At 36.5% G+C, this 288,358-nt stretch overlaps 14 protein-coding genes and 1 long non-coding RNA gene across 22 annotated transcripts in view; 11 read left to right on the top strand and 4 right to left on the bottom strand.

Moving 5' to 3' along the window:
- fxyd5 (FXYD domain containing ion transport regulator 5) overlaps nt 1-2,763 on the top strand; it is a 9,829-nt gene extending 7,066 nt beyond the window's left edge. The window contains exons 7-10 of the mRNA XM_059338748.1: nt 55-84; nt 169-243; nt 1,248-1,293; nt 1,768-2,763. Of these exons, the coding sequence (XP_059194731.1) occupies nt 55-84; nt 169-243; nt 1,248-1,293; nt 1,768-1,801 (185 nt within the window). The 3' untranslated portion in view covers nt 1,802-2,763. The remainder of the gene's footprint in view (nt 1-54; nt 85-168; nt 244-1,247; nt 1,294-1,767) is intronic.
- A 2,826-nt stretch (nt 2,764-5,589) lies between these two features.
- si:dkey-262k9.2 (uncharacterized) lies at nt 5,590-17,350 on the bottom strand. Of its 2 annotated transcripts, none has more exons than XM_059338750.1 (8): nt 17,257-17,350; nt 11,232-11,292; nt 10,761-10,796; nt 9,383-9,421; nt 7,421-7,477; nt 7,192-7,260; nt 6,934-6,976; nt 5,590-5,812 (listed from the first exon to the last, which is right to left on the bottom strand). In XM_059338750.1, the coding sequence occupies exons 2-8, from the start codon at nt 11,281-11,283 to the stop codon at nt 5,767-5,769; spliced, it is 342 nt and encodes a 113-aa protein (XP_059194733.1). In that variant the 5' UTR covers nt 11,284-11,292; nt 17,257-17,350; the 3' UTR covers nt 5,590-5,766. The 2 variants fall into 2 exon arrangements, with proteins under 2 accessions (XP_059194733.1, XP_059194732.1); XM_059338749.1 differs by lacking the exon at nt 17,257-17,350 and adding an exon at nt 15,780-15,806.
- On the top strand, nt 16,320-51,345 carry LOC131975911 (IgGFc-binding protein-like). 2 transcript variants are annotated; one of them, XM_059338733.1, is made up of 28 exons: nt 16,320-16,515; nt 17,705-18,844; nt 18,932-19,266; nt 19,349-19,940; nt 21,636-22,231; nt 22,734-23,286; nt 23,797-24,347; nt 25,584-26,133; nt 27,452-27,648; nt 28,067-28,205; nt 29,906-30,204; nt 30,761-31,337; nt 32,376-32,959; nt 33,134-33,701; nt 34,151-34,719; nt 34,852-35,413; nt 37,268-37,467; nt 37,649-37,784; nt 38,625-38,959; nt 39,553-40,123; nt 40,711-41,303; nt 42,154-42,721; nt 46,080-46,633; nt 47,220-47,775; nt 48,605-48,804; nt 49,625-50,002; nt 50,915-51,186; nt 51,271-51,345. In XM_059338733.1, the coding sequence occupies exons 1-28, from the start codon at nt 16,473-16,475 to the stop codon at nt 51,284-51,286; spliced, it is 12,234 nt and encodes a 4,077-aa protein (XP_059194716.1). In that variant the 5' UTR covers nt 16,320-16,472; the 3' UTR covers nt 51,287-51,345. The 2 variants fall into 2 exon arrangements, with proteins under 2 accessions (XP_059194716.1, XP_059194717.1); XM_059338734.1 differs by having other exon boundaries at nt 38,628-38,959.
- A 2,465-nt stretch (nt 51,346-53,810) lies between these two features.
- LOC131976768 (IgGFc-binding protein) lies at nt 53,811-90,260 on the top strand. The gene is made up of 22 exons (XM_059339922.1): nt 53,811-53,856; nt 55,396-56,637; nt 57,584-57,966; nt 59,877-60,456; nt 61,399-61,997; nt 62,549-63,116; nt 66,713-66,978; nt 68,632-68,973; nt 70,406-70,979; nt 72,176-72,375; nt 72,711-72,852; nt 73,480-73,808; nt 74,891-75,482; nt 76,889-77,490; nt 78,527-79,094; nt 80,381-80,979; nt 81,063-81,630; nt 82,512-82,711; nt 84,652-85,032; nt 85,973-86,259; nt 89,709-89,759; nt 89,868-90,260. The coding sequence occupies exons 1-21, from the start codon at nt 53,811-53,813 to the stop codon at nt 89,716-89,718; spliced, it is 9,078 nt and encodes a 3,025-aa protein (XP_059195905.1). The 3' UTR covers nt 89,719-89,759; nt 89,868-90,260.
- Nucleotides 90,261-93,850: 3,590 nt separating this feature from the next.
- Nucleotides 93,851-113,585, top strand: LOC131975925 (FXYD domain-containing ion transport regulator 6-like). Of its 4 annotated transcripts, none has more exons than XM_059338752.1 (9): nt 93,851-94,225; nt 98,075-98,134; nt 103,119-103,142; nt 103,354-103,380; nt 107,903-107,977; nt 112,929-112,965; nt 113,085-113,116; nt 113,215-113,245; nt 113,326-113,585. In XM_059338752.1, the coding sequence occupies exons 2-8, from the start codon at nt 98,083-98,085 to the stop codon at nt 113,217-113,219; spliced, it is 252 nt and encodes an 83-aa protein (XP_059194735.1). In that variant the 5' UTR covers nt 93,851-94,225; nt 98,075-98,082; the 3' UTR covers nt 113,220-113,245; nt 113,326-113,585. The 4 variants fall into 4 exon arrangements, with proteins under 4 accessions (XP_059194735.1, XP_059194737.1, XP_059194736.1 ...); XM_059338754.1 differs by having other exon boundaries at nt 103,357-103,380; XM_059338753.1 differs by having other exon boundaries at nt 98,078-98,134.
- An 860-nt stretch (nt 113,586-114,445) lies between these two features.
- Nucleotides 114,446-117,681, top strand: LOC131975928 (uncharacterized). The gene is made up of 4 exons (XR_009394769.1): nt 114,446-114,493; nt 115,449-115,484; nt 116,443-116,480; nt 117,007-117,681. It is a non-coding gene; the product is annotated as an uncharacterized LOC131975928 (long non-coding RNA).
- A 1,501-nt stretch (nt 117,682-119,182) lies between these two features.
- On the bottom strand, nt 119,183-130,208 carry LOC131975915 (NF-kappa-B inhibitor delta). The gene is made up of 12 exons (XM_059338738.1): nt 130,193-130,208; nt 126,860-126,984; nt 126,358-126,391; nt 125,587-125,777; nt 125,315-125,496; nt 123,447-123,552; nt 123,185-123,331; nt 123,037-123,088; nt 121,445-121,602; nt 120,923-121,039; nt 120,149-120,313; nt 119,183-119,470 (listed from the first exon to the last, which is right to left on the bottom strand). Exons 1-12 carry the CDS (start codon nt 130,206-130,208, stop codon nt 119,399-119,401), a joined length of 1,365 nt encoding a protein of 454 aa, XP_059194721.1. The 3' UTR covers nt 119,183-119,398.
- Nucleotides 130,209-140,084: 9,876 nt separating this feature from the next.
- On the top strand, nt 140,085-143,596 carry hcst (hematopoietic cell signal transducer). Its single transcript, XM_059338756.1, has 5 exons — nt 140,085-140,093; nt 140,629-140,705; nt 140,901-140,921; nt 141,125-141,259; nt 142,990-143,596. Exons 2-5 carry the CDS (start codon nt 140,660-140,662, stop codon nt 143,031-143,033), a joined length of 246 nt encoding a protein of 81 aa, XP_059194739.1. The 5' UTR covers nt 140,085-140,093; nt 140,629-140,659; the 3' UTR covers nt 143,034-143,596.
- A 7,510-nt stretch (nt 143,597-151,106) lies between these two features.
- tyrobp (transmembrane immune signaling adaptor TYROBP) lies at nt 151,107-152,824 on the top strand. The gene is made up of 5 exons (XM_059338757.1): nt 151,107-151,166; nt 152,084-152,104; nt 152,207-152,350; nt 152,460-152,527; nt 152,645-152,824. Exons 1-5 carry the CDS (start codon nt 151,130-151,132, stop codon nt 152,699-152,701), a joined length of 327 nt encoding a protein of 108 aa, XP_059194740.1. The 5' UTR covers nt 151,107-151,129; the 3' UTR covers nt 152,702-152,824.
- An 8,545-nt stretch (nt 152,825-161,369) lies between these two features.
- LOC131975916 (casein kinase II subunit alpha-like) lies at nt 161,370-172,521 on the top strand. Of its 3 annotated transcripts, none has more exons than XM_059338740.1 (15): nt 161,370-161,461; nt 162,279-162,370; nt 163,449-163,525; nt 163,707-163,835; nt 163,923-164,034; nt 164,146-164,247; nt 164,354-164,404; nt 164,507-164,566; nt 164,714-164,797; nt 164,892-165,002; nt 165,449-165,550; nt 167,338-167,438; nt 168,003-168,151; nt 169,228-169,317; nt 171,671-172,521. In XM_059338740.1, exons 4-15 carry the CDS (start codon nt 163,735-163,737, stop codon nt 171,784-171,786), a joined length of 1,179 nt encoding a protein of 392 aa, XP_059194723.1. In that variant the 5' UTR covers nt 161,370-161,461; nt 162,279-162,370; nt 163,449-163,525; nt 163,707-163,734; the 3' UTR covers nt 171,787-172,521. The 3 variants fall into 3 exon arrangements, with proteins under 3 accessions (XP_059194723.1, XP_059194724.1, XP_059194725.1); XM_059338741.1 differs by having other exon boundaries at nt 161,443-161,494; XM_059338742.1 differs by lacking the exon at nt 161,370-161,461 and adding an exon at nt 161,568-161,588.
- Nucleotides 172,522-175,108: 2,587 nt separating this feature from the next.
- Nucleotides 175,109-183,216, top strand: LOC131975918 (serum paraoxonase/arylesterase 2-like). Its single transcript, XM_059338744.1, has 9 exons — nt 175,109-175,277; nt 175,401-175,471; nt 175,553-175,608; nt 176,761-176,923; nt 178,893-179,019; nt 180,847-181,050; nt 181,137-181,218; nt 181,927-182,055; nt 182,627-183,216. The coding sequence occupies exons 1-9, from the start codon at nt 175,201-175,203 to the stop codon at nt 182,786-182,788; spliced, it is 1,071 nt and encodes a 356-aa protein (XP_059194727.1). The 5' UTR covers nt 175,109-175,200; the 3' UTR covers nt 182,789-183,216.
- A 4,055-nt stretch (nt 183,217-187,271) lies between these two features.
- On the top strand, nt 187,272-195,856 carry LOC131975917 (serum paraoxonase/arylesterase 2-like). Its single transcript, XM_059338743.1, has 9 exons — nt 187,272-187,677; nt 189,003-189,070; nt 189,280-189,335; nt 189,831-189,996; nt 191,959-192,082; nt 193,152-193,352; nt 193,462-193,543; nt 194,358-194,486; nt 195,434-195,856. The coding sequence occupies exons 1-9, from the start codon at nt 187,595-187,597 to the stop codon at nt 195,593-195,595; spliced, it is 1,071 nt and encodes a 356-aa protein (XP_059194726.1). The 5' UTR covers nt 187,272-187,594; the 3' UTR covers nt 195,596-195,856.
- A 3,253-nt stretch (nt 195,857-199,109) lies between these two features.
- On the bottom strand, nt 199,110-205,353 carry LOC131975914 (potassium channel subfamily K member 5-like). Its single transcript, XM_059338737.1, has 5 exons — nt 205,132-205,353; nt 204,322-204,433; nt 201,608-201,774; nt 200,504-200,672; nt 199,110-199,951 (listed from the first exon to the last, which is right to left on the bottom strand). The coding sequence occupies exons 1-5, from the start codon at nt 205,315-205,317 to the stop codon at nt 199,230-199,232; spliced, it is 1,356 nt and encodes a 451-aa protein (XP_059194720.1). The 5' UTR covers nt 205,318-205,353; the 3' UTR covers nt 199,110-199,229.
- Nucleotides 205,354-211,032: 5,679 nt separating this feature from the next.
- Nucleotides 211,033-214,219, bottom strand: LOC131975920 (sialic acid-binding Ig-like lectin 14). The gene is made up of 6 exons (XM_059338746.1): nt 214,174-214,219; nt 213,164-213,556; nt 212,775-213,071; nt 211,653-211,752; nt 211,501-211,527; nt 211,033-211,125 (listed from the first exon to the last, which is right to left on the bottom strand). The coding sequence occupies exons 1-6, from the start codon at nt 214,217-214,219 to the stop codon at nt 211,122-211,124; spliced, it is 867 nt and encodes a 288-aa protein (XP_059194729.1). The 3' UTR covers nt 211,033-211,121.
- A 14,091-nt stretch (nt 214,220-228,310) lies between these two features.
- LOC131976769 (protein 4.1-like) overlaps nt 228,311-288,358 on the top strand; it is a 61,892-nt gene continuing 1,844 nt past the window's right edge. Inside the window, exons 1-20 of the mRNA XM_059339923.1 lie at nt 228,311-228,630; nt 245,700-247,015; nt 249,636-249,983; nt 250,130-250,234; nt 251,036-251,154; nt 253,652-253,870; nt 255,166-255,253; nt 255,966-256,118; nt 256,717-256,814; nt 258,829-259,001; nt 271,584-271,789; nt 273,406-273,474; nt 273,590-273,634; nt 274,326-274,388; nt 276,862-277,041; nt 283,354-283,716; nt 284,860-284,982; nt 285,176-285,295; nt 286,394-286,474; nt 287,655-288,358. The exon at nt 287,655-288,358 is cut by the window's right edge and continues 1,844 nt beyond it. Of these exons, the coding sequence (XP_059195906.1) occupies nt 245,708-247,015; nt 249,636-249,983; nt 250,130-250,234; nt 251,036-251,154; nt 253,652-253,870; nt 255,166-255,253; nt 255,966-256,118; nt 256,717-256,814; nt 258,829-259,001; nt 271,584-271,789; nt 273,406-273,474; nt 273,590-273,634; nt 274,326-274,388; nt 276,862-277,041; nt 283,354-283,716; nt 284,860-284,982; nt 285,176-285,295; nt 286,394-286,474; nt 287,655-287,684 (3,891 nt within the window). The 5' untranslated portion in view covers nt 228,311-228,630; nt 245,700-245,707 and the 3' untranslated portion in view covers nt 287,685-288,358. The remainder of the gene's footprint in view (nt 228,631-245,699; nt 247,016-249,635; nt 249,984-250,129; nt 250,235-251,035; nt 251,155-253,651; nt 253,871-255,165; nt 255,254-255,965; nt 256,119-256,716; nt 256,815-258,828; nt 259,002-271,583; nt 271,790-273,405; nt 273,475-273,589; nt 273,635-274,325; nt 274,389-276,861; nt 277,042-283,353; nt 283,717-284,859; nt 284,983-285,175; nt 285,296-286,393; nt 286,475-287,654) is intronic.

Below are 288,358 nucleotides of genomic sequence, written 5' to 3' on the forward strand. Positions count from 1 at the left end.
TGTTCAACAGTCAAACTTAATTCACTGTTCTTCTTCTGCTTTTACTTCTTATAGATCCGAAGTGGGACGAGGGCTTCACCTATGGTGAGAAGCTACATTTGACTGTGTTTTTGTCACATTACCTGTTGTGTCCATGGTTCGTGCTTGATTTTTGTTTTATGTGTCTAGATTATGAGTCGCTGCGCTATGCTGGACTGAGTATTGCAGCAGTACTGTTCATCATGGGCATCATGGTCATTGGCTGTAAGTATAATGTGTCTGAAAGTACTCCTAAAATGTTATTTTATTCAACTGCCCTTATATGGAGTTAGTGGAGTGTCATCAATGAAACAATAAAACTTTAATATAATAGGGAGAAGAATGAGGAAAAAAGGATCAAAATAAATAAACAACATTATACAAAAAGAAACAAATAAATAAAGCAAATAAAGTTTTTATATATATATATATATATATATATATATATATATATTAATGTTTACATTAATCAGACTTTCATCAAATCAAATCAAACTTTTTCAAGCTTTTCATACATAGAAATGTAACACAAAGTGCTTTACAAAAAATAAGAGTAAAAACAGACAATACATATATTACATTACAATACATATATTACATTACATTATATGCCATTATATATATATATATATATATATATATATTAATTAAATTATATTTTTAAGGTCAAAATAAATGTAAGAAAAGATGAAAATGCTTAGAATTATTGCTTTATGTTTTGTTAATTGTATTTTTATTTCCAAATTCATTTATTTTTTTATTTTTTTCTCTTTATATTTCCAAATTCATTTATTCTTTTATGTATTTCTCTTTATATTTCCAAATTTATTTTGTTCCTCTTTATATTTCCAAATGTTTATTTACCTATTGTTTTTGATTTTGTTTCTTTTTATGTTTAACTGAATTTAACTGTTTTAATTGTAAAGCATCTTTGTGTACCCTGAAAAGTGCTCTATAAATAAAATATATTAATTAATTTATTTATTATTATTATTATTATTATTATTATTATTATTATTATTATCATTAGTATTATATTTATTTGTTTATTCATTTGATTTTATATATTTATTTAATTAATTATTATTTTATTTATATCTCTTTATTGTCCAATATTTATATTTACCTGTTCTCTTTTTTATTCCTCTTTTATATTTCCAAAATGTTTATTCTTCTGTTTAGTCTCCTTTATATTTCCACATTTATTATCATATTTTGTCTGACTGTAGGTGGAAGGGTCTGTCGCTCGCCAGGCTGTCGCAGGAAGTCATCGAAGTGAGTCCCTGCAGCTTTTTATTCCTGGTGCCTGTTCAAATTTAGTATTTTTTCCGTGTTTGAGAGGCACATGATTAGCACAAGTGTTGAATAATTTAAGACAATGAAAGATGACAGAAAAAAAGTGATGTTTGACTAAATTACAGTCGGTGTGCGTGAAGGGTAGCCGTGCTTGGGAAACTGCAGTTGAATGAGTTAAGTAATTTATATCACAGGCTAGTGGATGAAAAATGGCAAACAATCAGTCACTTCAGACACAATAGCTCAACAGAATGCTGACTAAAATCTGTGTGATGATTAATGGATCAAAAAGATTATGATTGAGCCATTTGTTGGGCGAAACCGTACCAGCTGCAACAAATGCAAACCAGATTGTTTATTTTCCTTACTGTGGTATATTTGTGTTTGATAAATATAATTGATTGATCAAATAGGGCTTTATTCTTTAAATGCTCTTTGTGTTTACTTTTCCAGATCATATCGAGTGGTCCAAGGGAAAGGAGAGTGAGAGCAGGTGTACGCTGATTAAACTACAGAGCTGCAAGAAACCAACCGGGAAAAAAAAAAAAAACCTCAAGCAAAGCCTGGCAGCATGTGTGTGAATGTAGATTGAGTGACTGTATGCTGCTTGGCAACAGTGTCATAGAAAACACTGAATAAACATAGAAAACATGATTCAAAGTGATGAGTGAAAAAGTGGAACGGTCACTCGCTTCATCTCTGTCAAATGTTGTTTCTATAAAAATAACTGCACTAAAAAAGTAAAGTGATTATTTATCTTGGAAAATAATAAAGAGATTTCTCATATTTTAATCACACCTTCAGCCATGAAGCAGGCTTGTAGCTAATGACCTTTGTATCTTATAACTGATAACACAGCCATAGGCGCTGTCTCGCAGCCAGGATTATTATTAAAGGTTATGAAGAATTACCCTTATAACATCCCATATTTGACAATCTCGCACAACACTTCAGGATGTAAAACTGCAGCTAGGTCACTTCCTCTTACTGCACGCTCTTTACACTTTCAATCTCAACAGAAACGTGATGTTTTGTAAAGGGTGTCTAAGCCTCTTAGTGGCTCTGTGCTTGTAAGTGAGTAAAGCCCGAGATTAAACAAGATCCACTGGCGCATTATCTTTGCATCCATATGGCATCAAAATCATGCAGACAACAAACTGGGAGAAGCATTTTTTATAACAGATTTAATGTCAAAATCAACAGTTCAGCATACCTACATAATATACAGGAGTTCTAATTCTGATCAGAACAGAAGAGTACACAATCAATTTATGATATGACTGCAATAGTTTCTGGTGAGTAATGTTTTATATACTTTGCAAATGATTGTACGATAAAAAAACAATTAATTTGCCCTATACACAATTAATACATACAGTATGGATTCATCTGGATACACAAGTGTATCTTACATTAAAGGGACAGTTCACAATAAAATCTAAATAAATATTTTTCTTCTCACCTGTAATGCTTCTTATCACTCATTCTTGTTTTGATGTGAGTTGCTGAGTGTTATCAGATATCAGCCATAAAGATATCAGCCTTTTGTTGAATATAATCGTACAATATGGCTTGCGGTGCTCTGAAAAACTCAAAAGCAATGTCTCTTTCCAGAAATCATGACCCGGTTGGTGAAGATATACCACAGACCTTTTTGTGAGCAGTTTTCTGTAGGAACTATTTTCTTTCTTGTACAGTTTCTATACACTCACAAGGTCTGTGGAATATATTGAGTCACAGGGTCATGACTTCTCAAAAGATGTTTTGGCTCTTTGAACATCATAAACAAAGTAGCATCTAATTCCATTATATTTGACAGAAGGCAGACATATCTATATATCTATGGTCGATATTCCCAACACTGCAACTGACATCAAAACGATCTAGATGAATAAATAACACTACAGGTAAGAGAGAAAACTGTATTTTTATCTTGGTGTGAACTGTCCATTTAAGTCATTTTTTTTGCTACAATATGACACTAAAATATAAAATATTTTACATAACAATTTTTTGCAAATAATTGACTCCCACTTGCCACAACATTCTTTTTACAGTTTTTAAATGAATAAACAGTGGACAAAACATAGAACCCCCTTAACACTTATCTAGAAAGACCATATAGCCAAATACAATATTTATTTTCCAACAAGAGACATGAAATCTGTAAATACATACAATATATTATATTAAAAGCTAATAAAGTTATCTAAGGTCAGACTAAGCCTTTAGCAAAGTGGCCCTGAAAGCTTTGCACGCTGCAATTTGCAATTTTAGAAAATACATTTGGCACATGTGCTTTTAGACAAAAAGAAAAGAAAGAAAAAAACACAAATGCAAACCAAGAAAACAACCAAATACAGAAACACATAAAATACAGAAATGCTGCAAGTAATACAGAATTTTCATGTATTTGCAGGACATTTCTGTATTTGTGTGTTTTCTCTATTTGCAGATGTTTTTCCTAATTGCCACTCATCATGTGTTGTCATATTACTGAACTTTTTTTTCTTTATTTGCTTGCATTTATGTGTTTTCTTAAGCTGCAGGACATTAAACTCTCAGGGACACCATACACTAGCCTGCACAGGAGAAAAAAAAATCAACCAGTTTAAAAAAAGAAAAAAAAGCGACGCTTTTTTTCTCCACATGCATCCCGCTTAGGAAAAAAAAAGCTCAGTGTCTGCATTTGTTACATTTACATGAATAGTGTCACAGCATAGGAGGGAATAATTGAGTTTGGTCACTTGTGAGGAGCAAGATGAACCAAATACTGCTTTTCTCTTTAGTTTTTCGCTCTCTGCATGTTGGAAAAACCCCTTGACAGAGAATAAAAATGCTCGAATGTGGTTTGTTTGTTCAACAGAAATAGTGAACATGAGTAAATATGACTACAAAGACATAAAAACTGAAATGTTTTGTACTGCAAATTTTGTCCAATTGTCCTCCCTTTGAAATGCTGACAGATGTAGAAGGCTTATTGGGCAATGCTGCGCTTTTGAGAAATAACACACACACTATATGCACAGTGCTCGAATACAAACAGTAAAACAAATGCACAAACAATAATCACATCTGCCAATTTGTTTGTGTTAAATAAACGGGGATGCATCATTTTTAAGACGGACTTCTAGCCACCGTAGATACTCCCTGACGACGATTGTTTTTGCTCTCTAGTCTGGCTGGATGTGAGCCAAGCGCCGTCCCCGGCGGCGAGATTAGCTGCAAGATTTAGTGGAGGAGCAAAGTGAGATTCTGCTTTGACAAATCCAGTGTTTAACCCCGTGTAGCCATTCCCAGTGTTGCTTACTCCATTAGAACTGTCCTCATGAAGCCACGAATGAAATAGTGTCATGTGGAACAGGAGCGTGTCCCATTGCCCTTTGACCTTTGCTTCTCTCTACTGGAGCAACGAAGGCAACCAGTGCCTTGGGAAAGCTTTCTTTCACAGGGCATGATTGATTTCCATTTAAATGAAAACAGAGAAGCCATCATGGTGCCTATGAATGAAACAAAGGCATTGTTGGTATTTTCCCAATCATCCCCAACACTTTATTTGATTCGTGAGATTTTATCCCTCCCTCCCTGCCGCCTAGCTTCTTTCCGCCAGTCTGAGACATTAATCTAACTCTCTACAGCATTCACAGAGCTACTATATTTACAATCTGCGGGACTAAAGTGAAAGCCTTTCAAAACGAAACAGAGAGGGTGAAAAGAAAACATCATCATTCATGGCGGTCGATTAATTTGCTGGCTTGCGAGGAGATGTTCACACCGGCTACTCGCACTTGTTTCTTTTCTACTGGAGGTTGAGAAGAGGGGGAACAGGTTTTTATCTTCCTATTGCACTGCCTCCTGTCATTCCTAATGGGCCAGGAACAGAAGGTGTCAGACAAGTGAATAGGAGAATGAAGTGAGCACTGGGCTGGCGTAGTGTGGATTAGCATGGTTTGTCTCACTCATCGACCATTTCACAGACAGGTCCGTTCCACACGCACCAAATCAAACGCAAATACAGTTTCACTGCATAGCTGGTGGGAATAATTTCTTGTTTCAGGTAGTAAAAGAAGGGTGGGAGCTCTGGCTGTGCTAAATTATCCCTTTTAACAAAAGAGGCTTTAAGCCATTTTCACTGGCTTTGATTTGGATTCCTCAAATAGAATCCAATTAGAAGGTTTGAACGTGTTCCAAATGTCCCTGGCTAAATTGCGTGTGTGTAGAGTATAAACGGCTGGGACAAAGACAAAAGTACAGTTTAAAAAAAAAAAAAAAAAAAAAAAAAGACACACACACATTGCATATGCATTGGTAGGATTTTGTGAAAGAGTGAGCAGTTGTGGTGATAAGCAGGCTGCTGTGCAAAGAAGTCGAACTGTCCTGAGTCAAAGAGGAGCAGATGACACACTGCTCCTCTCTGGTCTGTTTGTTAGAGGACTGCTACTCCACCAGGAACTAGACGGCCCCTTTCTGGTCCTGCTCCGTCGGCACAGAGTAGATCCTGAAGAGAGAGAGAGGGAGGGAGGGAGGACAGGCCACAGGAAGGGAATAAAGGGAAAGAGAGGGGGAGACAGGGCAAAAGCAAAAGTATGTCATCTTCAAGATATTTTTAGCTTCTTTCTCAGTTTGTTAGCAGAAAGACATAAGAAACATCCCCGTGTGTCGGAATTCAGGAAATGACACGTCTGCCTCATGCTGCAGGGCTCTGACAGGTGCACGGTGACTGCACCACCTCAAAAACGCAGCTCATCCCCAGGTGGGACTTATATACCTGGCAAGGCACTGTTGATCCAACAAGCCAGAGGTTGCTGTGTGATTAAGCCTCTTTTCAGCAGAGCGATCAGTCAGCACCAAACACTGCCAGAGCTGACTGCAGCCCCGGGAGGCAGCCAGTAATCCTGCAGAGGAATTTAACCCTTGCAGATTGTCTTGGGTGTCTGCTCCATAAATGGAAGTCCTCCTGCTGCTGCAGATCTCTGGGGACTAACTTGAACTTCAACAACCTCATTGACCCGACCTGCAGGTCATGTATCATGCACCCCAGAACAAAAGAAACTGATTACTCTGCAGAAAGCTAACTGTTAAATTAGGAAGGTGTGGAAGGGAGGCAAAAAGCAGAGAGTTGCTTTGTGTAACCTGTTTAGGCTGTTCTGCTGTCTTGAGGACTGTTGGCAGATTGTTGTCATGCAGCCAGGATCATGTTTACAGGATTGTTTGATTTCTTAGAAGAGAACTTAGGTCATGAGGTAAGCTTCTGGACAAGTTGTGTCCTGTCCTATGTGGTCATACAGACCCAGCGGCCCTGTCTTACAGCTATTGTTTGCTGGCTAACACGGGGCGGGTGGAGGTGGGGAGTGTTCAGGGGAGGGCCGCAGGCTGTCACACTAATTACTGTACAAGTCCAGACGGGCTCAGATGGGTGGATGCTGGTTTTATTTTGCCACCCAAATGTTTTTCCAGGTTTTGATGCTGACGAGTTGCATGAAATAGGGTTCATTGGCAAGGCAGCAGAAATGACTGTTACCCACCAGACTGGTTCTGTCACCTGCAGGCTGACTTAGCGTAAAGTGGAACATGCATCTCTCAAATATCAACTCTGAAAGTGAAGAAATTTGACCTTACCCTTGCTGCCGCTTGTGCATGTGGCGTCTTACTAACATTATGACTGCAAGAAAGAAAAATTGAAAAAGGTCACGGATATACAAGAGAAAAGTTCATATTTGCTGAAGTATTAACAGCTTTACAAGGCACACAGGGACTGCAGAGATTCCGGCCAAGTACCCGAGGGCTTTATAGCCGTGCATATGTCAAATGTGAGAATGAAACGGCACTGTTTCATATATCACTAGATTATCTCTCAGCAAAACACACAATACTTACCGACTACTGCAGCAACTGAGAGAGTGAGTGCAGCCACAGCTACGACGATGACAATCAGAGTGAACTGATCTGAAAGAGGAAAAACAGAAAGTTTAAGTGTATTAAATTAACAGGAAACAAAGGTAGGTTGATATCAGCAGGTGTTTTTGAATCATTCTTAGTTATGTATTATTATGTAACATTTTAATACAGTTACATATTGATCATTTTAATTAAATGTATCACTTACCTGGTGTTTCTTTTACACCTGTAGTTTTATCTGCTGCTGAGCCGACCTCTGAAGCCACTAGAGAGGAAAAGAACAGGAAACATGAGTTCTGCTGTTTGTTCCCTACAAAACACGTTCTAGCTTTAGGGCTGTTTGAATATGGCAAAATTGTAATCACAATTATTTGGGCAATTTTTTTAAGATCATTGTTTAACATGATTATTCATCGACTTTGGAAACATCGAGCATTTATTCAAATTAAAAGAAAACCAGTCTTTCCAACTGTGTTTTTAACCCTTTATCAGGCGAAGAACTATATTTGGTAACTTCAGGTAATATTTTGGGAAAAAAGTTGCAGATTTACTTGATTAAAGTGGCAAATCTACAAGGAAAAAAGTTGCAGATTTAAGAGATTTAAAGTGGGAAAAAAGCAACTTTTTTCTCCCAGGTTCACCACTTTAAATCTCATAAATCTACAAATGTTTTCCTCTAGGGTTGACATTTGCAGGTATTTCAATAAGTGCCCTATTAAGGATTAAAGTGGCAAATCTGGGAGAAAAAAGTTGCTTTTTTCCCACTTTTTTCTCGTAAATCTGTGACTTTTTTCACATAGATTTGCCACTTTAAATCTCTTAAATGTGCAACTTTTTTTCTAGTAAATTTGCAACTTTTTTCTCAAAATATTACCTGAAGTTACCAAATATAGTTCTTTGCCTGATAAAGGGTTAATAAATTAGAATAAATAAGATGTTCTGCAATGCCAAGTAACCAAGTAAAAAAAAACAAACATAAACATAAATTCAAGATTTTGGTAAACTAAATTCAGCATATTTCAGTCAGAAACTCACACACAAAAAATTAGAGCATTATTGTCATGTATTGTTCAAGTAATCATCCACCCTCATTTTAATCATTTTATCCACCAAAAGCTATGTGGATGTAAGAATCTGTGCATGAGCTCAAGGCTTCAGAGGAATCGCAGCTCTTTGCAGAAAGCTGCTTCCCTGAGAGCAGAGCCGGTTCTAAACAGATCTGTAATTCTATCAAATGTCCATCAAGGCGAAGATGAGGAGTGACAGAGAGAGGCGTGGGGAGAGAATGAGAATGCCAATGTTGATTAGCTGACCAGCAGGATGGCGAAGATGTCGACGTGTTCATTGGCCTTTGGGCCGAAACCACAGGACCCCTCCAGGGAGCTAATGATTCCACTCAGGGCTTAATGGTTGGGAGGAGGGAGAGCCAATGGGGGCACCAGATCCACACATTTCACCGTACTACAGCACCCTATACACAATCTGACTTACTGACAATAATTACTGAGGCCATAACCTTCACATACTCTCCTCAGGACCTGTTTCCCATTACAGTGTTTGAGGGAACCTGGTCTCACAGGAATCCGTGAAATAGCCACGGATTTCGCTTAACTCAAAATCCGTGGAATAGCCACGGAATCACTAAAATTTCCGTGAAACTGACACGGATTTCGCTACAATGCAAGTTAATGACATCATATCCCGTGGCTATTTCATGGATATTTGTTCCTATTGGTTTGTTCCAAGTCACGTGACTTTCAAGGTCCCGGCGGTCAGAACAAAAAACATGGCGGACAGTTTTCTCATTTTTAGTGAAAAATCAATATTTTGACTTAGTTTCTGCATAAAAATGGATTTTGATCACATTTCTAGCGAGAAATATATGTTTTATTTTCTAAATATTCACTCAGTGAATGTACATAATCACTTTGTATGTTGGAATAGCCACGGGATATGACTGTCATTAACTTGCATTATAGCGAAATCCGTGTCAGTTTCACGGAAATTTGAGCGATTCCGTGGCTATTCCACGGATTTTGAGTTAAGCGAAATCCGTGGCTATTTCACGGATTTCTGTGAGACCATGTTGGTTTGAGGGCGTGGTGTAGCAGAAACTAGAAAAATCCTACTGGCCTCCATCTACTCTCGGGAACTGAGGTAATAAACTCACCTTTTCGCTGATATAAATCCTCATCGTCATCCTCCTGATCTGTGAATTAAGGAGAAATCAGATGTACAGACAGCACAGGATGCATGTTTCTCAGTGGGAATGCTTTCAAATAGTTATTTTACTGCACAATAGTCAGGATACAGACAACACCTTTAATCTTTTAGCAAAACTATTGATTGGGAGTTTTATGAAGTCAGTTTAGGACCAAAAGGTCTGAGCAAAAAAAAAAAAAAACAAGAAAAAAACTATAAACAAGAATCAATACTCTACACAGAAAGCCAAACCCTATTTCAACTGTAGGAAATAACAGCAGAAAACAAGAAACCACACCCATAAACAAGTGACCCAAACACAAAGTAAATAACAAAGCTGTAAACAAGGAAGGAAAATCATTGAGGCCCCAATCAGACAGAGCGTGTCTTATACACCTAACAAATGGAGAATCAAACACTGAGGAAAGGTGTTTTAGCTTTGAGCAGGAGCTCTACAGCCTGCTCAATTCAATTCAATTCAATTCAATTCAATTCAATTCAATTCAATTCAATTGGCTTTATTGGCATGATGTAACAATGTATATATTGCCAAAGCAAGCATCAGAAAAAAAGATAACAAGATAAGGAAAGCAATATTTACAATAAATTATTATAATTCTGTTATTCATTTTAAATGAAATGAAAAGAAAAACTAATAACAATAAAAGAAAGCAATATTTACAATCATTGAATTACAATCAACATAGAATTTATACAATCTAACTCTGTCAGTCAGTCCAGAAAATAAATTCAGTTTTGCCACGGGAAGCTGAAAGTTGCCATAGAGGTCAAGTGTTTGTGAGGCTGTGTGTCAAAATGCATGAACGCATGGATGCATGTGCTTATCTGGTCAGCTTTTGCAAATTTGCACCTGTTTTTTGTGGTGCAGCATGCTGCCATCATGCTGATCTGTTTGACATGAAATTCAAATAGTTCATGTCAACAAACACTTGACATCTGTTAATTACTTCATGGCCTAAAGGACTCACTAAGCCCAAGTCAAAACAAGCACAAAACACTGAAAGTGATGGCAGGAGAAAAAACATGTAGAAAGCAGCAGCATAAGGCCCTGAGAATGAAATATCAGTGTGATAATTCCTTTCAAAACAAATGAACCAAACATGTTGCTTGTTGTTGTGTATAGGTGTGATCTGCCAGTTGATTTAAATGCTTAATTTGAAGCCAATTATTCCATTCATGTCCCTAAATTGACTTCAAGCAAGAACCTGTTCCATTCACTGGGTAACTTGTTGGATAGCAGGATTAAATGTTTGCCCTGCTGATTGAAAAGCTTCATAAAATGCTCCTGTTTTGCTTTATTTTACAGATAAAAATGAATGACATACCTCCACCAGCTGACCCTTCAATCTCTTCTGAAACTGCTGCAAAAGAAGGTACAATAAGAATACATTCTTAATAGTTTTAAAAAAATAATAATATTCATCACAATCCAAGATAGTGGTACATTCAGACAACTGTGCAACACAAAAACTATTTTGGGCTACAGTAAGTTTTATTGTAGTGCAGTGAAGTCTAATTGTTATTTTCTAGTGTCTTCTATATCACAAAAGTACAGAATTGTAGAGGTTGTTGCTAATTTCACTGTGCATGTTTCTCTTTAATGTTATTCTTGTACCTTGCAACCCTTTGTTTCACTATGGCACCTTCTCTCTTAGGTGGTTGTATAATTCAAAAGTGGGTGCATACATTATCTCCACAGACAGAACGCATAGGTGAGGAAAACATGCCGGCGCGGGGATTCATAGCCCCTGATTAGATGTTTATCACCTGCAAGCGTCACAGAGATGAGAACATACCGGTAGCAGCTGGCAGCAGCAGCAGCAGACACAGGAACAGCAATCGCATCATCTTCAAATGCTGCGGGGGGGAAAAGAAACCAAGTTAAAAATATCTGCTATTAATATTCAGCCATTGATGTGCGTGGAAATCTTGGTGTTTTGGTTTAGAGATAGGGCGAGATGGAAAGCAGCGATGCTGTCTATTATTGGGCTCGTCTGGCACTTTGAGTTTCAGGATCACAAACTGCTAGTCAGTGGAAAACTACAGATTCCAAGCCAGCGAGTCCTTGTACAGTTTTAACTGGTTTAAAGTATGCAGATAGATAGTAATCTGAGGCTGGTGGTGGTGAGAGGGTCAGTGAGTGACAAGCTTATTTCCCATAGTGCTCAGCAGAAAACATGCTCCGAGGATTCTGTCACAGTCAGCTGTCAACAAGTGTCTATTCAACATTTTCCCTCCTGATGAAAAGCCCGGCTGCTACGCCAGGTGTTGAGCAACAAAAAGTCCAGTGACGTCCACTTGGAAAAACAGAAATGAATAAAGCTTTTTGTTTATTGCATCCTTCTGAGTAAAATATATTGATAATATATGGGAAACGTCGTCATCATCTCTGATTTTGGATATAATATTGTTAATGTTGTCTCCCCCTGGATTTTAAGGGCTAAAATGATTTTCTGAACTTACCAGACTGTTCTAGCTGCTGTCATTATCATTATATCTACATTTTTTTTTTTGGTCGTCTGTCTGTTTTCACCGTGTGGCTTTGTACTGGTGTATCGTTGTTGTGGTTATCCTTTATATTATTCTTTGTATGTTATTTGTGTGTACATTGTCTAAATTGTAAATATGTTCCTGAGTCTTTGTTGTCTAGAATTGTGTTTTAGTGTTTTGTTTTCATATTGTGGCTCCTAATAAGTAATCCACTGTTCTTTTCTTTGTTTCTTCGTTAAAAAAAAAAAAATAATAATAATAATAATAATAATATATACATTAGTGATGATTATTTATCAAAAATCATATTGTGTAGCATGTTGTGAAAGCACCAATCATCAACCTAAAAATTGAAAAAAAATTATATTCAGGTACTTGGTCAAAAATATTGTCATATTTGATTTCCTCCATATGATCCAGCTCTACTGCTAAGCAATATTCTTGGACAAAATCTAACTTATACTTTTTCTTTCCCAGTTAGCATTACAACACATATTTATCAGCTTAATCTCATCACAAAAAAACAAGTGACAGACTAACGTTGGCTGTGAGTTCTTTATTGTTTCATGGGGAGAAAATATCACAACTTCCTCATGGCACGGCGCCCAAAACAAATCCAACCTGCGCTCTGCATCACCACCACATCAATGTGAAGCACAGATGTTTTTGGACAGTTAAACAAAGCCCCAGCTGTACCCAACACAATATGAATGGTGATATTTTTAAAATAGGAAAACATGGGAATGACCTTTCTTCCAGTTCGGGTCCCGGATGGAGCCTCATTGCTCAGATTTAGACACTGAGGTTGGCATGGGATCAGGAACCAATAGTCATACAATGTTTGATATTAACAAACGTTATACTGTAGGTCCATTGTGTCCTCGTTTCCTTCATAGTTAATGACTATGTGGAAAGAACTGAAGTGACCTGCATTGTTAAGGTGGCGGCTCTGAGAGACAGCAGCTAACACCCACCCTACACCCCCACACAGCAGCTACCAGCTACAGCATCCTACTCATTACTACAATTTCAGGAAGTGGATTATGCTCACCGTATGGCGAGCGTGTTCTAATTACCATATTTGGTGAATGGAAGTGAAAAACAAAGAGGCATGTGCATTAAAACTGGAGACTAGTCAACATCAGTTCATTCTTTCCATACGCTTTTTGACAGTTTTATGACAGACCTGGGCATCAGGAGCCCGGCCATAAACTGTAATCGCATCTATAAACGCCGCCGTGGCGGTGGATGTCTAGAAACTTTCATGCGAGACAAATGTCCACCCTGTAGGGCAGCACAAGAGCGACTACAGCCCCAGCCACAACAAGATTATCTTCATGCTAAATTAGCAGAACAGCATTAAGAACTATTTTGGTTGACTATGTAGGAAAAAGATGTTAATCACACAGCTGAGGCTGATTGGAGAGGGAGTGTAGTGTGGGCTGTTCTGGCCTCTTCAATAGCTGCAGTAAATCTCCAAACGCAAACAACCTAAGAAGCTGCAAATAAAATCCCCTTCTGTATCCAATTTGCTTTTCAGAGTCGCTTTGGGTGAAATAATAAGCTGATCCAATTTGGAAATATTTATCAACCCAGTCCACTGCCTCTGTATCAAAATGGCTCCTGACGCCTGTATTATTTTTCAAATTGGGTAATATATTCTTGTACATTTGAATGCCGATTGAATTTGCTCTTTAATACCAGACCCAATTTGCAACATATAATAACCACTGGCTTGCTTATAAAGCAGACACGGCAGCAGACTGCTGGCTGGAGATGCAAAGATCATAGAAGGTAAATGTAGAAATCATAAAACTGGAGTGCAGTGCTGCAAAGAAAAGACATAGACTGATACACTGGACTGATGCTGGAGGGGAATTCATCTTGTTTCTGTTCCCGTCTCCAGCCAGATTAACCCTGAACCTGAACCTCATACCTGTCTGGCCAGACCGGCCCATACAACACCTAGATCTTGTTCACCAGGTTTAATTTTGAATGATGATCATTTTCCACTCCTACCAACCCACCCGTTGCAATCTACACCAACAAAATACACACCCAAACACAGGTTTACTACATGTACATAAACAGAGCGCCATGCAGAGAGACATACTATCTGTTTCTTATCTGCCTGCAGTGATAACAGCGCGCTGCTCAACACTGAGCATCGCTGACAAGACTCCGACATCAGCGATAACCATCACTAAAGATGGTAGAATTACTGCGGCCTCCAGAGTTCATAGGAAAGCAAGTGAAAGACTATGAGAGAAAGAAGACAGCAAAGAAAAACTTTGATTATAGTGAAGATGCGTCAACATTAAAACAGACTTGCTCTACAAAACAATAAGCCCTGCAACAACAACAACAACAACAACAAGAAGGGAAAAGAGTGAGTGAGAAAGGAGGGAAAAAGCAACCAGATCATTTGTTATTCATTGCCATTCAATTTTATAAAAGTGGTAGCTTACTCTGCTTCAGTGAAGAGAGAAAATATTCTTATTGAAATGTTTACTCAACTCTGCCATCTCTGCTGCAGCTGTTTATCTAAGTGAGGTTGATGCAAATTCATTTTTTTCTATAACATAACATACTCTGCTATGCCACTGGACCGCAAACAAAGTAACAAGGAAACTAATGGTAAAATAAAAATAAAGCAAAATGCACAATACCTCAGATGGTGCCATTGCAAAACAGAGAACAATCCACCACCGGCAAACAGTGAGTCTGACAACTAAGCAGTTGTTTCCAATACTGATGATTTGTGAGGGACTTTTTGAGCATCAGACCAATGAGACCAAGAGTACAATAACTTAGAGGATATGAGGCTGCTTCTGACAATGACGGCCGTCTTGACAACGACACACATCCTGTATTTGCCTCTCTCTCTCTCTCTCTCTCTCTCTCTCCCTCTAAACTTGGGAACAGGCACAAGAATAAACAGATATGATACTATGCTAACATCAAAAGAGTTGGTATTTTCTACCTCTACCGTGACGGAAACAGCAACAACCCCATTCAGAGCGTACGGTACTGTACTCTGGGCACGTACACCTCAGGTTTACTTTTATCAGATGGAGACAAAGCGGTTTTGTCTTTGTTTTGTGAACAACACTATCACTAGAACTATCCCAGTCACATTGGGGGGGGTGCAGTCTGAAATGCAGCCTCATCACTCCTCCAAGAAACAAGCAGCACAAAATGTGCACACAGAAAAAAAAAAAAACACTATGCAAAGAGGTTCAACAAATATTTGGTACCCCGCTTCACCTCTGACACTCCCTGGGCAAGCAGCTTGATTTACAACGTGCAGAGAGAACTTGCTATTTGTTTACAGACTAATAAATAAGGTCAAAAGGTTCACATGAACACATTGTGAATGGAGAACAATCTTATACACACACAGGAAGTGAGAGGAAGGGTGCTGCAGTGTGCCAGCTCAGTTTTCTTGAATTTACAACACCCTCACCTTCCTGGCTTCCTTAAGGAAGAAGTCTGCACATTTGAATGGTTGAAATCAAGTTTTTCGTCACACTGAGTCACTGTATCACCAGAGCTGCTGCTGTTGTTTAGCTGAAATGTCTCTCCATGAGTTGCACTTTGAGAATGACTCAAAAATGACTCACAATTACTTAATATGGAGGCAAAAGAAGAAGTTGAACAGCAGACTACATCCTGATGCTAATTAGCTTACAGAATTATGTACTGACAACATATAAAAAGACCAATAACCTACCATAACAAGAGAAAGACAGCTCTATTGCAAAATATAAGCTCCTGTTGTGGAGTTGCAGGTTTTAAAATTGTATCCTAATGTGACCTTTTCTCCTCTCTGCCCCAAAATGTGATGCACTCACCACAGCAGTCAGTCAGTCAGTGAGTCAGTCAGTCAGAGAGAAGAGATGAAGCAGCAGCAGAGCGACTCGTTAACAGGAAAAGCTGTCTGCTGCAGTCTGGGCCGAGTTCAGGGCAACTTCACTTTCACCTACAAGGGAATTCACAGCCACCTCATTTTAACGCTGAACTGCCCCTTCATGCTCACATCTCAGTCATATTTTCACTTCTGTGGAAAATACCTCGGTATGAGAAGCGCAGACACGTCAGACGCCTGAAAACTATGAGGTTAAAAAACTGCTGATGAATGATATAAATGTAAAGCAGAGACAAACAAGGTCACAATTTCCAGTAAATTTGATGTATGATTGGGGATTATTTGTATTTTAACATGGAGCAGAACATGCAAATTACATACCTAAGCATTGTGGTAATACACATTATGTATGCCGCCAAGTTATGGTAGTTAATGCAGATCACCTGGCAGTTGCAGCCTAATTAGATGACGTCAAAACGTCTTGATTGATAGGCGCAACAAGCCCAGGTGCGCTAATAGCCCAGCTCTGCCTTCCTGCCCTCGTTGGTGGTGGTGTGTTGCTTACTCATCACTAAGTTTGGAAGTTTGCTGTGTTCCCTGGCATGCAAATATCCTAAACTGTAACTGTATTACCTGTAGGGAAAACTGACTCAGATATAGTTTTTCCATTCCTGCAGTCATGCAGTTTTTGCTGCTGCTCCAGGTGTGCCTCTTGGGACTCGGTAAGTGCTAAAGGCTATTGTTTGTTGGTGTGACTAAACTAGAGTGTACGGCCATTTGCACACAGTACAACCTAACCAGTTCATCCAGCATGTTCTTCTCTTCAACTATATGGTGGTGTCTTTATGCAATAGCAGTTTTTAGAATTAAGGAATACATATTTCCTTGCTTACAGTATTGCCACATATAGCAAAATATTGAACCATAACAAATAAGTGTCATGATACACTATCACACTTACACATGTTTACCTTCAGCCCTTCTCTCAGTATTTACAGCAGGATTATACCTCTTTTACCTGCAACACATGTCCCAACAGTTCGGCTGTCTCCTCTGTGTTTGTGTAGTTTTGAGTGATGAGTGGGGTATGGCTGTCTCTTAGCCTTCGAAACAACAAAAGATACTAATCCGTTCACTGCTAAAGGGAATTATGGTTAGTAATTGGTGTCTTGAGAAATTCTCAGTTGTCTTTTCTCTGCAGTGGCATGTGATTAAAAACCATTGTATGTAAAAATAGATCACACAACACCAGTTCCCCCTTTTTGTTGCAATGTTTCTGCTAAAAGTTAAAAATATACAGTGTGATTATTTGCTTTAGTTTCATAGTTAATTTAGCTGCTACTTTCAATGACAACTCATACAGTGTAATCTTCTGCTAAAAGATAATCACTGGTAGAGAATACAGCAGTTTTATTCAAGTAACTTCATACTAATTTATAATAATTATTGAAAGGTGAACTTACATTTAAATGAGCTGTTGTTCAGAGTTGTTTCTTATACACTGCTGGTATGTTGTTGCTCCCACGCCAAGATCCTTGTTATCATGGAAACTGCCAGAGTGAGTGTGCACGTTAATACAGGTGTAACCAGTCGGGAAGTAGGAACTAAGTTCTTCATTGGCTGCTGAGTTTGTTGAAACCTGACACCACCAGTCTTATCTCATACAAAAGTAGACTTGCTGTGCATACGGGCCATACAGGCAAACTCACTCCGTGCTCTCAGTGAATAAATTCAAGTGTGTTTTCTGTACTAAAACCATCAACTGCAGTCAGTGTAGTCAATCTCTTGTCTGTAAATTGTGTTATTTCTCACTTTATATGCACATTTCCTGCAGTTGTGTTGTGGTTGCATATTGAAATGTTTTATATTAAATAAAAACATGAAACTCAATTTAATATTCTCCCTCTGCAGGCCTGTCCGTGGCCAGTCCTGGTAGGAGGTTTCTCATTATGTTTCCCCCTCATAATGACCCAGCAGCAAATGTTACACATCAAGTAACCGTCACAGCAACTAGTGTGTGGACCTCAGTCACTGTGACGGTTCTGGGAAGCAGCTTTGAGCAACACATCTTCCTCTCTGCTAGCCAGTCAAAGACAATTCACCTGCCAATATCTGTGGGGATTACAAGTGATCGCTCCTCTAATCTTCTCAGTGTGGTTTCTGTTTGGCCTGTTACAGTTCTGGCCTCATTCTGCACTCAGACTGGTTGTGACCACAGCCTCCTCCATGATGTGTCCTCTTGGGGGACCCACTACTATCCTATTAGCCCTCATTTCACTAACCAGACTGCTGTCAGCCAGATGGTGATCACCAGCTCAGACCAGGAGACTTCAGTGGACATCTTCCTCTCAGGGGAAGTGCTCTTTGAAGGCAACATGTATCCCAGAGGTAGCGTCTTAAAGTTGCATATGGGGGTGCTGCAGAGTGTTTACCTGCAGAGCAACTCCAGCCTCTCTGGCTCAGAGCTAAACTCTCAACAGGCTGTGAGCCTAGTGGTTGGTTTTACCTGTTCCAAACAAACACCTGAGGATTGCTTGTATGGATTTGCTGAGCTAAAGCCAGTCACACACTGGAGTTTTGATTACGTTATCCCTCCCTTGGTAAACACAGGAATGAGTTTACTGTTGGCCGTGTCTGCTGTCGACTCTGACCTGGACGTCACTGCGAGCACCTGGAGGAAGAACGAGTCTCTTGTTGGCGGCATAATGAAGGTCATCCCAATTGTGACCTCAGATAAAATCCACGTTTCTAGTGACAGCCCGTTTCAGCTTGTTTTCTTTGGACATGACGATACGCAGTGTCCTTCAACTCTAATAGTGCTGCCATCTGTTGATGATATCTGCCACACTGTCCCTATGTTTGATTCAGCTGATATGAGTGCACAAGATAACAGCACTTCCACAGGAGATTTAAACTCTGGTGTTAAATTCTCCCTGAAGCCCAACTTTACTCAGCTGCCTGATAATGCAGAGCCCAGTTCTCTTCATACAGATGTAGGATATTATCTGAGCACCTTCAACAGACTGCTGTATCCAGCAGTGTGTGAAAAACGTATGTATTGAGGCTGTTATTACTTTGCATTACTTGTTGACTGTTAATCTGCAACAATAACAAGTAGATGTGCCTTTTCTGTTTCAGCTGCAGCTTCTTGTGAAGATGTACACTGTGGTCACAAGCGGAAATGCTCTATGAAAGATGGAAAACCACGCTGTTCTTTGAAAACTAAAATATGCTCTGCATGGGGTGACTCTTATTACCGCACATTTGATGGAAGAGATTTTGTCCTACAGGGAAACTGTAACTACACTTTAGTTCAAACGACCTGTCTGGGTTTAAATGCTTCTGTTCCACTACAGATTAATATAGAGCGAGCATATTTGAACAGTGCCACTGTCTCCACCATCCACACAGTGCAGATAAGCATCCAGGGCTTTAATATCTCCATTGTTAAAGGAGACAAAAATCATGTTCGGGTGAGTGTACTGAACTTAAATTAAACATACTCTTTTTGTAGCTGTTCATTTACATTGTCTATCCTTACATTTAAACTCCTAGATTAACGGACAGAGAAGGAACCTGCCGCTCACCTTAGGAAATGGCTCCCTGAACTTTGATCCAACTGGCTCCAGTGTTGTCTTGCACACTGCTTTCGGATTGGCTGTGCAGTACGACTGGAAGCACCATCTCCAGGTTGAAGTTGGCCCAGAGTTATACGGAGTCCTATGTGGTTTGTGTGGAGCTGCTAATCACAGCTCCTTGGATGGCGTCATTGCCTCTAATGGAACCAATGAGACCCAGATTGTAGATGATACCCTCCAATGGGTGGTGGACGGGGACTCAGGATCCTGTATTGAAGACTGCGGTGCTGGAGTCTCATGTCCAGTTTGCATTAAAAGCCAAACCAAATCATCTCCTGGCATTAAAGGCGTCTCCCTCAGTACTGGGTGCACTCTGCTGCAGAGGAGCAATGGACCATTTGCAGATTGTCACTCGTATATTGATCCTGAGCCTTTTGTTCGTAGTTGTGTGAACAACCTGTGTGTCAATGAAGCTTCCTCTTCCATGTGCAACATCTTGACGGCCTATGCCAACATCTGCCAGAAGCTCTCAGCCAGAGTCCAGAACTGGAGAACCATCTCCAACTGCTGTGAGTTTATAGGATTTCTTTTTTAACCCTCTATGGCAGTAGTTCTCAACCTTTTTGAGTCGCGACCCCCAATTTAACATGCATGTTGTCTGTGACCCCCGCTCACTGAACAGAATCTCACATGGACAGTTCAGATCACCCAAAAAAGAAACAAAATGACCAAAAAAAGACACAAATTGACCACAAAATGACCAAAAAAGACACAAAATGACCAAAAAAGACACAAAATGACCAAAAAAGACACAAAATGACCCAAAAAAGACACAAAATGACCCAAAAGACACAAAATGACCCAAAAAAGACACAAAATGACTAAAAAAAGACACAAAATTACCAAAAAAAGACACAAAATGACCAAAAAAAGAAATAAAATGACAAAAGTCACAAATTGACCACAAAATGATCAAAAAGACACAAAATGACCCCAAAAAAAAGACATTAAGTGACCAAAAAGACTAAAACAGCTGCTCTATGGTACGGTGTTGCCCTCAGTCAACATTCCCATTTTTGGCCTTCCAAATTAGTACAATGCATGTTTTTGAGTGTTGTGATACTTTAATAAAGAGGGAAGACTATAGGGAACCACTAGCAATGCTTTAATTTGTCACATGACCTCCAGGAGGCCATATTGAAACCCTATTTTGCAGACTCTTTTTCAAAGGAAACAGCTTTGCCATTTTGTGTCACAAAAAAGTCACTCAAAACGTCATTTCCTGGCCCTTTTTTCCATCTGGAAAAATATATATTCCTACTGATAGGTGAGTAAACCTTCATTTTTGATAGTTGCATATACTTAGCATGTTCAATGGGTCATTGGTTCAATGGTACAATGTTGCCTACAGGCAACATCCAGACAAGAAACTGGTTAAAAAAGATCCTTTTATAATGTTTTTAAATTTGAAATGGTATGTATTGTACCCTGTTGAAGCTATTGAATCTTAAAATAAATTATGTTAAAATTAATTTAAAAACTTTCTTTTTCAGTTGTGCACTGTGATGATACAATGTTGCCTACGGACAACAAACCCCAAAAACTTCTGATTTTTTTTTTCTTCAGATAATGTTTATTTAGTCTAATTTAAGACAAAAAACACTCCAAACTTTTTTTTCCCTAACTGGCATAATAATGTGTACCATAGAGCAGTAGTTCTCAACCTTTTTGAGTCGCGACCCCCAATTTAACATGCATGTTGTCCGCGACCCCGCTCACTGAACACAATCTCACACGCACAGTTCAGATCACCCAAAAAAGAATCAAAATGACCAAAAAAAGTAAACAAATTACCAAAAAAGACACAAAATGACCAGAAAAGACACAAAATGACCAAAAAAGACACACAATGACCAAAAAAGACACAAAATGACCAAAAGAAGACACAAATTGACCACAAAATGATAAAAAAAAAGACACAAAATGACTATAAAAAGACACAATGACCAAGAAAGGAAACAAAATTACCAAAAAAAGACACAAAATTACCAAAAAAAGACATAAAATTACCAAAAAGACTAAAACACATGAACACTTAAACACAGTGGAGACAGAGCTGACTTCCAAAATGATTTGGAGACCCCCAGAAATCATCTTGCGACCCCAATTGGGGTCCCGACCCCAAGGTTGAGAATAGCTGCCATAGAGGGTTAATTGTAACATGGCTAGCATAAAATGCTAAAAATGTTTTGTTACTTTCACAGCAATGTCCTGTCCTGTGAACAGCCACTATGAGAGCTGTGGTTCTGCCTGCCCTGCTACCTGTGGTCACCCAGACGCCCATCGTAATTGCACCCTTCCCTGTGTGGAGTCATGCCAGTGCAACAAGGGGTATTTGCTGAGTGGTGGGAAGTGCGTACCACATAGCAAGTGTGGTTGTCTTCACCAAGGTTCCTACTACTTCCCCAAGGAGAACTTCTGGATGGACGAACTCTGCCAGGAGGAATGTGTCTGCCAGCCGAGCTCCAAAAAGGTGATGTGTGCTCGCTCTCCTTGTCAGGATGGGAAAGTGTGCAAGGTTCTGAATGGAGTCCTGGGCTGCCATGCTGATGGTCCTGGGCTGTGCATCGCCAAAGGAGATCCTCATTATACCACCTTTGATGGGAGCAACTTTGATGTTTATGGCAACTGTACTTACCTTCTCACCTCTCACTGTCCCACCTGGGGGTCCCTGCAAGACTTTACTGTAGAGGTCCAGAATCAGATGGTGGATGCTACAAATGTTTCCTTTCGGCATGTTAAAATCGTGGCTTCTGGTTATACCATTGAAATATCAAATGATTGGAGCAACAGAGTTAAGGTAGGTTTATTTATTTTCCACAGTACATCTAGACAACATGGGTGGGTTAAAGGAGCACAGAAGAGCCACAGACTTTAGTGGTTTTACCTGTTTATTTTTATTGGTTTTGTGTCTCTCCTTCATTATGCATCTTGGTTTTTTTTTTTTTGTATTTTGCCCCTTTAGTAATTTTGTGTCCATGCAGTAGTAATTTTTATAGTAATTTTGTGGCTCTTGTGGTCTTTTTGTGTCTCTTTTCTAGTAGTTTTGTGTCTTTGTGGTCATTTGTAGTTGCTGTCTCTTTGAAGATTTGTGTATTTTCTCTTGTGATATTTGTGTGCCCCTTTTTTTAGTAGCTTTGTGTCTCTATAGCCATATGTCTTATTTTTCTCTTTGTGGTCAGTACATGTGTCTTCAAGTGACATTTGCAAGTGTAGGCCAGGGGGTCCTGAGCCTAGTAGGCCTGCGTTGTAATCCACCCAATGCTTGACAAATTCATGTTTTTTTTTCCTTGTTGTTTCAGGTAAATGGTCTGCTACTGCGTCTTCCATCTGTATTGATCACAGGCGTAGGAAGAGTAAAAATCTACATGAACGGCCTCTCAAAGCGTATGGAGACAGATTTTGGCCTTGTTGTAGCGTGCAGCTCTGATGTCCTGACTGTTCAAATGCCAAGGGTCTTCTCTGGTAATCTCTGTGGACTGTGTGGGAACTTTAATGGAGATCCAGAAGATGATGTGAAGCCTGACGACCAAACTGATGTTTCTCAAAGCGTTAAATACTGGCAGACCAGCAGCGAGCAGGAATGCTTGGATGTGCCTATGAACACCTCAGGTTGCGATTCACAAGAAAAGGCTCTTTATGAGGGGAAAGATTTCTGTGGAAGGCTACTAGATACAGATGGAGTGTTCCAGAGCTGCCACAAAACCATCAGTCCAGAAGATTTCTACAATAACTGTGTTCATGATCTCTGTTATAGTAACCAGACTACACTGTGTCATATTCTGTCCAGCTATGTTGCTGTGTGTCAAGAAATGGGAGCTTTAATGGATGAATGGAGGACGTCCAGCTCTTGTCGTGAGTAACCATGGTGAAATCAAACTTTGGTAACACTTTACAATGACCATCATTTATAAATGGTAAACAGATAGTTTATTAATGTTTAATCATGATTTATAAACCGTATATAGACCAATTAGAATGGTAAATACATAATTTATTAATGTTTAACTGACTACATCATCCATAAATGACAAATAGATGGTATATTAATGTAAGTTTATAGTTACTTTACCATTAACAAACAATTAAATTATAATTAATAGTTTATTAGTAGTTTTAGTTGCACATTTTAACATTTTTACACCATATTAAGTATGTTAATGATTTTGAAATGATTCATAGAACTTTAAGAAATTGTTTTAAAACATTTAAAGATTAAATATGTTTAGCACTTGATGTAAATGGTTAATAATTGGTCTATAAACATTACTTAGTTGGTTATTGTAAAGTGTTACCCAAACTTTTAGTGTTAATAGAAGAATGTTAATATTTTGAATTAAATTGCTCTTATTCCTTTTTTCCTAGCTCTCTCCTGCCCACCTCATAGTGAATACAACCTGTGCTCCAGTCACTCATCCGACTGTGTAGAATACATAAGTCTTCAAGCAGTGAAATGCAAAGAGGGCTGTTTCTGCACTCCTGGCTTTTTCCACAGCGGTGGCAAATGTGTACCAAACTCTGAGTGTGGCTGCATTTATAATGATGTTTACTATGAAATCCAGGAGACCTTCTACCCTGATGAGCGCTGTCAGCTGCACTGTGTCTGCGTGGGCCACGGCCGAGTGCAATGCACCAACCACACGTGTCCAAATGGAACAAAATGTGGCTTCCATGATGGCCACAGGGCATGTCATGCATCACAACCTGTTAAATGTGCAGTCATGGGTGGCAGACACTTCAGCAGCTATGATGGACACCGCTTTGACTTTAATATGGGAAGCTGCCGTTATCTTCTGTCCCAGGTTTGTGACCAGGAAGAGTCTGACCTCACGGTTATTGTCCAGCAAGGACAGCTGCACATCAGGGTCCATGGAGTCAACATGTCTCTGCAGATGGAGCATTTGGGGAAAGTAAAGGTAAGCAGTTGTGCATTTACAAATTGAACTTTTTTTTATTGTGCCTTACACCAGTAGTTCTCAACCTTTTTTGAGTCGCGACCCCCAATTTAACATGCATGTTGTCACACAACAGACACAACATAACCAAAAAAGACACAAAATGACTAAAAAGGCACAAAAAGACACAAATTGACCAAAAAAGACACAAATTGACCAAAAAAGACACAAATTGACCAAAAAAGAGACACAAAATAACCAAAAAAAGACACAAAATTACAAAAAAAGACACATATTGACCAAAAAAAGAAACAAAATAACCCAAAAAAGAGAAAAAATTACAAAAAAAGGAAACAAAATGACCAAAAAAGACACAAATTGACCACAAAATGACCAAAAAAAAGACACAAAATGACCAAAAAAAGACATTAAGTGACCAAAAAGATTAAAACACATGAACACTTTAACACAGTGGAGACAGAGCTGACTTCCTAAATGATTTGGCGACCCCCAGAAATCATCTCGCGACCCCAATTGGGGTCCCGACCCCAAGGTTGAGAACAGCTGCCTTACACTCAAAAAAATGATTCAAGCCCTTCTTAGATGTGACACATTAATGTATTGTTTGTCTAATGAAAATATATCAATTAAAATCAAATCAAAAGTAGTTTAAGAACCTAAAATGTATTAATTTACTCCCCTGTCCTTCCCTTCAACCCAAAAAGAACGACTTTCAGTTTTCCAATTCTATGTTTTCAGGTTGAACGAACACAATTTCTTTATTTTAGCTCTCCTTGACATAAATGAGTTGAGGTAACTCAATTTAACCCATTGAAGCCTGGAAAGCAGATATGTCGTTTTGTAGTATTTGTATAAGCTCTCAAATACTTTTTGAATTTCATTTCTATCTGCTACAGAGGCTGAAAAATCTATTATTTAGTCGAAGCGTTGACACTTCTGTTGAATTTCCAGAAAAACTTCAGGTTTTAGGGGCTGATTTTAAAATCGGCCAGAGGTTTTACAGGCGTTTCAGGCGTCAATGGGTTAAATACAATACATGCATGTTTTTAATTTGAGTTCGACCAAATGTAAAAAGTGAGCTACATTAACTCAAATACATTATATTGCATCGATGCACTTGTTTTGAGTTTGGGCTACATATATTTGTTGGTTGAATTCTGCCCACAATTGAATTGAGTTCATCCAATGAGTTATTTTTTTGAGTGTATGTGTAACTTTAACATGTCATTTTTCCAGGTTGATGGTGTTTTAAGGCGTCTTCCTGTCCAGCTGGACCACATGGCGATCCTCCACTTTGGCCTGCTGACTCGTCTTGTTGTAGACTCGGGGATTGTTGTCACTTATGGAGGGCCGAACCTGATACAAATGGAGATTCCTGCCTCCCATAGAAAAATGTGTGGCTTGTGTGGAGCCAATGCTGTTGCAACAGATGACCAGATCACAAATGGCAGCCTTGCAAGTGATGTTTCCATCTTTGCATCTTCCTGGTCGCTTTCACCACCTGGAACAAACTGCTCCGAAGAGTCTGATTCCTGCTCGGCGTGCAACTCTACCATGGCAGCTGAATTTGCATCTGATAACTTGTGTGGCGTGCTGCTTGCTCCTGCAGGATCCTTTGGTGGATGTCACGCCACTGTGGACCCACAGCCCTTCTATCAGAACTGTGTGAACGACCTGTGTGTGTCTCATGGGGACCAAGAATTGTTTTGCAGCAGTTTGAGAGAATACACTTTTGCATGCCAGGAGGCAAGAGCTGAGGTCAAACCGTGGAGGGGTGAGAAGTGCTGTGAGTATTAATCTACACTCTCTAACATGTAGATCATGGGTCTCAAACTTGCGGGCCAATTGCGGCCCTCGTGACGATATTTTGTGGCCCCAACCTTGATATGAAAGTTTAATGTGAGTTTTATATGAATGGCACTTTACCGTGTTGTGTGTGTATAAGGTCCCTTTTAATTACTTTTTTTTGGTGGTAATTTTGTGTCTTTTTTAAATACTTTTGTGTCTTTTTTTTGTAATTTTGTGTCTTTTTTTTTTTAGGTAATTTTGTGTCTTTTTTGGGTAATTTTGTGTCTTTAAAAAAATAATTGTCTTAAAGTAATTTAGTGTTTTTTTTTTTCTGTCATTTTGTCTTTTTTGGTAATTCGGTGTATTTTTGGCCATTTTGTGTCTTTTTAAAGTAATTTAGCTTTTTTTCCGTCTTTTTTTCTTTTTTTGGTAATTTTGTGTCTTTTTTTATGGTCATTTTGTGTCTTTTTTACGTAATTTAGCTTTTTTTCCGTCTTTTTTTCTTTTTTTGGTCACTTTGATACTGACTCCAGCGGCCCCCAGGTAATTTGAGTTTGAGACCCCTGATGTAGATGCTGTTTTATCAGTCTGTCATGGTGTGCACATGCATATAAATCATGTAGGTTTGCACCAAGGTTATTATAGTTAACGAAAACTAGAATTGAGAAAACATTTTCATTAACTGAAATAAAAATAAAAACTAGAGTTTTAAAAAAAAAACGATAACTAATTGAAACTGTATTGTGTGGTTACAAAACTAACTAAAACTAACTAAAATTATAGTGGAAATGTCCTTAGTTTTCGTTTTTGTCAACTTTTTTCATTCATAATTCAGTGTTTCTGTTTGAACATGCAACACATGGTGAATATGTTTACTGAGACTGGGATGTTTACACTCCAACCAAAATACAAAACAGTTAATAACCTTATTGGGGCTGAGATGATAAACCAAAGGAAATAAAGGCAAAATTTATTATGACCACTTTGAATCTCACACCCAACAAAAACAAAACACTAAAACTAATAAAAACTAAACTAAAACTAAGCGTTTTCAAAAACTAAAAACTAAACTAAAACTAAAAAACTCACTCTTAAAACTAACTAAAACTAACTGAATTTGAAAACAAAAATTCACAACAAAATTAAAACTAAAACTATTGAAAAATCCAAAACTATTATAACCTTGATTTGCACACATGCTTGTACTTTTAGAACTCTGCTAGCACCATACTGTGAAGTTGCCTGATTGACGTAAAGCTAGCTGGACTCTGTTCAGTATGTGTCCTCTTTTTTCTTTTTTTTTTCCCCTCCCACAGCGATCTCATGCCCTGAAAACTCTCACTATAATGTATGTGTCAATGCGTGCCCTGAGTCCTGTGGTATTTTATCCGATATCCCCTGCCCATGGGCCTGTTATGAGGGATGTCAATGTGAGTCTGGATACATGCAGAGTGGAAATGGCTGTGTCAAAACTGAGAAATGTGGTTGCTTTTACCTTGGGCACTACTATGAGGTGAGAGGCTACACATTATTTAGCTTATACTAGCCTGCATATACATTTTACAGCATTTAATTTATGATTTTTCTTCAGTGAAATCACCTCGACTGTCACGGAAAATTGCAGCTACGTTTGACTTTTGATAACCTATTTGTTCATGGAGGTGTTGTGACTAATTGACATGTGACCCCACTGCAGGTGCAGACATGTTGCAACAGTTAACAGCTAAACAAGTGACATGCCCTACTACTGTTAATAACATGACTCATTAATATCTTGGCTGAACGTACTGTACGTGTGCCTCACCTGTATGTATGCCATGACTTATCACATAATCCGAGGCCTTTGTGTTTCCCCTGGCTTGTTTGTCTGCTCTGTGTTTTGGAGAACGATTGGGTAACAGCCATCAACAGTGACTCACTGTTCTCTGTAGATCGGGGAGATATCGTGGGCTGAGGGATGCTCGGAGCGCTGTAACTGCTCCTCCACTGCCACCATGTGCTGTGAGCCAGCCTCCTGCCCCGAGGGAGAGAACTGCACCCTTAACAACACCTGGGGGTGTGCAAGGAGAGGTAGGCCCAGCTGGATCTGTTGGGTTGGTGACGCAGGCTTCCTCACAGGCTAACTGCTGTTCACTCAGCTGCACCGTGCACAGTGGTGGAAGAAGTAATCACATCCCTTACTCAAGTAAAAAAGTACTAATACCACACTGTGAAATTACTCCCCTACAAGTAAAAGCCCTGCATTCAAAACTTAACCCATAAGAACCTATGGTGACACCCTTGTAACAAACACTTTAAATCGTCTAGAATCTAAGATTAAACCCATTTAACAAGTCTAACCCATTAATAGTGTGTCCTGTATTGCATTTAACTTGTTCTGACCATATTTCCTATCACAATTGTGATATATGTTATGGAGATGCAAACAAAGGCAAATGGTTATTTGTTTTTTATTTATTATTTTTTTTTTACGAAAAAACAAATCTGAAAATTTGTGCTAATTTGTTGTTAAACAGCATTATCAATGTCTCAATTTTGATATGTTGTGGAGATGCAAAGAAAAAGTCAAATTTGTGTTTCTGTAAGCAGAAAATGTCTAGTTTATTTATTTTAAAACAAGAAATATTATGAACACAAATACCATAAACGCCCAATGTAACGTTTATGTCACATCACAGATCTTTGACATTTAGGGGTAGTATTTTTTTTTTCTTTTTTTTTTAAAACATCATAAATGTGTTCTATGTGGTCCACTTGGTCTGTGGTATATCCCCCATAATTTTCCTTTAAGGATAACTGGGTCTGGGTTCTTATGGGTTAAGTAAAAGTACAAAAGTATCAGCATCAAAATGTACTTAAAGTATCAAAAGTAAAAGTATTTGCAATGCATAATGGACTCAGTCAGATTGTCCAAATATATTATTGTATTTTTGATGCATTTATGTTGGCTTTGAATTTACTGTTGTCAACATAGGGCTCATTTTAACTACTTAATATACTTTTGTGTGGTTTAATTAGTACAAATTTTAAATCTATTATGTTTCATGTTAAATCTCGACCTGAAAAGTAACTAAAGCTGGCAGCTAAATGTAGTGGAGTAAAAAGAACAATAGTTGCCTAAAAATGAAATACAAGTAAAAAGTGACATAAAATGGAAATACTCAAGTAAAGTACAAGTTCCTCAAAACTGTACTTAAGTACAGTACTTGAGTAAATGTACTTAGTTACTTTCCACCACTGACTGTGCAACACTTCAGTCTTGCTTTATCAAATTTTATTTTCACTTTGCTTTTCTGCTGAGGCTGTTTGCAACTTCATGCATAGCACACAGGTGTTCTTCCTTCCTGCCATTTGATCTAAAATGAGGTTAAACCATCACCCCTTTGAATAGTTCATTATCTATTTAAAAATCTCCTCTCTTCCTGGGGGTGCTTCAGCATAATTGCAGTGCTTGTCAATCAAAAGTAATAATGCACCTCTTATTATTTAACTTGTCCTCCACAGAAGTTAAATTTAAATTTTGTATTTATAATACACCGCAGATTAATGTGTATTTATAATTGATGCACTTGAGATAAAGTTTTAATTATTTTTTTTTTACTTGTTACTGCAGAAACAGACTTAACTAAAAATGAGCAGATTTGGTAATGAATTATATTCATTAATTTCCTGTTTTTCAGCAGATGTTCTGGTCTTCAGATATCTATAGCTGCATGTGTTTTCAACCTAAACTGCCATTAATCAGATACTTTCCCACCCATTTTTTTCAGATGATAAAATCTGTGTAAATGGAGAGAGTTGTGGTGTCCAGAGCCGACCTCAGCAGAGACAGTGTTGGGTACTTGGAGGCGCCCACTTCTACACTTTTGATGGAAAAGTGTTTGAATTCCTAGGAAACTGTAGCTACACTCTAATGCATTTACTGAATGACTCCAGTGAGAATATGACATTTTGGGTTGGGGTAGAGAAAGACAGGACCCCCAATGAGGCTTCCTCTCTTAAAGCTATTCATATCAAAGTGGCTAAAGACAATATTACTATCCACAGAGGGGAAAAAGGCTATGCTTGGGTAAGTTTAAATTAGCAAATGCAAACTGTTGCATCATTACCGGTAACACTTTACAATAACCATCATTTATAAATGGTAAACAGATAGTTTAATCATCATTTATAAACCGTATATTGACCTTTTTAGAATAGTAAATACATAATTCATTAATGTTTTACTGACTACATCATTTATAAATGGCAAATAGATGGTGTATTAATGTAAGTTTATAGTTAATTTACCATCAACAGACAATTACATTATAATAGTTTTAGTTGCAATCATTATAACATTTTTAACACCATATTAAGTATGTTAATGATTTTGAAATGATCCATATATCTTTAAGAAATCGGTTGAAAACATATACCGATTAAATATGTATAGCACTTTGTAAATGGTTAACACTTTGTGTTGCATTTTTATGTATGAAAAGTGCTATATAAAATTTTGATTTGAATAATTGGTTTATAAATCGATAAACATCACTTAGTTGGTTATTGTAAAGTGTTACCTTTTAACCTTCAGTCAACCATAAGTGGCATTTTCCTTCAATGTGTGTGTGCTTTCTCCACAGATAAATGGAGAGAAGAGGCTACTACCTGTAAATCTGCCATTTGGACGTGTGAAGATTTATCAGAGTGGCATGTTCGTTGTTGTGGATACTAGCCTTGGCATTCAAATTAAGTATGATTGCTCTCATACTGCCACAGTCCTCCTCTCTGATTCAACAGAAGTCAATGGCATGTGTGGGAATAATAATGGCATCAAAGAAGACGACCTTAGGACCCCTCAGGGTGAGGCTGTGGATGCTACCACCTTCGGCTGGAGCTGGAGAGTTCCTGATCAGGAAGCTCGCTGCACAGCAGATTGTGGAGATTCATGCCCACGCTGCTCTACACAACAGCTGTTAGACAAAAATGTGGCCAGTCAGTGGATCGCAATGCACGAGTACATTTGGTCACCACAAAATCCATTCCAACTGTGCCAGGAAGTTGTTAACTACACCAAGATCTCTGAAGCCGTTAGCATGTTTGACCTGTGCGCTAGTAATGACACTCAGAAAGCCTTCTGCCCAGTTCTGGAGGCATATGCTGCCGCCTGTCAAAATGCCCAGATACAAATCGGAGAGTGGAGGAATAGCACCTTCTGCCGTAAGCAAATTGTCTTATGAAGCAATTCTTTGTTTTCTTTTTGTAGTTTAACCCATTGACGCCTAAAACTGCCTGTAAAACCTCTGGCCGATTTTAAAATCAGCCCCTAAAACCTGAAGTTTTTCCTGGAAATTCAACAGAAGTGTCAACGCTTCTACTAAATAATAGATTTTTCAGCCTCTGTAGCAGATAGAAATGAAATTCAAAAAGTATTTGAGAGCTTATACAAATACTAAAAAACGACGTATCTGCTTTCCAGGCTTCAATGGGTTAAAGGGGACCTGTTTTGTACTGTACTTTTTTTGTTTATTTAAATAAAAAAAAAAACTACACAATTGTAAATGTTCTTGTGCAAATTTGATTTGAAATTAACATTGGCTGAGTTTGTCTGATAGCATGAAGCTACATTTAGCACTGTGTAGCATGACATGTATAGAAATTTGGGACAAACAAACATTGCTCACATTACATTTATATACAGTACAGGCCAAAAGTTTGGACACACACCTTCTCATTCAATGCATTTTCTTTATTTTCATGACTATTTACATTGCAGATTCATCAAAACTATGAATGAACACATATGGAATTATGTACTTAACAAAAAAGTGTGAAATAACTGAAAACATGTCTTGTATTTTAGATTCCTCAAAGTAACCACCCTTTGCTTACTAGAATATAAGACATGTTTTCAGTTATTTCACACTTTTTTGTTAAGTACATAATTCCACATGTGTTCATTAATAGTTTTGATGAATCTACAATGTAAATAGTCATGAAAATAAAGGAAAAACATTGAATGAGAAGGTGTGTCCAAACCTTTGGCCTGTACTGTACATCTACCACATTCGGAACTTTGGCCGTGTTTATTATGAACATCCAACACTAAGTTTATGTATATGATATGACAGAAAATAAGGAAAAGCATCATAAGTCCCCTTTAAAATCTCAGTTACAAACCAACATATTAACTGGTTACATGTCTTGTTTCTTTGTGCAGTTTTTCCTCTATTGTTAAATCTCCTTTTCTCCTATCAGCCGTTTCCTGTCCAGCGAATAGCCATTACACGTCCTGTGGCTCGGCCTGCCCTGCCGACTGTGCAGACCCATTAAGTTCAAGACCCTGCACCCTGGCCTGTGTGGAAACCTGCCAGTGTGATCCAGGATTCGTTCTTTATGGCGACACCTGCGTCCTCTTGTCCCAGTGTGGCTGCACTCACAACGGCTCCCATTACCGTAGCAACCACACCTTCTGGGCTGATGACGGATGCACTGAACGCTGCTTCTGTGACCCCCACACCCACCAGACACGGTGCCATTTTGATTCTTGCGGCCCAGATGAATACTGTGATCTCCAGAATGGAGTCAGAAGCTGCGTGCTGCACCCCCCGCAGACCTGCAGGTACACCGGTCATCACATAGTCACCTTTGACCAACAAGACTATGATTTGCATGGCACCTGTCAGTACCAGTTACTGGGCATGTGTGGACAGAAACAAGGCCTCGATGCTGTTCAGGTTCATGTACAGACAGATGGACACCTGGAGTCAGCACTTCATGTCCTGGTCAATGTGAGTGGTGTGCTTGTGGAGCTAAACAGCAAAAACACTGGAAACATCGAGGTGAGTGCTGTTTTTTTTTTATTTTTTAGAAATGTCATGCAAAGCATAATTTTTTTTGGCACTGTAATAGGTCATAAATAAATCATCTAATAATTTAACCAGGCTTCAAAGATTACTTTTGAAATAGTGTTGCCCTTTGCTGACTTTAAAATGCAATTGTGGCCCCCCCTACAGGTCGATGGAGTCAGGAGGAACATGCCCTATCACTTCAGCCCTTCTGCTCTGGCTTTCTCTTTGGGGCTGCACACTTACATCTCCACAGATATGGGCTTTGAATTTAGTCTCAGCATAGAGGGCATAGTGAGCATTCGTCTCTCCAGTAAATATGCTAATGCTACTTGTGGCCTGTGTGGAAACTTCAACTCTGATCCTGCTGATGACCTCACAGCAAATGGCCCCAAGGAGCATCTCAGTCCCGAGCACTTTGCAAAAGCTTGGAGAAGTGGGCAGAGTCCTTGGTGTGTGGAGGGCTGTCTTGGAGGAAGTTGTCCAAAATGTTCATCTGAGCGTCTGGCCCGCTTCTCTGACCCGGAGGCTTGCGGGAAGATTCTGGAAGTTAATGGACCATTCAGCCACTGTCATGGCAAAGTGGACCCCTCCAGCTTTTACAAGCGCTGCGTCAGTGACCTGTGTCTTCATGGAGGTCTGCAGCCTGCACTGTGTCACTCTCTGGCAGAGTATACTGCTGTCTGCCTCTCCCACAAGGCTACAGTTTCTGCCTGGAGGAGTCCCGGATTCTGCTGTGAGTGTTAATGTGCTCCCAGCTCTGTCGTGCAAGTGAATTAAATTAATATCCTCTACAATTGTAACTGTGCTGTTTGGGGTTCAGCATCATTGCACAGCAAATGAAATATGGCGTTTGCAGATGCCTGTGCAAGCACACAACATTTCATCATGTTTAGAGAGTTGATATTGATCGCGCAACATGAGGAAAAGAGTATGGAGATTATTTGCATACAAATCAGATAAATGCCTGGAGGTACTTAATTTAAAGTTTCTCCTCTTTTGTATTTATTGGAAATGTTAGTATAATGTGTTAGTGTGCTAAGACTCAATGGTATTGAGGCCACAACCTTCCAGGTGCTGTTGGACCACTAGATGGTACTAATGCATCACTGGTCAACCCTAACCTTTACAACATTTTTCTGTCTTCCTGTCCTAAGTGACTGATGTCTCTCTGTCTCTCTACAGACCCGTCCTGTCCCTCCAGCACCAGTTACAACATGAGTTCTGCCTCTGTTCACCTCTGCCTCGGCTGGAAGAATAACACAGTGGAAATGCCTTCGTACATCGGGGAGAACTGTCTCTGTGAGGCAGGTTTAGTTCATAGCAGCAGCCTCTGCATCCAGCCAGAAAACTGTGGCTGCTTTCACCACGGAGAATACCTCCGGGCAGGACAGGAGGTGTCTACATGCCAGCGAAGCTGTTTATGTCATGCTGGGGGACACATGACTTGTAGTAATGTCTCCTGTGGAGAGGATGAGGAGTGTAAGCTTATTAGGGGCGTTCAAGGTTGCCACCCCAAACTGAAAGTGGCACACTGCTCTGTTGATGGATCCCAATACACCACGTTTGATGGACAGGCATTTGAATTTCATGGTTCATGTAACTACACTCTGGTGCAGACGTGCCTCAATAAACTGGATGTGGAGCCTGTTTTGATAGCTGCACAGGGCAGCCACAGCAAGGGCAGGCAGATCTACCTCACAGTCAATAAAATGTATTTTAAGACGTCAACAGCTTTTCCTGGAAAAATTCAGGTAATTCATGTAATGATTTCACAGCCTTCAACATGATTTATCGTTCATCTCCTAGCATGCACTGCAAGCCATTTTTCACAGCATACACAAACTGTACTGTATAATGTTTTTTAAATGAATTATTTCACCCAGGTAAATGGAGTTTACGAGAACCTGCCATTCTCCCTAAACAATGTCTCTGTACATCAGAAGAATGGATGGATTACCATCAAGACCTCGCAGTCAGTGGAGCTTAAATCAGATCTACAAAATCACATTCTGGTCAAGATCCCCAACATTTACCGCCAGACAACCTGTGGGCTTTGTGGGAACTACAATGACAGTCCCTCAGATGACCTGCAGCTGCCCAATGGCACCATGTTCTCTGATCCAGAAGTTGTCGGGCCATCATGGAAGTCGTTTGATGCAGAATCATCTTGCAGCGACACATGTGACAGCACGTGTCAACGCTGCCGCTCCCCTATGCCCAAATACACCTCTGACCTGTATTGTGGCATTCTCACCCATCCCAGAGGGCCGTTCTCCTCTTGTCACCATTTAGTGTGCCCACAGAAATACTACTCACTCTGCATGGAGAACCTGTGTGTTGCAGGAGGCCAGCCCTGGGCCCTGTGTGATGCTCTGAGGGGCTATGAGGCGGCATGTAGCGAGGCCGGAGGGGTCGTTGACCTCTGGAGGAACACCACCGGCTGTGGTGAGTCTTGGTACATTTCATTAGCCTCATAGCATATTTGCCTATAAGTCATATTTATGGAAGTAAATCTGTGTCATCGGAGTTTGAAATAAAAAAGACGTTGAATTCTAGCACTGAATATTTATGCATTGAAATTATGTATCTGAATGTTTTTCAACGTAAAAAATTCAACCTCAAAAAATTAAACCGCAAAAAATTTAATTCAACCGCAAAAAATTAAACCGCAAAAAAATAAATTCAACCGCAAAAAATTCAACCTCAAAAAAATTAATTCAACCTCAAAAAATTAAATGGCAAAAAAAAATTCAACCTCAAAAAATTCAACCTAAAAATTTGCGTTTTAATTTTTTGCGGTTGAGTTTTTTGAGGTTGAATTTTTAACGTTGAAAAACATTCAGATACATAATTTCAATGCATAAATATTCAGTGCTAGAAATTCAACGTCTTTTTTATTTCAAACTCCGATGACACAGATTTACTTCCATACATATTTGAACGTTTTTCGGGAAACAAGAAAAAACACAATTTTTAGTAAGCCCATTGGTATTTTTAATTGATATTGTAACAGTAAGTTCAAATAGAAGTGTGAACAAGTTTGCATAAAAAATTAAACATTGATTTCATAACAGATAAAAGTCACTTAGGCAGAATATGCCCTGACTAAGGCAATTTTTCTCTTGCATATAAATGATGTAGTTTGGTTTGTATGTAGCTGCAAAAATGCCTAAGTCAAAGAGATGACTAAGGCAGAAAGTGATTTTGGACTCTAACAAGTGTTCTGATAGGCTGAGAACATTATGCAATAAGGCAGAAAGATGCAGCAGTGGTAGGAGAGTAAAGTTAGGCAGATATCACAATTTGGCCAAAATATGACATAGGCAATTATGCTATGAGGCTAACGATTTGTGACTTTTAAATGAAATGTCATTACATTTTCAAATGTTTAAATGCAGCAAGATATAATACTGATGTAAGGTTCAGAAGTTAATATAATTTATATTTGAGTTAATTTACTAAAAGATGCTTTTACAATGTTATCATTTTCATCAATTGGCTGTTTGTGTATTTATGTTGCACATTTATTATTTACATACACTACCGGTCAAAAGTTTTAGAACACCCCAATATTTCCAGTTTTTTTTTATTGAAAATCAAGCAGTTCAAGTCAAATCAACAGCTTGAAAGGGTACAAAGGTAAGTGGTGAACGGCCAGAGGTAAATAAAAAAAGGTAAAATATAACGTACATTACAGAATTATACAAGTAGGCCTTTTTTCAGGGAACAAGAAATGGGTTAACAACTTAACTCTATGGAGTCTTGGGCTATTTTGTCCATTTTTGAATTCTTTTCATGTCTTTGTAAGTCATTTTGTGTCTTTTGGTGTCTTTTTTGTCATTTTGTGTCTTTTTTTGGTCATTTTGTGTCTTTTTTTAGTCCTTTAGTCCAACATAAAATGTGATTTTGAATCTTTTTTTTACTTTCAAAACACTATCATGCTCAATAAAGAATTTTAAATGTTGCAAATGTGCATTAATTTCAGAGTACACTGAGACATTAAACTGCATCATTTTCAATTAAATTCTGGAAAAGTTGGTGTGTTCTAAAACTTTTTGACCAGTAGTGTATATACATGTTGAATGTTTGCAGCTGCGTCTTTAAGACAGTTTAGGACTGGCTTCTGATTGGTTGATTCAGTCTGGTGGGATGTGAGAAACCAGGAAGTGAAGTTTGGTGACTGTTTAAGAAAGTCATGTGTCTCCATCTTGCTGTCTCTCCTTATAAAGTGATCCAACCACCACACATCGAACCCTCACGTTACACTGATTCAGACTGACTGATGTGTTTTATTTACAGCTTATCAATGTCCTGAATTCAGCCACTACAGCCAGTGTGCCAACTCTTGCTCCTCACTGTGTCCGGAGGTGATGCAGGAGGTGCAGTGCTCCTCAGACTGTGAGGAAGGCTGCCAGTGTGATGGTGGACTCCTCTATGACGGCCATGCTTGTGTTCCAGTAGAGCAGTGTGGCTGTGTTCAGGACGACAGGAGGTTTAAGGTCAGAATTAAACATTGTTTTGTGTGCCGTATAATTGGAAAAATGTTAATTTAGCTCATGCTACACATTTACTTGAATTTGCTGCAATATTTAATTAAGAATCTTTTTCAAATTAGTCTTTTACCTCTTTAGTAATGACGTCCCAATATTGTTTTTTCCATGTTATTGCTTCTATTTTCAGGCCTCAGAAAGCAAACTGCTACAAAACTGTACTGTGAACTGCACCTGTGGGCCTCCTCTTGTGTGTGAGCAATACTCGTGTCCTGCACTGCACAGATGCACCGTTTCAAATGGAACCATGGGTTGTCACACGGATGGTGAGCATTTAGATAACAAAAACATATTTTAGGTGCTGATTTGCTTATTGGCCTTCTAAAGCATACATAGACAAATGCCTGGACAGTTTTTTTTCTTTCTTTCTTTCGCTCTTTCTTTCGCTCCTTCACTCCTTTCTTTCGCTCTTTCGCTCCTTTCTTTCGCTCTTTCTTTTGCTCTTTCGCTCTTTCTTTCGCTCTTTCTTTCGCTCATTCTTTCGCTCATTCGCTCCATTCTTTCGCTCATTCGCTCCATTCTTTCGCTCATTCGCTCCATTCTTTCGCTCCTTCGCTCCTTTCTTTCGCTCCTTTCTTTTGCTCTTTCGCTCTTTCTTTTGCTCTTTCGCTCCTTTCTTTGGCTCTTTCGCTCTTTCTTTCGCTTATTCCTTCAACGAGTACCAAGTGTTTTCAAATCATGATTTAGGGGAACCTACTTTTTTTTTTTTTTCTGGTGCAGTGTAAAGTCATCATGCATTACCTTTTGTGAAAACATACCATATTTTACCTTTTTAAACAAACGTGAAACATCATATTTAGGTTTTGCAGCTTTGGAGTTTGCTGAAAATGCACCTTTTACTTAGAAAAATGGGAAAATCCAATAAATGATGTGACAATAATACATTTTTATGCTGTCTTTATATATTGATGAATACCAAATTTGACATTATATAACTATTGTAAATTTTGCAAAGCTATAAACTAATGATTTAGACACAATTTAAAGCTTGTTTCTAGCAACAGTTCTAAAGTTGTTTTTGTAAAACATGTCTTGTGTAGCATCATCTCTTGTGCATTTATTACTTTTCATGTTGTTAAAATTAAATTTCTGTATTTTTCTTTTAGCAGAGCCAAACTCAAATTTGTGTGAGGGAAAATGTGATGAAACGGAGGAATGTCACCTGAGCGATGGTGCACCTGTGTGTGAGAGCCGTCAGGGCGTCTGCTGGGTGTGGAAAGCCAAGCACTACCACACCTTCGATGGTCTCAACTACGACTTTGAGGGAACCTGTACTTACCTGCTGGCAGCCAGCAGAGGGGCAGAAAATGGTTTGACGCCCTTTAGTGTGTCCAACAAGAATGACTGTAATGGCAACAGAGGTGTATACTCCATACAGGTGGTGACTGTAAAAGCTTATGGCTTCATCATCGAGCTTGGAACCCAGAAAGGCAGCATACATGTAGGTAGCAACCTGGTCTCACAGAAATCCGTGAAATAACCACGGATTTCGCTTAACTCAAAATCCGTGGAATAGCCACAGAATCGCTCAAATTTCCGTGAAACTGACACGGATTTCGCTACAATGCAAGTTAATGCCAGTCATATCCCGTGGCTATTCCATGGATATTTGTTCCTATTGGTTTGTTCCAAGTCACGTGACTTTCAAGGTCCCGGCGGTCAGAACAAAAAACATGGCGGACAGTTCTCTCATTTTTAGTGAAAAATCAATATTTTGACTTAGTTTCTGCATAAAAATGGATTTTGATCACATTTCTAGCGAGAAATATGTTTTATTTTCTAAATCTTCACTCAGTGAATGTACATAATCACTTTGTATGTTGGAATAGCCACGGGATATGACTGGCATTAACTTGCATTGTAGCGAAATCCGAGTCAGTTTCACGGAAATTTGATCGATTCCGTGGCTATTCCACAGATTTTGAGTTAAGCGAAATCTGTGGCTATTTCACGGATTTCTGTGAGACCATGTCAGTTTTTCAATGACAGCTGCTCACGTTTTATTTTGATCACTAATGAGTCTTTTATTTTCAGGTGAATGGTCAGGTGACTTATCTCCCTGTTAACCTGCTGCGGGGTAAGATCCAAATCTCTTCCAAGGACGGCAAAACTCTTCTGAAAACAGACTTTATGCACATAGTCTTCAATGGGTACTCCACAGCTCTGGTTACACTGGACCCACACTACAAGGACAGAGTGTATGGGCTGTGTGGTAATTTTAACAGCGATTCTCAAGATGAGTATCCTGCTGCTACACCTGGTTCCCCTCCCATCAATACCAGTGTGGAGCTGGCTCAGGCCTACCGGCTCTTTGATGGGGACCAGGACTGTTGCACTGGTTGTGAACAGAAACCAGATGATGTGAACTTGGCTGCAGACCTTTCTGAGGATCTGTCTAGTGAGCGTAGACGGTGCTCAGTGCTCACGGATTCCAATGGTCCGTTTGCTCACTGTCATAGTCAGGTCAATCCTGATTCCTTCTATGAAAGTTGTTTAGTTGGCCATCACAATAGAGGGTCAGAAGTTGCTCTTAACAAAGCCATTATTTCATATTCCATAGTTTGTGACAAAACCAATGATGGTTGGCAAGATGGAGTGACAGTTGGTAAGTAGTTGTGTTGAGAATTTCCAACATGGTCTCACAGAAATCCGTGAAATAGCCACGGATTTCGCTTAACTCAAAATCCGTGGAATAGCCACGGAATCGCTCAAATTTCCGTGAAACTGACACGGATTTCGCTACAATGTAAGTTAATGCCAGTCATATCCCGTGGCTATTCCAACATACAAAGTGATTATGTACATTCACTGAGTGAATATTTAGAAAATAAAACATATATTTCTGGCTAGAAATGTGATCAAAATCCATTTTTATGCAGAAACTAAGTCAAAATATAGATTTTTCACTAAAAATGAGAGAACTGTCCGTCATGTTTTTTGTTCTGACTGCCGGGACCTTGAAAGTCACGTGACTTGGAACAAACCAATAGCCACGGGATATGACTGTCATTAACTTGCATTGTAGCGAAATCCGTGTCAGTTTCACGGAAATTTGAGTTAAGCGAAATCCGTGGCTATTTCACGGATTTCTGTGAGACCAGGTTGGAATTTCAGTAAAAAATGTTAGAATTCAAATGTTCTTTTTTTTGCATATTGGGACAGAATCTTTAAATGACCAATAAATCATTTCAGATGTGCACTGTCCACCAAACAGCCATTACAAGACCTGTGGCACCGCCTGCCCCCCGTCCTGTCAGTTTACTACCACCGTGTGCAACAAGAAGTGTGTGCCGGGCTGCTTCTGTGATCCAGGATTCATCAGGAGTCCACTTGGCTGTGTGCATCCACATCAGTGCGGTTGCAGAGACTCCAGAGGAAAATACCACAACCTGAACTCAACTTTCTGGACGCCGTCCGACTGTGGTCAGCTCTGTATCTGTGGACCTTCTACTGGAGAGATGGGCTGCAGCCCGGCCCACTGCCCCAGAGGAATGGTCTGCAAGCAGCTACAGCACCAGAGGCTGTGTCAACCGGAGAAACCCCAGAACTGTTCCATTGTTACTGGGCTGCACTTTACCACCTTTGATGGGCATCATTTTGACTTCAGAGACAGTTGTTCATATTCTTTGATTGAAACTAAGGCCAACCTTACTGGACTAACACCTTTCAAGATCACTATCTCTGATGCAAGTTGCCACAAAAGGCTTTTTCATAGTCTTGATTTAACACTCTCCATCTATGGTGTGAAGGTGGAGGTGAGGAAAGGTCACCCTGGGAAGGTGTTGGTGAGTACTTATCAACACATTCAATGACACGCATTGTTCGGTCTTTTTTTTTTTTTTTAACCCTTTGATGCACGACATATTGACCCCCCTTCTAATGCACAACATGGGTCCAAAATGATCATTTCCCATGTTATTTAATGCTGCTGTGTGTTTCTGTGCTCTATCTTTTGATATCAACTTATTTTATGATTGAATATTCCAACTATTCTTTAAATATCTTGTTTTTGATAACAACTGATCATTATTTCCATTTTGCTTCTTATACTTTATGAAGAAAAAAAGTTTTTGTATTATTACATAGCTAACTACTCGGCTAAGTAGCTTGCTAAGCAAACTTTTTGGCTAAGTATTCAGCTTAGCAAGCTACTTAGCTAACTTCTTGGCTAAGTATTTAGCTAAGTATTTAGCTTAGCAAGCTACTTAGCTAAATATTTAGCCAAGAAGTTAGGTATTTAGCTTGGCAAGCTACTTAGCTAAATATTTAACCAAGAAGTTAGCTAAGTATTTAGCTTAGCACGCTACTTAGCTAAATACTTAGCCAAGAAGTTAGCTAAGTAGTTAGCTTAGCAAGCTACTTAGCTAAAAAATGGATATGGGTAATTTTTGACCCATGTTATACATTAGAAGAGTAGTGACACAAAAATGGATTTTATTCAAAAATGTATAAAGGAAAACATAAAAATTAGAATGTATGATGATCAAAAACAAACTAATTAAGGAAAACCTGGAATACTGAATGATGAAAATAATTTATTGCAAAGATATAGAACATAAAACTCTGTCGGGTCACTTTAGACCATGTTGTGCATCAAAGGGTTAAGGAGTGTGTTCTGTTTTTTTTAATTCTCAGATTGATGGACTGTATAAGACCTTACCATTCTCTCACCTGGCGGGCCATGTAACTGCCTACCAAACACCTTCATCCATCATCATTCACACTGATGTGGGATTACAGCTGATGATCTACAACACTGGCACTCTGATGGTGGTCCTCCCCACCAGTTACAGCTCTTCTGTCTCTGGTCTCTGTGGAAATGCCAACTCTGATCCTCATGACGATCAAATGATGCCCAATGAGGAACTTGCCCAGAATACACTAGAGTTTGCCCACAGCTGGAGGTCTCTGGGAGCCGAGGCCTGCAGGTCCAACTGCTCCTCCAGACTGAAGCATTGTCCTGCTGGGGCACAGGAGCTGTTTGCAGGCAGTGATTTTTGTGGGGTGTTGTTGAATGAGCTGGGGCCGTTTGCAGACTGTGCCTCTGTGTTAAGTCCCAAGCATTACTTCCACAGCTGTGTAGCAGATTCTTGCTCTTCTGGCGGACATTACTCAGCACTCTGCAGTTCCGTTGCATCGTATGCGGCGGCCTGCCAAGCAGCTCAGCTGCCCATCAGGCAGTGGAGGAGTGACACTTTCTGTGGCAAGTATATTGTTCAGTCTGTTTGTTTATACTCTAACACCTTACAGCTGATTATGGTGTCCCTGTAGCTTCAGACTCAGACATTTATTTTTTGGTACTTATAAGTCCGTCTGGGTTCAGAGCATAGACTGTATATAAATAATGGACGTAGTCACCGTGACGTCACCCGTTGGTTTGTGGCCCGTTGGAAGCCTCGAGTTCATACTCGTCGCCATCTATCGTCGCCATCTTGTTTCCGATACGCGGAGCAGACCATATCTGGACTGTGGAGGAGGAGAGGGATCTGATCACTGACTACAGCCTCTCTACACCTCAACCTGACTGAGAGAAGCTGCTGCTAATTCATGTTAGCATTAACTGGAGCATTAACTGGGATGTTAGTTTTGGCTAGCGCAAAAAACAAAACAAAATGTATCTTTCTTACCTCAGAAAACTGAGCAGCGACTCCTTGGAGTGTCTGTTAGTCCAACCAAACACTGAACAAGACATTTAATGAACAAAACGTTCAAATAAACTGTCATTAACTGAAATACAGTGAAAGGGTCAAAGTTATGAGACCAAATCGGTAAACGTCCTCTTTTCTATCTATATAACGTTATATATAACTTTATTGACACGTTGCCGTGGATACGCTCTGCTTCTCTCCTGGTGACGGCTCGCCTTGTCACTGACCTGTCAATCAAAGCTAGAAACGCCTTCTATTTTCTTCTAAATGGGGCCATTATTAGAACTATTGACATCAAAATGTCTTGAAGATTTTTTACTAGCGATTGAGACCATAATGTTGTCCCTGAAAAATTTTTCTGAGGTAATAAATCAAGTGAGAAGTTTTCAAATTTAGCACTGAAATGAATGGGCAGATTTCTTTTGCAGCCAAACTTAGCGCCCCCTGCTGGAATTTTCGGTGAATTGCAGGCTTTATGCACTTCCTGGTGGCCTCCATGCTCAGACACGGAGATTGCCGCCTGGTTCAGAGGCTGTCCGACTGTTAAATTTGCAAGTACTTGAGGGCTCACTTCACCTTTTTAAAACATTTTATATCAGGCAGCAAAACAAACTCTGTGAGGGGAAATGCCCACAGTTGCCCATCCATAACAAAAAAAGAATGGAATGACATTCCTGGAACAGCACCACACACACCAGGTGAATAAAGAACAGCATTTCATTTCTACAGCTCATTTAAAGCACTGTGGAGTTGTTTAAATATGAAAGTTTATTACAAATCCGTATCTGATTTGACCTTCAGGAACACAATTTTGTCTATAACCCTCTAGGGAACAACAAATATTTCAACCTCTGTTAGTGTGGCTCCGTCTAGTTTTACTTGAAACGCAAACTTCAATTATGGAGCATGAGGATGTAGTTGACGCGTATCTTAAGCTGAAAAAATCCCACAGTTTCTTTCTTATGGTTTATTGAAAACCTTTCGTTTGAGCATGACAAACAATAAACTACAGCAATCCAAAAAATGATAATTATGAGCACGGTCAAAAACTAGTGTGCTCTCCTCGTCTCCATAATCCTAATTAAAACAAAGTAAGCAATTATGACGTTACACACATCTCAGCCAATAAGAGTGCAATTCCTGCGAACCAATAGGCATTCTTACAACTTCAATAAAGAACTATGAACTATGATATACAAATCTGAATTACTTATCAGCTTGTGCAAAATGGCTCTAACAACCTCTTTCAAGAAACGAATAGGAACTTTAATTTCTTATTAGATTTTCTAAAGGGTCTGTGCTCACAGAAACCTAATTTCACTGCAGCAGTCTGACAGTCTGTCTGCTCAGTCTAGCTTCTGGTTGCTCCTTTCCCTCCAACATCCATCCTTGTATTGCCGAGCAGTACGGCGTGGGCCTCCAGCAGTGTGGTGCCGGTGACTCCCAAGAAGCGGGTGGGGCAATGAGGCGAAGTTGTGCTCCTGGCCGGGGGGGAGGAGCCGCTGCTGACGGGAGCAGAGCTCTTCACCTCCTGCTGGAGACTGACTGCAGGTCGAAGGCAGCAGCGGAGCCGGATCTGGGTCTCTCCACAGCGGGCTGGTTTCTGCCTGAGGCCCTGCTGGAGTCTGAGTTTCTGGTTAACCCTTTTTGACTCTGCTCGAATTTGATCCAGTTGCATCGTGACGGGCATTAAGAACTGCAGAGTGTTTGCTTAAGTAGATCATATAGAGGCAGAAGAAGTATTAAATTACGACTGCTCCATACAAAGTTAAATGTTCCTTGTAGTTGCTTTTAATTGACAAAGATTTTTTTCAGCTCTCCCAAGATTCTGCATTTAAAATTCTGGGCCTTTACACTGTCTTTCATTTGGACATATGCAGTTTAAAAGTCATATGCTAAGTGCACAGGGGTGACATGTTGGAGTTTAAAAATACATCTAAACATAATAGGCAAGGCAAGTTTATTTATATAGCACAATTCAGACACAAGGCCATTCAAAGTGCTTTACAGGGGCAAGATTAAAATACATAAAACACATTAGAAGACATTTAAAAGTGAATTTTAAAAAAAAGTGAATGAATAAAACATTTAAAGGCAAATTAATAAAAATTACAGGTTAAAATGGAAACAGAAAAGTCTTCAGACTTGATTTAAAAGAGCTGAGAGTTGCAGCAGACCTCAAGTTCTCTGGGAGTTTGTTCCAGAGATTTGGTGCATAAAAACTAAACACTGCTATCTTTATACACTACTGGTCAAAAGTTTTAGAACACACCATCTTCTCTTTTCACATTTGCAACATTTAAAATTCTTTATTGAGCATGATAGTGTTTTGAAAGTAAAAAGATTCAAAATCACATTTTATGTTGGACTAAAGGACTAAAAAAGACACAAAATGACAAAAAAAACACCAAAAGACACAAAATGACCAAAAAAAGACACAAAATGACTAAAACAAGACACAAAATGACCAAAAAAAGACACAAAATGACTTACAAAGACATGAAAAGAATTCAAAAATGGACAAAATAGCCCAAGACTCCATAGAGTTAAGTTGTTAACCCATTTCTTGTTCCCTGAAAAAAGGCCTACTTGTATAATTCTGAAATGTACATTATTTTTCAGTTTTGGTTAAGCTTACCTTTTTTTATTTACCTCTGGCAGTTCACCACTTACCTTTGGACCCTTTCAAGCTGTTCATTTGACTTGAACTGCTTGAATTTCAATAAAAAACTGGAAAAATTGGGGTGTTCTAAAACTTTTGACCGGTAGTGTATAATAAGCATACTTTCATCCTACATTTATTTTATTCATACATGCAGTGCAGCAAATTGGCTTATCTCTTGTTCTTCTGTGAAGTTGGACTTATTTCCCCCCTCTCTCTCTCTCTCTCTCTCTCTCTCTCTCTCTCTCCAGGTATGTCCTGCCCTAAGAATAGCCACTATGAGCTGTGTGGACCTCGGTGTCCTGTGGTGTGCCGTGGACTCTCCTCCCCAGCTAACTGCAGTGGAGGATGTGAGGAGGGCTGCCAGTGTGACCCGGGCTACATCCTGAGCGATGGCCAGTGTGTGCTGCTTTCTGACTGTGGCTGTGAGCATGAGGGCCAGTATCGCCCTGCTGGCCACTTCTACTCTGAGAAAAGCTGCCAAAAGTGTAACTGCAGAAGGGGCCACGTGACCTGCAGCCCCGTGGAAAGCTGCTCAGTAAAAGATGAGTTTGCCTTGCAGCATGGGGTGTGCCAAGTGTTTGCTGGCTTTGGCTACATCACTTTTGATGGTGTTATTGTGCCTCAACACAGAGCAGAGTGCACCTATGTACTGTCAGACTTCTCCTCTGAAGCCTTGCATGACTTTACTCTGCTCATTAGCTTTGAAAAGGACATGAATGGCATTCTCACAATCAGCAGACTGATATTTCGAATGCATTCAATGGAAGTGTCACTTGACCCTGAAACTCTGTGGAAAATACAGGTAAGATCTACAATCTGTGCTCGTGTATTAATCAACATGGTCTCACAGAAATCCGTGAAATAGCCACGGATTTCGCTTAACTCAAAATCCGTGGAATAGCCACGGAATCGCTCAAATTTCCGTGAAACTGACACAGATTTGGCTACAATGCAAGTTAATGACAGTCATATCCCGTGGCTATTCCAACATACAAAGTGATTATGTACATTCACTGAGTGAAGATTTAGAAAATAAAACATACATTTCTCGCTAGAAATGTGATCAAAATCCATTTTTATGCAGAAACTAAGTCAAAATATTGATTTTTCACTAAAAATGAGAGAACTGTCCGCCATGTTTTTTGTTCTGACTGCTGGGACCTTGAAAGTCACGTGACTTGGAACAAACCAATAGGAACAAATATCCATGGAATAGCCACGGGATATGACTGTCATTAACTTGCATTGTAGCCAAATCCGTGTCAGTTTCACGGAAATTTGAGCGAAATCCGTGGCTATTTCACGGATTTCTGTGAGACCAGGTTGGTATTAGTTATTAAGGTACGTTTTATAAAGTATTTGCTGCCTTAACTATTCTCTGGTTTCAGCTAAATGGAGAAGAACATGGAGTGCCTTTTGATAATGGACAACTTGAAGCACACCAAGACGGCAACAGACTGCTGATCACCACAGCATCCGGGGTGGGAGTGGACTTCTCCTCCTCCCAGTACCTCAGGTTAACCGTGCCGCAGGTATATGACGCCACAGCTTCAGGCGTCTGTGGGAACTTCAACGGGGACAGGTATGATGACATGGAACTGAGGAACGGCCACCTTGCCAAAAGCTTCGCTGAGCTCCTGCAGAGCTGGACGTCAGACGCTGCTGGACAGCGATGCCCTGATGACTCCTGCAGCAGCGAGTGTGATGAGTGCAGCTCGTCTCCACATGACAGCGCCGTCTGCAACATCCTGTTTGTTGATAGTATGGAGTTCCACCGCTGCTGGAGCAGTGGAGTGGAGCGAGATGTTTATGCACGTATGTGCAACACAGCTCTTTGTGGAGGGGCGGGGCTTAGGGCCGGATGTCTGGCGCTGGAAGCGTACGCTGCGTCCTGCCGGGCTGAAGGAATACTGGTAGGGTCCTGGAGAGAGAACACGCCTTGTGGTAAGTGAATAATTATGTTCACCGTCTAAATAAAGCGCAGCTGATCCACTCTTAATTGTATTTTCTACCAGTAGGGTAAGATAGCTACAGATAAAAAATAACTACAGATTCTGCGCCTAAACCAGCTACCTTTTTTAAATTGTATCATCACATTATTATTATTATTATTATTATTATTATTATTATTATTATTAAACTCGACACTTGACAAGATACATTTTACCCAGAAATCATTGCACATCTGATATATTTATTACATGCAAAGAAAATAAGATAAAATTAGTCATGTTATTGCATAGTTTTTATAGTTTATATAGAATAAGCATATCATTGGTATACATTGTTGTTATTTTACACAAAAGGAAACCATGATGGAGATGGCTTTGCCAGTTTAAAGGTGTATATATAACAAATTGCACCATTTTTAGTTGATTGATTGATTGTCTTTATTTCGAACATGCAGGCAATAAAAAAACATACAATATTGATAGATGAATAAATAAAAAACAAAACAAAAAAGCAAAAACAATTGAAAAAAGACACTTTCTGCAAGTTCGAAAGGGGGTAGGAAGAAGTAAAAAAACGTTCTACCCCTTAACGGGTCAGTATATACATATATGAATAATCAATATAGTCACATACAAATATTATAAATAATTATATTGTTGTTAAAAGTTCTTTAAACACAGAAATATTTCTGATATAACAATCTGACTCTTGCAAACATCAGTTCTCTGCCCAATGAGGGCCAGCTCTCTGAGTACAACTACAGTCTATATATATCAGTTATATATCAGTTTATATTTACATCCCAGTTATCTGCCCCCAGCTCTCCAGTGCCCTGACCGCAGCAGCCCCAGGTCCTGTGTTGACTCCAGCTCCAGCTCTTGTCCTGCTCTGCTCAGCGCTGCTTCTGCACCAAGTGTCTGCTCAGAAGGTTGTGAGTGCCACAATGGAAACCTGTTTGATGGGGGAGAGTGTGTTCCCTACAGTCAGTGTGGGTGTGTCCATCACAATGTATATATTAAGGTAGATATACATTCTTTTTTTTTCTTTATATATATATTTTTTTAATTTAAATTAGCATTCATTCAAGCATCAGTACAAGACATAACTTATTCCACAGCTGTTTGTTTTTTGTTTTGTTTTGTATTTATTTTTCTTTCGTGGTTCTTTGTTCTAATGTACCCTTTAAAAAACAAAAATGTGGAATAGTATTATAATAATATATAATAATATATAGGGAGGCAAAAAAGCAGAGAAACAGAAACATTAACAATTATGCTAATAATACCAATACATAAATAAACACAGGATGCCAAGTATGCTCATTAAAAAAATAAAAAATAAAAAAATATTTTAAAAAATACCTTAATAAAATAAATGAAAATTGGATGCATCAGATCAACTCAGTTGGGGTCCAGAGAGGTGAGGGTTCTCACATATATGATGACAGGCTGCCATCTTTTATAAAAAATTGGCTGCTGAGCCTCTCAAGGAATATTTAATTTTTTCTAAAGACAGAAAAGACATTAAATCACTCATCCATGAAGAGGCAGGGGGAGCGTTTGGGCTTTTCCAATGCAATAGAATGCGTCTGCGGGCTATGAGCAAAGAAAAAAAAGCAATAATATCAGAATTTTCTTTAGTGAGACTAGTTGGAACGGGAGATACCCCAAAGATTGATATCAGTGGGCAGAGTTCTAATCTTGTATTAAGGACTTTGCTAAACAATTTATAAAAACAAGACCAGAAATTGGCTAGTTTGGGTAGATATACATTCTTAATACAAATGCATTGCTATGTGTCATTACCTGGAATTAAAACTCACATGACTTTCTCTTCCTAGATGGATGAGCAGTTATACACCAAGGACTGCAGCCAGGTGTGCTGGTGTCACCCTCTGGGTGGAGCGATCTGCGAGGCGGCCGGCTGTGGTCCGGGCCAGCAGTGTGGGCTCAGTAATGGATCCTGGAGCTGTCGGGACAGACCTGAAGTCTGTGAGCTCAGGGCCAGCCTCCAGGTCTCCACGCTCAGTGGGCAGCAGCTGAGCCTGGAGCCCCGGTCCTCCTACAGCCTGATGTCCCTCTGTGACCAGTCCAGCATCCACTGGTTCAGCCTCATCTCTTACTATGGACCTTGTGATGGCGGCTCCTCCAGGCTCATCAATGTGTTTCAAATCCTCCTGCGTGGATCATCACTGACCATACAGCAAGGCACAGTGAAGGTATGACTCCACTGAGAAACTGGAACATTTCGTTAGCCTCATAGCATATTTGCCTAAGTCATATTTGAACGTTTTCGGGAAACAAGAAAAAACAACATTTTTAGTAAGCCCATTGGTATTTTTAATTGATATTGTAACAGTAAGTTCAAATAGAACAAGTTTGCATAAAAAATTAAACACATCGATTTCATAACAGATAAAAGTGACTTAGGCAGAATATGCCCTGACTAAGGCAATTTTTCTCTTGCATATAAATAATGTAGTTTGGTTTGTATGTAGCTGCAAAAATGCCAAAGTCACAGAGATGACTAAGGCAGAAAGTGATTTTGGACTCTAACAAGTGTTCTGATGAGAACATTATGCAATAAGGCAGAAAGATGCAGCAGTGGTAGAGAGTAAAGTTAGGCAGATATCACAATTTGGCCAAAAAATGACTTCGGCAATTATGCTATGAAGCTAACGATATGTGGAAATGTCTGTTTCACCTCACTGCAGCTCCGCTGTCATAGGGACAGATACAAAAAATCTTTCCTGCCACATGCCATCACACTGTACAATAACAAATAGTCTGGTTTATTACATACCGTTCGTTATGCACTTTGTGTTTTTTATGCACACTGTTCATTGCACCTTATTGTTTCAAGGCACCAACATTTTTATTCTGCATATTCATATTTATTCTGCACTGGAATTCTACTCCTTTATACATACTCCTTCTTTAGACACTTTATTTTTACATTACATTTTATTGTATTTTTATATTTTGTTACTTGAAGTATGCCTAGGTTGTTCTTTTTATTTAATTGTGTTGTCATTGTCTCTGTGTGTAATGCTGCTGCTACACTGTCATTTCCCAGCTTGGGATAAATAAATATCTATATATTTATCTATCTACTCTGTTGCTCCCAACAGGTGAATGGAGGCGTGGTGTCCCTCCCTCTCAGCCTCCCCTCTGGGGTCTCCCTGTCATATGGAGTGAACCAGGAGAGGTCAGAGGTCACAGTGAACCTGAGGAGAGATGCTGGGATGGAGTCGGAGCTTGAGATTGAGATCGGTGTTACCATGATGACGGTTAAGGTCCCTCTGTGGTACTCAGACAGACTGTGTGGTGTCTGTGGAAACCTTAATGAGCTCCACTCCCACTCCTCAGTTATTCCATGGCTGCTCCCAGACTTCCCTGGCTGGTGAGTCTTCTTCGCCACAACAATTGTACATTTGTTGATATATTTATTTGTTTAATCAATTAATATGTTCTCTTCTTTTCACAGTGGCTTCACTGGATAACTGATATTTTTTTATGTGTATTTTATGAATGTTTAAATACATAAAACAATTTAAACAACTTTGTAAAGTCTGTCATTTAAACTCACGGATGCCCTTCTCATACTTTTTTTTTTTTTTTAATACTGGCAGCACTCTTATCAGTTAAGCCCATACACCTTTTTTACATAAAGTCATCTCTGCCCAGTGTTGATTAGGTGCCAATACCAAATAAGCAATGAGGGCACACCTTTTATCTTAATCCAGTGTGTACAGTAAACTAAGTCAGGCTTACTGTTGCCCTGCCCAAGGCCTGCTGACCATATGAACACTAATTAAATATTTGAGGGTTTTTTTTTTATTATTTAATCTAAAGCAAACCTTTTGAGGGCCAAGTTATATTTACTTTCTCCCTATCATTGGTGATTGTAGCACCCTCCTCTATGAGCTTTTCATTTTGGGTGACACACAAAACCAACAGAAACCGCCCGTTAAGCCCAGAGACTGCCACTCTGCAGAAACGTTAGTTTAATTAAGATTTGATCGATCGCTTCTCTGGGATTATCCATCCCATTTTGCAAGCGTTACAAGGGACACGTCTGTGTTTACAAGCAAACTGGCTTAAAGGACACAATATAAACACTGGCAGAAATTGTGATTTGTCCATTGAGTAGAGCTTACATCCTCAGTAATCACACCACCTATTGTGCATCACATTCTGAGGTTTTTCTCCAGCTGATAAATGCTGTGAAACACTAAGTGACAGTATTTGGAATGGAAAGCAACAGAAAAAAGGCTTTGGAGAGGAAATTAACATGTCAGTTGTATGTAGCATTTATATTTAGCAATTGATAAAATGTAATTGCATTAAAACAGATTTTCTTTTCTTTCTATTTAATTTATTTTATTTGATGGGGACAATGCAGTTAGTTACATACAAAATCACAATACTATAAAAATCCAATATACAATTACACCATCTACAAAATAGAATAAAATTACAAAAAATTACAATATACATTTACCCTGAGAAAAAAATAAAATATCATAAATCATCATAAATCTATACAACAAGGAGAAAAGAAAGAAATAAGAGAAAAAGAAAAGAAAAAAAAACATCTTACATACCAATCCAGGGTAACTACTCAAACAAATATATACAATAATAATACAAAGGATAAAAAAAACAAAAAACATTACAACCCAATCCAAAATAACTACTTAGACTATAAGACTTTAAGAATGAAGAAAAAGTGTGTGTTCTTTCTAGATGAGGCCAGCATTTGGAAACTTGTTTATTCTGTGATGTGAGACATCAAAAAAACAAATATTCTCTATTTTTTTTTTTTTTTTTTTACTTTTCTGCAAAAACCCAGCCCTGTTATCAAACTAGACTGCTGGATGCCTGCTCAGAGACTCTTGGGTAACTTTGGAGATAAGTCATGATTTTGGTCTTATCACATTCTTGCCTTGCCCACTTTAAAATGGATAATATTATTTGGTTACACCAGAATATACAATATAGCTGTGGGTGAATAATGAAAGTGACATATGTGCCTGCTGTTGCATCCAGTGGCAGTGACATTTCTGTGAATTTAAAAAAAAAAATAGGGAATGTTGACAACTTGAGAAAAAGTAATATATAATTATACATGGACATGTATATTATACAAATATTTTTTCAGGATTTTGCACATTTTTCAGAAAACAATTTAAATGTTGTCCAGGTTATTTTTCCCTCAAATATACAGTTTTGGAAAAAATGATTAGGCCACCTTTGTTTTCTTCATTTTCTTGTGAATTTTAATGCCTGGTACAACTAAAGGTACATTTATTTAGACAAATATAATAAAAATAGGTCATAAGAGTTTAATTTAAGAACTAATCTAATGATATATAGCCATTTTCCATGTTTTTCTTGATAACCAAAATTTTTCTCAAGAAAAACATGGAAAATGGCTAGATATCAGCTCTTAAATTAAACTCTTACGAGCTTTTTTGTTATATTTGTACCTTTAGTTGTACCAGGCATTAAAATGAACAAGAAATTAAAGAAAACAAGGGTGGTCTAATAATTTTTTCCCTGACTATAGTTTTTAGTAATATCCATACATACAAATGTTACCTTCTATAGTTGTAATAATTATTTAGGAGGTCATTTAGGGATGCTTGTCAGATTCCAAAGAAAGAAATGACAGAAGGTTCCCGAGATAGATGAATGATTCACCTGGTAGTTGTTATTGGACCTCACACCTATGTCAATATGCTGCGGGGCAGTGCCAGGTTCTGCCTTAATTTGCTTTAGAGGAAGGTTATTGTTTTTTCAAGTTCATTGCTGAGTTTTATGATTTTTCATTGGATGTTTTTGTCCATCAGAGTATATAAAAGAAGGGAACCTTAGAAAACCCTACCAGTCATACCAGCCACTCAGCAGGTAAGCACCGTTTTGTTCTGAGATTTGTTTGCTGAAATAAATGCAATAATATTATTCAGATGATTTTAATTTTAAATTCTTCTGCAACTAATGCAAAACATTTGTTTTTCAGCCATGGGCGCCCTGTTGCTGCTTTGTGCTGTGGGGGCTTTACTCAGCTGTAAGTCCTGCTGATTTTTCTTTTTTAAACTGTGGCAGGTCCAACTTGAATGCTGCTCATTTTAATTTCAATCCAATATATCTGTGCTTGTCTTCTTTCCAATTTGTCAAGAATTTAACCCTATAAAGCCAAGTGTATCATATTAGATACAGTAATTTTTGAGACCTCTACATCATCAAAAACCTGATGTATACATGTGTTGAAGATAAACAAACTGAGCAACAAATTGCACAAAAATACCAGATGTAGCAAAAATGATATGCAGGTTATTGCTGCATTAAAAAACTTCATATCAGCAGATGTATGATGTTGTGTTATATGGAAAAAATATGTATTTTGCATGTTTGAGGAAAAAGGAAAAGTCAAAGTCTTAATAGGTTAAAAATGTTAGGTTTTATATGTTTTTGTCAGTTCAAGAAAAACAAACTGTGAGCAACAAATTGCACAAAAGACCTGATGTATCAAATATGATAAAGATTAGAATTCATATATGCAATTTATTTGTTTTTTAAAATTTGTCAGCAGGTTAATAAGCACTTAATTGAATTTTCTGGCAAATATTTCATGGTTCAGGCTTTATAGGGTTAAGCTGTGTTAAACTGAACAAACACAGTAGTAGAAATCTACTTTTAAAACCATCTTCAACATTCATCAAAAATCCTGTTCAACATTTACAAACTATTAAATCTGACTGAACGTGGCTTTGCTCAATTAATCAACCACAGTAGTATTCTTCAAACCTCGGTGCAGAATTCCCCAGCAGGACATTGTAGCCAAGTGATTGCTCAATTTGAAGCAATTTATCCAGGTTGTCAACCCCATCAGTTGAGAGCATTGTTGTGCGGCCAAACCAGGTGCCTGTGTGAATGAAGCAGAATGTTAAACAGGTGAAGAATTTGAGCGAGCAGCATATAAAGGATAGCCATCTAAATTGAAATTTGCTTTTGTTGGGAATAGCATTTACCTTCAGCTACTATTGAGTTGGAACTATTATACTGAATGGGTGAAACAGGAGTGTAATCTAAATCCCCCAGGCCCTGGCTGAGCCCAGAATATGTTCTTTTCACAGCAAAGGCACAGATATTGATAATATTTCCATTATGCAATTATATTGTCTGCGCAAGTGACTTATTGAGTGCTGCTGAGAAGCAGTCAAGTGACTATTCCTCAGTCTAAATCTCTCACAATGGTTATCAAAGAATAAAGCAAGCCATCCATTATAGAATAGCATTCATCCCTGCTTTAACTTTGAAATGAAGGTATTTTTCAGTCACTTTCCTCTTTGGTGTCATATTGTTTCTTTGTACTGTGTGCGATCCAAGAATTCTCAAGCCAAGTTTTGTATTGCCAGTCTGAGAATCCTTTGATTGCCTTGGCACAAATCGTCTCATTCATTTCCTAATGCCTTTTTGACATGTTTTTCTTCATACAGGAGATTTGTGAAGCACAGTTTTGTACCTGACGACTTCATTTTGGGGCAACTTGAAAAGAACTTCTTCTGACATGTGTTTTTCTGTCTCTGCCCTCTCCGTCTGTCAGGTCCCTGTAATGCTGGATGGGCAGGGAGGGAGTTCGCTCTGTCATTCATGCAGAATTACGCTGCACACTATGACACTCCTCGCTTTCAGCTATACATCACCGCTGCTCAGGCCAACGCTAAAGTGACAGTGCAAGTGGCTCCTTTAAACTTCAGGCAAGAAAAAAATCTAAATGCCGGAGAAGGTTTCACCATCAGCCTCCCTGCTGGCGTGGAGATGTACGGCAGCAGGAAGTCCTCCAACACGGTGACCGTGGAAGCCTCCGCAGATGTGACCGTAACCTCCTTCAACTACAAGCTGTACACGGCAGACACCTCGGTGGTGTATCCCATCTCTGAGTGGGGGACCGAATACTTCATCCTCACACCTTCTGGTACCCCCTACGGTACCTATAAAGAGTTCTCCCTGACAAACGGTAGAGAGAGGAACAGGGTGGAGATCTTCCCCCGCGGCTCCATCAGGTTCCAGGGTCGTTTCTACCGGAGGGACAGCCGGATGGTGGTCGACCTCCAGCCGTTTGAGAGCGTCCAGCTCCAGAGCGTGGATGAACTTTCCGGCACCAGAGTGTCCTCGCAGCACCCTGTTGCCGTGGTCACAGGTCACACTTGCACTTGGCGTTTCTCCAAATGTAACCACGTATACGAGCAGCTGATGCCAGTTAACAAGTGGGGGAGCAGCTTCATCGTGCCTCCTCTGACCTTCCAGACCAGATTTGACAGCGTCTTCATCCAGGCCTCCCAGCCCACCAGAGCCACCGTCCAACAGGGCGACCGTGAAGAAGTGTTGACGTTGACCAGAGGTCAGATCACAGAAATCCACTACCGCAATCCTGAAACGCTGTCCATCCGGGCCGATCACGGCGTCCAGGTCCTCCTGCTCTTCAACGGCGTCACGCTGAGCTGGTCCCAGTATAAAGACCCGTTCTTGATGACCATCCTGCCCACCGATCGCTTCTGCTCCTCTTACTCATTCGAGGCTCTGGAAGGCTTTGAAAACAAAGTCATGATCGTGGCGAAGAACAGCGCGGCGCCAGAGCTGCGTCTGGACGGTACCAATATGCCCCGTGGTGTTGAGTGGAAGAAGGTAGCGGGGACGGATTTCTCCTGGGCCGAGATGTCCTACCAGCAGAACCCCGGCAAGAACAGACACACCTTGTCCAGCTCGGGCTCCCAGTTTGCTGTCTATAGTATCGGAGTCACCCAGATGAATGGTTATGGTTCCCCAGCACAATGTATACAGCCAGGTAAGGTGCACATTCTATATATAAAATATTATATATCTATAAAATATAATAATAATAATAATAATACATATTTTTTTGACATTAAGTGGCTATATATAGAGAGATAATTTCTTATTTTTGAAGTGTTGAGTACCAGGGGAGAGGCCTAGAGAAGTATTTTATACTTCAGCCTACAAGTTAACTGGTTCTTATTTCTATCTTATTACTTAAAACAGGGCAGATGCATGTATATGTATAGGGCTTTATATACTGTATGTCTGTAAATGTTTATGTACATCTGTTTAATGGCGTCTATGTTAGTATGTGTATGAATATGTATATGCATCTAGCCTACGCTGTTTTAGTTTATGTTGTTTATTTTTTTCGGTTCGAAAAGAAGAATTAATAAAATCAGTTCATAAGCATATGGGTTATTATAATAAAAAACACAAAAACACAAATTAATTTGAATGAATTTATAAAGAAAAAGGACTCTGGGAGGTGTGAGCACCAGGGCCTGTGTTAGAGGAGACGGTGAGATTCCCCTCATACACCACGTATGGGAGGACACCTGGAACAGTCTTCCCTCCACAATAAGGGGATGTCCTACTTACTATTCCTTTAAAGGAAATCTGAAACAATGGCTCAAATCACATCAAAAGTGTGACCACTAACTGGACTTGAGACGACTTGAACATTACTTTTTATTGCATAGTTATATTATATATCCTGTCTGGGTCTGTGTGTGTTGTGTTGTGTGTGTGTTGTCTTACCTATGTACTTGCTGTCTTTTATATTTGTATTTATTTTTAATTTTTTAGGGACTACAGATGCAAACTAGCAGCCTTGCTATAATACAAAGATGTTTATCGATGTTCATTAATGTGCACTGTTTATCCAAAAATAAAGTATTCGTATTCGTATTCGTAATTGAAATGATGTGGGCTTTACTTGTGTATTATTTCAGGTAATTCAGGTGGTGGTGGTGGTGGATCAGGAGGTGGATCTCTGTCGTGCAGTAGTATCACCTGCAGTGCCAATGAGGTGTGTGAAGTTAAGGGGGGGTTTCCCTCCTGTGTCCCCAAACCGGTGGAGAAGAAGCCTGGGACCTGCTGGGCCCAGGGAGACCCCCACTACCACTCCTTTGACGGCCGTCACTTTAACTTCATGGGTACCTGCACGTACGTCATCGCTAAGAACTGTGGGAAGGACGATCACCTGCCGCCCTTTGAGGTCCTCGCCCAGAATGAGAACAGGGGAAGCCTCAGGGTGTCCTATGTTGCCGTGGTAACAGTGAAGGTGTATGGCGTCACCATCACAGTGGTCCGGTCTGAGACGGGCCGTGTGAGGGTAAGGCTTGTTTTATTTCTAGTTGGTAAAAGATTATTCCTTTAAACATTTTGACATTTTATTCCAAACACTACATATATATATATATATATATATATTTATTTTTATATATATATATATTTATTTTTATATATATATATATTTATATATATATATATTTATTTATTTATATATATATATATTTATTTTTATATATATATATTTATATATATATATATATATATATATATATATATATATATATTTATTTATTTATATATATATATATACATATATTTAATTTTATTTTTATATATATATACATATATTTAATTTTATATATACATATATATTTGATTTTATATATATATACATATATTTAATTTTTTATATATATATATATTTAATTTTATATATATTTATACATATATATATTTAATTATTTATATATATATATATATATATATATATATATATATATATATTTAATTTTATATATACATATATTTAATTTTATATATATACAATGTAATGTAATGAATCTATAGTCTATAGTAATCAGAACAATTTGGGTCCACCAATAATAAAAAAATAGTCCAAAGAGACCATTTGTCTAACAAAAACACAAGTGTATTATTTGTTCATTATTGAACTCAATGTAAAGTCATGCTTTAAAACACAATGCATGTATTTTGTTAGTTTAGCAAAATTCTAAATTTTGAAACTAAATTATCTCCAGAAAACAGGATGTTCAAAGTCTCATAAGTCAGGAGCAGGATGCATTATGAGATAACTGTATCATTAGAAAATCAAATCACAATAGTTCATAAATCAGTATTTCCCCATTTCCCTTCCATTGACATTCAGATTCAGGATAAATCTTTATAATATTTTGACATGTCTAACTAATATGATATCTCATGCTCACTTTCAACACATTTAACACACAAATTATGTACTTTAGCAACATGAATAATAGATTAAAATGTGCCACATGCATCCACCTTGTATTGTGGTCTTCTATGCTCACTCTGGCTCTCCTGTAGTCTACTGTAGATGATTTAAAACACTGCGGTTGGCTTATAGACATTTAATTAAGTAAATTTGTGGATTTGGGTGGAGTCAGATGACAGCTATCATAAATCTAGACATCGTAGAAAAGTAATGTCTATTGGAATGGACAGGGGATGTTAACGGTTTAATTATTTCATGGTGTGATGCATTAACCCATTGAAGCCTGGAAAGTGGATACGTCGTTTTTGTAGTATTTGTATAAGCTCCCAAATACTTTTTGAATTTCATTTCTATCTGCTACACTGTAAAAAAAATCTGTTTAATTTACGGTAAAATACCGGCAGCTGTGGTTGCCAGAACTTCACCGTAAAAATGACAGTGAGTGGATTTTCTATTCTTAATTTAAATGTAAATATCAGCAAAAACTGTAATTTAGACTGAGTATTCCTGTTATTTTTAGGGTAATTGTGTCATTCATTCACACATCATGGTATTTCTCCATAAATTTTGCATGAAAATGTTATATTTTTACAGTGAAACTGTGTTTCTTCCACTTTATGGCAGAAAAAAAGTAAAAGTTTTGTGCTATTCTTTGATTTGATTTTGATTAATTAAAAGTGTCTAATATGGTGATATACAATTTTTTATTTTACGCCCTATTTCTGATGTATTTGACAGTGTTTTACTGTTATTTCTACAAAGATTTTTTACAGTGTACAGAGGCTGAAAAATCTATTATTTAGTAGAAGCGTTGACACTTCTGTTGAATTTCCAGAAAAACTTCAGGTTTTAGGGGCTTATTTTAAAATCACCCAGAGGTTTTACAGGCAGTTTCAGGCCTCAGTGGGTTAAAACACATACATATCAATCAATAAATGACTGTAATACACTCCTATTTTCCATTTCCTCATGTACAGATTGACAACAGTCTGTGGAGTTTGCCTGTATCCTTGAACAACGGTAAACTGACCCTGTTCCAGAGCGGTCGCTCTGTGGTGATTGAGACAGATTTTGGCCTGACGGTCCGTTACGACTGGGAACATTATCTGGTTGTCACTCTGTCGGGCAGTTATGCCGGTAAGACCTGTGGTCTCTGTGGCAACTTCAACGGCAACCCCAACGATGATTTCACCACACCCTCGGGCACCCAGGCGGGCGGGGCCGTGGCCTTCGGGAGCAGCTGGAAGGTCCCGGGGCTGGTGGAGGACCCGCTGTGCAAAGACGAGTGTGTGGGCGGGTGTGAGCGCTGTGAGGACAGCCTGATGAAGAGGTGGGAGGGGGACTTGTTTTGTGGGCTCATCACAATGATAATTAACGGGCCGTTCAGCAAATGTCATGCCGTCATCGACCCACAAGCGTACCTGGAGAACTGTAAATATGACGTCTGCATGGGAGGAGGCCTCCGACACTTCCTCTGCAGGGCGCTGGAGGCTTACACTGAAGCCTGCCAGGCTGCAGGCATCCAGGTTCATGACTGGAGGAAAATGGCAAAATGCCGTAAGTGATGTTAACTAAATGAACTCAAAAGTTAACCCATTGAAGCAACATGGTCTCACAGAAATCCGTGAAATAGCCACGGATTTCGCTTAACTCAAAATCCGTGGAATAGCCACGGAATCACTCAAATTTCCGTGAAACTGACACGGATTTGGCTACAATGCAAGTTAATGACAGTCATATTTTTCTGGCGAGATCTTCACCACAAAGTGATTATGTACATTCACTGAGTGAAGATTTAGAAAATAAAACATATATTTCTCGCTAGAAATGTGATCAACATCCATTTTTTATGCAGAAACTAAGTCAAAATATAGATTTTTCACTAAAAATGAGAGAACTGTCCGCCATGTTTTTTCTTGAAAGTCACATGACTTGGAACAAACCAATAGGAACAAATATCCATGGAATAGCCACGGGATATGACTGTCATTAACTTGCATTGTAGCGAAATCCGTGGCTATTTCACGGATTTCTGTGAGACCAGGTTGCATTGAAGCCTGGAAAGCGGATATGTCGTGTATAAGCTCCCAAATACTTTTTGAATTTCATTTCTATCTGCTACAGAAGCTGAAAAATCTATTATTTAGTAGAAGTGTTGACACTTCTGTTGAATTTCCAGAAAAACTTCAGGTTTTAGGGGCTTATTTTAAAATCAATTAAATTCAATTCAATTGGCTTTATTGGCATGACGTAACAATGTATATATTGCCAAAGCAACCATCAGAAAAAAAGATAACAAGATAAGGAAAGCAATATTTACAATAAATTATTATAATTCTGTTATTCATTTTAAAAGAAAAGAAAAACTAATAACAATAAAAGAAAGCAATATGTACAATCGCCCAGAGGTTTTACAGGCAGTTTCCGGCCTCAATGGGTTAATCCACTGTTTTTGCTTGCTTTTTTTCCTTTTATTCATCACTCTTTCTTTCCCTAAAGCTGCTAAATGTCCAGCAAACAGCCACTATGAGCTGTGTGGTAATGCCTGTCCTGCCACCTGCTCTGACCCCGATGCTCCCTCCAAATGCAAACGCACCTGTGTGGAGACCTGCACCTGTAACGCCGGCTTCGTTCTGAGCGGAGGTCGCTGCGAGCCCGTCGCTAAGTGTGGCTGCGTCTACGAGGGTCGCAGCGTCCCTGCCGGGGAATCCTTCTGGGCCGACCAGGGCTGCAGGCGGAGGTGTAAATGTGTCTCTGGGAGCCGGCGGGTGGAGTGCCAGGATAAAGGCTGCGGTGCAGGGCAGCAGTGTAAGGTGGTGGAGGGCATCAGGAAGTGCCAGGCGGTGTCCCACAGCACCTGCCAGGCCACAGGTGACCCCCACTACATGACCTTTGACAAGAAGAAGTTTAACTTCCAGGGCACATGTGTGTACCAGCTGGCTGCTCTGTGCTCCAAGGACCCGGAGCTGGTGCCCTTTGAAGTGCTGGTGCAGAACGACTACCGGGGCAGCAAGGTGGTGTCTTACACCAAGCTGGTGGAGGTCAAAGTTCACGGCCTCAGCATCGTCATTACCAAGACACACAAGGGCCTGATTATGGTAAGAACTATATCATGTTTAGTATATGAACAGTTTAATCTTTCCCGTGCATCCCTTTAAGACAGGGGTGTCAAACTCAAATACACAATGGGCCAAAATTTAAAACTAAATAGTGCAGACATGCAAAATCAAATTTCAAATAAAAAACACATCAATATCATTAATTTATTAAATAAAAATTATTTATTATTATAATTTGGCTATTCCAACATACAAAGTGATTATGTACATTCACTGAGTGAATATTTAGAAAATAAAACATATATTTCTCGCTAGAAATGTGATCAAAATCCATTTTTATGCAGCAACTAAGTCAAAATATTGATTTTTTTCAACTGTCCGCCATGTTTTTTGTTCTTACCGCCGGGACCTTGAAAGTCACGTGACTTGGAACAAACCAATAGGAACAAATATCCATGGAATAGCCACGGGATATGACTGTCATTAACTTGCATTGTAGCGAAATCCGTGTCAGTTTCACGGATTCCTGTGAGACCAGGTTCACTTAACATTCAGTCTCTGTGCATATACAACTGTGTGTTCTTGTCCAGGTGAATAATGAGCTGCTCAACCTGCCCGTCACCCTGGATGAAGGTCAGGTGTCTGTGCGTAAGAGTGGCTGGTCAGCCGTCGTCACGACAACCTTTGGCCTCAAAGTGTCTTTCAACTGGAACAGCGCTGTGTATGTGACGCTACCAAGCAACTACATGGGAGCCGTCTGTGGCCTCTGTGGCAATTACAACGGCAAAGCGCAGGACGACCTGATTCCAAAGAACGGTGATAAACCCGTCTCGCCAGAAAAGTTTGGCGTCAGCTGGCGAGTGGCAGAGATCCCAGGGTGTGTCGAAGGCTGTAAAGGGGTGTGTCCTGATTGTGATATTACCCAGAAGGTTCAATATGAAAAGAATGATTTCTGTGGAATAATTAGAGACCCCAAAGGGCCGTTCCGTGACTGCCACGCCAAGGTGGACCCAGCTGGCTTCTTTGAAGACTGTGTTTATGACGTTTGCTTGTATAAAGGCAGGAAGGACGTGCTGTGTGAGGCTATTACATCATACACATCTGCCTGCCAGGCCGAGGGCGCCAAGGTGCACAGCTGGAGGAGCAGCCACTTCTGTGGTGAGAATATTGTTTATTGTTTATTGTTAACCCTCTATGGTACGCATTATGATGCCAGATAGTTGTCTTAAAATAGACTAAATAAACATAACCTGAAAAAACTATTCAGAAGTTTTTGGGGTTTGTTGTACCATAACGGTGCACAAGTGAAAAAGAGAGTTTTTAAAATTAATTTTAACATAATTTATTTAATAAACATGTGTACGAGATTCAGTAGCTTCAACATGGTACAATACATAACATTTTAAATTTAAAAACATTATAAAAGGAACTTTTTTAACCGGTTTCTTGTCTGAATGTTGCCTGTAGGAAACATTGTACCATTGAACCAACGACCCATTGAAATGAATGTCTTGAACAGTCTAAGTGTATGAAACGATAAAAAATGAAAGTTTACTCACCTATATATTTTTTTCCAGATGGAAAAGGGCCAGGAAATGACGTTTTGAGTGATTTTTTGCGGCACAAAATGGCAAAGTTGTTTCCTTTGGAAAAGTCTGCAAAATAGTGTTTCAATATGGCCTCCTGGAGGTCATGTGACAAATCAAAGCATTGCTGCTGGTTACCTATACTCTTCCCTCTTTTTTAAAGTATCGCAGCACTCAAAAAGATGCATTGTAGAATTTGACAGGCCAAAAAGGGGGATGTTGCCTGAGGTCAACACCGTACCATAGAGGGTTAAAAAAGATCCCCATTAGCTGTCACCAAAAGTGGGAGGAGCTAGTCTTCCTGGGGTCTACAAGACAAAACAAAAATCACTTAACAATTAAACATTGTAATTACATTATGACATTATTATACACGTCATCACACTGTAAAAAAAAATCTGTTTAATTTACGGTAAAATACCGGCAGCTGTGGTTGCCAGAACTTCACTGTAAAAAATACAGTGAGCGTATGTAAATGTAAATATCAGTAAAAACTGTAATTTATACTGAATAATCCCATTACTTTTAGGATAATTGTGTCATCATGGTATTTCTCCATTAATTTTACATCAAAATTTTATATTTTTACACTAAAACTGTGTTTTCTGCAGTTTATGGCAGTTGAATTTAAAGTTTTATGATATTCTTTGATTTACAGTAATTTACATTTACATTTAGTCATTTAGCAGACGCTTTTATCCAAAGCGACTTACAGGAATTAAAAGTATTCACTACGGTGATGTACAATGTTTAATTTGACAACCTATTTCTGATGCAATTTGACAGTGTTTTACTGTCATTTCTACAAAGGTTTTTTACAGTGTAGAAATCATTCCGAATAAGTTATTAAATTCATATCTATTACATTAATTCTCACTTTCATACAGTAAATATGTTAATTCACTACTCACAAATTTAAATAGTGCATTCTCAATTAATAATTAAAAGATACTTTACTATTCAGTTCACGTATATTCAGAATAGATGCATTCATTTCAATAATCAAGGCAAAGTGAATAATAAATAATAATAATACATTTTATTTGTAATGCACTTTACATTACAGGAAATCTCAAAGTGCTACAGGTTAAAAGCATAACATTCTAATTATAAAAAGGATAAAAAAGGGGAAAAAAACAGCTAAAAACAGAAAACATGCATAATCTAAAAACCATCTAGATGGGAGGAAGTGAGCATCTTTTACTGAAGCAGTGTAGAAAGTATAACCATGATAATCATCACTTTATAATAAGCATCATTATTTATTGTTCATTTAACTTTAGAGAAGTCATTTTACTGTTAACAATAAAATTATAATAAGGTTTACTGCTATGTGAAATACCAATTACAGCATTGGGAAAAAAAGGCTTAATTTTGTTGTTTAAGAGTCAATAGCATTTACTTAACAATTTAACATTTATTATTTTATTATTTTATTATTGTGAAGTGTTGCCCAAAAAATATTTAGAGGAATAAAACGGCACAATAAACATAATTAGTTTCTTTACTGCTCTTATGAATATTACACTTAATGTGTGTTATTCTAGTATACTTTGCTGCCTCCAAAAGGAATCTGCACTCTACATTAACCCATAGGAACCTATGGTGACACCCTGGTAACAAACACTTTAAATCTTCTAGAATCTAAGTTTAAACCCATTTAACAGTTCTAACCCATTAATAAGGTGTCCTGTATTGCATTTAACTTTTTCCGACCATATTTCCTGTCCTGTCACAATTTTGATATATGTTATGGAGATGCAAACAAAAAGGCAATTTATTTATTATTATTTTGTTACTTAAAAACAAATCTGAAAAACAATTGGTTGTTAAACAGCACTATTAATGTCACAATTTTGATATATGTTGTGGAGATGCAAAGAAAAAAAGGCAAATTTGTGTTTGTGAGTAATTTTGAAAGGAAAGTCAAAGTTTAATTGGTTAAAAATATTTTAAGGTTGCACGAAAAGACCCGGTGTATCAAATATGATGCAAATTAGAATTCATACATGCAAATTGATAGATTTTTTTTTGTTTGTTTTTTTGGTTAGCAGGTTCAATAAACATAAATAGAATTTTCTGGCAATTGTTTCATGGTTCAGGCTTTATAGGGTTAAAAACATCATAAATGTGTTCTATGTGGTCCACTTGGTCTGTGGTATATCCCCCATCATTTTCCTTGAAGGATATTTGGGTCTGGGTTCTTATTAGTCAGGCGGCTTACCCATATAAAGTCTATGAGAAACTCAATATCTTCCAAGCCAATTAGAAGGTTAATCCTGGTGTCAAAATCTACATTTTCTGTGTCAAGGAATCATTTAAAGCTATTGAAAATATCACTAGATAATTATTTGATCAAATAGATATGTTCTTTTTCACCCAGACTGGTTGCAGCAGGGAATCCTGAGCTGAAAATGAATCTATGTTCACGGGAGAGTGCGGATTAGCTGCAATGTACACTGCTCAAAAAAAAATCAAGGGAACGCTTTAATCTCATGTCAGATCTCTAGTGATATTCTCAATAGCTTTAAATCAAAGGTCTCAAACTCGCGGCCCGCGGGCCAATTGCGGCCCTCCTGACGATATTTTGTGGCCCCCACCTTGATATGAAAGTTTAATGTGAGTTTTATTTGAATGACACTTTACCGTGTTGTGTGACGAAGGTCCCTTTAATTACTTTTTTTGGTAATTTTGTGTCTTTTTAAAAATAATAATTTTGTGTCTTTTTGGTAATTCTGTGTCTTTTTTTGGTAATTTTGTGTATTTTTTGGGTAATTTTGTGTCTTTTTTAAAATAATTTTATGTATTTTTTGGTCATTTTGATACTGCCTCCAGCGGCCCCCAGGTAATTTGAGTTTGAGACCCCTGCTTTAAATGATTCCTTGAGCCAGAAAATGCATATTTTGACACCAAGATTGACCTTTTAAGTGGATTGGAAGATATATTGGTTCTCATAGACTTTATATGGGTGCCATCTCCGATCCACAATCTTGAAGAAAATTTAAACCTATGGTGATAGAGAGCATGTGGAAAAAATTTGGTGCTTTTGTCCGTCGTGTCCCCTTTATTCTTATATCTGGTCCTAAGCCGCCTGACTTTATGGGTTAAAATGTCTCCAGTACATAAGAAATCACTAACGTTGTCTTCTTTTCTGTCCCTTGTGTGCAGCTGTGAAGTGTTCGGTCCACAGCCACTATGACATTTGTGCCACCAGCTGTCCGGCCACTTGCCAGACTCTGAGCCCTCCTGCAGGCTGCCGGGCTCAGTGTGACGAGGGCTGCGCCTGTGACGAAGGCTTCATCCTCAGCGGAGATCACTGCGTTCCCTTCTCGCAGTGCGGCTGCGTCCACAACGACCGCTACTACCGCGTCGGCCAAGTGTTTTACCCCAACGGGCAATGCCAGGAGGAGTGCAAGTGTGCACAAGATGGAGAGGTAACGGATATTAACCCTTTATCAGGCAAAGAACTATATTTGGTAACTTCAGGTGATATTTAGAGGAAAAAGTTGCAAATTTACTAGATTAAAGTGGCAAATCTGCGCAAAAAAGTCGCAGATTTACGAGAATTTTTTTTTTTACTGAAATAAGGTCCGTTGTTAACACAAGTTTAAGAGATTTTTGTGTTTGTTGTACAACATAAAACACGTTAGTACCCCCACTTGTGAAGTTTTTACGCGTCCCTAAGAAGACGGTTGCTAACAAGTGGCTAAATGAGTCTACAGTGGTTGTCAAACATTAAACATCATCACGTCGGACACGGGCGGAAATTCTCTCACTAGTCCGCCTTACAGCCTCTAGTTGTGTTTTTCAGTGCTGTTGCAAAACTCGTAATTGTAGATTATTTTAATAAACAATGTATAAGCCTACGGTTTGGCTAGCTTGTCAAATCCGCTGGTTAGCTTGTCGGAGACTGTCTTAACCCTTTATCAGGCAAAGAACTATATTTGGTAACTTCAGGTAATATTTAGAGGAAAAAGTTGCAAATATACTAGATTAAAGTGGCAAATCTGCGTGAAAAAAGTCACAGATTTACGAGAAAAAAGTGGAAAATCTCCCAGATTCACCACTTTAACCCTTAATAGGACACTCATTGAAATACTTGCAAATTCCAAATTGCAACCCTAGAGAATATTGGAGGATATTACATACTGACAGAATGTGTAAAAAAAAAAAAAAACATACGAAAATAATATTTTGAGAAAAAAGTTTACAAGATTAAAGTTGCAAATCTACGAGAAAATCCTTGGCTTTCTTTTCTACTTTTTTTTTTTTTCAATTTTATTTTTTTTACCCTTTTATTTGTTTTTTTTTATCTCTAACTCTGTTTTGGATTGAGCTTTTATTACTATTTTATTCTATTTTATTTTATTGTTTTACTGTTTTTATTATTTTATTGTTTTTCATTGTTTTTATTTATACCTATTTGTGTATGATGTATTCTATTTTAATAACTGTTCAGCACTTTGGTCAACTGAGGTTGTTTTTCAAATGTGCTTTATAAATAAACTTTGACTTGACTTGACTTGAAAAAAGTTGCAGATTTAAGAGATTTAAAGTGGCAAATCTGCGTGAAAAAAGTCACAGATGTACGAGAAAAAAGTGGAAAAAAACAACTTTTTCTCCCAGATTCACCACTTTAACCCTTAATAGGGCACTCATTGAAATACTTGCAAATTCCAAATTTCAACCCTAGAGAATATTGGAGGATATTACATACTGACAGAATGTGTAAAAAGAAAAAAACATACGGAAATAATATTTTGAGAAAAAAGTTTACAAGATTAAAGCGGCAAATCTACGAGAAAAAAATGTGCAGATTTATGAGATTTAAAGTGGTGAATCTGGGAGAAAAAACTTGCTTTTTTCCCCACTTTTTTCTCGTAAATCTGCAACTTTTTTCTTGTAGATTTGCCACTTTAATCTAGTAAAATTGCAACTTTTTTCTCGAAATATTACCTCAAGTTACCAAATATAGTTCGTTGCCTAAAAGGATTAAAGTGGATCATTTGAAAGATCTGATACTGACCAGTGGGAACTTGAAGGATGAAAATTAATTTGTTATATGTTTTAATGCTTTTTTTCCTCAGGTTGTGTGCAAGAAGTTCACCTGCGGCCCTAATGAGAAGTGTAAAGTGGAGGACGGCGTCCAGAAATGCCATCCTGTTGGTAAAGGGGTGTGCCACGCCGCTGGTGACCCCCATTACCGCTCTTTTGATGGCCGCAGATTTGATTTCCAGGGCACTTGCACTTACACGCTCTCCAAAAGCTGTGGGCTGGAGGGCAGCCACCTGGTGGCCTTCTCAGTCCAGGTGGAGAATGTGAAGTGGGACCGCATGATGAACAACAAAGTGGTTTCTGTCACCAAGCTGGTGGCTGTGGAGGTCTACGGCTACACCCTCATCCTGAGGAACAACATGTTTGGAGTCCTGGTGAGTGAAGACACTTTTTTGGAATCCAGTTAAATGCATTATTTGTATTATTTATTGAGAGATGTAGACCATCATAGTCTAGACCAGGGGTCTCAAAATCAAATTAGCTGGGGGCTGCTGGAGTCAGTATCAAAGTGACCAAAAAAGACACAAAATGACAGAAAAAAAACTAAATTACTTAAAAAAGACACAAAATGACCAAAAAAAGAGACAAAATTACAGAAAAAAACATTAAATGACTTTAAAAAGACACAAAATGGCCAAAAATACACAGGACTACCAAAAAAGACACAAAATTATTTTTAAAAAGACACAAAACTACCCAAAAAGACACAAAATTATTTTTTTTAAAAGACACAAAATGACCCCAAAAAAGACACAAAATTACCAAAAAAAGACACACAATTACAAAAAAAACCACAGAATTACCAAAAACGACACAATATTAATTTAAAAAGACACACAATTATTAAAAAAACACACAAAAGTATTTAAAAAAGACAAAAAAATATTTTTAAAAATACACAAAACTACCCAAAAAGACACAAAATTATATTTTTTTAAAAGACACAAAATGACCCAAAAAAAGACACAAAATTACCAAAAACGACACAAAATTATTTTAAAAAGACACAATTATTACCAAAATTACCAAAAAAAAAAGTAATTAAAGGGACCTTCCACACATAACACGGTAAAGTGCCATGGTTCTCAAACTCGCGGCCCGCGGGCCAATTGTGGCCCTCGTGACTATATTTTGTGGCCCCCACCTTGATATGAAAGTTTAATGTGAGTTTTATATGAATGGCACTTTACCGTGTTGTGTGTGGAAGGTTCCTTTAATTCCTTTTTTTTTGGTCATTTTGTGTCTTATTTTAAATAATTTTGTGTCTTTTTTTGGTCATTTTGTTTCTTCTTTAAGTATTTTAGTGTTTTTCTGTCATTTTGTGTCTTTTTTGTAATTTTGTATCTTTTTTTGGTCATTTAGTGTCTTTTTTTGGTAATTTTGTTTCTTCTTTAAGTAATTTAGTTTTTTTTCTATCCTTTGGGTCTTTTTTGTGTCTTTTTAAAAATAATTTTGTGTATTTTTTTGGTCATTCTGTGCATTTTTTGGTCATATTGTGTCTTTTTTAAAGTAATTTAGTGTTTTTCTGTCATTTTGTGTCTTTTTTTGTAATTGTGTGTCTTTTTTTGGTCATTTTGTGTCTTTTTTAGTAATTTTGTGTCTTTTTTGGTCATTTTATGTCTTTTTTGTCATTTTGTGTCTTTTTTTGGTCATTTTGTGTCTTTTTTAAGTAATTTAGTTTTTTTTCTGTCATTTTGTGTCTTTTTTTGGTCGCCTCCAGCGGCCCCCAGGTAATTAGAGTTTGAGACCCCTGGTCTAGACTATCAGTAGGTATGTTTAAATGGGACTTGTGCTTTTTCTCTTTAGGTAAACGGAGTATTTAACTACCTTCCTGTGAATCTCAACGATGGAGAAGTGGAGGTCTTTCAAGAAGGCCTTCATTATGTTATTAGAACAAATTTCGGGCTGAGAGTCACTTATGACCTCGTCTACCATGTGACAGTCACAGTACCCGGTAATTACCGCGGTAAGGTCTGTGGCCTGTGTGGCAATTTCAACGGCGACCAAAAAGATGACTTCCAAATGCCGAACCGTCAGCTCTCCAACAACGTGAATGTGTTTGGGAAATCGTGGAAGGTCACCATCCCTAACGTGGTGTGTGAGAACGGCTGCGAGGGGAATAACTGTCCCATATGTGACCCGGCTCACAAGGCCGTGTTCTCAAAGTCCACTTACTGCGGCGTCGCTACAGACCCCAGCGGTCCCTTTGCAGCCTGTCACAGTATTCTGAACCCACAGCCGTACTTTGCTGACTGTGTGTTTGATGTGTGCGCCTCCAACGGAGACGGGAAGGTTCTCTGTAGCAGCTTAGCAGCCTACGCCTTCAACTGCCACATGGCTGGAGTGGACGTCAAGAACTGGAGGACGGCTTCATTCTGTCGTAAGTGACAAAGAGGAATTTACTTTCTGAGTTTCCTACAAATCAACCTCTTGATCTGGTCTGCCATAAGTCTCTGAGCTGTTTCTGGTTGTTTTTTGTCACATTTTTTGTTTTTTAGTTCATGCAAATAATTTATCTATGGCCAAATTGTGAAGTGATTTTAATAGTCGAGACGGAATTGTCCAAAAAGTGAAAGTGAGGAGCATTTATGGGTACAAGTCGGGGACTGGCCTACTTTACTTATTTCAAGGGTGCTGAATCCAAAAAAATGGTTCCCAAGCGAAATTTTGAGTTTTTGACCTTCTCATTTGCATATCAAAATGGCGGCCGTTGGTCGTTGGACCATTTTCCCCTTATTTATTTATTGTAAGTAGGCAATCAAAGATGAGGAAATTAAGTTTCTGGATCTATAGTCTAGGGTCAGAGCAAGGAGGAGTGGAGGGTCAGTGTCTTTTTTATGTATATTTATATATATGCAAAATACCAACTTTTAAGGTGAAATTAAGCATTATTTGTGTCATTTTTTAAGGCCGACATAAATATTCAATCAATATCACTTTTAAATGTTCCAGTTGGTATTTTAGTATATACATATATATACATAAAAAAGACACTGAGCCTCCACTATATCCTTGCTCTGATCCTAGACTATAGATCCAGAAACTTAATTTCCTCATCTTTGATTGCCTACTTACAAAAAAACTAAGCAGAAATGGTCCAATGACTGTGCAAGATGGGCAATTGGCCATTTGATACAAATTAGAAGGTCAAAAACTCAAAATTTCGCTCGGGAAACATTTTTTTTGGACTCAGCACCCTTGAGATATGTAAGGTAGGCCGGTTCCTGACTTGTACCCATAAATGCTCCTCACTTCTTATAGGAGGCCTTTATTCTGAAATCCGTCTAGACTATAAAGTGATTTTGATAAAATATCACTCTTTCTAGTTTGGAGTTGGTTATTTGAAAGCATCCATCACACATGATCCATTAACAGAACCTTTAAGATATTTGAAAATGTAACATTAATTTCTATTTTCACAGTTTCTAACCATGATAAAATGATACATTTTGTTATTGAAACATGCCTTTCAAACCTGCTGGCGGGTTGTGCGATTCAGAGGGTTAGTTACTTATTCAACATGTGCAACATGTTCTTCTCTAATCTGTGTTTCCTGTCTTTTGATAATCCCTTCAGCCATGAAATGTCCAGCCCACAGCCACTATGAGGTGTGTGCAGACGCCTGCTCTGCATCGTGTGCAGGCCTCACAGAGATCGTCCAGTGCTCCACCAGCTGCACTGAAGGCTGTGAATGTGATGCCGGTTTCCTATTCAACGGACATTCATGTGTTCAAGAGACTGAGTGTGGCTGCTATGACAATGGAAGAACATACAAGGTACAATTCAACAATTCAACTGCACAAAAAAACTATTCAATAATGCACAAATGCTAGCTTCTTACTGTGAGAGAGGGTTAGGCAGATACTCATTGTAACATTCATGCTGAGATGGCAATTAAGTTCCCTTTGCTTTTTCCTCCACAGTGCTGGACATGAGCCAAACTGATTTTAGATATGTGCACTGAGGATTTCTCCTGAGACTTAATTAGCAGATTGTCTAAATGTGTGTGTGTGTGTGTGTGTGTGTGGTGGGGGGTTATAAGATGGAATAAGAATGAGATATTGTGGACTCCTCTATAACCTGTGCTATCTTCTGTGTATCATGTCTCCAGCCTGGTGAGGTGGTGTATGAGGATGACTGCAACACAAAGTGCACCTGCAGCCCAGAGAGAGGCCTCACCTGTGAAAAGCATTCCTGCCCTAAAAGCACAAAATGCATGGTGAAGAAAGGAATCAGGGCATGCTACAACACAGGCAAGACACAAATACTGTACATCTGTAATAACCAGGCTTAACTAATTAACCCTTTGATGCACAACATGGGTCTAAAGTGACCCGGCTGAGTTTTTAATTTTCTATAACTTTACAATAAATTAATTTCATCAATCAGTATTCCAGGTTTTCCTAAATCAACTTGTTTTTGATCATCATACATCCTAATATTTTGTTTTCATTTCTTACTTTTTGAATAAAAACCCTTTTTGTATCACTACTCTTCCAATGCACAGCATGGGTCAAAAATTGCATTATGGGGTATTGTGTGTATAATTTTAAGGAAAAATGAATTTAATCAATTTTGGAATAAGGCTGAAACATAAAAAAAATTGGGAAAATGTGAAGTGCTGTGAAAACCTTCCAGATACACTGTATGTGTGATAAAATGATACATGAACATGTTAAATATATGAAATATATGAATGTGGAAAGTAACTATTTGAAACAAATTACTATTATTATAGTATGAGGTCATTTCATTTTAAATCAAATTTGGATGAATGAGTCATTTTTGACCCATGTTGTGCATTAGAAGGGTTAATGGAATAAATAAATGAACATTATATTTTAACCAAGTTTTAAATTGATTTCCCTTCGTTTGTGTAGATCCCTGTAAAGACGCCAAGTGTCGGGTCAAAGAGAAGTGCCGTGTGGAGAAGGGCGAAGCTGTGTGCGTCCCCGACTACACGGGCAAATGTTGGGCCTGGGGCGACCCCCACTACCACACCTTTGATGGTTACAACTTTAACTTCCAGGGAACCTGCAAGTACGTCATCTCCAAGACCTGTGGGGACCTGGATGGTCTTGTGCCGTTCTCAGTCTCTGAGAGAAACGATAACCGTGGAAACACCGCCGTCTCTTACGTCAGGGAGGTGGACGTGTCCGTGTTCGGGTACACCATCACCATCCGCAAGAACCAAGTCGGTCGAATCACGGTAAGATTTTAGTTTCTTGTCTGATTTATCTGACCTGTAGTGTTTCAGTGTGTTCAGGTACAGCTCAATAAATTAGAATATCATGGAAAAGTCCGTTTCCAGTAGTTTAAGTCAAATTGAGTGCTATTGAGTGCATATAGATCAGAGGTGTCAAACTCTGGCCAAATTTGTCCCGCAGTATAATTATATTTGGCCCGTGAGGAAATACCAAATGACAACCAGAGCTGGCCCGCCGGTATTATACAGCGCAAATAATACTACATATCCCAGAATGCTCTGCTGGTGTTTTGGCTTGAACACAGTAGATCAGTGTGGAGCAAACTGAGCAACAATTAAAGTTGTCTTTATGCACTTTTTCTTGCTAGTCCAAGGCTTGAATGGCTGCACATTCATTGAAGGATATTATTATTAGTCATTTGGTTTATTATTGTTATTTTATTCTGACATTTATTTTTAGCCTGTGGAAAAAGATTACTGTTAAATTTAAATTTAAAGAAGGCCGCATATAAAATAAAGGGACATACGATTTTTATTTAAATTTAATTTAAGAAATGAATGCCATTGATGTCTTTGTTTGTTTTATTTGATATTCGATTTTGCATGTTTGCAATATTAAGTTATATCAAGCTTTGCTTGTTCCATTTCGTTTGAACTTGTTTAGGTCCATTTTTTCAATAAATATCAATGTTGGCCCGCGACTTTGTCCAAGTTTTAAATTTTGGCCCACTGTGTATTTGAGTTTGACACCCCTGATATAGATGGAAATACTTTTTATAGGCCAACTTTTCCATATTAAACATTCTTTTTATTATTATTTATTATTATTATTATTATTTATTCTGATCTTTTGTAATATTATATTATAACATAGAATTTTAAAATTTCCTCATTAAATGTAAGCCATAATCATTAGAATGAGAAGAAATTAATTAAATTAAGACATGAAATGTTTCATTCTCTGTGTAATGGATCTGTATAATGTTGTTATTTCCACTTTTTTAATTTGATTACCGACATAAATAAACTTGTCTATGATATTCCAATTTATCGAGATGCACCTGTACATTATCTATTCCTTTCAGGTTGACGGACAGCTGTTGAACCTGCCTGTACACCTGGTGGAGGATGGAGGTGAAGGTGTGGTGTCCCTGTTCCAGCGAGGTCACACTGCAGTGGTGGAGACCAGCTTCGGTCTGGTGGTCTCCTACGACTGGAACTGGGAGTTCATCATCTGGCTGCCCAGCAGCTACTACGGGAAAGTCTGCGGTTTGTGCGGCAACTTCAACGGTAACAACCGCGATGAGCTCCAGAATCCGGCCGGCCAAGCCGTCTCGTCAGTCATCGATTGGGGCAAAAGCTGGCAAACACCGGACCAAGATAAAGACCATCCTTGTTGGGACTCATGCAAGAAAAACTGTCCCACCTGTGACGGGAACCAGCGCAAACTCTATGAGACGGAGGCTTTCTGCGGAGGCCTCACAGCCAAAGCTAATAATGTCTTCAAGAAGTGCCATGAAAAGCTGGACCCCCAGGCCTTCATGGACAACTGTGTGTATGATATGTGTTTGAATAAGGGGGACAAGAAGATGCTGTGCCAGGCGTTGGCCTCTTACAGCCAGCAGTGTCGTGAGGAAGGAATCATAATCAAAGGCTGGAGGAAAAAGTTTGGCTGCCGTGAGTATTTATGAGAATCTCCTTAGCTCATTTTAGCAACAGATTTCAATGAGTTACTCATAAATAAATACAGTACAGGCCAAAAGTTTGGACACACACCTTCTCATTCAATGCGTTTTTCTTTATTTTCATGACTATTTACATTGTAGATTCTCACTGAGGGCATCAAAACTATGAATGAACACATATGGAATTATGTACTTAACAAAAAAAGTGTGAAATAACTGAAAACATGTCTTATGTTTTAGATTCCTCAAAGTAACCACCCTTTGCTGACTAGAATATAAGACATGTTTTCAGTTATTTCACACTTTTTTTGTTAAGTACATAATTCCATTTGTGTTCATTCATAGTTTTGATGAATTTACAATGTAAATAGTCATGAAAATAAAGGAAACGTATTGAATGAGAAGGTGTGTCCAAACTTTTGGCCTGTACTGTATATTGTTTATCATTTTTGAGTAATTTTAACCTACAGTGGATGGTGAGCGACAAACCCTTTTTGACATTTTGGACGCAAAACGTATTTCAACCGCCTGTTGTCTGTTTAATAATTCTGTTTAAGTGTTTGGTATATTTTGAATTTTTTTCACTGCTTTACCTTGCCACCAGAAATCCATGTTAAGGTTTCTGTGCGGGGAGCTGAAGCTGTTCTATGCCACCAGATTCAATTGACAAAAACCTCACAGAACACAGGAGTTGCTGGTCTACAGCTGCCTTGATTGTTTAGTTTGTGTGTGTTATTGTGTGACTTTAGTGAATCTAACTTCACCCTTTACAACTCCAAAGTCACACAATAACACACACACAAACAATCAATCAATCAGTCAATCAAACTTTATTTATATAGCGCTTTTCATACATATAAATGCAACTCAAAGTGCTTTACAAAAGCCATCAGCCCGTCAAAACATATAAAACACCAACAAACAGTATAGACCAACAACTAAACCATAGAACAACAACTGCCATGTTCTTCTGGTAAAATTCCTTTTTTTTGTCAGTGGAGCCTGGTAGCTTTGACAAGACAGCTTCAGTCCCCACAGGAACTTATAGTTAAGCAAAATTAAGTATCAGGTCCAGCAAACCTAAAATGAAATGTCCACATATGAGGACGCAGGGTCACAGGAGGTTAAAAAATCCAAACTATCCCTTTAACCCATTGAAGCCTGGAAAGCGGATACGTCGTTTTGTAGTATTTGTATAAGCTCTCAAATACTTTTTGAATTTCATTTCTATCTGCTACAGAGGCTGAAAAATCTATTATTTAGTAGAAGCGTTGACACTTCTGTTGAATTTCCGGAAAAACTTCAGGTTTTAGGGGCTGATTTTAAAATCGCCCAGAGGTTTTACAGGCAGTTTTAGGCGTCAATGGGTTAATACTCTTTAATCTAATTTCTATCCAGCAATGAGCTGTCAGCGCCACAGCCACTATGATGAGTGTGCCCCGGCGTGCCAGCCGTCCTGCCCGTTCCCGGAGCAGAAGAAGAGCTGCAGCAGCAGGACCTGTGTGGAGACCTGTGTGTGTGATCGAGGTTACGTCCTCAGCGCCGGCGTCTGCGTCCCTGCAAAAACATGTGGCTGCTCCTATCAGGGCCGCTACTACAAGCCAGGCGAGCACTTCTGGGCTGATGAGAGCTGCGGTCGCCTATGCGAGTGTGATACGACCCTGGGCATGGTGACCTGCCGCCAGGCTTCCTGCTCCGCCAAGGAGGCGTGCAGCGTGGTGGACGGGGAGCGCGCCTGCCGACCCATCAGTCACGCCACGTGCACGGCCTCAGGTGACCCGCACTACCGCAGTTTTGATGGCCGCAGGTTTGACTTCCAGGGCACATGTGTGTATCAGCTGGTGGGACTGTGCTCGCGGCAGCCCGGGCTCGTGCCGTTCAAGGTGACCGTGCAGAACGACCACCGGGGAAGCAAAGCCGTGTCCTACACAAGGACCGTCACCTTCTCCATATACGACATCACCCTCACCATCAGCAGAGAATACCCCTACAAGGTCCTGGTAAGTATAGATGTGGAGGTAGGGGTGTGCCATATCGTATCGTTCACGATAATATCGGTATATTTTTTTTATGGTTAAAAAAAATGCATATCATGATATTGGCAACATTCCTACTTCTTGATGTAGTGGCGTAAGGTTGACACTTACACAACTGAATATACCGAGCTGCCCTCCAAACACACTGCTGCATTATGCCGTTCGTTAGCCACAAGCTAACATTAGCTAACAATTAAAGTTGTTTTATCCACAAAAAGCTACATACTCTCTGTTGCCAAACACATGCAGCTTTCAAAATAAGAGCACAGTGTGTTAACAGAATCCACCACAGAACTTACAAGAAGACTGTCAAAATAAGATGCCTTAAATAAAACATATTTATTCTCCTTTATAAAATGTCATTAAAATATGCCCCCGAAACCCCTAAATGGTTATTTTTATTATTTGCTCATACTCAAGAGTCAAGAGTAATTTTTTGGGGATTTTGCAACTGTTGAGATTTGCACTTCACACTGCCTTTTAGATTTTAATTTATTTATACAGACTAAAAAAAAATCATATTTTCTATATCTTTTTAAGTATTTTGTAATATCATCAAGAATATCGTTATCGCAAAATAGCCTGAAATATCGTGATATTCTTTTAGGGCCATATCGCCCAGCCCTATGTGGAGGTATGGATCATGTGAAGCATATTTTGGGGATTTTTATAGAAGATTTAATCTCGACACAGAAGAGAAATGGAACACAGCATAGTTACAGTATTAAAAATAAAAACATGACAGATACGCTGAGCCTCATTCAAACGAGTGGATGATAATGCCTTCTGTCATTGTGCTAATTCTCACATCCCTCATGCTCTTCTGCATATATATATTTAATTGCATATTAAAATTTTGATCCAGGCAGACTTAATTAAACTGAGATTTAACTGCACATTAGAATGGATTAGCAAGGACCGCAGAATTATTAAATCTATAATCTCCTAAAAATATTTCCCCCTCCCTTCCTCCCTTCCTCCTCTGCTTTCTGCTCTTCAGCTCAATGGGCAGCTCGCTTCGTTACCGCTGGATTACAATAATGAGCTGAGCGTGTTTCTCAGCGGCTGGACGGCCGTGGTGGAGACAGTCGCTGGTATCACCGTGACCTTTGACTGGCGGAGCGTGGTGAGCGTTACTCTGCCCAGCAACTACCAGGACGCCGTCTGCGGCCTGTGCGGCAACTACAACGGCAAAGCTGGAGATGACCTGACCATGCGGAACGGCCAGATCGCCACAAATGGAGAGAAGCTGGGGGAGAGCTGGCAGGTGGGTCTGGTTCCAGGCTGCTCATCAGTCTGCCAGGGGGCATGGTGCCAGGCCTGCTCAGACTCCCAGAGGAAAGAGTACCAAGCCCAGAAGTACTGTGGCATTATCGCTGACAGAGCAGGGCCTTTCAGAGAGTGCCACAGCCGTGTGGACCCCGCTCCGTACCTGGAGAACTGTGTGTATGATGCCTGTCATTACCATGGCCACCATGGATCAGTGTGTGATGCTGTGGGAGTCTACGTCTCCGCCTGTCAGAGCGAAGGAATCGTCATCCGCTCGTGGAGAACAGACACATTCTGTCGTGAGTTTGAGATTTAGTTTTCATTTTTGTTTTTCATATTTCAACATCTCTTCTAAATGCCATCTAGGGAGTTCCATATCAGGGAGCTCAGAAAGTATTTTCAGTCCTGGATGAGTGAGGGATGGGAAAATTTTCATCTTTGTCTTAGGACAAAAAGAGATACATTTTCGGGAAAGCACTCAGTAGGGTGAGTGTGGACTTACATGTCCATCCTTGTCTTTTCGTGTGGGTGCTAGAGGGCTCCAAACTTCCCAAACACCTAATTTTCGAGGTCTTGTAAAATGGGAACGAAAGCAGCTAGAAACCTGGTGCAAAGTGCGTCTGGGAGCATTCTGACCTATCTATAACAACAGCAGTGTGAGATTTAGATGGGATGACTTTAACTCATAATATATAAATGTAACAAAAACAACAAACACGAATTGTTTCTTATATCAAAGACCAAAATACTAATACATACTAGGCACAAACTGGCCATAAACTGGGCACAAACTGGGCACACGTCTAAACTAAATCATCTTTGTTAGCAACCAGTTCTAGACTTCTTTTAGGAATTAGTCAGTACAATTAGGTCGAAAACTGTTTGCTTCCCCAAATCAGCAACCCCGGTGTCTGGGGCTGCGGTCGAATAGTCAAAAAAATCAGCTCCTAAGTCCTTTCCTAACCACTTTTCCTTAACCTCAATGGAAAACGTCACGAGGTCAAGGAAAGATGAGAAGGAGAATTCATGAGGAGTTAGGAGAAGACGATCGCGGTGTTTAGAGAATCCGACTGCACTTACACTCAGTCTACGTCATCACGCCACGGCGAATGTTGATGACGTCGTTTCTTCTTGTGACCAGTCGACCTTATATGCTGCTACCGCAAGGAATTGTGGGACGGCATTACCTCCTTTCCTTTCGTAAAGGATGGTCCGGTGTATCCTATGCTAAAGGAGATACTAAAGGAAGCATTGAAGCTCCTTTCCTTAACAGTTAGAGAATTCGAACAGCTCTTATCATGGCGGCTACGATAATACTTCCGGGTTATTTCACTCAGTTAGGAAGGTTCCTAAGCAAATTTGACTTTTCGACTGCAGCCTGGGTTTCCCCAGGTTAAATGGCCCAACCCAGCTGACCCGAGGTCAGCTGAGCCACACAGCAAGCACAGCTCCCCCCAGTGGCATGGAGCCAAATTGAAATGAACATGACATGACATGACATGAAATACAAAAATGAATATGGCTCCTACACATATTTCAACATCTCTTCTACATTTAAACTTGTTCTTCTTATCGTATCCCACAGCGATGGTGTGTCCAGCAAACAGCCATTACACCCTGTGTGCCACGGGTTGTCCAGCCACCTGTGCAAGCTTAACCTCCTTCACCACCTGCCGCAGGAGCTGTGCAGAGGGCTGCGAGTGTGACGAAGGCTTCCTGCTGAGCGGAGATACCTGCGTGCCAGTGAGAGACTGTGGCTGCTCCTATGACGGACGCTACTACAGGAGAGGAGACGTGTTCTACCCTGAAACTGAATGCATGGAGCAGTGCGTCTGTGGAGAGACCGGTGCCGTGTCCTGCCAAAAGGCAAAGTGCCGTGCAGGGGAGATCTGTAAGCTTGTAAACGGTGTGAAAGGCTGCCACCCTGAGGGCCAGGGCAAGTGTGTGGCTTCTGGTGATCCTCATTACATTTCCTTTGATGGACGGAGGTTTGATTTCCAGGGTACCTGTGTCTACGTGTTGGCCAAGGTTTGTAATGATGACAATGGCCAGCTGACGCCATTCACTGTAACTCAGGGGAATGAAAAGTATGGAAATGGAAAAGTGGCTGTTACCAAGTCTGTTGCAGTGGCGGTCTACGGCTATGTCATTTACATCCAGCAGAAAGTGCCGTGGAAAGTCATTGTGAGTTCAAAAACTTTCTCTAAAACACATGTGGCGCTCCATTTTTTGCATGTTTATTTCACTCCTCTTCCTCTTCTGTGCAGGTGGATGATGAAATGCTGAACCTTCCTCTCTCCCTCGACAACGGGCGTCTCCGAGTCACTCAGGAAGGTCGTAACGTGGTCGTCCGCACAGACTTTGGCCTGACGGTCCTGTACGACACGGTGTATTACGTGGAGGTGATCGTGCCGTCTACGTACCAAGGGAAAATGTGCGGCCTGTGCGGCAACTACAACAAGAAAAGTGGCGATGACTTCATACTCCCCGGTGGCAGAAAAACAAACAACGTGGATGAGTTCGGGAAGGCGTGGGTGGTGGACATGCCCGGTAACGTGTGTGGAGGCTGTGGAGGCCAGTGTCCAGTATGTGAGCAGGTCAAGGCCACTTTGTACGGAAAAGCTGACTCCTGTGGCATCATGAGTGCACCGAATGGGCCTTTCAAAGCCTGCCACAGTAAAATCGACCCGGCAGCATATGTGTCTCATTGCGTGTTTGATGTTTGTGCTGTCGGTGGCAACAAGGACACTCTGTGTGACAGCGTCCAGGCTTATGCTTTAGCCTGCCAGAGTGAAGGAGTAAACATTCAGCCATGGAGGAGCAAATCCTTCTGCCGTGAGTTACACTCGACAGTATTTTAGCTGAAGAATTGTGCACATTTTTTTTTTTTTTTTTTTTTAAACATGTTTATTGACATTTTGAGTAAGACATGAACAAACAATACGAACCCCACCCACCAAAGATCTCATCCATCAAGGTCCAAAAAAGAAAGGAAAAAAAAAAAAAAAAAACTAAAACAGGAAGACTAAATGAGCAAGTGGAAAATAATAAAAAATGAGGATACATAGAGCCATATAATCACACATACAATGCAATGCCATTAAGATAACAATAGCAGCTACAAAACAAAAAAAACAAAAACAAAAAAAACAAAAACAGATGCAGACATCAGAGCAGCAGTACAGACAATTACAGGGCAATAAGATTCAAGGGTCAAGGGCACAGTGCAGATCTGCACTTTCAAGAAAATGTAAAAAAAAGGCCCCAGATTTTATAGAATTCACCAAGTCTATGTTTAATACTATAAGTTAACTTTTCCAAAGCCAGACATGATGATAATTCCTTCAGCCAGTGATTAATAGGGGGACATATAATATTTTTCCAATACAGAGCAATGAGACATTTTGAATGGACAAGGCAGAGATTAATCAATTTGATTTCATGCGATTTCAAGGAGAGATTTTCAGGATAGAGGCCTAAAATACACAATTTAGGGGAGATAGGAATGGGTTTGGAAATTATTTGGGAAATTATATGTATTACTTCCTTCCAAAACTTTTGCATCCTCTCACATTCCCAGATGCAATGGAAGAGGGTGCCTTTATGAGTTTGACATGTGACACATGTGTCTGGAATATCTGGATTTGTGCACATTTTTGATGTTTTCCATTTCAAGTGCACATCCAAAGTCTTACAAATGTCTTCTTCTCTTGTAGCTGCTTCCTGCCCTGAACACAGCCACTACGAGGTGTGTGCCGACACCTGTGGTGGGACCTGTGCCAGCTTTATTTACCCATTCACTTGTTCTGAAAGCTGTTTTGAAGGATGCCAGTGTGATGCCAGCTTTGTTTTCGATGGCGTCCAATGTGTTCCCTTGGACAACTGTGGCTGTGTGCACGATGGCAGATATCTGACGGTAAAACTGTACTGAGATTTGACTTTGTTGTCGTACACAGTAACTGTGGCACAACTGAAAGTTAGTCATGAAAAATAAAATGATTTCATATTCAAAGCACTGACACACACTCAAAAAAAAAAAACTTGTTCCCAGAACGTAATAAAATTATGGAAATAATTTCCAACCTAAATAAAATGCTTTAGTTTAGCAAGAAACAATTATGTTGAGCGACAAAATGTGAATATGTCGGGTCAACATGATGTATTTGCGTTACTGTTAATTAATTAATTACCAGGGCTCAGTCCAACTAGATTTGTAAGGGTAATTGTAACATACTAACGTCATTTTATTGGGCCATTTAAACTTGTATGATATTATTAAGAGTTACTTAATTTAATAGGGTAGAAGCCCAGTTTCTTCACAGTCTCTCACTATCAATAAACCCTTGAAAATGGCCAAAAAAAAACCCAAAAACTACTAATTAGGAATGTGCACATTACTGCCCCCTAATGCTCTGGAGTTGTAAGCAGAATTGATTTGAAATCTTAACCCATTAGAATTAGGTTGTTTTAACATAAATTATTCTTGTAAATTTTAAATTATTGCATTTTATGCTAAAACTACATGTTTTAAAACTGTTTAACCACAAAACATAATTTTATATAGTAGAAGCTACATGTTAGACTAAGGATAAGGTGACAGACACCCACACTGTGAAAAATGTTTGTAGAAATGACAGTAAAACACTGTCAAATTACATCACAAATAGGGTGTAAAATTCATAATTTTATATCACCGTAGTAGACACTTTTACTTATTATTACCGTAAATCAAAGAATAGCACAAAACTTTTACTTTTACTGTCATTAACTGTAGGAAACACACAGTTGTGCTGTAAAAATATAACATTTTCATGTAAAATTAATGGAGAACTACCATGATGTGTGAATGAATGACACAATTACCCTAAAAATAACGGGAATATTCCGTCTAAATGACAGTTTTTGCTGATATTTACATTTTAATTTATAGTAGAAATTACAGAAAAACTGTCAAATTACCTCAGAAATAGGGCGTAAAATTTAAAATTATATACCACCATAGTCAGACACTTAATTACCGTAAATCAAACAATAGTAACTTTTACTGTCATAAACTGTAGGAAACACAAAGTTTTGCTGTAAAAATATAACATTTTCATGTAAAATTAGTGGAGAAATACAATGATGTCAAAATTACACAATTATCCTAAAAATAACGGGTTTATTCAGTCTAAATTAGAGATATTTACATTTAAATTTACAGTAGAAAACCCACTCACTGTCATTTTTACGGTGAAGTTCTGGCAACCACAGCTGCCGGTATGTTACCGTAAATTAAACAGATTCATTTTTACAGTGTAATGTTGCAAACATTTATGTTTGTTTATTTATGTTTATGTTGAAACATTTATGTTTTCGCAAAGTACATACACTGTAAAAAATGTTTGTAGAAATTACAGTAAAACACTGTCAAACTGCATCAGAAATAGGGCATAAAATTAAACATTTTACATCACCGTAGTAGATACTTTTTCATTTTTTCATTTTTAATTACTGTAAATCAAAGAATAGCATAAAACTTTAAATTCTACCGCCATAAACTGTAGAAAACACACAGTTTTGCTGTTAAAATATAACATTTTCATGTAAAGTTAATGGAGAAATACCATGATGAAACAATTATCCTAAAAGTAATGGGATTATTCAGTATAAATTACAGTTTTTGCTGATATTGACATTTACATACGCTCACTGTATTTTTTACAGTGAAGTTATGGCAACCACAGCTGCCGGTATTTTACCGTAAATTAAACAGATTCATTTTTACAGTGCAGTTTGCTTTTTTTGAGTGCATGAATACAGATGTAAAACGTTCTATTCACCAACCCAGAAGATAATTTTATGCATGTTTTCCAGGTGGGCGAAGCAGTGGTGGACAAAGCCTGCACGTCCAAGTGTGTGTGCCACGCCTCCGGCCTGGTGAAGTGTGAGAAGCTGTCTTGTGCCAACGGCGAGGTTTGTGGCGTCAGAGATGGCGTCAGAGGTTGCCACGCCAAGCGGGGCCAGTGTGGCGTCAGCCATGTCGGCCTCCTCACCTCCTTCGATGGCATGTCCGGAGCAATAGGAGCTAAAGGGGCGTTTGAAGTGGCGTCTCTGTGCGATGAGGCTGCCAGGCTCTGGTTCAGAGTGGTTGTGGATGTCAGAGTCTGCAGCAGAGGAGCTTCTCCATCTGTTGCCACTGTTTATGTGTTCTTCAAGGAAACTGTTGTGGCAGTAAACAGCCAACATGTGACCTGGGTGAGAATAACAAGGAGGGATAATAGTTTAAATGACAGTTCACCCCAAATTCAAAAATACATATTTTTTCTCTTATCTGTAGTGCTATTTATATATATACATACATACAAATACATACACATAAAACCAAACAAATAATAATAATACTAAATAAATAAATAAAAAGGGACATTTAGAGGAGATATATACACCCCATTTCTGATGTATTTCACAGTGTTTTACTGTTATTTCTAGAAACATTTTTACAGTGTAGGTTGACAACAGCACTACAGGTAAGAGGGATTGTATGTATATTTGATTTGGGGTTGAACTGTCCCTTTAACCCATAAGAACCCAGACCCAGTTATCTATAAAGGAAAGTTATGGGGGATATATCACAGACCAAGTGAACCACGCAGAAATTTATTTATGATGTGGGGGTTTTTTTTGGTCATTCTGGGTCTTTTTTTTTTAGTAATTTAGTTTTTTTTCTGTCATTTTGTGTCTTTTTTTGGTCATTTTGTGTCTTTTTTAAGTAATTTAGTGTTTTTTCAGTAATTGTGTCTTTTTTGGTCATTTTGTGTCTCTTTTTTAGTAATTTTGTGTCTTTTTTGTGTCTTTTTTAAGAAATTTATTTTTTTTCTGTCATTTTGTGTCCTTTTTTTTTTTAGTAATCTTGTGTCTTTTTTGGTCATTTTGTGTCTTTTTAAGTAATTTTGTCTGTCTTTTTTCTGTCTTTTTTTAAGTAATTTAGATTTTTTGGTCATTTTGATACTGCCTCCAGCGGCCCCCAAGTAATTTGAGTTTGTGACCCCTGTCCTAGAATATTTAAAGTGTTTGTTACATGGGTGTCACCGTGGGTTCTTATGGGTTAAATGTTTAACTATGAAAGTAGTCTTTTTAATGTAGATTTTTTTATTTTAACCTCAACTTGTTTTACCTTATTCTCTCCGTCTTCCAGGTGAACGGCAGGAAAGTGTCTCTTCCCAGCAAAGTGACGGGTGAAATATCGGTCCAAGTCTCAGAGAGGACCGTGATCATCGAGAGGACGTCTGCTGTGCGGGTCACCTACTCAATCTCTCAGGAGGTCACCGTCATTATCGACAGCAGCCTGTCCGGTAAGATGTGCGGCGCCTGTGGCAACTACAACAACAACTCCAAAGACGACATGAGGACCGCAGATGGGAAAATCACCACTGATGTAACGGTGGTTGTTGGCTCCTGGAGCGCCGGGGACTTCTCTACATGGTGAGGACACAGTCACATTACCTCTGTGTACATGTAATAGGCACTTTCATCTTCTATCATTTTGGTAATTTGCATGGCTTTTGTTTTTTTTTTGTTTTTTTGTTTTTTGTTTTTTTGTTTTTTATTAATTTAGACAAAACACAACACAAATCACCAATGAACAAACAGAGAAAAACAAGAACAAAACAAAAAACACAACAACAACAAAATCACAAAACCAACCCAAATAAATAAATAAACAATAATAACAATAATACCACAATAATAAACAAGAACCTTAACACATCAAAACTAAAACAAGACACAAAAACATACATCAAACATAATTACCACATAAAACATACAGTATATCAGTAAACTTGATAACCTAAGAAAAAATAAATAAAAAAGGGTTAAGTTAACTGACTTCTCTACATGGTGAGGACACAGTCACATTACCTCTGTGTACATGTAATAGGCACTTTCATCTTCTATCATTTTGGTAATTTGCATTGTCGTGCAATGGCTTTTGTTTATGTAAAATAAAAAAAGCAAAATAAATAAAGAGTTTAAAAAAAACAAAAAAAAAACAACTATATCAGGACTGTGGTCTGGGATGATTAATAAATCAAGTAGAATTTGTTTTATTTTGCAGAAAATACTTTTTTTTCATTTAACCCTCTATGGTATGCATTATGATGCTAGTTAAGAAAAAATGTTTGAACTGTTTTTTTTTGTCTTAAAATAGACTAAATAAACATAATCTGAAGAAATTTTATAATTCTTTTTTTTTTTTTTTTATTGAAGTTTTTGGGGTTTGTTGCCCGTAAATGATTGTCTTGAACAGTCTAAGTGTATGAAACTATTAAAAATGAAGGTTTACTCAACTATCAGTAGGAATATATTTTTTTCCAGATGTAAACTGGGCCACAAAATTACATTTTGAGTGATTATTTGTGGCGCAAAATGGCAAAGCTGTTTCATTTGGAAAAGTCTGCAAAATAGGGTTTCAATATGGCCTCCTGGAGGTCATGTGACAAATTAAAGCATTGCTATTGGTTCCCTAGACTCTTCCCTCTTTTTTAAAGTATCACATAACTCAAAAACATGCATTGTAGAAATTTGACAGGCCAAAAAGGGGGATGTTGCCTGAGGGCAACACCGTACCATAGAGGGTTAATCTATGTACATTGATTCAACATTGTAAATCACAATTATTTTGACCAGGATAATTGCGACATGAAATTTCCATATTGTCCAGTTGCCTAATCAAAACATCTGTTCACAAACTCTCACACAACTCATGAAATGTAATTCAAGTCTCAGTTGAACAATGGTATGCTCCCCAAACATGCATTTTCACCAAAATCTTACTATTGTTTTCCACAAGACTGTCTCAAGCATATGTTTTGATATAGATTTTCTGTTATTAAATGTGTGTCCATTTACTGCAAAAAAAAAAAAAAAAAAAATGTAATAGGCTCTGATACCAGTGGCGGTTCTAGACTAGTTTTACTGTGGGGGCCAGTGTTTAATCAGAGGGGCACATTAAAAACGACAAAGATGATATTTAAGCAATCAAAACCCTTATTTTAGCTATTTAAACATCTTATTTAAGCATATTTGGAAGATACACATACATTGATTGAAACAATGAAACTTACCAACAATTACAATTATTTTTGTAAGAAAATGACATTTCTCATTTTTTGCACAATTACTTATTTATTTTGAAAGTGCAGTACAATGAGAATAATCTTTTATAGATATATATATATATATATATATATATATATATATATATATATACACAAGCTTTTATTGCACAATTAAACTATTATACAATGTACACCAGGGGTCTCAAACTCAAATTACCTGGGGGCCGCTGGAGGCGACCAAAAAAAGACACAAAATGACAGAAGAAAAACTAAATTACTTAAAAAAGACACAAAATGACCAAAAAAAGACACACAATTACAAAAAAAAGACACAAAATGACAGAAAAACACTAAATTACTTTAAAAAAGACACAAAATGACAAAAAAGACACAATATGACCAAAAAATGCACAGAATGACCAAAAAAATACACAAAATTATTTTTAAAAAGACACAAAAAAGACACAAAAAAGACCCAAAGGACAGAAAAAAACTAAATTACTTAAAGAAGAAACAAAATTACCAAAAAAAGACACTAAATAACCAAAAAAAGATACAAAATTACAAAAAAGACACAAAATGGCAGAAAAACACTAAAATACTTAAAGAAGAAACAAAATTACCAAAAAAAGACACAAAATTATTTAAAATAAGACACAAAATGACCAAAAAAAAAGGAATTAAAGGAACCTTCCACACACAACACGGTAAAGTGCCATTCATATAAAACTCACATTAAACTTTCATATCAAGCTGGGGGCCACAAAATATCGTCACGAGGGCCGCGAGTTTGAGACCCCTGATGTACACATTCTGGGTTCCTTTTGTGTACAATGAGATATTGTTTGAACAAAAATTAGGTAAGAATTGTTCCATCGTTCATCGTTATAAATTGATCATTTCATTATTAATTTGACACAGGGGCCACAACAGGGGCCACAGGCTTCTTTAGAGGGGCAGTGGCCCCTGGAGGCCCCTGTGTAGAACCGCCACTGACTGATACATCGCTGAATTTACCACTATGATAATAATCTTCATTTCCTGCTCTCATCACATCGTTCCCCAACTCCTGATTAATTGTTTTCATAACATAACAACTTTGCCTCCTCGTCTACGCTTTTAACCTTCAATTCCAGTTAGAGTGGAAGTTTTTAATCTTGAACTCTATCGTGCCCTTTATTATGCAAACAGCAAACTTAATTTGACCAGTGAAATAATCAAGTACAGATCAGCGAGAGAAGCTCCGGTGCTATGACCATTCAACCGCTTATTCTCTTAACAGCAAGAACTAAACAAGGACTCCACAGAGCCCTTTTAAAGGAATGAGAGTGTGGTTTTTAATTGCATTTGGTCCAATTTAATTAAGAAATGCCAGAGAAACCCCTATGGTAATTACTGATTAAAAAGCAGGTGAAGCTGACAGGCATGGCCATCAAAAGCTACCAAGCTTGCAATCCAATCACTGCTTGTCATCCAAGGACACTTAAGACTCATCTGGGTGCAATATTAATTTGAGCCCTCATCTTTAGTTCTGTGTTTTAGCCTTAAGTCAGTCCCGTAGAGAATAGAGTTTTGTGCATCCTGTTTCCTGCCTTCATTCAATATCTTTCTGCAAGCATTTTCTCATCACCAGACTCTAAACACACACAAAAAAATGCCCCAAGAATCAGTGCTGCTGCTGCTGAATGTTTGCATATGCCTTTAGAAATACAATTTTCAAAAGTGTTGCTTGTAATCTCTGTTGTGCCCGAGTGAACATGACTTTACTTTGCTCCAGTGCCCTTTGACTGCAATTTTTCTTTTTCATTCCAGTGGCCTGTAGAGATGTTGGTCCTGCGCTGATAGAAAGCATCTGGTAACCAGGTAAAACCTGAAGCTGTTTCCTTTCACAACCATGAGCTGATGTTTCCTGCTGAATGAAACTCTGTACAATGTGGCTCACATCTCTGCTTTTTACCCCCCATCAAACAGGATGAAGAATGTGAAGTCTTTGGGCGAAGGGTTCTTGTTTACAGCCAGTTTTATTCATCATACTTCAATACTTCCTCTTAATTCATGAAATGTTTTTGGTTGTTTACTGGCCGTCTGTTCCTCTATTGTTCACTTTGGTGTGGGAAAAACAATCGAGCCAGTCTTGACCAACATCTCCATCTAGTGGAGGAAATTATATCAGAACAACCAAGAGCCTATACCTGTCCTATTATACTGTACTCACATAGTTTAAAAATGTATGTTTAAATATAAATGTACTCCTTACTGTTCTAACTAATAAATACTTTTTCATTACAATGCGCAAGTTGTTTGTGATTCCAAGTGAGTTTGCCTTTTATAAGACCTGTAGACCAGTAGTTCTCAACCTTTTTGAGTCGCGACCCCCACTCACTGAACACAATCTCACATGCACAGTTCAGATCACCCGAAAAAGAAACAAAATGACCAAAAAAAAGGAAACAAAATGACCAAAAAAGACACGAAATGACCAGAAAATGACCAAAAAAGACACAAATTGACCACAAAATGATCAAAAAAAGACACAAAATGATAAAAAAAAAGACACAAAATGGCCTAAAAAGACACAAAATTACCAAAAAAGACACAAAATGATCAAAAAAGACACAAAATGATCAAAAAAGACACAAAATGATCAAAAAAAGACACAAAATGATCAAAAAAAGAAGCAAAATGACCAAAAAAAAGGAAACAAAATGACCAAAAAAGACACAAATTGACCAAAAAAGACAGGAATTGACCACAAAATGATCAAAAAAAGACACAAAATGATAAAAAAAGACACAAAATGGCCTAAAAAGACACAAAATTACCAAAAAAGACACAAAATGACAAAAAAAAAGACACAAAATGATCAAAAAAGACACAAAATGATCAAAAAAAGACACAAAATGATCAAAAAAAGACACAAAATTGCCTAAAAAGACACATAATGGCCTAAAAAGACACAAAATGACCAAAAAAAAGACACAAAATGACAAAAAACTAACACAAAATGACCAATAAAAGACATTAAGTGACCAAAAACACATTAACACATGAACACTTTAACACAGTGGAGACAGAGCTGACTTCCTAAATGATTTGGCGACCCCCAGAAATCATCTCGCGACCCCAATTGGGGTCCCGACCCCAAGGTTGAGAATAGCTGCTGTAGAGCACTATCTGTATACCAGACTGAATTAAAAATACATGACTCTTATGGGCATTTAGCATAGCTGGTGACAGAAAAAATCCTATGAAACTTGACATTTTAATAAGAAAACTATCTGAACTAAAGGTCATTGATGCAGGAGTGAAAAAATAAGTAAAATAATGTAACTAAGTCAATTTACTCAAGTGCTGTACACTCACAAATTCTAATTCATGAACTTAATTGAATATTTCCATTTATTGTATTTTTATACTTGTACTCCAGTACATCTCAGAGGTAAATATTGCACCTTTTAGTATTCCTGTTACAGTAATTACAATATGGACTTACTGAGCTCGACAAAAACTAATTTTCACATATCTTCCAATATCTGGTATTCTGTTTACATGTCTGATTCTTTGCAAAAGAATGTCAATTCACATTTTGGCCAACATGATGCCTAAAACAACAGCAGGGTGTTTGGCACCATTACAAGACCTGAGGGCAGCACCTCTGCTTTTTTTACAGCAACTGAGAAAAATACACAGGAAAAAAAAACTGTTTAATTTACGGTAAAATACCGGCAGCTGTGGTTTCCAGAACTTCCCCGTAAAAATTACAGTGTACATAATTACATAATTTGTGTGTTAAATGTGTTTAAAGTGAAAATGAGATATCATATTAGTTAGATATGTCTAAATATTATAAAGATTTATCCTGAATATGAATGTCAATGGAAGGGAAATGGGGAAATATGAGAAGAAATACTGGGAAATACTGATTTATGAACTATTCTGATTAGATTTTCTAATGGTTGCCAGAACTTCACCGTAAGAATTACAGTGAGTGGATTTTCTATTCTTAATTTAAATGTAAATATCAGCAAAAACTGTAATTTAGACTGAGTATTCCTGTTATTTTTAGGGTAATGGTGTCATTCATTCACACATCATGGTATTTCTCCATAAATTTTGCATGAAAATTTTATATTTTTACAGCAAAACTGTGTGTTTCTTCCACTTTATGGCAGAAAAAAGTAAAAGTTTTGTGCTATTCTTTTGATTTGATTTGATTTTGATTAATTAAAAGTGTCTAATATGGTGATATACAATTTTTTATTTTACGCCCTATTTCTGATGTATTTGACAGTGTTTTACTGTTATTTCTACAAAGATTTTTAACAGTGTGAGACACATTACTGATGAGGATATTTCTGTCTTTATCTGAGTTTTTCACATACAAAAGTAAATTGCTCTTTGAACTTGCATCATTATGTTGTTATGTCAGTGGCATTAAATGTTCTAAAATTAATAATAGCAAAATCGCAATGACTCCTGGGATAAATATATCATCCAACAAAAGGTTATCATCAGAGACCAACTACAACTGAGAGCTTTAGATACTTTTCAGATTACATTTTTTCCGTCCAGAGAAAAAACATGTTCTGTATCTCCACATGTGTTGATTTTAAATTCAAATGTTTTTGATAGAATGAAGGACAGTGGTGGTTCTAGACCAGTTTTACTGTGGGGGCCAAGGAGGGGCCAGTGTTTAATCAGAGGTGCACATTAACACATTAAAAATGGCAAAGATAATATTTAAGCATTCAAAATCTTTATTTTAGCTTATTTAAACATCTCATTTATGTATATTTGGAAGATACAAATACATTGATTTAAATAATGAGACTCGCCAACAATTTTTTTTTTGTATGACAATGGCATTACTCATTTTTGTGCACAATCACTTTTTTTATTTTGAAAGTGCAGTACAGTCAGAATGATCTTTATATATATATACTTTTAGCACTATCTACCTCTTTGTTTGCACTATTTGAATGTCTGTATGTTGTTTTGCTTGTTCCGAGAGGACAGCAATTTCATCTGTGTCATGTTTTTTTATGTGGCATACTTGACAATAAAGTTGACTGAACTGATATATATATATATATATATATATATATATTTTATTGCACAATTAAACAATTATACAATGGACACAAAAATGACAAAAAATAACACAAAATGACCAAAAAAAGACACAAAATAACTAAAACAGACACAAAAAAGAAACATAAATGACACCAATGACAAAAAAAAGACACAAAATGACCAAAAAAAGACACAAAATCCACTAAAAATGACACAACAGACACAAAATTACCAAAAAAAAGACACAAAAAAGAAAAACAAATGTCCAAAAAAGACACAAAATGACTTACAAAGACATGTGCAAAGGATTAAAAAATGGACAAAATAGAGTTAAACTATTATACAATGTACACAGTTCAAATAGTAGTTCAAATCAACAGAACTGTAAACATCTTATTTCCCCAGTGTGGTATTAGTCCCGTTACTGAAGTAAAAATAATATATATAATACATAGATAGATGAAACCCAGGATATCCTGGTGTGACTTCCCCAGATTGAGACAGCTCTGCCATCAAAGCTTAAACCAGCCAGCAGCTCTGTTTGCTGCTAATGGAGGGGGGAATCTGGCAGCTTGGTGTGGGAGAGACCTTGGGGAGACAGTTTTCATATAGCTGAGAGAAAACTTTATCTCACTGACAGACTGCACTGGCCATGAAAGCGCACTAGTGTTTATGCTTTCACTTCAGTGCACTGAGCTCCTCTCTCCTCTCCAAAGCCTGTAAATTACACCACAGAGCAACAAGCCCGCTGCTGGATGCTGCTTGTTGTGTCTCTTATATTTGGCTGTGGGGGGAAATGAGCATGATTTACAGTTCATTATGAAATCATGTTTTACTATCAATGCTGGCACCAAACCGCCCGGGAGTCATCTGTCTGCGCAGTAGCACTGTACTGCAGCTCTCCTCGTGCTGTTTACCTCGAGCTCAGGGGAGCAAGGGTAGTTTAAGGAGGAACTCCTGTGGCGGAGCACCCCGCCCCCCTTCTCCATCTCCTCCTCTTCTCCTTCTCTCCTTCATTCCTGAGGCAAGACCAAGGAGGAACAGAGCTTTTACTTGGAGTCCTACTCTCAAGTCTCCACAGAATCATTTCTTTTTAATCACTGCTTTTCATTTTATTTGCAAAGCTATAAGAGACGGTTTTTGCACATCACATTTTATCTCTTCTTGGCTGAAGTGGAAAACTTTTCCAGCAAAGTTCGGCTCACTGGGCGGAGTGAAAGTAACTCACAGTAGAGTTTACAGCACGCGCACACACGGTAAGTTGATTTAAATGTCCTCATTTATGATCTCAAGTGAATGCATTGACTTGTCATATCAATGTGGCTGCAAATATGAGCTTCAATCTGCAGCCAAGACTTCCAAAAGACACTTCTCTGCCCATAGTTTCTGTCTTGCAGATGTTTTTCTTTCCTTTTTGTTTAAGCCGGTTTCCCGGACGCGACTTCCAGCTCAAAAACAACCCACGTGACCTTTTTACCTCCATCAAGCCGCTCGCGCTTCCTCCGACAGATATGAACCCACGAGCCAGCCTTTTTTCTTTCTTTCTTTCTCCATTTTTCGATATTTTAGCCTATTTTAATAGTGTCACAGTTGTTTTTTTTATTCTGTTGGCTCTCTGCTATCCTGCCTGAAAATGCCACGCAATCTGAGAAGTTTAATAGAGTTCTGTGTCACTTTTTTTTTTTACACGGAGCGCTGCCAGAAACCAGAAACACTGCGGCCAACAATTTAGAAAATGTTCTGCAATCTTTATCGCGTTAATTGGCGAGAACAACAACGTGAACTCGAGAACAGCCTCTATTTAAAAGCTGGCTGGTGTAGTCTGCAGCAATTACCCAGTCCAAAGTTTTAATTATCACAACGTGTCTCCCTCTAAAGAGCTGAAATATATTTAAAGTGTGAATGCACTCATATGGGCTTGCCTATAATGTAAGCAACCCCCTTTTTTTAATTACAAACTGTCCATGTTAATCCCACTTTATTATAATCCATGGTAATTAATTTTTAAAGTGTTGCTTTATGGGCGTCTTTTCTGTCTCCCAGTTCTCTTCCTCTACATCACTAACAAACAAGATTATTGGATTGGTTCTTGTTCGAATAACTCACCCTGTATTTGTTTGATTAAACCTGATTGGCAGCCCTTTGTTGTTAATCCTGCTCCCGGGGTTGAAGTGTTCGTTTCTCTCCACTCCAGCTCCATGTTCACACCCCCACTCTAGTCATGCATGAATCCCAGCCGTGCTCAGGGCCAGGGAGGGAAGCCTTGGCTCTGCTAACACAGGCTTTGATCTCTGCAATGCAAAACACTTTATTCCACGGCTTAGATATTTATTGTGTCTAACTGTGAAGCTGTGTGTACCTGCATTACATTTTGTTGTGATGCCTTGGGATTTTATTGGTATAATGTGGCAGTGTAGCTCAGCAGTTCTCAACCTTTTTGAGTCGCGACCCCCAATTTAACATGCATGTTGTCCGCGACCCCCGCTCACTGAACACAATCTCACATGCACAGTTCAGGTCACCCAAAAAAGAAACAAAATAACCAAAAAACACACAAAATGACCAAAAAAACACACAAATTGACCAAAAAACACACACAATTTGACCAAAAAAGACACAAAATGACAAAAAAAGACACAAAATAACCAAAAGAAGACACAAAATGACCCAAAAAAGAAACAAAATAACCAAAAGAAGACACAAAAAGACCAAAAAAGACACAAAATGACAAAAAAAGACAAAAAATTACCAAAAAAAAGACACACCATGACCAACAAAAGACATTAAGTGACCAAAAAACACACAAATTGACCAAAAAAGACACAAAATGACAAAAAAAGACACAAAATAACCAAAAGAAGACACAAAATGACCCAAAAAAGAAACAAAATAACCAAAAGAAGACACAAGAAGACCAAAAAAGACAAAAAATTACCAAAAAAAGACACACCATGACCAAAAAAAGACATTAAGTGACCAAAAAACACACACAATTTGACCAAAAAAGACACAAAATGACAAAAAAAGACACGAAATAACCAAAAGAAGACACAAAATGACCCAAAAAAGAAACAAAATAACCAAAAGAAGACACAAAAAGACCAAAAAAAGACACAAAATGACCAAAAAAGACAAAAAATTACCAAAAAAAGACACACCATGACCAAAAAAAGACATTAAGTGACCAAAAAGACTAAAACACATGAACACTTTAACACAGTGGAGACAGAGCTGACTTCCAAAATGATTTGGCGACCCCCAGAAATCCTCTCGCGACCCCAATTGGGGTCCCGACCCCAAGGTTGAGAACAGCTGGTGTAGCTAACGAAACAGCCAACTGTATGCTCTTTGGTCATGCAGGGTCCTCAACTCTTGCATCCAATCAGGAGCTGGTTGTGCAGCCTCAGGGTGTAAACGTTTGGGTGTAAGAGAATCTCAAAGAATGTTCTAGATCATATATAGACAGAAAAACAGCCCAGCAGGCTCAGGCTTCAAGTGTAAACTAGATGACCCAGCAGAACAGTAACAGACCCTAACCCACTGACCAAATATCAAGTGCAACACAACACCAGCCTTCCCTCCACCGACCGCCATGTCTGTGTCCTGAGGAGCTGAGCCCGAAATAGTCCCTCGTCTCGGAGTCAGAAGGCCAAATTATTATGATACATATCCTGATAACCTACTTACACTACTGGTCAAAAGTTTTAGAACACACCAACTAAATTTTCCAGAATTTAATTGAAAATGATGCAGTTTAATGTTTCAGTGTACTCTGAAATTAATGCACATTTGCAACATTTAAAATTCTTTATTGAGCATGATAGTGTTTTGAAAGTAAAAAAAAGATTCAAAATCACATTTTATGTTGGACTAAAGGACTAAAAAAAGACACAAAATGACCAAAAAAAGACACAAAATGACAAAAAAAGACACCAAAAGACACAAAATGACTAAAAAAAGACACAAAATGACCAAAAAAAGACACAAAATGACAAAAAAGACACCTAAAGACACAAAATGACTAAAAAAAGACACAAAATGACAAAAAAGACACCTAAAGACACAAAATGACTAAAAAAAGACAAGAAATGACAAAAAAGACACCTAAAGACACAAAATGACTAAAAAAAGACACAAAATGACATAAAAAAGACACATAATGACAAAAAAGACACCTAAAGACACAAAATGACTAAAAAAAGACACAAAATGACCAAATAAAGACATGAAAAGAATTCAAAAATGGACAAAATAGCCCAAGACTCCATAGAGTTAAGTTGTTAACCCATTTCTTGTTCCCTGAAAAAGGCCTACTTGTATAATTCTGAAATGTACATTATCTTCCAGTTTTGGTTAAGCTTACCTTTTTTTATTTACCTCTGGCAGTTCACCACTTACCTTTGGACCCTTTCAAGCTGTTCATTTGACTTGAACTGCTTGAATTTCAATAAAAAACTGGAAAAATTGGGCTGTTCTAAAACTTTTGACCAGTAGTGTATACAGTATGTCGCTAAGATGGAGCTTTGTGTCCTACCAGGAACTACGTCTTGCTCAATCCAACAGCATCCAATCAGGTTGCAGGAGAGAACCATGAAGAGTAAATACAAATACATTAGAAAATAATTCAAATTAATATTGTGTAACTCTGTTGTTAATTGGTATTTAATTAGGTAGAAGAGTGCATTATGACTTGTTTAGGACATTAAACTAAAAGTTAAGACTTGAGACTTTCTTCTGACTTTAACAATATAATTTGAAGTTAACATTCATTGCAAATCAACAAGTTCTCCTGAATTTCTGACCCTTTACTGTTTTGGAAAAAAAAACTAGCCCTCACTTACCACAAGTTCCTGAGCGGTTTTAGAGTGGAGGAGCTGAAGAACAGGCGTCTTGCTGTTCTCAACAAGGACATTTAAGCTGCCGAGTTATTTTAGTCCAAAGGGAGTGACAAAGTTTATCTGTAAATCACATTAAAAAGCCTCAATTTCCTGTCTCCCCTGCACATTACCCTCATAAAACGGCAGTAGCCCCAGTGTAATCACATTGGCTGTACATAATCAGACTCAGACATTTATAACTCTTTGTGTCTTTTTGTTTCCTGTCAGCAGGTAGAATGGATCTTCTGGTGTTGGTGGCGTTCAGCTCCTGGCTGGCTCCTGCACTCGGTGAGCATTAACATTAACATTAACATTTAAAACCAACCTGCACTGTAAAAACCCAACTTATTGTTTCAGCTTAAATATTTGAGTGTCAATGCTGCAAAAGAATTTTATGTCAAGACAACAAGGGGAGAGAAGTTACTTATAAACAAAGTCAATTATAAGCATCCAACCAATCAATTATTTATTAACCCTCTATGGTTCGCATTATGATGCCAGTTAGGAAAAAATGTTTGGAGTGTTTTTTTGTCTTAAAATAGACTAAATAAACAAAATCTGAAGAAATTTTTATAATTATTTTCTTTTTTTTTGGAAGTTTTTGGGGTTTGTTGTCCGTAGACATCATTGTACCATAACGGTGCACAAGTGAAAAAGAAAGTTTTTTTAATTAATTTTAACATCATTTATTTAACAAACATGTGTAAAAGATTCAGTTGCTTCAACAGGGTACAATACATAACATTTTAAATTTAAAAACATTATAAAAGGAACTTTTTAAACCGGTTTCTTGTCTGAATGTTGCCTGTAGGAAACATTGTACCATTGAACCAACGACCCATTGAAATGAATGAACAATCTAAGTGTATGAAACTATCAAAAATTAAGGTTTATTCACCTATCAGTAGGAATATATTTTTTTCCAGATGGAAAAGGGCCAGGAAATTACGTTTTGAGTGATTTTTTGTGGCGCAAAATGGCAAAAAAAGTCTGCAAAATAGGGTTTCAATATGGCCTCCTGGAGGTCATGTGACAAATTAAATCATTGCTATTGGTTCCCTAGACTCTTCCCTCTTTTTTAAAGTATCGCATCACTCAAAAACATGCATTGTAGAAATTTGACAGGCCAAAAATGGGTATGTTGCCTGAGGGCAACACTGTACCATAGAGGGTTAATTTAAATGAACTCAAATTCAATGAACTGGTGGATTTCAAAACAGCACAGTTTATGTTCAAAATTAACAACAACATGCTGCCTGACTGTATTCAGAAAATGTTCAATCTAAGACAAAGCCATTATAATTTCAGAGGAGTGTGTATATTTAAAAAGTTAAAAACCAGAAGCAACACCAAATCACCATGCACCACGGTAACAGCTGTTAATTTATGGAACAAATTGGAGAAATACTTGAAAACTTGCAATACCATTAACTTATTAAAAAAAATTACTTAAATATAGGATGATTAATTTATATAAGTTAGAGTAATGAGTAATAAGCTTCTTTCTTTTCTCTCTTTTGTGACTGCTTATTTCTTTTGTTGATTAATAACAGATTGTACATTTCTAAATTTTAAATTTACTTGAGTTGTAACAGGGTAATAAGGCGTAATAAGCTGCTTCAGCCTTTTCGGTCCAAATGTCTATTATCAATTTTCTCTCTCTGTTTACATGTTGTTTACTTTGATCAATGTTTTGTTTTTGTTTTTTCTGGTTTGTTTTGATGACATGTATTGACCGAAATAAACAGATACGTAACGAAACGAAAACCTCAAATGATTCTTGCTATTTGACTTCATATTTGAGGTTAAAATGACTTTTTGCACAAATCTTGTTGTATTGAAAAGGAAAATTTTGTTATAATAACAAAACAAGCAACATTTTTTACAGTTTTCCAGTGTGCGTGAGAGTTTTGGTTGCTTCTCTTTCTGTAGCTTTGGTTGTGTTATTAAGTTCCTCCAGACTAAACTAGCCAATGTGTCTGAATAACAGGATCAGCGTTTGGCAGGGAGGTGTTTGGTAAGTTTCCTGCATCAGAGTGGTAACTGGCAAAGCATGGCCACTTGATTTCTGCAGCTTTTTTGGTTTCTGCAGCTTTTTGATGTGCCTGCTTCTGTATATGAAGGCCTTGTCTCATTGTTAGCACTGCACTGATGCTGTTTTACATGTAATATTTTCCATTTTCAATCATTTGATGCCAGGGTTTTGCTGTGAGAAAAGGCCATGTCAAAATAGTGTAAATGTTTCCTTACACTTCACTTTAAATAATCATTTATTCACACTGCTGCCAAGTTTTCCATTGTTAATGCAGGTCCTGGTCTTTGGTCTGTTTCTCTGCGCGCCCTGCATGCCATCAGTCGAGCTTGATGTTAAGCAGATTTGCTGCACAGAGGATTTTTTTTACTCTCCTCTGACTCTCAGGTCTGTTAGAGTCCGACCTCATTTTCAAAGGCTCGTCAGCAGCAATGTGATAAAATATGTTTTTGCTTCATGGAGAAAGAAACTGACATTCATATTTACTGCCTGGTAATGAGGTCAAAGTTGACTTCAGCACTCAATTCTTCTTCTACAGTAAAGTGAATGTGGAGTGCATAAAATATTATTCAGTATTGATCATGTGTCATACTCACTTGTAACTCTATGTCGGACTTTGGATCATATACATATACATATATATATATATATATATATATATATATATATATATATATATATATATATATATATATATATATATATACATCATATGATCCTTTTACTGGATGTCAACATCTCAATATATGATGAGCTGTTGGAATAAGTTGCAGCAATCAAACTTTCACTTAGTCTTTTTATTATTATGATGATTTTACTGTATTAAAAATCAGCTGTCAAAGTTTATACATAAATAATTCTGTCTGACATTTAAAATGCTGCTCAGTCTGTTGAACATTTTAATGAGGGCTGTAAAAAGAATAACATTCATGATGTGAAAAGTATTTATGAAATGTCTCAGAGGTTAAGTATTTCTCACTCAAAACTCTGATGCTCATTTAAAAGATGACTGCTTTGTGTCTTTATAATTATAGCAAGTGATGCTGTCACTTTAATTACTTTGGTTGTTCTCTTGATTATCATAAGACAGATATTGTGATTAAGCTCGTTACCAAGTGCACTTTGCTTTCTTGTGGGTTTTTTTAATAGCAGCATAACATGAGAGAGGCCAACATGTGTTTCCACAAGGGAGAAGAGATGAGAAAGAGCACAGCGGTCTGAGTTTTCCCACGTCAGGACACGGAAATACAATATATACACTACTGGTCAAAAGTTTTAGAACACACCAACTTTTCCAGAATTTAATTGAAAATGATGCCGTTTAATGTCTCAGTGTACTCTGAAATTAATGCACATTTGCAACATTTAAAATTCTTTATTGAGCATGATAGTGTTTTGAAGGTAAAAAAAAAGATTCAAAATCACATTTTATGTTGGACTAAAGGACTAAAAAAAGACACAAAATGACCAAAAAAAGACACCAAAAGACACAAAATGACTAAAAAAAGACACAAAATGACCAAAAAAAGACACAAAATGACTTACAAAGACATGAAAAGAATTCAAAAATGGACAAAATAGCCCAAGACTCCATAGAGTTAAGTTGTTAACCCATTTCTTGTTCCCTGAAAAAGGCCTACTTGTATAATTCTGAAATGTACATTATTTTCCAGTTTTGGTTAAGCTTACCTTTTTTTATTTACCTCTGGCAGTTCACCACTTACCTTTGGACCCTTTCAAGCTGTTCATTTGACTTGAACTGCTTGAATTTCAATAAAAAACTGGAAAAATTGGGCTGTTCTAAAACTTTTGACCGGTAGTGTACGTCGTGGCTAAATAAATGTATGGAGAGGGAAAAGAGTTCTTTTGCAGTTTGGTATTGTAATATCTGTAAGGTTAAAGGTCCATCATTAAGCAGGTGTAGGTGTATAGAGACTGTATAGAAACATCTAGTATAAATACTGTGAAAGGATCAAAACACTCGAAAAACGGAAATTAGCACAGTCTGTATTCATAAACAAGCGATTTGAACTTCTGTGAGGTTGTGATGTCACAACTATACAGATAGAAAGTGCAGCTGCAGTGACGTTACAGTCATTCCCCTGCTGCAATGATGGTGCATAGATGCTAAGAGCCTTGTAAACACCGACCAATCAGAGCAGACTGTGCTTAGGGAGGTGGGCTTAAAGCAGCACCAAATTTGTCCCGCAGTGTAATTTTATTTGGCCCGCGAGGAAATACCAAATTATTATATTATTATTGTAAATTAATGACATTGACGTGTTTTTTATTTGCAATTTGATTTTGCATGTCTGCACTATTTAGTTATATATTTTATGTTTATAAGCGTTGCTGGTTCCATATTTAATGTTAAAGCAAAACATGTTTGGTATATATTAAAAGGTTTATTTGTTCAATGTTGGCCCGCGATTTTATTCAAGTTTTAAATTTTGGCCCATTGTGTATTTGAGTTTGACACCCCTGGCTTAAAGAGACAAGCACTAAAACAGGGTGAATACAGGTATATTCAGACGGACAGTATGAGAAAAATAATTAGTTTTTTAACATCAAAGTATATAAGGGTGTTTCTGCAACTACGGTCACTTTTGACTCTCCCAAATTAAAAAAATCAACCTCGATGAATTTCAATTTTAACCATCAGAGTCTGTAATAAATATTAACAGATACACAAAATTGTTTATAACCGTTAAGATTTTAATCTGGAAAATGTTTATTTTTTATGGTTTTCAGCACTTTTTCTTACAAAATGTCCTTACCGCAACATTAAAATAACGTTCATTTTATACATTTTCCTTTTTGAATTTCTACAAAATTTTAAAACATTTAAATTTATTTTCATCAAGTTTTGTGCATCAAAAAAACTGATATAAAAAATTTTTTAGAAGTTTAGAAATTAGGGGATTTCATTGTTTTCGCTTTGCCATGGAAAATTTAGACAGTAAACTTAGATGTTGATTGTCTTCATACACACTAAAAATAAAATATCTGGCTTTTTATGCCATATATTGTAATTCATGTCAAGCAGAACCCCCAAATACAAGTATGGACCTGAACATGAGCACATTATGTGCCCTTTATGTTTGATACTAACCCTTTTTAGCTTGTCTGCAGTGTGAATTTGCCCCACCTCCATCATTTTTACCCTTTGCTGACATGCACTTCCACCCCCATGTGAATGTCTCATAAAGACTAATGATTTTTTTGCTTCTTTTTTCACAGCCTCAGCAGCGGATGAGGACAAAGGTGGGTATTATTTGAACAGAAGCTTAGAAAAGTCAAATTAAGATAAGCTGCATACTCATTTTAGCTGGCATATAAATTGGCACTGGCTAATGACTGGATGGATGACTGAGGTCCTAAAAGTGCTGAATAGCTGTCATATCATGAGTGCTCTGTGAAGTGTGTCAGTGGGTAAATCTGCTGCTCATTTCTGTCTCTCTCTGTTCTCTCCTAGCAGACTATGACAGCGCTTTTCATTACGGTGAGTGTTTAAACCGCAGACCCTCTACACAGGAAACATCTGAGAGGTCGGGACCAGTTTGCATTTTTCACTTGTTTTTCCAGAAGTGATGGAAAACTGTCACCCCGAGGCCATGTCCCTGGGGTGCTCCCACTGTGAATACTTCTAATCCTGTCACAGTGTCGTAGGTCGAATTTTTTTAGTCCATCTAAGCCACCAAAGTGCACCGCATGACTCCAAATCTGCTCGCATGCTTTATAAAAACTTATCATGAATGCACTGGTTGTTATCTTTCAAATGATTCGTGAAATAAAATGTGTTTTTTTGGCTCTCCAAAAGCGTTTTGTACCATCCCAACTGCAGTTCATGCCCTGTTTGAGACCACTAAAGCTGTGGTTCCTCGCACTGTTTTCCTTTTATCTATTTTGTCTTTTTTCTCATGAAGCTCTGGTTATTTTTTATGTCCTCTAGCCCTTCTCAGAATTAAACAACCTTTAGCCAAAGAAGGGTTTACGAGAGATGTCAAGTACTTTATTTTAAGGAGTCACAAGCCAAAAAGATTTAAAAACCAGTGAACTAAAGAATTGATGAAGCCTGCTGGCAGCTAAAAAAAAAAAAAAAAGCTTTTTAACTCATACTTTCTTCACTGAAATTTTAAAAGGTCAATATTTATTCACTCATTCTGATGCCTGCAGATAGTTGCCATCTTTCTAGTCAAGCGACTTCAGAGAGTCACTTTGTGTTGGTTTTAACTTTAATTAGCTAATTAAACAAGGCAGGGCTCATTGAATGTGAAACCTCTCTGTTGGTTACAGCAGAATCACTAGGTCAGCTATTCTCAACCTTGGGGTCGGGACCCCAATTGGGGTCGCGAGATGATTTCTGGGGGTCTCCAAATCATTTTGGAAGTCAGCTCTGTGTTAAAGTGTTCATGTGTTGAAGTGTTTTAGTCTTTTTGGTAATTTCATGTCTTTTTTTGATCATTTAGTGTCTTTTTTGGTCATTTTGTTTCCTTTTTTTGGTCATTTTGTTTCTTTTTTTAGTCATTTTGTGTCTTTTTTGGTCATTTTGTGTCTTTTTTGGGTAATTTTGTGTCTTTTTTTAGTCATTTTGTGTCTTTTCTGGTCATTTTGTGTCTTTTTTTAGTCATTTTGTGTCTTTTTTGTTCATTTTGTGTCTTTTTTGGTCATTTTGTGTCTTTTTTGGGTAATTTTGTGTCTTTTTTTAGTCATTTTGTGTCTTTTTTGTTCATTTTGTGTCTTTTTTGGTCATTTTGTGTCTTTTTTGGGTAATTTTGCGTCTTTTTTTAGTCATTTTGTGTCTTTTTGTGGTCATTTTGTCTTTTTTGGTCATTTTGTGTCTTTTTTGGGTAATTTTGTGTCTTTTTTTAGTCATTTTGTGTCTTTTTTGTTCATTTTGTGTCTTTTTTTAGTCATTTTGTGTCTTTTTGTGGTCATTTTGTTTCCTTTTTTGGTCATTTTGTTTCTTTTTTGGGTGATCTGAACTGTGCGTGTGAGATTGTGTTCAGTGAGCGGGGGTCAGGGACAACATGCATGTTAAATTGGGGGTCACGGCTCAAAAAGGTTGAGAACTACTGCACTAGGTGACGTTAGCATTTATATCATAAACAAGCTAACCCTGCGTGACACTTGCTGCTGCCTTGATTTTGAAGACACTGATGGAACCAGACATGTTATTGCTTTTGCACATTTGTATGCAGTGTTATTGGGAGCAGCCAACTACAGAGCTGAAGTCAACCAATGTGTTTACAGCTTTAGTGACTGCAGCTCACAGGAATTTGCGGTGTCACATGACCATTAAGGGGCTGCAGAACATTTCTGCAATGCTGCACTTGAACAAAACTGTGGTAAAAGGAAGTGTTTTTGCTTTAACCCTTTGATGCACAACATGGGTCTAAAGCAGGGGTCTCAAACTGGCGGCCCGCGGGCCAATTGTGGCCCTCGTGACGATATTTTGTGGCCCCCACCTTGATATGAAAGTTTAATGTGAGTTTTATATGAATGGCACTTTTGATCAATGGTCTTTTTTTAAGTAATTTAAGTTTTTTCTGTCATATTGTGTCTTTTTTTTAAATAATTGTATGTCTTTTTAGTAATTTTTTGTCTTTTTTTGTCATTTTGTGTCTTTTTTTGTGTCTTTTTTTGTCATTTTGTGTCTTTTTTTGTCGTTTTGTGTCTTTTTTAAAATAATTTTGTATCTTTTGTGGTAATTCTGTGTCTTGTTTTGGTCATTTTGTGTCTTTCTTTAAGTAATTTAGGTTTTTTTCTGTCATTTTGTCTCTTTTTTTGGTAATTCAGTGTCTTTTTTAAGTAATTTAATTTTTTCTGTCATTTTGTGTCTTTTTTTTTGGTCATTTTGATACTGCCTCCAGCGGCCCCCAGGTAATTTGAGTTTGAGACCCCTGGTCTAAAGTGACCTGACTAAGTTTTTAAATTCAATATCTTTGCAATAAATTAATTTCATCATTTAGTATTGCAGGTTTTCCTCAAATAACTTGTTTTTGATCATCATACATCCTAATTTTTGACCCATGTTGTGCATTAGAAGGTGTTTATATGTTGTCACCAATTCACCAATCACCAAAAACCTGACAAAGAAAACACAAATATTAACTATCCTATTTTGTTAAATTGGTGTTTTTTCCAATGAAAATTATTATTTGGTGGCTCTAATAAGTCTCAAATGTTAAATTATGTGATTTTCCAATGTAATCTAGTGGTTCTAACAACTATTTTAAAGTTAAACCTTCAAAATAAGACAAACATAGTTACACATGTACTCAAATTGTTAATTGAGTGTATCACTTATTGTATATATACGCTTCTAATGCACAAGGTTATTTTTGACCCATGTGTGTAATACAAAAAACATTTTTCTTCATAAAGTATGAAAGGTAAAAATAGATATAATGACCTGATAATCTGTTGTAATAAAAAAAAGATATTCAAACACACAGCCAGCATGAAATAACATGAGAAATGAATGCATGTTGTGCATTAGAAGGTGTTTATATGTTGTGCATCAAAGGGTTAATAGATAGAAAGATAGATAGATAGATAGATAGATAGATAGATAGATAGATAGATAGATAGATAGATAGATAGATAGATAGATAGATAGATATACTTTATTTATCCCAAGCTGGGAAATTACAGTGTAGCAGCAGCATTACACACATAAACAATGACAATTAAATAAAAAGAACAACCTAGGCATACTTCAAGCAATAAAATATAAAAATACAACAAAAATACAATAAAATATAAAGTGTCTAAAGAAGGAGTATGTATTAAGGCAGTAGTTCTCAACCTTTTTGAGTCGCGACCCCAATGCATGTTGTCCGTGACCCCCGCTCACTGAACACAATCTCACACGCACAGTTCAGATCACCCAAAAAAGAAACAAAATGACCAAAAAAAGGAAACAAAATGACCAAAAAGACACAAAATTACCAAAAAAGACACAAAATGACTAAAAAAAGAAACAAAATCACCAAAAAAGACACAAATTGACCACAAAATGATTAAAAAAAACCACACACACACACACACACAAAAGAGACACAAATGACCAAAAAACACACAAAATGACCAAAAAAAAACAGCACAAAATGACCAAAAAAAGACATTAAATGACCAAAAAGACTAAAACACATGAACACTTTAACACAGTGGAGACAGAGCTGACTCCCAAAATGATTTGGCGACCCCCAGAAATCATCTCACGACCCCAATTGGGGTCCCAACCCCAAGGTTGAGAATAGCTGTATTGAGAAGTAGAATAGAATTCCAGTGCAGAATAAATATGAATATACAGTATAAAAAACTTGGTGCTATGAAACAAATAAGGTGCAATGAACAGTGTGCATAAAAAACACAAAGTGCATAGACAGTATGTAATGAACCAGGTTATTATTTGTTATTGTACAGTGTGATGGCATGTGGCAGGAAAGATTTTTGGTATCTGTCCCTATGACAGCAGAGCTGCTATTTTGGTTTAACCCTATAAAACCTGAACCATGAAATAATTGCCAGAAAATTCAATTTCTGTAAAAACTGAGTGCTTATTAACCTGCTGACGAATTTTAAAAAATAAATAAATTGCATATATGAATTCTTATTTGTATCATATTTGATACATCAGGTTTTTTTTTGCAATTTGTTGCTCACAGTTTGTTTTTCTTGAACTAACAAAAACATATAAAACCTAACATTTTTAACTTATTAAGACTTTGACTTTTCCTTTTTCCTCAAACATGCAAAATACATATTTTTTCCATATAACACAACATCATACATCTGCTGATATGAAGTTTTTTAATGCAGCAATGACTGATCCACTCATGGAACCTGCATATCATTTTTGCTACATCTGGTATTTTTGTGCAATTTGTTGCTCAGTTTGTTTATCTTCAACACATGTATACATCAGGTTTTTGATGATGTAGAAGTCTCAAAAATTACTGTATCTAATATGATACACTTGGCTTTATAGGGTTAAAGTCCTTTTTTCTTCATTTCAGATTATGAGTCTCTGAGGATCGGTGGGCTGGTTTTTGCCGTGGTCCTGTTCCTGATGGGCATCGCCCTCATTGTCAGTAAGTGTTTGACCACCTTTAGTCCCTGCCGGAGGAGTCGGTCTCACCACACTGTGATCTGTTTGTGTGATTTGACCTCACAGCCTCCTGAAAACAAGCAGGCTTCTGTTTCTCTCAGACGTTCTGTTTCTCTCTTGCACAATCTCAGCGCTCTGCTGCTCCGTGCATCACAGTCATTTGCCCTTTATACCTTATATCCCTTTCCTCGCTCACTGTGTCCTTCCAAGGTTCCTCCTCCTCACCTGCCAGCACATGCTGTCACTGCCAGTGGTAGCCCTGAAACCAGAACCAACCAATAAATAATTCAGTGGGACCCACACTGCCTGCCTGCCACTCTGCTCCTGTTAGTGCGGAGCGTTGTGAAGTGCGTGGGTTAAACTAAATGATAAAAACGACAGGATGACAGGATATTCCAATTCTGAAATTCGCTTTAAAAGAACAATCTAAATGTAAACAGGTCCTCACACTCCCACGACTGGAGAGATTCATGGAGCCTGCTGTCACCAGTAGGTTATAAAATACACAGTTATAGGACACAGACATTTAATATCATCTTGGTGTTTCCTTGCTGTTCCATGTTTGTTTGTTTATTTTATGATTTTTCATTTTTAAACATTTTAACCACACTGGCAACAAGCTTTTGCTGGATATAAAGTATATACTCAATAATTTCTTTAAACACAATATATTCTTTTGCAGAGACAGCAGTGACATCACAAACTAAAACTACAGACATGTCCTACTTAGTTATTCTAAAATAACTTATTATAAAAAAAAAAACCTTTAATCATGTTCGAATTGATGTAGTTTAATATAATCTTGGTGTTTCCTTGCTGTTCCATGTTTGTTTATGTCTGATTTTTCATTTTTAAACATTTTAACCCCACTGGCAACAAGCTTCTGCTGTATATAAAGTATATACTCAATAATTTCTTTAAACACACAATATATTATTTTGTAGAGACAGAAGTGACATCACAAACTAAAACTACAGGCATGCACTACTTACAGTTATTCTAAAATAACTTATTATAGACAAGGACCAAACAAAAACAACCTTTAATCATGTTCGAATTGATGTAGTTTAATATAATCTTGGTGTTTCCTTGCTGTTCCATGTCTGATTTTTCATTTTTAAACATTTTAACCCCACTGGCAACAAGCTTCTGCTGTATATAAAGTATACACTCAATACTTAATTTCTTTAAACACACAATATATTATTTTGTGGAGACAGAAGTGACATCACAAACTAAAACTACAGGCATGTCCTACTTACAGTTATTCTAAAATAACTTATTATAGACAAGGACCAAACAAAAAACAACCTTTAATCATGTTCGAATTGATGTCGTTTAATATCATCTTGGTGTTTCCTTGCTGTTCCATGTTTGTCTATTTCTGATTTTTCATTTTTAAACATTTTAACCCCACTGGCAACAAGCTTTTGCTCGATATAAAGTATAAACTCAATACCTCATTTATTTAAATGCACAATATATTATTTTGTAGAGACAGCAGTGACATCACAAACTAAAAACTTTGGTAACACTTTACAATAACCAACTAAGTTATGTTTATAGATGGTTTATAAACCAATTATTAACAATTTACTACATATTTAATCTTTAAATGTTTTCAACCAATTTCTTAAAGGTATATGAATCATTTCTAAATCATTAACATACTTAATATGGTGTTAAAATGTTATAATGAGTGCAAATTAAACTAATAATTATAATTTAATTGTTTCTTAATGGCAAAGTAACTATAAACTTACATTAATATACCATCTATTTGCCATTTATAAATTATTTAGTAAGTTAAACATTAATAAATTACCTATTTACCATTCTAAATGGCCTATAAACGGTTTATAAATGATGATTAAACATTAATAAACTATCTGTTTACCATTTATAAATGATGGTTATTGTAAAGTGTTACCAAAACTTTCTCTATCTCATAGGTGAGGCCTAGAGGTCTGGAATTTTCTACAGGCATGTCCTACTTACAGTTATTCTAAAATAACTTATTATAGACAAGGACCAAACAAAAAACAACCTTTAATCATGTTCAAATTGATGTAGTTTCAGTTGTGTTTTAACAAGCACATAATCAGTTCGAATGAAGCCTCGTGCATGAATTTTGGTACTTCTGGTGTAAGATTTTCCATTTGGGTATGCCAGATATGCTCAAATAAAAAGAAAAAAAGGTATGTATTCAAAGGTAAAATTACAGTTTTAAAAATGGTTCACCTTTTTATGATTTTATAAGTTACAGATTGGACCTTTTGGGTTTTAACAATGCCAACTGGCTGCTTAAAATTAATCTGTGTGACATTTAATGCAACCAGGGTCTCACAGCCAGATAATAAAACACAACATAAAGAGGGCAATCCCTTAAAAGGTTAATATTTATTCATTTAAACATCACTGATATCAACAGGAAGCCTTTGGCGCCTCCTAGTGTCGAAGTGAGAGAATGAAAGATGAGTGTTGTCTTTCAAGATGATCCCCGCTTTATTCTTAGTGCTCAGTATGTAGGTCACCCACATATTTTGCTGGCCACACCAACTTTTCTAGCAACTACCAGCTCAGTCGACACTTAAGGCTGCAATATTATGTTACTGTTTATATGAGCACATTCTCAGGCAAAGATTTGTACAATAATACAAGATATGATATATTTCAAGATAGAGGAAATCCTTGTGGTGCAGATGATTATTAAGATTAATATTAACATGTGTAAAGAGTCTGGCTGTGGGTGAAATAAAACCATGTCAACACAATATTTATAAAGGCAACAACACAACTATTAATCACATTTTATTTGTCTCCGAGTAGAACCATACGGGGCAGAATGAAGCCTTACAGGGCCTCATAAATCACATATTTACTCTAAATGGGAGCATAATTTACAAAATGAACACCAGGCTGTATTGAAGAAGACTTTAAACTAGATATTGAGACCATAAACACATTAAGAAAAGGCCAATGGATCATTTTCTGATTGACTTTTGTAGAATCTGAAGATTTTGAAGATCTTTTTCCAGTCAATGGAGTCGCCCCCTGCTGTCCATTTGAAAGAATGCAGGTTTAAGGCACTTTGGTAACACTTTACAATAACCATCTAAGTGATGTTTATAGATGGTTTATAAACCAATTATTATTAACCATTTACAAAATTCTTTGCATGTTTAATCTTTAAATGTTTTCAAGCAATTTCTTAAAGGTATAAGAATCATTTTGAAATCATTTACATACTTAATATGGTGTTAAAAATGTTATAATGAGTGTAAAGCTATTCATAAACTAATAATTATGTTTGTTTATGGTAAAGTAATCTATTTGGCATTTATAAATTCAACATTATTACATTTTCTATTCACCATTCCAAATGGCCTATATACGGTTTATAAATGATGATTAAACATTAATAAACTATCTGTTTACCATTTATAAATGATGGTTATTGTAAAGTGTTACCGGCACTTTAAGGTTTATTGTCTTCACTATTCTGAGGTTGCCGCTTGCTATATATGCACTAGTACTGTATAGATCAGACATGGTTTCATTGTTATGGACGCTGTTAGTGACTCAAAAGAAAAGAAATGGAGATACTGAAGATGTTTTGTGAATGTGTTTTGCTGTGTGATGTTTATTGGTTCTAAATTCCATTAGGGAAAGGGTTAAAGCTCTTTTATAGACTTTCACATGATATAAATGCTGCTAGCTGGACCTTATTCAACATGCTGGCTGCTGTAGTTTTGGGCAAAGTTAAACAACTAATTTTTGCTGTGATTCAGGCACCATGAATAAAAGTCTTGTGCTCGAGCCAATAAGCTGCAAGCTTATAAGGCCTCCCAAGGCTCGTTGCCCAGATGGGTTTATTGGCCCGAGCTCAAGACTGTAATCATGTATCCATCAAGGCCCAGAACAACCTCTTCCTCTTTTAGTAACCCGAGGGGGGCGAGGAGTGTTAGGGACACCGCTGACTCTAATAGCTTCATGCATTCTTTTTATAATGAATCAACTTTTTCCATATAGCACCTTTCATACTAACATGCAGCCCAAAGCGCCTCACAGATCAAGATTGGAACAACACTGATGAAAATAAAGAATATTAACCCATAAGAACCCGTGTAACAAACACTTTAAATGTTCTAGAATCTCCCATATTCAGCTTTATGCTTCACCTTAACTCATTAATATGTGTGTGACTGGAAACAGAAATGTAAAAAAAAGCTAATTTCAAAAAGCTTATTTTTTGTTACTAGGCTAAGTTTAAACCAATTTATCAATTCTAATTCTAATCTAAGTACATTCGACCAAATATAAACAAAAAATAATCCTATCCTGTGACAATTTTGATAAAGAAAAAGGCAAATGTGTGTTTCTGTAAGCAGAAAAGGTGTCTAGTTTATTTATTTTAAAATAAGAAATATCATAAACATAACTTCCATAAACGCCCAATGTAACATATATGTCACGTCACAGATCTTTGATATTTAGGGGTAGTATTTTTTTTTTTAAAACATTAGAAATGTGTTCTATGTGGTCCACTCGGTCTGTGATATATCCCCCATAATTTTCCTTTAAGAATAAATAGGTCTGGGTTCTTATGGGTTAAACAAACATTTTGCAAGATTAAAAAGGACAACAATAAGAACATAAAATGTCAATGTAATAAATAAAATCCAACATAATTCAATCAAATAAACACCAGGGATACAATTTGTGTAAAAAAACAAAACATCTAAGGCTATAACATTACTACAGATTTAAAACAAAAAATGTAAAGATCAATCTTTAATTTCTCTCTTTAATACAAAGACAGTTTGCCATTTTAATATCCAGAGGTAGTAAGGTCCACATATTAGGGCTCACAGTAAACATATTTATTACTTAGACATGTGTAATTATTTTTTTGTCTTTTTCCCCCAAAACAGGCCGAAAATGTACCTGTTCGAAGAGCGATAAGTCAAGGTAAGTGAAGTTGAAGTGAAAAACGCCAAACTCTTATCCATAAAGAATTTTATTTTCCCGAAAACAGATGAAAAACATCGTCTGATTGATTATCTAATTGTTAATTTCCTCTGGTCCAGGGGTCCTGATGTAGAAACAGGTGCTCCAAGGGGTAAATATTTTTCTTTACTTTATGAAATAACTAGAAATGTTAAATGTCTAACAAGTCATTTTATTTATTTGATCTCTAATCTAAAACTCTGTCCACAGCATGAAGAGCCTAATGAGCAGCGGACATCTGGTGAGTAAAAACACGTTTATTTTCTACAAAAGGAAGATTTTTTTCTGAACAAATCTAACAAAGCGCTTCCTGTGTTTCAGTGTTACAGAGTGACCGAGAGGTGGCAGCAGATAGCTTGATCACAGCTGAAGACAATCTTTCCATGAACACAAGAAGCTTTCTTCATTTTCATAATGTTACCGTGCTCCTGTTGTTCTTTTTTAATGTTTTTATGATGAATAACTGTTCCTAGATAATGTGCCAACTTTATACAGTAGCAATGGTGTGATTCTCATTTGTATTATTTGTGTGTGACTTTCTGATTGATGCAAGAAATAATAAAAGTAAAAAAATGAAAAGATTTATCTCGGTTTTATGCATAATTATTTAATCTTCTCTGCGGTTAGAAGTGGACCAGCGAGCAGCAGCTGTAGTGCTGCATTCAAGCTTCTGCTGACTCTGCAGACACTTCAGTTACACATGCAGTAGTAACCACCAGCAGTGAGCATGTGAATGATTTATGTGCTGCACCGTGCAGCACTTGGAGAGGGTTCTCTTTTAAAAAAAAAGGAAAGAAAAACCACTTAATTTTGACTATCTCTCCGTTCACTGCTGTTTTATTGGCAGATTTTCAACCGTAGTGAGTCTGGCAGCCTCTGCCAATGTAAAAAGCTGCATATGCAGGCTAGATTCTCCCTGGAGTTGCAGGAATGGGCTGACTGCACTGCACAAAAGACAACACATGGGGTAGAAACTGGTGCATGCAAGCAATGTTCCTATAGATTATATAGTAGCAGTATAAGTAAGAAACAGGAGCACATCTTGGAGCAAAAAAGCCTCAATGAACAGATAAAATACAGCAACAATCCCTTCATATCCAAAATATCTTCATTTTTTTTTACATATGATTACCTCACCTATATTCTCACACATACCCTGCAGAACTGTATGGTGCTCAGGATATTATTAAATATGTAACAGTTGTAATATATTAGCTGAGCACCATTTATCCTGATTCTGGGCTACTGTGGCATCCTAATACCCCTCTAGTCCACATCTACCCCACCACTGTGGATGAAATGTGTCTCTCCGGCCACCAGAGGGCTCCTGCTGAGCTTACAAAGAGGCTTCTGGACCAGTTCTGCATGCTGTCCTGTCCAGATATTACCTCGTTTCACATCCAACCTTAAACTGCAACCCAGCAACCTGATAAATATCTGGGAGACGGAGGTCCTCTACATCTCTACAGTGCAGCCATGGCAACTACAGGTTTGTTTGTTTGTCTTCTTTTATGGTGTTTTTTTAATGGTCTAACATACATAAAATCAGTTTAAACTCTATAGAGTAGAGAAAGAATGCTTTATTTGGTTGTTATATATCTGATCATTTTGGAATTTGGGCTTTAATTTGAATGAATTATCTAAATAGTTTTATTTTCATACCTATATCTGTGTATTTAATTAGCCTGCTGCATTGTTGCTTTAGTGCCAAGAGCCAATTTACTGCTGATGCATGGATCACTGTTATAACAAAGGGAGTACTTTAATAAACTCCCCACTGGGAAGAACAAATGCACAATAATTAAACATTCTGCACTTGTTTCTCTCAAACTGAGCAGTCTTTAAAAGCGGAAAGAAATACAAACTGCTAGCTCAGCCACTTGGGAGTGAAGCTTCAGCAACATGCAAGCCGCATTATTGACGCCCAGATTGTCTAACAGTCTGGCACAGAATGGAGCTGCTTATATCTGCAAAATAATTCATTCATTGTGTTTAAGTTGAATTCTTTGCATTAAAAATTAAACAGCAGTCATTTCAAGTGGCTTCTTCAACTCTAAGTTACCTTTCCAACACTTTTTTCTTTTATTTTTACCATCCAAGCTCTCTTTTTTGTCTCTGCTGCTGTGGTGGTTCCCCTGTAGTGGATCCTGCTGCTGGCTTGTAACCCACTTTTTTAATGGTGCATCTTTTTCTGCTGAGCGAAGATGCTGCATTGAGCTCCTCTCAGAGGAGAAAAAAAAAAGACTCCTGAGGAGTTTGTTGAGCCAACCCTGCAGATCAGGACAGATTCACAAACCCTGCTGTCTGAACACACTTTTAGAGCTCACTGCTGTCCATGGTGCTGGACTCAACACACACACACACACACACTGGTGCTACACCAAACATAAAACCTTTTTAGTTCTCTATAATAATCCGGACTCTTCTTTTTTTTTTTTTTGCAGATACAATGTTTCCAGACCAAAGTGACTTTGATTACGGTAAGATTAACACCATCGATCACAAGCATCACCTTAATCATATTCAATTTTGCACTACTGTATGTTTAAAGTTCATCATAATCAAAAAACCCATACGTTTTTTGTCCCTTGTAGATTATGAGACATTGCGGACCACAGGGGTTGTCCTTGCTGTAATCATGTTTGTTTCTGGCATTTTAATAGCCCTCAGTAAGTTTAGACTTCCTCTCACATGTCACTTGAATACAGAGGCTTTATCTCATATATATAAGCACCTTTACCTAATCTGTAACTAATCTATCATTCCCCAAACAGGTAAAAAATTCACAAAATGTGTAAAATCCTCATCCAAGTAAGAACTGTGCAAGGCTTTAGTGGATGATCCGCCTGTGCATGCTGTATGAACTTGACTTGGAGGAGAAACCCGACCAGTGTGGAAAGAAAATAATCTTTTCCAGTATTATTCTTTGACTAAAACTGAGTTTCCCACAGCTTTTCCTCTCCCTGCCCTGGATGCCTCTTCTCTAAATACCCCCTCCCTGTTCTGCATACACACTTCCAACACATTAAAGAGTTTTACTAAGAAACCTCGCGTGACAAATCACGTGTGGGCAGTTCTTTGATCTTCTCTTTATCACAGTGCTTGCTTTTAAAATGGATGCATCACACTCCTCATGTGTTGGCAGTGAGTGGGCAGTATATGTTGATCAGATCGCATGCCGCTTGTATGGCAAGACACGAAGAAAGACAAGAAGTGCTGTTTGAACTGGGACAACAATCTGCATATTGGTCATATTTAGTTACCTTTAGAATCCTGTGGCTTCAACTGTTTTTACAGCCTGATAATGAACATTTAATCAAGTAAAACTCAATGAAAGTTGTCGCCACAGTGTTCAAACTATATTTAATAGCCATATTAGTTATCTTTATGGATTAAAACATTACAAATATTTGCTAATTTTCTTGTTTCTGTTTGCAGCTCCAGCTCATCTGGAACCCAAATTCCAAAGACAGAGGGTAAGTTCACTTTACTCTTCATATCAGGATCATTTTCAGCTCAATTTAACAATGTTTAACTTTACAATAACCATCATTTATAGATGGTAAATAGACAATTTATAAATGGTAAACAGATAGTTTATTAAAGTTTAATCATCATTTATAAACCGTATATAGGCCATTTAGAATGGTAAATAGAAAATGTATTAATGTTGAATTATAATTTATAAATGCCAAATAGATGGTATATTAATTTAATTTAACAATTACATTATAATTTTTAGTTTATTCATAGTTTTGCACTCATTATAGCATTTTTAACACCAATTTTAAGTATGTAAATTAGTTCAAAATGATTCATATACCTTTAAGAAATTGTTTGAAAACATTTAAAGATTAAATATGTATAGCAATTTGTAAATGGTTAATAATTGGTTTATAAACCATCTATAAACATCACTTAGATGGTTATTGTAAAGTGTTACCATGTTTTCTTTCTGTCTGCAATTCTCTCTGATTTATTTATTTCCCTTTTCTTTTCCAGTGCCTCCTCAGACTGTATAGAAAATGTAGCATAAACGTGAACGGGAGGAAGTTGTCACAGGAACCATGCCAGCGAACACACACACACACACACACTTGATGGCTGATATACCAGCTGGATGATCAATAAACAGGGTTTTCCCAACAAATCCTCACCTGGTTTCATCAAGTCTTCCACTGAATTCTGTTGAAAGTCTGACAATAAATCAACAAAATATCTATCTACAGGTGGCACAGTGTTGTGTGAGTGGTGGCAATAAAAGAAACAACTATGAGACTTGAGAAGGTTCTTTTAATCAAACAAATGCAACAATTCTTCTCTTTCTTACTTACATTTGACTCCTGGGAGACAATAAAAATAAGAGCATGATTAAATATTTAGACAGGTAAAAACAAAAGCAGCATGCATCAATCAACTGTAACAATTGCCTTTATTTTTCTTTATTTCTGTTGATATGTACCTTTTTTTTTTAGCTTGACAAAATAATTAAGAAACCAATAAATGGAATAAATCAAATTTCCAAAATGTAATAGCTAGCGTAGTATGAAAATTGATGAAAATTGAAAGTAATGTGATTAATTTAATTTTGGAAAATGCTTTGAAGAATATTAGAATGAATGAGATGTGTATTTGTTTTATTATTTGTAATTTATTCTGTTTTAATCAAAGGCAAAGGTATGAAAATACTATTATCACTTGTAAAACTGAATAATGAGACCGCTATTTGAAATAAAGGTCTCGTCTACTCGACATAATTTTATCAGTGTCTTTAATCATTGATTGAAATGAACCAAAATGACACAAATGTAACATACAAATGAGACAATGTAATCATTATGTTTACTCATGAGAGTGATCTTTCCTTTACAGGAATTTACAACAGAGATGACACATAAGTCAGAGACAGCTCAAACCTTTGTTATCAGTCAAACCAAACCTCATTTCACCTGTGACTAAGGTTCATTGTGAACCTCGATGGAAATGAGGCTTGAAAAAAAAAAAAAAAAAAAAAAAATCCTCTTTACACTCTTTATCCCTTTCTGGTGGGATGATGTATTTTCCACCTTGCTAATTACTGTAGCCCAATGTAAGTGGGACTGTTCAAAGAGTGCCCTGAACTTAAAAACATTTAGATGGAACTTAGATGAAAATACAGTGTTATTGTGCTTTAATTCATGACTCATGACTAAAATGTACAGTTAGTCACACAATTTGTCACCGCACTTACTCATGTAATGTCTCCGTGATAAGATAACATTCTTTGTCACTGTCAGTTTCAAATACATAACAGTTTTACACATACAAGTTTCTTTTTTTCCACAAAGAAAAACTGTACTTGATGTTTAACACACGTATGATGCATACAGAGAGAGAGTTAAATCATGTGATGGCTTGTTTTTGTCATTGTTGACACACGCATTCTTAACATAAGCACACATGCTGACTGGAATCACAACCATCACTCCGTGTATCATTATGATAACTTATCATGATGGGGGGGATCACCAGGGGATTTCATTGTCCTGGAGGTCATATATAAACGATTTCATAGAAATCAACATAAAACTGGGAGCGTAGCCTATTCCCTCACCCTTCTACAGCAAAATCTATAACTTCTGCTGTTTTAGAAGGTAACTAATGCTCTTCATTTCTCTTCATTTCTGTCCGTTTAAAGGCTTTTACATTTCAAAATGTTAAATAAATATATAAATTAAAATGTCTTGAATGGATTTTAAGGGTTTGGTGAAAAGTTTCAATGGAAGATGTCACATTTTTGGGATGAAATGCTTCATCTACACATGAAAAAATAAATAGATCATTTTTTTACAGACACTAAATTGCAGGTAATTTTAAGGTACAGTGCAGCCCCAAATCAAAAATACATATTTTTTATATTTTACTTGTGGTACTATTTATCAATTTGGATTGTTTTGGTGTGAGTTTCTGAGTGTTGGAGATATCAGATGTAGAAATATCTCCCTTTTCCCAAATATAATGGAACTATAGAACACTTTGCTAGTAAAAAAAACTGCATTTGTGAATTTCTTTCAAGAAATGATGCCCTTGTTACCTTATTGTCTATTTTCTTTCTAATATAGTTTCCACATGGATTATCTTGAGACTGATAAATAGCACTGCAGGTGATAAAAAAATAAATATTTTTGATATGGGGATGAAGTGTCCCTTTAAGCTTTATGCGTTAAAGCATAATTTGTCTAATCCAATGTGAATTATATCCAGAGATTAATATCCCAGACTAGTTTGTTGACAATATTTAGGCCACAGACTCCCAAAGCAACATAACAATAAACTGTAAATCCCCTTCTTAACAGAGACAACGTCTTAAAGACTCATTCCCTCTAAATGGGGATTACAAATGGGGATTTTCAAATCATTCCTGGTCCTGCAAGGACACGATACGTCGACGAGAGGAAGCACTCCGTTTCTTCAGCATGAGCTTGAGCTGGAAAGTGAAACATAAATTAATAAGATGATAATGGATGAAACAGAAGAGATGTATGTGGCTGGCGGTGGGAGTGATGTGCACTGTAAAAAAATGTCTGTAGATTTTACCGTGAAAAACTGTTAAACCATGACAGTAAAAGACCATAAAATGATAAATGGGTTAATTCAGTTTCAGTAACAATGAAACATCGTAAATGTATATATCAGCCAAAATAGTATATTTTACATTTAAAAAAAATAATACAGTACCCCACTGTAAAATACACTGGCACCATGTTTGTCGTGCAAAAATATACTGTAATATATATATATACAAATCATCATTTTAGCATTTATTTATTTTTAAAAATACTTTTTTTCACTGTTAAATGTACTAAACAGCATATCTCCAACAAAAATATACTGTAATATTTAATGGAAAAATCTGGCATTTATAAAGTGTTTCTTGTCAGTTATATGACAAAAAGCGTTTCTTTCGATGGAAAAACTTTTTATTTTTACGCTAAAATATGGACTAAAATGGCAATCTTAAACAGGAAATCAACAGTGCTAATACAATTTTACCGTAATATTACAAAAAGTTGCACCGTATTTATTACGGTAAAGTTCTGGCAACCACAGCTGCTGGTTTTTTACCGTAAAGACAACAGGTTTATTTTTACAGTGTGCAGCTCACCTTGTCTCCCTGCGGGCCGCTCTGCAGCAGGTGAGCTGGCTGGTCGTTCTCCAGGTTGCGGGTGCTGGGATCAGCTCCTCTGTGCAGCAGCAGCTGCATGATCTCCTCCTGGTGAGGGTTACCATGGAGACCAGCTGCCATGTGTAAAGCTGTGTGACCATGCGCCTATGGCGAAAGGGGAAAATGCTGCATGACTCAGAGTCTTAAGTCAGGTTTGTATACAGTTTAAACAGCACATACACTGTAAACAATTGTCTTGTAAATTAACAGTAAAATACTGGCAGCAGGGTTGCAGCATTCTACTGTTAATTTTACAGTTCAGTAAAATCCTGTATCTACTTGATTTGACAGTAAAATATTGATACTGCAAATATCATCTAACAAATAAAAGTAGTAGTTCAACTTATCCTGTGATTAGCTCAAGAAATGCAGGATTAAAATGGATGTTCCAAGAGAGTCAAGACCAGAGTTGGCTGAATGTCTCCTCTAGAAATACAGCAGCTTTCCATATTTTCTCAGCCTCACTGCTGTTGATTCTACCATAACTCCCAGAATGCAATGCTATTTACGGTATATTACAGTATTTTATGGGAAATGGCAAATGCATGCAGAATGCATTGTTTTCTACAGTATAATACATTTTTAATGGAAAACAGTAGGTTACTGTCACAATTTGGCTGTTTTCTTACAACAATATGTTACAGTGTACACATAAAGCAATAAACACATAAACGCATGTTTAAAAATCCAGTTTACCGACAGAGTGGGACTCACTTTCATGTTGACAAAGTCTTTCATGTTGGGCAGGGGAATCCTCAGCAGATAAGTCACCAGATCGATGTTCCCCTCTTTTACTGCCAAGTGCAGTACAGTCTTGTTACTTTTGATTTCCTGGAATTGTAGAATTCAAAGTAATGTCAGACTAAACACTGAAGTGTCAAACAAGAAGGGAAAACAAAAGAGCGCGTCGAGGGGAAATGGTTGGTACTATGACATCATCCTGGTTAGATAAAACTTGGGCACTTCCCCTTTTAACTGAATATTCTAACTGAAAGGTCAGGATTTAACATACTGAGCTTCACTGCTTTTGTTCGTGATAAGTGACCTGCTGGCTACCAATCTGTCCATTCATTCATCTATTGTGACACATCTACATTCTAGGTTAGGATTAGCAGGGCAAACCCCTTCACATGTATCATCTCTTGTTCAAGGGGTCCCAAATCATCTGTGGATCTATGGCTCATGAGCTCATGATGAGCTCATTTGACATTTATAATACTGAGAGTTGTACCGCACCTGACTGAGCAGGGACGCCCCAGCACTGAGGAGCATCTGCACACAGGAGAGCTTCTCCACAGCCTTGGTCTGCAGAACAACATCTGCCAGTCCGCTGCTGGACAACGCCTTCATGGTGACGCTGTGAGAAATCGCTGCACAGTGCAGAGGAGTCATACCTGAAGCAAAGAAGAGCATTTTAATTGATTGATTTTGAATTGGACAGAGTTAGGGAAGAAAGCTTTTAGATTTTCAGCTCCGAATACTTGGAACTTGAAAAATTGCAACAAGAGCTCAAACTCCAAAGCCTGATATCACTAAATGTTTTCAAATCCATGTTAAATTCCATCACATCCAGACTTCAGGAGTGTAGATGTTTTATTTGAGTGCAAACTCTTTTAACCATTTTTTTTCAATTCAATTGTTTTTGTATGTATTTGTATTGTTGACCAATGTTTGTGACTATGTGTTGAAACGTTCTATGTGCTGCCGTTCTTGGCCAGGTCTCCCTTGAAAAAGAGATCTTGGATCTCAATGGGACAAAACCTGGTTAAATAAAGGTTAAAAAAAAAAAAAAAAAGGACAACACAGCCTGCACTGTTAAAAATGTCTGTAGATTTTACGGTGAAAAACTGTTAAAACATGACAGTAAAAGACCATAAATTGATAAATTTGTTAATTCGGTTTCAGTAACAATGAAACACCCTAAATGTATATATCAGCCAAAACATTATTTTTTTACTTTTTTTTGGAAAAATACATTACTTCACTGTAAAATACACTGGTACAGTGAATATAAAAAATATACTAACATATTTACAAGCCATCACTGTAATTTTTAGCATTTATTTTTTGTAAAAATACATTTTCTCACTGTTAAATCTACTAAACACTGTATCTCTAACAAAAATATACTGTAATGTTTAATGGTAAAATGTTTAATCTATGCAGCATTTATAAAATATTTTCTTGTCAATCATATCTGCCATATGACAAACAGCGTTTGTTTTGATGGAAAAACGTGTTATTTTTTATGGTAAAATATGGAATAAAATGGCAATCTTAAATGTGAAATCAACAGTGCAAATTTCATTTTACCGTAATATTAGAAAAAGTTGCACCGTATTTATTACGGTAAAGTTCTGGCAACCACAGCTGCCGGTTTTTTACCGTAAAAACAACAGTTTTTTTTACAGTGTGCACTGTAAAAAATGTTTGTTTAAATTACAGTAAAAAACTGTCAAATTGCATCAGAAATAAAGGTCGTAAAATTAAACATTGTACATCACCATAGTAGATACTTTTAATTACTGTAAATCAAACAATAGTATAAAACTTTAAATTCTACCGCCTTGAACTGTAGAAAACACACAGTTTTGCTGTAAAAATATAAAATTTTTATGTAAAAGTTAATGGAGAAATACCATGATGAAACAATTATCCTAAAAGTAATGGGATTATTCTGTATAAATTACAGTTTTTGCTGATATTTACATTTACATACGCTCACTGTATTTTTTACGGTGATGTTCTGGCAACCACAGCTGCCGGTATTTTACCGTAAATTAAACAGATTTTTTTTTACAGTGTGCATTGTAATAACATTTAATTACCCTCAAAATTGCGAGCCTCCAGGTTGACAGGCGGCCTGCTGGACAGAATTACCTGCAGAAAAAGAAAAGAATCACGTTAAGGTCAGCTCGATATAGGTAACTTTGCTTTGTGTTATAAAGTGATTATATAGTATTCCTGCTGCTTTACCTGCAGAACTCCAGGTAAACCATAGTGAGCAGCCAGGTGGAGGGCAGTTTGTCCTTTAACGTCGCAGGCGTTGATGTCTGATCCAAACGACAGCAGATCTTGCACAATTTCCGGCTGGTTTGCCGTCACTGCCACCAGTAACGCAGTCTGCACAAGCACATTTATTACACAATTATAATATTGTTTCTAATGTTTGTGATTAAAAATAATACTGTGAGCAATTTGCACACTTTTTTTGCAGGTTTTTTTTTTTTGTTCCTACCTTTCCCTTGTGTTCTTTGGCATCAAGCCTGCCGACATCCCTCAGCTTCTCTGCAGCAGCGAAGGCACACTCCCGGAGCCCCTTGGCAGTGTAGATATGCAGGATGCTGACAGAACAAGAGCACAAAAATGAAAAATTTAGTTTTAAATTAGGCTGGAAAATCGTGGCAACCAATTTCACATGATTCCTTTTCACTGCTGAATTTGTCTCTCTGTATTTTATCTGAGTTTCTAATCATTGAGCATGATGACTCATCGGTTTTTTGGCTTTCTAGGATTACCAAAGTGTACATGTGGCTCTCACTTTTAGCTGATGACTGAAAACGAAACTCCTTTGGAAGTAAATAAATTGTGAGCTCACATTACGTGTATGACTGTATATCAAAGTAATACTGCAATCTATGATCTATGGTAATTGAGAAGGTTCTTATTTGTCTGTTAAAGGCGCTGTATGCAACATTCAGAGTGAGATTCAGTCTTCTTATCTGTGATTGGCTGTGCCACCGTTATCAGTGGCGCTAACATACGCCGTTTTCGTAAAAGTGTCGTAATGAGCTCTGCATCATTTCACCTGGAGACATTCATACTGATTCTGTAACATCGTAATATTGGTGTCCATTCACGTTGCAAGCTGGCCTGGCTAACAGCAGACTAATCTCAAATGAGATCTAGTCTGGAAACCAGCCGTTCATTTCTCCGTAGAGGAGGCGTGGTTTACGATCCTCCAGAGCCGTTTATTGGACGCTACGAATGTCTATCAAAGCGTCTGTAGGTAGCTCTTAGCCAATCAGATCAGTGATACCAGATGACGTAGTAGAGCAACAGAGATGGATGTTTGTTGTGTGTGTGTCTGTGAGAGAGTGTTGCTGCTGCTTTGCTTCTCCAGTTCTCGCTTTCTGCAAGATTATTTATTTTCACGCTTTATTCCTCCTCATGTCATTCAGCCACACACATCCACTGATTTTATGGGCAATAAACAAGCTGCTGGGGGTCTCTGGGGGCTCCGCTGTCCCCCGGCTCGTACCTAATAGCCCCGCTACCGTAACGCTGTAACGGTAGCATAACGCTACCGCTACTAGCCCCGGTACCGTAACGCCGGTGATCTCGCTACGAGCCGGGGGACAGCGGAGCCGCTGAGAGACCTTTCAAGGTAAGGTAAGGTAACCTGGCTTCGTGCAGTACGACTAACATGGATTCAGACTCTCTGTCTCACATGATGCGCTAACATGATGCGCTAATATGTATGCGCTAACATGATGCGCTAACATGATGCGCTAACATGTATGCGCGGCTACCAAAACAAAGAACAGGGAAGCTCAGACTGCAACACACAGCCAGGAAGTGTGACTCTATTCTCTGCTCAGGATGCCATAACTCCACTATATCTTTACATAGCAAATATTTGTGTACTGCTATTTTAATCGGAATACCGGATACAGCACCTTTAACTTTTTACGGGTCTTATTGACAAATATACTGAAACACATATGAGCCACACGTGACATTCTCCCGCCCATGCGTTCACTAAGAAAATATCTATGAAAATATGAAATCATGTTAAGTTGAACTCAAGTATGTTAATACATCTGCATTGAACGTCATGGTAAAATTTATGCTTACCTCGTATACTCTTCTATAATCATGCCTTGTACTACTTAATATATATTATAATCATGTTAATTTACATTATAATCATGTTAGGATGAATGACTTCATGTTATTATCTGTATAAATGCTGTAATGATGTAATTGTGTAATAATTGTTTGATTTAATGTGGACCCCAGGAAGAATAGTCTTCATCTCTATGAAGACTAATGGGGATCCAAAGGATACAATAAACAATAAACAATAAACTAAGAAGCACTCACGTGTCTCCGTCTTCGTCCTGTCCAGTCGCTCTGCTGTAGTCCATCCCTTGGAGCAGCATCCTGGCCTCGTCCAGCTTGGTGGGGTCCATCTGAGAACTAAAACTCAGCTGTGCGGTCGGACCGGGACCCATCAGTGACCAAGAAGAAGCCAGACTGGGATCTGTGACCGCCATCGGGCACTCCTGCTGAGAAGAATGGAGGTCATAAAGGTCAAACCATCATAAAGGTACGACACAGATCAGCATCGTCCACATGGAGATAATTTCTCTTACGTATGTTTGAGACATCGTGTCTAGATATCCGGGGCCCTGCTGTGGTGTGCCATACTCAGAGGGCATCTGGAGGCTGTTGTAGGTTGCAGCGTAGCTGGGACCTGGATGACTGGGGTAGTAACTGAGGGTAGACTCTGGTGCTGGGGTCCACTCATAGCTCACTGCCATGTCTGAGTAGCTGCTGGATGCACCTGGAATGGAGAGGACAGTAATATTCATACTCTGTTTGACATTATGCTCAAGATAAAATAATCAAACGGACATGACTAGAGATGCTTTATATTTGAAATATTGACCAAAACCATTTGTTGGTCTGTCTCTCACTACTTTCTGACTTCCTAACCCATCATGAATCTTAATATAAACAAATATTTAACATATTTGCATGGGTAGAATATGAGACAATGGGCCCCTAGACACAAAAACATGCAAAAGGCCCAAACCAATTCTCCCACATACGTAGGTGCAAGATACACAGACTTTATAGCTGTTTAGCCTCGTTTTGTTGTAGTTTTCTGCCTCTTTGGAGTTTTTCGATGTCGTTTTGAGTCTCTTTGTAGTTGTTCTGTGTCTCACCAGCAACAGGATAGTGAATGTGGAATTGCCTTATAATAAACTAACATGTTCATCATAATAAAGGAGCATACCACTCAGCAGTGGGGGCTTATTAAAGAGTTTATGGATCACAATAAAGCTCTACAGCACATATGAGCTACATATATCAGGCTGTATAATACCACACATTTTGTGCAGCAGTTGTTTGACTCTTACCTGTACAGGTAAATGATTCTGCTGGAGACAGCTGCTGGGAGAAAGAAAAAAAGACAAAGCATAAACAACCAAATCTTTATAATCTTTCATCCAGAACTATTCTAACTGATGATGCACAGATACATGCAGACAATTATGTGGATTTTACTACTGAACATACACAACTTTACTTTTGAAAAATACCCCTGGATCTTAATTTTTACAGACTTTCTACTAAACCAGTTTTACAGCCACCATTCCCCAACAGAGCGGACGAATCCTGTTGTTGAAATCCTGATTAGGTATTATCTTTATACAAGACAAGGTATTATCTTTTTGAAGTGGCTAAAATGGCTCAAGTGGCATTTTGCTGCTGCACCCACCCATCCCTGTCAGAACTGGGGCTGTGCCAACCACCATCTACTGTCAGTAATACACTGACTTTAGATAAGTACCTCCTACAACCACAAATCTTTATAATCTAACACTGAGTGAGGTGCTGATTGAGTGGCTGCTGCCTTACTGAAACAGTAGTAGGAGGAGCAGGACTGGTGCTGGCCGTAGAGCAGGACGACGTCTCACGTCTTCTCTTCTGCTCCAAGAGTTTCTTCACTGTGGGCAGAGTGCAACACGGCTTCTCTTTTGGCGCTGAAACACAAAAACAAGGACTATTTGGTCACATGCTTTGTTCACATGCAATGGATAGTGACGGGTAATAATGTCGTAGAATTAATTTGAAGATGTATTAAAATATCTGACATATAGCAGTTTAAATATGCATCAGATATGTTTTGATAAACACACAGAACAGTCACAGTTGTCTTCATCTGCCATCCATCAGCTGATTATTATTTTTTCAATTACTGATTAATTTCTTTAGTCTATATGATGTCAGAAAGTAGGAAAAAAAAACATTTTCTGGAGCCCAAAGTGATGTCTTCACCGTGAAAAATCCCAATTCATTTACAGTTATAAAAACAAAGTAAAGCTGCAAATCTTCACATTGGAGAATCTGGACCAAGATAATAATAATAATGTTTGGTGTTTTTGATTGAAAAGTGACTGAAACAATGAATCATTTATCAGAACAGTTGCTGGTTATTTTCATGTTGATTAACTAACCAAAGACTACGCCATCTGTTTCATCTCTGGAAACACCAAAACTAACTTGTTTATGCTTGTTTGCTTTCAGAAAGCTGCACCATAAAAAAACAGATTTAATCAATAGACAAAATCTTTTATTATATATAAACATACTTTGAGCTCTTTCTTTTTGTAGGTTTGAATCGCAAAATGAAAATGAAAAGAAATAATAGAATAGATGATATTGTGGAGTACTAATAGCCTAATAATCATGTCTGTTCACTCAAACTGGAGTTTATTAACAATTTCACTTTCTATCTTATCAAGAAAGGTTTTCTTTTATTAAAGCAAGGCCTTGTTGAAAAAGCCACATACTACAAGTGTTAAACCATGAAAATACGATATACAGTCATGGTAAAATGATTAGACTATTGTCTTCTCCAATTTCATGTTCATTTTAATGCCAGGTACAACTAAAGGTACATTTGTTTGGACTAATATAATGATGACAACAAAAATAGCTCATAAGAGTCTAATTTAAGAGCTGATATTTAGCCATTCTCCATGGTTTTCTTGATAAGGATTTTGGTTAATATCAAGAAAACCATGAAAAATGGCTAGATACCACCTCTTAAATTAAACTCTTATGAGCTATTTTTGTTGTCATCATTATATTTGTCCAAAAGAAACTACCTTTAGTTGTACCAGGCATTAAAATGAACAATAAATTGAAGAAAACAATAGTCTAATAATGTTACCATGACTGTATAAATCTCCAGTAATGCTGATCTGAAAACATTCTTAGAGTGAGACGCCAGCTCACTTTCTCCATGGTTCCATTTTTAGTACATCAATATCAAATCCATTATACGATGAGTATTTCCCCCTGCTGATAAAAATGATCATTTCCATTAAACAGGTGAGAAAAATAGGAAAAAATATTACAAAACAGAATTCTGATGTTTCCAGCATACACGATGTGACCACACAGGTTGTTTCCTCAAAAACTTCACCCCGCACACCGAAGATAAAGTGATATTTCCACCCTGTGTGTGGAACCGGAGTACAAAGATAAAGCCTCCTCCATTAGGAACACACATCATGTGGCCGTACAAAACCAGACAGATTCATCAGAAAACCTCTAAGCATGGGATTGCCACTGCTTATTTTCTATGACATCTTCCTGTCTCGCTCCGTTACGCTAACAGAAAGGCTAACCACATCTTCCTGCCTTTGGTGTCACAGGCACGTCACCTCCACACGTGTAGTGGCCTTGTGCCTCCTGTTGCACCTACACGTCTGGGAGGCAGCGCACAATGTTCTTTTATCGTTTCTCTTTTTCTTTGAACGCTGACGTCGGTGGTGAGCCACACAAGGGACGGGACACTTCTGTCCTCCAGAGCAGATACAAAGAGGAAAGAGGGCGAACTTCACAAAACTAAATGTGCAAATTCCACCAGTCAGTTTAGTTTTCTGTCTGTTTGTCACTTCTTTTTGCTCAAGATCAGTATTTCCATTTCTAGCCGTGAACCCTAAACAATACGTCCATGTGCTGCTGTGTGTGATCTTCCCCCACCACAGATTAAAAGGTCGCTTTATCAGAATAAATGACATCAGTCATTTATAAGTTTCATTTTCAAGTTCATAAGGTGTTACTATATGTTACTCAATCCTGACTCATTTGATCTTTCCTTAATGTGACCTTTGGCCTTTTAAACACATTATGTAATGCTGCAACATGTAGCTACACTATTGATATTACATAGTGAATTACCAGACAATAGAAATTGCTCAACACTGTACAGTGAAGCACATCAGCTGAGAGAAACTACAAGTGAGGAAATGGCTCTCAATGGTTTCTCCAAGAGTATGAGGACATCTTAGCCCACACACAAATACACATTTGGGGTTTGCACTGCCTGCCCCCACACAGCTTTGGGCTACTCTGTGATATATTCAAATAGGAGTTGTGGAAACCCCTGGACATTGAGTCATGTGCGTGGGAGGTTGGGGATTCCGACAACCTTTCTCTTTTGGCTCGCTGTGCACAGAAAGAAAGAAGCAGCGCTGAGGCAGTTTCCTCATTTTGTGGTTAAACAGAACCCAGCGAGCACGACAACACATGTAATCACTCAGGCCTGTGTCAAAAGGAGTACAAACAAAGAGAGTTAAGTTGTCGCGTCACACTGTTTGCTTGTCTGGCTATAATAAAAAGGGGAAATGAAAACAAGTGAGCAGGGGTGGAGGCGTCAGGGTTTCCCCAAATGATGTCCTTAGCCCTGGATTCACCAGAATTATGCTTTCACTAAATGAAAAACGAGACAAAGGCTGAAGGTATCACTCAACTGTACTTATTATTAGATTGATATTTAATCTACAACACTACCAACAGCCCTATTGGTGAGAAAAAAGTCTGAAGCACAGTTTTAGTTTACAGAGGTTCAGAATGAAGTCAGAATGAGGATAAATCTCTCAAATAAAGTCCAAAATAAGCATCAAATATGTTTAAAACGGAGGGACAAGTGTGTAATGTTGTCGGCTTATAAATACAGTCAATGAGTTTAAATATATTGCTGCAACTAACACAAAAACTCCTGATTTGTTCACATAATGAATGTTGAAACAACAACAACAAAAAAGTATGTGATCACTTAAAAAAAGTCATCATTTCTGTCAAACCATTCAACAATTAAACCATAAAGCTGCAGTGTGTAAAAGGTAAAAACACCAAATCATAACACTTGTAATTAACAAAATAAAAGCATGTACTCACATTTATCAAAGTGCATGTCAGAAACGGTTTTGCTTTGAAAGGTTCAACAGGTCGTCCTCTCGGTCAGCGGTCTGTTACAGCAGATGAAGTGATTCAGAGTCTGTGATCTTCTGCTCTGACTGACTTGTTGTCTTATCGCTGCCTGTTGTACACACAGAGCACGTTGTTTCCCATCCACCGCCCCCAGCCGGGCCACGCCCTCACAGAGAGGAAGCCACACACTCAGTCTGCCACAGGACAGAAAATGAAATATGATAAACAGTTGTTAGCAACTAATACAAGCATACAAATAAACAAGAAGTTTCATTATGTTTAGGGAACAATAGAAGCATTGGTAACACTTTACAATAACCATCTAAGTGATGTTTATAGATGGTTTATAAGCCAATTATTAACCAATTACAAAATTCTATACATATTTGATCTTTAAATGTTTTCAAGCAATTTCTTAAAGGTAAATTAATCATTTTGTAATCATTTACATACTTAATATGGTGTTAAAAATGTTATAATGAGTGCAAAACTATTAATAAACTAATAATTATAATGTTATTGTTTCTTTATGATAAAGTAACTATCAACTTACATTAATATACCTTCTATTTGGCATTTATAAATTATAGTTCAACATTAATACATTTTCTATTTACCATTCTAAATGGCCTATATACGGTTTATAAATGATGATTAAACATTAATAAACTATCTGCTTACCATTTATAAATGGTCTATTTACCATCTATAAATGATGGTTATTGTAAAGTGTTACCGAAGCATTATTAACCCATAAGAACCCACGGTGACACACTCAAAAAAAAGAATTAAGCCAGAAACGTGGACTTTATGTAATTTAATTACATGTACATTTTCCATGTAATTTTGTGACATAAGTTCAATGTAAAAGGTCAAATTAAATGCAATGTTTTTCTTTCATTTAAAAGTAATATAGATACATTAAATAACGTTAATGCAAATTTCTACATAAACCAAATGTGTAAATTTACTTAAAGTTTATGTATACTTTTACATAAACCTTATGCGTTTATTCAAGCATCTCATACGCAAGCAGTTATGAAAAAGGTTTCTTTATTAACATAAAGCACCAAATTGGGGCAACAGATTACTGTTTAGGGAACACATATTCAACATTAATTAGTTGCTTATTAGCATGCAAATAAGTAACATATTGGCTCTTAATGAGTCATTATTATTATTAACAGTTGTTAGCAGCAACTAATACAAGCATACAAATAAACAAGAAGGGAACAATAGAAGCATTATTAACCCATAAGAACCTATGGTGACACGGTGTCACAAACATTTTAAATGTTCTAGTACACTGTGAAAAATGTTTGTAGAAATGACAGTAAAACACTGTCAAATTACATCAGAAATAGGGTGTAAAATTCAAAATTGTATATCACCGTAGTAGACATTTTTAATTACCGTAAATCAAAGAATAGCACAAAACTTTAACTTTTACTGTCATTAACTGTTCTGACCAAGATCATTTTTGGTGTTTTTGATTGAAAAGTGACTGAAATGATGAATTTATCAGAATAGTTGCCGGTTATTTTCATGTTGATTAACTAACCAAAGACTACGCCATCTGTTTCATCTCTGGAAACACCTATATATATATATATATATATATATATATATATATCCCTCATCCAAAACTAACTTGTTTATGCTTGTTTGTTGCTTTCAGAAAGCTGCACCATAAAAAAAACAGATATGTTTATTATATATAAACATACTTTGAGCTCTTTCTTTTTGTAGGTTTGAATCTCAAAATGAAAATGAAAAGAAATAATAGAATAGATGATAATGTGGAGTACTAATAGCCTAATAATCATGTCTGTTCACTCAAACTAGAGTTTATTAACAATTTCACTTTCTATCTTATCAAGAAAGGTTTTATTTTATTAAAGCAAGGCCTTGTTGAAAAAGCCACATACTACAAGTGTTAAACCATGAAAATAAGATATACAGTCATGGAAAAAATTATTAGACTATTGTTTTCTTTAATTTCTTGTTCATTTTAATGGCTAAAGGTACATTCATTTGGACAAATATAATTATGACAACAAAAATAGCTCATAAGAGTCTAATTTAAGAGCTGATATTTAGCCATTTTCCATGGTTTTCTTAATAATGATTTTGGTCAATATCAAGAAAACCATGAAAAATGGCTAGATACCGGCTGTATACTGCCTAGGTTGTTCTTTTTATTTAATTGTGTTGTTATTGTCTCTGTGTGTAATGCTGCTAAATGTGTCTAGTTTATTTATTTAAAAATAAGAAATATCATAAGGTCCACTTGGTCTGTGGTATATCCACCATAATTTTCCTTTTTAAGGATTACTGGGTCTGGGTTCTTATGGGTTAATGAGATAAATCATAATGTGGAACACATTGTTATAAATGTTGTAAGTGAAAGCACAGATTAAGTAAAAACGGATTAATTCTATTGTGTTGGATTCATTCAAAATTCTCTTGATTTAGAATTACAGACACATAAAGATTATATTTAATGTGGTCAAAATAAGTAGATTCTATCTCAAACATTTTATGTTAAAGTTACTTAAACAACTGCCTCAAAATCAAGGACGCATTTATAATTAAAAAAATAATTGGTTGGTTTAATCAATAGTACTATCTGATATTTTATAAAATGATCTTGTGTTTATGTTAATATGAATCTGTAAAAAAAGGAAAAAGTTAGTTTAGCTGTCAAGTGAATTTAGTGGAATCAAAAAGTAAACTATTGTTCTCTAAGTATTTAGGTTTATAGAAGCAATAAAGTAGAAATTCTCAAAATTGTACTGTAATTGAGTAATTGTACTTTAATCAGTCAATAAATCCAACAATCAGTTAAAAATGTTATAATGCTAATCAAGAAAAAATAGACAAAAGTTGTATGACATGATTAAAAAACAAAATGCTACTACTAATTATATTTTATGAGTAAATAAATTGTTAAATGTTTGTTGTAATGTAATTGTAATGTTTGTTTTTTATCCCAAAAGGAATTCACAATTTTATGCTTATTAACAGATCATAAGTGACAATTTTGTTTACTCCTTTGTTAACACAGACGTTAGAAAACATAATAATTTGTTATGACTTATATTAATGTAGCTGTCAATCAATATGATTGACAATATATATATATATATATATATATATATATATATATATATATATATATATATATATATATATATATATATATATATACATACTGATAATAAGAGCAGTTATTATCACCTATATTTTTGTGAAATGACAGCAACTGTTTTGTTTATTTCGCAGGTTGTTTGTTTAGTGAAATCTAATTTCTTTTAGCTTTCTGTAGAGTCTGGAGCCTTACAGGAAGCTCTGTGTCACCTTAAAAAACACCAACATCATATTGGAACACAGTGATTAATCTGTTTTTTTGTTGTTTTGTTTTTAGCAAATGACTAAACATTTGAGTGTATGTTTGCTCCATTGTATTGCCAAACAACAGTAACAGTTCATAGAGATGTAAAATGTGGAGAAACATGACTCATGAGTGAGCCAAATGTGAATAAATCAATTAAATGGTGAATGGAAGAAAGTTGGAATAACCAGATTAGAAATAAGATAAGCCATGCCTACTGTGTGAAAGGTTCAATCACTTTTGTATCTTTTCATCTTATTAAAATCCTTCATTCTGACAAGTTCTGACAGCTTCAAGTTCTCAATTTGTTAAAAAGGTAAAAATCATGTCTGACATTAAAATAAGTGATCAGATATTTTACTAAAGTTTAATTAAAATACTCTCTTACAAGTAAAAATCCAGCATGCAAACTCACTTTCTTATAATGACTAAATGAATAAATAAAAACATTTCAGCATTAAAATATACTTACTTGTTTATTTAAGAATCATTTTATATTACTAGATTATAATTATTGATACATTCATGTGTTTATTGCTTTAATGTTGCAGTTGATAAATATGTTTTTAATTAATTAGTGACTGCTGGCTATAGCTTTACTTATAATAACATATTATCATTTACTAGTTGATTTATCTTTTGTATTATTTATCTGAATTTGTGAAGTAACTAAAGCTATCAAATAAATGTAGAAGTAGAAAGAAGTATTACATTTAGGATTGATTTAGTGGCTCAAATCTGGACTTGAGCACAATTCAGTTCTTGGTTACATTCTACCAATTTTTATTATTGCTTGTTATTTAATGGTTATTAAGGACCTTATTATAAAGCGTTGCCAAAAGTTTTACACGTTATCATTATTATATCATTGTTTTTTCATCATCAAAATCCAGTCTCATCTAAAATTGGGGGGAAAATATTCTTATGGGGACTGGATAATGGATAGTTTCCACAAGAAGTATTGTCTCTGTCTTTAGAACAAAAATAAAACATACATAGTACTTACTTACTTACTTACAAACAAAATAAGATGAATAAAGGCATGGCAAAGACATAATGGGTGGGTCATGGGTGTTTGTAATGCCATTATTAACACTTATATAAGCTTATAAACACACAATAATGTTAATAAGCATCTAGTAAGGACTTACAAGGGCCTTATTACTTGTTAATTAATGGTTATTACAAGGACCTTAATATAAAGCGTTACCAAACTTTTTTCTATTTCCAAAGCATCAACCTGCAGTGCTGCATGGTTTATCTATAGAAGGCTGGCAGCTCCATCTGCTGTCACCGGCTGTAAATCTGAAGCACAGACAGGAACCGCTGAGCTGAAACGAAACTGACGACAACCCACTCACATAAAGTCAGTTGTTTTGTCAGCAACTGCCACATAATTTATAAAAACATGAGCTGACTGCCCCCTGGAGGAGCTGACAGGCTCACAAGGTGAATCATGGTTGTGTGAGAATGTGTTTGATAAAGCATGAATCCTTGAATGTCATTGTATCATTTTGTATCAGGTGTTTGAGCACAGAACCAGAAGAGTTGAAAGTTAAAACACGGTTGAGGCATTTAAACAACCCACACATTTTAGTCTATACCAGGGGTCTCAAACTCAAATTACCTGTGGGGCCGCTGGAGGCAGTATCAAAATGACCAAAAAGACACAAAATTACTAAAAAATGACACAAAATGACAGAAAAAAAACTAAATTACTTTAAAAAGACACAAAATCACAAAAAATACACAAAGTGAGAAAAAAGGACACAAAATGATCAAAACAGACACAAAAATATATTTTTTAAAAAGACAAAATGACCCAAAAACAACACAAAATGACAGAAAAAAATTAAATTACTTAAAAAAAGAAACAAAATGACCAAAAAATTACACAGAATTACCAAGACACAAAATGACCCCCCCAAAATAACACAAAATGACTAAAAAGACACAAAATTATTATTTTTTAAAAGCCAAAATTACCAAAAAAAAAAATATTTAAAAAAGACAAAATTATTTTTTTTAAAAGACACAAAATTACCAAAAAATAGTAATTAAAGGGACCTTCCACACACAACACGGTAAAGTGCCATTCATATAAAACTCGCATTAAACTTTCATATCAAGGTGGGGGCCACAAAATATCGTCACGAGGGCCCCAATTGGCCCGCGGGCCGCGAGTTTGAGACCCATGGTCTATACGGAATTGTCCAAACAGTGAAAGTGAGGAGCATTTATGGTCAGGAACTGGCCTACTTTACTTATTTCAAGGGTGCTGAATCCAAAAAAAATGGTTCCCAAGCGAAATTTTGAGTTTTTGACCTTCGAATTTGCATATCAAAATGGCGGCCAAATTGCCCATCTTGCTCAGTTGTTGGACCATTTCCCCTTAGTTTTTTTGTAAGTAGGCAATCAAAGATGAGGAAATTAAGTTTCTGGATCTATAGTCTAGAGTCAGAGCAAGGATATAGTGGAGGCTCAGTGTCTTTTTTATGTATATTTATATATATGCAAAATACCAACTTTTAAGGTGAAATTAAGCATTATTTGTGTGGTTTTTTTAAGGCCGACATAAATATTCAATCAATATCAATTTAAATGTTCCAGTTGGTATTTTGCATACATATATATACATAAAAAAGACACTGAGCCTCCACTATATCCTTGCTCTGACTCTAGACTATAGATCCAGAAACTTAATTTCCTCATCTTTGATTGCCTACTTACAAAAAAACTAAGGGGAAATGGTCCAATGACTGTGCAAGATGGGCAATTTGGTGGCCATTTGATACACAAATTAGAAGGTCAAAAACTCAAAATTTCGCTTGGGAACCATTTTTTTTGGACTCAGCACCCTTGAGATATGTAAGGTAGGCCGGTTCCTGACTTGTACCCATAAATGCTCCTCACTTCTTATAGGAGGCCTTTATTCTGAAATCCGTCTAGACTATTTGTGTTGAGATGATTTCTCACCTTGATCTTTGATCCTAGTCAACAGACTCTGAAGATGTTCTCCGCTCTGAGCTCCAGCTTCTACCCTGTGGCAGAAGATATCAAACATTTTTTTGTACCAAGAGTTTTCTAAACTTGGGGAGGTAAAAGTTGCAACTCTAATAATGTTTGGTTATGAATATTGTGGAGATACTCAACTAAAGCATTTCCATTTTATGCTATGTGGTACTACACTGTAAAAAATGTTGTGGATTTTATGGTGAAAAACTGCTAAACCATGACAGTAAAAGGCCGTAAATTGATAAATGAGTTCATTCAGTTTCAGTAACAATGAAACACTGTAAATGTATATATCAGCCAAAATAGTATTTTTTACATTTTTATTTTTTTTAATACATTACTACCACTGTAAAATACACTGGCACCGTGATTGTAGCAAAATTATACTGTAATATATATTTACAAGCTATCATTTTTGCATTTAATTTTTGTAAAAATACTTTTTCTCACTGTTAAATATACTAAATACCATATCTCTAACAGAAATATAATATAATATTTAATGGTAAAATCTTTAATTCATGCGGCATTTATAAAGTATTTTCTTGTCAATTATATGGCAGAAAAGCATTTCTTTTGATGGAAAAACTTTTTATTTATTATGATAAAATATGGAATAAAATGGCAATCTTAAACGGGAAATCAATAGTGATAATATCTTTTTACCGTAATATTACAAAAAGTTGAACCATATTTATTACGGTAAAGTTCTGGCAACCACAGCTGCCAATTTTTTCCGTAAAAACAACAGGTGGTAACACTTTACAATAACCAACTAAATAATGTTTATAGATGGTTTATAAACCAATTATTAACATTAATAAAGTGCTATACATATTTCATCTTAAAAAAATTTCAACCAATTTCTTAAAGGTATATGAATCATTTCAAAAATCATTAATATACTTAATATGGTGTTAAAAATGTTTAAATGATTGCAAATACAACTATTAATAACATATTAATTATAATTTAATTGTTTGTTAATGATAAAGTAACTATAAACTTACATTAATATACCATCTATTTGCCATTTATAAATTATGTAGTCAGTTAAACATTAATAAATTATGTATTTACAATTCTAAATGGCCTATATACGGTTTATAAATGATGATTAAACATTAATAAACTATCTGTTTACCATTTATAAATGATGGTTATTGTAAGGTGTTACCGGATTTTGGATCATTGCAGAAAATAAGCTCTGTGGCAAACAGGTTTCTGATGTTTACGTATCAATTTCATTATATTTGAAGCATCATTGCAGCCAATGAAAGTAAAAAGCTAACATTATGCTATATAAAACTATACCACAGTCGCATGATTTAAATGTCACAGCCTTTATCCTTAACCCTTTATCAGGCAAAGAACTATATTTGGTAACTTCGGGTAATATTTTGAGAAAAAAGTTGCAAATTTACTAGATTTAAAGTGGCAAATCTGTGCGAAAAAAGTCCAGATTTACGAGGAAAGAGTAGGAAAAAAGCTAATTTTTTATCCCAGATTCACCACTTTAAATCTCATAAATCTGCACTTTTTTTCGTAGATTTGCCACTTTAATCTCGTAAACTTTTTTCTCAAAATATTATTTTCGTATTTTATTTTTTTTTTTACACATTCTGGCATTTTGTAATATCCTCCAATATTCTCTAAGGTTGAAATTTGGAATTTGCAAGTATTTCAATGAGTGCGTTATTAAGGGTTAAAGTGGTGAATCTGGGAGAAAAAGTTGCTTTTTTCCCACTTTTTCCTCGTAAATCTGCGACTTTTTTCACGCAGATTTGCCACTTTAAATCTCTTACCGATGCGGTTTGATCGGGATCAGTGTGCTATTACTTTTCTCTACAGAATACTAATTTTTACGCGACGTAAGTCGCGAAAAACTGCCCAAAATTTTGCATTGAAATGAATGGGACGGCCGACAGAAAATGAGCGAAAAAGAACAATAATTGGAGATTTTTAAACGTCTACTTCTCCAGCATAATTTCACCTAGAGACTCCATTTAAACTTTAAACAGTAGACACAAGTCTTGTGTATCGGTGTATTAATCCACGTTTCGATAGGTCATATAGTTTTTTATCAATCCCTGTTCAATGACCATGATCATTTTGGGAGAAATTCTGAGATTATAATGGGTGTGTATTGCACGGAATGTTCGAGTGTGTGATGTCATCGCTCAGAGTTTAGAGGGAGAGGTAAAACTGTCAAAAAATAAATTTTAAAACTGCGCTCCAGGCCGCAAATTCCACTCTACAGAAATAATTTATACATAGAAACGTAGGAAAATTTGTCTTCTCACTCACAATCAAGCTGTCAGAGTTATAGTTTGGGCGTAAGATGCAGAGATGATCCACCAACACCACCAACAGCCTCATTGGGTCCCATATTAAAAACGCAGGAAGATTTTGGAAAAAGGAAAAAAAAACAGTTTTTTTAGATCGCTCTAACAAAGCTATTTTTTCATTTTTCTTTAAAAAAAAACATATGTAGACGTTCAGGAAGAACTCAGGACGCTCAAAGTGAAGTCGGATCAATGATAGGTATTATGGTTTTGCCAAAAATGCTTTCTGTTCGAGGCCAGAAATTGCAGTCTGTCCACCTCTGCTGTCACTGTGCCGGAACAGGTGGCAGTTAATTCTGTTGATTGCTTTGATCTGATTGCCTTTGATCTTTGATGTGATTACAGTTACAGATACACACACACACACACACACACACACACACACACATATATATATATATATATACATATACATATATGCATATATATGTGTGTGTGTGTGTGTGTGTGTGTGTGTATGTATATATATATGTATATACATATATATATTATATTAATATATATATATATATATATATATATATATATATATATATATATATATATATATATATATATATATATATAAAAAGATCATTCTGACTGTACTGCACTTTCAAAATAAAAAAAACCATACAATAAAAAAATATTGTTGGTCAGTCTCATTATTTAAATCAATGTATTTGTATCTTCCAAATATACTTAAATGAGATGTTTAAATGAGCTAAAATAAAGATTTTGAATGCTTAAATATCATCTTTGCCATTTTTTAATGTGCCATAACCTTGTGTTGACAGGAAGTCACAGATATGTTTTCTGAGGTTAGACCAAAAATGGCAATAAGGGGGCAGGGAGGAACACATTTTTTAAACAGTTTAGAAAATAAATCAGAGAAAGAGGACCAGAATCAGTCCAGTTCAGGGAAACCCCAGAACATATGATATAGAACTGTATTACTACTTTAAGTGTTTTCTTTTCTATTCTAATATAATTCATAGCTGCTCTGTTACCAGCAGTAATCAGGTAGATGCCAGGAAGGAAGGAACAAAACTTGACGTCAGCCAACAAAAGTGAAAACTAATGGGAAACTAGAGTCACATCGTCTTTTGGATTCCAGGCAGCAGATCAGCCCGAGGTATGAGGATTTTAACTCACTTTCTACTCCTTTCTATTCCTCTTTCTATTCCTCATCTCAACCTTTAACCACTTCACGTCCATTAAATAGCATATAATGCTTCTGTATGTAGTAGATTGACAAATTATCGTACCATCTGGCAGATGTTTTAAACAACTTATTATTATTATTATTATTTTAAACAACTGTGAATTTGATACATAAAAGACAGTTGGCAGAGCTTATTCCTTATGATATTTTGGTGATTTAAGAGACATAATTCAAGAATATTCTAATTATTTTATATTCTCTTTTTCTCGTCTCTCTTTTTTGTCAAATGCCTACGCAGAAACTTATGAGTCATGAGTTGTGTAAAGTTTTTTTACTCAGGTAAAAGAGGTCAGTGCTGCCGTTTCAAACCGTTTATGTGACTTAACTTTGATACTGGAATCCAAAATGATAATATGTGAATGATATGAAATTATAAAATAATGTATTACTGAATGCACTTGAAGTATAAAGGTATTTGGTCTCTTTTTTTCTCTTTTTCTTTCAGAAAGCTCACAGCTGAGCTGACAAACTTGACAATGGCTTTCAACAAATTATCCATCATTGTGCTACTTTTTTTGTGCAGTAAGTTTTTGAACTTTCTTCTCCTTTTAACAGACACACACACAGACACAGCATGCGATGGTGGTCTTACACAGGAAAATAAAAACCACATTTTTGTAACGGAAACTTAACTGACAGAGGTGTTGCTGCCTGCCACCGACAGCAAACAAGCAGAATCTCTCATTGTTTCTTTTGTGTTTCTTCCTTTTGTCTAAGAGCTGAATGTGGCACTCACAGGTACGTTCAACAACAAAAACAGAACACACACAAGTTTGAAATTCAACTTTTATAATAATCCAACTGAAAAACAAGCAAGCAACACAAATGCAGACTCAGACTCAACAGATGAATCACTTTTTCCAGTCTTGTTCTCATCTCCCAGCCCACTCTTTCTGTCTGTTTTCTGTCTGTTTTCTGTCTGTTTTCTGTCTGTTTGTCAGAGAGCCCTGTGGTTTGCTACAGGATCGAGCCGGGGACGATAGCAGGCATCGTCTGTGCAGACGTTGTTCTGACTCTCGTCATTGTTGTTGTCACCTATCGACTGGCAAGCTTTCGGCGCCAGAAGATAGAAAATGGTGAGTTCACGGGGCTGAAATGAGACATGTTGTGTTGTGATTACACCCAGTGGTGGTTCTAGACCAGTTTTACTGTGGGGGCCAAGCAGGGGCCAGTGTTTAATCACAGGGGCACATTGAAAAACAGCAAAGATTATATTTAAGCATTCAAAACCTTTATTTTAGCTCATTTAAAAATCTCATTGAAGTATATTTGGAAGATACAAATACACTGATTTAAATAATAAGACTCACCAAAAATTAAGTTTTTTTGTATGACAATGACATTTCAAATTTTTTTTAAAAAAAGCATGACTTCTTCATCACATCCAGACGTAAAAACAAAGCAGACCAAAAAAAGAAACAAAAAGACACAAAATGACCAAAAAAGACACAAAATGAGAAGACAGAATAACTAAAAAAAAAAACCCACAGAAGACATAAAAATGACAAAAAAAGACACAAAAAAGGCACAAAATTACCAAAAAGACACAAATGACCAAAATAGACACAAAAAGACACAAATGACCAAAAAAGACACAAAATGACTAAAAAAAGATACGTAAAGACATGAAAAGATTCATTAAAAAACAGCAAAGATTATATTTAAGCATTCAAAATCTTTATTTTAGCTCATTTAAAAATCTCATTGAAGTATATTTGGAAGATACAAATACACTGATTGCAACAATGAGACTTACCAACAAAATTTTTTTTTTCAAAATATTTTTATTGTCAATTTTCAGAGTGACAAATAACATACATACACAAATAATAAAGATAATAATACAAGGCAAATAAATAAAAATTAGACACAAACTATGACATATCAAAACAAAGTATACACAATATAATGTCAGAATGGAATGTCCACTTAAGTGTATCAAATGTCACAATAGGTACATTTCAAGAACACACGATAATAATAATAATAATAATAATAATAATAATAATAATAATAATAATAATAATAATAATAATAATTAATAAAATAGAAATATAGGTGAATAAATAAATGAGACAAAAAAATAAAATAAAAAACTTGACAAATACCATAACATACCAAAACAAATTACAAACAAAACAATAATTATTTTTGCACGACAATGACGTTTCTCATTTTTGTGCACAATTACTTTTTTTAATTTTGAAAGTGCAGTACAGTGAGAATGATCTTTATATATATGTATATATATATATATATGTATATATATATATATATATATATATATATATATATATATATATATATATATATATATATATATATACACACAAGCTTTTATTGCACAATTAAACTATTATACAATGTACGCATTCTGGGTTCCGTTTGTGCACAATGAGATATTGTTTGAACAAAAAATAGGTAAGAATTGTTCCGTCGTTCATCGTTATAAATTGATCATTTAAATATTAATTTGACACAGGGGCAGTGGCCCCTGGAGGCCCCTGTGAAGAACCGCCACTGATTACACCTGCAGTGTTGTGTGTTGCAATAAAGGAAGTGTAGATGAAAAGGCTTATCAGTGATACTTCTTTCTTATTATATTGCACAGCTTCTATTTCCAGTGTTTTTGTTGTTGTTGCTGTTGGCCTCCTTGGTATATATATATATATATATTGCTATATCTCGGCGAAAAGTGATTGTGGTCCATAATATTGCTATATTTATCTCATTCTTGTATTATGTTCTTTATGCATTTATTTCAACTAATATTCTCTTCTTTTTTGTGTCTCTTTTCTCTTCACAGCTAACAAAGTGTACATGAATGTCCGAGCCAACTGCAAGAGCTAATCTAACGATGGTGCAGTACGTTATGAAGTGATGCTCATTTTTTTAATATCCTGTTTTTTAAAAAAAGGAAAGAAAAGAAAAGAAAAGAAATATCACAAAATGTTATATAAAAAAAACCTCATTGAACTTTTATGTTTCTTTTGCAGTAAACACAAACACATTACATTTCTATTTAGTTAATTTCATACAGAGGTGGCAGAAGTATTCAATTCACTTACTCAAATAAAGGTAGTAATACTACAATAAAAAATACTCAGTTATATGTAAAAAACAAAAAAGGTCACTTAATTAAAAGTATTGGCAACAACTGTTGTAGATGGTCATAGTTTAGCTCATTTTAACTACTTAACACAGTAGTTTTATCTGTAACAATGGATTCTATTTTATAAACTCATGTATTATACACTGTAAAAAAAAATCTGTTTAATTTACGGTAAAATACCAGCAGCTGTGGTTGCCAGAACATCACCGTAAAAAATACAGTGGGCGTATGTAAATGTAAATATCAGCAAAAACTGTAATTAATACTGAATAATCCCATTACTTTTAGGATAATTGTTTCATCATGGTATTTCTCCATTAAATGTACATTAAAAATGTATAGTTTTACAGCAAAATTTGTTTTCTACAGTTTATGGCGGTAGAATTTAAAGTTTTATACTATTCTTTGATTTACAGTAGTTAAAAGTATCTACTACAGTGATGTACAATGTTTATTTTACCACCTATTTCTGATGCAATTTGACAGTGTTTAACTGTAATTTCCACAAACATTTTTTACAGTGTATGTTTCATATGTAAAAAATCTTAATTTGAGAAGTAACTAAAGTTTTTTATATAAATGCAGTGAAGTGAAAAGTAATACTTCCCTCTAAAATGTAGTGTAGTAAGTTTAAAGAAGCATAAAATGGAAATAAGTACTAAGTACTTGAGGAAATGCCCTGTCTACTATCTACTACTACTAAAGCAAAGTTCTATTACTACAGATTTCATCAATATTATAATTGTTTTATATTATAATTGTTTTTTTTATTATAAGAGCCCTTTGTTTGTAATCACAGTTTGCTTGTGCTCTCCATTTGTCTGCTGACTGAAGTGTGTAAATCAAATCCTCCAACCTTGTGAATAAAACATCTCTGAGTGGCAGATTCATGATGTTTCCACTGTAACAACACCCCACAGCGCCCTCTGCAGGCTGCTCCTGGTAGCACAGAAGTGTATTTTAACCAACAGACCCTGGGGGTTTATGTAGATATTTCAGCTGTAAAGATTTGACAATGAGGTATTTGATAATCTGTGTAATTCTGTAATGGTAACATCCAATCACAACACTAATCAGTTTAAATGAAACATATGGCTTCTGAATCATCTCCACAGTGAAGGGAACAGAGACGACAGGCCAACAATCGTACACAAATGTGAGAAAGAAAAAAATGTAATTTATTTGTTTATTTGTTTATTTATTAAGGATCCCCATTAGCTGGTACCTTAGTAACCAGCTAGTCTTCCTGGGAACACAGAATATACAGAAAAACATATAGTCAGCATACCAAACATTTACAGGTAAGGTCAATCACAATAAACCTAAAAAGGGTAAGAAAAGGAAAGAAAAGGTAAGAACAACATTTAAAAATGTACAGCTTGTATAAAATAAGATTTCAGTTTCTTTTTAAATACCTGTTTACTTTCAGTGTACCAGTGGTGGTTCTAGACCAGTTTTACTGTGGGGGCCAATGAGGGGCCAGTGTTTAATCAGAGGGGCACATTAGCACATGAAAAAAATGATATTTAAGCATTCAAAATCTTTGAATGTCTTGAAAAAGACACAAAATGACCAAAAAAGACACAAAATGAGAAGACAGAATAACAAAAACCCCCACAGAAGACATAAAAATGACAAAAAAAAGACACAAAATGACCAAAAAAAGACACAAAATAACTAAAACAGACACAAAAAAGACACATAAATGACAACAGGGTGCAATACATAACAGTTTAAATTTAAAAACATTATAAAAGGAATTTTTTTAACCGATGCCTTGTCTGAATGTTGCCTGTTGGTATTGAACCAACAACCCATTGAAATGAATGTCTTGAACAGTCTAAGTGAATGAAACTATCAAAACTGAAGGTTTACTCACCTATCAGTAGGAATATATTTTTTCCAGATGGAAAAGGGCCACGAAATTACATTTTGAGTGATTTTTTGTCGTGCAAAAGGGCAAAGTTGTTTCCTTTGGAAAAGTCTGAAAAATAGGGTTTCAATATGGCGTCCTGGAGGTCATGTGACAAATTAAAGCCTATACTCTTCCATCTTTTTAAAAAGTATTACATCACTCAAAAACATGCATTGTAGAAATTTGACAGGCCAAAAATGGGAATGTTGCCTGAGAGCAACACCGAACCATAGAGGGTTAAAAAGTCAGGCGCTGCATGAATCAAGACTGACTGAAACATTACAGCAGTGCTTGATGCTAACCTGTTATGCTAACCACATTCATGATAGCCATGAGAGGGAACCATGCATGTGGTTAACATTAGACCGGGTGGAGCAGTAACACCAACCTGCAGCCTTGTTTTGGGCAATCTGCAGCTTTTTGAGCTCCGTTTTAGCAGCAGATGCCCAGACCACAGAACAAATAACACCAAACTCTGCACAATCTGACACATTTAACCCATAAGAACCCAGACCCAAATATCCTTAAAGGAAAATTATGGGGGATATACCACAGTGAACCACATAGAACACATTTATGATGTTTTTTAAAAAAAAATACTACCCCTAAATGTCAAAGATCTGTAATGTAACATAAATGTTTCATTGGGTGTTTATGGTATTTGTGTTCATAATATTTCTTATTTCAAATTAAATAAACTAGACACATTTTCTACTTCCAGAAACACAAATTTGCCCTTTTTCTTTGCATCTCCACAACATTTATCAAAATTGTGACATTAATAGTGCTGTTTAGCAACAAATTGTTTTTCAGATTTGTTTTCAAGTAACAAAATAATAATAAATAAATTGCCTTTTTGTTTGTATCTCCATAACATGTATCAAAATTGTGACAGGACAGGAAATATGGTCAGAAAAAGTTAAATGCAATACAGGACACCCTATTAATGGGTTAGAACTGTTAAATGGGTTTAAACTTAGATTCTAGAAGATTTAAAGTGTTTGTTACAAGGGTGTCACCATGGGTTCTTATGGGTTAATTGAAACATTAGCATGCAGTATTCAAGTTGGATTCAACAGAGGCAGCAGTTGCTGGGTCTCATGCACTTGGTCCATAATATATTTTTACTTTGAATGTGAAATTGGGAACAAAAGCATTGGTGACTAAAACTGATTTTAAAAATGTGAATAGGAAAATGAAATTAAAGCTAGATGATAAGAACAAAATTCTCTCATACTAAAACAACTGCAATTTCTTATGGCAACATAATTAATAATTTTGTCATTTCATTTGAATTGTTGCATTTACACACAAAAGAGAAATGGTTCTTGTTAACCCTTTGATGCACAACATGGGTCTAAAGTGACCCAGTGACAGGATTTTTATGTTCTATATCTTTGCAATTAATTATTTTCATCATTCAGTATTCCAGGTTTTCCTCAATTAGTTTGTTTTTGATCATTATACATCCTAATTTTACGTTTTCCTTTATTCATATTTTAATAAAATCCCTTTTTGTGTCACTACTGTTCTAATGCACAACATGGGTCAAAAATGGCACATATCCATTTTTTAGCTTAGTAGTTCGCTAAGCTAACTACTTAGCTAACTTCTTGGCTAAGTAGTTAGCTAAGTAGCTTGTTAAGCGAACTACTAAGCTAACTTCTTGGCTAAGTAGTTAGCTTAGCAAGCTACTTAGCCAAGTAGTTAGCCATGTAATAATACAAAACCATTTTTTTCTTCATAAAGTATGAGAGGAAAAATGTAAATAATGATCTGTTGTTATCAAAAACAAGATATTTAAAGAATACTTGGAATATTCAATCATAAAATAAGTTGATATCAAAAGATAGAGCACAGAAACACACAGCAGCATTAAATAACATGGGAAATGATCATTTTGGACCCATGTTGTGCATCAAAGGGTTAAGGCAAAGTATAAAACTCTGCTAATGGAGGTTTGTGGTCAAAGGTGAACTCCAACACACTCCATCATTGCTATAAGAAAAAATGTTTCAGATCCTCTGAGCAGAACTTTAAAAAGTTATCATTCCAGATTGGAGAATATAAAAGTTAAGATTTACTGATGAAGTGGTGAAGTGGACTATGTTTCAGTGTTCAATAAATACTATTTTTGTGCATTTATAGGCTGTTTGGTCGCTTCACATGCTTGTATGTTTTTCCTCTCAGAGCGTGACTAACAGAGACCTGATTAGATTTGGGGCAGGTGATGTTTGGTCTGTGGTTTAAACTGCTGCCTGACTGTTTCAACCAACCACAAACACAGGACATGTTTATCAAAGCCAACTCAATATCTTTTAAATCTATCTGATCTACTGTACCTCCTCTACAAGTTCACAGTGTTGAATCAGTTCCGACCGTGTACACTCCAAAAAAGCCAACTTGTCTTTTTTGGCCTAAAACAGTGATTTAAGTTGGTAAAACTTGGAAATATAAATGATTGACATTTAGGGCAATAATGTAAGTTAGCACAACAAAGGAAGCCAGTTGTCTGCTCAAAAACAAGTTGGTGAGTTGTTGTTACTTATATCTTTAAGTTGGGGTTCACAACAAGGGACAATAGTTCTGATAACTCTTATTTCTTTGTTGGGAAATGCTGGAAAGCGGTGAAATTTGGTCATTAGCGAAAGCTAGTGGCTACCTGATGCTCGTGGCTAACTGATGCTAGTGGCTAACTGATGCTAGCAGCTAACTGATGCTAGCGCCGCTGCTTGTTACAGCTACAAGAGTAGCCATTAGCGTATCAATGCTAACTCAAAATTGTGGTCGCAACATTAGCTAACATTTCATAGCGGCGTTACAATCGTGCCAATTCAGCACATTGCAGAAGTTAGCAGAAGTAAGGATTAAAAGTTATTACAATGTAAAATTATAAGTTAGTACAACTTACAGGTGAGTTGACAAAAATCTGAATTCAGAGTTGAGCAAACTCAAAAACAAAACTTAAAATATTTAGTTTAATTGTCCAACTTAAAATTTTATCGAAGTTTGTTGCCTTGAAATTTTGAGTTCACCCAACTTTTCTTTTTTTGCAGTGAATAAACTGCTTAAACATCTCAAATAAGGAAAGGTCAACAGTTAAACTGACTCTTCTCACTTTCATCACATTTGGGAAGTCACAGGTTGGTTGTGAAGGAGGAATTTCCCTTGAGCTTGTAAGTAAACTGATCTGTTCTTTACTGTTGGACTTGAGGGACTCTTGTATAAACCAACTGATTCTTAACCCATAAGAACCTATGGTGACACCCATGTAACAAACACTTTTCTCCCATATTCAGCTTTATGCTTCACCTTAACTCATTAACTCTATGGAGTCTTGGCCTATTTTGTGCATTTTTGAATCATTTTCGTGTCTTTATAAGTAATTTTGTCTCTTTTTGTGTCATTTGTGTCTTTTTGTGTCATTTTGTGTCTGTTGTTGTGTCTTTTTTAGTTATTTTGTGTCCTTTTTTGTCTTTTTCAGTCTTTTTTGGTCATTTGTGTCTTTTTTTGTCATTTTCTATCTTTTTTAGTCATTTGTGTCTTTTTGTGTCTTTTTTGGTCTTTGTGCGTCTGTTGTTGTGTCATTTTTAGTTATTATGTGTCTTTTGTTGGTCATTTTGTGTCTTCTGTGGGGGTTTTTTGTGGTTATTCTGTCTTCTCATTTTTTTGTCTTTTTTGGTGATTTTGTGTCTTTTTTGTGTCTTTTTAAAGTAATTTAGTGTTTTTTCAGTAATTTTGTGTCTTTTTTTAGTAATTGTGTGTCTTTTTTAAGTAATTTAGTTTTTTCTGTCATTTTGTGTCTTTTTTTTTTTTTGTAATTTTGGTCATTTTGATACTGCCTCCAGCGGCCCCCAGATAATTTGAGTTTGAGACCCCTGTTCAAGAAGATTTAAAGTGTTTGTTACACGGGTGTCACCGTGGGTTCTTATGGGTTAATACAGCTTTAATTCACATTTTAGAATTTATTAATTTTTATACCTATCGTCCTGCCATCAGCTCCGATAATCTAAGGAGAGTTTAAAGGTTCAATTCTTATTATCTGGGGGCATCCTGCTGGCCTTTCAGTTATAGTGTATAAGTGCAAGGTCCAGCAAATTATTTATTGATCAATTATAAGATATCAATGTTATAATTAATTAAACAACTTCTGGGTTGCCAATTTATGAAAAATCCCCCTGGTAAGTTATTATTTTTTTATGTAAATGATGAAGTCACTAAGAATAAATGTTTACAACAAGAGGAACATTCCAGTTGAGCTAACAAGAGAAAAAAGAAAAGAAATACAGTGTCCTGTTAGAAGAAGATAAGGGGGATTTTTCATAACCTGGCAACAGAAAAAATGTTCTTGTTCGTGGCTTATGGCCCATCTAGAAAGTATTAGAAAATTATGAATAGCATATGAATTATGAAAATTATGAATAACAAAATGCAGTCAAAAGGTTTTGATTTGTCAAGACTTTTTATTACTAAAAAGAAGGGTGAAAAAGTCCTCTTTTAGAATTAAACATTCATTCTAAAATTTTGCAGATTTTTTTCACAAGTCCAATTTTTACGCCTGATTCGTGTATGTATATGCTCATGCTATATTTCACGTATGTATTTTTTTATATACACTACCGGTCAAAAACTTTAGAACACCCCAATTTTTCCAGTTTTTTATTGAAATTCAAGCAGTTCAAGTCAAATGAACAGCTTGAAAGGGTCCAAAGGTAAGTGGTGAACTGCCAGAGGTAAATAAAAAAAGGTAAGCTTAACCAAAACTGGAAAATAATGTACATTTCAGAATTATACAAGTAGGCCTTTTTCAGGGAACAAGAAATGGGTTAACAACTTAACTCTATGGAGTCTTGGGCTATTTTGTCCATTTTTGAATTCTTTTCATGTCTTTGTAAGTCATTTTGTGTCTTTTTTTAGTCATTTTGTGTCTTTTGGTGTCTTTTTTGGTCATTTTGTGTCTTTTTTTAGTAATTTTGTGTCTTTTTTTAGTCATTTTGTGTCTTTTGGTGTCTTTTTTGGTCATTTTGTTTCTTTTTTAGTAATTTTGTGTCTTTTTTTTGTCATTTTGTGTCTCTTTTTGGTCATTTGTGTCTTTTTTTTAGTCCTTTAGTCCAACATAAAACGTGATTTTGAATGTTTTTTTTACTTTCAAAACACTATCATGCTCAATAAAGAATTTTAAATGTTGCAAATGTGCATTCATTTCAGAGTACACTGAGACATTAAACTGCATCATTTTCAATTAAATTCTGGAAAAGTTGGTGTGTTCTAAAACTTTTGACCGGTAGTGTACATTGAGTCATTTGTATTTGAACAGTATGAAACCTAAAAAGGTGGACTACAAAAGACAATAGGTGTATACTTTCATTTCGCTGACAGGACATCGTGATTACAGATAATTCTGTGGTTAAACAGCAGCTCAGAGGTAGCAGCGCTGCGGCCAACAGTCTGATCTAAACCACAGGTCATGAGGAAACGCTCACTTTGAGATACAATCTCATGCATTTCAGCAGAAACTGTAGGTGTAATAAACTGATCTTACACTCTGCAGCTTCTTATCCTGCACAACTTTCTTTTTACTACTTATTTTTATCTTTTAAAGGCCTGAATCCTAATGATCAAATGTAGCCGGGTGAGATAATTTCTGTTTATATGCATGACACCTGCCACCCTGGTGTGACTGTGGCATTACAGAGTGGAAACAGAAACACCAGCTTCCTCTTCTCTCAGTGGACTCGTCACACAAACACTCCGGTGGACAGTGTTTGCTGTGTGAACACTCCTTCCTCTGGCTTCACACAGCTTGTTTATGGGTACGGCAACAGATCAGCCATTAGACAGAATTAGAGAACAGAAGGACCACTGGCCCTCGGAGCCTCTCTGCCATTTCCTCATTCTCCAGAAACCAACATAAAGAAGATGTCTGACGCTCTGTGTATTGTGGGTTCCATGTTTGGTGAGTGGTCTTTTATTTGTGTTTTGACTGTGGCTGACTTTGACTGAAGCAATGATACATGTATACACTACCGGTCAAAAGTTTTAGAACAGCCCAATTTTTCCAGTTTTTTATTGAAATTCAAGCAGTTCAAGTCAAATGAACAGCTTGAAAGGGTCCAAAGGTAAGTGGTGAACTGCCAGAGGTAAATAAAAAAAGGTAAGCTTAACCAAAACTGGAAAATAATGTACATTTCAGAATTATACAAGTAGGCCTTTTTCAGGGAACAAGAAATGGGTTAACAACTTAACTCTATGGAGTCTTGGGCTATTTTGTCCATTTTTGAATTCTTTTCATGTCTTTGTAAGTCATTTTGTGTCTTTTTTTTGTCATTTAGTGTCATTTTTTTAGTCATTTTGTGTCTTTTGGTGTCTTTTTTTGTCATTTTGTGTCTTTTTTTTGGTCATTATGTGTCTTTTTTTAGTCATTTTGTGTCTTTTGGTGTCTTTTTTTGTCATTGTGTGTCTTTTTTTAGTCATTTTGTGTCTTTTTTTTGTCATTTTGTGTCTTTTTTTGTCATTTTGTGTCTTTTGGTGTCTTTTTTGTCATTTTGTGTCTTTTTTTTGTCATTTTCTGTCTTTTTTTAGTCCTTTAGTCCAACATAAAATGTGATTTTGAATCTTTTTTTTACTTTCAAAACACTATCATGCTCAATAAAGAATTGTAAATGTTGCAAATGTGCATTCATTTCAGAGTACACTGAGACATTAAACTGCATCATTTTCAATTCAATTCTGGAAAAATTGGAGTGTTCTAAATCTTTTGACCAGTAGTGTATAAACTAAAACTATAAACTATAAAACTATAAAACTATAAACTAAAATATACTGTGTTTACTCTAAACAATGTGAGATTTTAAAAGCTCTCTTCTTCTGCAGGATCAGCAGACGGACAGCAAGGTAGAGCTTATTTAAAACCTTTCCTCCTGTGTGATGATGGACTTTAATGTTCTGTGTTTTGGATTTTGTGTTATAACACTTTATGTCTTCTCTCTCTCACAGACTGTGGCTCCTGTTACATGATAAATATGACGTCTGTAATAGCCATCATTGCCTCAGATATCATGTTGACTATCTTCATCACTATTTCTGTGTTCTGCTTCGTAATGCACCAAAAGAGAAAGAGGGAATGGAATTCTCGTGATAGTGAGTACAAACTTTATGTGTATTGCTGCTAATTTGTGAGCATGCTGAGTGGTTATACTTATATTATTATACAAGGTTATAACTTGACTTTTTTGCCACGACTTTACAGCTAAACGGAGTCTTCCATCATCAGTATCAAAGAAAATGTCAACAGAGGTCACAGAATCTCCATACCAGGTAAAGCACAACTTTGTTAGTTTTTACACCTCAAAGATACTAAATATGAAAAAAATGTAGGTTATATCTATAAATTATATGTGTTTCCATGATGGATTGTTTTTTACTTTGTTGTAGGAGTTACATGGAGTCCAGTCAGATGTGTACAGTGAGCTTCGGCACTTTAGGAAATGAAACAGTGCAACTAAAAAAAACCTCAACCTGTTAAAGCTAAAAACTGTTTAATACCGCACACTTTTCTACACACTTCTTGTTTTGCCACTTATACTCTCACTATAAGTACTATATATATATATATATATATATATATATACAGTACTGGTCAAAAGTTTTAAAACACACCAACTTTTCCAGAATTTAATTGAAAATGATGCAGTTTAATGTCTCAGTGTACTCTGAAATTAATGCACATTTGCAACATTTAAAATTCTTTATTGAGCATGATAGTGCTTTGAAAGTAAAAAAAAGATTCAAAATCACATTTTATGTTGGACTAAAGGACTAAAAAAAGACACAAAATGACAAAAAAGACACCATAAGACACAAAATGACTAAAAAAATGACACAAAATGACTTTCAAAGACATGAAAAGAATTCAAAAATGGACAAAATAGCCCAAGACTCCATAGAGTTAAGTTGTTAACCCACTTCTTGTTCCCTGAAAAAGGCCTACTTGTATAATTCTGAAATGTACATTATATTTTCCTTTTTTATTTACCTCTGGCAGTTCACCACTTACCTTTGGACCCTTTCAAGCTGTTCATTTGACTTGAACTGCTTGAATTTCAATAAAAAACTGGAAAAGTTGTGGTGTTCTAAAACTTTTGACCGGTAGTATATATATATATATATATATACATATATATATATAAATTCATACATATATGCATGTGTGTGTGTGTGTGTGTGCGTATTTTGCCTGTAATTGATTTATAAATTATTGTGTTGTGATGAATATTTTAACTGCCTGTGTTGTTGTTTTTTGTAAATCTCAAACTGTTGTCAAATATGTATTTCTATTTAACTGATTATTAATTAAACTACATTTTAAACAATAAAAATAAAAATGTGCATTCTTTACATTTTTCTTTATTTATATTTAAAAACATTACATTCACATTTTCTAGTAGATTTTGTTTTAAATGATCAAACATTTGTGCCCAATCTCTGTAGCAAACAGCACACTGCTGCAGCTTTAACCAGTTAACATGAGTAAACCTAACACAAAATAGTCAAAAACCTCTTTATTACTCATATTTGTTCAAATGAGCACATCAAAAAATACATGTAAAAATCTAAATTTGGAGGAATAAGTCCCAGCAGAAGCTTTATTTGGAAGCAGACAGTCTTCCTCTTATGACTCAACATCAGTCTGCTCCTGACTCATTATGAGGAAGAAACAGAATCTGGAAAAAGAGAGAGAAACAATGCTTTTCAACATTGAGATGAATAACAAAGCCTGGTCTAGGAACAGTGGTGGTTCTACACAGGGGCCTCCAGGGGCCACTGCCCCTGTGAAGAAGCCTTTGGCCCCTGCTGTGGCCCCTGTGTCAAATTAATAATAAAATGATCAATTTATAACGATGAACAATGGAACAATTCTTACCTATTTTTTTGTTCAAACAATATCTCATTGTACACAAAAGAAACACAGAATGTTACATTGTATAATAGTTTAACTCTCTGGAGTCTTATTGGGCTATTTTGTCTATTTTTGAATCCTTTTTATGTCTTTACGTGTCTTTGTAAGTCATTTTGTGTCTTTTTTGGTAATTTGTGTCTTTTTGTGTCTTTTTGTGTCTATTTTTGTGTCTTTTTTGGTCATTTTGTCTGTTGTTGCATCTTTTTTTAGTTATTTTGTATCTTTTTTTTTCATTTTGTGTCTTTTTTTGTCATTGGTGTCTGTTGTTGTGTCTTTTTCAGTTATTTTGTCTCTTTTTTTTGTCATTTTGTGTCTTTTTTGGTAATTTTGTGTCTTTTTTTAGTCATTTTGTGTCTTTTTGGGTCTTGTTTTGGTCTGCTTCGTTTTTACTGCACTTTCAAAATAAAAAAGTGATTGTGCACAAAAATGAGAAATGTCATTGTCATACAAAAAAAATGGTGAGTCTCATTATTTAAATCAATGTATTTGTATCTTCCAAAAATTTACTTAAATGAGATGTTTAAATAAGCTACAGATAAAGATAAAGATTTTGAATGCTTAAATATCATCTTTGCCATTTGTTAATGTGCTAATGTGCCCCTCTGATTAAACACTGGCCCCCACAGTAAAACTGGTCTAGAACCGCCACTGTCTAGGAAACTGCTTCCTATAATAAGACGAGGATGAAATGTAACTAATTTAAATGTGCATTATGTGGTGCAGAGTGGATGGATAAAGAAATAAGCAGAAAACATTTGAAACACACCTCTGTATGATCATCAGGAGGCTCGGCTGGGAATGAGCTCTGGAGGAACTATAGAGCATAAATGAGAAATGACAGATCTTTCAGTAAAGCATTTATCAAAGATTGATTTCATAATGTTCACTACTGTAAGAAAAAAAACATTTCTTACCTATTGGATAAGTTTCAGCGCTGATAAATTCTCTCGTCTCTGTGGGGAAAATAAAACCAACTGTTAATCCTTTAACTGCTCACAGCATAATTATTTTAAAAAATGCATTTATTTTATGTAATGTAGAGCAGCTATTCTCAACCCTGGGGTCGGGACCCCAATTGGGGTCGCGAGGTGATTTCTGGGGGTCGCCAAATCATTTTGGAAGTCAGCTCTGTCTCCACTGTGTTAAAGTGTTCATGTGTTAATGTGTTTTACCCTTTTTGGTCATTTTGTGTCTTTTTTGGTAATTTTGTTTCCTTTTCTGGTAATTTTGTGTCTTTTTTTGTCATTTTGTGGGGGTTTTTTGGGTAATTTTGTTTATTTTTTTGTTCATTTTGTGGGGTTTTTTTGTTTAATTTGTGTCTTTTTTTGGTCATTTTGTGTCTTTTTTTTTATCATTTTGTGTCTTTTTTGCTCATTTTGTGTCTTTTTTTGGTCATTTTGTGTCTTTTTTTGGTCATTTTGTGTCTTTTTTGATCATTTTGTGTCTTTTTTTGGTCATTTTGTGTCTTTTTTGGTAATTTTGTTTCCTTTTCTGGTCATTTTGTGGGGGTTTTTTTTTGGTAATTTTGTTTCTTTTTTTGTTCATTTTGTCATTTTTGGTTAATTTGTGTCTTTTTTTGGTCATTTTGTCTCTTTTTTGTAATTTTGTTTCTTTTTTTGGTCATTTTGTGTCATTTTTGGTCATTTTGTGTCTTTTTTTGGTCATTTTGTATCTTTTTTGGTCAGTTTGTGGTCAATTTGTGTCTTTTTTGGTCATTTTGTTTCCTTTTTTTGGTCATTTTCTTTCTTTTTTGGGTGATCTGAACTGTGCGTGTGAGATTGAGTTCAGTGAGCGGGGGTCGCGGACAACATGGATGTTAAATTGGGGGTCGCGACTCAAAAAGGTTGAGAACTACTGACTTAGAGAATGTCTTACCATCATAGTCTGGATCACCTCTGTGACCCACTGGAGCAGGTCTCCCATGGTTATCCTCCAAACTGTCCCGATCCAGCAGCTCTCTCCCATTTAACCCATGAGCACTTCCTGCTGCTGCCTTTCTTTGGAAACTGCCAATCACTCGAACGCCACTCAGACGGATCACTTGTTTTCCTGACACATTTCCAGCCTTCATCACTCCTTCTGCACTGTCCTGAACCAGTTTGCTGCTCATATCCAGCGGCCCCGCGTTGGTTTTCCTCCTTGATGGCGCTTTATCTTTCACCACAACTCTAGAAAGCACGATCTGATCACTGTCAGGGTCTTTGAATGCATCTGGGAAGGCAAGGCAAGTTTATTTGTATAGCACAATTCAACACAAGGTAATTCAAAGTGCTTTACATACACATTAAAAACAGCAAGACACAATTGAAAACAGTTAAAACAGTCAATTAAAACAGGGAAATAGAAATAGAAATAGAAATAGGATAAAATAAGATACATCAGGATTAAAAAAAGAGATAAAATAATAAAAAGCACAAGAGGGGAAGAGTAAAAGTTAGGATAAGTGAAGATAAGATATTTCTTTATTAGTCCCACAACGGGGACATTTTCAGTGTTACAACAGCAAAAGTGTAAAGCAATAAAATATTAAAGAGTTAGATTAGAAGATTAAAGATTAGATTTATTAACAATTTAAACATTTTTACATTAAACAATCAGAAAAATCTGCATCAATATGTCACCTGACACTGAGATGTTACTTTTAACTTGAATTTAAGGTACCACACCTCTGCTTTCACTTCTCTTTTTATCAGATACCTCAGGTGCTGAAATATAAAGAATGCAGGTTTTGTTCTGCTGAATTAAACTTTTTCTTTCTTTTTTTTGCAATAAAGCCCATATACTTTTAAACCCGTTGGTGTCAAAACTCTCTGGAGATTTTGCCTCTGACATACACTACCGGTCAAAAGTTTTAGAACACCCCAATTTTTCCAGTTTTTTATTGAAATTCAAGCAGTTCAAGTCTAATGAACAGCTTGAAAGGGTCCAAAGGTAAGTGGTGAACTGCCAGAGGTAAATAAAAAAAGGTAAGCTTAACCAAAACTGGAAAATAATGTACATTTCAGAATTATACAAGTAGGCCTTTTTCAGGGAACAAGAAATGGGTTAACAACTTAACTCTATGGAGTCTTGGGCTATTTTGTCCATTTTTGAATTCTTTTCATGTCTTTGTAAGTCATTTTGTGTCTTTTTTGGTCATTTTGTGTCATTTTTTTTGTCATTTTGTGTCTTTTGGTGTCTTTTTTGTCATTTTGTGTCTTTTTTTAGTCCTTTAGTCCAACATAAAATGTGATTTTGAATCTTTTTTTTACTTTCAAAACACTATCATGCTCAATAAAGAATTTTAAATGTTGCAAATGTGCATTAATTTCAGAGTAGACTGAGACATTAAACTGCATCATTTTCAATTAAATTCTGGAAAAGTTGGTGTGTGCTTTTGAACTTTTGACCAGTAGTGTATCTGTGAATGAGTTTGCTGCTGTTTGAAATGAAATCCTACTAATGACAAGCCATAAATAAAGAAAAGTTTTGTGTTTTGATGTGAAAAAATACAAATCAAATGACAAATTGGAAATCAAAGTGAAGCTTTAGTTATTCATATGTATACAGTATAATATTTCTTTCAAAAGAAAAAAAAAACACAAAAAGTACCTTCAGAATATTGCTCTTGAAGGGTTTTGATGCGCTGCTGAAAAATACCTGATGATAATCACTGCGGTGGTTTATGGTACGGTAGGTTAAAGGTGCTTGCAGAGCTTAGTTACTAAAAGATAAAGTCTCTGTTCCGTTATTGTCTCTTTGTGACCACATCTTTGAAGTTCTTGTTTACGTATTTGTGGAACAAAAAGTACTTTGAGGATCAAGTGAGAAGGGACTTTCCTGTTAAATGTCTATCTGAAAGTTACAGACCACGTTGGATCACTGACCTGTTGTATTTTGTGTCTTTTTTTAGTCATTTTGTGGGGGTTTTTTTGGTAATTTTGTTCCTTTTTCGGGTAATTTTGTTTCTTTTTTTGTTCATTTTGTCTTTTTTGGTTAATTTGTGTCTTTTTTGGTCATTTTGTGTCTTTTTGTCATTTTTTGGTTATTTTGTGTCTTTTTTTTGATCATTTTGTGGTCATTTTGTGTCTTTTTAGGTCATTTTGTTTCTTTTTATGGTCATTTTGTCTCTTTTTTGTCATTTTGTCTCTTTTTTTGTAATTTTGTTTCTTTTTTGGTCATTTTGTGTCTTTTTTTGGTCATTTTGTGTCTTTTTTGGTCATTTTGTGGTCAATTTGTGTCTTTTTTGGTCATTTTTGTTTCCTTTTTTTGGTCATTTTGTTTCTTTTTTGGGTGATCTGAACTGTGCATGTGAGATTACTCTATAACAAGAGTAATGAATAAGTTATTTGATAACAGTTTGCAGTATTGGTTTGAACAGTTTTCTGTCTGCTTTCAAAAAGCAGAATAAGAAATATCTCACCACTTAGGAAGCTTAACACATTTTCTCTTCGCACTTTAAAATAAACAAAGAGTGTTATTCCTATTTAATAAAACTGTAAATGCTAATTTAAAAATTAAGTACACTGTAAAAAAATATCTGTTTAATTTACGGTAAAATACCGGCAGCTGTGGTAGCCAGAACATCACCGTAAAAAATACAGTGAGCGTATGTAAATGTAAATATCAGCAAAAACTGTAATTTATACTGAATAATCCCATTACTTTTAGGATAATTGTTTCATCATGGTATTTCTCCATTGACTTTACATGAAAAATGTATAGTTTTACAGCAAAACTTTGTGTTTTCTACAGTTTATGGCGGTAGAATTTAAAGTTTTATACTATTCTTTGATTTACAGTAATTAAAAGTATCTACTACGGTGATGTACAATGTTTCATTTTACGACCTATTTCTGATGCAATTTGACAGTGTTTAACTGTAATTTCCACAAACATTTTTTACAGTGTAAGCTCAAAACAACATTTAATATTTTCCTCTCTTTAGGTTGGTTTACCTCTGATTGGGGCAGTTACCACCATAGCTGCAAACTGTAGAAGTAGACAACACACGAAGCTGGAACAAATAAAATTGTAATCCATTTAAAGTGAAATACACATTATATTGAATTTCAGGGCATTGTCATTTGCAACTTTAAAAATAAAAATTAGACAAAACGTAAAAACTTACAGCTTCATTGTTGGTTTTGGTCCTCAGCTATGTCCACTGATGGTCAGCAACAGTGCAGTTATATATACTGCCACTTTTTTTTTTCTTTTTAACCTTTAATAGGTCTCTCCATAGTTAATTATAGATTGTGACAAGATGTATCAGATTGAACAGTCAAAGACTCTTTCTGCATGTTTAACAATGCATGACTTTCAGCTAGAAGAGCAACTAACAGGCTACATAATGTGTTTAAAAGGGTCTATTCATTATATCAATTCAAGATAAAGTTAGTCTTTCTCTCTATTGTGTGTTGATTACAGGTAGCTGGTTACTTCGGGAAAATGCCCCTGGCTTTTTCTATGACTGAGGTAATGGATGCCACAGAACATGTATTGTTTTCTGTCACTATTTCAGCATTGTCCATTTAGCCAGTGAGCCCTATATTTGACCTAAACAAAGACCCTTTTAAAACAGGCCCTATAATAGTCTATAGAAATGTCTCTTGGTAGAAATGTCCTGAAATGAAAAGCACAATAATGCAGGAATCAGGTGATGAAAAACAGTCGGTTAGGGAATTATTTGAATTGCATCTCATGTGTGACTGTTGTACTCCAACTATTATATAAAAAAACTGTGGAATGAATTGCCGCTGCACATCAGACAGGCCTCCTCACTGTCTCATTTTAAATCTCTTCTTAAAACCCACCTCTTCTCGTTGGCTTTTAACACCACGTAGAGTGTTGATTTTATGTTGATTTTATGATTTTTTGTTTTTATTGTATTCATGCATATTTTATTTTGTGCAGGCAGTACATTTTACATTTTATTTTATTTAATTTTATCCCATTTTTAATTTATTGCATCTTACTGATCTATTGTTTACTACATCTCTTTGTATTGTGTTATGTATGTATTGTTTGTGCAGCACTTTGGAAACCTTGTGTTTGCTAAAATTGTGCTATATAAATAAAGGGGATTGGATTGGATTGGATAAAAATGTGAATTATTTAGGCCTGTTGGATCATATCTATCCCTGAACAATCATGCAGCAAGGAGGGCCTGTGATGGTGAAACGTGCATGCTGCTGGTGGAAATGAACAGGGGAGGGTTTATAGATAGATAGATAGATAGATAGATAGATAGATAGATAGATAGATAGATAGATAGACAGATAGATAGATAGATAGATATACTTTATTTATCCCAAGCTGGGAAATTACAGTGTAGCAGCAGCATTACACACAGAGACAATAACAACACAATTAAATAAAAAGAACAACCTAGGCATACTTCAAGCAATAAAATATAAAAATACAATAAAATACAATAAAAAATAAAGTGTCTAAAGACGGAGAAGAATAGAATTCCAGTGCAGAATAAATATGAATATACAGTATAAAAATGTTGGTGCTATGAAACAAATAAGGTGCAATGAACAGTGTGCATAAAAAACACATAAAGTGCATAGACAGTATGTAATGAACCAGGTTATTATTTGTTATTGTACAGTGTGATGGCATGTGGCAGGAAAGATTTAGACTTTAGACTTACGAACAATAATTTAGTTTGATTTGTTTGGGTTTTTGTATGTGGATTTTTTTTTGTTATGTCGGTGTTATTTAAATAACATACTGCGATTTTAAGTTGGTTGTTTTTCTGCCTTCTGCAGGGAACATCTGTAGTTTTATTTGAAACTCTCTTATTCATATCAACATCCTGTGAAACACTGGGGGAAACATTTTCAAGTTAAAATGTCTTTTGATTATCTTTTCTCATTTTTACATATGGTGTTGAACTAATACCAGGGTTACTACAAAGTTTTCTACTTTAAAGTTTGTATAATTTTTTATTTTAACGGTTATATTTCCAAGGTTAAGAATATGCTTGAATTAGAATATAATAGCATAATCTGCTAATGAACCAGGTTATGATTTGTTATTGTACAGTGAAATACAAAGGATACATTTATACAAAGGAGGTGCAAAGCTAAAACATTACAGCAGTGACTCAATACACACACACAGACATGCATGCAGATAAAAGTTTGTGCAGCTATCGTACCTGTTGGTGGCAGAGGGAGCTACAATCTCACAATCTCCCCCCATGAAACAGAAACAGCAGAGCGCCCCCTGCAGGAGAGGCTGCTCGCACTAAGCTCCTGATCCCCAGCATCGCCATATTGACGTCCCAACACCGCTGAGAGGTAATCGTGTTATTTAACCACAAATCGTCGCAGGTTGGTAGCCGCTGTTGAGTGTTTTATATGTGAGGAAAAGCTCAGAGCACGTAACACAGCCGCCGTGCCTTTCCGCAGCTCGATCACAGTGTTTGTAAGATGTTTTTTCAAGGCGTTGTCAGGCAGTTGCCTCGCCAGCTAGCCAGCAGGCTATTCACTCCCTTTAGCCTGCTAGCTTAGCCCGTTAGCATGCTAGCTTTAGCACTTCTTTCTAGCTTTAGGAAATATATTTTTCGAAGCTTGTTGTGTAGCTGTACGTTAACAATAACCACCATAACGGTTATTTGACCATTCACCATATGGTTATTTTCCGTTACAGTCTTATAATGTGGCCGAAATCTACGTTGTGACTTTCCAACCGGCTTTTCCCTCTGCTGTTGACGAGCTAATGCTAACGAGCTAATGCTAACGAGCTAGCAGCCCGACCAGCTGCCCCGGTTCGCCCGATAGCTAGCTAGCTAGCTGTTAGCTTTAGCCGTTAGCTGTTAGCATTAGCTGTTAGCTTTACTGCACTTGTGCAGGCCTTGAGCCATACAGGGTTTGTGCGTACTCTCACCTTTTCATTAAAGTATTTAGCGGGCAAACCGGCTATAACCGAGCTTGTGTGTTGCCCCCAGAGGGATCCATTTATTGATTAGATGCATTTTATATTAATATTAATTTAATGTAGCCTCACTAGCTGTATTGGCTGGCATGCATTAGCACACATAGTTTGTTCATGTTTGCTTAATTGACATCATTGATTTTAATCAACCTACTTTCTGGCCCTTTTTTTTTCCAACAGGAGATATTGCCTTGGTGTAGCCCCCAGTGATGACTGTATTGAGCCCTGTACCTCCTGATTAGACTGTTTGGATGCCCCCATTTAACATTCAGGTCTCTGCATTTCACACACCACCGTATTTAGATAGATAGATAAATAGATAGATAGATAGATAGATAGATAGACTTTATTTATCCCAAGCTGGGAAATTACAGTGTAGCAGCAGCTTTACACACAGAGACAATGACAACACAATTAAATAAAAAGAACAACCTAGGCATACTTCAAGCAATAAAATATAAAAGTACAATAAAAATAAAGTGTCTAAAGAAGGAGTGTGTATTAAGGAGTAGGAATAGAATTCCAGTGCAGAATAAATATGAATATACAGTATAAAAATGTTGGTGCTATGAAACAAATAAGGTGCAATGAACAGTGTGCATAAAAAACACACAAAGTGCATAGACAGTATGTAATGAACCAGGTTATTATTTGTTATTGTACAGTGTGATGGCATGTGGCAGGAAAGATTTAGATTTTAGACTTACGGACAATAATTTAGTTTGATTTGTTTGGGTTTTTGTATGTGGATTTTTTTGTTATGTCGGTGTTATTTAAATAACATACTGCGATTATAAGTTGGTTGTTTTTCTGCCTTCTGCAGGGAACATCTGTAGTTTTATTAAAAACTCTTATTCATATCAACATCCTGTGAAACAGTGGGGGGGAAACATTTTCAAGTTAAAATGTCTTTTTGGCTTTGATTAGCTTTTCTCATTTTTACATATGGTGTTGAACTAATACCAGGGTTACTACAAAGTCTTTAAAGTTTGTAGAATTTTTTATTTTAACGGTTATATTTCCAAGGTTAAGAATATGCTTGAATTAGAATATAATAGCATAATCTGCTGTTTTCATCACACAATCTCTCATGTTATTATTAATGATCAAAACATGCAATCAAAGATAAAATGAACAGTTGTGCATTGATTACTTATACACTAAACTTGGTTTTTTTTCCCAATTACATTTATATTAACACTCTAAAGGCTTCAATAGTCTTGACATGTTTGTTTTAGGTACCTTGAAATTGCTTTAATTTTATTCTCAAAAATCTGTATGAATTCTGTAATATCAATGATTTAAGTTTACTGTGCTAACTGTCTGTTTTATATCTGTATGCCCCAATAGCTTTCCAACCATAAAGGCATCTCAACTGCTCCTGTTTTAATTCATTTATCACCATCATCCTGGAGGGAACCTCCCAGGTATTGTGTTGCCTTATAATTAGATTACCTTATATCACCTATATGTACTTAGATAATGTCCCCGAGTGCTAACCCTAGTACACCAGTAAACAAAATGCCTTTGAATTGACTTGTTTTCTCTGTTGTGTATCATTTGTAATTTTAAGGAACCTTATTTTTCATATTATTTGTTTTGTTTTAGGAGATTTAGAGAAGATCCCGTGTAGAATATGTCTGGCCCTGTCCCAAGCCGCTCTCGAGTTTACCCCGATGTAAACACACAGAGGCCTCGGGAATATTGGGACTATGAGTCCCATGTTGTTGAATGGGGGTAAGGCAAAGGGGAATTGTTGGTGCTTTAGTCGTATTGGTTTTGTTTTGCATTGTTCAAAATGTCTTTTTTTGTTTGTTTTTCTAGGAACCAAGACGACTATCAGCTAGTCAGAAAACTAGGGAGAGGCAAATATAGTGAAGTGTTTGAAGCCATAAACATCACAAACAACGAAAAAGTGGTCGTCAAAATACTGAAGGTATGGAAACAATACATTGATTATCCTGATCATTTACACGTCCTAGTCATTATATTTTGTCACCTTTTATTGGGACTTTCATGTACCTGACAAGACTCTCTCTGTTCACAGCCGGTTAAGAAAAAGAAAATCAAGAGAGAAATAAAGATCCTGGAGAATCTGAGGGGTGGCCCAAATATCATCTCACTGTTAGATATCGTCAAGGATCCTGTGGTGAGTCCATTCTCCTTTTTTTGGACTGTAACATTTCAAATTTATATGCATGTACAAGGTTCCATGCATAAACAAACATGTGAATTGTTTGTATTTTTCCTTTCAGTCCCGAACCCCTGCTCTGGTCTTTGAACATGTGAACAACACAGATTTCAAGGTAAAAATTAGCATTTTGCAGCATTTTGTTAACTTGTAATTTGGATATGCTAGTTCGTAACCCCTCAAATAACTCATGTATGTGTTTTATTTATTTTTACAGCAATTGTATCAAACCCTATCTGACTTTGACATACGGTTCTACATGTACGAAATCTTAAAGGTAAGAAACTCCTTTTAATACGTAATATATAATTCCAACTCCTTTTTTAAGGTTTGTGTTGGTTATTTAATATTTGGCAGAAACATTATATAAAACTCTATTTACATCAGTTTAACACTCAGTGTGTTTTTCCATTTTACCACATAGGCCCTGGATTACTGCCACAGTATGGGGATTATGCACAGAGATGTCAAGCCACACAATGTAATGATCGATCATGAACACAGAAAGGTACGGTCTTTTCTCGTCCTCCCTACTGTAACACCACCTCATCACATTTTGTTGAAAATACATTCAACTTGTTTTTTTGATTTTGTACTTTCAGCTCCGCCTAATCGATTGGGGTTTGGCAGAATTCTACCACCCAAACCAGGAATACAACGTGAGAGTGGCATCCAGGTACTTCAAAGGACCTGAACTGCTGGTAGACTACCAGGTGAGCCTGTTAGATTCTTCTTCTATTGGCCCAGGCATGACAGTTTCACACAAGTGAGAACAACACAACAAGAGAACGTTTTATTTTTTATTTTTTTGTAATTATCTTTTTATTAGGAAATTTCACAACAATTGACAAGTACAAATGGATTTACAGCTGTTAGTATCAAAATTGTACAGAGCCAAAGGTTTTGTATCAATAGCTTCTTGTTCCAAATGTTCATTGTCCATTCCCTTTTTAATAATATGAATATGTAGAGAAAAAACAAAGACATACAATTTAACTATCTACATCCAGAGGGGTATGGAGGCAAAAAGTAAATACATAATATGAATAAATAAATATAAATGTCTGTAGCAGTTGGGCATCATTCAGTTGTATTCATGTCACTGATACGTTTTATTTTTAAATGTTCAAACCTTCTCCCCTCTCTATATTATTTGTAGATGTATGACTACAGCTTGGACATGTGGAGTTTGGGTTGCATGCTCGCCAGCATGATCTTCAGAAAGGAGCCTTTCTTTCACGGTCATGACAACTATGATCAGGTATGTATGCAGAATCAGGGCTTTTGCTTATGTTTGTCACAAACCTGTGGCCTAAAGAGAGCTGGGAGCAGAGCCAGGGGCTGTATGTTTTCAGCACTACATAATGTATAGTATTGTTCCTTTACACAGTCAAACCACATTCTTCTTACACTGTGACATAGGCGACACAGCAGCTCTGCTGTTATGGCTTTCTCAAACATATCGCTGCTGTTGAGGGAGGGGAGACGTTTATTAACTTTTGCACATAATGTAAAAAAAAAAAGACAAACATAGGACGATACCAGTGGACAAGGATCATAACACCGTCCTATGTTTGGTCTCATTTGTGTTAAACACATACAGTACAGGCCAAAAGTTTGGACACACCTTCTCATTCAATGCGTTTTTCTTTATTTTCATGACTATTTACATTGTAGATTCTCACTGAAGGCATCAAAACTATGAATGAACACATATGGAATTATGTTCTTAACAAAAAAAGTGTGAAATAACTGAAAACATGTCTTGTATTTTAGATTCCTCAAAGTAACCACCCTTTGCTTACTAGAATACAAGACATGTTTTCATTTATTTCACACTTTTTTGCTAAGTACATAATTCCACATGTGTTCATTAATAGTTTTGATGAATCTACAATGTAAATAGTCATGAAAATAAAGGAAACACATTGAATGAGAAGGTGTGTCCAAACTTTTGGCCTGTACTGTACACTGTAAGACAGAAGCATTATTTCCACTTTATTCCATTCTGGCAAATAAAAAAGTTTCCTACGTCAGCCACCAGCTTCAACACACTATATCCAACTTGTATTGAGTTAGTTATAAACAATATGACATTGTGATAACATAATATTATGTGTTTTTATAAACAGACTAACTGGGCTAATAGTGTTTGACAGACTGTGAGATATTTACTGCCGAGCCAAGAACAGCAACATAAAGGAGATCAAGTTACTGTACAGGCAGGACGGGCAAAGATGCACATGGTGCCTGTTGTTTTAATTTACTTACATTTATTAAGAAGCATAGCCTGAGTAGCTCTCAAAGAAAAGCAACTGTGCCACTGTGGCAACATGATGTATTTGTAGCAGACGTGAGCAATGTGGGACTATCTTCCACTCGTGGAAAGGCTGCTGAGGAGAGTGGGACACCTAGTTATAAAATATGATATTCTAGTATGGTCGCTGTTAAGGTTAATATCGAACCAGTTTCAAAGTTGTTAGACTGATCCAACAGTAGTTTAGGCAATGAAACCTTCCATTTACAGACAGACGTCCACTGGCTCAGTCAAGTTTGACAAAAACAAATCTCAAAGTGTAGGCTTTCAATAAAACAAATGAAAAAAAACATAAGAATGTTTACATTTACATTATTATTAACCCACTGAGGCCTAAAACTGCCTGTAAAACCTCTGGGCGATTATAAAATCAGCCCCTAAAACCTGAAGTTTTTCTGTAAATTCAACAGAAGTGTCAACGCTTCTACTAGATTTTTCAGCCTCTGTAGCAGATAGAAATGAAATTCAAAAAGTATTTGAGAGCTTTTACAAATACTACAAAACAACGTATCCGCTTTCCAGGCTTCAATGGGTTAATGCAAGATGTTTATTGTTATTATGATCTCTAAGCTCCCATAATTACCTCTTTGTTGGCGTAATGTATGAAACCCACTACCTAATTGACTCTTAACACTATCTGCTGCAATGGAGTCCATGCCAATCAATACCCTCCATATGATTTAACAAGTGTTCTCTTTCCATAATTAACCTATTCTTCCTCTTACTTGCAGCTTGTGCGAATTGCAAAAGTACTGGGCACCGAGGACCTGTACGACTACATTGACAAGTACAACATTGAATTGGATCCACGGTTCAATGACATTCTCGGAAGGTAAGTCATTGTCACCACACATCTGCAAAGTATTATTCAATCCAATCAATCCAGTCCCCCTTTATTTGTTTTGCACATTTAAACAACACAAACGTCTCCAAAGTGCTGTACATAAAATCAACAATAAAACAAACAATTACATATACCAATCAGCAATAAATAATAAGTGTATAAATCTAAAATGATGCCATAAATAAAACAATACAATCAAACAGATAAACATAGTAAAATAAAATAAAAGACGTAGTTAAAAGAAATAAAATAAATACAAGACAGAGGACCACAAAACTCACGCAGTGTTAAAAAGCCAAGGAATAAAAATGTTGTTAACTTCGGACCTCAGTTCACGCGCTGGAGTATAAATTTGGATGAGGTCCTTGATGTACTGAGGCCAGTCCATTCAAAGCTTTAAAAACAAACAATAAAATCTTAAAATCAATCCGAAAATTAACAGGAAGCCAAGATATATAATATGAATATTTAATATAATATTTTTGCCAAGATTTCAGCAGATGAATACTTGTAACTAACAAGTGGATCCCTGATCTGTTCCCTGATCTCTAGGCACTCCCGCAAAAGGTGGGAGCGGTTTGTGCACAGCGAGAACCAGCACCTGGTCAGCACGGAGGCGCTAGACTTCCTGGACAAACTGCTGCGCTACGACCATCAAGCCCGCCTCACGGCCAGAGAGGCCATGGATCATCCCTACTTCTGTAAGTTTCTTTCTCATTGTTTCATTTTTTTGACCCGGTCTGCATCTCTTACTTATCGCTTAACCCATAAGAACCCAGAGCCAGTAATCCTTAAAAAAAGGAAAATTATGGGGGATATACCATAGATCAAGTGGACCTTATGATATATCTTATTTTTAAATGAATAAACTAGACACCTTTTCTGCTTACAGAAACACAAATGTGCCTTTTTCTTTGCATCTCCACCACATATATCAAAATTGTGACTTTAATAGTGCTGTTAGACAACAAATTCCATTCAGATTTGTTTTTTAGTAACAAAATAATATTAAATCAATAATAAATAAAAACAAATAACCCTTTTTAAGCCCTTTTTTGTTTTCATCTCCACAACATATATCAAAATTGTGACTTTAATAGTGCTGTTAGACAACAAATTCCTTTTCAGATTTGTTTTTAAGTAACAAAATAGTAATAAATCGATAATAAATAAATATAAATAACACTGCCTTATTGGACGGCTTCTCAACAAGCTACTGTAGCTGTAGAACACTAAAAAACACACTTACAGTACACACCTTCTCATTCAATGCGTTTCCTTTATTTTCATGACTATTTACATTGTAGATTCATCAAAACTATTAACGAACACATGTGGAATTATGTACTTAACAAAAAAGTGTGAAATAACTGAAAACATGTCTTATATTCTAGTAATCAAAGGGTGGTTACTTTGAGGAATCTAAAATACAAGACATGTTTTCAGTTATTTCACACTTTTTTTGTTAAGTACATAATTCCATATGTGTTCATTCATAGATTTGATGCCTTCAGTGAGAATCTACAATGTAAATAGTCATGAAAATAAAGAAAAACGCATTGAATGAGATATAGCTGTAGAACACTAAAAAACACACTAATGTACTTGAGAAAACATACATGAACATTACTAGAACATTTAAAATGTTTGTGATACCCATGTCACCGTGGGTTCTTATGGGTTAAATAAATTGCCTCAAACCAAAATTTGTAGTTTGATTGTGTCAACAACACATGTTTTTGTTTTATGAGGCGCTCAAATCCACTTTTGTTCTCAGTTCCCATCGTTAAAGACCAGGGAAGAGGGGCCACTCCTGGAGGGATGGCTGCCAGCTCCACACCAGTCAGCTCCTCAAGTATGATGGCCGGTAAGTAATCTGATCACTGTACCATGCTGATAGTCTGAAAGTTACATCTATAATCTCACTTCACATTAGAGGGGAAACTTTATTTGCAGCCAAAAACCTGGTCATATTGCAAGGGAAGAAATCTGTTATCCATATAACGAGAATAAGTTGAGAACACACTGTAAAACCAACTTGTTGTTTCAACTAAAATATTTGATTGTCCATGCTGCGAAAGAATTTTATGTTAAGACAACGAAGACAATAGAGTTAACTCAAATTAATCTTGCTATTTGACTCAGTATTTTAAGTTAAAATGACTTTTTGCACAAATCTTTGTTGTATTGAAAAGGAAAAATTAATTATAATAAACTAGAAGCATTGGGTTTTACATTGCAATTATTCCACTCAACATAGGATGGTCATAGGCGGCCATTTTTATGTGTACCAAGAACTGTGACTGTTGTTGTGGTTGACTTCCATATAAAGGAACTTGCAGCGAGTCATATTTCATAAACATGAGGTTTTGCGACCAAACAAGCAGTATGAAGCAAAAAGAGACGTCTTTACTTATTGCATTGCAAAGCTGCTGCAGTGCATTGATTCACTCAGAACCTTCCTATACTACTGTCCAACCAAGGCAGGTCAAAGGTCGGCTCAGAGCCGGTGCCTAATCTAGAACCAGTTCCTGGACTTTCTGCAGCCAAAGAACTAGCTCTTGTTCCAGAGAGACATCAACTCTTCTCCTGGTCTCAAACCAGGAACCACTTCCCTCAGAGGCGTCGTGACCAACTAAAATTATTTAGTATCATTAATTATATTACATTTGTGTAACTGCAATGTGATCAATACGGGCTAGCGTTAGCATTAACCTCTCACGTTCAGTATTAATAACAACATAATTGCTGTACATAGCAGTCAAGACAAGCAGCAGAGATGTCGTGTAAAAATTGTTTGGATGCCAATGTAGCCTAACAAAGCCAGAACCAGCATTAGCAAAGAGCCCATGTAGTCCGCCATTGTTGTTGTTATACTATAAGAGACGCATACAGTCCAGCCTCTAGTCAGCCCCCCCTCTAGTCGGCCCAGCCTCTAGTCGGCCCAGCCTCTAGTCAGCCCCCCCTCTAGTCGGCCCAGCCTCTAGTCGGCCCAGCCTCTAGTCAGCCCCCCCTCTAGTCAGCCAGCCTCTAGTCAGCCCCCCCTCTAGTCAGCCCCCCCTCTAGTCAGCCCCCCCTCTAGTCGGCCCAGCCTCTAGTCCAGTAGTTCTCAACCTTTTTGAGTCGCGACCCCCAATTTAACATGCATGTTGTCATCGACCCCCGCTCACTGAACACAATCTCACAGTTCAGATTATACAAACTCAGTTGATACGACGAATTTTGGACAAATAATGAAGCAGACAACAACTAAAACACCTCTCTGTCTGTGCATTTATATATTATATTTTATTTATTTATAGATTTTATGACACAAAATGACCACAAAATGACCACAAAAAGACACAAATTGACCAAAAAAAGGACACAATTACCAAAAAAGACACATAATGACAAAAAGCACACAAAATTACCAAAAAAAAGAGACCAAAAAAACTAAAACACATTAACACATGAACACTTTAACACAGTGGAGACAGACCCCCAATTTAACATGCATGTTGTCCGCGACCCCCGCTCACTGAACAGAATCTCACACGCACAGTTCAGATCACCCAAAAAAGAAACAAAATGACCAAAAAAAGGAAACAAAATGACCAAAAAGACACAAAATTACCAAAAAAAGACACAAAATTACCAAAAAGACACAAAATGACCCCAAAAAGACACAAAATGACCCCAAAAAGAAACAAAATGACTAAAAAAGACATTAAGTGACCAAAAAGACTAAAACACATGGCTCTACTTTACATTTTGTCTGTTCTTGTCAAAACACAAAAAAGACAAAAAATTACCAAAAAGACACAAAATTACCAAAAAAGACACAAAAGGACCCCAAAAAGAAACAAAATGACCAAAAAAGACACAAATTGACCACAAAATGATCAAAAAAAGACACAAAATGACCAAAAAAGACACAAAATCACTAAAAAAAACCCACAAAATGACCAAAAAAAGACATTAAGTGACCAAAAAGACTAAAACACATGAACACATGAACACTTTAACACAGTGGAGACAGAGCTGACTTCCAAAATGATTTGTTGACCCCCAGAAATCAAGTGGTTCACTGTGCATGTTACTCTTGTCCTGTTTCTCTGGTTCTATCACAATGTTTTTTGTGCTGTGCTGGTTAAATCTCAGGTGTGAGACTGATTTAATGTCTGACCCGGTTCCTCCTCCTCTCTCTCTCTCTCTCTCTCTCTCTCTCTCTCTCCTAGGCATCACCTCAATGTCCTCCTCACAGCCACTGGCTAACATTGCTGGATCCCCCGTCATCTCTGCTCCCAACACCCTGGCCACACAAGTCCCAGCAGCCACCGGGGCCCAACCCTGAACCACTTCCTCACCTGTGTTTCTGTGTGCTCATGGCCATGTCCTGCCTAGCTCTCACTGCGGCCCAGGGCCATGGCTCCCCTTTTTATGTTGAAAATAACAAAGAAGAAGATTTAAATTGCTTTTCACATTCAGTTATATTTTGACACCTGGACTTGACAGAAATGTATTGTTGCACCTGTCAGGATTATTAGAATTAATTTGGGTGTGTTATTTGACAATGCCATTGTCTAGAAACTCTAATAAGATGTAGACATGAAGAGAATGGATAATAAAATTTATTTTGTATGTTCCAAATATACAGTCTTGCTTGAAACTGTTTGATGGGGATCCTGCTGTATTACACTGTGAACCTTTTACAAGACTTCACAAAACAGAGTCAGGAATCTGGTGTGCCCCACTTAACAGTGCTCGCTGGTTGCACACCATGTAATGTGCAGGAGTTGTTGGTGTTTTGAAGTTGTTAGATGCTATAATTCTTTAATTGGACTTTTGTAGATATTCTACAGTTACTGTCAGGTTGCATGCACCCAATGCTGAGTATCACAGGGTCAATAGTTTGCCAATTTTATGTTACTTTCACTTCTATATGTGTATGTATGTGTTCATGTTTGTTTTTTATGAAGTCTCTTACACATGATTTTGATTACATAGACAATTTTGTAACTTTTTGTTTTATGTTGGGAGGAGTCATCACCTACAAAAACAACTTCAAAAATAAACAATTTAAACAGGGCTCTGCAGGCACGACATGTTATTGAGTATATCGTCTGTTGACTGCTTGCATTGGCAGTTCATGAGTGAATTAAAAGCAGCCTAGTCAGCTTTTCCCACAAATGATATTCCTTGATAAAGAATGAACTTTGACACCAAATGATTCAGTGTGATCAGAGCAAAGTGGATTCCCTCGCTTTCTATCTCTGTGTCACATCTGAACAAAGTGAGTGCAATGCATTTAACCTTAATCATTTTCTACATTTTTTTTAGTTATTCTGATATATGGAGAAATCAAGTGTGTTTGTGTATGCATCTCTGTAGAGTCTCCAAAAGAATAAATGCTGAATGTGTGAATAACGGCAGTGAAACACACTCACAGCGCTCCTTTTCCTGTCCGTGTTGGCCAAATTGGGGTTATTTATAGAATATTTTAGGCTCCAATTAATGACATTAAAGCAGAAGAAGAGGCCGCATGATTCACATGCATGCATGAAAAAGGTGGCTGCCATATACAAGGTATTGCCAAAAAAAAACATTGTGGTTGTTCCCAGAGGTTCAGCAAAAGTCATAATTACATACATGGATGACTCCTGCCATTATTTATGCTGAGGGGCCTCCGATCAAGAGGTCAAAGGTCAGTTCTAGTTATAACATCGACTGAACACAGTATAGAAAAACGGATCTAACCACTTTTAATTCGTGATCATCTACACTCAAAAAAAGAATTAAGCCAAAAACGTGGACTTTATGTAATTTAATTACATGTAAATTTTCCATGTAATTTTGTTACATAGGTTGAATGTAAAAGGTCAAATTAAATGCAATGTTTTTCTTTCATTTAAAAGTAATATAGATAAATTAAATAACGTTAATGCAAATTTATACATAAACCAAATGTGTAAATTTACTTAAAGTTTATGTATACTTTTACATAAACCTTATGAGTTTATTCAAGCATCTCATACGCAAGCAGTTATGAAAAAGTTTCTTTATTAACATGAAGCACCAAATTGGGGCAACAGATTACTGTTTAGGGAACACATATTCAACATTAATTAGTTGCTTATTAGCATGCAAATAAGTAACACATTGGCTCTTAATTGGTCATTATTAAGTAGTTATTAATGCCTTATTCTGCATGGCCTTATTATACAACCAGTAAGACATTAACTAAGAGTTTTCCCTCAATAACCTCAGAATTATTGCTTATTAGTAGTAAGTAAGGAAGTTGTTGTATATGAGTTATGATCTTAATATGCTTTACTTTGTATGGACTTTATGTCTCTTTAACTTTATATGTAATATTGAATGAACTCATAAGGTTTATGTAAAAGTATACATAAACTTTAAGTAAATTTACACATTTAGTTTATGTAGAAATTTGCATTAAAGTTATTTCATTTATCTGTATTACTTTTAAATGAAAGAAAAACATTGCATTTAATTTGACCTTTTACATTCAACCTATGTAACAAAATTACATGGAAAATTTACATGTAATTAAATTACATAAAGTCTACATTTTTGGCTTAATTCTTTTTTTGAGTGTAGAGCAGATTAAATCCAGAACTTAACCCATAAGAACCTATGGTGACACCCGTGTAACAAAAACTTTAAATGTTCTATAATCTCTCATATTCAGCTTTATGCTTCACATTAACTCATTAAGTCCCTTTTATTTGCAAGACTGTGTGACTGCGACAAGAAGTGACTTCTCCAAAATGTGGCTGTGACTAGAAACAAATGTGAAAAAGTAGCTAATTTCAAAAAGCTTATTTTTTTATAAAACCCATTTATTGCATTAAACCAGTTTTGACCATATTTCCTGAACAAATTAATATAAAACAAGTAACAAAAATATCGCTGTGACTTATATGTCAGAAAAAGGCAAATTTGTGTCTCTGTAAGCAGAAAAGGTGTCTAGTTTATTTATTTTAAAATAAGAAATAGCATGAACATAAATTCCATAAACGCCTAATGTCACATCACAGATATTTGACATTTAGGGGTATAATTATTTTTTTTAAACATCATAAATGTGTTCTATGTGGTCCACTTGGTCTGTGGTATATCTCCCATAATTTTCCTTTAAAGGATAAATAGGTCTGGGTTCTTATGGGTTAAAAATTGCAACTTTAGTATCAGAGCTGTTTTAGATGAAATTAGGCTGCGGACGAATTAGCTCCAACCATTCGGAATCATGCTGCATTCACGTGCTTTTCATATGTAGGTAAAAATCACAGATTTTCACCACGAGAACTGTAAACACGAGAAAAATTCATGCTTCTCCCACCAGCAGTAGCTAAATTAATACTTATCGTGCTCACGTGCCTTTAATGCTACTTTTTTTTTTTTTTTTTTTACACTTTGTATCTGATTGGAGATAGTGACGCATGGCTACATTTTCCCGAAGGTGCAAGATGATTAGAGAGGGATGAAGAGAATGTTAATGTGTGAAATGCAAGATACCGTTGAAGTGATCCGAGTGTTTCAGCCTGTTTGAGTATGCACCAAATGCAGGATAGCAACATTTATCAAAAAGAAAAAAGGTAAACTTAAGTACAGGTGAGTTTACAGATTTCCGAGGGTCGTGGAGGCATCATGGTTGAGCCTGTAGCGGCACGCCTCGCCTGGCTGCAGACTCCTGCAGCCGTCCGGCTTTAACTTGTTACTAACACTTTACCATCGTGATTGAAACATGGGAAAGTTAATCTTCATCTCCATTCTAATAGCTGCTTTAGCTGCGCTGCTCGGGGAGAGGATGGTCAACTTCAGGTACAGTAAATGTGGAAACGGTGCCACAGTTTGGATGTTTGTTCCCGGCGTTTTCTTTAGGAAAACCAAAGTTTTTTTCTTGCCACTTGACTTAATGTAACGAATTTGTGGGAAACATTGCAGGAAAAGGTGCCTCGCCACCAGAGAGATCACCAACAATCACCTCCCCAACTGTGTTGCACTCAAAAATCTGGGTAAGTAACAAAATGTAGCAAAATGTTTAACAAAGCGAACATATATTATATTTCCTGTGCATTGACTGTGTGTGTTTCCAGATCATGGATCAGAGGACATCACGATCCTGGGGAACGGGCTGGCCTTCATCAGCACGGTGAGTAGTACTATTAGTGTTGTAGAGCCAGATTTACTCCTCAGGAGTTGATAACTTCAGATCAGAAAAGTAAACCTCTTTGTCAATAGAAGCACCTTATGACCAGACTAATAAATAGATCAATAGAAGCACCTTATGACCAGACTAATAAATAGATCAATAGAAGCACCTTATGACCAGACTAATAATAATGCGACACTCAAGGCACTTACCTGGTTTGACCCAACAGGTCCATAGAGCTGGTTGTTTGTCTGGCCAACAGTCCAAAAATCAGATATTCAGAAAAGAGAAGAAGAGAGAGGATAAACAGAAATTCTTCTTATTCAAGAGGCTTGAAACAGCTAATTTTCTCTTATTTTATTTGCTTTGAAAATGTGACTTGATATGCTCAGCAGCCTCATATTAAAGTTTGTTTAATCCTTCCAATGATCTCTTTGGAAACTTTCCATAAATGTCAGTTGGCTTATCTGCTTTTATCATGAAGTTTACTTTTTTTACCTTACCTTTTTTTGTAATTCTGTGTCTTTTTTGATAATTTTGTGTCTTTTTTAGTAATTTTGTGTCTTTTTTGATAATTTTGTGTCTTTTTTTAGTAATTTTGTGTCTTTTTGGTAATTCTGTGTCTTTTTTGGTAATTTTGTGTCTTTTTGGTAATTTTGTCTTTTTTAGTAATTTTGTGTCTTTTTGGTAATTTTTTGTCCTTTTTGGTAATTTTGTCTTTTTTGGTAATTTTGTGTGTTTTTTGATAATTTTGTGGGGGGTTTTTGGTAATTTTGTGTCTTTTTTTTGTAATTTTGTGTCTTTTTTGGTAATTTTGTGTCTTTTTTTTAGTAATTTTGTGTCTTTTTGGTAATTTTGTGTCTTTTTTTGGTAATGCTGTGTCTTTTTTGGTAATTTTGTGTCTTTTTGGTAATTTTGTGTCTTTTTTGGTAATTTTGTGTCTTTTTTTGGTAATGCTGTGTCTTTTTTGGTAATTTTGTTTTGGCTTATCTGCTTTTATCATGAAGTTTACTTTGCTGGGATTCTTTAACCTACAGATCAGGTGTTGATCAGGTTCTGGGGAGGGAAAGAACACGTTATATAAGACTTTTTTAAACCTGCTCTGCAATGTTTTGTGCATAATTACGTTTTTTTTTTTTTACTCCTCTCAAGGGTCTGAAGTATCCGGGAATGCAAAGCTCAGATATACAAGGAAAGATCTTCACCATCGACATGACAGATAGTCGGATGAAACCAGTGGAGCTGCGCATGCCGAGAAACTTCGACCTGGAGTCCTTCAATCCTCACGGCATCAGTGTTTACACCGATCCAAGTGGTAAAAACACATTTCATTTATGTTGTTTCACATATGTGACACACACAAGTCTGTACAAGACATTCACCTTCAGGGCAAAATTACACTTCAGTGGCTTTCAAGTGTTTGTTTTTTTCAGTTTGATCCCTTACGGTTTGGATTTTTCCGCAGATATACACTACTGGTCAAAAGTTTTAGAACACACCAACTTTTCCAGAATTTAATTGAAAATGATGCAGTTTAATGTCTCAGTGTACTCTGAAATGAATGCACATTTGCAACATTTAAAATTCTTTATTGAGCATGATAGTGTTTTGAAAGTTAAAAAAAAAGATTCAAAATCACATTTTATGTTGGACTAAAGGACTAAAAAAAGACACAAAATGACCAAAAAAAGACACAAAATGAACAAAAAAAGACACCTAAAGACACAAAATGACTAAAAAAAGACACAAAATGACTAAAAAAAGACACAAAATGACTAAAAAAAGACACAAAATGACTAAAAAAAGACACAAAATGACCAAAAAAAGACACAAAATGACCAAATAAGACACAAAATGACTTACAAAGACACCTAAAGACACAAAATGACTAAAAAAAGACACAAAATGACCAAAAAAAGACACAAAATGACTAAAAAAAGACACAAAATTACCAAAAAAAGACACAAAATGACCAAAAAAAGACACAAAATGACTTACAAAGACATGAAAAGAATTCAAAAATGGACAAAATAGCCCAAGACTCCATAGAGTTAAGTTGTTAACCCATTTCTTGTTCCCTGAAAAAGGCCTACTTGTATAATTCTGAAATGTACATTATTTTCCAGTTTTGGTTAAGCTTACCTTTTTTTATTTACCTCTGGCAGTTCACCACTTACCTTTGGACCCTTTCAAGCTGTTCATTTGACTTGAACTGCTTGAATTTCAATAAAAAACTGGAAAAATTGGGGTGTTTTAAAACTTTTGACCGGTAGTGTATATCAAAAAAATGCACATACATTTTTTCCACAGGACAAAAACTTTATTTTCTACTCAGGCAACTGTAACTACTGGAGACGGTGTGTGTTTAATCTGTACGTGTCTGGTATGTGGACAAACCTGTTGGGATTCATTATTAACAATAGATCCTGTGGGTGAAATAGGAGTAGCTATAAACTTCTGGCTCTTAATCCGTACACAATGTTCTACTAGGTCACGGCCAATATGGGATTTTTGAGACCGATACAGATTTGTAGAGGGGAAAACTCAGGAATTACTGATATGGCAGCCAATATAATGCATTATTGAGCTGGTATGATAATAGACCTTTTCTATGTGGACTTTGCAATGATTTTTAAATCAATATGACTACGCAGATGTACTCAAAAGGCTGCTTTCTTAAGTAAAAAAATTTTATAAAGGATATTGTGTTAGAAAGAAAATAAGTCTTTTTTGATAATTTTGTGGGGTTTTTTTGGTAATTTTGTGTCTTTTTTTGGTAATGCTGTGTCTTTTTTGGTAATTCTGTGTCTTTTTTAAATAATTCTGTGTCTTTTTTAAATAATTTTGTGTCTTTTTTGATAATTTTGTGTCTTTTTGGTAATTTTGTGTCTTTTTTTGGTAATTTTGTGTTCTTTTTTTATCATTTTGTGTCTTTTTTGGTAATTTTGTGTCTTTTTTGGTAATTCTGTGTCTTTTTTTGGTAATTCTGTGTCTTTTTTTGGTAATGCTGTGTCTTTTTTGGTAATTTTTATTTTTTTTTTGGTAATGCTGTGTCTTTTTTTGTAATTTTGTGTCTTTTTTGGTAATTCTGTCTTTTTTAAATAATTTTGTGTCTTTTTTGATAATTTTGTGTCTTTTTTTGGTAATTTTGTGTCTTTTTTTGGTAATTTTGTGTCTTTTTTTCTAATTCATGCCTGTCGCTCTACTTTATCACACGCAGACACATTTTTCAGTTTGGTCGGCAGTATTTTTTTATTTTGAACGATTTCCTTATTTCTCTTCAGATGATGCAGTATACCTGTTTGTCGTCAGCCATCCTGAACATAAAAGCCAAATCGAGCTGTTCAAATTTGATGAGGACGACTTCTCATTGTTGCATCTGAAAACCATAAAGCATGAACTTCTCTCAAGGTACAGTATGGTCCCCATTTTCTATTGTTCATACCATTAAATGCACTTAACCCTTAATATGAAACCCTCATTGAAATACTTGCAAATTCCAAATTTCAACCCTAGAGAATATTGGAGGATATTACATACTGCCAGAATGTGTGTAAAATACATACGAAAATAATATTTTGATGAAAAAAGTTTACGAGATTAAAGTGGCAAATCTATGAGAAAAAAATGCGCAGATTTATGAGATTTAAAGTGGTGAATCTGGGAGAAAAAAGTAGCTTTTTTCCCACTTTTTTCTCGTAAATCTGCTACTTTTTTGGCGCAGATTTGCCACTTTGAATCTCTTAAATCTGCAACTTTTTTTCTTGTAGATTTGCCACTTTAATCTAGTAAATTTGCAACTTTTTTCTCAAAATATTACCTGAAGTTACCAAATATAGTTCTTTGCCTGAGAAAGGGTTAAAGGGGAACTTCAGTTTCTGTCCTGCTACTAAAGGTGACAACAGTTTCTCCTTCTTCTAGTCGTCTCTGTTGGCTCTTCCCATCAGTGGCCAGGCACTTATGATAACAATCTGAACGTCACGTTACATTGGCTGTGTAATTGCCCTTGCAGCCCAGTGGCTGTGGAGCGCTGGACCAGTTTATAGAAAATAACTGTTATCCCCATTAGTCAGTGGTGGAAACGTATTCAGATCTCTTACTTAACCCATTTAGGTCTAAAACGCCTGCAAAACCTTTGGGCGATTTTAAAATAACCATCTAAAACCTGAAGTTTTTTTAGTAATTCTATGTCTTTTTTTTTGGTAATTCTGTGTCTTTTTTGATAATTTTGTGGGGGGTTTTTGGTAATTTTGTGTCTTTTTTTTTTGTAATTTTGTGTCTTTTTTTTGGTAATGCTGTGTCTTTTTTTGGTAATTTTGTGTTTTTTTTGCAATGCTGTGTCTTTTTTGGTAATTTTGTGTGTTTTTTGGGTAATTTTGTGTCTTTTTGGTAATTTTTTGTCTTTTTTGGTAATTCTGTGTCTTTTTTGGTAAATTTGTGTTTTTTTTTGCTAATGCTGTGTCTTTTTTGGTAATTTTGTGTCTTTTTTGGGTAATTTTGTGTCTTTTTTTAATAATTTGTGTCTTTTTTTGGTAATTTTGTGTCTTTTTTGGTAATGCTGTGTCTTTTTTGGTAATTTTGTCTTTTTTTTGATAATTTTGTCTTTTTTTAGTAATTTTGTGTCTTTTTGGTAGTTCTGCGTCTTTTTTGGTAATTTTGTGTCTTTTTTTTGGTAATGCTGTGTCTTTTTTGGTAATTTTGTGTCTTTTTTGGTAATTGTGTCTTTTTTGGTAATTTTGGGTCTTTTTTTTAGTCATTTTGTGTCTTTTTTTGGGTAATTCTGTGTCTTTTTTTAATAATTTGTGTCTTTTTTTTGGTCATTTTGTGTCTTTTTTTGGTGATGATTTCAAAGTTCTGGAAAAGTCTCATGTTGCATTGCAACACTCCCACATGTATTCTGATGCATTTCATTGGCCAAGAGACTGAAAATAGGTGGAAAAAAAACTACAAAACGACATATATCCGCTTTCCAGGTTTTAAGTGCTGCACAAAGAATAGATAGATAACACAATACAAAGAAATGTAGTAAACAATAGAACAGTAAAATGCAATAAGATAAAATGAATTAAAAATGGGATAAAAATAAATAAAATAAAATGTAAAATGTACTGCCTGCACAAAATAAAATATGCATGGAAACAAATAAAAACAAAAAATCATAAAATCAACATGTTATATTGTCATTAATTGTAAAAATGGTTTATTTTAAAACGATATAATATGTTTTTATCTTTCCAGTGTAAACGACATTGTGGCCGTTGGAGTGGACAGCTTCTATGCAACCAATGACCACTACTATTCACATGAGGTCCTTAAAGGCATCGTGGAGCCTTTCCTGGCTCAGCCGTGGTCTAATGTGGTCTTCTACAGTCCTGAGGAGGTCAAAGTGGTGGCTGACGGACTTTACTTCGCAAATGGCATCAATGTGTCACCAGACAAAAGGTAAGAATGAACTGCAGGGTCATGCATATGCTCAGTCACGCTTCACATGTCTGAGTTTTTCAGATTAATTTATTTTTTTCTTGCAGGCATGTATATGTGGCAGATCTATTTGACCACAATGTGCATGTGATGGAGCGGAAAGAAGACAATGGGCTGGTCTCTGTCAAGGTAAGTCATTTAAAGTTTCAGCTACTAAGGCTGCGTTCAGACTGCAGGCGAATTTGATTCAAACCAGATTCCTACTCAAATCCGATTTTTAGGGCTGACTGTCCACACTGTTTTTAGCAAGTGGCTCTGTTCAGACTGGGCCACATTATTGACAGGTTGCTAAAGTAACAGCGTCAGAGCGTCTGACGTCATATAATTGCGACAGCGACAAAAACAGCAACAGCAACAGCAACAGCAACAGCAACAACAACAAACATGATGGAGGCAGGTCTCCTCAGTATAATGGCCTTATCTCTGTCCAGTAGAGGTGCAGAACATCTCAGACGCACCAGGGGAGAAACCGGGCGGATGGACGCCCCGTCGGGCCGCATGAGTCGGGCGCGGCTGCCGATGGACACCTCGTCTCCGCGCTACGCCGCGTAGAGTGACGTCACAGACAGTCAAAAACGATCTGAGTGTTTGGAGGTTCAGACTGAGACGCATCTGTCCAAATGCGATCTGAAACTACCTCCCGAAGGTGGTTTCGATCTGGTTCGCAAAAATTTGGATTTCATGTGATTTGTGACTGTTCAGACTTCACTAGAGCCATCCAGTTCCAACCTGGATGGGCTAAAAATCAGATTTTGGCTGGCAGTCTGAACGCGGCCTAAATGTCTTAGTCAAGGCACTGAAGTGCATGTTTAACTGTAACTTTGTGACTCTCACCAGTCTGTGGCTGTCGGTTCTCTCTGTGACAACGTGGAGGTGGACGCTGAGACTGGTGACTTGTGGCTCGGCTGTCATCCTAATGCATGGAAAGTTTTCCTGTTTGATCCCACGGACCCTCCAGGATCAGAGGTTGGTCTGTTTTCTCTGTTTTACAACTTAGTTAACTGTGAGAGGCCTGAACGTATCACAAGAACAGACAAAATGTAAAGTAGAGCCAGAACCATACGGGACTTTTGAGGTCGATACTGATCTTAGAGGGGGAAAATTCATTAATAGCCGATATGGTGGCAGATATAGTAATTTTTTATATGGATTGTGCACTGATTATTCACCACTCTGCAAATGTACATTTTTATACATCATTATATATTATACAAACAATGCATTACATTGTCAGCCAATTCTATAAATGAGAAAATAAAGAATAAATAGGAATTGAAAACATCACTTCTGTTCAGTGTCAGTCATTGGCTGACTATTTAATAAAAGAGAATAGTGCATTATATATTGTGTAAAAAAGAAAAACGGCACATATCAGACAGCATATACACCATACCGATATAACACTGATGTATCAGTCGGCTCTAATATAAAGTTTGTTTTGCTGCATCGGCCATATTCTGCTTGTATTAACACCTGATCTGTCTATTTACACAATTTATACATTTTTTTATAATTCTTCTGACTCTGTTTTCTGCAGGTCATCAAAGTCCAGAACATTCTCTCTGAGCAGCCGGTGGTGACTCAGGTGTTCGCTGACGACGGCCAGGTTCTCATGGGTTCCTCTGTAGCAGCTCCCTATGGAGGGAAGGTTCTCATCGGCACTGTGTTCCATAAAGCTCTGAGCTGTGATCTGAAGTAGACGGTTACCTTTTTACATATGATCGACCTGTTTGCAAAGCTCTCAGTCACATCAGGAGATGATGATGGGATTTCAGCTCTGGTTTAACTAACGATGAGGAGGTGAAGGACGGTAGATGGATTGTGAGTATCTGATATTAAAGTAATGATCACTGGTTACGTCATGATATTTGAAAGTGGTTTTCTGACACAGAAGTTGCAGAACTGCACAGAACCACTGTCAAATAAGAATTTGATAAAACTTGTTCAAACGTGTAAAAATTCACATGTTTGCTCTGACATATACTGTATGGAAAAACTATTTTTCACTGGTCACCTGAAAATTGAAAATCTGTACAGATTCGGTGTAACTACCTGAGTGTTTTTACCTGTTAATCGCTACATTGTCACATTTGTTTGACGGTTAATAAAACACAAAGAGTGATGCTGGTTCTCTAGTTTGCCTCGTGCTTCAGTGAATGTGCAGACAGACGACTGTAAATCAACCTGGCAGGTTAAAAGGATCCTCCATGAACCACATTCAATACCTGGAACATTATTCAGGATAATTAATGGCATTTCTCACAAGGCCAATTCTTTATTTATAGTATTTAACTGATCCAACAACAGAAAGCCACTACACAAACTAAAATGAGGAGATGCTGCTATTCATCCATACATGTTTTTTTAAGAAGTCTAGTTTTTGGATTACTTAAATTGATACATTTTTATAGAAACTGAGTACACTTTTTGGCTATTGTTGTATTTTATCAAATGTAAAACAAAAAGCAACATGATACTGGCAAGAGATAACGTTGCTCTATAAATATTGGCACAGGCCATTAAAAAATATAAAATAAAAACAAAATATTGGTCGACTACTCCCTAACTAGGGTTGCAAAGGGGCGGAAAATTTCCGGTAAATTTCCATGGGAAGTTAAGCTTGGGAATTTTGGAAATATTCCATATATATTATATATATATAATATAATATTATATGTATTATGTTATATATATATATTATATATATTCCATATTGGGAATTAATGGGAATTTATGAGAACTAATTGGGAATATATTATATACAAGCATAAATATAAGCAAAAGTCATAAGAAAACATCCATACAAAATGTTTTCAACAGATATTTCAACAGATTTATTTGTAAGTAGAGTAGAACACGTTCTAATTACTTGTTTCATGGATGAACAAAAACAGGAGTGTTGGGTCCAATATCACCCATCCCCTAACCCCACTCATTCAAAAATGCCACTCCTCCTCCAAAACGTTCCATTAAACATGCAAATCTTCCTTCAAGCAATCCTCTGCATTTTTGCTCAGTCAATAGACTCTTCCTGCTCCTCATCAACATCCAACAACATGTCCCCTTCCTCAACATCCAACTCTGAGTCTTCCTCTTCAGTGTCACGTTCCAGCCTTGTTGAGGATGGCTCTGTGTCAGGCTCAAAGAGCCTTAGGTTTGCGCGAATGCCAACCAGCTTTTCCACTCTCACATTTGTGAGCCTGTTGCGAACCTTTGTGTGGGTTAGGGTTTGATTGAGGAATGGCATGGATATTCAAGTGTATTTGAATGGCATCTGTTTGTTTTAGTCAACATTATGCTAAAATATACTTTCCTCAACTATATTTAAGTTCCCTAAGAAGAGCCAACCTTCAATTTTGAAAATTCCCAGTTTATTCCCGTAAATTCCTATTAATTCCCGTTAATTCCCTTAAATTCCCATGGAAAGTTTCCGTCTTTGAAAATTCCGGGAATTTTGCAACCCTATCCCTAACAGAACTTTCTTGCTTAACTCAGAACCAGAAAGTCCTGTCTGTCAGCCTCCTCCCTCTTAACTTTACCTTCTGTACTCAACTTTGATTACAGTGAACAGCAGTATTCATACTGCACAGATGACAGACACTGTGTGTGTGTGTGTGTGTGTGTGTGTGTGTGTGTGTGTGTGTGACTGACCTTAATTCTTAAAATTAAAAAGCAGCAAAAAAGGGAAATTATTGTATATCTTTAACTTGTGTGAGAAACTTTGTTGAATGTTGATATATAGTACAAATGTACATACTGTATACAGCATGCCGAAAATGTATTTGTTGTGTCCACGTGTGGTTTTCAGTTTTTACAATAAAGTATTACACAACCAGGCCCAAATATCAGATAAATATGTAAATAAGATTAATTGCATGATATTCACAGAAAAGTTCACTTTATTTTATAAAACGCCTTTAGATATAGACTGTACAGTAAATTATTACATTATATTAAAATTAATTAAAATTAAACTGTCTTTTTCCAGTCACTAACTTCACTGCAGGTTCATTCTACGGCACTTCAGGTATATTCTCACACATTTACAGGACTTTTCACTGTGGAAATTCATAATAGAATGCATTTGAATATTTTACTGTACAGTAAATATTGAACTGTATTTTACATGATTATTTCACGTTGTGTTGATGTGACGTTAATACTTCATCTCCTCTCTGCAGGTAAGAGTTTATACTGAAAAAAGGTGATAAAGAATGACAGTAAAATGTTTATCCTTCATGTCAGCTCGCTTTGAGCAGTTTCAGTGAATTTACCGTAAATATCACAATACGGGCGCACTACATTATATAGTATAATGTTTATTTGACTATGGAGAAGCGAATGACGGCTCACCTGATCGCAGTAAAATGTGATGGAGGTAATTCCAGATCCTTCTCTGGTCACTAATACTATCTGTACATATCCTGGACATTTGGTGGAAAGACTCCTGTAAGTTTATTAGAGCTGCCAGAGCAGCTTGAAGGTCCCACCATGGAAATAATCCCACGTTTCTTTATTTCCTGTCCTGGAGCATGTATGTGACGTCAGCTTGGACACGACGTGAGCAGGAGTGAGCAGAGTTTTGCGTCTAGGCAGTGTATATATGTCTATGGTGTAGACTCTGCAGTGATTCCCAACCGCTGTTCCGCGGCACACAAGTGTACCGTAAGAAATCATCAGGTGTGCCGTGGAAGATTATCCAATTTCACCTGATTGGTGCTCTAAGTCAACTATTCTCAACCTTGGGGTTGGGACAAAGTGTTCATGTGTTAATGTGTTTTTGGTCACTTAATGTCTTTTTGCATGTTTTTTGGTCATTTTGTGTCTTTTTTTTAATCATTTTGTGTCTTTTTTTTGGTCATTTTGTGTCTTTTGGTCAATTTGTGTCTTTTTGGTCATTTTGTGTCTTTTTTTAAATCATTTTGTGTCTTTTCTGGTCATTTTGTGTCTTTTCTTTGGTCATTTTGTGTCTTTTGGTCAATTTGTGTCTTTTTGGTCATTTTGTGTCTTTTTTTAAATCATTTTGTGTCTTTTCTGGTCATTTTGTGTCTTTTTTTTGGTCATCTTGTCAATTTGTGTCTTTTTGGTCATTTTGTTTCCTTTTTTTTAGTAATTTTGTGTCTTTTTGTAATTTTGGGGTTTTTTTGGTCATTTTGTGTCTTTTTTGGTAATTTGTGTCTTTTTTTGGTCATTTTGTGACTCTTTTGGTCATCTTGTGTCTTTTTTTGTCGTTTTGTGTCTTTTTTTGATCATTTTGTTTCTTTTTGGTCATTTTGTGTCTTTTTTTGATCATTTTGTTTCTTTTTGGGGTCATTGTTTCTTTTTTGGTCATTTTGTGTCTTTTTTTGATCATTTTGTTTCTTTTTGGGGCCATTGTTTCTTTTTTCGTCATTTTGTGTCTTTTTTGATCATTTTGTGGTCAATTTGTGCCTTTTTTGGTCATTTTGTGTCTTTTTGATCATTTTGTGGTCATTTTGTTTCTTTTTTGGGTGATCTGAACTGTGTGTGTGAGATTGTGTTCAGTGAGCGGGGGTCGCGGACAACATGCATGTTAAATTGGGGGTCGCGACTCAAAAAGGTTGAGAACTACTGATCTAAGTGAGAGGCAGAACAATTAAATGCTCTTCCAACAGAGAGCAGTGTATCAGCGAATTCACGTGTAATCAAGTAATATAACCGGAAGAGAGCGCTAACGAAGCCGGCCGGTTTACCTCGTTAGCTACAGTTAGCTACAGTTAGCTCTGTAGCAGTTAGCTACAGTTAGCTCTGTAGCAGTTAGCTCTGTAGCAGTTAGAGATCTCAGTTTGTTTACAACAAGCACCGCAGTGAGCGGTGTCAGTGGGGTGAAAAGACAGGTGAAAACCTCTCACCTGTTGACTTCAGGTCTGTCCCGCCCATCATCAAGTCTTCAAGTTGTGAAATACGATGCGCCGTTAACCTGAGGTACTTTATTTTGAAAATATACCGGATGTTTTATTTTGTGTCTGTGCACGACTTCCTGTCCCGAACGATCTGCTCTGTGCGGAATTGATGAGCCGTGCTCCGTCGGCCGACAAAAACATTCTGCAAATGAAGCGTGCATCTGTTTTGGGTCACTATTATCCGATAAAGGAGGAGGTTGGGATTGTGACAGATGACACATGTAGTTCTAAACATATTAAGGGTGTTTTTTTTTTTATTTACATTTTTGTGTGTGATTTTTTTCTAATGTAAAGTATGTGCCGTAACACAAAAGAGGCTGGGAAACACTGGTATAGACGGACCCGCCCATAGACTGAACATAAATAACACGCTACGGAGGAGAGGATTCAACTTTTACACTTTGGAGGGTATTTTCAGGTTTTTGCGTTTTTAAGCCCCCAAAACACCGTCACCGTCTAAACGAAAGGCACTTCCGAATATCAAATATTTTGTCATTTTACCCGAAGCGTGCTGGTGTAAACCATAGACTGTAAATATAAACAGGGCCTGCTGACTGACCTTTGGCTGGCTGTCAGTCAGAAACATGGCTGCCCTGAAGAAAGTGCTTGTTGCTGCTGCTGTTGCTGCCTTTGCAGCTTTTATTGGATACCGATTTCTTCAAATAAAGTAAGTGTTTTCTATCTTTAGGAGTAAAGGTGAGAACACATGGGGGTGCAGTAGAGGTGTAGTTGTTCTGGTGTAACTGGTGGAGGTTTACTCTGCGTTGTGTCAAATTGACGCTCACACCAGATTTCCTGTTGGAGGCGATCTCCGTTTATTCTCACAGCCTGACAGATACAATTAAATTAAAAGAAACAATTTCCAGTTAGTCCTGCCCTCAACTTCAGCTCCTACACAAATGTACAAAAGTATATTACAGATTTTGACATTTAAAACAACATTTAAGCATAACGGTCAATTAATTGACATACACAGGAAAGAAATGCAGCTTACCTCTGCTATTAACAGTCATATATATGTGTATGTGTGTGTATATATATATATACAGAGGTGGAAAAAGTATTCAGATCTCTTACTTAAGTAATAGTACTAATACCACACTGTGAAATTACTCCACTACAAGTAAAAGTCCTGCATTCAAAATGTACTTAAGTGAAAGAACAAAAGTATCAGCATCAAAATGTACTTAAAGTATTAAAAGTAAAAGTACTTGTTATGCAGAATGGACCCACTTGGATTGTTTTATATATTCCAAATATATTATATTATTATTATTGATGCATTTATGTATACAGCGTTTTAATTTTCTCAAGGTAGGGCTCATATTGACTATTTAATATTCTGTTATGAGGTTTATTTAAAAAAGTGTCTAATCACCTAAATGTATTGTGTTTTTTATGTTAAACCTCGAGTGAAAAGTAACTAAAGCTGTCAGCTAAATGTAGTGGAGTAAAAAGTACAATATTTGCCTCAAAATGTAGTGAAGTAGAAGTATAAAGTGACATAAAATGGAAATACTCAAGTAAAGTACAAGTACCTCAAAATTGTACTTAAGTACAGTACTTGAGTAAAAGTACTTAGTTACTTTCCTAACTTTACTAAACGGACACACAAAAATGACATGGATTACAGGAGCTTAATGAAACACAAACACAAGCAGACTAAAGAGGATAACATGTCAGGTAAGAACTATATATACAGATTTTGGGAAATTATAATACAAGAAATCAAAACTAACTAACTATTTGCAATATTTCTGTACAATTTTATATTATATATTAGCCTTGTTACACTGGTACTTAATGTTGTCAGCTGCTGCTTACTTCAGGAAGTAAAAGATGAAGGAGATGAAGGTTTGTAGGAAGGCAAGAATGTAGAAATTCATCAGGACCCCAGCTCTGCTAGTGACACAATTATAAACTAAATAAAAAACTTGCAGGTTTTTGGTGTTTTCCTTTTAAAAGCTTTGTCATATTAAATTTCCTTTGCAGGGAAATGGCTCTCGGTTCCAGAGAAATTCCTGTGAAACACCTCAAATGTAATTATTTACAGAATATTGGTAAGCATTCTTAACTTTACGTCTGTGTTTTGGATGTTAAATGTACTTTATGGACTCTGACTGTTTCTATGTCAAATGTGAACACAGTGAGGAGACTGAAGTCCAGTTTGCTGACAGTAGGTCAAGTGTTAGCAGCGTGGCAATGTTAGGGTTGTAAAAATTGAAGATCTAAGAAGTTTTATAACCATTTTTGTTTTTGTTTTGTACAGAATATGGGGCAGAGGATATCACAATTCTAAGAGATGGACTGGCCTTTATAAGCACAGTATGTAATTAATATTTTAGGATGGTTGCATGAATCCTAACCACTGCATCAATGCTGTTTCCTTTTAATAATCCTCAAATCAAATCAAATAGTCTTTATTGTCATTATATAGTTCACTATACAATGAAATTGAAAGTGCCACTGCATAAGGTGCATAGTTATGACAATCATAACACAAAAACAACATGAGTAAAAACATATAAAAAATACCGAGCTAAACAAGGACAAAAACAAGAACAAGGACATGTGATGTAATAAATAAGCATAAAAATAAATAAATGGCTACTTAAAATGCTATAATTTATACATGAGGTAAATTGAGTGTTTTGCACATATCAATTGTATTGCACATGTCCGATATTGCACATATCCTCCATGTTAAATTATGAGTCAACAGTTTTGATTACCAGTTAGTTCATATAATTAAGAAAGTAATGACATCCATAAGTAAAATTATAGATCTGCACCAACATCTTGCATGTGTTTCCCCCTCAGGGACTGAAATATCCTGGATTGCCGTCATTCTCTGATGATCCAGGGAAAATGTACATTTTGGATCTTCTGCACCCGCAACCAACTCCAGTGGAGCTGCAGATCAAAGGAGAGCTGGACCTCGACTCCTTCAACCCACATGGCATCAGTGCATTCATCGATGAAGCAGGTAAAGTACAAACACCACGTAGAGTGTTGATTTTATGATTTTATGATTTTTTGTTTTTATTGTATTCATGCATATTTTATTTTGTGCGGGCAGTACATTTTACATTTTATTTTATTTATTTTTATCCCATTTTTAATTTATTTTATCTTATTGCATCTTACTGATCTATTGTTTACTACATCTCTTTGTATTGTGTTATGTATTTATTGTTTGTGCAGCACTTTGGAAACCTTGTGTTTGCTAAAATTGTGCTATATAAATAAAGGGGATTGGATTGAAATCAGGTGCAACATCTCGACTGTTGGAGCTGTTTTGTATATTGTGGAGAAGCTGATAAATAATTCAGATTTGATTCATAGTTCTTTATTGAGGTTGTAGGAATGCCTATTGGTTAGTAGTGACGTCATAATGTGTACTTTGTTTTAATTAAGATTATGGAGATGAGGAGAGCACACTAGTTTTTGACCGTGCTCATAATTATTATTATTATTTGGATTGCTGAAGTGTATTGTTTGTCATGCTCAAACTAAAGGTTTTCAATAAACCATAAGAAAGAAACTGTGGGATTTTTTCGGCTCAAAACACGCGTCAACTACATCCTCACGCTCCATCATTGATAAATAAATAAATAAAGTGTGCGTTTTAAAGTAAAACTAGACGGAGCCACACTAACACCTACAATAGAACAAAGAAAATCTGTGAATGTATTTATCACACTTAAGTAATTTGATATAGAGGAATAAGAAAAAGATTTTAAAAAAAATTTAAATTAAACTTTATACATATTTCATTAATGCTTTAGAATTCATAGTAATTTAATTTAGTGAACATTGCTTCCTCTTTTTTCCATCTTATTAAAACACATCTGTATCATTTTGAACAATTAGGAATCTTCAAACAAAACATGGAATCTGTAAAAAGACCAAAAAAATCCCAGTGTCTTTACTTTAAGAGCCGTCTTTAGGGCACACTGGCAGTCCCACGCTGTTGAACAATAAAGGCAAACTGTTTCAGTACATAATAAGTTAATTAGACAGTAAAGAACAGAATGGGAACCAGTAGTCAAAACCACAGATTTCCTTGAACGTATCCTTCAGATATACAGTAATCCAGTCCTTTTGTGGTACAGTAGATTGGTGATTAAGCCTCGTGTGCTTACTAGTTTCTAATTTACTGGTGACGAGGTTACCCAACATACTAACATAAAAATGAAACGCTGCATAAAAATAGATGGAGACCTCCTTCACTTGGAAGTATTTTTTATTTATATTACTTGCAGGACTTTGGAGGAGACGTATATGTTTTTATTCCATGCAATTTGTTACCTAGAAAAAAACCTTTAAGTCAGAGTGAAATCTTAATCAGTGATGTGATATTAATAACCAGAACACTGAAAGAATTGTTTTTATTAAACCATGCTGCAAGGTCTGTGTAACTGTCTCTGAAACAGTTTATATGTGCTTGTTTTGTTTATACATATTCATGGTCATTCAGGTTCCTGGTTATTAAAAGGTGATTAAAACTATAATAATTAAGATGGTTTATTAATGTGTCATAAAATGTTTGGTTAAATGTATTTCTTTTTGAGGGACTTTTAATGTGAAATGTAAGGGTCTGATTTTAGGGCATTGTGGGAAATGTGAGACCGGGTCAGTTTTGTTATGGTTCAGTTGCATTATGGGTCAGAGCAGCAGAAAAGGCTGTAGAGGAGAGACACGGTAACTTTCTGTTTATATGTTTACAATGATAATTAACAGTGAGTGGGAGTTGCATATGTTTTCAAATTTATATGTCTTTATTTATTGTAGTTTTCACGGTGTCAGCTGAAGTACAGAGAGAGAGAGAGAGAGAAGATAAAGGTTGGAGACATCTGTAAGAATCGTGGCCATTCTTTTCGTGGGACCGGTGTAGTTACAGTCTGTAAAAGAATAAAAAATAACCAACATTGCTGTTTATTTGCAGATGACTCTGTGTACCTGTTTGTTGTCAATCACCCTGAAGGCAAAAGCCAAATCGAGATCTTTCACTTTGTGGAGGAGAACACACTTGTGCACCTAAAAACCATCAGCCACCCTCTGCTCCACAGGTCTGTAATGTAACTAAGTTGTGTTTATAGATGGTTTATAAACCAATTATTAACCATTTACTACATATTTAATCTTTAAATGTTTTCAACCAAATTCTTAAATGTATATGAATCTTTTCTAAACCATTAACAAGCTTAATATGGTGTTAAAAATGTTATGAGTGCAACTTAAACTATTAATAAACTAAAAATTATAATTTAATTGTTTCTTAATGGAAAAGTAACTATAAACTTACATCAATATACCATCTATTTGCCATTTATAAATGACTTAGTTAGTTAAACATTAATACATTATGTATTTACCATTCTAAATGGCCTATATACGGCAAGGTTATTATAGTTAACGAAAACTAACGACATAACGAAAACTAGAATTGAAAAAACATTTTCGTTAACTGAAATAAAAATAAAAACTAGAGTTTTTAAAAAACGATAACTAACTAAAACTGTATTTTGTGGTTACAAAACTAACTAAAACTAACTAAAATTATAGTGAAAATTTCCTTAGTTTTCGTTTTTGTCAACTTTTTTCATTCATAATTCAGTGTTTCTATTTGAACATGCAACACATGGTGAATATGTTAACTGAGACTTGGATGTTTACACTAGAACCAAAATTCAAAACAGTTAATAACCTTATTGGGGCTGAGATGATAAACCAAAGGAAATAAAGGAAACATTTATTATGACCTCTTTGAATCTGGCACCAACATATAGCCCATTACAAAAAAACTAAAACTAACACTAAAACTAATAAAAACTGAACTAAAACTAAGCATTTTCAAAAACTAAAAAATAAACTAAAACTAGAAAACTCACTCTAAAAACTAACTAAAACTAACTGAATTTGAAAACAAAAATTCACAACAAAATTAAAACTAAAACTAATGAAAAATCCAAAACTATTATAACCTTCATATACGGTTTATAAATGATGATTAAACATTAATAAACTATCTGTTTACCATTTATAAATGATGATTATTGTAAAGTGTTACCCAATAAAGTCTCCACAGTATCACACATTCTACAGCCTCTATATTCTTTAACTCATCATGTCTTGCAGTGTGAACGACATTGTTGCAGTGGGAGTGGAGAGCTTCTACGCCACCAATGATCGCTACCATCCCAGTGATGTCATCAACCACCTGGTGACCCTCCTGGGTCTCACCTGGTGTGATGTGGTCTACTACAGTCCACAGGAAGTGAAGATGGCCGCCGGTGGCCTTCTGTCTGCTAACGGCATCAACATATCGCCTGATAAACGGTTCATCTCAATGCTTTTCACCAGTGCATGATTTTATTCAATGAATGTTTCCAATGCAATATGTCTCCTTTGATAATAAAACAATTATCCTTTTTTTTTTTTTTTACAGGCATATTTATGTTTCAGACATCATGGAGCATGATATTGAAGTTTATGAGAGAAAACCAGGCGAAACATTAGTGCATCTAAAGGTAATGAAGTACTTTCTTATTTTATACCCTCAGCAAGAAATAAATTATTGTTGTCACAGAAAAAGATACAAAGCCCTAGGCTTACCTAATAAAGTTGCCGGTGAGTGTATTATACGGGTCTGGGCAGACTTTGTTTGGTTTCCAGTTTTTTATGCTAAGCTACGCTAACCAGTTGCTGCCTGTAGCTTCATATTTGATATACGGATATGTGATGGTGCTTATCAATCTTCTCATCTAACTATCAGCTAGAAATCACAAGGTTATTTTCCAAAATGTCAAAATATTTGTTTCAATATTTGATTTGATAAATCTTTATTGTCCCTGAGGGGCAATTTGTTCTGCATTCAGTAGTTAAAAATGTCACACAACAAACACATAATCATAATAAATACAAAACACAGAACATAAAAACATTAAAGCATAAAAGCATATGGGAGACGTCATGGAATATAATCATTTACATTGCTACCCTAGTTTGTTTAGGAAGCCAACAGCTGAGGGAACAAATGATTTTAGGTATCTGTTTGTTTTGGCCCTCTTCCTGTATTAGTGGCTCTGACTTGGTAAATATTGCCAATGTGTTCCAGGTCAATGAGGTTACCGAACCAACAGATCATTCCAAATGTTAAAATTGACTCAATAAAAGATGAATAAAACATTTTTAAAATCGATCTGTCGACATTAAAACTCCTCAGCTTCCCATTTCGGTGCTTTTTCCTAAAAACAATACATGCTGTACATGCCCTACTCTGCACTTTTTCTTTTCTAGAGAACAAATAATTATCAGTATATTGTCTGTAATGTTTCCATCCAGTCTGTAGCTGTTGGGTCACTCTGTGATAACATCGAGGTGGACTCCAGGACAGGAGACGTCTGGCTGGGCTGTCATCCAAACGGGATGAAGGTGGGAACATATAACCCTGAAGATCCACCTGGCTCAGAGGTACCTGTTCTTTGTTGTTGTTATATATAATACACTACTGGTCAAAAGTTTTAGAACACACCAACTTTTCCAGAATTTAATTGAAAATGATGCAGTTTAATGTCTCAGTGTACTCTGAAATTAATGCACATTTGCAACATTTAAAATTCTTTATTGAGCATGATAGTGTTTTGAAAGTAAAAAAAAAGATTCAAAATCACATTTTATGTTGGACTAAAGGACTAAAAAAAGACACAAAATCACCAAAAAGTGAAACAAAATGACAAAAAAGACACCAAAAGACACAAAATGACCAGAAAAAGACACAAAATGACAAAAAAAAGACACAAAATGACAAAAAAAAGACACAAAATGACTAAAAAAAGACACAAAATGACTAAAAAAAGACACCAAAAGACACTAAATGACAAAAAAAGACACAAAATGACTAAAAAAAGACACAAAATGACAAAAAAAGACACCAAAAGACACTAAATGACTAAAAAAAGACACAAAATGACTAAAAAAAGAAACAAAATGACAAAAAAGACACCAAAATGACAAAAAAGACACCAAAAGACACAAAATGACTAAAAAAAGACACAAAATGACCAAAAAAAGACACAAAATGACTTTCAAAGACATGAAAAGAATTCAAAAATGGACAAAATAGCCCAAGACTCCATAGAGTTAAGTTGTTAACCCATTTCTTGTTCCCTGAAAAAGGCCTACTTGTATAATTCTGAAATGTACATTATTTTCCAGTTTTGGTTAAGCTTACCTTTTTTTATTTACCTCTGGCAGTTCACCACTTACCTTTGGACCCTTTCAAGCTGTTCATTTGACTTGAACTGCTTGAATTTCAATAAAAAACTGGAAAAATTGGGGTGTTCTAAATCTTTTGACCGGTAGTGTATATATCAGCAGTGTTTGAATATGTCTCATCAGTTTCTAACTGCTTCCTCCAGATCATCCGGATCAGGAACGTCGAGTCGGAGCAGCCGGAGGTCAGCGTGGCGTTCGCTGATGACGGCCGTGTGCTCATGGCGTCCACGGTAGCTGCTCCCTATGAGGGCAAGCTGCTGATTGGCTCTATTTTCCACAAAGCGCTGTACTGTCATTTGAAATAATCTGTGAATTCTGTATCTTTGTTTAAGAATTGTAATCTTGTAAGGAATGATTTGAATGGATATGGGACAGAAAATGAATAAAATAATGATTCACCATTTGCAAAAGAGGAGTAATAATAGTTGACCTGATACAGACTCTGGCTCATTCTGGAAACCGTTTTACATTCATTTATTTAATTTCATGTCAGTTTCACAAAATGCAGTTTGTTACCTGATGGAAACAGTATTTCTAATATTTTCACATAAAACTCCTTCTCACAACACAGCTTTATTATTTACACAATTTTTTTATAAGAAATTATTTGGATGGACATGGGACAAAAATAATAATAAAATATTGATTCACCATTTGCAAAAGAGGAGTCTTTTTTTTTTTTTTACCTGGTACAGACACTGGCTCATTCTGGAAACCAATTCTTATTCAACACATAACACGCAATAGAAAACAAGGAGATGCAGTAACAATTATTCTCAATTTAACAATTAACTAAAAGATATAAGTACATCAAGAACACATTAAAAATAAAATGACTAAAGGAAATAATTCAAAATAAATTTAAAAAAGAGAGAGATTCAATTCAACTTTATTTATAGAGAGCATTTCATGCACAAGGCAGACTCAATGTGCTTCACAATGTATACACATAATTACAGTTAAAAAAACAACAAAAAACACAGAAAAACAAACAAAAATCTATTACAAATGAATTGAAGAGTGCAGGTATATGCCCATCTATCAACAAACCTGTCCATTTTCATAAATTTCATAATCTTGCTGTGATGGTATAGACATTTTTTACCTTTATTCTATGCTTGGGGGATCAGGTTTCAGGCAGGAGGCTGTTATTGTCTTTTTGGTTATTAAAGCCACAATCCTCAATAAGTAAATTAATCCTTGATCGGTTATTTAAATTAATGCCCAAGATCTGCTCAACCTCAACATGAACATCCTCCCAAAACTTCTGCAGCTTTAGGCCCAAAACATATGTGTGAAGTCCTCTATTAATCCACAACCTCTCCAACACAGTTCAGATGTATTGCTACATTTTGACGTAATAACTGGAGTGTTAAAATATTTCATCTTCACCTTCAGTCAGACTCCCTCCACTGTGGGCTGCTTGTTTCTTTATGTCCTGCTTTGAAGGTTTTCTCCAATTTTTTTTGATATTATATTTATTTGTAGTTCCCATTTTTCCTCAACATCCATGTTGTTATCACTACCTTCATGTTGTCGTGCTTTATTGAAAGAAAATTAATTAGGTGAACATTGTTTCCTCTTTTTCTTACACATCTGTATAATTTTGAACAATTAGGAAACTTAAAACAAAATGTGAAATCTGTAAAATAACTTCTTTTTTTAAATTCAGCTGTTACACAAGACGTATGACAAGTAAGATGCTGTATCAATTGTCTGAAACCACAATATACCACACTATTTTTTAACTTATAGATTGGAAATAATGTTGCTGTTCTTCCACATTAACATTTAAACACTGACAGGAAACTATAACCTGTTTTTAGTGACGTGTAAACTTTAACACTGGAAGTTTTGGTCCAAATTATGCAAAAATTAGCTTGAAAAGACCAAAAAAGTTCCAGTTTCTTTATTTTAAGAGCCGTCTTTAGGGCACTATGCTGTGTTCTGTTGAACAATAAAGGCAAAATGTTACAGTACATAATAAGCCAGTTAATTATAGTAAAGAACAGAATGGAAACCAGTAGTTAAAACCACAGATTTCCTTAAACGTACCTGGAAAAGAATTTGTTGACTCATGCAGTAAAGCCCTTCAGATGTCCAGTAATCTGGTGCTTTGTGGTGCAGTAGATTGGTGATTAAGCCTCGTGTGCTAAACTAGTTTCTAATTTACTGGTGACGAGGTTACCCAACATGCTAACATAAAAATTAAAAACTACATAAAAATAGATGGAGACTTGCCTTCACATGTGCAAGTAGAAATCTGGGTTTTATTTATAGTACTTGCAGGACTTGCAGGATTTTTTAATGCAGTTTGTTACCTAGAATAAAAAATAATGGACTGAAACTATAATTTGAACTATACTTTGAATTGATTTTACTCTGCAAAGAAAAGAAAAAAAACCAACATCTGAGAAACACTTGTATACATGGTTGCTTATTTTCCTGAGCAGTTACAAGGTACAAATTGGTTTAACCCTTTATCAGGCAAAGAACTATATTTGGTAACTTCAGGTAATATTTTGAGAAAAAAGTTGCAAATTTACTAGATTAAAGTGGTAAACCTACAAGAAAAAAGTCGCAGATTTAAGAGATTTAAAGTGGCAAATCTGCGCGAAAAAAAGTTGCAGATTTACGAGAAAAAAGTGGGAAAAAAGCAACTTTTTTTCTCACAGATTCACCACTAAACTAAACTAAACTTAACACCAAACTTTGTCTTTAATGTATTCACATTCGGGAATTACCTCTCTATATGGTAGATATTATTGGTAGTGTTGGAGTCATTTAACAGCCAGTCCCATGGGGGTTAAAACTGTCTTCACACATAGAGGGGATTTGAGTCGCAGAAAATAAAAAATGTAATCCAGTGTTACTACTCTCATCATTATCAGACTCCCTGTTAACTCTTTACTACAGCCATATCACAGCTGATCATCCAGCATGTCCCACTGCTGCTGCTGCTTCACCTGAAAAGACTTCAACTGGACAAACAGCTTTTATTGTGAAGCATCTACAGGAAACACTTTGTTCTTGTTCCAGAGGTTAACACTGACTGTAATATGCATCTTCCAAATAAGACAATGGTCACTTTCTGTGTCACGAAAAATCAGAGTATACGTAACCAGTAGTGTGATAGTTATAATCAGAACCAAGGTTATAATAGTTTTGGATTTTTCATTAGTTTTAGTTTTAATTTCGTTGTGAATTTTTGTTTTCAAATTCAGTTAGTTTTAGTTAGTTTTCAGAGTGAGTTTGCTGGTTTTAGTTTAGTTTTTATTTTTTGAAAACGCTTAGTTTTAGTTTAGTTTTTATAACGTCGTAATTCATATAAAGTTGATATAAAGTATCAAAAGGCTTCTATAGTGGCTGACAGGGCACAAGGTTTGTTAAAGTTTGTTTTCTTCTGTCATATATATTAGTGGCTATATTTGTTGTCTTAACTATAGTAAAAGTGCTTGTTAGCTCAAGTGCTAATGCTAATGTTTGTTATTGTTTTCCACCTCGTAGCTCTTACGGTGGATTCACAAGGTGACCAAGGAATTTATTAACTTGTTAATTGTTATTTTATTAACTTTTTAGGTGTTTAATAGGTGTTTTTGACTAAAGGTAACTCGGGTAACTTATACGTAAATCGCCTTCAAAATAAAAGCACTGCGGTTGTATTGATTTCTACTTTCTTGGTGACCTCATGCGGGCCGGACAAGGACAGCCAACGGGCCGGATGTGGCCCGCGGGCCGCACAATGCCCAGGTCTGGTTGACCTGATACATACTCTGGCTCATTCTGAAAACCGTTTTACATTCATTTATTAATTTCATGTCAGTTTCACTAAATGCAGTTTGTTACCTGATAGAAACAGTATTTCTAATATTTTCACATAAAACTCCTTCACACAACACAGCTTTATTATTTACACAATTCTTTGATAAGAAAGATCTTTTATCCTTTTTCATCTTTATCCGTTAACAAATCTTCCTCGACTACTTTGGATATTTTAAACCTTGACCCTCCTCCACCTCCTCCTCCACCAGGACACGGCACGCTCTCCTCTTCTGCAGCGTCTCCAGGAGGAACGGAGATGATGATCCCTCCAGCCTCTGGAGCAAACACACAGCTGTCCTTGTTCTCAGGATCCGTCCTCACACATTCTGCAGACACAGAGACTCCGTTGCTCTCTTCGACTAGAGGACGCACCTTGTGCTGCTGTTTGTCCTCAGCAGGTTTTGCATTGATGAACACTTCACTGATGCTCAGCATGCGTCTGTGTTTAGGAGATCGGTCCAGCGTCTGGATGTTGGTGGCCAGGATGTCGCTGCAGCTCTTGGAGCGATTTATATTCTCTGCAGACTTTATTGCAGTTTCCCTCGTGGTTCCGATCTCCATGATGACGGTGCTGTAGTCTTCCTCCTTGTCCGATAGGAACTTGAAGATGTCGATAACAGACGGCTTTATGTCCGGTTTTGGCTTCTCCTCAACAGGCTCGGGTTCCTCGTTGTAGAACTGTCTGTGCCTGTGTCTTCTTTTCTTAAAAACCTTGTGAGCTTCCACGACCATGTGGACGTTCCAGCTGAAGAACAGGGACAGCCAGGCCAGGCCCATGTAGATCCATAACTCTGCAAACACCCTGTAGAGTCGGGGGTAGTCCATGTTTGGATTCACACCTGAAACCAGAGTTGATTGAGGTTTTAACAAATCATTAAATGAAGAAAAAGAACCACAAATTACTGTAATGTGATCAATTTATAACGATGAACAATGGAACAATTCTAACCTTTTTTTTGTTCAAACAATATCTCATTGTACACAAAAGGAACAGCACTGGATGTTTTATAAAACTAACCATTGACTTCTTTTTTTATGGATAATGAGTCATTAATTATTACATTCTAGATGGCAAACACACTCGGAGAGAAAGATTTAAGATTTTGCACCTACATTAAACCATCTACAGACAGAGTTAACTATGTTCCATCAAAATTCATCAAGTCCAGGCTGTCTTTGTACAATTTTTTTTTTATTTGATCATTTTTAATGTTACTTGAATCATTACACTTTTATGTTAATTGTTAAAACGTTGTGATTGAGATTTTTGATCTCAAGAGACAAACTTATTTAAATAAATGCTACATTAATCAAATATACAAAAAATTGGTATTTATCTATTAATGGATTATACTACCAAATGACCTCATGATGCTGTAAATGAAACCTACCTGCCACATAATCTCCAAAGCCAACTGTTGTGAGTGTGATGAAGGAGAAGTAGAGGCCCTCCAGGTAGCTCCATCCTTCAATAGACATGAAGACGAAAGGTGGGATCACCAGGTGCACCACCAGCCCCCACAGCAGGAACAAGGCCGTGCATGTTAACTGGACATTTTTCTAACAGGAGGGAGAAAAAGAAGCACATAACATCTTTATGTGATATTTAAATATTTTTTTTGGTAACACTTTACAATAACCATCATTTATAAATGGTAATTAGATAGTTTATTAATGTAAGTTTATAGTTACTTTACCATTAAAAAACAATTCATTACTAATTAATTATGTTTATTGATTTATATAGCTTTAAGAAAATGGTTGTAAACATCTATAAAGATTAAATATGTAGACTTAATTGTAGTACTTTGAAAATTGTTAATATTTGGTTTATTAACAATCTATAAACATAACTTAGATGGTTATTGTAAAGTGTTACCCTTTTTTTTTTAAGCAATTTATTTATTAACATTTTTTCATACAGTTTACAGCATCAATAATGGCAGTAGAACTTCAAATTCCACCCAAACCCACCCCCCTCCCAAATCAGGCCCCAAAGGCCAACTCTTGCCTTAATCCCTAATAATAATAATAATAATGAAAAATAAATAAATAAAATAATAATAACAAAAAAAAAGGATAATAATAACAGTAATAGTAAAGTAGATGATAGATAAATACAATACAGAAGTAAATAATAGAAAAATAAATTAAAACCATAAAAATTATTTAAAAAAAGTTCAAAGCACAGTAAATTACATTCAACAAAGGTCATGATATTGGCTTGATCTTACAGGTAACAACCAACAACTACCGCTACACCATTGACAGTACTCAACTAGTTACCTCCAGATATGTTTTAAAGTCACTCCAGCATTTTTCAAAAAGATGGGGTTTCTTTTTCACATTGAACATCATTTTTTCAGAGGCCATGTATGATGCAACTTCCTTTAGCCACATTGAGACAGTGGGTGGACTGATATTTAAATATCTTAATGGAGCTTTATTACAGTATTCAGATGAACTCTAACCCCAGTTTACAGTCAGATTCTTACCACTGAAACTCCTTTTCGGATCAGAACCTGGGACAGACGTTTGGCCCGGTCTCCAAAGAAGGAGCCCAGCGTGCTGATCCAGACCAGACACAGAGGGATCCCACACAGACCGTACAGGATGCAGAACACACGGCCCCCTTTGGTCTTAGGAGCAACATTACCGTAACCTGCAGAGAAATTCAAGTCAAGTCAAGTCAAAGTTTATTTATAGACATTTAAAAACAACCTCAGTTGACCAAAGTGCTGTACAGTTATTAAAATAGAATAAATCATACACAACTGGGTATAAATAAAACCAATAAAAGAATAAAATACTAAAAACAGTAAAAACAATAAAATAAAATAGTAATAAAAACTCAATCCAAAACAGAGTTAGAGATACAAAAGACAAATAAAAGGGTAAAAAAGTAAAAAAGAAAGCCAAGGATTCTTGCCTAGCTGGGACTGAACGCCAAGGAGAATAACGGTTAGTTTTATAAAACCTAAAAAAACCTTAAAAAAAATATTACCACACAGCACTGAAGGTTTTATAAAACTAACCGTTGACTTCTTTTTTTATGGATAATGAGTAGAGGTGCACCGATCGATCGGCCGGCCGTTCAATCGGCACCGATTTCCTTAATTTTGCGGGATCGGTGATCGGCCAATTCTTTTACATCAAACCGATCTTATCTAGCGATCTTATCTACCTCCACAAAGGTCTATTTGCTATTTATTTTAACATTTGAATAGCCACAAAGCTGCTGCATTTGGGCATTTGTTCTTGTTGTACTAAACAAAACCAAAAACTCAGGACACTTTATTTATGGTTGCAGTTCTTTTATTAGTTTGTCCTGTAAATTGTTGCTATTTATTTTAAGTTCAATATTTTATGAACTACCTCAGACATTGGGATTTCCTTTATTTGTTAAAGAAAAATCCTTATGTGTTATTGTTTTTCAATAAAATAAGATTCAAACATTGAAGGTGTATGCTGTGAGTTATAAAAAAATCGGTATCATTATGCTTTCATGTTAATTGTTAAAACTTTGTGATTGAGATTTTTTATCTCATGAGACAAACTTGTTTAAATAAATGCTACATTTATCAAATATACAAAAAATTGGTATTTATCTATTTATGGATTATACTACCAATGGAGGCCCTCAAATGTAAAGTTATTGACGTTTGTAATTAATTCATTGATGCTGGGGGTTTCCCAATTTTCTAAGAAATACAAGAAACCTGTAAAAAGTTTATCGTGTTTTTTTCTTTTTCTGTCTTTAAGGAATGGCATGAATAGTAGTCTCATTAATAAAAAAATTAAAATAAAATAATATGATATATTTATATTATTTTTTAATATAATGTAAAATTATATTAACTTATAATTATATATAATATAAGAATTGGAAATAATTAATTATTTTGTGACCTAAAATAAACCCAATAAAACCCAAATAAATAAAAAAATAACTAAATTGTGTAATAAATTACAAAACATTTTATATTTATTTTTTGTGACCGAAATAATTAAAAATAATAACAAAATTGTGAAATAGATTAAGAAACATTTTATATTCATTATTTTGTGAACTTAATTAAAAATAATAATTACTCAATTGTGTAATAAATTATAAAACATTTAACATGTATTATTTGGTGACCTAAATTATTAAAACAATAACTAAATAGTGTAATAAATTACAAAGCATTTTATATTTCTTATTTTGTGATTTACATAATTAAAATAATGATAATAGCTAATTTATAATATATTTTTTGATTATTATTGGTCATGTTACATTAAACTGCAGTGAGTTAAATCCATTAAAATAAAGCTTACAAGCAGTGGCGGTTCTACACAATTAATAATAAAATGATCAATTTATAACGATGAACAATGGAACAATTCTAACCTTTATTTTGTTCAAACAATATCTCATTGTACACAAAAGGAACCCATATATATATATATATATATATATATGTGTGTGTGTGTGTATATATATATATATGTGTGTGTATATATATGTGTGTATATATATATATACACACACACACACATATATATATACATATGTGTATATATATGTATATATATGTGTATATATGTGTGTGTATATATATACATATATACACATATATGTATACATATACATATATACATATGTGTATATATGTATGTATATATATATATGTGTGTATATATATGTGTGTGTGTGTGTGTGTGTATATATATGTGTATATATATATATACACACACACACATATATACATATGTGTATATATCTGTATATATATGTATATGTGTATATATGTATATATATATGTATATGTGTATATATATATATGTATATGTGTATATATATATGTGTATATATGTATGTATATATATATATATGTATATATATATATATATACATATATATAAAGATCATTCTGACTGTACTAAACTTTCAAAATAAAAAAAGTGATTGTGCACAAAAATGAGAAAATGTCATTGTCATACAAAAAAACTGTTATTGTTGGTCATTATTTAAATCAATGTATTTGTATCTTCCAAATATACTTAAATGAGATGTTTAAATGAGCTAAAATAAAGACTTTAAATGCTTAAATATCATCTTTGCCATTTTTTAATGTGCCCCTCTGATTAAACACTGGCCCCTCCTTGGCCCCCACAGTAAAACAAGGATTATATTATTGCCCAATACTGCTGACGTCATACAGACCTATAGTGGTGACGATGGTGGCAGCAAAGATGACGGAGTTGGCCCAGTCCCAGGAGTTGCGCTGTTTCTCCCCGGTGATGATCACACCTTGGCCCGCAGCGTCAGACACTATCTGAGAGTGTTCAGGTAGTAAAGAGTCAATAAACTCATTCACAAACTACTACAACTCCTGCTACTACTGGCCCTGAACAACACCAATAACAAACTAGAGTTTATTGCGGCTTATTTTAATTTATTTATTTATGATCTCCACATCCCGACCTGCAGCCATTAAAGTGACACACCTTGCGTAAACATTCACATATTTGAGGTTGGAGACATGCACCTTCACGCTCAGGACTCCATGTGCTGTTCAAATCAAGTCAGCGACTTCACAGCGTTATAACAAACATGAATATTAGCTGCAACAAACAACAAACAAACACATTTCTGCCGTTTCCTTGTCACCTGATCTGCTGTAGCCAGATTGATGGTTGCTTGTTGCCTATTTTTAACCAGGAAAAACAGGTTCTGTGTCCTGACATGTAGAGGCGACAAGCTTCCCTTTTTCATAGTGTGAGGACTCTAATTTACTATAGAAATACAGTATAATTAAGCTCTTCACTTGTTGTTGGGTTTTTAAACTTAATTAGCCTATTTATAGGCCTATATAATAACTTTAGGAAAGTTGAAGGGAGCGCTTGGTTTATCAATCACCGCAAAGTTACACAATCTACAATCATTTAGCTAAGTTAACTTCTCTAGGTACACACCTTTATTTCTCTAACAGACATTTTATTGTTTGTAATTAAATTAGACAGTGATCCTTACCTTTATAATGTCCTCCAGACTTTCCTTTGTTAAGCAGGCATGGTTCTTCAGAATGATTTCCTTCTGTAGGACATATTCCTCTGTGGCTGATTTCCAGTTTGGCTCTTCGAGGATTTGAAATATCGCGGCCCCGACCGACAGGTAGAAAATAATACATGAAGTTAAAAACGGACCCTTATCAGCCATATTAAAGTCATAACTTCAGTCTTTACTAGCCGAGCAGCTCTTATTCCGCCGGAGCTCTGTGTTATCCGAGCCGATCTGCTTTCTTCCTGCTGAAACATAAAGAGGCTGCAGCTCTGACGGCTGATACTCACATCCATTGTTCACACTAATCAATGTTTTTAAGTCTCGTTTATTATCATCCAGTTATTGATTTATTAATAAAAAACAAAGGGAAGAGTTTTGTAGAAAAACACTTTTAACTGAACTTTAAAAAATGGCCTTATAGTCTCAGAATGTCTCAAAAGTATCACATAGCTGACATTTATATATATATAAATAAATATATTTATATACACAATATTCTTTCCTTATGTTATAAAATATGTAGGCCTATGTGTACTGCATATGCAAATATATCTTTTGCATGAAGTAATTATAGAAAAAGTCGACAGGGGGCAACATGCCATCAGGAGGACTCATGCAGTGGTGTACATTTACTCAAGTACTGTACTTAAGTACAATTTTGAGGTACTTATACTTTACTTGAGTGTTTCTATTTTCTGTAAATTTATACTTCTACTTCACTACATTTAGCTGACAGCTTTAGTTACTTTTCAGGTCGAGATTCAACATAAAACATATGATCAATTTAAGGTGATTGGACTTTTTTTTATTTTATCAAATCTAATAACAGTATATTAAGTACTTAAATGAGCCATATCTTTGCAAAATTAAAACCCTGCTTACATAAAATCATCAATACAAATAATGTAATAAGATATTTAGAATTAGTGGTGGAATGTAACTAAGTACATTTACTCAAGTACTGTACTTAAGTACAATTTTAATGTACTTGTACTTTACTTGAGTATTTCCATTTTATGTAACTTTATACTTCTACTTCACTACATTTTGAGGCAAATATTGTACTTTTTACTCCACTACATTTAGCTGACAGCTTTAGTTACTTTTCAGGTTGAGATTTAACATGAAAAACGTGATAAATGTAAAGTGATAAGACCTTTTTTTAAAAAATAAAATAAAAAACCTCATAACAGTATATTTAGTTACTTTAGTTACTTTTCGGGTCGAGATTTAACATAAAACACGATCAGTTTAAAATGATTAGATATTGTTTTAAATTAAACCTCATAACAGTATATTAAGTAGTTTTTCTCTCATTACAAATTAAAACGCTGCTGACATAAATGCAATGATACAAATAATCTAATAAGATATTTAGAATATATAAAACAATCTGAGTGGGACCATTCGGCATAACAAGTACTTTTACTTTTGATACTTTAAGTACATTTTGATGCTGATACTTTTGTACTTTTACTTCAGTAAGTTTTGCATGCGGGACTTTTACTTGTAGTGGAGTAATTTCATAGTGTTGTATTAGCAGTGGTGGGAAGTAACTAAGTACATTTACTCAAGTACTGTACTTAAGTACAATTTTGAGGTACTTGTACTTTAGTTGAGTATTTCCATTTTATGTAACTTTATACTTTTACTCCACTACATTTAGAAGCACATATTGTACTTTTTACTCCACTACATTTAGCTGACAGCTTTAGTTACTTTTCAGATTCAACATGAAAAAAATACCATATATTTAATATGATTACACATTTATAAAACATAACAGTGTATTAAGTAGTTAACATTAGTTCTATCTGGACAACATTAAAATGCTACTTACTATATAAATGCATCAATATAAATAATCTTATAATATATTTAGAACATATAAAACAATCTGAGTGGGTCCATTCGGCATAACGAGTACTTTGACTTTTGATACTTTAAGTACATTTTGATGCTGATACTTTTGTACTATTACTTCAGTAAGTTTTGAATGCAGGACTTTTACTTGTAGTGGAGTAATTTCATAGTGTGGTATTAGTACTTTTACTTAAGTACGGGATCTGAATACTTCTTCCACCACTGGACTGATGCATCATGTGTCTGGTATGAAGTGACGTGCGCTGCTTTGACAGTTGCTCTTATCTTTATTTAAGTCAAGTGTTAGCTGGGTGGATCCTGGCTGCTCTCTGAGATAATGACAGAGTGTTTTCCTCAGTGAGAGAATAAACTGCATGTGGACGTTGAATTTATTAAGTAGGCTACTATTTATCTAGAACAGGTGGTAGACAGATAAATGAATAAATGGGGAGTGTAGGAGTTTGGCCCATAGAGGGAACTAAAGGATCACATTTGGGTTGCCAGGTTGGCAACAAAAAAATGGATACTGGGCATTATGCTTCTGGGTTTATCCAATGTACACATATAAATACTCTCAAACATCAAATATTCACTTATGATTTTAGTAACACGTTAATCTGGGTTAGGGGTTTTGATCATTTTAAATAGCTCCAAAAAGCTTTATTTTAATTTTAATTGTTATGGCCTATGTATAATTCCAAACGGGAGTAAAAGAGCAATATTTAAAAAATATTTCATGAGTTACATACACTACCGGTCAAAAGTTTTAGAACACCCCAATTTTTCCAGTTTTTTATTGAAATTCAAGCAGTTCAAGTCAAATGAACAGCTTGAAAGGGTCCAAAGGTAAGTGGTGAACTGCCAGAGGTAAATAAAAAAAGGTAAGCTTAACCAAAACTGGAAAATAATGTACATTTCAGAATTATACAAGTAGGCCTTTTTCAGGGAACAAGAAATGGGTTAACAACTTAACTCTATGGAGTCTTGGGCTATTTTGTCCATTTTTGAATTCTTTTCATGTCTTTGTAAGTCATTTTGTGTCTTTTTTTGGTCATTTTGTGTCTTTTTTTTTGTCATTTTGTGTCTTTTTTTAGTCCTTTAGTCCAACATAAAATGTGATTTTTAATCTTTTTTTTACTTTCAAAACACTATCATGCTCAATAAAGAATTTTAAATGTTGCAAATGTGCATTAATTTCAGAGTACACTGAGACATTAAACTGCACCATTTTCAATTAAATTCTGGAAAAGTTGGTGTGTTCTAAAACTTTTGACCAGTAGTGTATATTCTGAAGCGCAGTATAAGAAGCTTAAATTAGATATTTCATGAAGAACAGTGATCAAAATCTGAGAAGACTTTCAGATACCTCCCAGTTATTGGTGTTAATCTGGCACCTGGTGCTCATTTTCTTAAATGTCTGACAAACCCTATTTAACTGGCAGCTTTTCTTTCCAGTTTTCACTGATTTTGAAGTGATTGAAAGCCTCCGGCAGCAGGTTGTCCAGATGGTTGCCTAAGGCAGTAGTTCTCAACCTTTTTGAGTCGCGACCCCAAATTTAACATACATGTTGTCCGCGACCCCCGATCACTGAACACAATCTCACACGCACAGTTCAGATCAGACAAACTCAGTTGATATGGCAAACTTTGGACAAATAATGAAGCAGACAACAACTTAAACATCTCTCTGTCTGTGCATTTATATATTTTTTATATTTTATTGTTACTTTTAATCTAAGTGCTTTGCTATCAGTCTAAAGGTCCATTCTGACCTCCTGAGTGTGTAACAGTCAGCTTCAAGCCAGAGACTCCTTGGAGTAGTAACTTGGTACTTTGGGATTTGTCAGAAAAGACACAAAATTACCCAAAAAAGAATCAAATTGACCAAAAATTACATGAAATTAAGCAAAAAAGGACTCAAATTGACCAAAAAATGACCACAAAAAGACACAAAATGGCCCAAAAAAGACACAAAATGACCAAAAAAAGGAAACAAAATGACCAAAAAAAAGACACAAAATGGCCCAAAAAAGAAACAAAATGACCAAAAAAGACACAATATTAAAAAAAAGACACAAAATGACCGCAAAATGACCAAAAAAGACACAAAAAGACACAAAATTACCAAAAAAACCCCCCACAAAATTACCAAAAAAGACACAAAATGACTAAAAAAACACAAAATGGGCAAAAAAAAACCCATTGAATGACCAAAAAGACTAAAACACATGAACACTTTAACACAGTGGAGACAGAGCTGACTTCCAAAATGATCTGGCGACCCCCAGAAATCATCTCGCGACCCCAATTGGGTCCCGACCCCAAGGTTGAGAATAGCTCAACCTTGGGGTCAACCTAAATAGCTATTTATTTAATAAATATTAAATATAAGTATAAAAATATAAGTATAAGTTCATAAAATTAATTTTATATTCAGTAGGCTATTCAATTTAATTCTCCTAAAAACCCAGAGTCGTCCCCCCCCCCCCCCCCCCCCCCCCCATACCAGGATGGTTGGACCCAACCTGTCGTATGCCACCTAGCATCACCTGTCAATCACTGAAAACTCGAAGTTTATAGTTTTAAATGGTTATATTCTCACTGTTTTTACTACATTAGTTTGAATCACTACATTTTAGTGATGAGAAATATTTGCAATAAATTCAGTCATGGATTATTAACATTTAACATGTCTGTTTTTTTTAATGTTTGAATTTTGTATGTGTTTATCAGTTCTAAAGTTTAATGAATCAGACACTGATGGCACAAAGTGCCTCTAGAGTGGGGAAACAAGAGGAAGTGCCTTATTGGCTGCCCTTTACACGTGCAAAAAATGATTTGGTGCCCTCTAGGGTGCCCCTTCATACAATAAATTACGATGATCTGCCTTCTAGAGCAAGAAAATTCAATAATGTGCCCTAATGAGTGCCCTTCTAGTGCCCTTTTTCCTGTTTGGTGCCTCCGTGGTTGAAAAAGCGCGCGAAAGTGCCTCTAGAGTGGTGAAAATGAGAGAAAGTGCCTTATTGGCTGCCCTTTACACATGAAAAAACTTACAGATTGCCCTCTAGGGTGCCCCTTTATACTATAAATTATGATGATGTGCCCTCTAGAGATTATATAATACAGTATCACCCAACTGTGAATAATGTTATGTGAGATGTTTGCTCTCATTTAGCTCTCAAAGTGCACAAAATACATGCATTTTACTTAAAAATGTACAAATTTTCCCTAGATGGTTTGGTTCGATACTTTTAATTTGTCAGTACCATATCATTAATTACTTTGATTTAGATCTCCTTTTAACTTAATGCTAATATTTCATCATACATGATGCATCAGAGCTTTTTGCGTGCTGGTGGTGCCCCATGTTGTGCAGAATGTGCCCTTTTTATTTTTTCGCCCTTATAACAGTCTGAGTCCGCCACTGGAACCACTGTTGTAGAATATTTCATCTTTGCAACGCCACAAACTCATTCAAGTCCCCCAGGAAGGCTGGTCGTCAACGAAAGACAAATGCATGAGAGGTTTGGTCACTGCATCTTTACAATGAATGAATAAGTTATTCATTTTAGTTTAAAAAAAAAAAGAAAGTTGTATCAAAATTGTTTTTATTTCCAAGTAGGTTTTCACGTACAAAAAAATTGCTGTGGTGTATTTTTTGCAAAAGAACAAAGTACTAAATGTGAATATATATTAAGGAAACAAGTACTTTAAGTCAAAGAACAACAGCACAAGTAGAAACATGAAGAATAGAAAAAGTCAGCATGCAAACAGTAATTATCACACCAGAAACCAGAGAAAAAGGATCAACAGACCTAGGCGGCCTTATGTGAGCTTTTTCTTTTTTGTATTGTCGAAATGCATTCATGAAATGGCTAGACTACTGCACTCCCTCACATGAGAAAAGTAAGTTAGTAATTATAATCAAATTCAATTCCCATAAAACTGTTAAGAGCAAGGATTATATCAGTGCCCAGTACAAACTTATAATGGTGACAATGGCGGCAGCAAAGATGACAGAACCGTCCCAGTCCCAGTCCCAGTAGGTGAACTGGTTTTCCCCAGTGATGGGCACACCTGACCTGCAGCCTCTGACACTATCTGGGAGAGTAAACACAGTAAAAGCTCAATAAAACTTTATGGAAGTGCAATACCAAATCACTGGAGTACACATTTAAGGCCATACAGATATATTTAGCTAACCTACTGAAAACACTGAGACAGATGTTCCAGCTGCAGCAGCTGCTAGACATAGGTGCACTGCACCTTCTGGGAATTCACACTGGCTTTTTAGGACACTAGTCACTGAGTATTGAGAGAGATAAAGAGAGATAAAGGCCTTTGATTGGAATGAGATGGTCCTGGACCATCAGAACGAATCATGGAAATGTTACAGATGAGGACAATGAAAAGTTCCTATAATAACAGCGTTGGAGTATAAAAGAAAAAGGATTAAAAAACACTTTTGTTCCTCACCTGCGTGAAGGTCTGGACATCCGTTTCCTTTAGCAGACAGAAAACTGTTTTATTGAGGAGCATATACTGTACACACGTGTGAAACATAACGACGTGCAATAAAATCATTGTTTATTATTTGATGTGTTCTGGCAGTGAACTGCATTACTCACTTGTATCTTTTCACCATGAAAATGCAGAAGCCTGCAAAGATCACAGCTGTACCAATGGCCACCACTGTGGCAATGATGATGTGGTTGTAGTTTGCAGAACCTGCAAATACACAGAATCAAATCAAATCAAACTTTATTTATTTCATACATAGAAATGTAACACAAAGTGCTTTACAAAAAATAAGGATAAAAACAGACAATAAAAGTCATACATAAGAGAGTTTATTCCATTATATTGCACAAAGAATATAAAGCCAAAACTAGGACTGCAAGCAGTACTGAACGGGACCGAGCAGAGTGGAGCTGTCGGGGGAGGCGCCATCGGACGCGGCGCTTATGCGTACCAAATTGCATGTCTCCTACTACTGTGCTCGTGGTAGGTGTAAAACATGTTACTTCCTGTTGCCAGCAGGGGGCGCTATGACTGTGTGTCAATATTGACATGTGGGTGTGTTCAGGGCTGGACCCTAATCACGTGTGTGAAATTTGGGACAGATTGGACAATGTATGGTCAAGTTATACAGTTTTGTGTGTTATGGCGAGACGCCATATTTTGCCGCCATGCCACGCCCACATAGTGTGACCGTCAGTAAAGATTTATACAACTTTTGATCCCAAAGGCCTTGTGATGGTACTGACCAAGTTTGAAGTCAATTGGGTAAAATCTGTAGGAGGAGTTCGTCAAAGTATGCAACCTGGAAATGGACAAAAACAGTAGGAAACGCCATTTTCGATCCAAGATGGCCGACTTCCTGTAAATTTTTGGGTATGGGTTCTTGAGACTTTTTGGTGCGTCTTGCCATGATACATGTATGTACCAAATTTCGTGTCTCTACGACATTCCTGTGCGAGGGGCTGAATTTTATTGACTTTCAAGGGGGTGCTGTTGAGTCATTTTACCACGCCCATTCCCATGACCACTAGAATATGTAAATTTCAGCGGAGATTTATGTATACTCCAAAAATGGTGAGTTTTTGAATATGATAAAGGCCCCAAAAAGGCGATTTTAATTCCGGAATAATAATAAACGGACCAATTACAATAGGGTCCTCGCACCGTTAGTGCTCGGTCCCTAATAAAGAACATCCTCAAAGTTCAACAACAGAGTGAAAAGCTCTCACGTTTCACGTAGAGGGTCATTAATGCAGAGGATTTACTGTCTCCATTAAATTCTGCAGTGCAGGTGATGTCAGTGTGGTCGTCCTTTTCCTCAGCAGTGATGGTCAGGATGCTCTCTGCCTCCCAGAAGCCAAAGCGACTTTTTTTGTGCACCTCATGCACTGCATCAGGGTCGGCCCTGCTCCATTTGAGACGAGGTGCATGGCTCGGGCAGGTGTGGGTGACTGAACAGGTGATGGTGAAGGGACGTCCTTCAGTGGCCGTCTCTGAGTGAGACAGTGTCGGTTTTGGAGGTTCAGCTGTGAAGTAAAACAGGCAAAATAAGAGGGGAATTATTTTAACAGAAAATTGGTGTGAGAGTTCATGAAGTTTGCGTTTGTCGGTGACGTACGGAGCATTCTGAGGTCAACACAATCCTCCACAAAGGAGAACTTGTTAGAGGTGGAAGGATCAGTCGATTTTGCTAATTCAATCCGGAAACAGAAAGGGCCGTTGTCATGATCTCTAACTTTAGTTATTTCTAAGGTGCAGTTGCTCAGACCCAGATGTCCCAATAACTTTGTGCGGCCCCTGAAGTTCTCCAAGATCCGTGTCTGGTCCTCATAATAGACGAGTTGATTTCGACCTGTTTTAAGATGCCAGATGCCTCTGAGTCTGGAGGTGGGCAGAGGACCCCCAGGATGAGAGAATGAGCAGGGAACCACAACACAGGAAGTGACCAGGGCTTCTAGTTCTTTTATCACACTGGCCTTCCATTCTTCAGTAACCACAGGGCTGCTTAAAGCTGAAAGAGAGTTATGGAAGTAAGACATTTCTTCTCTTTGACAGATTTTCAATAGTATATACAGTTGAAACCAGAAGTTTACATACACTATATAAAAAGACACATATGCTTTTTTTCTCACTGTCTGACATGAAATCAGAGAATCACTTTTCCTGTTTTAGGGCCGTTAGGATTACCAAAATTATTTCTATTTGCTAAATTCCAGAATAATGAGAGAAGGATTTTTTTAGACAATTTTTTATTACTTTCTTCAAAGTCAGAAGTTTACTTACGCTCTAATGTTGTCAACAAACCTATCAGAAGCTTCCAAAGACATGGCAGCATCATCTGGGCTTTCCCAAATTGTTTCAAGGCATAATAATGTTAGTGTATGTAAACTTCTGACTTTGAAGAAAATAATAAAAAATTGTCTAAAAAAATCCTTCTCTCATTATTCTGGCATTTAGCAAATAGAAATAATTTTGGTAATCCTAACGGACCTAAAACAGGAAAAGTGATTGTCTGATTTCATGTCAGACAGTCAGAAAAAAAGCATATGTGTCTTTTTATATAGTGTATGTAAACTTCTGGTTTCAACTGTATGTCAGAAACAACAAAGAGGTGAGTCAGTATATTACCTGCCAGAAACAGGTAGAATACCATCATCTTTTTGTCCTTGTCCATACTTTTTTTTAGGTTTTGGTGGAGTAAAACACTGTGGGATGTTTAATGAGAAGAAACTCCATAAAACATAAAATCATAAACCTACTCCCAATGTATGCAAATTATAACACAGCTGTGTGAAACATCTTTAAACGGCACTAATCTTCACATGCAAGATCCATTTACTAATACAGCAAATACTGGCATTGTGTGTCAATCACACATTTAAATTAAAACAACACAAACATGATTACCAGATTACACAAGATTACACTATAATAAATAGTAGTTCCTTTCATTTAAATCCCTGTAATCTCTTTTATTCATTATCATGGCTGCTTTTTTTTACATACTCAGACAAAGAATGATCATAAATGACATTGTAAAAAGCCTGTGGTTGATTTATGTAAAAACCAAACAGCCAGAGTTGATCAACTGTAATATTCCTGAGCCGGCCGTGCCAAAGAAACTTTCAGAGCAACAAGACAAATGCAGTGAAGCAACATTCAATAGATCCACTGTTGTACCATAATGAAGTATAATGTCATTGTTACCTGATGAGGCTGCTGTCTGGCTGCAGAGAGCTGTCTGTTTCTACTAAAAACACCTCCTGGACAATGATTACATGCAGTGTGTTATTCTGCACTTAAGCTGACGATGTTATGAACTCTAGAGGCAGCAGAAAAAACTGCATTTTGGGGAAGATGAGCAGAGACGTAGCTGAGGCTGTAGCAGAGAGTTAAAGGTGTAGAAACAGGGAGTGTTCTCCTCTTTCACATGAAAGAAAAGGAAAGTAAATGTAGCGGCACTCCGTTTGATCTTCCTTCTTAACTGCGCCACTTCTACAGTCAGTCGATAAAAACACTCTTTTTTTCACGCGAGCGACGAGACATGACAACTTTTGTTAACTAACAACATTTTTGTTAACTGAAATAAAAATAAAAACTAGAGTTTTTAAAAAAACGATAACTAACTGAAACTGTATTGTGTGGTTACAAAACTAACTAAAACTAACTAAAATTATAGTGAAAATGTCCTTAGTTTTCGTTTTTGTCAACTTTTTTCATTCATAATTCAGTGTTTCTATTTGAACATGAACACATGGTGAATATGTTTACTGAGACTGGGATGTTTACACTAGAACCAAAATACAAAACACCCAGAACTGTAAGAGTTAATAACCTTATTGGGGCTGAGATGATAAACCAAAGGAAATAAAGGAAACATTTATTATGACCACTTTGAATCTGGCACCAACGTATAGCCCATTACAAAAAAAATAAAACTAACACTAAAACTAATAAAAACTAAACTAAAACTAAGCATTTTCAAAAACTAAAAACTAAACTAAAACTAGAAAATTCACTGTAAAAACTAACTGAAACTAACTGAATTTGAAGACAAAAATTCACAACGAAATGAAAACTAAAACTAATGAAAAATCCAAAACTATTATAACCTTGGTCCCATGTCCCTGTAGAACAGTTGAAAGACACAAATTCAAGTCAGTGCAAGTTAGTGAAAGCTAGACTGTGGAACTGTTATTGTCTGTTACAGCCCTGCCTTTACCAAACAAGTTCACACAATGCTGACAGGTTGAGCCTGTTGGTGCCAGGGAGAGCTCTGTGTGTGATCAGTACTAGTGCAGCGCCCATATTAGTCCGGCGGTTTAGGACCAGATTTGGGAAGAAAGGGGACACGTCGGACAAAAGCACCACATTTTTTCCACATGCTCTCTATCACTATAGGTTTCAATTTTTGGTAGGAGCCACTTCATCAAGATTGCAGATCGGAGATGGCAGCCATATAAAATCTATGAGAACCAGTATATCTTCTAAGCCACTTAGAAGGTCAAGCTAAGTGTCAAAATCTACATTTTCTGGGTCAAAGAATAATTTAAAGCTACTGAGAAAACCACTAGATGATCAAATAGATATGTTCATTTTGGCCATGTATTTACATAATTATTAGATTCCAAACATTTTCATCTCAAGATTCCCTGCTGCAGCACTTGAAGACCTACCAGTCTGGGTGAAAATGTACATATCTATTTGGTCAAATAATCATCTAGTGATATTCTCAACAGCTTTAAATGATTCTTTGACCCAGAAAATGTAGATTTTGACACCAAGATTGACCTTCTGAGTGGCTTGGAAGATGTATTGGTTCTCATAGACTTTATATGGGTGCCATCTCGGATCGGCCATCTTGATGAAGTGGCTCCTACCAAAAATTGAAACCTATGGTGATAGAGAGCACGTGGAAAAAATGTGGTGCTTTTGTCCAGCGTGTCCCCATTATTTAGCTAAGCCGCCTGACTATATAGGAAAAACTCCATCATCATCGGCAACTCCATAAAACACTTAATTTTCAAAAGGTACGCACACCATCCAGCACATACAGATTGAACACTGATATTCACTGGAAACTATTAGAATATTATTGGAAAATCAAACCTTGTAGCGCACTTTAAAACTCAGAAAGATAGGTAGGATAAATAGACTTACAGATGAAATGAGTCAGGGTGGAAATCCAGAGTGAATTGGGTTGGCGGAGGTCCCCTAAAACAGCTGTTCTCAACCTTGGGGTCGGGACCCCAAATGGGGTCGCTAGATGATTTCTGGGGGTCACCAAATCATTTTGGAAGTCAGCTCTGTCTCCACTGTGTTAAAGTGTTCATGTGTTTTAGTCTTTTTGGTCACTTAATGTCTTTTTTTGGTCATTTTGTGTTTGTTTTTTAGTCATTTTGTCTCTTTTTTGGTCATTTTGTGGTCATTTTGTGTTCGTTTTTTAGTCATTTTGTCTCTTTTTTGGTCATTTTGTGTCTTTTTTTGGTCATTTTGTGTCTTTTTTGGTAATTTTGTTTCCTTTTTTGGTCATTTTGTGTCTTTTTTGGTAATTTTGTTTCTTTTTGGGGTCATTTTGTGTCTTTTTTGGTAATTTTGTTTCTTTTTTGGGTCATTTTGTGTCTTTTTTGGTCATTTTGTCTTTTTTGGGTCGTTTTGTGTCTTTTTTGGTCATTTTGTGTCTTTTTTTGGTCATTTTGTTTCCTTTTTTGGTCATTTTGTTTCTTTTTTGGGTGATCTGAACTGTGCGTGTGAGATTGTGTTCAGTGAGTGGGGGTCGCGGACAACATGGATGTTAAATTGGGGGTCGCGACTCAAAAAGGTTGAGAACTACTGCCCTAAAAGGCGTCCGATCAGAAACAGTGCAATGCTGCAACACGTCCTACGAAAATAATTATATTTTAAAAAATTAATTCAAAAATCTTCAAAATCGAGGATGCACACCTTCGTGCCATGCGCAAGCCACATACGAAATCTGAGGTCAGTCTGACTAACGGTGAGCTAGATATGCCATAGACACACACACACACACACACACACACACACACACACAGAAGCTTTATAGATAAATAGTGAAGCCATAGCTGGGATTTGTGTAATTTGTGTGTCAGCCTTCTACACTTGGTGCACTGCTTTACTTGTAAGTTATGATAAAGCACACATTTGGACTGCATTTTTATGTTTAAATGTGTAAAATAAAAAACAAATACTCTTCTTAGAATAATAATTTGTGTCTGATTTTGATGTTCCACAAAGAAAAACATGGTTACGAATTCTTGAAAAGAATCTTAACTCTACTCTTTTACCCTCGTTGAACAATCCATAGCTGATGAAGATGTAAATACTGTAAATACATTTCCTGTTTTCCAACCATCCAGGTGAAGTAACAATGAGCAAAACACATTTTTGAGATAGGGCGACTTTATTGATGCACTACTTAATTTTAGACGGCCATAAAGAAAAGTAGGTATGTGTTTAAAAGGGAAGAAATGGTAAGTCACTTATTAGTCTCAACTAGGAAGGAACATGAGGTCAATCAGTAACACGGTATCTATTATAAATCCTTGCTTCATATTTTTTTCAGGAGTTATTTGTTACAGTAACTATTTATAGTAATTAGCTCATGATTTATTCTTTGGAGGCAATAGAATTACATCTACTTTGGTGCAAAGTGTCTCCTTAAAAAAATAACGGACTAAAGCATGGAAACAATCAAATACACCAAAATTAAGAGCATGAGTATTAACAGCAGAACAAAGTTTAGAGATGGAAAGACTAACTTTTAGAAATAGGGAACAAATACATATTTGGAATAAGTTATACTGTAAAGAAATTTTGGGAAAAAACAGTGGAAATATTTAATCAAATTAAGGAGATGAACTAAATGGTCCCCTCCCCAACACTAACACTAACACACACACACACACACACACACACACACACACACAGATCCATGAACACGCATACATGCACCACGGCTTATTTTTTCATTATATTATTATCTTTTTTTTAAGGTTTTTTGTTTTGTGTCATCAGTTTGTTGTTTATTTCTTTTCTTGGAGATCCTCATTGGATTGGGGGGATGCAAGGTACAATATTGTAAAGAAAACGAAATGACTCATTATGTTTGTGAAAGTAAGAAGCCTTGCAATAAGGTATTAAAAAAATAAAATAACGGTAACAGCGCCCCCGTGTGGTAACCAGTGAAGTTTGGAAACTTTTTCCAGAAGCGGCTCCAGATACTGGAGCTGCCTGAGACTCTGCTGATATCAGTTTGTGAGAGGTGATTGTAGAACTGGCAGCAGTTTGACAAAAGCTTAATCTTTGACCACACATTCCTCCGAGAGCCTGAAACTGAAACTACTCAGGTAGACACGCAGCAGGAGAGCTGCACCTGCTGCACTCAGGTGCCAACAGTTTCTATTTTTATTTTTTTTTTGTTCATTGGCTTTTAACTCAACATGAGCCTTTGCTCTGTTTTATTTTTTGTTTTTATTTGTTCTTTGTGGTTTTTTAAAATTGAGATTAATTTTAAAACCCACTTTTATTTACTGTTTTTTGTTTTACCCAGCATGAGACTCGCTTTGTTTTAGTTGTTTTTGCTTGTTCTTTGTTTTTATTGTTTTATTGGTGGTCTGTCCTGCCATGTATAGCACTTTGTATTAAAAGGCTCTATAAATAAAGTTGATTTGATTTATTAACACCTCTCTGAGTTTAGTTGTCATGCCTTTCTGTGCTGAAATATTTTGAATGACTTCATCCATAAACAATCTCTGTGCTGCAGGAAGTATACTGCTCCTGACTCACCTGTAACAGAAATGTACTGCCATGTGTCAGGATAACTAAGGTTATAATGCTTCCTAAGTAATGAGTGCTCTATGACGTTTTTATGATGGTGACAAAAAACATATACATGTATACAAGTACTGTCATTTTAACTTGAGTTATTCCATTTTCTGCTGCCTTATACTTCTACATTTCAGAGGAAAATATTGTTCTTTTTCTTCGCTACATTTATTTTAAAGCTTTAGCTTACTTTCTAGATATTATGTGGATTCAGATTATGAACGCAAAATATAATCAACTAAGTAATAAAAATTGTTATTATATTATATTATGTTATTTATAAGTTACTTTACCCAGGAGCATTAAAGTAGCCTAATTCAAATCAGTTCCACATTTACTAGCTGCAACATTAAAGTGATGTACACATGAATGCATCAAATATTATAATTCAATAATAAGATACATTATTATGAAATTGACCATTCTGTAAAATGAGTACTTCTGCTTCTGTTTCTGTTTCTTTCTGATCTTTTCTGATGCTACTTGTCCACTGTTGTACTTTTACTTAACCCTCATCTTTTTAAAGTTTTAAAGGCTTTTAAAAAAAATAGTAATTAAAACAGAAACAGAAAACATTTATATGAAGTTAACAGAAAAAAACGGATTGACAAAAATAATGGAGTATTATGATCCCTTACTTAAGTAAAAGTATGAATAAAACACTGTGAATTTACTCCACTACAAGTAAAAGTCCTGCATTCCAAACATACTGAAGTAAAAGTACAAAAGTATCAGCACCAAAATGTACTTAAAGTATCAAAAGTAAAAGTACTCGTTATGCAGAATGAACCCACTCAGATTGTTTTATTATGTTCTAAATGTATTATAAGATTATTTGTATTGATGCATTTATATAAGTAGCATTTTACTGTGGGCCAGATAGGACTAATGTTAATTACTTAATACACTGTTATGTTTTATACATTTGTAATCATATTAAATATATGGTATTTTTTCATGTTAAATCTGAAAAGTATCTCAAGCTGGCAGGTAAATGTAGTGGAGTAAAAAGTACAATATTTGACTCTAAATGTAGTGGAGTAGAAGTATAAAGTTACATAAAATGGAAATACTCAACTAAAGTACAAGTACCTCAAAATTGTACTTAAGTACAGTACTTGAGTAAATGTACTTAGTTACTTCCCAACACTGGAGATGTGACAACACCTATAGGGTCTGCAGGTATCCCTGTCGGTGGGATATTAGAACATTATTTGAATGGAGGAGTTTTTCTTCACTAAAAGCTGTTTTTTTTTTCTTCCTAGTAACTCTCCCACCTCTGATCTCCACCCATCACTACTTACTGCTTCGTCATTGTAGCTGCGACACCGCCTCTCTCTCTCTCTCTCTCTCTCTCTCTCTCTCTCTCTCTCTCTCTCTCTCTCTCTCTCTCTCTCTCTCTCTCTCTCTCTCTCTCTCTCTCTGAGGAAACCTGGCCGCCTGCTGACTGCTGCTTCTGAAGGGAAACGCAGGATTTATGGCAACAAAGTGACGGTGTCGCGTGGAGGAGACACTCTGAGGACTCACCTGGCTGCTCAGGTAAGACTCTGCTACTGTGTGTTTACATTGTCACCTTTTCATTTCCTGTCTGAGTCGCTGCGTCGGTTCGTTTAGAGTTCATGCTCCGTATTTAGAGGGATTATGTTCAAGCGACCAGGTCAGAGATGTTTGTGCTATGAGCCGACCTGAATAACAAACATGACCAAAAAACCTGCTGCAGTCTGTCGGGAAGCCTGAATGATATCTAATAGTTGTTAACTATCAGGTAAAGGTGTGTTGGCAGGTCCTTCACGAGCCCTTGGGCCCTAAAATCAGCTACCTGACAGACCAAAAGATCTTAACCCATAAGAACCTATGGTGACACAAGCATTTTAAATGTTCTAGTAATGTTCATGTATGTTTTCTCAAGTACATAAGTGTGTTTTTCAGTGTTTTACAGCCTCCTCACTGTCCATTTTTAAAAGTCATCTTCAAACCTATTTTTATTCCTTGGCTTTTAACCACGCATGAGACTCTGCTCTTGTTTTTAGTGTTTTATGGTTTGCTTTTATTTATTGTTTTTTAAATTGTCTTTTAAAAAGCAATGGATCTATTTATTTTAGTGTTTATTTCCTGTTTTATTTATTTTATTGTCTCTTGTTCTGTTTGTTTATGTACAGCACTTTGTTGCGGCTGTTGTTGTTTTAAAGTGCTTTACAAATAAAGTTGAGTTGAGTACAGTAGCTTGTTGAGAAGCCATCAAATGAGGCAGTGTTATTTATATTTATTTATTTATTATCGATTTATTATTATTTTGTTACTAAAAAAAAAACCTGAAATGGAATTTGTTGTTCAACAGCACTATTAATGTCACAATTTTTACATATGTGGTGGAGATGCAAAGAAAAAGGCACATTTGTGTTTCTGTAAACAGAAAATGTGTCTAGTTTATTCAATTCAAAATAAGAAATATCATAAACATAAATACCATAAACGCCCAATGTAATGTATATGTCACATCATAGATCTTTGTTATTTAGGGGTAGTATTTTTTTTTTAAAACATCATAAATATGTTCTATGTGGTCCACTTGTTCTGTTGTATATCCCACATAATTTTCCTTTTTAAGGATTACTGGGTCTGGGTTCTTATGGGTTAATGATCAAAAACATGACAACACAACACAGCCAGAGATAAACAGGTAGCATTAAAATGTATGTTTATGTGTTTATTATGCTGATAATAGAAGTAGAACTTTAGTAACAGAATTAGTTTGGTCTTAAACAGCTGATTATGGTAAACTATAACCTGTTTACATTCATTCTTTCTGGATGCTAGTGCTATATGCTTTACTTTAAAACAGCTATTCATGTTCTACAATGATTCTGTGCATTAACTCATTGTGCAATAATGATTCTTAACTGCATTGCCCTTGTTTATTCTGGGATTAATATGTATAATGCATTAATTTATACCATACAATTCAACCAATGTTGTTATTTAGAATATTCTTGCACTTAATCATAGATCCATATCAGCAACCTTCATTTTTTAAACTGTGTTATATGTTTGAGTATCCAAATGTATGATGTATATTGTTTTGTTTTAAATTGTACTATAATGTACACATTTTTTCTATTTTTCTGACATTTTCTCTAATTCCATATCTTCATTCTAGTATGGAAGCACCTGTAACAAACCTGAATACTCCCTCAGGATCAATAACAAGTATTTCTGATATTGGTTGTAATTCAAACCACCAGCGATGTGATGAATTATTAGTTGCCTTTGTGCAGTTTTTACTTTTAATTATGCACAATAGAGCTTCGTCTATTGTGTATACTTTATATCTAATTGACTGTCTGCTGTAACATTTATAATTGAAATGCATAAACTCTATTATGTGTTCTGTCACATAGACAAAATTTGCGTTTTAATGAACTAATTACTCATTTTTCCCCTCTTTTCCTCTCTGACCTGGTCTGGGATTGACTTCATCATCTGCAATAACCTTCTACATGGAAACACTGTGAGTACTCATCATTATTTAAGTTGTGTGAAAAAAGGAAACAAGTTTACAATTTGTTTTCCATTCTCACATTCCAGCTTTTGTTTTTCTGATCCGTTTATCTAACCACTGCATATAAGGCTTATTAAGGGATGTTTTGCATACAGTTCATACAGAGTAAAAACTATTTTACCTTAAGTAAAAGTTCCCCTTAATGAACCACAAGAGGATTCAAAGGTAATGCAGAGTATAATTAGAATCACACAACCCTGCTCTCATCTGCAGTGAAGTATTTCATTTATATTAATGCAATGATTCCATAAAGTCATCAGTCTTTAAAGAGACTATTAAATATTAATTCCTCATGATTTCTATCTGACAGGCCACTCCTTCTGGCTGCTGTTCAGCTTCTCTCTGCATCTTCTACATGTTTATATTTGCTGGTTAAAAGGCTTTTCTACCACGATTCTTTCTTTATTTGCATAGAAAGACTGACCACTTTTATTAACCATGAGTATTTCTTCATATCTCAGGTAGAAAATATAGCACTTTTTGTAAAATGATGACGTCCTTTGCAGCACGAGACGGATCTTAGAATAGATCCTGAAGGAAGGAGAGCTTTAGTTGCATAATTATTATTATTGTGGCATGGTGGTGTTGTTGAGCTGTGGTGTCCAGCCCAGACTATCTGGGCGGGGTTAGTGTGGCCGTGTCGCCCCGAGGCATCTGGACGCACAAACGTCTTTATCTCTGGTGAACACATGCAGCCAGCTCTGTGCTAACGTAGAGGAGGATTGGCGGGGATTCCCTGTCTGACACAACAAATAATTCATGTTAACCAATATGGGCTGGGCGATATGGCCCTAAAAGAATATCACGATATTTCAGGCTATTTTTGCGATAACGATATTCTTGACGATATTACGAAATACTTAAAAAGATATAGAAAATATGTTTTTTTAGTCTGTATAAATAAATAAAAATCTAAAATGTAGTGTGAAGTGCAAATCTCAACAGTTGCCAAATAAATAAAAAAATGTATGAGAAAATAATAAAAATAACCATTTAGGGCTTCCGGGGGCATATTTTAATGACATTTTGTAAAGGAGAATAAAGGTTCTTGTATGTTTTATATAAGGCATCTTATTTTGACAGTCTTCTTGTAAGTTCTATGGTGGATTCTGTTAACACACTGTGCTCTTATTTTGAAAGCTGCATGTGTTTAGCGACAGAGAGTAAGTAGCTTTTTGTGATTAAAACAACTTTAAGTGTTAGCTACTGTTTACCTTACGCCACTACATCAAGAAGTAGGAATGTTGCCAATATCATGATATGCATTTTTTTTAACCATGAAAGAAATATACCGATATTATCGTGAACGATACGATATGGCACACCACTACTAACCAGTAATTTGATCTTCCTGATCACCATATGTGTTTTAATAAAAGATTCGGTAACGCTTTATATTAAGGTCCTTGTAATAACCATTAATTAACAAATAATAAGGCCTTTGTAAGTCCTTACAAGATGCTTAAAATGTCATTTCCTGGCCCTTTATCATCTGGAAAAATGTTTTTTCTGACTAGTAGGTGAGTAAACCTTTATGATGATTTCATACACTAAGACTGTTCAAGACATTCATTTCAATGGGTCGTTGGATCAATGATACAATGGTCCCTACAGGCAACATTCAGACAAGAAACTGGTTAAAAACCTTCCTTTTATAATGTTTTTCAATTTAAAATGTTTTGTATTGTATCCTGTTGAAGCTACTGAATCATTTACACATGTTTATTAAATAAATTGTGTTAAAATTCATTTTAAAAACATTCTTTTTTTACTTGTGCACCGTTATGGGACAATGTTGTCTATCGGCAACAAACCCCAAAAACTTTAGTCTATTTTAAGACAAAATAATACATTTTTTCTTAACTGGCATCATATGCCACATGCGTACCATAGAGGGTTAACATTATTGTGTCTTTATAAGCTTAAGTGTTAATAATGACATTATAATACAGCTAATAGCAGGCTATAAGAGATTTATAAGCACTAATAAGAAACTTGTTAACAGTTTGCAAATGCTTAAGAACATTAATAAAAGCCTCATGAGTATCTTATAATTGTTCATAATGGCATTACAAACACCCATGACCCACCCATTATGTCTTTGCCATGCCTTTATTCATCTTATTTTGTTTGCTTATTGATATTAAAATATACTTTATTGCTCATCTATTATAAGTTAACTATGCTTTTTGCAACTACCGGATCTAAAGCGAGAACAATGCCTTATTACTTGTTCATTAATGGTTATTAAGGACCTTATTATAAAGTGTTACCAAAGATTCAAAGCTCATATGTTTATACCTGGATTATTGCGATGTGTAGTGGGAAAGTGTCAGTGTAGAGAAGATATAAAAGTTGTAATGACTTCTGTATATATAATAGTTTAATATGTGCAGAGAATTTAAGGGCCATTAAAATTGATCCAGTTTTCACTTTTTCACACTGACTATTAGAGGTGCACCGATCGATCGGCTGGCCGTTCAATCTGCACCGATTTCCTTAATTTTGCGGGATCGGTGATCGGCCGATTCTTTTACGTCAAACCGATCTTATCTGGTGATCTTATCTACCTCCACAAAGGTATATTGGCTATTTATTTTAACATTTGAATAGCCACAAAGCTTCTGCATTTGACACAAAACCAAAAACTCAGGACACTTTATTTATGGTTGCAGTTCTTTTATTAGTTTGTCCTGAAAATTGTTGCTATTTATTTTAAGTTCAATATTTTATTAACTACCTCAGACATTGGGATTTCCTTTATTTGTTAAAGAAAAATACTTATGTGTTATTGTTTTTCAATAAAATGTGAGTTATAAAAAAATCGGTATCGGCCAAAATCGGAATCGGCAGGTCAGGCTTTTTAAAAATCGGTGATCGGCCAGAAAATTGCAATCGGTGCAACCCTAGTGACTATTCAGTTGAATTAACATGCAAGTGAAAAGTTGGTTAATTCAGCATCTGTCCACCAGGGGGCAGTGTTCACTAAGACAACATGTTATTTACAGTAGCATCAGATGATCAAACACAATGCAGCGTGTACTGAGGTGGCCTGGAATGTCCGCCACAATCTGTTCAGCGTGCTGAAAGCCCCGGGCTGCTGAGAGAGTCTCTTTAATAGATCTCACATGACATCCAAGCACATGCATATTAATATAAACATTTCATTTCCAAATCTGACTCATCGCTTAGCATCATCTATGAATGCAATTTTTCACAGCAGTTTCACCAACTGAAGAAAATCTGACTCATTTTTGGAAAGTTTTCCTGCCCTATTGTCTGTATATGATGTGTATATATATATATAAGATGCATTTATTCTAAAACGTAACACCCTGACTTCCCTTTGAGGAAACATCATGTTGTGTAATAGAAATCCTCTAAGGCAGTAGTTCTCAACCTTTTTGAGTCGCGACCCCCAATTTAACATGCATGTTGTCTGCGACCCCCGCTCACTGAACACAATCTCACACACACAGTTCAGATCACCCAAAAAAGAAAGAAAATGACCAAAAAAAGGAAACAAAATGAACACAAAAGACACAAATTGACCACAAAATGATAAAAAAAAGACCCAAAATGACCAAAAAAGACAAAATGACCAGAAAAGACACAAAATGACCAAAAAAGACCCAAAAAAGAAACAAAATTATCCAAAAAAAACACAAAATGACTAAAAAAAGACACAAAATGACCAAAAAAGGCACAAATTGACCACAAAATTATCGAAAAAAGACACAAAATGATAAAAAAAAGACACAAAATGACCAAATAACACACAAAATGACAAAAAAGACTAAAACACATGAACACTTTAACACAGTGGAGACAGAGCTGACTTCCAAAATGATTTGGCGACCCCCAGAAATCATCTCGCGACCCCAATTGGGGTCCCGACCCCAAGGTTGAGAATAGCTGCTCTAAGGTGTGCATGAAGGTGAAGGATCCAAACTTGAACTAAGACGAGAAGAAAGGGCAGCATGTCTGCCGGCAGAAAGGAGCCGAAACATGGAACATTCCTGGTTCATGAATTCTTCATAACATAATGGTGCACTATGAATATTGATGTGCTGTTACCATCAATCCTGTTAGTGCTCTTGAGAGCTCAGCTCCAGAGCACAAATAAAACCCCTGCAACCATGCAACCTCCATCACATGCACTCAAAATTCATATTTAAAGCATTTTCAAAGCTGCACAAGTTGTTTTACATAAGATCGGGAGAGGAAGGAAGGCGGCGCTGTGTGATGCGTACCCAGATGCAGTAGTTAAAACGTATGTTTATGTGTTTATTATGCTGATAATAGAAGTAGAACTCTAGTAACAGAATTAGTTTGGTCTTAAACAGCTGATTTGGGTAAACTATAACCTGTTTACATTCATTCTTTCTGGATGCTAGTGCTATATGCTTTACTTTAAAACAGCTATTCATGTTCTACAATGATTTTGTGCAGTGTGCAATAATAATTCTTAACTGCATTACCCTTGTTTATTCTGGGATTAATATGTATAATGCATTCATTTATACTATACATTTCAACCAATGTTGTTATTTAGAATATTCTTGTAACGTAATCATAGATCCATATCAGCAACCTTCATTTTTTAAACTGTTATATTTTTGAGTATCCAAATGTATGATTAGATAGATAAGATTAGATTAGATAAAACTTTATTGATCCCTTGGGATAGCTCCCTCAGGGAAATTGAGTTTCCAGCAGCAAACAGGTTAAAAAGCACACATAAGAGAAAAAAAAAGAACAATTTATATACAATAAATAAATAAATATGATATGAGATGTTTTTTAAATAGTCCTTATGTATGTCTTATTGTATTTGTTATTGTTATTGTTATTGTTACTGCTCCTTCCTGTCCTCAGTCCTATAGTCGATATATATTTATGGGTATTATATGGGTTTTATTTACACAAGTTGTTTTACATAAGATCAGGAAAGGAAGGGAAGGCGGCGCTGTGTGATGTGTAGCCAGATGCAGTAGTGAAAGTCAAAGGGAGATGATTGGGTGGAAGTGGTGTGGGACGTTATGTAATCAGTGTGTGATGCAGCCAGAGAGGATAAAGATGTTCCAAACAAACATCACCCCCATGCACTCAGCTGGAGTGATGCACTGCACCATGCATGTGTGTGTGGCGGGGAACAGAAAGAGCATCAGTGTTCTGGGTGTGTCTGCTGGGTCGTCTCTGAGTCTGTGGTTCCAGTCTGTCACTGTCTCCAGGGACTGGGAGTGAGGCTCCTCTTCTCCTCCCTCTCCTGGGTCCAGCTCAACACCTGCTCCTTGCAGGAGGCGCAGGGCAGGGCAGGGCAGGGGTTCCTAAGCAACTGAAGGCAACGCCACTAGTTCATGTAGTCTTTGTTTCTCCTTCGCTCCTCCTCTTATTATCTCACGCCATCCCCAAACTAAAGCAAAGGAAACAGAAACACACTATCTCCGAAAGTCCTTCCAGCCCAGTGGATTCTTCCCGTTAGCACGCTATGCTATGCTACGGTTAATGGTTAACACCGCCAGTTTTTGTGCAGCTCATGTGTGTCATCACTGTGTGCAGTGATCAAAGTCTAAGGGAAAAAACACGACTGTTACTGTGAAAGAGAGCTTTTTTCTGTTGTTTCTGGCGTCTCACTTCACGTCTTTTGGACTTGCTTGACCAGAATCTTCTTTGCACTGGTAAGACTTTTTCTTCAAATTGCCCAGAAATGATGTGCCACTGCTGTGTGCATGCCACATGAACTTGCCTCTGTGAGACAAAGGTGATGGTGCCTCGCCCCATGTAGCCGCGAGAATAATGAACCCCTTTACTTCCCCCTTCTGCCTATGAGCCGTATGGCCCTAATGGGGTCAGGCAGATGGGTGGGGACCATGCCGGGGTCCATCAACACAGCTTGTGTGTGTGTGTGTGGATGCACATGTGTGTGCTGGTTTGTTTTGGGGTTTCTAGATAAGATGGTTGAGGGGAGTTGAGGGTCTGTTGTTGGGCTTTACATGTTCAGTTTCTAAAGAATGTGAAAGTGTTTTAATATCTCACCAACACTGGCTGAGGGTCCTGACAGCACCACGCTGTGCACTTGAATGCACCACGTTGCTCTCTGAAAAGACTCTGTGGAGTTTTCCTGTTGCCTCCCTGCTGCTTCTGGACGTTGTACTGTGTTAATGATTGCACTCTTGGCCGCCTGTTTGGCTATTTGGGGCTTTTGTAACTACTGTTACAATAAAACAATAAATAACGACTATTTGTAAACACTGTTTAATGTGTTGTACCAACATAAGTTGTATATAGGGCTGCAACTAACCATTATTTATTTCATTATTGATTAATCTTCTGATCATGGTCATGATTATTTGATATTATAAGTCATTTGGTCTATAAAATAGTCAGAAATGTCAATCATCATTCCCAGAGTCCAAGCTAAGTCAGTCTAGAACCCAAATATATCTAAATATTCAATTTAATATTAGAAAAAAAAACTGAGAAAAGTGGAAAATCTTAGTTTTTGTGGACTTTTTTTCTTTTGTATGTACTCATAGTAGTAGAAATTGATTAATTTGTCATTATTTTCTTGATATATTGATTAATCATTCAAAAAAAATGTGAAAAATGTTTAAGTTTGTCTTTAAATGTCATGTTTTGACAGCCTAGACAGTCAAGAACCCAAATATATATAAATGTTCAATTTAATATAAAAAAAAAAAACAGAGAAAAGTGGAAAATCTTACTTTTTGTGGACTGAAAACATAATTTTGTCCTATTTTTGCATGAAAAAATATTTAAACTATTAATTATCTCAATATTTGGCGATGATTTTGCTTTTCCGATTAGTCAACTTATCATTGGTGTTCTAGTTGTGAATATACTGATACCTTTTTTTTCTTTTTTATATGTACTCATAGTAGTAGAAATTGATTCATTTGTCATTATTTTCTTGATTTATTGATTAATCGTCCAAAAAAATGTGAAAAATGTCTTTAAATGTCATGTTTTGACAGCCCACACCCCAATGATATTTAGTTTAACATTAAATAAAACAAAAAAGCATGAAAATCTACATATTTGAGGGACTGAAAACAGCATTTTTAATGATGAATCGATTATCAAAATATTTGGCTATATATGTATATTTTTTTTATGGTTAAAAAAATGCATATCCTGATATTGGCAACATTCCTACTTCTTGATGTAGTGGCGTAAGGCTAACAATTAAAGTTGTTTTAATCACAAAAAGCTACTTAGTTTCTGTCGCTAAACACATGCAGCTTTCAAAATAAGAGCACGGTGTGTTAACAGAATCCACCACAGAACAGGCAGACAGAAGACTGTCAAAATAAGATGCCTTAAATAAAACATACAATAACTTTTTTTCTCTTTTTACAAAATGTAAAAATGTTAAAATATGCCCCCCAAACCCCTAAATGGTTATTTTTTTATTATTTGCTCATACTCAAGAGTCAAGAGTAAACGTTTTTGTATTTGGCAACTGTTGAGATTTGCACTTCACACTACATTTTAGATTTTTATTTATTTATACAGACTAAAAAAACAAACATATTTTCTATATGTTTTTAAGTATTTCGTTATATCATGAATTGTTATCGCAAAAATAGCCTGAAATATCGTGATATTCTTTAAGGGCCATATCGCCCAGCCCTAGAATGAGGTCATTTAATTTTAAATCAAATTTGGATGAATGAGTCATTTTTGACCCATGCATTAGACCATAAGTCTCAAACTCGCAGCCCGCGGGCCAATTGCGGCCCTCGTCACGATATTTTGTGGCCCCCACCTTGATATGAAAGTTTAATGTGAGTTTTATATGAATGACACTTTACTGTGTTGTGTGTGGAAGGTCCCTTTTATTACTTTTATGGGGTAATTTTGTCTTTTTTAAATAATTTTGTGTCTTTTTTGGTAATTGTGTGTCTTTTTTTAAGTAATTTAGTTTTTTTCTGTCATTTTGTTTCTTTTTGGACACTTTGTGTATTTTTTTTGGGTCATTTTGTGTATTTTTTTGGTCATTTTGTGTCTTTTTAATGTAATTTTTTTAACGTAATGTAGTGTTTTTTCAGTCATTTTGTCTTTTTCTGTAATTTGGTGTCTTTTTTTGGTCATTTTGATACTGCCTCCAGCGGCCCCCAGGTCATTTGAGTTTGAGACCCCTGCATTAGACCCATGCATTGTGCATCAAAGGGTTAATAAAGTTGTGTCCGTGTCCTCCTGGTCGACATGCTGGTTCTCGTGCTGCTCGGTGCTCCGTTGGTCAGCTCCCCGAGCCCCGGTTAGGCTCCGCCCCTTTACGAGCACCGGACACCTTCAGCACAACAAAGCATGTGTCGCTCCGCAACATTGTTTCTCATCTGAACGTGCGGAATATAGGATTTTGTCGGATTTTGTGCCGTTTGCTTCCCCATTGATGCAAATCCTAGAGTAGGTAAGCCACATTTCAGTGTGTGTTCCTGGGCTGGTGGGATGATGAGTTAGTGTTTATTTGTTTTCTTGTACATTCGGCGCCATTTTCATACACAGATTGTTTAAATACCCTGGCACGCTGCTCCGCTGCAGCCTGCGACTGTTTGTGCCGTTTCATTGGGGGAAAAAGTTATACATTTAAGTCGTTATAAGCTTAACAATTGTTTGAGCAAATTGAAATGATATCAGCTTTTTATTGCACATTTAAATAGCCCAGTAGCTGTCTGATACAGCATCCCCATAAATCACTAGTGCTCCGGCTCAGCGGAGGCAGCGAGGTGATTTCTACATGTGTGACTTGTTTTTGTCAAAATGAATGCAGGTTATCAGCTGCTGCAGGAGCCCTGCTCACTTTATACACAGTAGGGAAACTCTGAAAAAGAAAATTACAACACTAACTTGATTTTAATTAAGATTTAAGAAGTAAAATGATATATAATGAATGGCATGGCATGGGACATTGTGTGGTATTATTTTTTGAAATATATTTTCTGTTCTATATTTATATATCTGTATACTTTCTGGATAATCTCCACATAAACTACAATGGTCGTCTGATAATATCTAATGGTCACATCATAATATATCATAATCCTAACATGAGACATGCTTCTTATTTTGATGCACTTCATGTCTTGAATGCATCTCTGAGGTGTATTTCAGCTATTTCCAAGAATATGTCTGCTCAGATGTGTTCATGCTCTTTCAGAGCTGGTATTGCTTTTTGTATTTTCCGCTTGGCATGACTTGCTTTTACCCCCAAGAGGAGTGTATGGGTTAAAAATATCCATCTTTGCTGCTGGAGGGCGGCATATGTGAATGTGTGTCTGTGTGGCTGTACTACCCCTAACGCACTTAACAGCAACTCATCCAATAAGCCTCATCTCCATTGATGATACTGCTGGATATATATAGTCAGATAATCTTTTATGAAGCGCTGCAGATATGACGTAGGAAGGATGAGGCAGAGACGGAGGAGGCATTAAAGCAAGTGCAACAGAAGTAAACACACTTGGGTTAAAACAATGAGAGAGATAAAGAGTGTTGTGGGGGTCTCGGGGTCTCTGTTCTGCTGAATCAGCAGCTTTGTGAACTCAGAGCAGCTGAAATGATGCTGGAGGATGTTTTTGGCTCTAGTGTGTGACGGTGAGGTCACCGAGGTCCCAGAGGAGCTTGCTGGTGTTAATCCTCTTTTGGGAGTTATGATGCATTTGTGCAGTTAGACTACTACTCTGTTGTGTGTGCAGTACTAAACAGGGAAAACACTCCACAGACAGACATGTTTCTCCTCTCTTCCTCAATCAGGGAGTCTGTGGGTTTCCCTCATTCAAAGCCCATCTAAAACAAACAAACTTCACATAATTTACACAAATAATTGCAGAATTATTTAAAAAAATATATATACTTTCAGCGGAGTTAACCCTTTATCAGGCAAAGAACTACACTGTAAAAAAAATCTGTTTAATTTACGGTAAGATACCGGCAGCTGTGGTTGCCAGAACTTCACCGTAAGAAATACAGTGAGCGTATGTAAATGTATATATATATATCAGCAAAAAAAACTGTAATTTATACTGAATAATCCCATTACTTTCAGGATAATTGTGTCAGCATGGTATTTCTCCATTCATTTTACATGAAAATTGTTTATTTTTACAGCACAATTGTGTGTTTTCTACAGTTTATGGCGGTAGAATTGAAAGTTTTATGCTATTCTTTGATTTACAGTAATTAAAAGTATCTACTACGGTGATGTACAATGTTCAATTTTACGACCTATTTCTGATGCAATTTGACAGTGCTTAACTGTAATTTCCACAAACATTTTTTACAGTGTATATTTGGTAACTTCAGGTAATATTTTGAGAAAAAAGTTGCATATTTACTAGATTAAAGTGGCAAATCTACAAGAAAAAAAGTTGCAGATTTAAGAGATTTAAAGTGGCAAATCTGCACGAAAAAAGTCGCAGATTTCCGAGAAAAAAGTGGGAAGAAAGCTACTTTTTTCTCCCAGATTCACCACTTTAAATCTCATAAATCTACGCATTTTTTTCCCGTAGATTTGCCACTTTAATCTAGTAAACTTTTTTCTCAAAATATTACCTCCCTCCCCCGGGTCCCTATGTTTTTTTTTTTTACACATTTCACACATTCTGGCTGTATGTAATATCCTCCAATATTCTCTAGGGTTGAAATTTGGAATTTGCAAGTATTCCAATGAGTGTCCTATTTAGGGTTAAATCCTTTTTTTTTTACTGTCAAGACTCAGATCTGGATTTTATGTGTGCACATTAAAAAGAGCACTTCTTCATAATGTATCCTAATGTTCCTCCAGTGGGTTTTGGCTGGGGATGTTGGAGATGGATTCAGAATTGCTTTCAGGGTAACCGCAGTAAATCAATCAAGCTACTTCATTCTTTTCCCATGTCGGTTCATGTTACAGCATCTGGCTCACAGACCATCTGTGTGTATTGATCAGTTCAGATCTGGGTTCGGGATAGGTTTACACAGAGGACCTGACTAAAATAAACCTTTGTAGCCCGGTACCTTTTTGTTGAATGTCGGGCAGAACACAAAAGAGATTTAGTGTCACAGAATCAATAATTGTTGTCCTTTGGTATTGACCTATCACAGGCATTATGGAATCTATTGGTATTGGCCTGCATCTTTTCCAATATGTACCAATTAGAAAGCTTTTTTAACAGAACATATAATGCAGAAAATAATGATTAAGAAATGGTGTATTTTATTTTTATTTATTATTTATTTAAGTGGTCAGCAATTGACAGATACTGAACATATAGTACTTTTTAGCTATTTGATTTTTTTAATTTTTAAAAAATTTGCTTGGTAAACAATTGACTCATACCGAACATATAGTGCTATTTAGCTATTTACTTTATTTTAAATTAATTATTTATTTAAATGGTCAGCAGTTAACTGATATTGAATATAATGTACTATTTAACTATTTAAAAAAAATATATATTCTTTTACTTTATCAGTTTCCATCTCTGGAATTGATTGAAAGTGAAATACATTGTATGTATAATAATGTAGTGGCAATAATATTTTATTTAAGAAATCTGTTGTCCTTTGCATAATCATATCAGTGCACAATCTACATCAGGGATGGGCAACTTAAATGCTGCAGGGGGCCACAATTTTTCATGTTCACTACCACAGGGCCACATATTGGAGCGTGCACTTAACTAGATATGATTAAACTGCAATTTTAAATATGTTTACAGTGCAGTAACTTAACATATTTCATGCTCAAATGCATGTTTAACAGTATAAATTTAAAAAAGAACCACTTACTGTGATTTCTTTTTTTTTCAGTGCAAGAACAGCACACCAACATTAATTGCACGAAGTAATTTTGTGCATTTTTATACAGCACTTTTTAAGATTTAATGCTCAAATGCATGTAGTTGTACTGAGGGCCACTTCAAGTGAGGGTGAGGGCCGTATGTGGCCCCCGGGCCCCCAGTTGCCCATCCCTGATCTACATAGAAAAAGTCTTTTTTCATTCCAGCTCAAAAACGTACTATATCAGCACCCATATAGATTAAACGGTACATTTTTCAGGATCAGTATCTTGTCAACAATCAGCCAGGCTCTAATTATCTGTCTCCTTAGAAGAAGTGCATGTGTCCATTAAAATGCTTTGAGATATTCAGTGCTAGCTCATTTGTCAGCATTCCTGATGTTGCTGGGCAGACTTTATGCATGATCTGAACACACAAACAGTTTATCTGGGCACGTGTTAGCGTGTAGCTTGGCATGTGTGTGTGTGTGTTTACTTAGGGAGGTTAATAGGAGCCACCATGTGGCCACAGCACTGATATCTTGGCTTTCAGTTCATTTCTGTTGATTTTCAGCCAGGTAGGCGGGGCTCCACATAAAACCATGAATCAGCACAGCTGATCGCCACTCTGCTTCTGCCAGCTCTTCTCTCTCTCTCTCCCACACACACACACACACACACACACACACACACACACTGGTGCACGCACACCCAAGAGACAGAGTGCAGATTGATACTGAGAGAGAAAGACACTGTCGGCAGGTAGATAGATGGAGATAATCTCACTTGGTCACTTGGGGGATGATTAACTCTAAACTCCTTCTAATTCCTTAAGCCTACTCTCAGTACCCAGGAAACATGCTTTCTTTTTGTCCTATAGTATTCCTACAGGGTCAACTCATGTTTCCTCTCAGTCACTAACCACCAAACTAGTGACATGGTCCTCTGATGTCTTAAAGACAGTGTAGCGATGTTAGCATTGGTGCACACATGCATGCACATGTGCATATATGCGTGTTGTGTGCAGCACTGTAAACAGAAATAGCTATGAGCTCGTCTGTAAAGGCTAATGAGTCCCTGCATCCTGAGCACATGTAGCTATTTATATACTATACCTCCTCCTCTTCTCCCCATTCAGCTCTCTCATCTCATTTCATCACACACTGACACGCACAGCAGCAGCTCTGCAGCACCACTGAGACAATATATATATATGTATAAAAGTCTTGAAGATAAGACTTTATTTATATAGCAGCTTATAAAACAGTATTTACAAAGTGCTTTGATAGACAAAATAACTGGATACTTGCCTTAATGGGCAGTGAAAGTGAGATTTGGCATTAGTGGCATTGAAAATCAAACTTTTTTTTGCATAATTTCTATGAGCACCATTAATGAATTGTAGCTCAGACTTAATGTGAAATCTGAGCTATATCACAATATTTTTTTTTTTTTTACAAAATGCAAGTCATTTCATTTACAAATAAAGTCAAATGTGACCTTTCCTTTAAGTAAAAATCATGGTCTTCCTTTGGGAACATTAAATCCAGTTTAAAGTCTCAGAAACTCTAAATCAAACCCTGATTCAGCTGGAGTCCTGGTGTTTTTACTGCTCCAGCAGCTCTTTGAGAGCCCCTCCTGCTAGAGGGTGGCCTACTTCATCTATAATTTAGCTCATTAGAGACACTAATTATGTAGGATTGAGGGCAGATTTTTTTTTATATACAAAGCAGCAATATTTCATCTAATTACCTCCACATAAAAAAGAGAAACCTGCATCATATTATGAGCGATTGATGCTGTTTTTTGGAGATCCTGTGGTGTGGCGGTCTCTGTCTCAATCAGTCATGATGTGTGTGTTGTGTGTGTTGTGTGTGTTGTGTGTGTTGTTCTGCTCAGCTGGCTGATAGCAGAGATGTTAGACAGGAAACACAAAATGGAGGAGGCAGCAGACACAAGCTCAGCTGGTCCATTAGGAGCATGTCTGTGTCCTGACAATCACAATTGAGATGACAGAGCATTAAAAGACCCAGAGGAGCCCGAGAGCACTGATGCATACCGGTGTGTGTGTGTGTGTGTGTGTGTGTGTGTGTGGTGACCTAGGGAATAGGCCTATGGGGGGTCCTGTGGGGGGAAGGGTAGGGAGGATTAGTTATAGTGTGCAGCACAGTTATTGGTCACTGGACACAAACAATGGGAGGGCTAAAGAGGATTTGGTGTGTGCGTACCCCTCCTCCCCTCCTGCTGTCCTGTAGTGGAAGTGTATGGGAGTGTATGGTATAGAGGGACCAGGCGGGACCCTTTGGGACGGCCCTGTACATCTGGAAGATTGGCCTGGCTCTCTGCCTGTCTGTCTGCCTGTCTAGCATCCCCCTCCCCCACTCGCTACAGGGCAGGGTGGGACTTGAACTACATATGGAAGAAGCAAACTCAGCCACATTAGTCTCCAATTAGACAACTCTGAATACAGACACGATGCCAATCATACCGATAATTCTACTCCTCAAAGAATCAGCACTAGCACTTATTGATGCACTAATTATTATCGCACTATACCTTGATTGTTTGTTTTTACTCTTTGTTACAACCCAGTTGTTGTCTAGGGGAAAAGGGAATCAACACAACGCCGGTGTACTCAGGCAAATACAGATTTTATTGTATAATAGCAGAATAAAACAAAGGTAACGAAAAGAGAACCTTCTTCAGGCTAGATACAAGGAGTTGTAATGTGAGGCAATGAACAAAGGGCGAAGGGTGGCGCCAACTCATAAAACAAACAAACTAAAACAATCTTCCTAACTCGATTTTTCCCCCCCAAAACTAACTTACTTAAAACACAACAAACAAAGGAACTCTGGCTGACTACGCTTACTTTTAATCTATACAAACAAAAATACAGCAATGCAACCACCCATAAACTAGTGAATCTAACAAAGGTAATACTCGAAGTGTTATGCGAATAAATGTGAAAAAGAAAACCTAAACCTAATGCCCAATAAACCTGTAAGTCGCTTTGGATAAAAGCGTCTGCTAAATCAGTCCGCGACCCCCCCCCTCACTGAACAGAATCTCACACGCACAGTCCAGATCACCCAAAAAAGAAACAAAATGACCAAAAAAAGGAAACAAAATGACCAAAAAAAGACACAAAATGACCATAAAAGACAGTAAATGACCAAAAAAGGAAACAAAATAACCATAAAAGACACAAATTGACCACAAAATGATCAAAAAAATACACAAAATGACAAAAAATGACCAAAAAGACATTAAATGACCAGAAAAGACAGTAAATGACCAAAAAAGGAAACAAAATGCTCAAAAAAAGACACAAAATGACCAGAAAAGACAGTAAATGACCAAAAAAGGAAACAAAATGCTCAAAAAAAGACACAAAATGACCAGAAAAGAAATTAAATGACCAGAAAAGACAGTAAATGACCAAAAAAGGAAACAAAATGCTCAAAAAAAGACACAAAATGACCAAAAAAAGACATTAAATGACCAGAAAAGACAGTAAATGACCAAAAAAGGAAACAAAATGACCATAAAAGACACAAATTGACCACAAAATGATCAAAAAAATACACAAAAGGACCAAAAAAAGACACAAAATGACCAAAAATAAGACATTAAATGACCAAAAACACATGAACACATGAACACTTTAACACAGTGGAGAGAGAGCTGACTCCCAAAATGATTTGGGGACCCCTAGAAATCATCTTGCGACCCCAATTTGGGTCCGAACCCCAAGGTTGAGAATAGCTGTGCTAAATGACTAAATGTAAATGTTTATTGTTTATTGTTAAAAAGATCCCCATTAGCTGTCACCAAAAGTGGGAGGAGCTAGTCTTCCTGGGGTCCACAAGACAAAAACAAAAATCACTTAACAATTAAACATTGTAGACATTATTATATACGTCATCAGAAATCATTCCGAATAAGTTATTACATTCATATCTATTACATTAATTCTCACTTTCATACAGTAAATGTTAATTCACTACTCACAAATTTAAATAGTGCATTCTCAAGTAATAATTAAAAGATACTTTACTATTCAGTTCACGTATATTCAGTGGGCAATTATTCCAATAACTGATAGCACGATCAATAACTGTTCTCTTTAAGGCATTTGATTTTGGACATGGTGACATCATCTGACCACCATTAGCTGACCTTGTCTCATAAGAATGAACCTGATCACATCTGACAATTTGGTTATATAAGAAAATATCGAATCATACCGATAATTCTACTCCTCAAAGAATCGTCACTAGCACTTATTGATGCACTAATTATTATCGCACTAGACCTTGATTGTTTGTTTTTACTCTTCCTGCAAGTCGCTTTGGATAGAAGCGTCTGTTAAACCAGTAGTTCTCAACCTTTTTGAGTCGCGACCCCCAATTTAACATGCATGTTGTCCGTGACCCCCCCTCACTGAACACAATCTCACACGCACAGTCCAGATCACCCAAAAAAGACACAAAATGACCAAAAAAAGGAAACAAAATGACCAAAAAAAGACACAAAATGACCAGAAAAGACAGTAAATGACCAAAAAAGGAAACAAAATTACCATAAAAGACACAAATTGACCACAAAATGACCAAAAAAAGACACAAAATGAACAAAAAAAGACATTAAATGAACAAAAACACATTCACACATGAATACTTTGGGATTTGTCAGAAAAGACACAAAATTACCCCAAAAAGAATCAAATTGACCAAAAATTACATAAAATTAAGCAAAAAAGGACTCAAATTGACCAAAAAATGACCACAAAAAGACACAATATTACAAAAAAAGACACAAAATGACCAAAAAAAAGGAAACAAAATCACCAAAAAGACACAAATTGACCACAAAATGACCAAAAAAGACACAAAATTACCAAAAAAACACAAAATGGGCAAAAAACCCCATTAAATGACCAAAAAGACTAAAACACATGAACACTTTAACACAGTGGAGACAGAGCTGACTTCCAAAATGATTTGGCGACCCCCAGAAATCATCTCGCGACCCCAATTGGGGTCCCGACCCCAAGGTTGAGAATAGCTGTGCTAAAGAGAGGTGTAGCTGATTGCATAATACCTGGTGTGTTTCAGTCGGTTGTGTGATTTAATCAGCTGATCTAAATTTAACAGATCTGTTCTTAGCCAGTCAAAGTCATGTTGGTTAAACTCAGACACTCTTCTATTGTTACTGTGAATTACATCATCGCATAATTAATAATTTAGTGCAAGTTTGCTTGCACTGTTGTGTATTGACAGCAGTTTTGGTATCTTCCATAACTACTGAGTGTAATTAGGTCGTCAAAAGTCTAAAGCATTTTTTGATGTCATGTGTTTATAGCGCTGAAATTAGATTTCCAACCCTGTTATAATAGTTATTAGACTATTAGTAGATTATTAATAGTTATTAGAGTCGACTGATGTGGGATTTTTGAGACTGATACTGATTTTTTTTGCAGAAATATTCACAGATTACTATTATGGTGAATAAAAGAATGGATAAAAAATAAAATAAATGGCTTACACCATTTCTAAATCACCCCAAGCACTTTTTTCTGCATTAATATATTCTCATAAAAGCATATACATGAAAAACAATAGTTTATAGCCGGTTATATCAGCTGTCCGATGAATTGATTACAATCTAATAATAATAATAATAATAGTAATTAGCTTTATTTCAGATGTGTTGGTATGGGTTATGCTTCTGTCTCTAATGTTTTCAGAGACAGATTCTGATAAAGTGGTTAGCAGCGCTGCCCACTGTGACCTAATGCTCCATGAAGAATTGATTCAGCTCATGGTATATTTGGCCATTTCACCCGCTCTCAGTGCCTTAGATCAGCTATTCTCAACCTTGGGGTTGGGACCCCAATTGGGGTCGCGAGATGATTTCTGGGGGTCGCCAAATCATTTTGGAAGTCAGCTCTGTCTCCACTGTGTTAAAGTGTTCATGTGTTTTAGTCTTTTTGGTCATTTTGTGTCTTTTTTCAGTCATTTTGTGTCTTTTTTTATGATTTTGTGGTCAATTTGTGTCTTTTTTTGGTTATTTTGCGTCTTTTTGGGTCAATTTGTCTTTTTTCTGTCATTTTGTGTCTTTTTTTATGATTTTGTGGTCAATTTGTGTCTTTTTTGGTTATTTTGTGTCTTTTTGGGTCAATTTGTGTCTTTTTTGCTCAATTTGTGTCTTTTTTTAAAAAAATGATTTTGTGGTCAATTTGTCTTTTTTGGTTATTTTGCGTCTTTTTGGCTAAATTTGTGTCTTTTTTCGGTCATTTTGTGTCTTTTTTTATCATTTTGTGGTCAATTTGTGCCTTTTGTGGTCATTTTGTGTCTTTTTTGCTAAATTTGTGTCTTTTTTTAAATGATTTTGTGGTCAATTTGTGTCTTTTTTGCTCAATTTGTGTCTTTGTTTTTAATGATTTTGTGGTCAATTTGTGTCTTTTTTGGTTATTTTGCGTCTTTTTGGGTCAATTTGTGTCTTTTTTGCTCAATTTGTGTCTTTTTTGGTCATTTTGTGTCTTTTTTTATGATTTTGTGGTCAATTTGTGTGTTTTTTGCTCAATTTGTGTGTTTTTTGCTCAATTTGTGTCTTTTTTTTAATTATTATTTTGTGGTCAATTTGTGTCTTTTTTGGTTATTTTGCGTCTTTTTGGGTCAATTTTTGTCTTTTTTGGTCATTTTGGGTCTTTTTTCAGTCATTTTTTTTCATTCTGAACTGTGCGAATGTGCGGGTTGCGACGCAAAAAGGTAGAGAACTAGTGCCTCTCAGTGCCTTAGATGACCCGTGCAGGACCGGTGTGTGCGATGAGCAGCCAGCATGTTGGCGAGGAGGATCCAGGCTGCTAATATGCAGCTCCAACAGCAGAATGCTTCCTTTGTGTCAGTGAGATTTAATGAGTCTGAGATCTGCAGCGTTGTGAGCTCGCCCTCAGAACTCAGACACACTCTGCAACAAGGAGGGCTATTGTGTGATGAGGAGGTGTTTGTGTGTCAGTATGTGTGTTTGAGTTAGAATATAATCTGTGGGTGGCAGTTGGCTTCATGTTTTATGGAATAAATCTCATTTATGCAGCTAACAATAACTTAAAGCAGCTATTTGAATTACTCCTTGTACAATCTGCTCATGCTAAATTGCTCTTGATTAAAGCATCGGCTATAAGTGAGAATAATGAAGCGTGCATACAGATTACCTTATTTGCATAATAGAGGAGATTTTTTTTTTTTTCAACATCAACACGGGGCTGGGTGATATGGCCAAAATGTTTTGTCATGATAAAGGTAATTTCCTATCTGAATAATGATATATATCACAACATAGCATATTTTCTGGTAATTCAATAAACAAATAGTCTATAAATAACCACATGGTAAAGTATTATTTGGTAACGCTTTATATTAAGGTCCTTGTAATAACCATTAATTAACAAGTAATAAGGCCCTTGTAAGTCCTTACAAGATGCTTATTAACATTATTGTGTGTTTATAAGCTTATATAAGTGTTAATAATGGCATTACAAACACCCATGACCCACCCATTATGTCTTTGCCATGCCTTTATTCATCTTATTTTGTTTGCTTATTGATATTAAAATATACTTTATTGCTCATCTATTATAAGTTTACTATGCTTTTTGCAACTACCGGATCTAAAGCGAGAACAATGCCTTATTACTTGTTAATTAATGGTTATTAAGGACCTTATTATAAAGCGTTACCCATTATTTTTGTTTACTTCATGTGAGCAAAACAGCAGCTCTATGCACCGCTCATACATGCAAGGTTTACAACTTAAAGTGTCCAAAAGGAATAGCAGTTCCTCTAACTCAGGGGTCTCAAACTCAAATTACCTGGGGGCCACTGGAGGCAGTATCAAAATGACCAAAAAAAGACACAAAATTACAAAAAAAAAAACACAAAATGACAGAAAAAAACTAAATTACTTAAAAAAGACACAAAATGACCAAAAAAAGACACAAAATGACAGAAAAAAGACACAAAAGGACCAAAAAAAAGACACAAATGACTGAAAAAAGACACAGAATTACCAAAACTGACACACAATTATTTTTAGAAAAAGACACAAAATGACCAAAAAAAGACACAAAATGACTGAAAAAACACTAAATTATTTTAAAAAGACAAAGTTATTTAAAAAAGACACAAAATGACCAAAAAAAAGACACAGAATTACCAAAAAAGATACAAAATTATTTTTGAAATAGACAAAATTATTAAAAAAGACACACAATTATTAAAAAAAGACACAAAATTATGATAAAAAGACACAAAATTACCAAAAAAAAGGAATTAAAGGGACCTTCCACACACAACACGGTAAAGTGCCATTCATATAAAACTCACATTAAACTTTCATATCAAGGTGGGGGCCACAAAATATCGTCATGAGGGCCACAATTGGCCCGCGGGGCCGCAAGTTTGAGACCCATGCTCCAACTCATTTGGACAGCTGGTAAAAACGATATAGAAAGATTTATATCGTGTTGTCTACCGAATTGGCATATACAATGCACGATGATATCATCTGCATGAGTCATACAAACTGATCAAATTATATGAGCATAAAACCAGCTGCAGGAAATCTATCCACCACTATCAAGGTTGTCTGTCATCATATCCATCATGACATTCAATTGCCTGAAATTATTGTGTTTCAGAGACGTAAAACAGCGTTTATACGGTGCTTGAAATCCTTGAAAATGCTTGAATTTAAATGTTGTATTTTCAAGGTTTAAAAAGTGCTTTGATTTTGGATAAAGTGCTTTTAAATGCTTGAAATTCTTCCTGTATTTCTCTTGCAATCTGACTGTAAAAAATAATGAGTAGCCTATGTGAAATGAAGAGCGTTCCTCCTAAAAGTGTTGGTTTGGTTCAGTGAAATCTCCCTTTTAGTCTGTAAGTTCTCATCTAAAACATGCAGCTTACAACAGGTGGAAGATACTGGAAAAGCTTGAAAATAAACCTTGAAAGTCCTTGAAAAATGCTTTAATTTAGGGCTGGGCGATATGGCTCTAAAAGAATATCACAATATTTTAGGCTATTTTTTCGATAACGATATTCTTGACGATATTAGGAATATTACTTCAAAAGATATAAAAAATATGATTTTTTTTAGTCTGTATAAATAATTAAAAATCTAAAATGTAGTTTGAAGTGCAAATCTCAAAAGTTGTCAGATACAAAAAAAATTACTCTTTAGTATGAGCAAATAATAAAAATAGCCATTTAGTGGGTTTGGGGGCATATTTTAATAACATTTTGTAAAGAAGAATAAAGGTTCTTGTATGTTTTATTTAAGGCATCTTATTTTGACAGTCTTCTTGTAAATTCTGGGGTGGATTCTGTTAACACACTGTGCTCTTATTTTGAAAGCTGCATGTGTTTAGCGCAACCTGGTCTCACAGGAATCGTGGAATAGCCACGGAATCACTCAAATTTCCGTGAAACTGACACGGATTTGGCTACAATGCAAGTTAATGCCAGTCATATCCCGTGGCTATTCCAACATACAAAGTGATTATGAACATTCACTGAGTGAATATTTAGAAAATAAAACATATATTTCTCATTAGAAATGTGATCAAAATCCATTTTTATGCAGAAAATATTGTCAAAATATTGATTTTTTTCACTAAAAATGAGAGAACTGTCCGCCATGTTTTTTGTTCTGACCACCGGGACCTTGAAAGTCACGTGACTTGGAACAAACCAATAGGAACAAATATTAACCTGCATTGTAGCGAAATCTGTGTCAGTTTGACGGAAATTTGAGTTAAGCAAATCCGTGGCTATTTCACGGATTCCTGTGAGACCAGGTTCGTTTAGCTACAGGGAGTAAGTAGCTTTTTGTGATTAAAACAACTTTAACCTCTACATCAAGAAGTAAGAACGTTGCCAATATCATGATATGCATTTTTTTTAACCATAAAAAAAAATACAGATATTATTGTGAACGATACGATATGACACACCCCTACTTGAAATTTACCCTGGTAAAAAGTAAAAAGTAGTAGTACGCATCACTATAGTACAACACATGGGTGGTTGACGTGACGCTCAATTTTTGTGTTCCCAGTGACAAATATTACAAAAATTTGATAATATTTCATTAAAATTAATGTTTTAATATGCAGTTCATTCTTCTACATCTAATCCATCTGCAAGTATCGTTCTTCAACTATGCAAATATTCTTTGTGTCTTTTTTGTCATTTTGTGTCTTTTTTTAGTCATTTTGTGTCTTTTTTTGGTCATTTTGTGTCTTTTTTTTTTGTCATTTTGTGTCTTTTGGTGTCTTTTTTGGTCATTTTGTGTCTTTTTTTAGTAATTTTGTGTCTTTTGGTGTCTTTTTTGGTCATTTTGGTATCTTTTTTTGGTCATTTTGTGTCTTTTTTTGGTCATTTTGTGTCTTTTTTTAGTCATTTTGTGTCTTTTGGTGTCTTTTTTTGGTCATTTTGTGTCTTTTTTTTGGTCATTTTGTGTCTTTTTTTTGTCATTTTGTGTCTTTTTTTAGTCCTTTAGTCCAACATAAAATGTGATTTTTAATCTTTTTTTTACTTTCAAAACACTATCATGCTCAATAAAGAATTTTAAATGTTGCAAATGTGCATTAATTTCAGAGTACACTGAGACATTAAACTGCATCATTTTCAATTAAATTCTGGAAAAGTTGGTGTGTTCTAAAACTTTTGACCAGTAGTGTATATTTTTGAATTATTCTTTTTTTCACTTTGACTTTGAGTTCACATCAACCACCCTCATGTATTAAACTTGCAAGGCTCCGACAGCAAAGTCAAGTGTAATGTTTCCTCCACACTAATAGTCCGCTGCTCCTAATCTTGTTTGTTGCGTTCCAAGTATAGCCTCGCTGTGCACCGTGACCTTTCTCCATCTCTGACTCTCTGCTGTGTTCCTCCCCAGTGGCTACCATGACAACAGAGGCCAGTGCAGTGAGCGAGGCGGACACGGAGCAGAAGGCCGGCGCCGCCGAGCCCGAACCCGAACCGGACAACAAGCAGAAGCCGGAGGCGGCGGCTCCCGAGCCGGAGGGGGAGCAGTCCAGCAAGAAGGCCCAGGAGCAGGCCTCCGAGCCTGGGCCCGCTGAGGTAGCCACCTCCCCCGAGGAGGAGCAGCTGAAGCCTCGTACCCGGACCTCCGCCGGAAAAGGCCTGTCTCGCCTCTTCTCCTCTCTCCTCAAACGGCGCTCCCAGTGCTCCGAGGGAGAGGGCTTCGAGGCGGAGAAAGCCAAGGAGGAGAAGGCCGACAAAGAGGAAAAAGTTGATAAGGTAGAAGAGGAGGAGAAGAAGGAGGAAGAAGAGGTGAAAAGTGAAGAGAAGGAGGTTAAGGTAGAGGTAAAGGAAGAGAAATCTGAGGTAAAAGAAGTGGAAAAGAAGGAAGAAAAGGAACAAAAAAAAGAGGAGAAAGAGAAGGAGGAGGAAAAGGTTGAGAAGAGGGGTAGTAAAAAGAAAAAGAAAGAAGCCAAGAAGAAATTAGAGAAAAAGGATGAGGAGAAGGTGAAAAACGTCGAGGAGAAAAAGGAAGAGGAAAGCGTGAAAAAGAAAGAGGAGCAAAAGGAGGAGGAGACAGCAGAGCAGACAGTAGAAAAGAAGGAAGAAAAAACAGAGAGTAAAGAAAAAGAAAAAGAGACGGCTGAAGTTAAGGAGAAGGGGGCAGAAGCTGAAAAGAAGGAGCCGAAAGAGGAGGAAAGAGTTGACAAGAAAGCTGCAAAGAAGAAAGAAAAGGAGGAAAAGGTAAAGAAGAAGGAGGAGGAAAAGGCAAAGAGGAAAGCAGAGGAAGAGGAACGGGCAAAGAAGAGAGAAGAAGAGAAAGCAAAGAAGAGAGAGGAAGAAAAGGCAAAGGAGGCGGAAAAAACAAAGAAAAAAGAAGAGGAAAAGACTAAGAAGAAGGAGGAGGAGAAATCAAAAGAGGAGAAGTCTAAAAAGAAAGAAGAGGAGAAACCAAAAGAGGAGTCCAAAAAAGAGGACAACAAGGCGAAAGAAGAGGTGAAGAAGAAAGAGAAGGAGGAGGAAAAGACAGAAGAACAGCAGAAGAAGGAAGAGGAGAAAGGGAAGAAAAAGGAGAAAGGGAAGAACAAAGGGAAGAAGGAGGAGAAGGGGAAAGGAGCGAGTGAGGAGCAGGTGAAGGCTCCGATCGCTGCTCCAGAACCAGAACTGAAGACGGAGCCAGACACCGAACAGGCTCCGGACCAGCACTCAGTCAGCAGCGCAGAGACTCAGGTCAGTTACAGCACTGATCAATTACTGATCACTGATCAATTACTGATCACTGATCAATCACTGATCAATCACTGATCACTGATCAATCACACATCACAGATCAATCACTGATCAATCACACATCACAGATCAATTACACATATCAGATAACAGGTAACGCTTTATATTAAGGTCCTTGTAATAACCATTAATTAACAAGTAATAAGTCCCTTGTAATTCAATTCAATTCAAACAACTTTATTTATCCCAAATAGGGCAATTCAGTTTGCAGTCTCCAGTCAGACAGCGCACGAGACAAAGCAAAAACAAAACAACAAACAAAACAAACAAACAAAACAAAAGCAGGATAGCACATAAACCAACAGTTCCCTCTGTCAGTGGCAACAAATCAGTGTGATGGTAGCAGCAACATCCAGTCCCCAATGGACCACAGAGCAAACAATCTCAGGACAAAAATGAGGGGAAGAGTAATCAATAAATAAATACATTTCCACCTTATGGCTGGAATAAATAAATAAATGAGTAATTACTGCTATCGGTAGCATTTAGCAGCTTGATAGCTGAGGGAATAAAAGAACTGGTGTATCTATTTGTTCTCCTTGGAGGGGCAAGATACCGATAACGCCGTCCGGAAGGCTTTAAGCTCAACTCCTGGCTAAGAATATGGTCAGGATTACCAGGACCTGTCCTTACAAGATGCTTATTAACATTATTGTGTGTTTATAAGCTTATATAAGTGTTAATAATGGCATTACAAACACCCATGACCCACCCATTATGTCTTTGCCATGCCTTTATTAATCTTATTTTGTTTGCTTATTGATATTAAAATATACTTTATTGCTCATCTATTATAAGTTAACTATAAGTTAACTATGCTTTTTGCAACTACCGGATCTAAAGCGAGAACAATGCCTTATTACTTGTTAATTATAAAGTGTTACCGAAAATTTAGTTTTTCACAGGCCTCCATGGTGAATCTGAAAAGGGAGAAAATTTTTCATGAATTGAAGTAAATGGAGGCTGCGTTTAACAACAGCAAAACTATATGGAAATGGATTTATTTAGTCATATGCTCAGTACATCCCAAACACATTCACTAAAACACTTCCACTGTGTCAGGCACGAGTATAAACACAGCTGAGGCAGATGCTGCTCATCTGTGCTGGATGGTTTATGCAGAAGCGTTATAACAAGTATTATATTTGCAAAAAATTGTTTGGGAAGCAGTGAACATACGGCTGCATTAATGAGTTCTGCTGTTGTTAGACACAGCCCCCGTTTACTTCCATTCATCCAGGATTTACTCCATTTTCTGATTCTTTGTTCACCATTGAGGCAGCAGGAAAAACTACATTTTGGTCAGGATTTGATGGTAACACAGGATGAGTGATTCATATAGAAATAGTACTTTTTAAGTATTCATTTAACCCTCCTGTCATGTTTGTTTCTCAGGATCAGTAATAATGTTCGTGGGTCAGTTTGACCTGCGGCATGTTTAATTATCCAAAAGTGTCAGAAACTAAAAAATCCCAATAAACTTTTATATTTATTTAAAAACTCTATTACTAACCATCTCAATCAATATTTAGTGCATGGTGTTCTTTACCTCTCACAGATGATGGTTCAAGGAGGATAATTGACTCGTTTTTCAGGAATAATGTTAAAACTTTTTTTATGTGCATTGGAAATACCTACATATAAAATACAATGGTTTTACATGACTGATTTTTATTTTTTTATTTTAAATTTTTATGAAGAAAAACCTTTAACTATTTATTTTTAGATTTTTAAACTTTGGAATGTGTCAATTTGACCCGCAACATAACAGGAGAGTTAAATAACAGGTTGCACATTTCTGTCTTTTTTTGTTTTTTATCTGCAAAATCCAAGTCTTAAAATGAAAAGTTGCGGCCGTGCAGGTATTTATGTGCCAGACTCTTTCTTGGTCAGGTGATAACAAGATTCCAGCAGGTTTCCACTCCAGGCCAGCAAAGAGTCACGCACATTCATTCACCCCCTGCTGCTTTTTCACTCTGGTTTCTCTACTGATTAAAGAAAAGAGATAAAGCATGTTAAAGCAATTAGAGAGCTTTTGGGCGCAGGTAGGCAGATCTTTAGCCTGAGCCAGGCTAGCTGTTTCTACCTGCTCCCAGTCTTTATGCTAAGCTAACCAGCTGCTGACATTAGCATCATATTAAACAGACAGATATGGAAGTGATATCAATCTTCTCATCTTACTGGAGGCAAGAAAGAAAATGCATGCATTTCCCAAAATGTCAAACTTTTCCTTTAATCGTGAGTGTGTAAGAACTGAGATATAACACCTCCATGGTGGAGCAGATTTGATAGTAGGAGAGGAACATGTGTTTGTTTTTTTTCTTTCTCATGAATTTTTTATGATGTGGACAGCTTGCTCAGCGAAAGCAAGTCTGCTGGTTTGAGCTGAAACAAAAATGATCCGTGCTGGTCTGGAACTACAGCTAGCATCAGTAGCATCAGCTGTTTACTAGGTTTAATAGTTTATCGATTATGGTTCTGTCTTTTTGAAGAGAAAAACAGCCCTTCCTTATTCTTTTCATCTGTTTTGCACTAATTTTTCTGGTGTTGTCTGTACCAGCAGGCTCAAGAGGAACAAAAGGAAGAAGCAGCAATAAAGAAGGAGCCCGAAGAAGTTCCAGAGGACACAAAGAACAAAGAGGAAGAACCAGCAGAACAGGAGAAAGAAGCCAAAGGAGAGGAGAAGGCAAAGGAGAAGGAAAAGGAGAAGGAGAAGGCAAAGGAGAAAGGGAAGGAGGAGGCGAAAAAGGAGGGAAAGAAGGAGGCAAAGAAGGAGGCAAAGAAGGAGAAGCCCGTAAAAGAAAAGACGGAGAAACAGGCAGAAGAGGCTAAAGGCCCCAAACGTCCGAAAATCATGCAATGCAAAGTCACCTTACTGGACGACACTCTGTTCGAGTGTGAAATAGATGTAAGAGACCTCACAAATACTATTAAAAACTATTTTAACTACTTAAAAAACTATTTTAACTACTTAAAAACTACTTCTATTGAAAACTCATATGGTTATGAAGACTGACCAATATCCCTCCGTCTGTCTGTCTGTCTGTCATGCAGAAACATGCTAAAGTCCAGGATCTTCTAACGAAGGTGTGCGACCACGTCAACCTGCTGGAGAGAGATTACTTCGGCCTCGCTACCTGGGAAGGAACAACCAACAAGGTACCTGCTGGTCTCATCCTATCCCATCCCGTATCAATATTTTTATTGAATTTTACACATTTATAGACGGCAGTGGGACATGATCACCAAGTTACATTTCTCATAAAAAAAAAAGATACATCACATTTCACATATTCCACATAACACAAGTAAATTGACAAACAAAACCAGACAAAACAAAACAAAAGAGAGAAAAACAACAACAACCAAACAAAGAAAAGACAACAAAAAACAAACAAACTCAGCAACAACTCAGCACCTCACAAGCGAGTCAAGGTGAATGTGCACCCTGATTTGCAAGAAAGTTCAATAAGGGTCTCCACACTTTTTCAAATTCCTCCGCCTTTCCTCTGGTTATATAAGTCAGTCTGTCCAGTACCACAGAGGACGCCGTCTCCTTCACCCACACGTTTATTGAAGGTATATCCACTTTTTTCCCAAGATAGAGCTATCATTCTCCTGGCCTGCAGGAGTCCAAAGTCAATCAAAGTTGACTGTTCAGAGCTGACTACACAATATATACCCAGTACACACAGCTTTGCCTGGTGGGGCACATTCACTCCCACAATCCTAGATATATTCTCAACAACTTTCACCCAGTATTCATTTAATTTTGGGCACTCCCACACAATGGTACAGGGTGCCTTTTCCTTCCAAACATTTAATACAAGTATCTGGAACATCAGGGCACCAACGATTCAATTTCCTGTAGTTTAAGTTACTTAAAAGTACAACATCTTCAACTCTAAAATTGTCTGTGAGCGTTTTAAAAAAAATGCTCTTTTCTCTCATTTTTCACAGACATGGTTGGAATCCACCAAAGAGATCAGGAAACAGGTTTCAGGTGCTGCTTACGAGTTTTCCTTCAGCGTGAAGTTCTACCCTCCTGATCCGGCTCAGCTGACGGAGGACCTCACCAGGTGAATGTCTCCAGGGTTAAAGGGAATATCTGCTCCAGCTTCATTTCATTTTCATTTTATTAATTCTTCTTTTCGAACCGAAAAAAATAAACAACATAAACTAAAACAGCGTAGGCTAGACGCATATACATATTCATACACATACTCACATAGACACCATTAAACAGATGTACATAAACATTTACACACATACAGTATATAAAGCCCTATACATATACATGCATCTGCCCCGTTTAAGTAGTAAGATAAAAATAAGAACCAGTTAATGTAATATTCAATATGCATTTCCTTATATTATTTTGGTTCGAAAAAAAAAGGCAGTAGGCTGAAGTATAAAATACTTATCTAGGCCTAAACCCTGGTACTCAACACTTCAAAATGAGAAATTATATCTCTATATATAGCCACTTAATGTCAAATAAATATGTATTATTATTATTATTATCATTATTTATTTACTTATTTTCTTCTTAGTCAACCATAGTATATCAAACAACTTAGATCTGAGAATTTCTATTACTCCCGCAAAGAAAACAAACAGAAAAACAACAACAAACAAATCAAAACACTGAAGGCAGTTACAAGAACGTCCTCATCCAGCTTGCGAGCTGTACTTTTTTATCATATCATTTTTCATAATAAGCCTTTTTAACTTAACAATTGTTGTCTTCCAGTCTTGATGTTATGCTAAGCTAACTGGCTGTGAGAGTACACATAGAGAGTATATTAGGACTTGGCAATTAAGCACATTTTATTTTCAATTACAATTTTGGCCTCTAACATTTATGAAAAGAGATTAAAACGATTATTTTGCTGCATTCCTCTTTGCTTTACTTTTTTCCATTCCCTGTTTTTTCTCAGTTACTGATGGAATATGTTGATTAAAGTTTAGCAAAATGTTGAATATATGTTTAGGAGTTTTCCTCTTTATTCTTCTTGACACTGTTGAAAAAAGTTTTGAGGTTCAATAAATTAAAATGTGTTGTGACTGAAACAATCATGATTATGATTTTGCCATAATCATCTTACTCAGGGGTGTCAATCTCAAATACACAGTGGGCCAAAATTTAAAACTTGGACAAAGTTGCGGGCCAACATTGATATTTATTGAAAAAAATTGACCTAAACAAGTTCAAACGAAATGGAACAAGCAAACTATGATATAACTTAATATTGCAAACATGCAAAATCGAATATCAAATAAAACAAACAAACACATCAATGGCATTCATTTCTTAAATAAAATTCAAATAAAAATCGTATGTCCCTTTATTTTATACGCGGCCTTCTTTAAATTTAAATTTAACAGTAATCTTTTTCCACAGGCTAAAAATAAATGTAAGAATAAAATAACAATAATAAACCAAATGACTAATAATAATAATATCCTCCAATGAATGTGCAGCCATTCAAGCCTTGGACTAGCAAGAAAAAGTGCATAAAGACACTTTAATTGTTGCTCAGTTTGCTCCACACTGATCTACTGTGTTCAAGCCAAAACACCAGCAGAGCATTCTGGGATTTGTAGTATTATTTGCGCTGTATAATGTAAAATATATAATAGAGACTCGATAAGTTTTTTTTTTACTTCTTCCTACTCCCTTTCCAGCTTGCAGAAAGTGTCTGTTTTCTCAATTATTTTTGTTGCTTTTTTTGTTTTGTTTTTTATTTATTCATCTATTAATATTTAAACTTGTTTTTTTTGTGTTGTTTTTTTACTTGCTTGCATGTTCGAAATAAAGACAATCAATCAATCAATAATAATAATAATTTGGTATTGCCTTTCTGGGCCAAATATAATTATACGGGCCAGAGTTTGACACCTCTGATCTTACTCATCTCATTTTACTCTCAACCGTGTATATCCAAAAACGTGGAAAGTAACTAAGTACATTTACTCAAGTACTGTACTTAAGTGCAATTTTGAGGTACTTTTACATTACTTGAGTATTTCTATTTTATGTGACTTTATACTTCTACTCCACTACATTTTTAGGCAAATATTGTACTTTTTACTCCACTACATTTAGCTGACAGCTTTAGTTACTTTTCAGGTCGAAATTTAACATAAAAACTTAAAAAATGTAAAGTCATGAGACATTTTTTTTAAGTTAAACCTCACAACAGTATATTAAGTGGTTAAAATCAGCCCCATTTAAAATAAAATAAAATAAAGCACTACTTGCATAAATGCATCAATACAAATCTAATAATATATTAGATAATACATTACAATGAGTGGGCGTGCTGCATAACGAGTACTTTTACTTTTGATACTTTAAGTACATTTTGATGCTGATACTTTTGTACTTTTACTGCAGTAAGTTTTGAATGCAGGACTTTTACTTGTAGTGGAGTAATTTCACAGTGTTGTATCAGTACTTTTACTTAAGTAAAGGATCTGAATACTTGTTCCACCACTGGACAGCACGTATCCTGTATAATCCTGATATTCTTCATAAGTGAGCTCACTTGTCTCCTTTCCTGTCTCCTTCAGGTACTTCCTGTGTCTCCAGCTGAGGAAGGACATCATGCACGGCGTCCTCCCCTGCTCCTTCGTCACGCTGTCCCTGCTGGGCTCCTACACCGCCCAGTCGGAGCTCGGGGAGTACGACCCGGAGCTGCACGGAGCAGATTATGTCCAGGAGCTGAGCCTGGCGCCCGGACAGAGCAAAGAGCTGGAGGAGAAGGTGATGGAGCTGCACCGCACATACAGGTGAGCAGAGGGGATCCATCGGAGGGTTGGACAACTTTTACTATCAAATACGCTTCATTAAACTTCTGCATCTTCTACATTTATATACAGCCATGGAAAATTATTAGACCACCCTTGTTTTCTTCAATTTCTTGTTCATTTTAATAACAAAAAATACTCATTAGAGTTTAATTTAAGAGCTGATTTCTAGCCATTTTCCATGTTTTTTTTGATAATAACCAAAATCATTATCAAGAAAACCATGGCTAGATATCAGCTCCTAAATTAAACTCTTATCAACACTAATAAACACTTACTCTTACCCCTATTTTTATTGTTATCATTATATTTGTCCAAATCAGTAATCTTTAAAGGAAAATTATGGGGGATATACCACAGACCAAAACATTATTAAAACCTATTTATTCTCCTTGGCGTTCAGTCCCAGCTAGACAAGAATCCTTGGTTTTTTTTTTTACCCTTTTATTTGTCTTTTTTTTTATCTCTAACTCTGTTTTGGATTGAGCTTTTATTACTATTTTATTCTATTTTATTTTATTGTTTTACTGTTTTTAGTATTTTATTGTTTTCATTGTTTTTATTTATACTTATTTGTGTATGATTTATTCTATTTTAATAACTGTACAGCACTTTGGTCAACTGAGGTTATTTTTAAATGTCTATAAATAAACTTTGACTTGACTTGACTTGACCAAGTGGACCACATAGAACACATTTATGATGTTTTTAAAAAAAATACTACCCCTAAATGTCAAAGATCTGTGATGTGACATATACGTTACATTGGGCGTTTATGGTATTTGTGTTCATAATATTTCTTGTTTTAAAATAAATAAACTAGACATTTTCTGCTTACAGAAACACAAATTTGACTTTTTCTTTGCATCTCCACAACATTTATCAAAATTGAGACATTAATAATGCTGTTTAACACCAAATTATCACACATTTTCAGATTTGTTTTTAAGTAACAAATTAATAATAAATAAAAAAACAAATAACCATTTGCCTTTTTGTTTGCATCTCCATAACATATATCAAAATTGTGACAGGAAATATGGTCAGAACAAGTTAAATGCAATACAGGACACACTGTTAATGGGTTAGACTTGTTAAATGGGTTTAATCTTAGATTCTAGACCATTTAAAGTGTTTGTTACAAGGGTTCTTATGGGTTAAAATAACAAGAAATAAAAAAAAAAGCTCTAAATATTTTTTCCATGACTGTATGTGTTGATTTGACAAGTCCTACAAATAATCCTGATAATAAAACATCCTTGTCTTAATTTTTCCAGGTCGATGTCTCCGGCCCAGGCAGACATGCTGTTTCTGGAAAATGCCAAGAAACTGGCCATGTATGGAGTCGACCTGCACCAAGCTAAGGTCGGTTCTCCTCTGAATTATTTCACTCCTTTAGTTGAGTGTTGTGTGGATTAACTGATGGTGCAGGTTTTTTTTTAATGTGGATTCTAAAAGTCCATAGTTCAGGGATTTACTGACTCCCTTCGTGTCATTATTTTGCAACAGCGTGCTTGTATTACATCAGTAGCAACCAGATTTTAATTACAAAATTGATGTCCTTCCGCTTTCAAAAAAAAGGAGAGATTAATATCATTTTAAACTCCATGACCTCAAACTCATGTCCTCTAGTGTGAGGAAGTCTGCCTCCCAGTGGCTGCTGATTGTAAATGCAGGTGATATTTTTTTATTTTATTTTATTTAACCTTTATTTAACCAGGGAATATCCCTATATTGAGATTAAGAAGCTCTTTTTCTTTAAGGGAGCCCTGGCCAAGAGGCAGCAAACACAGAATACAGTTACATATTTACAGAACATACAGACCTTAAACACGTCATGAGAAACAAGTGCATGTTATGGAATTGGCCTCAATAACTCTTAGTTTGGATTTAAAAGTGCTCAAAGAAACAAATTCAGTTAATTTCCATTCTTTCTGGCGCATATTCCAGCATAAGGTGCAGAGTAAACAAATGCCCTTTGACCCAACTCTGTAGAGCAGAAGGGACAGAAAGCAACAACTGATCTTGTGAAGTGAAACAGTATTAAATGTGTTTCATCCTGTTTTTGTGCATGCAGGATCTTGATGGTGTGGACATCACGCTGGGGGTCTGCTCCAGTGGTCTGATGGTTTATAAGGACAAGCTGAGGATCAACCGCTTCCCCTGGCCCAAAGTGCTCAAGATCTCTTACAAACGCAGCAGCTTCTTTATCAAAATCAGGGCGTCAGAGGTAAAAATATATATATATTTATATTATTTTTAGGGCTGCACTGATTGCAATTTTCTGGCCGATCACCGATTTTTAAAAAGCCTGACCTGCCGATTCCGATTTTGGCCGATACCGATTTTTTTATAACTCACAGCATACACCTTCAATGTTTGAATCTTATTTTATTGAAAAACAATAACACATAAGTATTTTTCTTTAACAAATAAAGGAAATCCCAATGTCTGAGGTAGTTCATAAAATATTTAACTTAAAATAAATAGCAACAATTTACAGGACAAACTAATAAAAGAACTGCAACCATAAATAAAGTGTCCTGAGTTTTTGGTTTTGTTTAGTACAACAAGAACAAATGGCCAAATGCAGCAGCTTTGTGGCTATTCAAATGTTAAAATAAATAGCAAATAGACCTTTGTGGAGGTAGATAAGATCGGTTTGACGTAAAAGAATCGGCCGATCACCGATCCCGCAAAATTAAGGAAATCGGTGCCGATTGAACGGCCGGCCGATCGATCGGTGCACCTCTAATTATTTTGATGTATCATTCAGTGTTTTTAATGTCATCATATTGAACTTGGACATATTTGTTTCTGTATTGCAGCAGGAGCAGTATGAAAGCACGATTGGCTTTAAACTGCCCAACTACAAAGCCTCAAAGAAGCTGTGGAAAGTGTGCGTGGAACACCACACCTTCTTCAGGTGAGTCCAGGTCACTCTGATCTTATTCTGAATGACACTTCTCTGCCCGGCAACAGAGGTCATTTGGAGGTTCTGTCCGTCCCCTAGATAATTGGCTAATGGGTCCCTGCAGCTTAAGCCTTATATTGGCTCCCTGGCAGTTTAACCACAGAGGAAGAGCTGCGTACCCACGGTCCTGACCTTAGAATTAAACCTCAGAGGTTTCGTCTGCTTAATAAGATAAAGGTCGCTAACCTTGTTGCATAACAATGTCAGCATCCATTGATGTGATGTCATTTATGTTTGAACTCCTGGTATGTGGCTCCGTTACTAAATTACATTGGATTACATTGTCAAATGTATTCAATATACTCTTTGAAAAATGCTTTATTTTCAACACTTTCATCTACACAATCATCATGTAAAGCAAAAATCTTAAAATCTTAAGCCATTATCTCCATGAATGGGCTCTTAAAGCCACCAAATTCCTTTGGCAAAAAGCAGTAATTTAAAATAAAGTAGTATTTTACCTCACTGAGTAGAACCTGTTGGTCTACTGCTGCCCCAATTAGTTGTTTTTTTGTGTTATTGTGTGACTTAGGGGTGTCTAACTCAAATACACAGTGGGACAAAATTTAAAACTTGGACAAAGTCGCGGGCTAACATTGATATTTATTGAAAAAATTGACCTAAACAAGTTCAAACGAAATGGAACAAGCAAAGCTTGATATAACTTTATATTGCAAACATGCAAAATCAAATATCAAATAAAACAAACAAACACATCAATGGCATTCATTTCTTAAATAAAATACAAATAAAAACCGTATGTCCCTTTATTTTATATGCGGCCTTCTTTAAATTTCCTTGCGGGCCAAATATAATTATACTGGCCAGAGTTTGACACCTCTGTTTTTAGGGGTTTGGAGCTAACTAAACCAACAAACCAACTAACTGATTGTGACGACGGTAATCCTGCAATTCCTGTGTTCAGCAAGGTGAAATGACTGTTTTTGTCAAAGGAGAGTGGTAGCTTCGATGTGGATGAAACACCTTAATTTTCCTGTTGTTAAGGAAATATTCTAAATATAGCTTCCACTGTTATATTACCTTGGGAGATGCCACTTTCAGTTTAGCGTGAAGTTGTGCCCATAATACATACAAGGTATTATGGATGTTAGGAATAAGATCAATAATAACAATTTAGGATGTAATAATAAAGGCTGTGAGAGTTTTAGGTTTTTGGCTCTTGAAAAGTAGTTGCATTTTACTCTTAGAAACAGGCACATTAAAAATCGTCAAAAGTGATTTTTAAGCATTCAAAACCTTTATTTTAGCTAAAATTCTCATATTTGGAAGAACTACATTGATTGAAGCAATGAGACTTACCAACATTAACAGTTATTTTTGTACGACAATGACATTTTTGTGCACAATTACTTTTTTTAATTTTGAAAGTGCAGTACAGTGAGAATGATCTTTATATTTAGCTTTTATTGCACAATTAAACTATTATACAATGGACACATTCTGGGTTCCTTTTGTGTACAATGAGATATTGTTTGAACAAAAAATAGGTCAGAATTGTTCCATTGTTCATCGTTATAAATTGATCATTTTATTATTAATTTGACACAGGGGCCGCAGCAGGGGCCAAGGGCTTACTGACCATAAGCCTGCAACTCCTGTGTTCAGCAAGGTGAAATGACTGTTTTTGTCACAGGAGAGTGGTAGCTTCGATGTGGATGAAACAGCTTAATTTTCCTGTTGTTAAGGAAATATTCTAAATATAGCTTCCACCGTTATATTACCACGGGAGATGCCACTTTCAGTTTAGCGTGAAGTTGTGCCCATAATACATACAAGGTATTATGGATGTTAGGAATAAGATCAATAATAACAATTTAGGATGTAATAATAAAGGCTGTGAGAGTTTTAGGTTTTTGGTTCTTGAAAAGTAGTTTAATTTTACTCTTAGAAAGCTGTCTGAGTGCTGTGTGTGGATGAAAACTGAATGAACATCTTTGTGTCTCAGGGTTCCGACAGTGGAGCCGCCCTCCTCGCGTCGCTTCCTGGTCTTGGGCTCCAAGTTCCGGTACAGCGGGCGGACTCAGGCCCAGACCCGCCAGGCCAGCTCCATGATCGACCGCCCGGCGCCGCGCTTCACCCGCTCCGCCAGCAAGAGGCTCTCCCGAAACCTGGACGGAGGTACGTTCTAGTGTCTGAACCCTGTTGGAAGCGTTCTATGAAAGCTCAGCAGGTTCAATCAGCTGCTCTGTTTGGCTCCTGCAGCTGGAGATGAAACTCTCCAGTTCCTGCAACGACTGTCAGCATCGACCAGGTCTGAGGTTGATGATTGGTCGCTGCAGCTGACGTCTGACAGCCTCCAGACGTCTCCTGAGTTCCCAGGTACCCGGAGCCGTGTGGAGCCGCACCGGCGCTTTCTGGCATATTTGCAGCATTTATTTTACTCTCGCTCATCAAACGGCCTTTTCACGTCATTTAACACGCTCATTCGTTCTGACTCATCTGCTTTTATGGCTGTAATCCTTTTGAAAACACTGCCTGTCAGCTGCAGCACAGATGGTTAACTTGTCACGGCGCTGACCTGCTATGAACTCTGGGTAATGTCACCCATCTCCTACTTCCCCTGGCACGCTCCACGCCAGGGTGTCTCTGGTCGGCCTGAAAGAGAAAAAAATCATCATCCGCTTTGGGCATTTCCAGCCTTGAGGCTGCAGTTCCTCAATTTTTGTCTATTTCAAGAGTTGCTGCTTGATTTTGTTGTTGCACAACGGCTTTCATTTGCTTCTAGCTGAAACATGTGAAGTGACTCATCGCTGCCACTCAAACAGGATAAAGCTTGAACTTTAAACATCAGAAATAAATCGCCAGTTTTGCCCTTTTCATCTGTTCTTGTTGAGGCATCTTTCATTCAGCTTTCTACTAACCTCAGCTTACTGGACTCACTGTAGTCTGGTTCAATGCTTTTTGCATCTGGCTTGGTCAGAAACACGCTTCAAGCACCGTGAAACAACCAGAGCGGCCGTCAGCGCTGCAGCAGAATAGTTACATAACACCTCATCATCTCTTCACAGCCAGAGGGGAGCAGGTTTTCATCCAGTCCTGGGAGGACGGGCAGTCTGTAACCCAGTATGACCCCGAGACTGGGCAGACTGGGCAGACTGGAACCATCACCCAGACAGAGCTGGTGTCTGATTTGCAGCAGAGGATGAAGGAGGACGAGTGGTCCTCCTTGTTGCATCGTCATCCTCCTTTCCCGTTTGTTCCACCTTTTGATTTAATAACAAAGCCAGGTATTTGCACGTTGCTTCATGCTATTTAGCAGTTTGAACCGTCTGAACCAAGGTTATAATAGTTTTTTTATTAGTTTTATTTTTAATTTCGTTGTCAATTTTTGTTTTCAAATTCAGTTGGTTTTCATTAGTTCTTAACATTTTTTATTTTTATTTTGTGAGAGCATTATCATACAGTGCTTACTTTCAGACAATATACAATAGTATTTCAGCCACTCACAATCAAGGTTTTTTGTTTACAAAAAAAGAAGCAAGATACAGAAAGTTAAACGTATTATTACATTTGAGAACTTTGAACAAACTGGGAAAGGTAGACATATGTAAAAGAGCAAATAGAAAAAAGAAAAAGAAATTATCCACCATGGAGTTTCATTTAATTCGTTCTTAGAGTGAGTTTGCTAGTTTTAATTTGTTTTTATTTTTGGGAAAATGTTCAGTTTTAGTTTAGTTTTTATTAGTTTTAGTTTTTTGTAATGGGGTATTTGTTGGGTGCGAGATTCAATAAGGTCACAATAAATGTTTCCTTTGTTTCCTTTGTCTGATCCATCTCAGCCCCAATAAGTTTATTAAGTCATAAAACCAGATAGATGAAATAGATTTCATATCAACCAAAAAGGTTTACGTATGAAAAAAATTGACAAAGACTAAAACGAAGGACATTTTCACTATAATTTTAGTTAGTTTTAGTTAGTTATGTAACCACAAAATACAGTTACAGTTATCATTTTATTTCAGTTAACGAAAATGTTTTTTCAATTCTAGTTTTTTGTTATTTTGTTAGTTTTCGTTAACTATAATAACCTTGGTCTGAACGATCATCTCTTCTACATCTATATTTTATGACTTTATAAATGACACCTCTACATTTACATTATCTTTATTCTTTAGCTTCCATTGAAACCAAGCTCGTGGTGCTATTCTGCTCCGTTTTCAAGCATTTTCATTTTGAGATGTGTGTGTTTGCTCACCTGGTTTGGAGTTGTTCAGCATTGTTTCTCTGATGTCGTCAGCTAAGATCAGCTTGACACAGCGTAGTTCTCTGGAGCGACTCCTGCAACCAGCACTGACACAGCGAGATGATTGGTTCCTTTACTTTGACCCAATCTTCCCTCTGTCGGTTGACAAACCATGTGAGTTATCTTTTTGTTCTTTTTCTGAAATTGTTGGGGGTGTTTCTGATACTTGACAATGGCTCTGCTGTTTTAGTAGTTTCTATCATTTGAAAAAAGTTTCTTGCAAGTGAGAATAACCTGCAACAAGTGCTTTTTTGGCGCTGCATCTGTTGAAAGATTCTGTGTGTTTAATGTCGTCATTAGTCACCAGTGCAGAGCGTGCTCAGCTGGATGAAGGCGGCTATTTCACCTCCAAGACTGAGGTTACCACGTTTGAGGAGAAAACAGAGATTATAGTGGAAGGGAGAGAAACCAGAGTACCAGAGTACCAAGTATTGCATATACAAAAGATCCCATGTAAGTGCCTTTGTGTGAATTTATGTGGAGATATTGACTTTCAGAATCTGACGACACAAGAACAGCCTGTCATATGAATTCAAATTTTAGTTATTTTCATGGTTCACTTTGCTCCTTTACTCCTCAGTCTCTTCACAAGCTCAGTTCCAACTCCAGGAGGAGGAGGAGGAGGAGGAGGAGCAGGAGCAGGAGGAGGAGTGTTTTGCAGAGCACAAACTCACCTGTGAGGAGTTCACCATCAGGCTGCAGGAACGAGAAGTCTTGGTAGAGAAGCTGAAAGAGGCAGATGTTCTGGAAAGGCAGCTGAGGGAAGTTAGGGGTTTAGAGGAAAGGCTCCAAGAAATGGACGAGAATGCCGAGCGACTCCAGGAAGTGTTAGAAGAGGAGCTGGGCAAGGAGGAGGTAGAGAGGTTAAGACAGGAAGTGGAGCAGGAGGAACGATTACAGGTGGAACGTAGAACAGGAACAGTGGTGAAGAAACTCGTGAGGAAAATTGATGCGAGGGAGGATGAAGTGGATGAGCTGGAAGAGCAGATAAAGAAGGTGTTTCTAAAAGGCTTGTTACCTGAAGAGGAGGAGACGGAGGTGAAGCAGGAGAGCTTCACAGAGGAGACCATAGAGAGTCTGTCTGATGAGGGTTTGAGGGAGAAGCTACGTCAGATAGAAAAGGAATTGAAAGAAGATGTGGAGGAGCAGATGAAGTCTGGTGCAGAAGTCGCCACCGCCACTTCTGTAGTCGCATTCAGGAAGGTGGAGCGTGTGACGAAGAAGACAGTGACTATTGTAGAAGAGAGAGGGAGGATGCAGGGAGAGATGGGAGATGTTCAGGCCCAGCAGGGTGTAGTATCAGAGGAGAGGGGAGATAGAGAGGAGACATGGAGGAAGGTAGAGATACTGAAGGAGAAGACAGATACTGAGGGAGATGAGGATCAGGCTGCAGATACAGATAAAGATGTCTGGTTCATTCTCTTTGACCGTCCTCCATACAAAGCTGTTTTCAAACCACCAGGTACAGTATGTCCCTGTGCAAACAGCTTTAGACCTTCACTAATATCACTACCAATACTTTCTGTGTGCTGTTTACAGTCAGTTTAGTCCACAAACCTCTCTTCAATAGAAAGGTTGCTTTGGTTGCTCTTCCCTATGTTTATTAACCCATTAACGCCTAAAACGCCTGTAAAACCTCTGGGTGATTTTAAAATCAGCCCCTAAAACCTGAAGTTTTTCTGTAAATTCAACAGAAGTGTCAACGCTTCTACTAAATAATAGATTTTTCAGCCTCTGTAGCAGATAGAAATGAAATTCAAAAAGTATTTGAGAGCTTATACAAATACTACAAAACGACGTATCCGCTTTCCAGGCTTCAATTGGTTAATATAATTTGAAATTTATGAAAGGGCTGTCTGTGGTGGATAATAACAAGACACAAAATCATTATCAAGAAAAACATGGAAAATGTCTAGATATCAGCTCTTAAATTAAACTCTTATGAGCTATTTTGTTATCATTATATTTGTCCTAGCATGCACCTTTAGTTGTACCAGGCATTAAAATGAACAAGAAATTAGAGAAAACAAGGGTGGTAACAATTGTTTCCATGACTGTATATATTTATACATTATTTATAATTTATTTAATCTATTAATCTTATTTGTTTTATTTGAAGTTGAATCAGCTTCTGACCACACAGAACATCTCAAACCTCCTTCAGAGCTGAAACATTAACTTATTAACCTACTACTTTTCTGTTCTTTTTTATTTTTTATTTTACTCTCATCTGCTACAATTTGGTCTTCCTGATTCTTGACTGTGGAATTGCAGTCTTTAGTATTATCTATACTTTGGAAATTGTTTCTTGCTAGTGAAAATAACTCTAACCACACGCTGACTTGCTTCTTAGATAGATTTAGATTTAGATTTGACTTTATTAATCCCACAATGGGGAAATTTCTTTGTTACAGCCGCAGAATTTCACACAATTTTTAAAATAAAATAAAAAAACAATCTAAGAAAAGACATTTAACAATATACAAAATATACAATAATAATATACTATATAGAACTTAGTGCAAACTTCTTTTAGCTTTTTTAGCGCTGCATGTTTGCTCCCATGTTCAAAGATTCTTTTTTTTTTAATTTTTTAATTTTTTTTATTAATTTAGACAAAACACAACACAAATCACCAATGAACAAACAGAGAAAAAAAAAGAACAAAACAAAAAACACAACAACAACAAAATAACAAAACCAACCCAAATAAATAAATAAAACCACAATAATAAACAAGAACCTTAACACATCAAAACTAAAACAAGACACAAACATACATCAAACATAATTACCACATAAAACACACAGTATATCAGTAAACTTGATAACCTAAGAGAAAAAATAAAAAAAAGGGTTAAGTTAAATTAAATGCCAGCCTTCCCCTTCAATAAATCTTTTCCACCTTTCCAAATACCGTCCAACATCACCATTCCTATTAGCAATATAACCTTCCAAAACAAAATAACGTTTAATAAGCATCCTAAATTGATTAATATTCAAAGAATCTGCATTGACAGCTTTAAAAATAAATCTTTTACCCAACAAGATAATTAAATTAATAATATAACTGCTTGTCTCTGTAACATCACCTAGTATAACAGAAAAAAAATGTTCAAAGATTCTTTGTCTTGACTGTCATCATTAGTTTCTCCTGTGGTACGTGAAGACGACTATTTAACCTGGGAGACTGAGGTGACAACAGTTGAGGAGAAAACAGAGTTTATAGTAGAAGAGAGACGAACAGGAGAAGAGACAGAGTGGCGTATAGAGGAGATCACACCTCCACAGACCATCACTGACAGAGACGATGACTGGTTGGTGTTGCTGGATGTTTTTCCCACACAAACATCATATGTACCACCAGGTACTGCTAAGAAAATGGCTTTTTTTTTAAAAACTTCAGCTCTCTTGTGCTTTATTCTGTGCTTGCCTGCAAATCTAAAAGAAGTGTGCATTACTAGTTGTGTTAAATGACTTTTCCTGACTTCAGTTGCCCTGAAGGGAAGAGACGAGGTGGGTGTTGTCTCTGTGGCTGATGAGGAGATTATAGAAGTTGTTTCTGAAGAGAGAAAGATAATAGAAGAGGCGCAAAGACATGTAGAAGAAATCCCACAGCAGCCAGAGACTGAGAGAGATGATGACTGGTTTGTGTTGCTGGATGTTGTTCCCAGAGAAACATCATATGTCCCACCAGGTATTATAATATAATATCCCCTGTACGGCTTCACAGCTCGATCAAAGAAAGACATTATCCTGAGATAAGACACTCTTTAAGTCTCTAAATCCTCTGTACTGTCCTTAGTTGCTGTTGCAGAGCGTGTTGAAGTGTCTGCAGGAGAACGAGTCTCTCTGGTTGAAACAACAACAACCATTGAGCAGACAGAGAAAAGAGCAGAGTTTGTGGCAGAAGATACAGAAATAAAACTGAGTGAAGAGCAAGTAGAAGCTCTGCCACAAGCTGTGAGAGAGATAGAAGATGACTGGTTGGTGCTGCTGGATGTTCCCACTAGAGAACCATCATATGTTCCACCAGGTATTCACCACTTTGATATAAAAAGACTTACAAGCTGATTTTAAGTGTCTTATAATGCTCACTAATGCTGTCTGTCATCAGTTACTGTGGCTGAGTACGTTCAGGTTGATCCTGAAGAAAGAGTTCCTCCTGTAGCTGAAACAGTAACAGTAGAGTCCAGGAAGGAGGTCCTAGTGGAAGAGATTGTGGTGCAGAAAGAGGAGAAAATATCCCAACCAGTCAGAGAAAGAGAGGATGACTGGTTTGTGTTGCTGGATGTTGTTCCCAGAGAAACATCATATGTACCACCAGGTATTCTGACCTCTGTGCTCTTATTCATAAATCCCATATCGTTAGCCTCATAGCATAATTTCCTAAGTCATTTTTTGGCCAAATTGTGATATCTGCCTAACTTTACTCTCCTACCACTGCTGCATCTTTCTGCCTTAATGCCTATGTTCTCCCTATCAGAACACTTGTTAGAGTCCAAAATCACTTTCTGCCTTAGTCATCTCTGTGACTACATACAAACCAAACTACATTATTTATATGTAAGAGAAAAATTGCCTTAGTCAGCGCATATTCTGCCTAAGTCACTTTTATCTGTTATGAAATCGATGTGTTTAATTTTTTATGCAAACTTGTTCACACTTCTATTTGAATTTACTGTTACAATATCAATTAAGAATACCAATGGGCTTACTAAAAATTGTGTATTTTCTTGTTTCCCGAAAACGTTCAAATATGACTTATAGGCAAATATGCTATGAGGCTAACAATATACTTCATATGTTATTAAATTTCCCATTTAGCGCCAGTTACATGATGGAAACATCATCAAAATGCCCACTTGTTTACTGTGAATACTCTTGATGATGACATAGGCTCAATTGGACATTACACAAATTTATATTGGGGGAGAAAGGAAAAAATCTTCCAGATGATTTCTCGATAAGTTTAGGGTTGCAGTGCATGTGTGAAAGTACTTTACAAGCTGATTATAAGTGTCTTACCATACTCCTTCATTCTGTTTGTGATCAGTTACTGTGGCTGAGTACGTTCAGGTTGATCCTGAAGAAAGAGTTCCTCCTGTGGCTGCAACAATAACCGTAGAGTCCAGGAAGGAGGTCCTAGTGGAAGAGATTGTGGTGCAGAAAGAGGAGAAAATATCCCAACCAGTCAGAGAAAGAGAGGATGACTGGTTTGTGTTGCTGGATGTTGTTCCCAGAGAAACATCATATGTTCCACCAGGTATTATCCCTGCACTGCTTCACAACTCTATCAGTGTAATCACCCTGAGCTCTGTGCTCTTATTCATAAATCCCCTGTAGCGTCCATAGAGCCTGAGGATTTTAATCTCTTTTGTCTTAGTTGCTGTTGCAGAGCGTGTTGAAGTGTCTGCAGGAGAACGAGTCTCTCTGGTTGAAACAACAACAACCATTGAGCAGACAGAGAAAAGAGCAGAGTTTGTGGTGGAGGACACAGAAATAAAACAAGTAGAAGCACTGCCACAAGCTGTGAGAGAGATAGAAGATGACTGGTTGGTGCTGCTGGATGTTCCCACTAGAGAACCATCATATGTGCCACCAGGTATTCACCACTTCCATAAAGCAGTTCTCTCATATCATCACCGGATCATTTCTGGAGAATCAGATCCAGACATTGTCTAGAGTTTCCCTTTCACACATGTAGCAAACCACAGATGATCATCTGTCAGACGTGTTTTCAGCTCCTTTGGTTTCAGCGCGGCTTGGTGCATCCAATCCAATCCACTTTATTTATAGAGCACAATTTTAGCAAACACAAGGTTTCCAAAGTGCTGCACAAACAATAAATACATAACACAATACAAAGAGATGTAGTAAACAATAGATCAGTAAGATGCAATAAGATAAAATAAATTAAAAATGGGATAAAAATAAATAAAATAAAATGTAAAATGTACTGCCCGCACAAAATAAAATATGCATGAATACAATAAAAACAAAAAATCATAAAATCAACATAGGTAAAGCATGCAGCAGGAGGCATGACGGAAAGAGTATGCTGCTGTCATAGAGCTGGTTTGTCATTTTCCTGCTAGTTCTTTGCCTCTTTTTGAATTTGTCTGACTATTCCAGCATCAACACTTCCCACCAGAGTTCCTGAATCCTTTTGTCTCTCCAGTTAGACATTTTTTTTGCTCCTTTCTTTGTGTTAATAACACTTCTTCTGCACCCTCGTATCTCATTATTTTTCCCATTTTGCGTCACTTACATGACGGAAATGTCATCAACACGCCTACTTGTTTACTGTGAATTCTCTGGATGATGACATGGGTTTCAATTGGACACAAATTTGGACTGAGGAGCTTGTGGAGTAAAGTCTGTTGTAAAATGTCCGGTGTAACTGATTCAGACACTCTCACAGAAAAAAAAATCTTCCAGATGATTTCTCGATAAGTTTAGGGTTGCAGTGCATGTGTGAAAGGGACTTTACAAGCTGATTATTAGTGTCTTACCCAACCAATTTGCTCTGTTTGTCATCAGTTACTGTGGCTGAGAACGTTCAGGTTTATCCTGGAGAAAGAGTTCCTCCTGTGGCTGAAACAGTAACAGTAGAGTCCAGGAAGGAGGTCCTAGTGGAAGAGATTGTGGTGCAGAAAGAGGAGAAAATATCCCAACCAGTCAGAGAAAGAGAGGATGACTGGTTTGTGTTGCTGGATGTTGTTCCCAGAGAAACTACCTTTGTTCCTCCAGGTACCCACACATTCAAATGTCTTTTTGTACAATATTATCAAACCAAAGTATATCTGACAAATTACCTGGAAGTCACGCAGACTGGAAAACATGATTTCCGTTTTTAAACTAAAGAGGATGTCTCGGTCAGATTCTTCACTTCTCTGTTTGCTTTCAGTTTCTCAGGCAGCACCGAGCCGAATTTATCCAAGTGTTCAACCTCAACAAATTGAAGTAATAAGAAGAGTAATAATAGAGCCGAAGCTGCAACAGGCTGATCCTGAACAGATTAGCCTGCAGCCTTCCCAGCCTCACAGAGACGATGGCTGGTTTGTTCTGTTTGATGCTGTTCGTGATCAGGCAGTAATACTCCCATCAGGTATATCTCATATATGTTTGCACCAAGGTTATAATAGTTTTGGATTTAATTTTGTTGAGAATTTTTGTTTTCAAATTCAGTTAGTTTTAGTTCGTTTTTAGAGTGAGTTTTCTAGTTTTAGTTTAGTTTTTATTTTTTAACTTAGTTACTTAGTTTTAGTTTAGTTTTTATTATTTTTAGTGTTAGTTTTAGTTTTTTTTGTAATGGGCTATATGTTGGGTGCCAGATTCAAAGTGGTCATAATAAATTTTGCGTTTATTTCCTTTGGTTTATCATCTCAGCCCCAATAAGGTTAATAACTCGAATAACGAATTCTGGTTCTAGTGTAAACATCCCAGTCTCAGTAAACATATTCACCATGTGTTGCATGTTCCAATAGAAACACTGAATTATGAATGAAAAAAGTTGACAAAAACGAAAACTAAGGCCATTTTCACTATAATTTTAGTTAGTTTTAGTTAGTTTTGTAACCACAAAATACAGTTTCAGTTAGTTATCGTGTAGTTTTTATTTTTATTTCAGTTAACGAAAATGTTTTTTCAATTCTAGTTTTCGTTATTTCGTTAGTTTTCGTTAACTATAATAACCTTGGTTTGCACCCCATCAGAATTTACTTAAAGACATTGACTGTTTGCCAGTGTCTGCAGCTTTAATCTGTATATTGTCACTGAGCTTCTGTGACTCTGTTTGTGCCAGTTTCTCCCATTGAGATTATTCCGGATATGAGGAAAACGTCTGAGGTTGAGGTGACGACCACAGAGACTAGAACATGGAAGAAGACGATAATTGGTGTGGACAGGAGGCAAGATGAGACACGTCTGTCTGAAATTAGACCTAGCCAAATAACACCGCCATCAGAGAGAGAAGGAGGAGATGATTGGTTCATCCTGTATGACATCATGCGTGAAAAGCCTGTTGTCGTACCGCCAGGTAGCTTTTAATTGTGTTTGTATGCACAAAGTTCAGCTGAGTGGAGTGAACACACATCTGATGTTGTTAAGCCAAAGTAGCCCATGCAAAAATCTGACTTATTGACACTTTATTTCTATGTTAGTTGCTGTTGTTAAGCGTGTTGTGGATGAAGCGAAACCAAAGAAGAGAGTTATTCTAGTGGAGGAGAAGTGGCAGCAGGAGAGGAAACCAGGTCCAGCAGTCAGAGAGGTTGAAGATGATTGGTTTATTCTTTTGGATGTGGCACCGAAGAAATCAGGTATAATAAAAGTGATTTAGTGCAGCTATAAATACAGACATTTGGTTCATGTTTCATTTGAGTTCACTTTGCTTTAGATCAGGGGTGTCAAACTCAAATACACAATGGGCCAAAATGTAAAACTTGAATAAAATCGTGGGCCAACATTGAACAAATAAACCTTTTAATATATACCAAACATGTTTTGCTTTAACATTAAATATGGAACCAGCAACGCTTATAAACATACAATATATAACTAAATAGTGCAGACATGCAAAATCAAATTTCAAATAAAAAACACATCAATGTCATTAATTTATTAAATAAAAATTAAATAAAAATCGTATGCCTCTTTTCTATTTGCATCCTTCTGATTTAAATATCAAAATAAACTTTTTCAACAGGTTAATAAATTCTGCCTTTCTTTTCTCCATTTTTGGGAAGGGGTAGCTGGGAGACAGCTCTAGCTTGAGGTTGCTATGACGACTGTCACAGAGGAGCGTTTCTGGGTCCTGTCCTGATTGACGCGCCAAAACAACAGCAGGGCATTGTGGGATTTGTAGTATTATCGGTAAATGCGCCGTATAATACCGGCGGGTCAGCTTTTATAGTACAATAATAAGATAATAATTTGGTATTGCCTCGCCAGAGTTTGACACCCCTGCTTTAACTGTCTATTTCACTTTAAATGCAAGTGTCCTAATATTTGATCCTTCATTCCCACAATAATACCTGATTGTGTATTTGTATTAGTTGCTGTCCCTGAACGCGTTCGGCTCCCAGCTGCTGGGGCCAAAACAAGGATCACTATTCCCAAGACGAGACCACAGTTTGAGGAGCGGATCCTGGAGGAAAGACCTCTCACACAAACACAAACACATGTCAATGCTGATTGGTTTGTTCTCCTAGATGTTGGCTCCAGAGAGTCAGAGTCAGGTATTTCTCACCTGTTTGGGTTTTTTGTTTTGCAGATGAAGCGCTCGCACACGTTCGCCGTCTCTTCGAAACGCTTATTAACAATTTGCACACAGATTGCAGCACATATTCTCCATCATTCAAGGACCTGTTGCGTTCTGCAGATTGAAGAAATAACGCTTTCTAATCTCGGCTATCTTGGCATTTCACCAGTTCACCAACATTGAGCTCAGCTCTTTGCAGTCATCTGCCTTTGCATCCTTCATCGGATCACAGCGAGAACAAATCCACGCTTTGCTTTCATCCCACTTTGTGGAAATTTGCTTCCGGCTCACATCAGCGTCTTTCTTGTGTTTGTCCTTTTAAAAGAGACCAAACGAAGCTCATGAGGTAAAGTATACGCTGCAATGTGCGCTGAGCGGATCACATCCAGGCTGGAGATCGTAAGTATGATGCTCTGCTTGCATAGATGCACTATTGTGTGTTATTATGTTAAAGGCATTCATATTTTTCACTGCATTTTACTCTCCTAAGGCAGCTATTCTCAACCTTGGGGTCGGGACCCCAATTGGGGTCACGAGATGATTTCTGGGGGTCGCCAAATCATTTTGGAAGTCAGCTCTGTCTCCACTTCGTTAAAGTGTTCATGTGTTAATGTGTTTTAGTCTTTTTGGTCATTTTGTGTCTTTTTTTTTATCATTTTGTATCTTTTTTTGATCATTTTGTATCTGTTTTGGTCATTTTGTGTTGTTTTTTTTGGTCATTTTGTTTCTTTTTTGTTCCTTTTGTCTTTTTTGGTTAATTTGTGTCTTTTTTTTGGTCATTTTGTGTATTTTTTTATCATTTTGTATCTTTTTTGGTCATTTTGTGTCTTTTTTTGGTCATTTTGTCTCTTTTTTTGTAATTTTGTTTCTTTTTTTGGTAATTTTGTGTCATTTTTGGTCATTTTGTGTCTTTTTTTTTGGTAATTTTGTGGTCAATTTGTGTGTTTTTTGGTCATTTTGTTTCCTTTTTTTGGCCATTTTGTTTCTGTTTTGGGTGATCTGAACTGTGCGTGTGAGATTGTGTTCAGTGAGCGGGGTCGCGGACAACATGCATGTTAAATTGGGGGTCGAGACTCAAAAAGGTTGAGAACTACTGTCCTAAGGGATGTATCATGTCAGATGTGCATACAGATTCTCCATAACACAAACAAATTTCCTTTCACTCACGTTTCCATTTGTTCTGTATCTGCTCTAGTGGTGATCACAGGGAGGGGAACCCGTCCCGTCAGCGCTCCGGTCTTCTCCCAGGCTGCTCTGGCCGAGGCGGGGATCCCCATGGCCCCCTTCGACCAGCCGCAGACCTCCACCCCCATCAAGACCAGTCGCCAGGAGGAGAGGAAGCTGGAGGTCACTGTGGAAGCTGTGGAGCCTTCAAAACACGAGGCGGTGGCTGAGGTCAAGGTATTAAAGTCTCTCTGAATACTTCTTCACCTGTTTCTATTGTAATCGCAACAAAATATTTCTGTGCAGGAAAAATGTGGCATCATATATGTTTTTAAAAACCATATATGCCGACAGGATAGTCAAGATCAACACATAAGTATGTACCCTCGTAGTGACTGCCTGGGTAGAAAATGATAACTTTAAAACAAAGTATTTTTAGTGTTTTTAGTTTAGTCTTTGGCCCCGTTTACATGAGGACGCTCGCGGGTAAAAACGACAAAATATTTTATCGGAAGTGCCTTCTAATTTTCTTGCTAGTTCTTTTGCCTCTTTTTGAATTTGTCTGACTTACCACCAGAGTTCCTGAATCCCTTTGTCTCTCCAGTTAGATATTTTTGCTCCTTTCTTTGTGTTAATGACACTTCGTTTTGGGCGTTTTGGGGGCTTAAAGACGCAAAAATCTGAAACCACCCTCCAGAGTGGAAAAGTGTAATCCTCTCCTCCGTAGCGTGTCGTCTACACTGACAAGACACAAAACTCTGATCTGATCTGCTCACGTCACGTATGTGTTTACGTCACATACATGCTCCAGGACAGGAAATAAAGAAACGTGGGATTATTTCCATGGTGGGACCTTCAAGCTGCTCTGGCAGCTCTAATAAACTTACAGGAGTCTTTCCACCAAATGTCCAGGATATGTACAGATAGTATTAGTGAACAGAGAAGGATCTGGAATTACCTCCATCACATTCTGGATGCAGCGATTGGTGGGAGGAGCCAGACGGCTGTGAACGAGACCTGGGAGATCTAGTGATGGAGGAGAACTTTGTGGAAGGAGGAGTAATGGACAAAAAAATGACAAAAAAAGACACAAATTGACCAAAAAAGATGCAAAATAGCCAAAAAAAGAGACAAAATAACCAAAAGACATAAAAATGACAAAAAAGTGACCACAAAATGTCCAAAAGAAGACACAAATTGACCAAAAAAGATGCAAAATAACCAAAAAAAGACACAAATTGACCACAAAAAGACACAAACTGACAAAAAAGATACAAATTGACCAAAAAAGATGCAAAATGGCCAAAAGAAAGACAAAAATTTACCACAAACTGACAAAAAAAAGACACAAATTGACCACAAAAACTCACAAAATGACCCAAAAAGGTGCAAAATGGCCAAAAAAGACAAAAATTGACGACAAAATGACAAAAAAAGAAAGAAAGACAAATTGACCAAAAAGGCACAAAATGGCCAAAAACCAGCCAGAGGGCTTTGGAGGAGACCTGGGAGATCTAGTGATGGAGGAGAACTTTGTGGAAGGAGTAGCTGATGAAAATGTGTGGCGTGAAAACTTCTGCATGCCCAAAGATGCTCTTATGGCTTTAAGTGATGCCGCCTGGCTGCATACAATCACATTTCACACACTTTTGCGTCACCGTATGCAGCAGATTTCCTCCCGAAAACGCTCGTCTAAACGAGGAATAAAAAGTGAAGACGAGACGCCACTTTTGCGTCTTCTGTTCAGACCGTCCTCGTGTAAACGGAGCCTCAGACTATAAAATATGCCAAAGTAGCGTGCACAGATTCCTCTCTGTGTCTGAGTGTGAACTGTGTCTCTCTTGCTGCTGTAGCCAGCAGTGTGGAGGGACCAGAGAGAAGTAAACTCTGCACTGGTAACCAGCATCAATGGGGACATTCAGGTTAGTGTCAGACACCGGCCCCTTGCATGCATGTGGCCCCTCAGAAGCCTTGTTGTGAGTGTCAAAGCCAACAAGCAGAGGATGCTAACATGTGTCCTCTCTCCTCCCGCGGTAGCACAACTCTGAGGTGACAAGCACGGAGGTGGTGCGAATGCGAAAGGTCAGATTCTTAGTCCCGTTTCCGTCACGTAGCCATCTCTCCGCCTCCATTCTGATGATATCCAGCTTCTCATCTTAAAGACTAATCTCACCCTCTTCTCATGTTGTGCTTCCATACGGCTAGGTCTTTAATGAAATCCACATCAGGTTCGATTGCACATACATACAGTATGTTTTAAGTGTCAGAATAGATGGATTATGAACACAATAAGCAAGTGATGTTAATAGAACAAGATAAGAAACAATCTGCAGAGACTATGCTTGCCTCAGAATAGATGTTTTTACACATAATACGTTTCCAAGGCATTCATTTCCTCTCATTGCTTGCTGTTGTTGTAAAGCCTGGAATGCACACATGCATGATTATAGATTATAGATTTGTGCACTTTACTAAAAGAAAGTGGCATGATAACTGGTGTTTTACCACATTTCTGTCACTTTAAAGTTCTTTTTTTTCTTTCTCATTATGAAAATAGAAAGTCAGTCTTCTGTAGGTTCTGTGGTTGTTAGTAAATTGCCGTCTGACTCAAACTATTACTGTTGCATGCAGACTCCTCACAGTCCAGTTTGTCTGTTGTATTAACACTGTAGTGTATTCTGTAGTGTGCATGTTCTACGTGTGGCAGTCTGATGCCATCACCCAGGGGAACTGAAACAAACCCACACTTTTTTGTTCTTTTCATTTTTCACAGAAAAGAGCTAAGAAAATTGAGGGTGACTCAATTTATATAAGACATAGCCTTTTAATGTTGGAGGTTTGTATTCCTTCTGGAGACGTCCGTCTCTGTCTGTGTTTTCTTGCTCTTTGGCACAACAGCAGCTCTTTATTATCACGCTTGCATGTGGCATGATTCACACTTTTTTGCACCAGCGTTAATGATTGGCTGTAGATAACAAGATCAATGTTTGTGTGTGTGTTTGTGTGTTGCAGTGTTAATCTAATCTGGTTGTTTCAGGAGAGTGCTGTTGAATTTACAACAGAAAAGTATTTGGTCCTGGACTCTTACACAAGATGCTGCACATAGCATCCTTAAACTGTCACTGTTCATAATCAGCCCCATTTTTATAGAATATATATATTTATATTGTTTTCCAGATCATCAGTAGTCTCCTGTTCCTGCTTCTGCTCTCTTACATCCATCTCATTTTCTTACTTGCCAGTAATGCATTGCACTTTCTCAGCAGTTATGCAAATGATCTCTTTTGACCATAGAAATCAAAATAATTATACATCTTGGCTGTCATTACTTGTCATTAAGTTGCTCTTATACACCACAATGAGTCATGATTAACAGCTGACAAACACTTGTGTTCATTGAGTGGTTCAATGTGTGAGTATGTTTGGTTCAATGAGAGATCAATCAACTGCTAAATGTTGCCAAATGAGCGCTGCTACCCTTGCTTTTGTTCATTTGTGTTAAATGAACAGGTTTCCATTTATACTGATTATAAACTGTTTAAAGAAGTGGACGTAGCCACAGTGATGTTATGAAGCCTTGAGTTTGGTGTTTTGGCTCTCACCATCTTGTTTTTTTGGAGCCAGAAGTGACCATATTTGGATGAGAGAGGGCGGAGCTAGCTAGCTAGCTTGGTTAGCAAGATGTATGATTCATGTTAGCTATGATATTAATTTGGATGCTAATGGCCATACAGTAAAGCATACACTGCTTTATTTTCTATTTTAATGTAAATGGAACTATAATTTACTAAATGAACACCATGCTGTGTTAAAGAAGACATTAAACTAGAAATTGAGATTATAATCGCATTAGGAATTTTTTTTACTGAGGTATTAAATCAAGTGACAAGTAGAGTAATTTTCTCATAGTCCTCTATACCAGCTGTTCTCAACCTTGGGGTCGGGACCCCAATTGGGGTCGCGAGATGATTTCTGGGGGTCGCCAAATCATTTAGGAAGTCAGCGTGTTGATGTGTTTTAGTCTTTTTGGTCATTTAATGTCTTTTTTTTATTTTTTTTTAATCATTTTGTGTCTTTTTTGGTAATTTTGTATCTTTTTTTGATAATTTTGTGTCTTTTTGGTAATTTTGTGTCTTTTTTTTGGTAATTTTGTGTCTTTTTTTGTCATTTTGTGTCTTTTTTTGGTAATTTTCTGGTCAATTTGTGTCTTTTTTGGTCATTTTGTTATCTTTTATTGGTAATTTTGTGTCTTTTTTTGGTAATTTTGTGTCTTTTTTTGATAATTTTGTTTCCTTTTTTTGGTAATTTTGTGTCTTTTTTTGGTAATTTTGTGTCTTTTTTTGGTCATTTTGTGTCTTTTTTGGTCATTTTGTGTCTTTTTGGTCATTTTGTTTCCTTTTTTTGGTCATTTTGTTTCTTTTTTGGATGATCTGAACTGACATTGTGTTCAGTGAGCGGGGGTCGCGGACAACATGGATGTTAAATTGGGGGTCGCGACTCAAAAAGGTTGAGAACTGCTGCTCTATACAATCAAACTTCTTTTTGCAGGCAGTGCAGTCGCCCCCTGCTGGCCATTAGAAACAATGCAGGTTAAAGGCATTTAGGCATTGGCTTCACTTTTCCGACCCGGTTGCTACGTCTACTTCTTTTCTTCAGTTTCTGATACTGAGGCTTCATCTCTGACAGTTTGCTCCGTGTCTGCCATGATCACCTTCCTGCTCTTTGATTTGCAGCCTGATTTCACAACATGTTTACCTGCAAGCCTAATGCCATGAAATAAACTCTTAATGCTGCGCTGCATAGCTTATAGCTCCTCCCCGTCCACACCCAATAATAATAATAATTTACTTTGATAAATCACGGCACCGACTCCTCCAAATCTTCCCTCATAAACCAAAGTCTGGTCTCATGAATCAGGCGCCAGACTTGATTTTCATTTTGAAAAGGAGTCGATGATAATCTATCAAGAATCCACACAGCCTGATCAAATAGAATAATGGCCCTTTCTAATTTACGTTCCTTTAGAATCACCAATTAACCCTGCTTCTGCTTGTTTATTTAATCAGCAGTAAATCAGCACAAATTTCACAGAAATTACAGAAAGCAACATAATCTAACTTGTTTTTTCTTCACTTTTCTTTATTCTCTCCTGTTAATCTCTCCCAACTACGTTCATATCATCATTCCTCTCCCTCCTCATCCAAATCTCCCATTTTTTATTTTTTATCCCTTTTATTGGATTTGTGCTATTTCCTGGCACCTCCTCCTCCCTCCACACTATCTCCCCCTCTCGACTTTCCTCCCTTTAGGACTTCGATAAGCCCAACGAGGAGCTGCTGAAGCATCACGCCAGCATCAGTGAGTTGAAGAGGAACTTCATGGAGGCGGCTCCAGAGTCCCGGCCCAGCGAGTGGGACAAGCGTCTGTCCACGCACTCTCCGTTCCGCACGCTGGGCATCAACGGCCAGCCTCTGCCCAGCGGAGATGGGGTAGGTCTCAGATCCTTCTTTAGTTGATTTAACCCATAAGAACCTATGGTGACAGGGGTGTAACAAACACTTTAAATCTTCTAGAATCTCCCATATTCAGCTTTACGTTTCATCTTAACTATTAAATCCCTAAGTGACGTATACTCAACACCCTGGTGTAAAAAAAGTAACTAATTTCAAAAAGCTTGTTTTTTGTTACTAGCTTAAGTTTAAACCCATTTAACAATTCTAATCTGTTAATAGGGTGTCCTTTATTGCATTTAACCCTACTAGGGTGTGTTATTTGTTTTTTGTTTTTATTTATTATTTATTGATTGATTGATTTTTTTTTTTTAACTTAAAAACAAATCTGAAAAAGAATTTGTTGTTATACAGCACTATTAATGTCACAATTTTTAATATATGTTGTGGAGATGCAGAGAAAAGGGAAATTTGTGTTTCTGTAAGCAGAAAAGGTGTCGAGTTTATTTATATTAAAATAAGAAATATCATAAAAATATATGTCACATCACAGATCTTTATAAATGTGTTCTATGTGGTATATCCCACATAATTTTCCTTTAAGGATAAATGGGTCTGGGTTCTTATGGGTTAATCTGCTGTCAGTCTGTCAGTTCAGGAACTGGAAAAACAAAGAAAAACTTATAAAATCACCCGGAGACTGACAGTTCCTGAACTGACTTGGTTAAAGCTGTTTATACACGTCATATTGAGTCATGACATTTGTTTTCCATGGAGATGATTGCACTTGATTGGAAAACATCTCTGCACTCAGTGCCTGAAACAGGGCCAGTCCTCACTGCTACTTCACATTTTTGTCCATTGTCCCCTTAACCCATTAAGGCCTAAAGCGCCCCGAAAAAACTGCCTGTAAAACCTCTGGGCGATTTTCAAATGACCCCCTAAAACCTGAAGTTATTCTGGAAATTCAACACCTACTAAATAATAGATTTTTCAGCCTCTGCAGCAGATAAAAATGAAATTCAAAAAGTATTTGAGAGCTTATACCCGTGGCTTTCATACGAAGTTGAGTTTATTTGTCCAAACCTTCAATAAAGTTTTTTAAAAAATCAACAAACTCAGCAAATGTTACATTTGACTGAATAAAAAATCCTATGCATAATACTAATACATGCCCATTAGCAAGATGCTAACATGATATGACCACTGGAAGAACAAGACATAGTTCTCATTAGCCTACTGTAATAAAAAAAAAAAATTATCATCATAATAATAATAATAATAATAATAATAATAATAATAATAATACATTTTATATATTGCACTTTTCAGGGTACTCAATGACGCATAAAGTAATATAAGACATAAACAGTCATGATTTCTTATATCATCATCACAATCAATTAGCCTATTATAATTATTAATATTAATATATTATTAATAATATTATTATTATCTCCAGATGGCCACAAATCTGTCTGTTCTTCGGCGAAAATATGTTGTCTAAAAACATATTCCTCATCCATAAATGCCGGTCGATTGGTTCCGAGGGTTCAAAGTCCAGATCAGCAATAAAATCATCGGCGCTGTTTTCATCAGATCTCTTCCGTCACTTCCTGCTGAGCTCCTCCGCTATAGTCGTCTTCCGCCATGATTTAAAGTTCTGGAAAAGTCCCATGATGCATTGCGACACTCCCGCATGTATTCTGATCATGTTCTGATGCATTTCATTGGCCAAGAGACCGAAAATAGGTGGAAAAAAATACAAATACTACAAAATGACATATCCGCTGTCCCGGCCTTATTGGTAGAGTGACGCAACAGCGCTCCCGGTTTTAATGGTAGAAATGCGGTAATGCTTTCCCGGCGTCAATGGGTTAATTCTTACTGCATAATACCACCTCCTGGTGAGTCTAGTTGACAACCCTAACCCCCACAAAACGGCCTCTAATGCTGAAAAACAATGCTGAAAATGCCTTTGGTATTCCTTCTCATTATTCTGTATAATATGTAGGTCAACAGATATCATATTTAAGTTATTATTATCATAACAGCTACAAAAGTTTTTATTAACCAAATCAGCGGTGGAAGAAAATATCGATGCACTCGAGTGTCACGATGTTAAGTTTTGTGACTGTATTGATTCTCACAAACACTATCAAGTTTTTATTAAAAGCTTTCATACAAAGATTAATAGCAGACAGATTGCACATGCACTAACAGTAGAAACGTATGGGATATATTGCCAAAATATACATATAAAAGGATAAAATATCCTGGACACATGCATGTCATGTCATGTCATGTCATGTCATGTCGTAGGGCACTGACTCCTCTTTTGGTCCAACTCGGGCACTGACTGCACTAGTGTGAGCGGTACACATGGACCTGTAAAGGAACAAGAAGAACCTGATTATTATGGTGTTTTACTAATTTGTAAAATTCTTTGGATTGATTTGCAGCCTTTGATATTTTTACCATGATGAATATACATTTAAATGAAAGAAATTGTTAGAAGAAGGGATCAGGCTCTTCCAGTGGTGGTTCCTGGTTCCAGTCTGAGTGTCCTGGACTGTGTGTGCATGTGAGGACCTATTCAAGGAGATCCTGGCATGCAGTGGTATGCAGCACATGCATGAGTATGAAGAATGCAGCTGGACCTGTTGAATAGAGTCTGTACTGTTGTTCTTTCACTGATGTGGGTGAGACATCTCTGGGACAGGTTGTCCTCTCTTTGGTCCTCTTATCTGCATCTGATGCCTCTGAACCCTGTTTGTTTGTTTTGCATGACTGACGGACCTGACGTTAAAAATTTACCGCATGACTTTGCACGTTATGACACTGAGCCGAGTTTCTCCTTTCCCCCCTTTTCTCTGTTCTTCTTTCATTTTTCTGCACTTTCTTTTCTCCAAGCCATCGTTGTTTTTCCATTAAGAGACAAAGCCTCATTCACAGTTGTTCTCTCCCTGTTGTAAACAATTATGTAACAATAACAGGACTCCATTATGAAACTAAAATAACTGTATAATTATTGGTATTAATAGTGCTGCAGTTTAAAAGATTACATGAAAGCTATTCAGCGGACTAGAAACACAGCTCCAAGTGTCATTTACTGGCGTTTATTAAGCCTTTAGGCCAGACATTAACTCGACAACAGCAGAACTGTTTAGTCACAAAGCATTTTAACACTCTGAGATAAATGCCTCCAAGTGCATCATGTTGTCAGGATGCATTAGAGGCTCTGAACTCAAAGCAAAGCAGAGCTGACAGCTTCGTCTCTGCAGAGAGACGATAAATCAGAGCAAATACAGTACAACATGTCTGATGTGAGCTGTAACAGTGTGACACTGGTCAGATGCTGTGTGCCTGGTGGAGGGAAACTCTGTTTATGCTCAGTTTATGAGCCACTTTGTCATTCGACTTAATCTTTTGTCAAAGCTAACTGAAGGTTCAGCCTCCGACTGTGAGAAAAGTAAACATTGAAGTTTCAGGTCATGGAGTTGTTGCTGCAGCAGCTTCCAGACACGTCGGATCAATTTACGCACAGACACTTTTTTCGCTTGCAATGATTTAAGTTATTTACTTTAATAGTACTAGAGCTGAAATAGGTTTTTGGGGTTATATACATATAATATATGGTGCTGTCAGCAAACAGAAAATGTTTTTGAAAGGCTTAACGCCAGCAAATCTGTATTGAAGCAGACTTTTTTGTTAGGGAAAACATATTGTCAATATTGGAAATGATTACCTCTATCTTTTTAAATACATTTTTGAGTTTGGACATTACAACGCTCTGGAGTTTTGGGAAATGTTCACACAAGCTGGAAACCATAGAATCTAATGCTACAGTTGGTATAATACTGGTAATATTATGTAGCCTAACCTTTATTTGCAGCTGTGCAGAAACCAGGTTGAAACAGAATGAATGAAAGAAACCAAAACAAAAAGTTGTGCAGCTTTTGAATAGTAATATAGAGCTGAATTAGATTAGATTAGATTAGATTCAACTTTATTGTCATTGCACATGTCAAAGTAAGTAAAGTACAAAGCAACGAAATGCAGATAGCATCTAACCAGAAGTGCATTAGGCAGTAATTGTGAATCATATTGCAATATATACAGGAATGAATTGTATAAAAATGCAGTATATATATATATATATATATATATATATATATGTATCTAGATTATAAATAAAATAAATAATAAATGCAGATCTAAGTAGATCAACATTATGAATAAAGCTTTAAACTAATTGATACAGCTGAGATATTTTAATTCAAAAATGTATAAAGCACATCCTTCCTTATATACGAGACAAGTGTGAATGGGTTTTTTTCTTTTCAAAATAAAAGAATTGTAGGACATGGATGGAAAAATACTAAAAATGCATGTTAAAATGCACGTTCCATTAACATTTCCATGCATCAGTTAACTCTCAAAACCACATTTATTGCGCAACTCTGGCTTTTTTACAAGTTTCAGTTAATTTTCGGTCATTTCAAAATTCCTTCCTCTCATCTCTCTTCCCCTTCCTCCTCCTCCTCCCCCTCAGTTTGTCATCCGCCTCCCTCGCGGCCCCCTGCTCGACTTCTACTCCAAACGCAGCTGAGGGGCCGTCTGGACCTGCAGAAACCTGCTTCAGGTGTGAGTGTGAGCCGCGGAGAGCACACCCCGTCATCTACCATCCACCTCTAGCTTTCTCTCCTCCTCCTCCTCCTCCTCCCTACGCCTCCTCTTCGACATCACCGTAGCATTCTTCATCTCATCCTCTGCTCCACTTGAGAAGCTGTGAACCCTTTTGTCTTTTCTTTTTTTCTGGCCTCTGTGGGACGAGACTTTCATTCCTCCTGTTTGACCTGGTTTCTCCACCAGAAACAGACCTGTCCAATCCAAAGACTGATTGATTGATTGATTGATTGATTAGGACTGGAAATGACAATCAATCCACTTCTCTTTTGCATTAACTGTGTTGTCATTTGGACTTTAAATCAACCAAACAACTGACTTTTATCTGGAGGCTTCCAGCGTCTGACCGTATCACTTTGAGCCTGCTTTTTATATTTATACACATTTTGAGGTACATTTTTATCGTTGGTTGTCTGAGGATATTGTCTAAACTGATCACTGTGATGTGATTTTTGGATCTATAAACTTTATTTCTAAACCCACAAATAAGTAGCAGATAGAAGTAGCACTAGAAAACTGCAGTCTTTTCACTGGGAACCTATCAGTATTCTGTGTCACAGTGTAGTATTTCCTGTGATGGAGACCTTCGAGGCAGCTTAATTGTAATAATACTTATTAACCTCTTTGTCCTTCACCAGTATTTTATTTATTGGCGAGGCAGTATGTAGCAACTGCAAGAGATTCTTTGTTGCATGACTTTTTGACAATCAACTTTGACCAAAGAATAAAAGGCATTCCATATACAGTTCATATGATTGTTTGTTCTTTAAATTTGTTACTTAAGCTTAAGTTTTTCTTTCATTTAAACTATATTATTTTGTGTTAATGACGGTCTGTTTTACAGTCCATCCCTATTGAAAGAATATTCAAGCAAGAAAAACAAACCATTACATTCTGAGACATACTGATGGATGAAATGAACAACAGGGGGCAATACAATACAATACTGTATTCAGAAGAGAAAAACATGATCTGCAATAATGTTTTGTTCAGCAGTGTTGATTTTGTCATATAAATTCTAATATAAACCCCCAAAAATCATCTTCTTACAGAGCTGTAGCACCTTATGAAATGGGTCCTACACTGTACATAACATATTGCAGTTGTATATTTGAAGCATGCATGCATTATGTACATTATATACTATTATTATATGTAGATAAGACTAGTGCTGCTTTCACACTGCCACACAAAAACCACTCAGACAACCGTCTATCCGCAAGCACATTTACCTATTTACCTAAAGTACCTATTATTATACCTGTATATGGGCAGGAAATGCTTCATACCACTGTTTATCTAACCGCTCCCCCTCTGCTGCCTTTCTCCTCATTTAAATGACCAGAGGTGGTGTTTAACCCATTGAAGCCTGGAAAGCATTTACGTCGTTTTGTAGTATTTGTATAAGCTCTCAAATAATTTTTTGAATTTCATTTCTATCTGCTACAGAGGCTGAAAAATCTATTATTTAGTAGAAGAGTTGACACTTTTTTTTTACAGAATTTTTCCAGAATTTCCAGAAAATTAGAGGCTTATTTTAAAATCGCCCAGCGATTTTTCAGGCCTCAATGGGTTAACCGTGTGGCAGTGTGAAAGATCCTTAACTATTATACCATGTCAGCAGTAAATGACCCCATAGTGACTGTGTTGTGTCTCTTTTAGAGCGTGTGCACTAGTCTTTGCAATGGGTCCGAGACAAAGTCTGCACACGAGGAAACAACCAGCAGCAGCAATTTGGGCTTTTCAGGCAAAGCGAGCCCCGCTGTGAGCAACAAGAGAGAGCCTGTTAGTGTTGAAGCTCCAGTTGAAGAAGAGTCCTATGAAGAGGAGCAGGTTGTAGTGTTTGAGGACTCCTTGTTGCCCATCGTAGAGGTGGAGATGGTGCCCTGCTGTAGAGCTTTAGAAGGGATCCAGGAGGAAGGAGGATCATGTCCTGAGGTGTCTGAGTTCTCTGGAGAGATAATTGGATCTTTCCCAGCGACCTATTTCAGGAGTGATGGTCCACAGGTCGTACGCTGCTTCCAGGTAGCCTCCGACCCCTCAGGGGGACCTGGTTCTGTCTCTGCTTGGCCTCTGGATGATTTCAAGGCTGCCACTCTTGCAGCACCATTGCAAATCAAAAACCTGTGAATCTGTAATGATTGAGTGAGTTATACTCAGCATTTAAATGTAAGACAGGCTGCTGCAGAGGTGCTGCACAGTGGTGTCCAGCTGTGGTGATGGGTCGCTGTAACTATGGCAACAATTCTTCTCTGACACAAAAACTCCTTCACACATTAACTTTCATCATTTTTTCAACCCTCTTATGGCTTTCGGTCTCCATGTTTCCTTTTATAGCAGTTGGTGATGGGAATGAAACTAACAAGGTGATTCTGTTGTTTCCAAAAAATCATGAATGAATAAATTTGGTGTGAACTAAGGGCTGTAGTGGTGAAATTCCTCCACACAGGCCAGGGCTTAAAGGAACACTCCACCGTTTTTTCATATTAAAACATGTTATTCGGTCAAGTAAGACGAGTTGATACAGACCTCTTGCGTCTCAATGCGTGCACTCAATCGCCCTGGCGCGCGGCGCCACTTGGCTAGCACTTAGCTTAGCCCAGTTCATTCATTAGGATCCAAACAGATGGACAGTTAGAAGCGACCAAACTCCTCCACGTTTTCCCTATTTAAATACAGATACATGAGTAGTAGTACTCCTGAAAAATCTTCTCCCCTCAGGAGTGATGATATTACTGCGCCGAGTCGAAGTGCTCCCAAGTGCTATTCCGCCATACATTATAGTTCTCCTTTTTATCCGCTTAGAAAAGAGCCACGTTTTATTTTGTGTCGCCATACTTGGTCGTTTAACTACTCGTGTAGCTGTATTTAAATAGGGAAAACGTGGAGGAGTTTGGTCGCTTCTAACTGTCCATCTGTTTGGATCCTAATGAATGAACTGGGCTAAGCTAAGTGCTAGCCAAGTAGCTCCGCGCGCCAGGGCGATTGAGTGCACGCATTGAGACGCAAGAGGTCTGTATCAACTCGTCTTACTTGACCGAATAACATGTTTTAATATGAAAAAACGGTGGAGTGTTCCTTTAAAGGGAATGCATGGTGTAATCAGACTGGTTCTGGTTCTGGTGTCTGGTTAAACAGCCACTCATGGGGCTATGCTCCCCTCCACAGCCCCCTCTGGTGCAGACCCAGACACTCACCATCACAGCTGTCTCCAGCTCCTTACCCAGTGGCGTCTCCACCACAGAGGTCCCTATCGTCCCGACCAAGACCTTCATCTATGAGCCTTCAAAGGTAGGAGCTCCAGCTGCTCCGCCCAGATCTGTCTCAGCAATCTGTTTATCAGCACTGTGTAGCAAAGCAGGTCTGGGAGGACCAGGCCAGGGGCTCCACAAGAAGCACTGCACCTTCCCTGGCTGCAGCTCAGGGTCACATGGTCTAAAATGAGTGACTCAGTCTTCCTGTTTGGTCTCTTTTTTTCTCTCAGGAGGCCGTCGATGGGACGGATGAGGACAAAGACACCACCACGGTGTCCAGCACGAAGACCGTCTCCTCTGAGAGCAGCAGTGGAACCTCCATCACCACCACCACCACCCACATCTCTAAGGTCAGCAGGGATATCTTCCTCTTTGGTGATTTGATTATGCCTCTGTGTCAGTTCAGGGTCAAAGGTCATGGTCCATGTGACCTAAAGTCCATCCCAACATGATGTCTCATTTGGCACAAATGTCCACTTGGACTCAAGAATGAACTGCAGCTCAAAGTCACTGTGACCTCACAAAATACATATTTACCCATAATAGGATACAATTAATTAATTAATGATAAATGAATGACGAAATTACATTTTAAACCCCAAAGGTCAACTTCACTGTCACACCCTAAGTAGGGCTGGGCGATATGGCCCTAAAAGATAATCAGGATATTTCAGGCTATTTTTGCGATAACGATATTCTTGACGATATTAGGAAATACTTAAAAAGATATTGAAAATATGTTTTTTTTTAGTCTGTATAAATAAATAAAATTCTAACATGTAGTTTGAAGTGCAAATCTCAACAGTTGTCAAATACAAAAAATTTACTCTTGACTCCTGAGTATGAGCAAATAATAAAAAATAACCATTTAGGGCTTCCGGGGGCATATTTTAATAACATTTTGTAAAGGAGAATAAAGGTTCTTGTATGTTTTATTTAAGGCATCTTATTTTGAAAGTCTTCTTGTAAATTCTGTGGTGGATTCTCTTAACACACTGTGCTCTTATTTTGAAAGCTGCATGTGTTTAGCGACAGGGAGTAAGTAGCTTTTAGTGATTAAAACAACTTTAACCACGACATCAAGAAGTAGGAACGTTGCCAATATCATGATATGCATTTTCTTTAACCATAAAAAAATAATACCGATATTATTGTGAACGATACGATATGGCACACCCCTAACCCTAAGGTTTTTTAAAAAAAAAAAATGTCTGGCCATTTCTTAATGGCAAACCTCCGTTTAAACCTCCATTTATTGTCTGTGCTGCTGTGTAGAAGATGAGTGTGAAGCATCTGATTTTGAGAATTTGTTGCTTCTTTGCAGCAACATCCACATTTGAAGTGTTGTCTACTGTCGCAGCTACAGACAGAGATGTAAAATAAAACTTAACTGTATTAATTCTATTTTGATTTGATTCGATTTGACACTTTTTTTCTTTCTCCACCAGGTCGTGAAAAGTGGGTCGTCTGAGACTCGTGTGGAGAAGAGAATCGTCATAACTGCGGACTCTGACATCGACCAAGAAAAGGTACAAACACGACACAACGGACAGAATAAAGAACTAGCTTCACGTTTTAGGAAATACTCTTCTTTGTGTTCTTGCTGAGATTTAAATGACAAAGACTGGAAACAGGAAGGAACAACTTTTCTGATTGTGTCCAGAGTTTCCATTAAGTATCATCTAAAGCAGTAGTTCTCAACCTTTTTGAGTCGCGACCCCCAATTTAACATGCATGTTGTCCGTGACCCCCGCTCACTGAACACAATCTCACACGCACAGTTCAGATCACCCAAAAAAGAAACAAAATGACCAAAAAAGAAACAAAATGACCAAAAAAGGATACAAAATGACCAAACAGGCACAAATTGACCACAAAATGATCAAAAAAAGACACAAAATTACCCAAAAAAGACACAAAATGACCAAAAAAAGAAACAAAATGACCAAAAAAAATAACAAAATGACCAAAAAAGACACAAATTGACTACAAAATGACCAAAAAAAGAAACAAAATGATCAAAACAAGACACAAAATGACCTAAAAAGACACAAAATTACCAAAAAAAGAAAACAAAATTACCAAAAAAAGACACAATTACCTAAAAAGACACAAATTGACTACAAAATGACCCAAAAAAGACACAAAATGACCAAAAAAGAAACAAAATGACCAAAAAAGACACAAAATGACGCAAAAAAGACACAAATTGACCAAAAAAGAAACAAAATGACCAAAAAAAGAAACAAAATGACCCAAAAAAACACAAAATTACCTAAAAAGACACAAATTGACTACAAAATTACCTAAAAAAGACACAAAATGACCAAAAAAGACACAATGACCAAAAAAAGGATACAAAATGACCAAACAGACACAAATTGACCACAAAATGATCAAAAAAGACACAAAATGACCTAAAAAGACACAAAATGACGCAAAAAAGACACAAAATGACCAAAATAAGAAACAAAATGACCAAAAAAGACACAAATTGACTACAAAATGACCTAAAAAGACAGGAAATGACCAAAAAAAGACATTAAGTGACCAAAAAGACTAAAACACATTAACACACGCTGACTTCCAAAATGATTTGGCGATCCCCAGAAATCATCTCGCGACCCGAAGGTTGAGAATAGCTGCTCTAATGGAGATGAGGACCATATTGATTGTAATAACTGATATGAGGATTATTGTGTGTTGCAGGGGAAAGGAGGCGGAGCATCAGCATTGTAACTGAATCACCTCCTGCTTTTATTCCTTTGATCTCCACCTCGACACACTGACCAGCTCTATCTGCACGCACATATCCAACAGAAATATCTCACCTACCATCATGGATAACTTGAGTAGATAAATCTTAGTAGATCCTCTTTGTTTTTGTTTTTCAGTTGTAGTAGAGGGCTGCAGAGTGCTGATCTCATCATAAAAAGCTTAGTGAACAATTGGTTTAAAAAACAAAAACAGCATTTTCTGTTGAGTGATCTCAGTTACATTTGCTTTTAAATGCTTTTATTTTCCTAGTGGTTTTTACATTTTTGATTTTCTACAATTGCACTGTTTCCATTCTAGTTTAGACACCATTATCAGCATTTATTCCCTTGGTGCTGCTAGGGAAACGTTAAGAGTACATTCAAGGGAATTGTTTTTGTTGTTGTTTACTTGTCTATTTAATTCAGGAGAGACATTTTTTTTTTAAAATGAAATGACATACCTCGCATCGATATGTGAACAAAGATATTCTGTGCTCAAATTTGGACAGTTGTTTGGCTTAGTTCACAGCTCAGGTACTAAAAAAAAAAAAAAAGTAAAAATCTTTTTCTTCCCTAACCAGCCAGGAACCAGTAGCCTACACATTGTTGTAAAGTTTGAATTTAAAAATGGATCTATTTTGACATATTTCTCTATTT

This window comes from Centropristis striata, chromosome 8, assembly GCF_030273125.1.
Source record: "Centropristis striata isolate RG_2023a ecotype Rhode Island chromosome 8, C.striata_1.0, whole genome shotgun sequence".
Classification (NCBI taxonomy): domain Eukaryota; kingdom Metazoa; phylum Chordata; class Actinopteri; order Perciformes; family Serranidae; genus Centropristis; species Centropristis striata.

Bases quoted from the DNA above. Each gene is read 5' to 3' on its own strand.
- LOC131975918 (XM_059338744.1), top strand. From the start codon at position 175,201: ATGGGAAAGTTAATCTTCATCTCCATTCTAATAGCTGCTTTAGCTGCG. The intron at 175,278-175,400 runs GTACAGTAAATG...GAAACATTGCAG, and splicing joins GAGAGGATGGTCAACTTCAG to GAAAAGGTGCCTCGCCACCA. The intron at 182,056-182,626 runs GTTGGTCTGTTT...TGTTTTCTGCAG, and splicing joins CGGACCCTCCAGGATCAGAG to GTCATCAAAGTCCAGAACAT.
- LOC131975925 (XM_059338752.1), top strand. From the start codon at position 98,083: ATGGATCTTCTGGTGTTGGTGGCGTTCAGCTCCTGGCTGGCTCCTGCA. The intron at 103,143-103,353 runs GTGGGTATTATT...GTTCTCTCCTAG, and splicing joins AGCAGCGGATGAGGACAAAG to CAGACTATGACAGCGCTTTT. The intron at 107,978-112,928 runs GTAAGTGTTTGA...CCCCCAAAACAG, and splicing joins GGGCATCGCCCTCATTGTCA to GCCGAAAATGTACCTGTTCG.
- tyrobp (XM_059338757.1), top strand. From the start codon at position 151,130: ATGTCTGACGCTCTGTGTATTGTGGGTTCCATGTTTG. The intron at 152,351-152,459 runs GTGAGTACAAAC...ACGACTTTACAG, and splicing joins GGAATGGAATTCTCGTGATA to CTAAACGGAGTCTTCCATCA. The intron at 152,528-152,644 runs GTAAAGCACAAC...ACTTTGTTGTAG, and splicing joins TCACAGAATCTCCATACCAG to GAGTTACATGGAGTCCAGTC.
- LOC131975916 (XM_059338740.1), top strand. From the start codon at position 163,735: ATGTCTGGCCCTGTCCCAAGCCGCTCTCGAGTTTACCCCGATGTAAAC. The intron at 163,836-163,922 runs GTAAGGCAAAGG...TTGTTTTTCTAG, and splicing joins TCCCATGTTGTTGAATGGGG to GAACCAAGACGACTATCAGC. The intron at 164,798-164,891 runs GTACGGTCTTTT...TTGTACTTTCAG, and splicing joins TCGATCATGAACACAGAAAG to CTCCGCCTAATCGATTGGGG.
- LOC131975915 (XM_059338738.1), bottom strand. The intron at 125,778-126,357 runs GTAAGAGTCAAA...TCTCCATTCCAG, and splicing joins AGAATCATTTACCTGTACAG to GTGCATCCAGCAGCTACTCA. The intron at 123,332-123,446 runs GTAGGAACAAAA...GTGCTTGTGCAG, and splicing joins CCAAAGAACACAAGGGAAAG to ACTGCGTTACTGGTGGCAGT.
- LOC131975914 (XM_059338737.1), bottom strand. From the start codon at position 205,317: ATGGCTGATAAGGGTCCGTTTTTAACTTCATGTATTATTTTCTACCTG. The intron at 204,434-205,131 runs GTAAGGATCACT...GAACACTCTCAG, and splicing joins GTCTGGAGGACATTATAAAG to ATAGTGTCTGACGCTGCGGG. The intron at 201,775-204,321 runs GTCTGTATGACG...ATTTCTCTGCAG, and splicing joins CACCATCGTCACCACTATAG to GTTACGGTAATGTTGCTCCT.
- si:dkey-262k9.2 (XM_059338750.1), bottom strand. From the start codon at position 11,283: ATGATGCGATTGCTGTTCCTGTGTCTGCTGCTGCTGCTGCCAGCTGCT. The intron at 9,422-10,760 runs GTATGTCATTCA...CTTAATTCACAG, and splicing joins TGAAGGGTCAGCTGGTGGAG to ATCAGGAGGATGACGATGAG. The intron at 6,977-7,191 runs GTAAGTATTGTG...TCTTTCTTGCAG, and splicing joins CTCAGTTGCTGCAGTAGTCG to TCATAATGTTAGTAAGACGC.
- LOC131975917 (XM_059338743.1), top strand. From the start codon at position 187,595: ATGGCTGCCCTGAAGAAAGTGCTTGTTGCTGCTGCTGTTGCTGCCTTT. The intron at 189,071-189,279 runs GTAAGCATTCTT...TGTTTTGTACAG, and splicing joins TAATTATTTACAGAATATTG to AATATGGGGCAGAGGATATC. The intron at 193,353-193,461 runs GTTCATCTCAAT...TTTTTTTTACAG, and splicing joins AACATATCGCCTGATAAACG to GCATATTTATGTTTCAGACA.
- LOC131975911 (XM_059338733.1), top strand. From the start codon at position 16,473: ATGCAGTTTTTGCTGCTGCTCCAGGTGTGCCTCTTGGGACTCG. The intron at 19,267-19,348 runs GTGAGTGTACTG...TTAAACTCCTAG, and splicing joins GAGACAAAAATCATGTTCGG to ATTAACGGACAGAGAAGGAA. The intron at 41,304-42,153 runs GTGAGTACTTAT...TTTAATTCTCAG, and splicing joins GTCACCCTGGGAAGGTGTTG to ATTGATGGACTGTATAAGAC.
- LOC131976768 (XM_059339922.1), top strand. From the start codon at position 53,811: ATGGGCGCCCTGTTGCTGCTTTGTGCTGTGGGGGCTTTACTCAGCT. The intron at 53,857-55,395 runs GTAAGTCCTGCT...TCCGTCTGTCAG, and splicing joins TGTGGGGGCTTTACTCAGCT to GTCCCTGTAATGCTGGATGG. The intron at 72,853-73,479 runs GCAAGACACAAA...TCGTTTGTGTAG, and splicing joins CAGGGCATGCTACAACACAG to ATCCCTGTAAAGACGCCAAG.
- hcst (XM_059338756.1), top strand. From the start codon at position 140,660: ATGGCTTTCAACAAATTATCCATCATTGTGCTACTTTTTTTGTGCA. The intron at 140,706-140,900 runs GTAAGTTTTTGA...CTTTTGTCTAAG, and splicing joins TGTGCTACTTTTTTTGTGCA to AGCTGAATGTGGCACTCACA. The intron at 140,922-141,124 runs GTACGTTCAACA...TCTGTTTGTCAG, and splicing joins GCTGAATGTGGCACTCACAG to AGAGCCCTGTGGTTTGCTAC.
- LOC131975920 (XM_059338746.1), bottom strand. From the start codon at position 214,219: ATGGACAAGGACAAAAAGATGATGGTATTCTACCTGTTTCTGGCAG. The intron at 213,557-214,173 runs GTAATATACTGA...ACTCTCTTTCAG, and splicing joins ATTCTACCTGTTTCTGGCAG to CTTTAAGCAGCCCTGTGGTT. The intron at 213,072-213,163 runs GTACGTCACCGA...TTTACTTCACAG, and splicing joins TGTTGACCTCAGAATGCTCC to CTGAACCTCCAAAACCGACA.